The sequence below is a fragment of the Sander lucioperca genome, chromosome 4 (assembly GCF_008315115.2).
Source record: "Sander lucioperca isolate FBNREF2018 chromosome 4, SLUC_FBN_1.2, whole genome shotgun sequence".
Taxonomy (NCBI): Eukaryota; Metazoa; Chordata; class Actinopteri; order Perciformes; family Percidae; genus Sander; species Sander lucioperca.
Genome location: NC_050176.1, coordinates 17,393,283 through 17,612,505, shown reverse-complemented (window position 1 = coordinate 17,612,505; position 219,223 = coordinate 17,393,283). Strand labels below are relative to the sequence as shown.

Here is a 219,223-nt window from a genome sequence, read left to right as displayed (position 1 = left end):
TTCAGTGTTCCAGTGGAAAGGACAGCAAAATATTGTTTTATAGTTCTGGTTGATGGTAAGCTGTACACCTTGACACGGCTTTGTCAGGGGTACATTGAGTCTTTAATTAATGATGCCATAGAGCAGTTAAAGAATAACAGTGTGTTTACATGTACCCTGGAGAAATCCTTCTTTCTTTGAGAGAGGACAGCTGGAGGAGGAGCTTCCCAGAGAACCCACACACACACCCAGAGATAAGACACAAGCTAAAACAAAATATGAGTTGTGCATGAGGAATTTTGGTTTATAGAAATTAATTTGAAGACAAGTTTTTGTCATAAATTATAGAATGTGATATGTTTTCCATAATAGGTAACAAATTGGATAAATAGATGTCAAATTAGAAGTACTTACGTTTGCTCTATAGGCCTAAAAACTTTGATTCATAAAGATTTTTAGAACTACCAGATAGTAAATAGTTTTACTTTGGGTTGCAAACTAAAGATAAAAATGAAATAAACAATATCTTTTATCAAATTTGTCTTAGTTTAAAGGTTATATTAAATAGATACAGGTTGAAATGAGATTTCATCCTAAAAGCAGTTCATTTAATATCGTACTCTTAATGAGTTTTTGAGTTGCTATATCACAAAATTGTCTAAACTAAATTAGTTGATGTTGACGTTGAAAACACTTTTTTTTCTCTGAAAAAAAATTCTTTTTGAACTTTTGTGGCTGATAAACAGGGTTTTTGCTGTGTAACACAGGACAGTGTTAATGGCTAAACCATTAAACAGATTATTTTATGCTGCTTATTGAGTCATGAGTTTTTCGTGACTCAAATAGGAGGGATATAGTAGCAATAATAAATAAAGTGTTCACATAATTTTTGTTGATTTTAAAACTACTCTAAAGAAAATTTAGTTTTGTTTTGATTGACTTGCACTATTTGCAAAAAAACACAACCTTTAAGGTAATCTAAGGCGTAAAAGAGAACAGTTTCCAAAAACCAGTGTTTCCTTTTCAGCATATTTGTATGGATTTTATAGAGTTAAACCAGAATGAGGGAAAGAAATGCTGTTTTATAATTATTGATAATGACTAAAATGAGTAGAAGTTTTTCCAAGTGAAAATATTGATAAAAGAACAAATAATGCTTTTTGGAGTTCTGTTTTGTGCCACACAGTGCCTCGTGTGTGTCAGTCGGGTCCATCTCACCCTCCCACCAGCTGCAGGACAGACTGAGAGAAGTAGCGGGGGAGCGAGAGACCGTCCTGACCTGACACATCTGATGCATTGAGAAGTTAAGTAGCACACAGACTCACATTCTGAAAATACACACACTATTAGGAGAAGATAATTAGAAGTACTTATTTTTACTTTTAAGATAAGTATTCAGTTGGTGTATCAGGAAATGTTTAAAGTACATTTCACTGTTCGAATTTGAATTGGATTGATGAAAAGTTGATAAACTAACTGTGGTTTTAGGTAAAGCCTGACATAAACATCAGTAAACTATTTTTGGGTAAATACAGGCATAAAAAAATCCATTCAGAGACTTCCTAGAAACCAGGTTTGAAAAGGGGAATACCTTAATTTGTATTTTTCTAGTTTTTTTCAGTTGCTACATCTTTTCTGGTGAACTGTGAAAGTTGGGTGAGGTTTAGTGCTGAGCTGGTTTGAAACCATGATGATTAAAAACCATGTATCAACAACTTTAACACGGAGATTATGATTAAGACTAACATCTAAATGAAAATGTTTAATGTTGATGTGAATGCTTAAATGATGTACATTATGAGTAATGTACTGAGACAATGGTATGCACATATTCATTTAATATTTACTCTCATATATATTGAAGTTAAGAAAAACGTTTAATCATTTAAATGTTGTATTTTTGATGATGCAAAATAATACAGGAGGGAAGTTAGAGATAAAACTTACATGAAAAATAAGATATAATAGAAGTTAAAGATAAATCTTATGAACAGTAAAAAAAATAATAATATATAATATACTAATTTACTTTTGTATATAAAAGGGATAACAATTCAGTCAGGAAAAGCTTAGAGGAAACAAGAGCTTTAGAGAGATAGAGAAGTACACTGTGTGACAGTCTATGAGAGACTGGCTCAGGTTACAAGCAGGCGTTTCCAGCGAGGAGGAGTCTGCCACAAGACCTTCTGTCTCTGAGCTTTCAGCACACCAACATAAAAAAAAAAAAAAACTTGAATTGACTCAATGCATTTTAGGAAAAAGTTTAGAAAAAAAACAAAAAACCAAGAGGTTGCCCTCCAGGTCAGTTCCTGCTGGTACATTTAACAGTTACTTTCACTCAGAAGTTAATTATAGTTGTCCTACTTCTTGCCTTTATCTGAGGGATATTTAAATGATAGTTGTTTTTATTAATGGAGAAAATATGCTTTTTTCCAAAATGCCAAAAGCTGATGAAAATTGTGAACATACAAAAGTGAAAGTGCAAAAAATCTAAAATGCTGTTGATAAGAAGTTTTGAAACTAAAGCTGACAAAGACTATATATATATATATATATATATATATATATATATATATATATATATATTTGTGATTTAAATTTTGAGCTACTGTAACTAGGGAATTTCCCCAGTGGGGGCTAAATAAAATCTTTCTTATGTCATATAGGTGATAAACGAACAGTTGATTTTTTGATTTCAAAGAGAAATTATGTCATTTGCAGGAATGACTAATTTCTTCAAAATACAAAAGAGTCAGTAGCAGAGTTTAGTCAAATGCTTACAGATGCTATTGTGATCTGACATATTTGGGTTAAGGAGAATTAGAATTTTTGTACACAAAACATATGTGTATGAAATATAATGTTTTATTGTGATCAAACTGCCCGACAAATATATAGGCCTACAAGTCCAGCTGAAATGATTAGTTGCTTAAATTAATTAATTAGTTGATTGACAGAAAACTGCTTTGATCGTTTCAAAGTTTCAAAATGTGAGGACTTTTCTATATTGTTGCTTTTTAATACCTTAAGTAGATATCTTTATGATACCTTTCTTACTTAGGTAATATCCCTAATGAAATATTGCTGGTAACAGAAAATGTTTACAGTTTGGAATCAGTACTTACTTTGTCCACTATAACTATCTGTATGAACCTTGTTGAATTGACTAACCCTAATGTAACAACATTTTTTTTTGAATCAATGATAACATTGATCAGACTTTGGAAAGCAGTGTGTTTGAATGCAAAATGGAGAAAAGGACTACACACACACACACACACACACACACATGAAACAGTGGTAAAAACTTGTTGCCTACGGTTTGTCAAGTGCTAGAGGACGAACCTCTGACAACACGAAGAAACATGGAAGAAGCTATAAGAATTTATATTCCCATTCATAAGTTTGAATCCTTAAAAGTGAATTTTGTTTTGGTGATTAATTCTTAATAGATAAAGTTAGGTTATGTGATTATTTCTGTAACAGGTTTGAATCTTAAAAGTAAAATTTATTTTGTGTGATTATTTTGTAATCAAAAGGGGGGATTCTAGTGGGAACATTTTATTTTAACATTATAGTTTGATATCTTACAAGATTATCTTATATACTTTACAGGAGTTTCCTAATAATCTTTAATTTTGTTATAGACTTGGAGACTCCAAGTCTAGAAGCAACTGGCATCATAAAACCTTGAGCCTAGGTGAAGCTATTATTTGTGAAAGCTATTTTTTGTTTTTAGAACTCCTTTTTTAGATAAGGGTGAAGAAGGGCCATAACATTTTGAACTGTGTCTCCTTCTGTCTCCTGCTTTAACAGATGTTTAGGCTAAGTAGAGAGCAGGAACAGAGGGGAAAGGTAGTAAAGTCATTGTGACTGTTTATGGTGTTTTTTCATCTGCGTAGCTGCTAAACTTATCCTGGAGGGGGGTGGTTTAAGTGAGTTTTTACTATATAGATGTATGGTTTTCTAGCTGGGTCAGAAGACCTTTCAGATGTGCCATGAGTACTTGTGAAACTGTTTTCTCTGCATTTGCAAATGTAAATAAATACTCAAAGACCAAACTTTGGTTTCATTCTCAGTAACTTTTTATTAGTTTCATTACTTGTGTTTTTAATCTACTCTTCTGCTGTTAACGAGAAAAACTTCCACTACACAGTACTTAAGAATGGAATGTAGGAGGAGGCAGACTTCTTGGGTTGCAGGTTTTATGCACAGCAAGCATTTTTTTATTTTTAGTTACCTATTTACTTTTTTAAATGTAACCTTTGTAAAGTCACTTTATATGAAATGTATTGTCTGTTTTGCCCGTCTTGCCGTCTTGGCTATGTACTGATGTAATGTCCAGTCTCTCTTGTGAAACCGAAGAAAAATGTTCACACCTTGTGGACAATAAAGTTTTTCGTCTTTTTTTAGTCTTTGGAGCTAAGTGCTTATTTTTGACCCAAAATAGACATTTGCTTGTATTCGTTTCTGATTCCCTTTGATCACAGTCTCCAAGTGAGTACTGTGCTGCTGCCTGTATGGAAATCCATGTATAACTGTGTTTGACAGTGAACATCAGTGTAGTTGTGCTTGGCCTGGCTGATGCTCTGGCAGTAAACGCTGAGTGATATGAGCGGTTCAAACGGACTCTTAATAAGGTTTATCAGTGTTTTAAGCCCCCAACGTCTCCTTGGAGACTAGGATTAGGCAATGGTTATGGTTAGGGTTAGGGTTAAGGTTAAGGTTAGGGTTAGGTGCCTTGAAGTCAACGGTCGCAGCGCTGCCTGGGAGGAGACGTTGGGGGCTTAAAACACCATTGAGCCTTAATAAGTCCTCATCTGTCAGACATGTGTTGCTTGATTGGTAGATAGCTCAGTGACCTGTTTATGAAAAGTGGGATCATCTATTACACAAATCGTCTGCACTCAAGAGTCAGAAAGTCATAATTATTTCTCTCATAATTACGCTCTTTATTTTTCCTCATCCCTGTCACTCCAATTTTCTGCTTCCATTTCTTTCAGTTATTTTCTCTGTTCCTTATCATTCTCTCTCTCTCTCTCTCTCTCTCTCTCTCTCTCTCTCTCTCTCTCTCTCTCTATTTAATAATCAACAGCTAGTCCAACAAGTGTTCATTGGCATTCAGTCCAGTCACACAGGCAGTTCTACAAGGCAAAATGCTTCCAAATGTTGTGATTGTAAGTCTTTGTTGGTGCAAAAATGAAAACTAAAACTTTTAAAAACACAAATGTCGTGGTTTTGGACTTTTCTGTTATCTGTATTATGATTTATGTATGTTTCCTGTGTTTGTATATTTATTCTGTATATTTCTGTTCCGTTGTGTGAATTTATCCTGTTTTGTGCATTCTGTTCTGTGTATATTTCTGTTTCCTGTTTTATTTTGATAGTCTGGTTTTTTGTCCTATCCACTTTACTTCCTGTGTTTTCCCGCCTTTGTTGATTACCCTGTCTCTCCTAATGTGTGTCACCTGCTCCTCGCTACCTTGTTACCCAGTGTATTTAGCCCTTGTGTCTCCCTTGTCTCTTGTCAGATTGTTTTGTGTCCGTGTATGTCCTTGTCCTGTCAGTTTGTGCATTTTTTGGCGTTTTCCTGGTCAGCTCATAATCCTGTGAGGTTTTTCCCGTGGGTTTTGTGCATTCTTTTGGACTTTCAGTTTGCCTGCCTTTGGGGTCCCATTGTTGGTTTGTTCCCTGCCTTTTTGTTAATAAATCCTCAGTTTAAACCTTCTCCTGCCTGCCTGCCTGCCCTCTGTGTCTGGGTCCTATTATCCCCTGCCTTGTAACAACAAATAAACTATAATTTAAGTCTATTGGATTTTCATTCACATGCAAATGAAATAAACCGTTTTTTAAAGGATTTAAAGACTGGCAATGTTCTAGATTGTAGTTATTGATGACGGATCCAATTAAAAGACCAAATCCAACAATGAATTGATTCTTACAAGTATTGTCGGTAGCGTCAAAGTCTGAAATAGCCTAGCTTATTGTGCCATAGAGCTTCATTGTTCCAAAACTATTTAAAATGCATCAATGAGGTGTGTGTGTGTGTGTGTGCATGTCGTCCAGATGAGATGAATATGCATGGTTTGCGATGGCAGGACACACATTGGGGCTGTTGCCATGGTTAGGAGCATATTATGCTGATTGACCCATCAAATGAACTGATACATAATTTTTCGTTTCAAAAAATGGCAAATTTTAATGAAAGTTCGGCTAAGAATGTGAACTCTAAAGAACAAAATGACACCTTGAGTTTGTTTATTAATATCTTTTAGTGAATTTGAGTTAACTTAGTAAACAAATGGTCATTTTCTATTCCTTCTCTGGTGGTTACTGAAAGGAAGTCAGAGAAATGTAAAAAAAAAAAATAGCTGAGTAAAGCAGGTGTAGGCATGTCTGGATAAGGGAAAGGGAATACATTAAAAAGTTAATTTACCACACTTCTTCACAGTTTACGGCAAAAAATGTAAAATAGTAAAAATATAGATAAAATAATACCTTTTTATTAATTTCCTTTGAAATAGTCATACATACAGTATATAAGCTATACAGTATAAGGCATACAAAACCGAGGCATTAATTCTAGTTTAACTCTTACAGCAATACTGGCAGATTTATACTTCCTGTTATAAGTCATGGGTCCAACCTTTAGTGATATAACTCTTTAAAAAAAACTCTCCCTCTGATCAAACAACCGATAGAGGCGGTTTCTGAGCAGCTAGAGGATGGGCTGAGCAAATAAAAAGAGGAATGATGAGAGACTCCACAGCTATTAGCAAACGGAGAAGAGAACAGGTGCGTCAAAGGTAGGACACTCTGCTCAGCTCATGTAGCTGTGGCCAAAATACCTCCAATTGTCTAAAACGGACTCTTTTTTTTGCACAATAGGGCTCTCTGTTGTTTTCTTTCCAGTATCGTTTTCAAATTTTGCATACGTTTGAGATCATTTCAATTATTGTAAACAGTGCATATGATATTTAAAATGCGTGCGTAATTGGTTCATTGGCTTCATTGGTGTCGTGCCAATTTGAAATTCACAAAAATTAAACACGTTGATTTTATTCGCCTATTCAGACATTTGCATGGCTATAGTGCGGTTTCTTGCCGAGGGTTTAATGTGGGTGCTCATTTGTATTGGTGAAAAAAAGTTGTGAGTTTATTTGTCTGTTAAGATGAACTGGATTGTAGCTGCGGTCGCTGTGTGCGTCTTCATGCCGAGCGCCCACTGTAAGTCAAGTCCAATCGGTAGGTATTGGAACTTTTTTGTTTCATCTATAATCTACATTGACTCTTTGTAGATTGTTTTTCAGGAATGAGAAATGCGTTTTTTTCCCCTCCAGCCTGGTGTTATCATGAGCAAAACTGCAGTGAGTATAATCTCCATTTATCTCTAAATGGCCACATTATCATGTTAACATCTTCACCGCGGCTACTCTGCAGCTAGCCCACATAAAGTCTTGTTTCTATTCATAGATGACACGACTTGGCCAACCATTGCTGCTGCACATTGCAATGGTAGCCGGCAGTCTCCCGTTAACATCGTCTCAGCATCTGCCCAAATTGACTCCAGTCTGACTGCATTCACCTTTCATAACTACAGCAGCAAATCCACCATGACAATGATCAAAAACACTGGCCACACAGGTGAGGAGTGGGTTGCAGACAGACAGAAATCCTATTAAATTAATGGTGTCAGATGCTTTACTTGTATTTGGTTATGGATGAAGAAAGTATTGAGCTTTTGAATAATTTCCTTTTTGAAGTTATAATTTTCTTGAGACTTGAGAAAAATACCATTCTGGAATGTTAAGGGGGTTTTGACTTAATGGTCCATTCTGGTTTTTCCAACCCCTTCCAGTCAAAGTCAGCCTTGAACACGGTGTGATGATTTCAGGAGGAGGTCTGTCCGAGGACTACGAGAGCCTACAGTTCCACTTGCACTGGGGTAATGGCACCTCTGTCCCCGGCTCCGAGCACACCGTGGATGGCAAGCGCTATCCCATGGAGGTAGTCATTGTTTTATGATAAGCTATATACGTTAGTTTTGTCGTTATTAACTTCACATTAAACTATTTTATAATACTTTATAAGACAGCCTGCTACTTACAGGGTAATTACCTGACACCTACAGTGTAATATCGTCGTATGGATACAGATATAAACACTTAATGGATCCTACTGGTACTTAATAAAGGCCCTCAACACTCATGCATAGGGTTCGAATTATGATTTCATCTTTGTGGGGGCTATTTGTGATTTAAATAATGGTGCTGATGATTTTTAGAGACCCCCACAGGTGTATGATTTTACTGCTTTCATGGGAACTCATATTCTCTCTATGGGAGCTCAGCTCCCACTGGCTCCCACGTAATTCGAACCCTGCTCATGCAGGTGTTTTCAGTTAATTTGGCTGATTGGACCTCTTCCCAGGACTGTGTGGCTGTGTATGGACTGATTGACTAACATCTTCCTGAGTTTCTCGTTCGCTTTGTTGCACGTTTTAGGGCAGGACACATTACAGCTTCATTATTCTTATTGGTAAATGAAGATTTGTGACCTAATAAATTCCCATTAAAGCTCTGGCCACCTTTTAACATGAACAGAGGTCTAATCATCCAGAACAACTCAAAACAACTTCAGAGGCTGTACTGTACTTAAATGTTGGACTTACCCAGTAAGTGGTCGCTTATTACCCTGTAAGTATTATAAAGTCTTACCAAATATTTGTCCTTTACTTGACTCCCCCAGTTACACATTGTAAACATCAAGGCATCCTATAATCGGAACACAACTCATGCTATTGCAGACTCTACAGGACTTGCTGCTCTTGGTTTCTTGATTGAGGTGAGAAAAGATGCTTTTCAAGGTTTTGTAACCCCAAAATACTTTTAATTTATCAATCTCAAATCTCATTGCTCTATGTATCATCCACTTATTTACCTCAGTAAGTAAAATGTCAAATGCTACTTTAAAAAAGACCCTTTTGCATTCTATTTCTGTTCCTTGCAGCTGTTGGACTGCATAATTTAGGATGTTCTCTTTAGTTTGATGTGTGACTCCACTGTTTATTTATTTAAGCCTCACCCTCCCATAGAGCATTTGTTCCAAACGATTGAGCCTAATGACAATGTGTGCAATTTACAGGAAATGTCGGGTAATGCAACTGGCCAACCTGCAAGCTGGCACACCTTGAGCTCCTACCTGACAAACATCTCAAATAGCGGTAACGAGATACTTGACTCTTTTCTTGTGGAGAAGTTGATCCAGTGTGTTTGAATAAAATGTGTATTGGGTGCCCTGGTAGCTCACCTGGTTGAGCGTGTCTTTAACACAGTGGCCCAGGTTCGAGTCCCACCCGCAGCCCTTGCTGCACATCGTCACCCCTCTTTCTCCCCTTTCCTTTCTTCAAGCTATCCTATCAAATAAAGGTCAGGCAATCCCCAAAAGAAATCTTTTAAAAAAATGTGTAAAAGTTCCAGTCTCTTCAGAGTTTGTTTCTGTCCTCAGGCGACCATGTTACAGTGGCACCTGGAATTTCACTGGATGCTCTCCTGACCGGGGTGGATCGCACCAAGTATTACCGCTACCTTGGCTCCTTGACCACCCCCCATTGCAACGAGGCTGTGGTTTGGACTGTGTTTAAGGACACAATAAAAGTCAGCAAAGACGTGGTGAGTTGTTTTTTTTTCCTGGTGTGTCTTTAAGTACAATGGCCAGGACCGGTCAGCACAATTGCTCTAACAGTGCTTCACGTCTTGTTTCCAGATTGACCTCTTCAGCAAAACGGTACGCTTCTCAAACAGCACATCGCCTTTTATGATCAATGTCTACAGAGACATCCAGCCAGCGCAACGTGTCACGACACAGGCTGCCAGCTCTACTTCCAAAGCCTGCTACTCTCTGGCTCTGATGGCTCTGAGCCTGGTTCTTGGGAGGAGTTAGGGCCTTGAAAGGTGGTGGTGGTGTCTCAGCAACTTATGGTGTTGCTGGTGAATCTCTTTGCAATGAAAATACTCCTTTTTGCCATAATTTGTCCTCTCCCCATCATGTGGTTTGTCTGACTTTAGCAATGTCCACATTGTTAATACATAAAGTATGCAATGAACTACTCATTCTTAGTCCCCTAAATTCAGAATGTAGGATTCAGTATGCACATAAGATCACAACCAAGCAAAACTGAGCCTGCCACAAGTACTTGCAATATAGCTCTATGCATTAATAATGTTAACGTGATGATGGCTGCCTCGCTCTGATGTGGTAGTCCATCATAATGTTTCTGTAAACAATGATTTATTCATTATTAGAGTTTTAATTGGTTGTATGCATGATTGCACCTCTTGCTTAATAGATTTATGTTAGACATGATTCACACAAGAATTTAGAATGTTGTATTGAGAATAGAAGCACAGCTCATTGTCTGTTTCTGCACTGAAAAAAGATACGCACATGCACTAAGTTCACTGGGTATTAATGGTAGTATAGAATTCTGGCAATGTAATTTTGAGTGTGTAAGTATCGAGTTGCATTGCAATTTGCCGGCATGTATCTGTCTAATGAATTGCAACTCAAGTCTGTACAAATAAATGTTGCAGAGTAGGATTTCATTTTCAATTAGATTTTTATACTGATTCATATTTACTGCATGTATCAGAATGCTTTAAATGAATGTTGGAAAATTTCTAGTGAGTAAACTTCTTTTCTTTTTTAAATGGCATTATGTAACAGCATTATATTTGCAAAGTTGCACCTGGACTGAACTTGAACCAGACATTTGAGGCGGGGTTATTAAGAGGACTTGACCTTATTGTTCACAAAACAATAGATGGCATAAAAGCCTGTTGTACTTATCGAACAAGGTGTACTTTACTTCAAGATCACTTTAATTTTTTTTTTTTGTTACCTCATTTGAATTTTAGTGTCAGTAACGCTAATCATCAAACTAGAACATTCCTTGAGGGCTTTTCATTCTTTATCCTATACTCCATGAGCATCTGATCATGCGTTAGAGTTCCGAAGTTCAGATGTAGCATGATCACATTTTAATTCTAAGTCGCTTATCTTTTTTTATAAGTAACGTCTGTGAGGATGCAAGTGTTTCTCATTCCTCAGCAGCTTAGAGCTTATCTAGACATTTCCCACTTGAAGAACAAAATAAATACTCCTAATATCCTATTAATTTATTCCATGTTTAAAAAAAAAAAAAAAAGATGAAGGCCTTTGACGCATGCATTTGTCATGCCATTGTGAAGTTTGAAGCAAAGTAACTCATTGTCATATTTAAATGTTAAATCAAGTTTTCAGTACTCATTATGCATCACTTTACTTTGGTGTTCCAGGAGTTTACTGTAACAGCAGAGCTGCTAGTTCTTATAGCAACCCATCTTAACCAGAGAGTCAGAAGACAAATGTCAACCAACACTGAGGAAACAATAGATACTCTCGTTGTAGGGCTGTAACTGGAGATCAACATGTACTCTATTATCAAGATTTGTCATGGCAAGTGAGTCTTGAATAACCCTACTTCTGAAGGTGCTGAGATCAAGAGATCATTTTCAGACACACTGCAAGAGGAAAGTAATATTAAGAACTCTTTTTACTGATATTTTCTAATAGTCACTTAAAAATTGTTCATACATACCAATGCATTATCTACATTTGGCCTAACCTGAGAAAAAAACATATTTTAATCGAAATCCCTAAACTCTACTACCTTTAAGAATGATTTACTGCATTACATCTGCAGAGCTCCCCCTCAAAAGGATCACAGTGATGGATTCAAATAGAAATTAAAATAATAAAATACAAGAATAACATAATCAGTGTTAAATAACTAAAATATGAAGAAAATGAAGCATGAATGTGTAAAGATGTCACAACGGCTACTTCTGTGCAGTAATTCTGCACTTTTTTAGTCAACATATCCCATAACCCTAGCCCCGCCTGCTTAGATTGCCCCCGCTGACTCTGTACCTGTTGCTAAGTCCACATCTCTGTTTGCAGAACTGTTGCATTAATACTGTCAAGAAAATCAGCTTGACCGCCAATAAAAAGGTGATTTTTGTTCTTGATCATTCACGTGTTAGTGAGTGAGTTACATGTACAACATCAGACTCAAAAATATAAAAATGGGGCAACAAAAAACCACAACCCAGTCTGCAAGTATAATTTACCATATTTCTGTTTGTACTGTACAGTTGCACTTCAGTATGTTTGTGTGGCCAGTGGTTGTGTAGAGCCTCATTATGAGATAGCAGCCTGCGTGCTGGATTTCTGTGTTGAATTTCCACGTGTTACCCTGTACAGGCTCTGTAATCCAAATACTTTGGAAAATAGAGGGGGTGAAATTCTATAGCAGGATGGCAGAAGGACGCAAAAATAATAGACGGTGTCCGAAATCATTCACCCATTCACTACTCAATATATCGTGGGCTAATAGTGAGCAGTGAGTGATTTCGGACACGAGCGGACTATTTTCATGGGTCAGCAATATGTTCTGAAAGAGGTAAAGTATTTGCAGTGACACTGACCTATGCTAAAGTATCAGGTGGATATTTAACATTTTATGACATAATGTGTAATTTGAAACCAGCTTGTGTCTTGTAATGTACTGTGAGTATAATGATGTAAAGAGCCTCTATTACACTCCAGTGGAACAATAGAAGTATTACATAAACAGCCACTTGGTTTCAAACAAATTCCATCCATCTATTCTAACAAATTCATTAATTATCAATATAACAGAGATCAGGAAGAGCCAGCTGCTTCTTAGAAATGGTGATGACGCATTCAAGTCACAGAGGCACTCCTTTGGGGATTGAGGACGGGAGGTTGCAGGCAGAGGAGCTTGACATCTGAGCCAGTCTACAGCGATGGATTTAGGAGTGACGACAGCTTGGTTCAGTCTTCCGTTCTGCAGCACCCAGTAAAGGTTGTCCTTGAAGAAGTAGGCATCTCCTAAAGAGCAGCAGCAGTAGCAGCAGCAGGATAATAGTGATTTCTAATTTAAGATCAATTATTTTTCCATTGCTTGAACACTTTATACCTTCCATACCAAAATGCCATCACCCTTTAAAAAAAACCTCAGTGGTTTTGTTTATTTAACCAGATCAGCCGATTTTGCCGGAGCCTTAGCCCCGAATGTTCTGAGTGTAGCCCCGAATGTATTTTGAAAGGTTGACTGACAAATATGAAACCAGACAATAGCCTATGTAAACCCTTGAAATCATAAGGGACTGTTCGTTATTTATTTCAGGAGCCATCGGAGGAGTTTTGGGATCTTTAATAGACCTGACCCTCCCATCACCAGTAATACATTTTGGATGACCCTCCACAATGATATGGAAAAAAGAGATGACCCTCCCCAACAATTTATTGATGCATTCTGTACTGGTTTGCGCTTGGCAAAGATATACAGATACCCATTGTTTTTTTTTACAGCCATGACTTACACGATTAAACCTCTGCATTCTCATCTTACACATCACACGCCTCCGTTATGGTGTGGTGGCCATTTCAGTAGATTTACTCACACTAGCAGTCCGCTAAATTGTTGCTCTCTCTAAACCAATATAAGGGACTGTTCGTTATTTAATTAAGGGGCCAACGGAGGAGTTTTGGGACCTTTAGCCAAAATAGACCTGACCCTGCCTTCACCAGCATTACATTTTGAACGACCCTCCAAAATGATTGGGAGAAAATGGAAGACCCTCCCCAACAATTTATTGTACTGGTTTGCACTTGGCAAAGATGTACAGTTTCCCATTGTTTTTCTACAGCCATGACATACGTGACTAAACCTCTGCATTCTCATCTGACGCATCCCACTCCTCTGTTATGGTGTGGTGGCCATTTCAGTAGATTTACTCACTAACACAGCTGTGGAAACACAATAAGCATGGAAACTAAATGCACACTTCCTGCATTACTGCATTACTTCAGATACTAAGTTACTCCTCTAGTAAACTAGTATTCACATGAAATAAAACAATAAAACATTGAGACCATTCAACAAAGGACACTGTGAAATAACAAATTCAACACTGGTTGCTATGGACTCGTCACTAGGCTTCCTCAGTCATTGTATATTTGAGCATAGGTAAGCTTGCCGAAGCTGAACATTATCCAAACTCAACTAGACTTGAAAAGGCTGTCGTTTGCACAATTTCACAAATAATCACCGGGATCACAAAGGATATTTGAGTCGGGTATGGCTGCAGCCTGGAGACCTCCCGTCTCACGCATGCCCGCTCGGCTGGTGCAGTCCGCAAGCTTCAACTTTTCAAAATAAAAGCTTGCGTCTGGTATGTTTTCGTACAATGTTTTGGATGTTTTTGAACTAAACAGTACGGCAATCATGCTAATGAATACAATTATTTTCTCAGCAGATGTCTTAGTTACAACACGATGGAGCTAGCAAAGCAGTTTTGTGTTTATATGTGCGAGCGGGATTTATTCAGTTTGGGAAATCCCATGGTCTCTAAAGCTACAGCTCAAATTGTCTGGCTGACTAAACAATAGGGGCCAAGACTGAGAGAGCTACATAGATAAATATGCACCAAACAAGCCACTTTGAAATGTTGCTGTTCTCATGAATACAAAAATTGGGTGACCCTCCCCCCTAGACTAAAAAAAATTGGATGACCCTCCCATCAACAAAGAATAAAAAGACATGACCCTCCCCTATTTTCCTCCGGTGGTCCATTCCATAAATACCGAATGATCCCTAAGTTCCCTTATTTCATTGTGCTTTGGCTTCGCACATACTGCATACATCAGTCTAATACATTGATGCCATTAATGCAAAGTTTAGGAGCGCAATACACATGATTTAGTTTGAAGTTCCTGTGACGTGACGTTTACAGTCTATGGCTCAGACTCAAACACACAAAGCTCTGAAGCAGACCTGTGCGTCGCTTAGTGTCCACTCTCGCTGTAAAAAGCTGTGCTGCTTCAGGTTTATAAAGGACACGCTATGCTGTGGACATGCTGCAGCAGATGTGTCACGTTTGAGCTCCGTGTATTTCTGCCGTAGTTTAGGTTTTCCACCTCCGATGTAGAGCAGCGTACAGCCACTTCCCTAAACGTTGTCTCACTCAGAGACCAGAGTCTCAAACGGGGCTCTGTGTCTGTCAGAAGGTCTGAGATCTACCGTATCAGCAGAGCAATCACGTATTGCACAGCAGACTATGGTGCAGGTAGATTATTTTCTAAAATTTGAATAAATGACTTTATTCTAAAACTTCTTAACTTTATTTTTCTCAAAATATCACAACTCCTCCAAACCTCAGATAACACAGATGGGATGAGTTATATTTTGAATGTGCACAATATTTTGGACATGAGCAGAAATCTTTCTCAAACATCTGAAATATTACAGTCCAGGGGTTTATTAATAAATTAAAATGAATTAATGTATCACTGAGGTGAATAATTGTCATATGCACATTTAAGGAGGTTACTTCCCCAAGAAAAGATGCAAAAGAGAAGGAAGAGTAAATTATGCCTAGGCTACATGTGTGCCGATCTACAGGAGAATAAATAGTTGAAAGCAATACAGAATGCCTGAGAGCCTAACTGCAATATATTCCATTATGTTTTTATATTTGGATTGTAATCTATGTTTCCCTTCACATAAAGATATTTCCAGCATATTGATTCAGAAAAAGGTAGAAATAGCTGCATAAAAATTCACCTGAATGCAGGAAATGAAGTGTTTAATGCTCAAAATTTCTCTGGAAACAAAACCTTGGCCTTTGGGTTGCCAGGCCAGTTATGATTAGGCCAAATGTTGGTGCCAGCTAACCTAATTCTACAAACTGGAAGCTAAAATGAACATATACTGGCTATTAAGCAAGCCAATTGCAGTTTTGCATTGCATTCAATTTATTTAAATGTGTCTGGGCTAAGCCCCGAACCTCCTCAAGTCCTAGAAATGCCCCTGGATACCATCATCATAGATTGAATATATATATATATATATATATATATATATATATATTATAAGCAGGGATGTCTAAATCAAGTTTTTCTGGCCCTGATCCTGATCCGAGCCCTTAAATATTTGACTATCCCTTAAATATATTTACTAAAATATTGATTAAACATGCATCCGACCCATTGAAGTAACAACTGTAGACTACAAAATCTGACCTGCCTTATTTTTCATAGGCAACATGATCCACATACTGAAGGTCCTGGTTCAAAACTATTTTTTAAGCTCAAACTATTGATATGATATAAAAAATGTTTCCCTAAAACTAACGATGTGATCTGCTAGAGAGAGAGGAAGTCTTTGATATTTGATCAATCTGATGTCATTAGGACCCACTCGTCATCCAAATGATCATCCAGCTCATAAGAAATGGAAGAATTTGAGAGTTTTTAATACATTTGATTTTGACTGGTGACATTTTTAATTTCAAACCTGTACTGGGAGATTCGGTCATGCCTCTTTCTGGAGTGCAGGTGATTTCCTACTGGGGACAGTGCTGTCACATTTATGAATGTTAGGAAGGAATTTGTAGTGCCTAGACGTATTGTTGAACTGGCTTCAAATCCTGGTAGGATATTTTTTGTCTTTTAAGAATTTCAGGGAGCAGTTTAGTCAAGGAGTTTTTAAAAGTCAATATATTTCCTTTGGTCCTTCCTCTCACTCCCTGTGCCTCTTCAGACTTTGGTCAGAGGTTTGGGAGAAGCGAGAGGAACAGAGTTAAAGGTACAGTAAACAGAATGAAATGTGATGTTTGCTCACAGAATATTTATCACATATCTCTGTCTCTCTCTGTTGTCAAATACATCGCGCTCCCTTCCATTTTCCATTTGCACTCACTCACTCTCCAGAGTTTGAAGTCTCTCAACATCTAAAAGATGCAACTGTCGCAGAGCGTTAACGCATACAGATGGCACACAGTCACGCACACTAAACAGAGTTAGCGGGCAACATAAATGCTGAATGGCAGCTCTGCACTGAGCCATATACGACTCATTTCCACCTGTTCAAACTGAGTTTTATGAGCTCTGTCATGAAGCTAGATGGGATATTTAATGGACTCAGGCCATTAAACACAGTCAACAGTGTTTCACACACGCAGACACACACACACACACACACACACACACACACACACAGGACAATGATTCAATAGTTACACCTGTACCTGTTTTGTTTTTCCACGTGCTGCATAATAGGCTGGATAACAATAGATGCACGTACAGCTGTAGGTCACCTTGGCAACAGCTATCAAGAGGCAAATTATTCTTTTGGCATTGTAAAAGAAAGTAACACACACATATAAACATCTATGAGGGTACATGGAGACCATTTATAAATCCTCTCGCGGTGGAAGTGATTGGTTCCCTTTTTTGTCGTTTCCTTTTTTTTCAAATCACATTTGCTTTTCAGCCCTGTCTCAGGATCCAATCCCCCACCGAACACCACACTGAGCTGATCTGAGCATTCATGTTAGGCCGACGACTGACTGTAAATATCAGAGGGCCAGGCAGAGTGTTGGTGGTGCCAGTATTTGCTTGCATTGCCACTGGCTGCATCTCTGCATCCTCTCACCTCCTTTCTGTTTCTGTCTGTCACTCTTCCTGTCTAGTCTGTCCTTATAACGTCTTTTTCTTTTTCTCAAGGGGCTGACACGCCAGTGAGATGGTCGGCTGTTGGTCAAAGTTGGGCCGACAGTGAGCGTCGGCAGCTCTGGTTTCTGCAGTGTGTCCAGCTCACACGACCCCCGTCGGCCTTTTTGAATCCGTGTTGGTAAGAGGGATCATTCTGATTGGCTGTTCAGCTTGAGCGAAGTAGGGCAGGAGAAGAAAAACAAATGAAGGAAAGCAAATACAATGAACATACAGTAGATTATACACCTGAAAAATACACTGATATTCTAGGAGGCTTGACATACTGTAGATCTCACCTCAAACTGGTGTTGGAGGCTTTACTTGTCTTCTTGAAAAATGTATGCTGATGTGGGCCTATAATGTTTGTGATATTTAACTTATATTAATTAACTTGGTGTGACTAAGTGCTAGGGCTGGGCATCATTCAAAATCTTTCGATCCGGTGCCAATTTTGATACCTCAGTTTCGATGCCGGTTCCTTAACTTTTATTTTCCACCTTAATTGTGAATCAAAACAGTTATGTGTTTTAGTGTTTTAGTTTACGTTAGACAGCCAATCGCCGGCGACTTTAGGTCCTTACACGCAAGTATGCTACATGATTATTGGCTCACAGACGCTTTTGGAACCGAAATTTAGCACTGAAAGATAAATCATTTTTCGATACTCGATAGGATCGGAGTATTTCGGTCGGTGCCATAAAAGTATAGACGTTTCGGTGCCCAGACCCTATTAAGTGCCTGTCCTGCCAATCAAAAAATACATATCTTGCTCAAAGTAGTAATACCTGAGGTCCAGTGAAATCCAAATGACAAATGAAATGAAAAAAAAATAACCTTAATTCATGCCTGGTAAAGTCACACTGTATCTGTGAGCCTGGGCAAAGTTAAGAGGAACTTACTTGGTTGTTAAAAAAAAATAAATAAATAAATATATATATATATATATATATATATATATATATATATATATTTAGCTCCAATACTCTTTCTTACAGTCTGCTGCCATCATGTGGCAAACATGATGACTACAGCTAGATTGAACGGACATTCAAAGGCCCCACCACAGGTAAAAATGACTCCACCTCCACAATTTACTGTCGGCTCTGTGTTCCCCTTGTCTGTTGTCAGGTCATTGTACTGTGTTTTGGATTCTGTGAGAGTGTGCGTAATCTTCCCCGTTGGTCTCAGTGTTCCTAGTATTTTGTTATTCATGTTTTTGGATTCTGCCTGTTCCTGCTTTGTACTTTGCCTACTGTATTCAGGACACCTTTTGTTGCATGGACTTTGTCATTAAACCGTTGAACTCGACACTGCCTGCTGTCTCTGCATTTGGGTCCACCCAGTTCTCTGAAGCCTGAGTTATGACAATGGGTGCTTAATTCAATCACATTTAAATACATGTAAACAGACGCTGTTAATGTGCACACAAATCACTAGACAGCAGCTCCACCCAAGCAAAGACGTTCATCCATCCATCCATCTTCTTCCGCTTATCCGGTAACGGGTCGCAGGGGTAGCAGCTCCAGCAGGGGACCCCAAACTTCCCTTTCCCGAGCCACATTAACCAGCTCCGACTGGGGGATCCCGAGGCGTTCCCAGGCCAGATTGGAGATATAATCCCTCCACCTAGTCCTGGGTCTTCCCCGAGGCCTCCTCCCAGCTGGACGTGCCTGGAACACCTCCCTAGGGAGGCGCCCAGGGGGCATCCTTACCAGATGCCCAAACCACCTCAACTGGCTCCTTTCGACGCGAAGGAGCAGCGGCTCTACTCCGAGCTCCTCACGGATGACTGAGCTTCTCACCCTATCTCTAAGGGAGACGCCAGCCACCCTCCTGAGGAAACCCATTTCGGCCGCTTGTACCCTGGATCTCGTTCTTTCGGTCATGACCCAGCCTTCATGACCATAGGTGAGGGTAGGAACGAAAACTGACCGGTAGATTGAGAGCTTTGCCTTCTGGCTCAGCTCTCTTTTCGTCACAACGGTGCGATAAATTGAGTGTAATACCGCACCCGCTGCGCCGATTCTCCGACCAATCTCCCGCTCCATTGTCCCCTCACTCGCGAACAATACCCCAAGGTACTTGAACTCCTTCACTTGGGGTAAAGACTCATTCCCTACCTGGAGAAGGCACTCCATCGGTTTCCTGCTGAGAACCATGGCCTCAGATTTAGAGGTGCTGATCCTCATCCCAGCCGCTTCACACTCGGCTGCGAACCGATCCAGACGTTCAGCAAACCACAAATGAAATGTCACCTATACGGAAGGAATGTGAACCACATCATCATTACAAGGCAAACCCCATGACTAAACTTCCTGTTTTGGACACCAATGAGCTTGATTGAAGGAACAGATATAACCCCAGTGCTTGTGTTGCAGTCCTTGGCATGTTTGATTCAGAAAAATAAAGTTACATCTTTACTTGATTGTAGTATAAATGTATTATACTACAGTACACTCTGGTTAACTGTAGGCATGTGTGTTTTTTGGTAAGTAAGCCACATCATTTACAAATTAAAAAAAAAAGATACAAGCTTAGCATTATCAGATTTAGCTTAACTTTCATTTTGGTAAGTTAATAGTTAAGTAAAAGTTGTACTTTGCCCGCCCGAGATGTTCTTAAACTCACCTACTTTAAGCTTAAAGTGATAGTTTTGGAGTAATTTCACCCTAGGCTACTTTGCACCTTGACCTCGAGCCAAACAACTCCCCATAAGCTTTTTTCCCTTGTTATAACGTTGGTCGAGTTAGCGTTATCAGCTGGTTAGCTTAGTGCAGGTGCTAATGGATCCACGTTTGTATCTCGTAAATTACCCCACTAATAATGCCCGGAATGGTAGCAAACTTCTACAGTAGTACAAATGGTTTCTTCACTTATAAAACGAGGCATTAGAAAGTTTGTAACTACACCAGAATTATATTTAAATAACACTTGCCTGATGGAAACTCCTCTCGGCTGCTATCGTGCGAGATCCCGCGGGATCCCGCACAGAACACTAACTCGACCAACGTTATAACAAGGGAAAAAAGCTTATGGAGGGTTGTTTGGCTCGAGGTCAAGGTGCAAAGCAGCCTAGGGTGAAATTACTCCGAACCATCACTTTAATGCTAACGTCTGTTAGCATTCTATCTTAAGTATACGTCTCCATATAAACACAACTGTTGGTATTCTAAATATCAAGCTCTTTCTGGAGTCTTCATCTGTTTCCAGTTTGACATAATAAGTAAATATGAAGTTGATAACCTTTTTGAAAAAAAATGTAGGCCTACTTTAAAAGTAAGCTTTTAAAGCATCCTTTAGGCAGCAGTTAATCCTCAACTGCTACAGTTTGTGAACCTGTGCACTGTATATTTTACAGTTAATAACAACCATGCAGCTAGCTTAGACTTAAACATTGCTTTTACTTCATACAGTATTTGTTCCCATACATGTGTATGCGTGTCTATTTCAGTTTGAGCATGTGTGACTGTGTGCGAGTGGTCAGCAGCGACAGAAAGTGTGTTTCAGTGGCTGCTGCAGTGTGAGTGTGCTTCCTGTGAACCGGCAGCAGGGGTTTGTCACTTCTGTTCTTCATGAACAGTAGGATTTCAGCTCTGCGGGGAGAGCAACACATACACGGTGAGTAAACACAATGTTTCCTTCTCTTCAATGAGGCACAAAATGGCAACAGATTGTCGTTTTGAATCATGGTTTGTTGTCCTGCTGTTTTCTGAGCTGTCAAGACAGACCTTCTTCCTATGGCGCTGAAGGTACAACAGAGTGGATCCGATTGAGGTGAAGCTTGTGATAGCTTATTGATTTCATCTGTCAAAACCATTCATTTAATGTGTGTAAAAAAGAAAAACTAAGGAGAGAAGACAGGGTAAAGCTCTTCTTTGTGGTGCTTTTTGACTGCAAATATTAGGAATGACAGAAAATACTTGCATCAGTGTCAGCCCTGTGACACCTTTTAAATGTGGTCATTTGTATAGCCTCCTGAAATGCATCTCAGTCAAACTGCTTCTAGACATCAGTCAAGTTAAATTTGGTTGAGTTGGTTTAGATGTCCCAGTTACATATATTACCTTTCATGCCTGTATTTCAACATGCTGTCAGGACCTGCTTCACATTCAGACAGTGGTTATATATATATATATATATATATATAGACCTCTTAAAAACTTTCACTTTTAATGCAAATGTTACTGGGTTGTTTGTGTACTGCTATAAGAGTTGAAAGTAAGCAAAAAAAAGTGTTGCACACTGGCTCCACATGCATTTCTCTATTTATTGTGATGACAAAATTGTTCAAAATCAACAATTTGAAGAAGGCCTGGGGGCTGAACTTTGTCAGAATAAATAGAGAAATGTATATGGAGCCAGAGTGTGAGACAATTGTTTTTGCTTACTTTCAAGTCTGCTTCCAGTGATCAGCACCTCACGACAGCTTTAGTTATTTTTCTACATCATATAATGCTGTGAGAGTGTCAGCTCATTGGCTATATTACAAGGTAAACAAAACTAGACATGTACTACTTTTAATTGAACAGTTTTAGTGTTCGTAAACCTACACATTTAACGTCTTAATACCTCCGCCCCCTCTTTCTATTAGCTCCTTAACCATGGAGGCTACAGCAAAGTACGACTATGAAGCTGCAGCTGGCGATGAACTCAGCTTCAAAAAGGGAGAGCGATTGAAGGCAAGGAGCATACACACACATGCTGCACAACACACTGGCACCAAACACTGCTTCACTTTCCACTGTACCTAGTTCCTACTTTTTGTTTTCAACAACATAGCATACGTCCTTCAAATTATGAATAGCTCTCAATAGGAAAAGGCATTCAAATTACGCAAATTACCGTTGTTAGTGCTGGCAGTATTTTCATGTAAATCATTATCACCTGCAAGACTGGCTATTCAGTACATTCATGCAGCCAGCGTGAGAGCAACAGTATTTGCATCATTGTGTCCACTGTTCTCTGCTGCGCTTTTTTTGTTTTGTTTGTGCAGCAGGTTATACATGTGTTGTGAAACTGCATCCTGCTGTTGTAATACAAGTTCATTTCCTAATATCACAGGACAGTCATTGCAAGGTGATCTTTATTTCTTTTGGGGTTTTCTTGACACAACAGTCACAAAGTGTAAAAAAACAAAATAGCAAAGGCGAGGAGAAACTACAAGTACATATTTATGTTTTGACAGCATAGTACCAGTTAAAGTATAGTAACAATAATTAGTCTTCCTCTGAAGTTACAGTGATGTGTATGGACATGATTCCACCTGAATCTGTAGTGCAATCAGTCAACAGTTTAATGAGACTTATTAGGACATATGCATATGCAAAAGTCCGAGAGACTTTTCACAAATCACACAAACCAATAATGCACTCTCACTAGATCTGTTTTTTGTAGGTCAAGATAAAAAAAATGACACCTGATGACTTTTAAGGTCTAATCAATAAAAATAAAAACCATCTGTATAATGGTCCTATGAACAGATCAGCTGGTGTCTAAACTCTATATTTCTATATATATATATATATATATATATATATATATATATATATATATATATATATATATATATATATATTTCTCCAGGTACCGTAAAGTTGTCAAAAAAAGAATAGTTTTTTGCATCTCAACCAGAGCTATGAATCAGATAGAGAACCATTAGTTTGGAGACATTAGAGACATTGAATAAGTTCACTCTGCAATACAAAATGTAGAAAACAGGGTTGTATGTTCACCTCAATGTGACTTTTATTTTTGGAGTAAACGTGTCTTATGTGTATGGAAGAGGACTGAGTTCTGATTTTAAAAAAATCAGAATTCTCTGACTTTCTTCTCAGAACTCTAACTTTTTTCTTTTTTTTAAAAAAAAATTAGACTTAAAGAAAGTGTTTAAAAAGAAAGTTTTTTAAAAAAAAGGTCAGAATTCTGACTTTATTCGCAGAATTCAGACCTTTCTTTTTTAAACATTATTTTTTTTTTTTACTTAAAACAAGTCAGAATTCTGAATTTTTTCTCAGAATTTAAACTCAAAACTCAAATACATTTTTTCACATGTGGCCCGAATCCTCTTCCGTATATATGTAATTGTGTCCCACTGTGTCAGATTCTGCAGACTACTGGGAACTGGTACAAAGCAGAACTCCATGGATTAGAGGGGTATGTCCCCAAAAACTTCATCAACATTGACTTGCCCAGGTAAAACTCACATAAAGCCAAAAAGCATCAAGCACCAAGTCCCTGCCCATTTAATAAAAAAATAAAAAAAATAAACTTTATAAACCTTATATTTTGTCTTACTAAAATGGCTTTTACTGCTGCATGGTATTTTCTGCTGCACGTTGGCTGTAATAAATGAAATGCAGAAGGGAAAAAGGAACAACTAAGAGCATCTGTCTCCACAGTAAATAGATTAAGAGTGGGAAGACAGTCATCACATCACATTAAAAAAATAATAATTACAGCTTTACTTAAGTATTTTTCTGGGCTTTTAGCAATGTCATTCCTTTTATACCTTATATTTGAATTGTATTGAACCTATAACAAAAATAATAATCTTTGTTTTAAACGTGATCTACATACTTAAATGTTTCTCAACCTCCTCCTTTCCTTTTCCTCTCATTCTCTCACACTTTCTCCCATGAATATTTGATCATTTATCCTCCCTTCATCACCATCATGGCTTTGTTACTCCCTGAACTTACTATTCCTAAACCCCTGAAACCTCTGTCATTTTCTGCCTCTCTCCTCCATGACTCCAGCTGGTACCAGGAGGACTGCAGTCGCAGTGATGCCGAGGAGAAGCTGATGCAACAGCCTGTGGGGGCCTTCCTTATACGGGGTAGCCGAAATGTAGCTCAGGGTGACTTCTCCATCTCTGTCAGGTGCATTAAGTGTATGTCTATATGTGCATATAAAGCCAGCAAGAGCCAAATGTGGTTACTATTTTCCATTAAGTTAAGAGTTGTGCTTTATCTATGTGGTAATGACTGCTAACTGCTACAGAGGTGGATTTTACTGTTTTGTTTGATGCCCAAATATACGTACATTCTCAGTACACTGCAGGCAAATCTGATATTGTGCTGCTGCTCCAACAGACTAGTATTAGCATATGCTAGGCCTATGAAGTTTTAGTTTTGTTTTTTCTGCTTGCAATACATCTTTCTTGCAATAAAACTTTTTCTCAACAAAACATTTTTGAGCTTAGCGCGTAATATCATGGGATGCTTTTATTAGAATTGTTGTTACCACTTAAAGGTGCCGTAGGTAGGATTGTGAAGATCCAGGACTTAGCCAAAGAATTTGAACATCAACAACTTCTCAGTCCCTCCCTCCCTTTCTGCTAAAGCCTGGTTCACACGGGACGATTTTAAAATTGTCGGCCGATTTTCCAATCCTGAGAGACCCCACACACGGCGATAAAAAATCACGGGTCTAACAGTTTTGGTCGTACAGTGTGTGGTGCGCAGCACACGGCAAAATCAACACATCACACACGAACCGATTTGACTCCCGAGCATTCCCAGGTCAGACGGGAAATCTCGCAAAATCCCTCGAGATCAAACGTGACTTCAGAGTAAACAATCATGGCGGACGAAGAGGATGCAGTGGCGATAATTTGTAGTTTGTTTTTAACCGGAAGAAAACGTTATCAAAAGAAAAGGCGATGGTCAAAGAAGTGGAGACAACGCGAGCATGGACTATACTTGCTATACTTATCTCCGACGTCCACCGGACTTTCTGGTGCGCCATGCCGCCGGCTGTTTTGATTTTGTTTCCCGCCGCCTCGTCACCTCACTTTCTGATTGGCTACACACCACAGTCCACAGGCTGCGTGCTCGTTTGTCACCGGGGGACACCACACATGAGGAGAAATCGGGCCAAAACAATCCAACATGTTGGATATCCCCGATTTGAGATCGGAGCGGTCCCGACGTCCTTCCGAGCAGACGAGAGCAGTCTTAACACACCACACACGGCAGGAATATCTGATCAGATTATTTTACGATAATCGGAGCATCCCTAAGATTGTCGGAAGGGATGAATCGGGGCTAAAATCGGCCTAATTATCCTGCCGTGTGAACCAGGCTTTAAGCCCAAACGGTCTCCTAAGCCCCTCCCCCCATAAGGGAGAATGAATGCGTGTGCATGAGCAGTGATTGACATGCAGTTAGACACCCCCCTGGCCCTGATTGGTGTATCTGAACAGGGAGCTGTGGATTTTTGCAAATCGCACTACAGGCTGTCGGTGGTGCCAGAGGATTATTTTTTTATTATTTATTACCTGCTTCATGTAATTCTACTCGAACATAGGGTCAGTTTAAAAAAATATGACAGAAAGTTAGTTTTATAAGTCTTACCTACTGCATCTTTAAGTGGCCTTTTGAAGATCATCCACCATTTCCACTTTTCTAATATATCTTCACTTTGTTTTGTCAGTGATCTCCCTGCCTTAGTCCTCTCAGTGGACATTTCGCTCTTTCCATCTCTTGGACATTTCTCTCTGTGAAGTCAATATAAGCCCTGCCTTTTTCCTCAGTGGCAGTTTTTTTGTTTTCTTTATTCAACCTGAATTGAACAGTGTCTGGTTAGATTTTCTGCCCTATGTTAATGTCATTTAGACCCTTACCCTTTCAAAATTGTTCGTTTCTACTATATACCTTAATTACATTATATTAATGGGAATATATATGACATTGTAAGATAAATAATTAAGGGATTCAGGAAATATTGAATGGTTCTCACACAAAACCAGTTACATTAACTGTTTTTGCTCTGGTCCTCGGCCTCATCATAATACAACATCACACCCCTACACCTGTGGATTCATTTGAAGTCTTCAACCCATAACATGGCAACATGGTGTCTTGTTCCACAAAGTTAATCTGTCCACAAGCTCACCTGCTGTTTTATTGCCCACAAGTAGGAGGGGCTGTTGTTGTGGTAACAGTGAAATGCACCTTAGATATCTAAGTCATTCCCCCTCCTGCATGTAATAAATGAAAGTTAATGCTGATAAGACCTTTCTCTGCAATCCACACACTCAAATCCCCTCCCCCCATCTGTCCAGTAAATCATAATATATTTGTTGTTCTCTCTCTCTCTCTCTCCCTCTCACACACACACACACACACACACACACACACACACACACACACACACACACAATGTTATGCATTTTCTATATATAACTATTTGAGCACACCACTTCCTCCAGCAGATGCACTTTCTTTCTGAGAAACTTCTAAGCTTGCACCAATGTGACAATGATGCTGGGATGTCATAGCTGTTCCTCATAGTATCGACTGATCTTGACTGAAATGATTCATGTAGATAAATCTGAATTTTCCAGACTTCCTACAAAGCATGCTTATTCAATGACACAAACCCAGGTGCAGACGGTCACTATGAGCGGTAGGCCGACTCTGAATCTGTACAAATATGATGCTTTGTTACAAGCAGAGAAAACACTTTTGACTTTCTGCTCTAACTTTCTGCTTCTACTATAACCGTAGGTGTTTTCCATGTCAGTGTTTCTAAAATAGTTTGTAACAAGGGTTATAGTATGCATTATCTTCTCCCATACCATGGACACTGAGAACTCTCAATTCTGCTTCTGTTTGGCTCTGGTAGAGTTGTGAATATGTTTGTTTAGGAATAAGATATTACAAAGATTTAGAAGCCCAAATAATACCTTTTAAAAAAGAAACATCCTGTTATACTTTTGGTACTTAGAAGGGTTGAAAAGATTGTTAAGAAGAAGCCCGTCAGTGTTTTCCCTCATGTAATACAGACTGCATTTTGAAAACATCTCACATTTACTTACAGTGGAGATAAATTCTATATCTGAATTCACAAGTATTGAGCTGGGCCCGTGATGACACAAAAAAGGCATGCAAAGCAAAACAAAGCATTCTCTGTATTGTACTCCACTGTAGACATGCAGCAGATGTGCAGCACTTCAAGGTGCTGCAGGACAGCAGAGGGCAGTATTACCTGTGGCTAGAAAAGTTCCCTTCTCTCCAACAGCTGGTGGAATATTACAAAAACACCTCTATCTCCAAACAGGGTCCAGTATTACTACAAGAGATGGGACAACAGGTAAGAAAGCTACTCATGGGAACTTAACAAGAGTGATGTAGTATTTAACTCTTTCAAATTAAATATAATAAGTCAATGAACAGAATGTTTTATAAAAAAGTTGATATTAATTATTTTGTGTCTCAACAGCAACGAGGAGGCTCAGACAGTTTACTGCCTCTCCCCGCTCCTCTCCCTGCAACTCCACTCTCCGTCTGCCCACCTACACCTGCACCACGACAGGTATTCAACAGTAGGCCTACTGTGTGTCACTATGTTGTTCTTCTGTGCGTACACTGATGGGTATGTGCGTGTTGTCTGAATGATTGTGTAAACATACTATATGTCCCTGTCCAGCATTTTGTGTGCATCATACTCCGGTCATGTGTGTATGCAGATGTGTGTGTGTGTGTGTGTGTGTGTGTATGTCTGTGTGTGTGTGTGTGTGTGTGTGTGTGTGTGTAGTTAGGTGACTTCAACTTTAAATTTTATCTGCTGTACCATACGCTGTTGTTGGGTGTCTCCAAAATGTCGATGCCTAGAAAAAAGTTGCCAACCTTTTCTTAAGCATGTTAAAAAGGGGCTTTATGAGCATTAAAAGCTGAATAGTCTATTTTGCAGCGGCACCTAGCCTTCGTCTGGTGATTCTGATTGGCTTAAAGAAATGCCAATAAACCAGAGCACGTTTTTCTCCCATCCAAGAATGCTGTGACTGGGGACTAGCCAGACCCTCCTCCGCAGCGCTGTGGAGGAAGGTCTGGCAATGCGAGACTAAAAGCTGAATTTTTTTTATCATCTAATGGTGAAACTTATTTGAAAACTAAGACAAAGTGGCAGTTATGGCTCAGGAGGTAGACCGGCATCATCCACTAATCACAGGGTTGGCTGTTGATCCCCACCTCCTCCTGTCCCCATGTCAAAGTATCCTTGGGCAGGACACTGAACCCCCAAAGTGCTCCCAATGGTCAGAACAGCACTTTGCATGGTACTGTAGCTCAGTTTGAGAGGCAAATTGTGAAGTGCTTTGGATAAAAGTGCAGCCATTTGCCTTTATAACTACCCAGCTTGAATTTCCATGGTTTTCAGTGAACACAATTGGATTCAAGTGATGATTTGGAACAACTAAAGCCTCTCCAAAAAAGATTTTAAAAATAAAATGTGTGTCCAACTACAGTTTAAACGGGGCTGCAACAAAGAACAGTGTTTTATATATACAGTGCTGTTCATAAGTATTCATACCCATGCTAAAGTTGACTAAAAAGAGGAATAAAAAAATCTTCTTTTGGAAATTGATCTTAATGCCTTAATTAAAAAAAATGAGGAAAAATCCGACCTTTTAAGGACACCAATTTTTTTTGTGAATGAATAATGTATTGTAAATAAATAAATGTTCTTCCTTAAAATACAGGGGCCATAATTATACATACCCCTATGTTAAATTCCCATAGAGGAAGGCAGATTTTTATTTTGAAAGGCCAGTTATTTAATGGGTCCAGGATACTATGCATCCTGATAAAGTTCCCTTGGCCTTTGGAATTAAAGTAGCCCCACATCATTACATACCCTTCACCATACCTAGAGATTGGCATGGTTTTATTTCAGTTAGCCTAATAGCTAACTGGATCCATTAAATAACTGGCCTTTAAATATAAACATCCGCCTGCCTCTATGGGAATTTAACATAGGGGTATGTATAATTATGGCCCCTCTATTGTAAGGAAGAACATTTATTTATTTACAATACATTATTCATTAACAAAAAAATTGGTGTCCTTAAAAGGTCAGATTTTTCCTCATTTTTTTAATTAAGGCATTAAGATCAATTTCCAAAAGATGATTTTTTTATTCCTCTTTTTAGTCAACTTTAGCATGGGTATGAATACTTATGAGCAGCACTGTATATATATTAACATTAACAGGGTCACACATTCAATAGCCTTTACAATTTTCTTTCAAATATATTCATGTGACAGGGTTTCCATGAAATTGTCCTGAGAAAGTATATATTGATTCAAAACCAAAAATGACGAAGCTTCTGTAATAACAAAACAGGTTCAAAATATGTAGTGTTCTAACAATTTCTAACTTCAGACACACTTTTTTTTATCAAATTAAATCCTAGCATGACACTCTCTAGAAATCTCAGCACACAAGAAATGAAATTGAAACCTAATGCTCTAATATTGTACCCTCCCAAAACATTTTTGACACATGGTTCATGGAGTTTGTGCATCTGTCTGTGTCTCATCCTGTCTGTCCTCTCTTGGCCCAGCACAAAGCCTCCTCCAAGCTGCAGGTCAGAGCTCTGTACAGTTTCCACGCTGAAGAGAAGGACGAGCTGGAGTTCAACGCCGGCGATGTCATCAAGGTCCTGGAGAGCTCTGACCAGGCCTGGTGGAAAGGCATGCTGAGGGGCAAAACAGGCCTGTTCCCATCCAACTACACCCAACCCATCTGAGAGGAACACATGCAAACACATGCAATATTGCATTTTATCCAAACATATGCCTAATGCTAATAACTGTAACCTCAACCCTGACTTACAGTAAGTCACAACCCTGAAACTAGCAGCAGAAGCCTCAGTGTTGTGACAAAAAGTGTTAGCGTTCTAGAATAAAAATGAAGACTAACTTGTTCGTTAAGACACACGCATGCACGCATGCACGCACACACACACACACACACACACACACACGCATGCACACACACACACACACACACACACACACACACACACACACACACACGCATGCACACACATGCACACACACACACACACACACACACACACACACACACACACACACACACACACACACACACACACACACACACACACACACACACTTTCTGTTTCTGTTCTGTCCTGTACAATAGGATGTATATGAGATATAATAGGAGGACTGTCTGGCTGTTTATAGGCCTTCTCGAAGAATCATTAAGGTTTACATATTGCAGTAATGCTAAACATGATGAGTTTAGTTTAAGATGTGTGTCGATATCAACTATTACATATTTATTTTCAAATTGTTATATTTGAACAGTAAAAACAGTGATGAACATTATTATTGAGAGTGGACTATACATTTTAAAAATGATTAACACATTATCTTGACCTGTCCTTTCCAGTGGTGGAATGTTAACTAAGCAAATCTACTCAAGTCCTGTACTCAAGTACAGTATAGAGTTACTTGTACTTGTACTGTCCCTTTTAGGTTACTTCATACTTCTGCTATACTACACGTTTTCATTGCTAGTTATAACTTTTCAGGTTTAGGTTTTATATGTTAAACATTTGATCAGTTTATAGAAAATGATGCAATGTTCTAGATTAAACTACTATATAGTATATTAGGTTGCACATTCATATCCACCCTGCCAGCATTAAAATGCTGCTCATAGTTAATGCATGTTCTGATCAAATGTGATGATAAATTGTGCCTTTTTTTCACCTTTACTTTTGATACTTTAAAGCACCTATAATGTATATTTGTTTAATAATGTATCAAATGAAATTGTGAAAGCAAAAAGTGCCACTTAATCACAATATTACACATATGAAAATGTTTTGAATGCTCGCCATGAAGTACACATCTGGATCAAAGTGCCCCACTTGATGGCATTGTTCTCATAAACTGAAATGTAGGTTTGCAATATTAACCCTACAACATAATTTAACAATCCAGAAAAGTCCATATTATATTACTGTATTGTAATTTGGGAATCTTTGAAGTTGTGGCTGATTGCTCAGCCTACATAAAACAAAAGTGTACAAAAACATGATACCTAAATCATCGAGATGATTCGTTGATTTTGTGTATTGTGATCATGTCTGCAAACTTTGCAGTGCAAAGGTATACAAGCTTTTTTGAAATACTGAAAGACTGAAAACCAAAAGCGAAGTATCTGTAGGCTATACAATGTGACACATTTAGAACTCATTATTTACAGTATGTACAGTGTCATGAATGTTTACGCTGAACACACACCCATTAGTTTATGCAAACCCATAAAAGTGAATAATTTGAATTTACATTTCATGATTCACTGTAGTCCAGAGTGTACCCTTTAAAGTACAGTGAATAAAACGTAGACAGAGACAACCGAGGAAATACACTTACAGTAAGTCTTCGTCAAATGGAGTCAACTGTATTGTCACTGCACAGAGTACAAGTAGGCCTACTAAGACAACGAATTGCAGTTTGACATAATTTAACCAAGTGCAAAAAGCAGTGCAAAGTACTCGCAACGTCGGCTGCGTTCAAGTTCCATCTGTATGTCGTTCCTTCTGATTGGAAATCTTAAATGTTAACATTCCGTTTTTTAAAAGATGAATAGCCTACAAGTTATATTTGAATGGTCATAATAGTACAGCGATTAGTAATTTGAGTTGTAAGAATACAATTTCAGTAACATGGCAAAATAAACAGAATATGTCAACTAGGTTATATCTAGGCTGTAGGCTAGTTAATCAAAAATGTAAAATGAGACAGAAAACTAGTAGTTAGTAAGCTATTCAATGTCAAAAAACGCTATGGTATTCTCACTCCCTGGCAGTAATCGAATCAAGGCAACATTTTACACTTTGACAGTCTCTTTTGCGTGCCTTGATTGCAGTTCTCTTTATTCCACTTACACTTGAAGGCAACATTTACCCGTGACGAGCCCCGCCTCTCTCCCTCACGACCAGGTAAAGAAGAAAACTTCCCCAGTCTTTACCTGTCCGGGCGTCAAACACTGAACTTTAACTTAGGTATCAACAAACAGACCCCACAGAGTGAGAGAGTTCCTGAGCTTCAGGACAGCCATGGCCGAATCTCAGCTCATGTGCATGGAGGACGGCCACATCGGAGCCAAGGTCCCGGAGTCCAAACCGGAGTTTTATTACAGCGAGGAGCAGCGCGCGGCCATCGAGGAGCTGCTCAAGAACGGCGACGGCGCCTTCAAAACGCGACTTAAAGATGACAACATGAAAGACTTTTTATCGGCCAGAGAAGTCAAACTGTTGTTGAACACTTTCAAGCAGTACGACTTAAATAATGAAGACAGCAGCAGCAAATCCCAGACGGACAGGTCAGAGCAGGGAGCCGCCGGTAGCAACGCAGATTCAGGGGTCCATTCCACCTACTGGCCCCAGATGTCGGACACCGAGGTGCCGCCGCTGGATATCGGCTGGCCCAGCGGGGGCTTGTTCAAAGGGATAACCCGAGTGGCCGTACACACACACCCGCCCAAAGAAAACGGACCTCACATCAAGGAGGTGGTGCGGCGACTCATCCAGGGGGCCAATAAGGTGAGGGGGACAGGGGACAGATGGGGGCACATGAGCAGGGCTAAGTAGGCCTAATAAGTATCATTCATGCCATTTGTATTATTAGTTGAGCTATTAAAGTGCTACAGTCCAACTTTTTTAATCTTCTACCAAGTTGTGTTATGGGCAAAATACCAAACTAAATATAGCCACTTCAATACAAAACAAGTCTCAATACCCAGTTAACACAATTAAGACAAACGTGTGAGGTTAACTGTAACAGAGCAAGAATACAGTGTTATAAAGTGAGAGTTTTTTCTGTGTTAGCTAATAACTTGAACACCCGGCCTTTACAGGGTGTTATTATGCTTTTTCTGCCTGCCTAAATCCTGGAATTCCCTCTGGCTAATTCATAACACACATGCCTAACCACATGTATACAGTATACAAATGATATGTAGGCTAGCTATTGTCTTGTATTGTGGGTTTTTGTTAATGCTCAGGTAAGCGAACGCAAACTTGAACGGCAAACAAATAAAGACATTTGGCCAAAGTCTAGGCTACATCAACATATAGGCCTAGGTCTACGTGGCAAAAACGTTTGATAATGGTATTTATGATGAGGTCAGTTTGCCTGTAAACCAAAATAGTTGTGTAGTATGGTTCATTTGAGCATGGAAGGTCAGTGCTGCAACAGTGCTATACTCTATGGCCAAAAGTATGTAGACATACATAAGAGTATTACATGGTTGACACGTCACTCCAAAACCATGGGCATTACGAGGCTACACCTAAAACATATAATCATCAATTAATCTTCTGTCCGACCAACGGTACAAATCCCAATTATTATACGTTTACTTCTATAAGCAAGACACTCAGCAAATTTTCACTTTTGAGAAGCTGGAACCAGGGAATTTATTGTCATATTCTTTAAAAAAAAAAGAAGAGAATGTTCTCTCATGCAACTGGATAAAGGCGGGGTGAATGACTGTTTGAGTGATTAATAACTCCTTACACAGTAACTGAGATGCCTGAATTGGGTCTGTGTTTTAGAGTTGCCCATCATAATGTTTACTCATAGACTCCGCTGAGTCATCTTTTCCGCCTGCTCACAGTAACAGTGACTGGCTCTGGTCCACTTACCCTGCCTTACAATGCCTCTTTAAAACTGGGTCAAGGAGCATGTTAGACATATGTGTCAAATACTTACTTAGGGTTTTTCCTGCATAGAGGAATTTTTGGCGCCCCCCACAAAGAGGTTTTAGCCAGCCCCAAAGGAAAATCCCCAGCACCAAAACGATGAAGCAATTCAAATCCTCTCTAATTGTGAAGACGCTGGACCAACCTCCAGCCCAAACTAACCCAATAAACTAAAATAACAAAACTCCAGCACATAAGTGTGCACAAACCTGCTTGTGGAGAAAAAAGGGAGGAGGAAACTCCTCACAAGTGTGCTGCTCTGTGTGCTCTCCATGTAGCCTGGTCCTACCAGACTCTCATACATTTCATTTGTGCAGAGAGTCTGGCCACTGTTAACTTCCTTGAAGGTGGGTACTCTGTTGAAGTTTAAAACTGTTGGATCTGCCCAGAGCCACTCTGGATCTGTCATAACCAATCGCTAACGTTGGGTCGTGACGTCGGCTTAGCATCACTAGCGTTAGCCTTAGCCAACTCCTTCACCACTAACAGAGCGAGCTGGAAAATCTAACTTTTCCCGAACTCTGTGGGGAGGAGGGCCACAACATCATGGCCATCAACAAAACTCAGCAAATATTGTTCTTGCTCTGGCTTTAACTTCTGGATATTCGGCAGGTAGCATAACAGTCTGTTAAGCTGGGAGAGGCTCCGGTCACTACTGCACATTCAAGAACAGAGAAGAAAGTTAGAGGATGAAGAAAGACCAGAGATACACCAAAACAACGTATGCTCAAGAGAGGAGCCGTCTGTTGTTGCAAGGTTTTTTGTTTCTAAAAAATCAGACATAATTTAGCCACTGTTGTTGCCCGTCGCTCTAACGTTACTCGGCCGTGCTAACGTTACCGTGCTAATGTTACAGTGCTAACGTTAAAGACATGTCACTTCAAGCATGCAGCAGAGCAACATTATGAATGCAATCCACTAGGGTTGCACGATATGAGGAAAAGCTGCGATGTGCGATAACATTGTTTAATATTGCGATGACGATATGACTTGCGATAAATATTCAAATGTGAATGTTAGCTATACTGTTCCCATGTCTTAGTGCTTTAATAGGTTCTTTGCGAACCTAAACATTGAATAGCCTATTCCCACTGAATAAAGAAATCAAATAGATAATTTTTGACATGCTTTTATTGAACAAATTACACAGGCATTATAACTATAAGAAATTAACGTTCGACGAAAATATTTTAAACTGACCTTTGTTGATCTGAAATGAAGACAGATTCAGCAACTGCATGGCCTATTTCTCGCTTAAAATGTTTTCAGAAACACGTTTCGGTGAACTATTGTAGTACAATATGAGATCGTATTCTGAACGAGACGCCATGACAGTCTGGCTGTGAATTTCCCATAGACTGTATATAAGAGTGGACCAACAGATCCCGTTGCTCTGGACGGAGACCAGTGAAGGCCGTTAGAAGCACTTTTCCGGTGAGGGCTGAGCGTTACTGCGCAGCCTCCAACTGAGAGAGACGACGTAAATGTGCCGTGAGCAACGTGTCTGAAAGTTGTAAGTCTTCTGGTAGCTGTGCCAAGAGAAATCTCAATCATTCCCAATCTTGCAGAGACGGATCGCGTAGGTATATGTAAGGAGATAACATAGGCATAGGCTAATTATTGCTAACTAAAATGCTAGTTAACATTAGTAATTGCACTTAAACAGCTAATGTAAGACGAAACTGCCTGCGCGCTTCTCCTGTACTATACAGTAATTCCTCTACTATGCGAGAGTAAGTCGCGTGGTTATGACACAATCGTTAGCCTATTTTTATAAAAACGTCTGGTACGGAGCCATAACGTGAGGTACAAGGTAATGGAGCCTTTTATACATTGTCGTGTTTCTTTAGAAATAAACAATGGACAAATAAAGTCTTTAAACGCTTCAGATGTAAAGTTATTCGATGTCAAAGTGGCGCCAAAATGAATGGCAGTCAATGGAATGCTAACGGGGGTGATCGCTTTGTAGCATTAAAATGGCGCCATAGGAGGTTCGCGGTCCGAGGAGAGGCTGAGCCCCTTGGAATTTCCGGAGAAAAAAGAACCACGTGACGCGTTCGTCCAATCAGCTGCTGGTATTCATTTTCTGTGAAATAATCAGACTGTTAATGGAAACGATACAGAGCAGCGCCGCCTGCTGCTATGGAGATGTATTACGCTTCGCGTCGTCTCAGTGTGTAAACTGTTTTCCCTTATTCATTGTGTCAGGCTGTCTGTTGCGATGTGTTCATCGCGCTAGTTCATATCGCGATGACGATGAAAATTCGATGTATCGTTCAGCCCTACAATCCACCTACGGTCCCGCTACAGACCGCTGAGAAAGACGGGTTCAGAGCAATGATTAAAACACTGGATTTAAGATGCCTTGCCTCGCTGAAATACGTCCGCCAACCTACTAACATAATTCAAACAGCAAAGGAGGCTGACAGCGGAGCTACATTCAGTCGCCCACTACAACCACACTACAACCTAACTTAACTGTGGCCAAGGTAGTGTTTATACAACTAGCTTACAACTATTTGGTTTTGAAAGGGAAACAATGTTAAAGTTGTTTGTATGTATATTCATTCAATTTGAGTTTATTTTACTACTGTGCAGTTTGCAGAAAAAAAATAGTTTAGATTCTGTAACTGTTTCCTGGATTCTCCTTCATATAAAGTTATATAATGTTGATGAGCCAAGCAAACCCTTTAGTAGTCAAAGCTTTTAGTAAACATGATGACATTAAAATGTTTTTGTGATATTCTATGTACTCCTGACAGTAGAATAAGCCATTATAAACCTATATAAAGGCCCATTATTGTTATTTATTTAAATTAATTTTAAGAAGTTTGATTACATTATATTTTCGATTTGAATGCACAGTTGTTTTTTAAATAACAAATAAATAAGATTTCAATACATTACATCTATGTTATTTTGTCTTAGTTAGGAAAGTAATGTTTAGTTAGGAAAGTCTGGTGCCTTTAGTCTTTTCCACATGGTGGAAGGAAGGTATAAGGTGGAAAAGGTATACAGTTTATTATTAATTCAACAACAGTATCGGATCGGTATCGGGTATCGACAGATACACAAAGCCCTGGCATCGGTATCGGTATTGGGACTGAAAAAATCGGATCGGTGCAACCCTACTTTAAGGAATAGCTCGGTGCTTATGTGTACGTGAGAAACGGTAACGGTGTCAGCGCTCAGAGCAGACAGCTGTCGGCTATCAGAGCAGAGAATACTTCAGCAGTTTACTTGTTAAGTGGTAGTAAATGTACAGTGTAGGTTTCCGTTTGTCTCTGAATAAATGCTCCAGGAAGAAAGTTCCAGTGTCTTTGCTTCTCAACATCACAACAAAACCAAAAGAGCCGTGGCAGTAGGGGAGAGCAGCAGTCAGCTGAAAAAACTCCGACACAGAGAGAGGAGACGAGAGGACGGGGACGCCCGTCTACAAACCAATCAATTATAAGTATCTGGAGACGCAGCTCATGTATGTGATGACGGCAGGACGTAGTTTTGTCACGTATAGATCTTTAGTGCGCTTGCATAACTGCAGTGTGAAACCAAAACTTACCGGATCAAATGTATACAATGTAACAAAAACATGAACCTTGGTCCGGACCTTGGTTCGGACTTTCATGTGTGAAAACGCCCTTAAATATTAATATAGATTTTTTTTTAACCAGTTTTGTTAATTAGGGTTTTATTTACTCAAGCATAATATACATTTTTTTTGTTTATGAAATTGTCAGAAATAACAGGTAAATGCATAGACTTCTGTCAAATAAGGTAACGCAGACTTTTTTGCCTTTACTGTATGCGAACCGATTATGCTTACTGCCGTGCTAAGGGCAAAGGTCCAGTCTGTGCCAGAAAAAGCCCTGTGGTCTCGAGGTTTTTTAATTGGCTTCATGATGGAACCTATCTATGGATTTCCATTTAATTTTCTGTAGAAATCCCCTTTCTGTTTTTCTTTCTTCTTTTGTTCATACTTACTTTTTCTTTTTTTTTCTTTTTTTCTACTTCTTTTGCTTGTTCGCATTCTTACTCTTTCCTCCTCTTCCTCTCTTCTTCCTGGTTTCAAACTATACCAGAAGCATTAAAGATTGCGGGCGATTGAAAGACTGCTCTTTAAATCATTGACAGCGCATATATCAGTTTGTATACATTTACCAGAAGGTGTTACTAGTTTACTTCCTCTTGTAATAAACCAGGACTTAGAACTGGTAACTCAGCTTTCTACTTCACTTCATATTATTCTTCAAAGTTTTTCTATCTTTTGGGGTTCCCCTTGGTGCACTTGAATGTACTGGAATGTAACACACCTGACAGGTTTGTTGACACTTAATAGAAAAGGCAAGGAGCTATTCTTAGAATAATAACAAACAAACACACACACACGCTTAAGGTAACACATGTTGAGCAACCAGTTCTCCAGGCACCAATATAATCATCTTTGTACCTTTGCAGTTTTTGTTTTTCTCTTTCGCTTTCTCATTTGACTCGATGATGATCCAGTCACTAGTAGGATTGGGCATCGAGAACCGATTCCTACTTGATATCGGTTCAAAAATTACAATTCCAGTAGAATCGTTTCTTTATTGGAATTGTTTGGAATCGTTTAGAGGATTTGGTTCCAAATCTGATCATCGCTTCCCAATTTAATATGCGCAAGTTTTGGTTTCCGTAGCGGCCAGGCGCTTGTTGTGTTGCAGCCTTGGAGCACAGTAAGCAGCGCTCTGGTGTGGCTTTATTTTACATTGAAAAAGACCTGTAAAACTGCAAACCACCATTAAAGGTCCCATGGCATGAACATATCACTTAATGAGGTTTTAATATGAGTTCCCCTAGCCTGCCTATGGTCCCCCAGTGGCTAGAAATGGCGATAGGTGTAAACCGAGCCCTGGGTATCCTGCTCTGCCTTTTGAGAAAATGAAAGCTCAGATGGGCCGATCTGGAATCTCCTCCTTATGACGTATAAGGGGAAAGTTTACCTCCCCTTTCTCTGCTTTGCCCGCCCAGAGAATTTGGCCTGCCCATGAGAAAGAGAGCGACATCATGGCTTGCAAACAAGCGAAGCATGGCAGTTGGTGAAGGCCACACACCCACCCTCCACCTTGTCCCCCCCCTCTCCTCCTAAATAGCATTTAAAGCTACAGACACAGAAATGGCACATACTATGGGCAGTGACACACCAACCCGATAATCGGACGCCAGACAGTCTGGCGAGGTCAGTGACTCAAGTCTGTTCGGTGTGTTCCGTGCCGTCGTCCGTCCGAGGAGATGTCGCCCTTCATTTTGGCCGACCTGACTTGTTGTGTCGGAGGGCGGGCAGTCAGACTCCATGACCAATCTGATTGGTGGAGTGCTAACCCGGAAATGATGAGCGGGATGAGCATGACTAAGCCTCTCAAAATCTGACGAAAATCTTTTAAACTGACCTTTGTCGATCTGAAATGAAGACAGATTCAGCAACTGCACGGCCTATTTCTCGCTTAAAATGTTTTCAGAAACACGTTTCGGTGAACTATTTTGGTAAAATATGAGATTGTATTCTGAACAAGCAGCCAGTCTGGCTTTGAATTTCCGGAGAAACCAGACCCACGTGACGCGTTCGTCCAATCAGCTGCCAGTTTTCATTTTTTGGGCGACAATACAGATTAGCGCCGCCTGCTGTTATGGAGACGTATTACACGCTCAAATCGGCATCGCTTCGGTGTGTTCTGAGGCACTTTTTGGACCTCGGGGAGCCGACTGATCAGTCCGACTGCCTTTTCTGCCAATGGTTGGCCGTCGGGTTGGTGTGTCAGGGGCTTAAGGAAAGCTCATTGTGGGACTGGCTCTAGTGGCTGTAATTCTGCACCAAGGCTGAATTTCAGGAAAGAGACTTAAGATACAGTATTAGGGGACCACTAAGGCCTATATAAAAGCATCCAAAAAGCAGCATGTCATAGGACCTTTAAATCAAAATAAAACTTTCCTCTTATTTGTGAAAATAGGAATGTGACCCGTTTCAACTCCACCCCTCAAAGAATCGATAAGAACCGAATCGAAAGGAAAAATCGGAATTGGAATCAGAATTGTTAAAATCCAAACGATGCCCAACCCTAGTCAGTAGGCTTCTCAGCACTCAGCCTACTGTCCCGCACGTGTCTCAGCTTGTATCTCTGTTGTTACCATCACAAGTCCACTCAGCATTTTCCTCAGTGAGACACTGGGTGGGAACAACAGGCCTTTTCTGCCCGACAGAGATACATTTGTTTCAAATTTAGAAAGACATTTTTTCCATGAATTTGCTTTTCAGGGGAACAGTGGAACAGTTGAATAACCCAAATTTCCTTAACCTTCCTCCTCTGCTTGGACTGAACTTGTCCAAGCAGAGTCCTTACTTGTCTGAAAGGACTCCCTTTTGTTCTCAAACATGCAACTTCTGTCTGAGTGCTGTGGCTGTGACGCTTCATTTTACCTATGAAGGGTATAAGACTGAGAATGCCACTTTTGGTCATCTGTCTGTCTGTTAAATGGTCTTCAAAAATACACAGTAACCTTCTGTGAAGTGCCACAATGAGGCTTAAATATCAACTCTGTGTGCTGTTTATAGGAGAAAATGCAATGGGCAGCTTCCAACCAACACTTTAATATTGTTTGGTGTAATGACCGATGCAGCCTCTAGGGGCCGTTAATGGGGCTCTATAAACTTCTTGTGGTTGACCTTCATCCTGACATTCAGCAATCTAACCCGCAACAGTTTTATCGCTATTTTCTTAACAAAATAGCGATAAAACTGTTTTGTGTACTACAATGCAGTTGGACACAGTTGTTTTAACCCTTGCATTTCATTATATTGGTTTTCGATCACTTTCAGCATTTAGTTTGTCATTTTTACAATTATAGTTAAATGCAGGAAAAGTTATTTTACATTAGTTTGGTTTTGCCTAAATACACAACTCCTGGCTCTTCGATAATTTGGGATTTCTTTATTTGGTAAAAGCGAAATTCAAACCTCTTCTAATCCCAATGTTCTGTGAGAGGAGAAAGCAAAAGCTGCATGGAAGACAGCCTTTCTGAAGACCGATTTAAGTCCTAACCCCAACTGATCTCCTTTTTGTTGTTGTTGTAAAGCTCTATCTCTATGATCTGTCAGCCTGAATGGACCACAGCACAGGGATAATACAGGGGTTTTCTCCATTGTTGCAAGGCAAGTAGCTAAGACTCACTGGACCCTTAGGGTGACTTTATCCCTTGGTTGCAAAGTGCTTCAGTTAGACAGCTTAGCTTCCCCTGCTGGTTTCTTTGTTAGCTGTCTAATAAGACATTCTGCCTGTAAGCATTTTATTGATATTTGTTTTTTCTTGGCCTTAGAAAAGTAACATAAATGAGAAACAGTAGTGAGGCTGAGCTAAGATTTCTCCTTTTTAATGGTTACGATGTGTTTTTCTTCCACACATTATGATTAAAAAAAACTGACCAAAAGGCAAAGGAAATTTCATAAATTGACATATTTTTAAATGTAAATCCAACCTTTGCAGCAGATTTAGTTTTTCGTAGCCTTCCCCAGATTCTGTACTACATTTAACAATTATTTATTAAACACTAAATATTATATTTAAATAATAATTAGAGCTGTCAGAATTAACGCGTTAATCGCGATGCGATTAAGGGCCGAGCATAATGCGTTCATTTTTTTTTATCATATTAATCGCATGCCGCCATTTATTAATTTATTTTCACTTGACTCGGCTTTGCGTCGTGCCTAACAAGCTACTATTTTGCCGTATTTCCTCGTAACACATCCTGCTACTGCAGGAATAGCAACGTGGATTTCGGTGCCTCATTCTGGTGCCACTGATATGTCTGCACTTCTCTCTGATGCTCTGAAACAGACGTTACAGGAAACAGAAACATTGCTGCACGTGACGCTAGTTAACACTATACTCGACAGCAGCTAACGTTAGCCTACCGCTAGCTAGTAGCTGGATTAAACATGGTTACAATGCTGACAGCTAACGCTAAACGATGTAAAGTTTGTCTGTATTTCACTGTAGAGGATTCCGACACCGGGATGTAACAATCTGCAGCTGCTGCTGTCGGAAAAACACAGACGGTGCGTTCATTGAAACTGGTAATTTACAGCCTCGTGGTGCATTCAAAGTTGTTGTTAAATGCCCTTTTCCCATCTGGTGGTTGTTTTTGTCATTCAACAGCTATTTACTAGTGAAATAAGTTATTGTTATAGTGATTACATTATTATTAAACATTTAATTTTGACAATATGGCCTTAGCAATAAACAAGCCATTCTTTAATGTTGCCAACTGTTTAGTACCCTTCTTTTTTAAACTTTCTTAAAAAGTATCGGTTCAGGCACCGTTAAGGCACCGGTACCGTTTTAAAAGTACTGCTTTAGCACCGGTATCCAAACCAAACAATACCCAACCCTAATATTGACTCTAGATTCAAATGTGTGACTAGATTATATATATATATAATAAACAAATACAAATCTTAAAATCAAGTTCATAAAGTCATTTTCTTTGCATTCATTTGATTCCCAATCAAGATACACTGGTAAGAATTGCTTTCCATTGTTAATATTTACTTAAAAACAGTTCTGAAATGCAAAATAATAGAATTTTAATCATGTGATAAAACATGCAATTAATCGCGATTAACTATAGAAATTCAACGATTAATCGCGATTAAGAAAATGTAATCGTTTGACAGCCCTAATAATAATATATCATTAATAAATTATATCTATCTATATCTATGTGGCTATCTGCCACATGGCGAGTAAATGTTTGTATCAAAATAGTTCTGTTTTTCAGTCTTCATTTTGGCGAAGGTACAGCTACTTTCTTCTGTTCCTCTGCTGTCTGCATGTTGGAGCTTCGCGGGGGGGCGGGCCGACACACGCACATACACAAACACTGGCGCACACACCAGACGCCAGCCCCCACGTCACTTCTGTTTACTGATAGCTAGCGTTTAACTCAGGCTAATTTATTAGCTAGTAAGTGGCGATTTTGAAAAGAAAGCACAATGAAATTAAATAACCGATCATTAACCGTTGACCGACAAGCAAGTAAGGGAGTCTCAGTTCATCGTCCGGGAGGCTCTGACACACTTTCCGCACTCCGTGTCCGTGGACAGCTGTAGACTTGTACTGGTTAATGTTCTGTGCATTGTCGAACACATGCAGGCACTTTCCTGAAACCGCTTGTGAGACTGACACAAGTCCACAGCGGCGTGTATATCCGAGCCTGACTCCACCGCCTCCACCTTCAGGTTGTCAACTATGTGGTTTGGAATGAAAGGGAGAAAACAGGACAGAGTAACATGGCGGATATCGCTCAAATACATTTTTTTTTTTTTTTTTTTTTTTTGACAACGTTCTTAAGGCGGCAGGCGCGTGTTGTTTAGTCGGCCGCCTTAACTGTAAAGTGCTGCGGGAAACCCTGGCGTATTAAGTGCAGATTGATGGTTATGGTAAAAAAAATAATTTAAATGATTTTAGCCTAGGCCTGCAACATAACAAAATGTGAAAAAAAGTCTGAATACTTTCTGAATGGTTGGTTGCCTTTTAAAATCCTTTCAAACTGTTCCCTTTTCTCTTGCAGGTGATAGCGATAGTGATGGACATGCTCACAGACGTCCAGATCCTGCAGGACCTGATGAATGCGGCCTGTCTTCGCTCTGTGGCCGTTTACATCTTGTTGGATAACCAAGCTGTGCCACACTTCCTGGATATCTGCTCCAGGCTGCAGATTGGCTCACAGCACCTTCGGGTAAGACGGCACGTATGAGATAAACGTAGCACAGACATCAAGCAAGAAAATGGCACTTGACCCATTTTAGGCTAGTAGCAAAAAGATAACAGATATATATAAAAAGATAACAGATATATATATATATAATTTCGTCAATAAAACAATGTGTACAAGGAGTAAAATAAAATAGCTTGACATGAAAATGAAATCAGAATCAGATTCAGTTTTATTGGCCAAGTATACTTCCATACACAAGGAATTTGACTTTGGTAGGTGTTAATTCTCTATACATTCAACAAATAGACATGTAGTAGTAAACATTCAATAGATAAATAGTAATCTCTAGTACACATACTGTACAATAGAGACAACAATATACATATATGCACATATCAACTTAATATACAAAAATACAAATATACAAATAAGACATAATATCAAGACAAGTACACATGGAGTGGGATGTAAAGTGCAAAAAGTAATAGTGCAAAGTAGTGTGCAAGATGCATATTGGAATGATAAGTATGTAATGTGTAGAGAAGTGGGTGAGTGGCCAAATGAAGTTACACTGTACATTGTACACCGCACGTATACATTTCAGCCTTGTTTAAAACTACAATTAAAATATAGCCTACACTCAGTTGGTCAGCATTTGTATGGCTGCAGTGATACAAGCCAGACAGCATGACTTGTTTATAACGGGCAAGAAATTAAATTTTAAAGGTCCTCGTGGATGAAGTTTAGAATAGCAGTAGTCTGCGAGAATAACATGCACATTCCAGTGAAATTATAAATCCAGCAAACATAATTGTGTTAAACAATAACTGGCCATTTTGTGACAGAGTCAAATGCAGCCAATGGAAGGTTGTGGTGTTTGGAACTTTGGGGATTTTTAGTGGAGGCTATAAGACAATTATCATGTTTAAAAATACAAACTATCTAGTGTTTGCAACTATCTAGTGTCAGCATGTTGGCATTAATGCATTACTGTTTTGTTCCTGTCCATTGTCTGAATGTGACCCTCTGTGGCTGCAGAACATCCGAACCAGAACACTACAGGGAATTGGCTTCAGTTTGTCCTTCGGTAGACTTCCTGGTTCACTCTGTAATAAGTACATGCTGGTAGACGGAGACAAAGTCATGTTTGGCTCATACAGGTGAGGTGTCAATGTGTGCACTGTCAGTGCATGATTTTACTGTATACGTTTAATACAGAATGTGTTTCCTTAACTTGTGAAGAGAATGTGTTTGCATTGCATTATGTACACAGTGATTTAAAGGAACACACTGACTTATTGGGACTTTAGCTTATTCACCGTATCCCCCAGAGTTAGATAAGTCCATACATACCCTTCTCATCTCCGTGCTATATTCTCAGAAAGGCAAAGTACTGCTACTTCTGCTACTTGGGCGGAGTGATTTGCTAGCAGCACCTGAGAAGCCTTGTGGTGAGGAGCAGAGAGTAGCAGTGCTTCGCTTTTCTGAGAATATAGTTCCCAGTATGTATACGGTTAGAAGATGGCTGTGTCTCATGTGACGTTGTTATTTGTACATGCTGTGACTATACAACTCACAACATGTAAATAGGAACATGTTGGCGTTATTTTGTCACTTATTAGGAGCAGTAGGCTAGTTGGAGCTGGTTACCTCCAGGATCTGTGCTAACTAGGCTAGCAGTGTGGGCGTCAGACAGAGTTACGACACGCACGGAGATGAGAAGGGTATGTATGGACTTATCTAACTCTGGGGGATACAGTGAATAAGACAAAGTCCCAATAAGTCGGCGTGTTCCTTTAAGAATTAAATCTAATTGCAGCTCCTATGTGCAGGATTTGAAAATGTCTGACTCTGGCGACTCCTAATGTTACTATGAAAAGTTGCTGCTGATGTTTTGCTGGTATAATGTTTACTATGTTCTGTACACCATCTTAGTTTAGCGTGTTAGCATACTATCCTTTGCTAATTTGCCTAATGTACAGATGAGGTGAATGTAATGTAGTATTTGGTCATAAACTAAAGTTTTGGACAAATTAAAATGTTTGACGCTAGATTAGGTGTCCAGGGATTACCAACGTTATTAGGATTCATCCTCTGGGGACCATATATGTCTGTACAAATTTACATGATAATCCATCCAAAAGTTGTGTAGGTATTTCAGTGGCATGGCTAAAAAAAAAAGAATGATAGAGACTACTACAAACAATAAAATGAAAACAATGGTCAAAGCTACAACAAAAACCCACATTTTAATAAGCTTGAATTATCCTTTAATGCTTTATGCTTGAAAGTCTTGTCATCACTTTGTTTGATGCTTGCTTGTTGAACTATGTATTTTTTTAAATGATATAATGATTTCATGTTTGTTGTAAATCTAATGGACCAATGAGGACACACAGAATCTAATGAAGTTGATAACCGTTGTTAAACCTGCCTCTGTCCCAGTTTCTCCTGGTGTACGTCTCGTATGGACCGCAACATGATCACTGTGATGACGGGGCAGGTGGTTGACTTCTTTGACCAGGACTTCCGTGAGCTTTACGCCATCTCCGAGAAGCTGGACCTTTACAAGGAGTTCCATGTGAGCCCGCCCGCGACTGCGACAATACGCTCTAAAGTGGGCCCAAAACGGCCGTCGATAACGGCGACCACTTCCCGCTTCCAGGTTAGCTTAGGGGATTCCCGGAATGCACACATCCAGGTGCCTGCACACAAATACCACAACCCCAAATACTCCCTGGTGTTTGGGGACATCCCACGTCCAACAGGGTCTCTGCAGGAGCCTGGACCCAAGAGAGGGTCCACTCTGGCTGAGGTTCCCGAGGAAATGGACCCGGCAAGGCCACGAGTGGCTGGCAGTGAGAAGGTGGAGCGGCTGAGTTCGCTGCCCTCAGAAGCCCTGAGTGAAAGCTTCAAGAGGCCCAATGGAGTCCCGCAGGACAAGAAGCCCACATTGAAGCAGAGACTCACCAGGAAGAAACCATCCAGTAAGCTTTCGGATAACAACCTGGCGGGCAGCACATGCCCTTCACCTACAGAAACCAATAGGACGGATGAGGACAACTTTGAAGTGACCGTGAAGACCCCATCCAAATGGAGGCGTAAGAAGCCATCTAAACTGGTCCCGAGGACAGACTCTAAGCAATCTGTCAACACTGGACAGGACAATGAGAGTAAGTCAGGAATAAAGTGGATATTTATAGATTGATTCCCACTGGTTCCCAACCACACCCATAAAACAATTAGCAGGATAGGTAAAGTGAAAATGTTTCCCTTTCTAGGAAAACAATTAGTCTTTGGCTCAGTCATAATCTATAGCCATTTGCAACTGGGTTAAAGTTGTCTTTTCCTAATTGTAAGGGTTACACGCTAAAGGGTTTGCAAATCAACTAAAGTTACTTTTGAGTAATGCTCAATTATTAGTATTAGTGAAATATTTTATAATATAGTGGGAGACATTACCCTCTATGGATCCTGACTGATGAATTCTACATAATGTCTCTTTAATCTCACCAATCTGTTTTTCTAATTGTGTTACTGTTGTTTCTTTTCTCACAGGTCGTAACAGTGGACATCAAGGAAAATGTAAAGTGTCCTGAGGTGAACCTGCCAGTCTCTGTCCATTGATAGGATTACATTCTTAAAATGGATTACAAAATGACTTCCACTGACGTCACCTTTTGATTGTGCAATATCGCAAGAACTGTATCCAGTGCCTTACAGAAAGAATGAACAGTTCTTAAGGTACTGGCAAATACACGTGCCAAATTTGAAATGCTGAGTCAATAATCAATATGCTTGGGGATATCTGTTGCCCTGGTGGGGTGCAGAGAGGTTTAATGAGGTATTCGCTGGTGATCGTTTGCAACTTGATTCCTCAGGACTTTTGTGGCTATGTGGATATACGGCTCTCTGGAGGACACTGAATGTAAAGTTGTGCACGTTTTAGTACACTAAACGTGAAGTAAGTCGACTTTTTTTTTTTTTTTTCTGCAAACAGATGTGTTTTTCAGGTAGAAGATCATTTGAAGGGAGCATTTTTTGGAGGTTATGTATCAGAGATGGGGAGTTTGAGACTCAGACTCAAGTCGCACTTACAGTAAGTGGCACACACAGTAACTTCAGACTTGACTTGAGACTCGTCCCTTAAAAGACTTCAGACTCGACTCGGACTCGAGAGGTGGGACTCGTGAACAATCTTTATTCTTAGGAAACGTCTGATGAGCTGAATGTTTATACCTATCGCTGTGTAATCTATAACCCACCTGCTTAATGTAACACGTAACGTCGAGGGCGTAACTTTGGTTTGAGAAGTGCGGGGGACCTCTGCTGGAATTTCTTTTATTTAAAACCCATTTCAACATACATATATATGGACTATGGAGGCTCACCCCCCCCCACTAAACTTTTGTACATTTTAAAGTTAAAAGCATCAATCTGGTGCACTTTGAGAGCAAACATAAGAGGCTAGATTTATGAAGAATCTGTGCCTCTTGTAAACAATATTGTATTATTGTAAGCAATTTAACCGTAAACACATTGTTTGTATAAATATGAATGGTGAAGACATTGCAAAAAAAGTCAGTGACGTGACACTGTCGTTAAGTGTCATAAACATTATAAACAAGTCATAAACGTTTATGACATAACGCTTCTGTCATTAAGTGTCATTCGGTTTTTGTCATGACAAGTTAGGGTTAGAGTTAGAGTTAGGGTTAGGGTTCATGTGTCATAACAGTGTCATGTGTAGAGATGAGCCGATACCAGTATCAGTATTGTCTCCGATACTGCCTAAAACGCTGGTATCAGAATCGGGAAGTACTGGAGTTACTGCACCGATCCGATACCACGTGATAAAGCCCTAAATAAAATCTACGTCAAAGTAGTTTGTTTATGTTCTTTTTCCGTTATAACTTACTGTCAAACTGGATAATAAAAGAAAGTTCTGGGGCGTTCATTGTTTGTGTTTGTTCATGTTTTACAAAGAGTTTAACCTGAGCCAGACCGACAACAAAGATAGAAATAATATCACATCCATACAGGGATGGTAGTATACAGCTGTTAGAACATAATAAAATATATGACACACTGGTATCGGATCAGTACTCGGTATTGGCAGATACGCAAGTTCAGGTATCAGAATCGGTATCCAGAAGCAAAAAATGGTATCGGACCATCTCTAGTCGTGTTCATGACAGTGTCATGTCACTCTTATGTAGATACCTTCAAGTGAAGTGTTAGCCTTTCTTTTCATCTGCAAGATTTAAATCATCTGCTGCTGTTGCTGGCGTTTAATTTTAATTTTTACCAAGTGCCGGAACAGCGGTACCTGCTCATCAGAAGTTTCTATCGATCACTGAACTATTTTTAGAGTGTGCACGTGACGGTCCTGGATGCGGGCGGGCGTGTGCGTGCGTTCACACAGGCAGGCTCTCTCCTGCTCATCCGTTGCGTTGACAACTCGCGGTTAAAAAATAATAACAAACAAATTTGAAAATGGGGGGTGGGACACAAACGGGATTCTGAAAAGTGGGGGGGGGGGGACATGTCCCCCCCTGTCCCCAGTGGAAATTACGCCCTAGCGTAACGTATCTGCTGCGCGCGGCCACACTTGAGATAGGACAACAAACATGTCGACTTCAGCTGTTGTGCCAATTCATCAGAAGTGTCGGCTTTAAAAACATGCAACATGCAACAAGGCCCAAACAAAAGAAGTGCTGAATGCAAAATATGTGGTATCAAGATTCTGGTTCAACAAGCTCAGCGTTGGCCAGCTAACGTCACCTTGCTTCTTGCTTTCGGTACGACCTAAGGGAGGTTAATTCTGACTGTCGTTGGGTAGATATTATTATATATAGCTATATATTATGTTATTATATATAGCATTGTTCAAAGCCTAAGCATCCTGGGTAGAATGCAGCAGGTGATACACTGATGACGCTCATAACCACGAGAGACTTGAGACTTGACTTGGACTCTAGCTCAAAGACTTGAGACTTGACTTGGACTCTAGCTCAAAAACTTGAGACTTGACTTGGACTCTAGCTCAAAAACTTGTGAGCATTCTCTGTTACAAATTCATATACCCCTTCAAGCATCCAAATGGTAAATCACAGCTGCCCTTTCAAAATAAAAAGTCCAGACCAGCAGGGCAATTATAGTCAAAGATGGGTAAAACCCTCTCTGAGAAACCTAAAGCAGGACATTGTCAGGCTGTGATTGATTTCTCCGTCTGACTCTCCCACCAAATACAAACTAAACCAAATGGAAGTTTTACTTTTTTCTACCTGTGTCACCCCTGTGGTGGTGAGGTATTGCGGCCCTTTATATGTAAACACTACTGGACTACATTTCTTTGTTAATTTGCTATGTTGTAATTTATCTGTGAAATAATATTGCATCGTGTTTATTTCAATGTCCATTTTCCATACTTTTCAGTTGTGGGATCTCTTCTACAGTGTGCTCAATAAATGGTTTCAGATAATGATCAGCTTTAAATAAGACTTGATGATTTTCTTAATGTTAAGATTGTTCATAAATTCTAGTCTGAAAACTACTGAATGATTTTCAAATGTTACATTTCTGTGACAGAAATTTATTTTCATTTCAAACATGAGGCATTACTTTGATGATAGTGCCACTCAGTGGTGAGACACAATAGTACAACATTTAAGATGGAGAGCTGATGATTGCACTGCACAAACCTACCGCTAGCCTTCGAAATAAAAGCCCGTTTTCTATCGGCCCATGGTGGCCGCTCACACCACGCCCCTCGTTTTCTTCGCCTTCAAAATAAAAGCCGCAGCTGGACCCTTCTCGTTCGCTAACAGCACAGACCTCAGAGAGGAACTGCAGGCCTGATAGGAACTCAGGGGCTGAGTTGAGCATGTGTGGGGGGGGGGGTGGCGGGGGAGGAGGGGGTTGCGAGTTGGATATGGCGCAACACTGAAACAGGAAGTAAGAGCTGCAGCAGAGAGGCGTTAATTTAGACTGGTTTTACTGACACACAGCAGGCAGTGGAGATGTGTTATTTCCTGTGATACTTGCATCTTAATGCTAATTTTAACATTCTGTAGAATAGAATAAAGTGTCAGATCTTGACAGCCAGAGGTTTTCATTCATTTTAACATGACTTGTATTCCAACATGACAGTCCTAGGGGACACAAGTTTGATTAAAACAAACATACATTATAGTATATGACAGTTAACCCTCAGTGGCATTATGGATCGCATCTGCAATTCCTGGTGGTGTTATGTGTCTGTAAGTTACACGTTAGCATGGATTTGGTCATTTTCAGGTGAAAAGATATCAGACTCAACACCGGGTGTAGATAAAGTAGTTGTTGTTATATCTGTTGGTTACATTTGATTTTTTTTTAATGTGCAGCTTGGACCTGCTATAATATGATAATTTAATGCTGTTGACACAATATTGCTATTTAGCCTGGAACTAACCATCACATCTTTTCAATACAACGTCAAGAACAAGGTCTTACACGTGTTTACTGTATATGGTATGAGATCAAATGAACAAGGACTGAGGAAGCTGCAGATAACTTGTAAAATGGATAAAATTAGATGGTTTCTAAACCTTTATATGTGACCACAAATGTGGTTTAGGTGCTTCACCCTTCAAGAAGCACATACAAGCATGTGAACTCAGCATATCAACATCCTAACACACACACACACACACACACACACACACACAGATCATAAACATGAAAAAGTAAGGTGTGGTCTGATGGTTTCAGACGAAAACACCCGAAAACACAGCTGTCAGTTTGCTCCTTTAAACCAAAAACACAAACGGTACATGTCAACAGGCGATTGAATAGTTTTAATATTAAATAATTCATGAGAATATAACAAATGCAATACTTACACTAACACACAATATAAGGTACAGCTAAAACACTTCTTTCATATATTACAGTGTAGACATTACAATAAAATCAAAATAGACACAATGCATGTTGCACTTATTGCACTGTGCTATAAGTGTAGTAAGTGAAATCATTGGTCAGATTAGAACAAGTGTTCTGAATTTTAAGGCAAATTCTATGTCACTATAAACAAGAAACAAATAATGAATTCCCCTAAATGCTTGATAAAATATCTGTATTTACAAAACGAAGCATTAGCAACACTCCTCTAATGACACAGAACCGGAACAGTAGCATATTATGTAGAACTCTTTTCATGCAGGAAATAATGATCCACTGGACAGAAGTGGGTGAGTAGACCTCCTGGGACATCACTTGCTTAATTTATCTTCCTGATTCAAGAAACTAAATCTTGTGGAGCAGGCAACCAAAAATCCACTTCTTATGGCAGAAGATATATCCACACATTCTTTGTGGCTGGTTTTCACCTTTGACACTGTTTAGTTTAGTCTGTAAAAAGAGAAGTGGAAAGAGAAGTCCCTCTTATAGCCTAAACGACCACTGTCAGTGTCTAGCCTCAGGTGTCCTCGCTCAGTTGTGTTGGGGAGTTTAACACAACTTAAAGGGAGGCTGAATCCCACTGTGGGGCAGTACTATAAACGTCCATGGGGAGCACTGGAGTGCTCAGTCCTGAGGAGCTTGGTTTATCACCTTCTTCTTACGGACTGAGACCAAGTCGTAGAATGGATCCTTGGTAATACTCGCTCTGTTTGAAGTAAACAAGATCGTCATTAGAAAGAGGCAAATGCAGCAGTATTTTAAGTGTGTGTGTGTGTGTTTTGCTACAAAAAAACAATATGTAGGTTGATCTAGTCCAGAGTTACACTTAAAGGTTGGATGTAATGTGTGTTTCGGAAAGGAAACAAACAAACAGGACTATGGGAATTTGCATGTGGATGTTTGCGTGTTACACAATGTATTCTGAAGTGTCCGGTTGTGTACATGCTGCTGTTTGTGTGGACGTTTGCGAAACCAGCTGTGTGTGTGTGTGTGTGTGTGTGTTTGTGCGTGCGTGCGTGCATGTGTGTGTGTTTGTGTGTGTGAGCTTGTAATGTTATCTTCTACAACAATAGGTTGATTTAGAGAGAGACACTTTAAGGTTAGATGTGTGTGTGTGTGTGTGTGTGTGTGTGTGCGTGTGTGTGTGTGTGTGTGTGTGTGTGTGTGTGTGTGCGCGCGCGCGTGCGTGCGTGGGTCTGACCTTATGGCTTCGATCCAGGAGTCTCTCTCCTCTGCGCTGGGAGCACAGATGGTGTAGGACTGGTGCTTCCCCTCCACCACTCTGCCGTCTGTCTCTGTTTTACATGCTTTGATCTTCTGCCCTCGACTGTTGGGGTTGTACAGCTCCAGACAGTACTGGATGACACCAAAACCATGTGATAACCTACGCATCTACAAATCTAAACTCTATTAACCTAGCGTGAGTGTTACATCTACAGAACACTCTCTATTCAATACAATACAATTGGCTTTTAAACAATGTCCGTGTTGAAAGAAAAACACAGCTGACAATATCTTACCGGTTTGCGAGGATATGGCACTTCTCTCACACAAAGGTTCTCTAGAGGGATGATGCCTCTGGGCTCTTTATCCTGCAGACAGGGTTAAAAGAGATGGAGTGATGGATCAGGAGGGCAAGAAGGAAAAGCTGAGAGTAAAAATGTCATCGGCGTCACAAAAAGAAGGGAAGCAGAAGAGACAGAGAAAATCAATTTTGATAGTCACAGCTACAAAATAAGAAGTGAGCAGAGGGATGCTAGGCCTTGAAAGACTTTCAGCTATATTATATGTCAAGGCGATTTAAAATCAATATATTGAATGGGTACGAGAAGGACTCCAAGTGATTGTATTGTGTACTGACTGTATTGTTCTTGGTCTTATATATTATGTCTAGTTTGGATGCATTATTATTCGGTTTGGTTTAACTGACAGATGAAACATGGGTTAGGGGTTAGCTGGTAAGGATGTATGTGTGTATGCATGTGTATATGTGAGTTTAAGTATGTATATGCATGTATGTATGTATGTGTATAGACTGTATACATGTATAAATAGGTTAGGAACATAGACTGTTAATATTAATAGACAACGCATCCGGTTCGGCGAAGTGCTGCAAATGCGGAATTGCCTTAAACCTGCATTCTATCTGAATTCCAGCAGGGGGCGACACGTGCGATTGCAAAAGGAGGTCCGTTTCTGTAGCAGTCTATGAGAAAGTGACCCACTTCTAACTTGATTTATGACCTCAGTAAACAGTTTCATAATGAGTTTATGGTCTCAATCGCTAGTTTTACGTCTTCTGCAACACAGAATGATGTTCATTTTTTGAATTATGGTCTCGTTGATTTTAAAATCGGCGATAAAGCAGGGGGTGTTTTAGGGCGTGGCTATGATGTGATTGCCAGTGAAAGTGAGTAACACAACGTAGAGTGTAAACAGCTCCTCCCTCACTCCTCCCTCTCGTCTAAAATCGACACATCCGCAACCAGGATGGCTGCGCCCGTAAGGCAAACTCGACGACGGATAGCAGATCTCCACAAACCAATGGGTGACGTCACACATGCGCTGTCCTTTAATATACAGTCTATGGTTAGGAATTTAATTTTTTTTAACTAAAGTACAAACATAGAATAAGGGGGGAGGACCAGAAAAGTTTTTTAACTTCTTCCTACTCCTTTTTGAACATTTTGAAAGATATGTTTGCTGAGGATTTTGTTTGTGTTGGTCTTATGGCCTGTACTGAAATGTACATGTTCTTATTGATCTTTTTATTTTAATTTTTTTAATATCTTCAAAATGAAACTAACTAAATAAACTGGCTAACTAAAAGGAGCAGTGTGGGAGGCTTACAGTGGTGTACTCAAAATAGTAGAGGCAGTTGTCAGTCAGGATGAACCAGCGCCTCTTCCACGTCTTAACTCGACCTCCTGAAATGCAAAAGAGGCAAACAGTTGTCAGCGGAAACTGACAAGCATTCAAACAAGCTGACCAAAAAAAACCAAAAAAAAAAAACCAAAGGTATCTGTTTGAAGTTCAACTTCTGCATAACCTTACACTGACGTTATGTGGTTTGCATGCAAACACAAAATGTTATATTCCATTATTGGGTCATTTTCTGACTGCTTCCTCTGTACTTTCCTGTTTTTACCCTTATGTAGCAGCGTAGTTAGATATAATGTAGCACAGCAGCGCGGAGCACACTTAAACCCCTTCTTCTTAGTTTAGGGATTTTGCTGTTAAAATCTGTTTAACATGGAAAATTATTCATAAGAACAGACTATTGTGGAGAGTTGTTTTACCAAGTTTAAGGAGCCAGCCTTCTCTGTCAGGGTTGAAGAAGGTGTGAGTCAGATCATTCCCATCATCCTCTGGGATTTTAAAAGGCTCGTTGCGAATGCTCTCGTACAGTTTCTGGGTAGAGTTGAATAAGTAAAAAAAAAAGAAGAAAAAAAACATCAGAAATTTGCTAGCATTTAATAAATGTCTTATACCAACCACTGAACATAAATTGTGAGCGAAAGCCTAAACACCAATCAGATGAATTAAATGCATCAATTAGATGCTAAAGTCTAAATGGTCCAAACAATTGGGATACAAATTGCCAACTAAAACTAAAGCATGTTATTCCATTCACTCGAACAGAGACACCAAAGCACAAACATGTCTGTGTGGGATTTCAGTTATGCGTGACACTGAAGCAACGTTTTTTTTTTCCCGTGAGACTTGGATACCGTTGTGTTCACACATCTTTAATCTAACACCAGCCCACAGTCTGGGACACTGGTAAATGCCATAAGGTGTGTGTGTGTGTGTGACAACCCTGCAGGAGGTAATGTGTGAGTTTCTGTTTCAGGTGATATGGTGATTTGGAAATAGTGGTATTATGTTTCAAGCAGATACTTCCCTGCATGGTTTTACATATAAGTGTAGCAACATTCATTTAAAAAAAAAAGTCAATATTACTATTTTTAACTTAATTTTCATATCGGCCTTTGACATGTATGGTCCCTTCTCCTTTCTATCTAGTAAGAGATCCCTTAATGCCCAGTATGAACAGGATCTGAACTAGACTGGACTTGAACAATTGTGAACTTATCCTTTAAAATACAGTGGACCATGTATATTGTTATATTGAGTTATGGGCTGAATAATCAAATGCCAAAATAAAAATAAAAAATGGCCAATTTTCTTCCAGAAACTGAATTTCCAGCTGGTTTAGAATTTGGGTTATTACTTCCTAGTGTTTTAGACAGTGTGATTGGCTCTCACCGAAAGCAGGTCATCAGGTAGATCCTCCCCGTTGTTGATGCCTCTGTTCATGGAGAAGAAACGCTCCAGAGTGGTCTTGTCCTTCACATTGGGGTTGTGGAGGCTGGTGTTGAGCATGATGATGGCAAATGACAGGATGTAGCACGTGTCTGGTGTTACAGAGGAAGATGCACACACACACACACACACACGCACACGCACATGCACGCATACACACACACACACACACACACACACACACACACACACACAAAGAGTAAGACACAGCAACAAAATGTCCATCATGTAGATTAGACAAGTCATGTAGTCCACCCGTAAATACAGAGTCAGTGAAGAAGACTTCAACTTTCAACTTTATTTTGTCCCAGGAGGGCAATTGGTTTTACAGCAACAAGGCATAAACACAAAGGCACAAAAAAACAAAAAGAAAACAGACATACAGTACAGAACACACACACACACACACACACACACACACACACACACACACACACACACACACACACACACACACACACACACGGGTGATTTCCCAAAACGTCCACACAAATAGGAGCATGTACACAACCGGACACTTCAGAATACATTGTGTAACATGCATCAACATCCACATGCAAATTCCCATAGTCCTGTTTGTTTGTTTCCTTTCCAAAACACTATTATATCTAACCTTAAAGTGTAACTCTCCACTAGATCAACCTACATATTGTTTTTTGTAGCGAGGACCGGCCAACATGTCCTCACAATGCAGAAATGTCCTCACTACAATGGTTAATAACTGAAATTGGTCCTCAAGAAGATAGCATTACAAGCCCACACACACGCACGCACACACACACACACACACACACACACACACACACACACACACAAACACACACACACACACACACACACACACACACACACAGACACACAGTCCAGACAGGAAGTGGACAGATGTATATTTAAGCTCACCGGTCGACTGGAAGACATGAGTGTTGCAGTCACAGTAGCGCGTGGCAAAGGCCTCCATCATGCGGTCGATTTTCTGGGCTTCACCAGGCAGACGGAAACTCCACAGGAACTGTCTGTCACACACACACACACCACAACAACATAAACCCCAAGTATGTAATGCATACATTACAATACTTGTAATCCTTAGCCACAGCCATGGTAGCAGCTCTGGGAGGCCGTCCTTGGCCAGGGTGGTGTTTTGCGTCAAATGCTAACATCTGTATGCTAACATGCTCACAATGAAAATGCTAACTTGTTAGCGATAAACAGGTAGAATCAGAGATGGTTCGTTCTTTAGTTATGGAGAATCTTTTGTAGAATGTTTACCAAGTACAGAGTTCAAAACTTTGGATCCTACATTTCCCATAATGCAACCACTAGTATCTTTTAATTTCACTCTCCCTGCCTGGTAAATTTCCACATCCCCTTTTTGTGATGCAGGCCTTTTGTTGTAAATGTGTAGCCTCAAATCCATAGCCCCAATAATCTGAATAACATCACTATGACATCATCAGGGTCAATTTCTCCAACAAAGCCACAAACAAAGTCAACTGTTGGCTGTGGAGTAGTTCTCCCAATGACGAGTAAACAGATTTGGTGAAGTGGCCCTTTTTTTGTATAAAGGACCTTTTACTTGAAATGGGGTATTTTACACTGTGGTCAAGATCTGACTACTTTTTGAGGCAGGCAGCAGAATGTCACTTTCCACTGATGTGGCGGCAAACATTTCTATGCTAACAGAAGCCCCTCTCATACTCTATAGGGAAACTCACTGTAGCTATGTGGCTGCTGAACCGCATGATCAGTGTAACCGACTGTAATCTGCATTATGTAAGGGACCGTTTGGTATTCATGGAATGGACCACCGGAGGAAAATAGGGGAGGGTCATGTCTTTGTATTCTTTGTTGAGGGGAGGGTCATCCGATTTTTTTTAGTCTAGGGGGGAGGGTCACCCAACTTTTGTATTCATGAAAACAGCAAAATTTCAAAGTGGCTTGTTTGGTGCATGTTAGTGAGAAAATCTACTGAAATGGCCACCATAACAGAGGAGTGTGATGCGTAAGATGATAATGCAGAGGTTTAGTCACATTATGTCATGTCTGTAGAAAAACAATGGGCATCTGTACATCTATGTCAAGCGCAGACCAGTACAGAAGGGGGTCATCCCTTTTTTCCATATCATTTTGGATGGTCATCCAAAATGTATTGCTGGCGAAGGGAGGGTCAGGTCTATTTTGACTAAAGATCTCAAATCTCCTCCGGTGGCCCCTTAAATAAATAACGAACAGTCCCTAATCATGTAAAAAAAAACAGTGGTAAAATTGTTAGTCTGATAGTAGTTACGCTTAAAGCTATAGTGCGTAGTTTCTATCGCCCCCGTGAGGAATTGTAAGTAATGACAACAAAACTGTCGGCGCGTCCACATGATACAAGCCTTAGGTGATGGCGCCCCGCCCCCACCCCTCCTCCAAGCAGTTGCTAGTAGCCAAGGAGGACGTGGAGGATTAAAAAAACATGATGGACTCTTCAGAAGAGGTAAGTATCTTCACTTGAGTTTCTGCGCAGGAAAGTCACCGGACGCCACAATCTTCTGAACATAGCCATACTGAGAAATACAGAGAGTTGTGTGGAGCTGATAGGCTTAATTAGCTTTGTAGTGTGGTATCTGACTATTTTTGGAATTGTGCCAGATAACAGCCTCTGATTGGCTAATTCTGTGTCGAACTATGCACTCACACATTACGCCTTATGCATGGAATATATACCCTGTGTTAACAAAGGAAAGTTAGAGCGACAGAATTTGAAGATTGGGCTGGTCGTCTCTCCAGATATCCATGGGTCTGTTAAATTGATGCTGAATCTTTGCTTGTAATAAACCTTTTTATAATCAAGATCAGTGTCTACGAAGTTCCTTCTCCATACAGCGACAACACAGTGCTGCAACTGAAATATACCACAGTAGCAACTCATTTGGCAATGGTTTGAATGTGACGGACGTTTATTAATATCAAAAACTTACGCACTAAAGCTTTAAGTGATTATCTGAAGCCTACTAGATTATCTTTTTTCACTTTGTAATATTTTGTGTTTGCTAGAAAAAAGCAAGTCAAAGATAAGTTCAGGAACGCCAACAAAGTTAAGTTAAAGTTGGATTTAAAGATGGTATCAAATTGTGTCTCTAAAATGTGCCTCGAAAAATATGTACAATAAAAACATCACTGTCATAATTAAGTGAAAATTGTGAAATATGGAATTGCTGCAATTCTGTTTTTAAAGATTATATGTTGGATTTTTTTGGCCTTTATTTGAGAGGACAGATAAAGACAGGAAAGGGGGAGAGAGCGAGAATGCCGCGGGTCAGAACCGAACCTGGGCCGCTGTGGTAAGGGCTGAGGCCCAGCACATGGGGCGCACGCTCAACCAGCTGAGCCACCAGGGCACGCCAGAATTGCTTCTAAATGTATTCATTAATAATTGCTCAACAATTTTTTGTCCAAAATAAATCTAAGTGATTCCTAATTTCAGTAACTGTAAGTAGACCTGCAGTATTTATATATTGCCATCTACTTGTCTTGATTATTTCTCAAGCTATTATCAATCACTTCTTTTCTCTTTGTCTCTTTTATTTGTCATTTTTCATGGATATAAAAAAGGCATCTTAACATGTTACATTATTAAACTTATTCTGTTGATGCTATTGCTCTCATTGTAAGTGAATCTTGATAAGACCTATACATGCATGTGTGATGATGAGTGTAGGTAATAGATGAGACAGGAGTGAAGATAAAAGGGAGCAGACCTGAGGGCCTGGACCAGGTTGAGGTCGGAGAACTCGTGCAGCTCCACGAAGGCCTTCAGGGTCTGGAGGTGGAGCTCCTCCCTGTGGGACACATCATGGTAGGACAAAGACACATGAAACCAGAGGACTTTCTGTTGGAACCTGCTCTGAAATCTCTTTCTCTCCTCCTACTGCTGTATGCTTTTTCCCCTTTTATTTTTTATTATTTTTTCTCATTTTTCTTTTTAACCATTGTGTTGTCTTCACCGTCGTCCATGAACTTGTCATTCCAGGTCAAAATTGAAAAATGCGCTTTGTTTGGAACTTTTTTCGACTTTTTTTACGCTTTTTCTATGCTTTTGGCGCTTTTTTAAACGTTTTTATCCCTCTTTTCAACGCTTTTTTTAAATTCATGGTCAATAAACCTAATAAAATGACATTATGCCTAATTTTTGATTTTGAAAAAAAAACAGACATTATGAATTATTTTGACTAATGCAATAGTTAAGATCAGAGGATGTTGAGTGAATCACAGAATGGTTTATGTCAAATCCATTTAAAAATTTTTTTTTCAAAAGCCATGAAATTAAATAAAACAACCAAAATTCAATGGAAGTAATCAATAATGTTACCTGTGAAGAACATGGATGCATAGATGTATATGTTGTATAGGTTCCATACAACATACATGCATGCATTCATATTATTTTGGGGCAGTTTGGTTATAAGAAACCCATATTTCTGATATAAAAACTTTGAAAACGGGTCAAATTTGACACAACAATGGTCTTAAATCTATTCTGCTCCTCCCCTTCTGTGTCCCCAGGTGTGGGATAATTGACAATCCCTTGTCAATGGGAATGTCTCTCAGTGAACTCACATGTCATTTGTGCACACATTTCTTTACATTTTTCCTTCCAAGATTCCCCTCTTTCCCCATCTTCCTCCTCTCATGCCTGCAAACTACCTGATACTTATTTTCTCTCTTCCTTCTACCTTTTCTGTATCAAATCCTCAATTTCCTCCTCATCCCTCTCCCCACCTTCCAACTGGGGCTGGGCGATATGGAGGAAATGAGATATCACGATATTCTTGACCGAATACCTCAATGTTGATATTGCGGCTTGACAATTGATGCTTTAACAAAATAATTTCACAATTTAGATAGATAATCATCAGTAATGTGGATATAATGACGAAGTGGGTAAAGGCAAATAATACAACAGCTAGAACAGTCTGGTAAATGACATCACTTTACTGTAATGTAGCCTTTAAAACCAGGAAAAGACAACATACGACGATATTACGATATCCAAAATCTAAGACCATATCTAGTCTCATATTACAATATCGATATAATATTGATATATTGCCCAGCCCTTCTTCCTACTCTTTATTAACCTCATCATTTCCATACCTCTTTACCCCCTTGTCTTCCAACCTCGTCCTCTGTTTCCTACTATCTGTCCACTCTTTCCTCCTCCACCTCCTCCCTCCTCACCTTTCTCCAAGAAATTCTCCAATGGCTGTCTTGTTGAGTCCCTCCTCTTTGTAGAGGAACTCAGCGATGGATTGAGCACTTCTTTCCAGCAGCTTATTCTCCACCAGGTAATTGATGCCCTGCACACACATACACGCACACACGCACGCACACACACACACACACACACACACACACACACACACACACACACACACACACACACACAATACACACACACAAACACACAAACACACGCACACACACACACACACACACACACACACACACACACACACACAGACACACACACACACACACACACACACACACACACACACACAAAGTAGACTTTACTGGAGGTACAGTTCACGTTTGTACTTCCACATTATTTTCTGTTTACGATTTGTTTCATTGCACAGACGGCTAAACTTGCACAGCTAAGTTGCGCTTTTAGTTTATGACATAGTGCTTTAAACGCATCCACTAAAACACGCACACACACACTGCCCACTGTGCTGTGGTTAAATGTGTTAAGTTTCATAACGACCTCATCTCCGGTTGGTAAGATCCAGCGAGCTCACAGCTTCTGTAATCCTGATTCCTCAAAACTAATTTCTCTTCCTCTTTCTCCTCCATCACTCGGTTTGGAGAGGAAAAAGGATATTCAAAAATGTATTTGCAACGGAAATAATGATCTCTAAAAGTAGAAACCTCTAACGCAGCATTGATGCCTATACCAACATAGGCAAAAATAACACATCTTCAACAAAAATGGCACGAGAGTTCTAAATACTGGAATTGCTATTGGCTATGTAATAAGATTTTCTCTTCATGGTGTGTGACAATAAGATTCTTTCCCAAACTTAAAAGACCCAAATTATTGAACAGAAAACTTAAAACAAACCATACAGAGCACAGAAGCTGAAGTGAAAGTTTAGAATGTGTAGACTGTAGGATGTAGTTTTCTGTCAAACTCCTAAAAAAACTCTTACCACATCTCTTTCCCATATCACACTTTCATGTTGGTTAGAAAGCATGTTATATCCCTGTAATGGTCTAATCTGATGCTCCTGTTGTATGGTGATTTATTGTATTAGTCTGTGTTTTGTATTGTTTTGTCTGTATTTTCTTGTAAGTTGTGTGCATTTGAAGGTATGCATCTGTTGATGAGTTTGTTCTCTACTGTCTTGTATGTAAGGGTTGAGTTATTTCATTTAAAAAATAATGGTCCATCTAGGGACATGCATTTCAAATGAGCATAGGCTACAAATGCTGCAGTGTGTGGTATAGAAGTTCTATGCTACTTGTCCCTATACAAATAAATAATAATCTAGGAATCTAAACGTCATCTAAAGTCTTACAGTCAACAGAAGAAAGTATAAAGGAAACAGAAATAGGGCCTAAAGTCCATCTACAGTTCAGGTAACCTAAGATACTAACCACAGTTCAGAGTAGACCTATAGTTCAAAATAATGGCAATGCTGTTGTTCCAAACATTTGCGTTCACCACAGCAACAAGCTAGATGTGTCACTGAAACCACAGAAACTGTGCCGTGGACCTGCACCCTGTCAGACTCACTGTGGTTAGGTGAGAGGAAGTCCACACAGAGACAAGCAAGAGCTGCTCGCTAAAGGGCTTTATTTGAGAAACATTAACTCAGAGACACACGTTGACATGTGTAAGGTTCTTGTTTTAAACCATTTAAGAATAGCAAGAAGTTACTTCTCATGACGCATTTTGTTCCTTTCTCTTTAAGATTATATTTTGACGGTGGGATAGACAGAAAAGAGGACAGAGAGAGAGAGAGAGAGAGAGAGAGAGAGAGAGAGAGAGAGGGGATGACACGCAGCAAAGGGCCGCAGGTCGGATTTGAACCCTGGGCTGCTGCAGGACTCAGCCTACATAGGGTGCACGATCTAGAGTACTGGGTGAGCTAGAGGCCGCCCCATGAAGTATTACTGCTAATTGAGATATTTTAGCTAAAACATGCTCACTTTACTTTTGTCTCAAAAGACTATCCACAGACACACGTGCACACTCTTCTGAACTCACCTTTTTGGGGTCCATGTTGAATTTCTTCTTCCCATTTGCAGACAGTTTGTTCTTCTCTATGGTCTTACTGCTGCAAAAGCAACATTGAAGAAAAAAAAATCAGAAGTAGTAATGACTAACTGTAATTAAATAATGCTACATACACATCTAACATTTTTTTTTTTTAACTTAAATTCTATGAGAAGCAGACTTCTCTCTAAAGCCAATTATTTGTAAGCATAAGCCTCAAGATCACTCTTAACGCCATTTATAACCTATACTGTGCATTCAATTGAATCATCATTAGTAGCCATGCTAATTATTTATTTGGTTATTTAGTCATTTATCTTTACTAAAATGTTAAAGTGCTCAAATGTTACTATGCGGTAGTATATAGTCACAGACACATAGTTAGCTTTCAGGAATAGTTCACCATTTAGGGAGATATGCTTTTTGAGAGTAAGGAAGAACATCAATACCAGTCAATATGAAGCAACATGGCAGTAGCCGTTTAGCTTAGCTTAGCATACAGACTGTAAACAGGAGGAAACAGCCTGGCTAGCGAAATCCACCTCCAGTGTAAGTGGGTCATGTGTGGGACTGTATTTCCTTTTTGCAGCAGATGTTTAGACAGGCACAACATTAGATATTAAAGGGTAACTACCGTTTGTTTTTGTGTCTAAGTGACTGATGGGAACAACAATCTTCGACATTGGTCCAATATTAAGCGAGATCGCTGAAGTCGGCAGCGGCAAAACAAGCTACAATGTAAGTTAATATGGCAATTGTCCAGCTTTTCTATTTACCTTAAGTGTCTGAGAACATTATGGAAAGGATTCCTTCAGAGATAGACCTTTAAAACCTATTCATGACCTTTCTGTTTAACAAGAAACAGCTCTGAAGTCGCTAGCGCTAAACTCCACCAGACTTCATTTAAAAAAGCAATCCTTTTAGCGTGTGTAGAGCCAACATATTTTCACATGTAAATCGGTAAACTATGTGTTTATTTCAACCAAAACTAGAGTTGTGATGGTTGGAAAAGTGAAAAGATGACACAAAATGGCTTTTCATAGATTTATTTTGTTTCTGTCGACTCTGAAGTACATTTTACGATGATAAAATTACTGTTAGTTTACATGGAGTTTGGTGGGTTTAGTGAACGCAATTTCGCGGATGTCTTTATGTTTAAAAAAAAGGATCTTACTCTTTAACAGAAAAGTCGACCTCCTTAGAAATACTTTCCATAATGTTGTCGGACACTTCGAATATTAATCTGAGCCTGTCAGTGGCAAAACAAGCACTTTTTTTTTTTTTAAGATTATTTTTTGGGCTTTTCCGCCTTTATTTGACAGGACAGCTGAGTGAGAAAGGGGAGAGAGAGAGGGGGAAGTCATGCAGGAAATCGTCACAGGTAAGACATGAACCCTGGACCTCTGCGTCGAGGCATGAACCTCCAAGTACATGCGCGCCTGTTCTACCCACTGACCCAACCCAGCCACAAACAAGCACTTTTGTGAAGGTAAAAAAAACAGGTTGAAAAAAAAACTGTGGTTACCCTTTAACCTTAAATGTTCAGTAAACTAATGGACTACTAGGTTTCAAGAAAAAGGCGGTTTGATTTAATATGACAGGCAGAAAGGCGGAATAGTTGAAAAATTTGAGATTTACTTTATTGGATGGAGTTTTTAGTTAAATTCACTATGCAGCATGAGAACACTATTGTTTCCTGAAAACAAATGCCCATTCTAATTGGATCAATACAACAAATACTATTTTGAAAATTGGATTTACTTTAATTATTTCTTTAAAATCCTCTTTGAGGAAATAGGAGCATTAAGTGGGAGTTGTAAAAAGAGTTCTATACAAAGAACAACTGGTTTGTAAGGTGGGTGTGGGGATTTTCCCCCAGCAAAACTCACTTTTCCTCTGACGACTCAAAGCTGAGTATATCTGCCATGACGTTGTCTATCTCCATCTTTAACTTCTGGACAGAATGAAAGAATACAGTACATCTTTAATATTGGTTTCGTCAATATTAACAGCAAGAGTTTTAAAATTAAAATTTAAAATTAAAGCTATAGTACGTAGTTTCTGCAATCCCCATGAAGAATTCTAAGTAATGACAACAAAACTGTCGGCGCGTCCACATGATGCAAGCCTTTCGTGATCGTGCCCCCCAACCCCCCCCCCCCCCGCACACACACACCCCCCCACACACACACACAACCCCCCCTCCCTCCTCCACGCAGTTGCTAGTAGCCAAGGAGGACACGGAGGATTAAAAAAACATGATGAAAAGGTAATTATCTTCACTTGAGCTTCTGCACGGGAAAGTCACCAGACGCCACAATCTTCTGAACATAGCCATACTGAGAAATACAGAGAGAGTTGTGTGGAGCCGATAGTCTTAATTAGCTTTGTAGCAACTCATTTGGCAATGGCTTGAATGTAACGGACGCTCATTAATAGAAAAACGTTACGAACTAAAGCTTTTAACAGCATTTTTTGACCAACACATGTTTATATATTTGACTACCAGCAGAAAAAAAAGCCTAGCTGTATAAAGAGGCACAATACAGCGCTGCACCATCAGTGTCTGAAATACTAAAAACAATATGTTAACTGAAATCACTTAAATGCTACATTTCAAATGTTTACAATCAGTAGATTCATGCATTATTTTAGTGTTCAGTCATTTTAGGAAGTATGCATGACTGATATTATTTAAATAAACATAAAAAAAAATCTCATGTACCCACTGAAGTACTCCAAAGTCCCCGTAGGGGTTACAATATGTGCATGTACGTACCTGGATATCATCCAGAAGGGCTTCCTTATACGTCCTAATGCTTTCAATCTCCATCTTCTCATCTGCTGTAAAATCTGAGGAAACTGTACAGAAATTGGGACAAAAACGTCAAACAGATTCTCAGGAATACAGATTATGTTCTTCATAATCAGCCCTCACAACTTTCAACACATCACCATAGTCATGTAAAATAAAGACGTAATAAACACTGATGGCTTAATCATCTATTGTAGGCTTCCGGAATTGTGGAAACACGCGAGATCTGTCATTTGATTTTATTATAAATCTACACACAGTATCTGCATATTGTACAAACATTCAAAGATAGCCACAGCATGAGGAAGAGGGGTTTCTCTGGAAGATATGAGAGACAGGTGGTGTGGTTTTTCTCTGCCACCGCAAAATATAACCATGAATACATTTCTTGAAAAACAAGGCAAAGGCTTGCAAATACATGGAAACATATTCACACACAGCTAACAGGCTCTGTGGTTGCACACTTTGTCTTATTTCCTCTCTGCCAACCACCATCCCACCCCGCTTCCATGTAAGAGTTGCTCAATGACATAGAGAAGTGATGTATGAATCATGAAAAATCTGACACAGTCATGTTAAGATATGGTTTTCATTTAGGCGTTGTGATTGGTTACAAAACTATACTTGCAGTTTGCTATGTAACAAATAATATGTCCATCAATAGCCAAATTACACTTCCCAGGTTCTATATCATCAATTAAATTTGGTTATTGCATCGTCTGGTGTACCAGAGTTCTCTCTGCCTGATTATTGTTAGAGTGTTTGTCCCTTTCACACATTCAACCCATTACATTGCTGGGTTCAATTATCCAGGTAACCTATGATTAAAGTAAGAATAACAGAAAACAAGTGTGAGAGTCTACAGCCACGCCATCTGTGTATGTGTGAGTCTAAAGGCCATTTTATGGTTCTGCGCATTCGCCACGCAGAGCTTTCGCTGTAGCCTACGTAAGTGGCCTGGTGTTTATACTTGTGCACTGGTGTGTGCGTCGAGCCGGCGTGACATGTGTGGGGAGTGTGTGGTAGAGGGAGAAGTAAGAGAGTGACGGCGATTAGCTTCGGAGCGAGTACCGACTCTAGAGTCATAGTGAGAGAAACAAAGTGTCTCCCCTGTGTTTTCTGACCACGGTGAGACATATTTAGCAGGAAAAGTTAACCCTCTCTTTGATTTCATGTTGTTTATGGAGAAGGAGAACCAGGCAATGAGTCAGGGGAAATGCAGTGCTACCCAGCCACGGCTGAGCGACGTGCGTCGCTGCGACATGCATCGCTGCGACGTGTAGTTACATTTTTCGAGAGGTGCACTTCAGGCTACGGCGTAGGGTCCAGCGTAGACGCAGAGGGGTCTGCGGGGGCACGCCGTCGATTCATTCTCATTGTATATTTTTCTACTTTTCTTCCTTAGGTGAGATTCCTTCTATAAGCCCCTAGGGGTTTTCTTAATCTCACCTGCACATTTGTTATTTTATATTATTTTATTTTCTTGTGGTTCTGTTGTCTTGATTTTATTGTGCAAAAGAAACAAATTCAAATTCAAAAATTCAAATTCATCGACACTGGGAGGCTTTGAGCCATATGCAATGGTTAATGCTAATGTTCGCCATTTTTACCATGTTAGTTGGGTATGTTAGCATGCTAACATTAGCTAATAGCAGTAAATACAAAGTACAGCTGAAGGTGATAGGATTGTGAGCAGTTTTGCAGGTATTTGGTCATTATTGATAGAAGATTTTAAAATGTTGACCTGATGAAGGCACTAGATGAAAAGTTAAGGGATCACGTTTTTTACAATTCATTGTGAGGGTGACATAATACATTTCAATGACAATCCATCTAGTAGTTGTTGAGACATTTCACTCCAAACCATAAATGTCAGCCTCATGGTTGTACAGGAGGACAAGGAAAGGGTTTAACCAAAGTTAATAGGATTCATCTACATGTCAGCATGGGTATCTGTACCAAATGCTGTGCCAATCTATCAAGTATGATGTTGCGATATTTCAAAAGAGAAGTTGTGCAAGAGGAAAAAAGTCAAGGGATTGCAAAAAAATATTAGGATTCATCCTAATAATATCTGCGAAATATTCATAGCAATTCATCCTATGTTTCTGAGATCATCATCATCATCTTTTGTATGAGATTTTCTTACTTTGCTCTCTGAATTTGGACTGTGAATTGAAAGAACATTGATGTATACTGTACAGTATGTCTCTTGCTGTATGCTGAAAATGGTGTTCAAGATAGTACTTTTCTCTGGAAACTCGGCATCTGCAAAGCTCGTTTGTATTTTTGTAAAAGTATCTGTCCCTTCTAATGCACAGATTATTTTCAAATGTGATATATACATTAACCATGTTGAATCTTAATTGGCTTAAAAACCATGAATACAAGAATGTCATATGTGGTTGGTTTACGCAGTAGCTGCATTTGCTTAAGAGTTAAGAGAAACATTTTGCAAGGTAGCGAATTCCATTATTATAACACTCACACTCTCACTCTCACTCATTTCTTACAAGGATAATCAGTTGCAGCTTTTGCCTGTAGGAAAAAAACTTTAGGCAAAGTTAGAGGGCCGATTTGAATGTCAGCGTGCAGAGAGTGGTTCCCAGAAGACAAAAACAGAAGCAATATAAGTGTCTCTCATTAGCAAAGAAGATTTCACAGATAAACGCAGCAGAGTGCTTTTGGTAGGCCACCAGTGAAACTAGACCTGAGAGTATATGAGCTCTGTGGCGCCTCCCTCAGTAGGGCAGATGGGGGAGAGTAGCATTTGTTTCACACAGTTAGGAACATCAACATGGAAATAATAGATTGCATCCTCTGTGAGAAACAATCCTAGAATATAAAGTGAACAAAAAGGTAACAACACTTCCTGTAGAGATCTGTGAGCTGTTTAGTGTTGACGTTCTGACCACAGGACTTCCATATCCCCACCCTTCCTTTACATATCTTGTGCAACAACTCTGACAGGCATACATTTTGAGATTTGTGCTTTTATCTGAAAACTAACCGTGGACATAGCTTGACACGGCAACTTTAATGGTGGATTGTTTAGATGTCTAACTAAAGATACCAACTTCTGTTTATTATATTATTATCAGTGCTCTGCGGTCATGTGAGTTCGGAGTATGACAGCCTCTTCCCTATTTCAGCTGAGAGTGAGACCAACCCTGTCCAACCTGCGCATCGTTTCCCCACAGGGTGCAGATTGTGATAAACAGTGTACTAAGAACAGTGCACCAATAATCTAAGTATTAAAAAAAACTGTTGCACAGTTTCACACCAGAAAGAACTAAATTCATGTAAATGTGTTTCTACGTCACAGCAGTTATTATTATTTTTTTTAATCTAAAAAGCTGACAGTGTGAGGAGATGGAAGTTGTTATACCAAACAGCTGGCATTGTTTCAGATAAACGTGTTACTCTTTCTTGTCTACTTTGTGTCATTAACCCCAGTTTGTTAATAACCACAAATTAGAGCTTAAGTATTAAAAATACCAAGTTAATGTTATAATAGTTTTACTGATGCTGCTGCTCTTGTCCTGTCTTTTATCATCACAAATTCTTTTTTTACATATATATTTAGTATTTTAGTTTTTTGTTTTTTTTAGTTACCCTTTGAGAAGAAAGCCAGACAAAGTTTTTTTATGCACTTGTATAATGACAATAACGGTTCTATCTATCTATCTATCTATCTATCTATCTATCTATCTATCTATCTATCTATCTATCTATCTATCTATCTATCTATCTATCTAACATTGATAGGACAGTTAAATACCTAATCAGTCATCATATGTAGGAGTAGATTAAAAGACAATTTATTCAGGTAAATAGCATAACATAGTTGATACTGTCATCAAACACTGCCTTATGCCTCAACTTAAAATATTAAATAACACATTTTTTTAGACCACAAATTGAAAACGCAATTCCAATACATGTTTTAAAGTCTTTGTGGAGGTCAAAAATGAAATACAAAATATGAGAACCAACAATAAAACGAGAGAAAGAGAGCAAATCAGATCTTACCCATTTGGCAATCAGTCATTTATATCCAAGAGAAAAAAGCAAAGATTGGCAACGCCAAAACAGTTACATGCAGTCAAGTTGAGATATCAAGATATGCAGACTACCACAGCACATAGTGCAGTAACACTTCAGTGTTCAAAGTAGATGTTCTCTTTTAACCCCACCTCTTCCCCATCCATCACAATGTCAGACAGAAAAAATGGTAAGCAGAACGTCCTTCAAAATAAAAACCCTTTCTCAATGGATTAGTCCATGAAGAGAAGTAATCAAGTAGGGTCATTTAAAAAAACAAAAAAACATTTTGGGGGTGTAAGACCTCTAGAACACGGACAAAACCTGTGTTATCTGGGACTGACAATAAGATTTGAAATTAAACTGTAGGTCCAAAACAGAGACTTTTAGAAAAGAGAAGGCAATGTTTCACCATTAAAAAACCCCCAATAATAACACAGCTTTGAAATTTGCTTTTGTGGCTTGAATATAACATTTTGTAGACCCGAGATTTCGTGAGTGGATGTGACACAGAGTGTGTTGACATTTGGTTTGGACAATGAACCTCTGTTGCAAAACTCCAGTCCAGGCCAAGTGAGTTTTGAAAGCCAAGAATATCATCACATGGTGAGGTAAGCGTTGAAGCCCTGACACGAGAGCCGTGACTGAAAAAATCTTGGTCATTTGGTGCTACATGATAAAAGATTAGTTTTGTTTCAATTTATTCTATTTCAACTGTAAATTACACACTTTTATTTTGAAGATAAGATCGTCTTCCTTCTTCTCTTATTGTGGCGTACTAACTCAGGCTGCCTTGACACCTGACAACCTTTCTTTAAAGCAGAAGTCATGAGTGGTTGAGCGTGTGGTTTTGCACGCAGCATCCCATTCAAGTGTGACTGTAAACAACATCTTTATCACATGGTTATTGATTTTGAAGTAGAAAATCTGCTAAATGCCTACAATATACAGACAACCTTATTAAAACGAGCTTTAGAAATCTTACAATACATCGAGGACACAATATCCAAGTTATTAGGGTAACATTTACATAATACAGAAGGATTCAGGAAGCATATATAAAGTCATCTTAATCAAGACACAATTATGACTGAAAAAAGGATATTTTAAGAAAGATTGAAGTAAGGTGCAAATGTGAATTGGTCTAATAGTTCTTAAATAGCTCTTCTGCTGTAAATGCTCAGAGTTTTCGACATGATAAACATTCAGAAAAAATTATGCTGAAGTGCCATCTAGTGGTAACAAAGCGCTATCATAAGTATTGCTATTCCCAGTGTATGATCATGAGTGTGTGGAGAAGTGTTTGTACAACTGTGAGTTATTTTCCATTTTCTATCACTTTACAAATTAAAATTAACCTTAAAGTACTTTAATAATAATTCAATCTAAACCATTAATGTGTGTGTGTGTGTGTGTGTGTGTGTGTGTGTGTGCGTGCGTGTGTGTGCTTGAGTGCATGCTTGATTGCAACAGAAGAGGAAGTTTTAAAATAAAGCCCAGTGCTATTGTTACTGCAGCTTCCTCATTTCAAAAAACTTCACAATTCAGACTTCTCATTTATTGCAATCTTGTCTTTTTCTACGTCATTCAACACATTATTACTGCATTTTATATCATTTGCACACTGCTTGCACAGGTTCTGTTGTTTAGGAGAAAACACAACAAAACTGGAAGAAGAGATTGGTGCAAAAAAATGAAGGAAGCAGAGACGAAGAAAGAAAAAGAGGTAGCAAAGGGAGGGGGGTGAGGGAGGTGTGTTACAATTTCCTGTAGTTGCATGCTGATCTGCCTCTCTGAGCCTTCCTCTCCGAGTCTGTTTCTGTCACAGTGAAGAGCACAGACGAAGCTGAGCGGAACAGGATGCAGGCTATCAAATGTGTGGTCGTGGGAGATGGGTACGCCATTATTTTACTTTACTTTACCATACATTTACATTGTTTGAACTTAAGCTGCCTTCAAGTCTCGAAACAAGAGGTGTTAACCCAGCTGATGCATGATGGGGGACGTTTAGCCCTAGGCTCAGAATTTAGGGTTATTTGATGGTAATGTCAAAGATATTCATATGGCCTCATCAGCCTCGATTAACAGTTATGGCAACTTCCGGAGTGATGAGGCTGTGTGATGTAGTGTTTAATTAAAAAAAAAAACCTTAAGGGTACTGTTCTTTTAAACTTGTTGAAGAACACAGCCTGTCCTGTGTTACGTGTAGCTCTTTAGGCGTGTGTTTGACAGCGCTGATTCAGAGTGAGGGTGCTAGATGGTGCAGGCTACAACATGTAAGAACACGCTGTAATGCAGCACGCTCAGAGTACAGACGCCTCTCTGCAAATCCAAGAAAATGCCCCAAAAGAGTGGCTCAAAGTAAGAGAGTAAGACACAGAAAAGAAAAAAGTAAACAAGAAAAGAGCTGTTTTTTGGGGGTTTTATTTTATTTATTTTTTTTGGAGTCAACCATATATTGTATTCTTTATCATTAGAAAACCTGCTAAATTTGTTCTGTCTTCAGACTTAATTGTACTCTATCAGAAAAAAAACTTCTGTACTTATAAAGGTGGGGCAAAAAGGCCGGTTGTCATGATGGCGGAAATTGCACAACGGAAGTACCGCAGCTGTTGAGATCAGGAAAAGGTTACAGAGAATTAAACATTTACAGGTACCACACAGCTACTATAGCTCCATTTCCTTGTGTGTGTTGAGCTTCCTGGTGTGTGTTGATTGTGATTTAAAATTGAAGAGTGGAGAAGAAGAGAGACTGATGTGATGTCTGTAAATACTTGGGAAGTGAGACATTCTGTATTATTTTGGTTTACTTTGACATTGTTATAGAGTGGGAGGAGGGAGGTTGGGGTGGATGAATCAGTCCACAAAAAGTGTGACTTTAACATGGGAGACAGCTGTTTATTTCCAGTTAACTGCCAACACTCAACTGGTTTCTGTCAACTGGGTTCTTTTTAACCATAACCACAATAATTCACTAACCATGACCAAGTGCTTGTCAATGTAACCATGACAACGAAGCTGCCCTAATATTAACACAGTCATAATTTTAACCCCAACCATGATCGTAACTCTAACCCTAACCTAATACTTTTTACGCCTAAACCTAACCAAACCTTAACCAGAGCAGTGTCAGATCAGAGTACACCTTCATATGTTGATGTGGATAGCATGATCCAATGCCATACTGTATATTGTTGTTTCATTTGACAGACTTGTTGTCATAATCCATTAAAGCTTAAAGTCAGTGATTGTTCTGTAACATTTAAAATCTAAAGTACTGCAGTACAGAGCCAAAACCCAGAGACAGTGTGTCAGTGTCCTAATAGACTGCTCTGCATCTTGGCTTCTAATAAGATTGTGTTTACTGTGTTCATTAAGTTTATGAGCTATGACATACACTGATGTTTTTGACATTAGGAAAATAACATTAACGTCACATTTTTAAAAATGTATTTTCAAAAACAAATTCTTTATTCTTTAAAACCTTTTATTTTGAAAATACTACTTTTTTTTTTAATCACACCATCCATCATGGCTGTTATCCAGAACTTGACCCAGCTTGCAGTCATCATATTCTTCCCATTTTTATTTTCATTTTTTTTAAGCACACCACCAACACAAAGGCAATTGTTGCAGTTCTGCAGAGAACACCAACAGTGGGCGAATACATTTTCAGGAATGTGAAGAAAAGAATGTGCTTACAGCCTTGAGCTCTGCCCAGTTTCACACCTGTGAACACCTGGCCAATTGCTGCTGCCAGTATTGATTTGTCTGTCGTTTTTAAAATTGCAACAACTGTATGAACATACTTCAGAATACCCTTGTTGACATGTCTGTATGGAGCTTTAAAGCTAGTCCAAACAGCACTTCTGAGAAAGCAATAGCAGGATATGTTGGCCTTATGAGAGCTGAGAAGCTGTCAGTTGAAGCAGGCGGTGGTATGAGTAATTTCTGCCATGGCTGTTTTATTTTTTGGTCGACTCTGGTATAGCTAACGTAGCGACATGCTGCAGCCACTGCAAACATCCTTTGCTGTACTTGTACTTGCAGCAGTTTGAGTTTGGGGCTCCACTAGTTTCACAGAAGATGAACCCTATCCACGTGGACACTGTGGAGACAGTGCAGTCTTTAAGAAAATCAGATTGTCTGTGTGATGTGTGACCATACGTCTGTGACTATAAACCAGATTTCAAAATGGAATGTAAAGCTTCTGTTAACAGAGAGAAAGAAGAGGAAGTTGGTGTCAGGTTGTAGGGAAGTCTGTTGTCTCTCAGCGAGTAGTCTCGTTTTGCCAAACCCTCCTCCAAAGCACGCTGATGGAGGGTCTGGCTACTCCACATAACATGGGAGGAAAACGTGCTCTGGTTTAATGGCATTTCTTTAAACCAATCCGAATCGTCATGGGCGGCGCTAAGCTCCGCACAGAGCCGCTGCAAAATAGTTGTACAAGAAAAAACTCAGATTGGACAGATAGTCTAGCTATTACCCTGCAGAGATCTGAGGAACAGTCAACAATAGTCCTTATTAATCCACCGAATTTAAAATTCCAACACATAGAAAGCGGAAGGAAACAGAAAATACATGCATCCGGCGGAATTTCCTGCGGCACCGGAGCAATCCGGGAGTGTAACGTCAAGGATATAGACTATTCAGCAAGTCACTGTGTGACCTACATACAAGCTAATATGCTGCTGATATATGACCTTTCAGCCCAGTCTCATGGCAGTTTGTGAAATGGTCACGTTATTGAATCTATTGATTCATGAACAGGACACGATTATGTCGGTTTTTTCGTGTGGTGAGCACGAATTTGAATTTAATGTATTTAAATGGGAAGCATATTTCGTGTTCACAGCACAACTACGGTAGGGAGTAGTATGAAAAGCAGAAAATCTGCGCAGGGAGGTTGGTCGAGGTGGTGGATCGGTTAAACAATATAGGACTTTCACCCCGGAGAGCGGGAATTGCGTCCCGCGCGTTGCAGTTCCTTTCAGCATTATTCTCTTCCTAACCACAACCGTCCCGTTGTTGACGGCGTGTCCTGCGTGTGACGGTTCCTTTCCCAGTTCTTCTTTTCCTAACCACAACCGTCCCGTTGTTGTGGCCGGCGAGCGTGTGGCGTTTCATGTCGCCGTTGTTGCGTGCCACAGAGACCGCGGATCATGTCCCTGCACCCGGGGATCGCGTCCCATGTGTGGCAGTCCGTCCCGTTGTTGTTACCGGGATGTGGCGTTTCATTTCCCCGTTGTTGCGTCCCCCAGAGCAGCCCAGTGTCATGGCAGTTTGTGAAATGGTAACGTTCGAAAATCGTGACCTGTACACGAAATAAACGAGAAAATCGTGACCTGTACACGAATCAATAAATCAATATAACGTGACCATTTCACGAACTGGTGTGAGACCGGGTTGGGCCTTTATAGGGTTACATATTGATGTCCCGTTAGCGGCCGAGCTAACAAACTTACTAACTGACCGCTTGATAGGCCTATACAATCCTTAATGAAGTAAACAATGTAGTTCCAAGGAAATAGAAATCATTTTGGAGAGCACTTTGTAACTGCATATTTTTAAAAGCATTTCTTACTTACTTACTTACTTACTTACTTACTAATTTTGACTGACTAGCTTGTTCCTGACTGGTTAGCTTGGTAACGCTTAGCTCACCAGCTATAGTAGCTTACCACCTGGTTCGGTGAGTAGTCACTGTATGTCTCCACGCCTCCAGCACCACTTGTTTCATTATGACACATTGATGAATTCCACTGTTCCACTTTCTGGTGTTAACAGATTTTAATCTACTTAAGACAATGATATGTTTAAGGGCAAGAACGAAAGATCTAATACATGTCCAAAAATCAACAAATAAAAACTAAGCCAATGTTCCCCCTGCACACATTAAATGTACTAATGTAGACCTAGTTGAAGCCATTTGACTATTTACTGTGGCTTGTGCTTTTTGAACTGAAAAACATGATGGAAGAAATGATAGAAAGTGTGTTGTGGTGATTTTTACGAGATTCAAACCAACATGCTGACATTAACAAGGAGAAAAAGATAGAAAGATACAGTGGATGAAATAAAAGTTAGGTATGGGAAAAGCGAAATAGAGTGAAGTAAAGCCAGAAACAGGAGCAGACTGTAAGGATGAATCTCCTTTGACGAGTTTGCCAAGCTAAAACCAAATAATGTAGCGTGGTGTCAGCAGGGGACAGAAACGTTGATGGAAAACGAGATTACGAAGACAGAGCCCGTGAGAGATCAGAGGTTGAAGTATTTTCTTCTCTTCTTGATAGTTGAGTTTGGCTGGTTCCTGTTTTCAGTACTAACTGAAGCTTCTGAAACGGATCAGTTCCTATTTCACTCATGCACAACCACAAAACACACACAAGCTTGCACTTCTGAGAGCCTTCACTGACAGAACACACTACTTAACCTGTAATCCTAACCTTAAACATTGCAAATGCATGCCTAACCCTAACCTTCACATTTCACCTAAACCTTAACCTTAACCATAAAAGCAAGTCTAAATCCCCAAACAGCCTTTTGGAGAATTGACAACCTGTCCTCAATCTTAATGTCTAAAACTCTAGACACTAGTCCTCACAGAGATGGAAGTAGTCACACACAAACACAGACACAGACACAGACACACACACACACACACACACACACACACACACACACACACACACACACACACACACACACACACACACACACTAAGCTTTTCTTAGTTGACAGCTGGGTGTTCACACCACTACTGACTCATCTTGTTCCTAGACTGGCCTTCTTTAAAATGCCACTTTACATGATTTGGAGCCTGCTTATAGACCATGGATGAGTTTGTAGTGTATTTTTCTTTTTTTTTTTTTTTTTAAATCAGACAACATTTTGAATTTTTAGTTATTAGTTACCTTTGATGTGCCCTTTTTTGAAAAGTTTGTTTGTCGACTTCTCTTTAAAGGGTCAGTTCAAATCACAGAAAGATGTAGGACTATTTTCTCAGCTCATCTCTAGTGGTATTTAGCCATGCTGAAAATGTAGTTGTATTAGTCCTGATCAAAATATCCTCCACTGAGTCTAGTTACAGTAATGCTTCTGCTGCTACCCCAATGCAACAGGGAAAAGAAAAATTCCACTTTGTGCTCTGAAATCACTCCCTCATTCACTATGAATAGCTTCTCAGTAGTTCAAATTTGTTTGTTATTTAAAAAATATGAATGCTATGGACACTAAATTTGTTTTTTTACACCATTGTGGTATTATGAGGGCAATATAGAAAAATACATTTTACACACAACTAAAATGCAGTGAAATAAATATATAGTGCTCTAGGGAGTAACTTTAGACACAGCCAAAACATCCAAAAGGCAATCCTTTTTTGTGTGTTTTACTTTGAAAAAAAGAAAAAAAAACTTGAAAAACTTTCAAATACATTGTCCCAGATAATAAACAGACCTCGTGTTTTCATTGGAAGCTTGATTAAATACTGAAAACAGTCCACAGTTATTCTAAGTAAGAGGGACTTTTTAATGTTGCACCACACAAAAAAAAAATTCAAAACTGTGGCACATGATGTCTGTGGCACATATTTTATATGTCATAATTGTGCAGCTTGGCAAACAAAATTGAAAGGGTTTCTTTTTGTGTGTGTCCACATACTTAAATTAACAAAAAAGAAAGTCCCAACCCCCAACTTACTTTCTAAATGCCACACCATTGTATGTATGTACAGACATACTGTATACTCAGATGACACTTTTTTTTTCACTAACATTGTTTTTCAAATGTTTGTGATTTCCATATTCTTGCTGGACATTACCCATTATTGCTGAACAAATCCACCTGTCTGACCTCAGCTGTTTATGTTTAATGCAGCTGTCCTGGACCACTGATTCATTTTTTGTTTAGTGTATAGACGTGGAGCCCCAGATCATAATGTCCACTGGGGGCTGAAGTTACATTTAAGCTCTCAGAAAGTGCACTGTGCAGGCAAATAGCTGCCCTCATCCCTACTGTAGGTCCAAACAGTGCATGGTTGAGCTGTACTAATCCAATCAGGCTGGCTCTCTTGAACCCTCTTTCATATCTGACGCTTTTTCTGATCTGATATGCTATAACCGGATGTTTCTATAAAGAGAGCTTCAACAGTGGAAAAACTTTTTTGACTCTTTGCTCGAATCACACTGATGATGATGCCTGAATCATGCATCAAAAATGGCCGTGACTCTGAATGGACTGCAGCATTTTGATTCCATACTACACCACCTACAACTACCATTACCGCCTCCACTATAACTGTTAAAAGTAATAAAATGTCACTGTAAAACTATTCACCGTACATTTACAGTAATATACTGGCAGCAGCTTCACCAGCAAACTACTGTCTATTTACTGTAAGCATACTGTTTTTAAATGTTTAGGTATTTTACTGTAAATAGACTAACAGTTTCTTACTGCATTATTTGAATTTACAGTAATATACTGGCTGCAGTGTAATTCCCGCCTTTTCCTTTATTTTCCCAAGATGCATTGGTATTAACAGTAAATACCTGTAATCTTTAACATTTGCAGATAGTGCTGTAATGTTATTATTATTTTCTCCCAGAATGCATTGCCATTTACAGTTTGACCCTGTATAACATTAAAACAGTAAGATACTGTGAGATTTTAGCTGTATATTTAGATCAAAGGTTTACAGTGTAGATTTGCCTACAGCTAATATGTTAGCAAAAGAGTGAGATATAATTGTAAAACCAGAATAGACGCATAAAAGTAGTTAGTTAGTATTTCACACTTTTTTTCCGATTGCTAAACGACAGTTGGCACAACTGGAGACGTGTGCAAGACTCTAACCACAGTCTACACAGCAGCAGTTCATGTGCACCAAACTGTAGTTCATTTTTCATTGCTTAAATACAGTTTTGAAAACTCTACACACTTATCCCATGGCCTTAACCACAACCTGCACAACGCTGTGGATTTACAGCACTTAGTTCAAATGCCAACACACTGCTGTCAAACCTTTTGACTACGTGGCCGGGTTAGCTCAGTTGGTAGAGCAGGCACCCATATATAGAGGTTTACTCCTTGACGCAGCAGCCGTGGGTTCGACTATGACCTGTGGCCCTTTGCTGCATGTCATTCCCCCTCTCTCTCCACTTTTGTGTCTTCATCTTTCCCATGGAATTACAGTTTTTCTTGATTGCTTTGACTTGCTTAAAGAAACTGGGATCCACTCGGTTTTCATCATCACGGTCTCAGCAGAGCAGAAGACACCTCTTGCAAATGTGTTAACCCTTTTTCATTGGATTGACACATTTTCCCCACCCTTTTGCAGAACAGTTAACACGGATGTCATTCAAGCAGTCCAAACTCCATTGTTTTAGCTATGGTAACCAAACAGAAACCATTTGTTCCTAACTATTAGAAACTACCTCCATCAGTATGAAATCACTGAAGCACCTGTTTGACACTCCTTCACACAAATCTTCAACTAGCAGTCAGTCTGCAGGGTTAGGTCATGTGGCCCCATCATCAAGACAGAAGAGACTGAGTATCAATAGTGGCTATTTCTTATACTCTACAGTAATAGATGTTTATACTTTACTGTAATAGATTTTATTTTTATTTTCTTAATTTCTTATACTCTAATAAAAATCATTTTGGTTTACATGTATTATATGTAATATTTACAGTATTTCAGTTTTCAGCCACAGTTTGAAAATAAGAATCAATGGAATCAATAAAATTTGCATCAAAGCATTTCTGATTCTGGATCCAAATCTTTGCAAGAAGGCAAATTTGACAACAAATGTCACTGGCATGAAAGCTGCGTACAGTAATTGGCTACAGTGACAAGCAATGGTGCACTGATTCCCACTGAGTGCTGTATTTTATATTTTGTTGTCCACTGTGTAATGGTTGATTGGAAGAGCTCATACACTTGTTTACAAGTTGTGTTGTTTGAAGGCAAAATTTTCTTTTGTTGCATATTTTTAATGTTTTGGCACGGTTAGAGCCTTTTGCAAACAAAATGTGTCATTTTGACCATCAGTGCCACTGTTTCGGCCTGTGTGTTAACTGTTTTGAAAATGTGGAGTTTGAGTTGACTGCTGTGTCAAAGCAATCAAGAAAAACTGTAAAGGCCTAAAATGCCCGAAAAAAAAATTATCTAAAAAAAAACAAAACATTGTTAACCACACTTTCAAAAGGTGTCTTGTTTTAAAACTTGTTAGTAAACTCATACTGTATAAATATATATAGGGAAAGCTCAAAAAAATGTTTTTTTGGAAATAAAGAAACACCAAATAAGAATGAAACAGTTATACACTGTACTGTTAGAGAGAAACAGTGAACAGGTGAAAGAGCACATCCCAAAACGTCCAGGTAAGATGTCTGAGGTTACATACACAGCTATAAAAAAAATCTGAAAAACACTATCTTTACCACCGTAAAACTGTGCACTTTCAGAAAATAATGCAAGTGGAAGCAATATCAACACTACATTACGTATGCATTACATATGGGTGGTGATGGCGCAGTGGATATGACATGTGCCTTTGGTGTGGGAGATCTGGGTTCCAGAGGCATGCGGCCCCCGACGTATATGGCAATTGTAAGTCGCTTTGGATAAAAGCATCAGCTAAATGACATGTAATGTCAGGAATAATCTTATAGGCAAACTACAGTTGAACATTTGGTCCCTGAGCTTGCCTTGCTTTTTCATTAAAGCAAGGCTGAAGCAACTCGTCATAACTTTCCAATCACATTCATGCAGAACGTGATCTGCTCTGTGTGTCAGTGCCTTGGTGAAGACAGGCCACGAGTGCTGGTGTTATTGTTGAAAATGCTAACAGCAATGCTCTGGAACAAAATACAAACAGGACTAGTTGATACTTGTTTAATCATCTCGTGCATGCAGCCAGACATCACTGCGCTCCTGTAATGAACATGTTACTGGCTCAAATGTTTCCATCTCAATCATAAAATGTGATATCAAAACTAATAGAATAAACTTGTAAACATGCAAGGCTACTGATAGTGTACATGTGTGATTATTGCTCTGAGATCAGTATGCCAGCTCATCTCTCATCCCCTTTCTCTGCTTTTCTATAGCTTTGTCCTAAATCCATTCTACACACAAAATCTAACCAAGTTTGAATTAAGCATGCAATGCACAAAAGCTGCTCAACTGCTAGAAAAAAAATACACTGTGGGTGATAAAGAAACAGCCCAAGGAATATCCCAAAATACAACAAATACAATTCAAATATTCTGAAAAAAGTCTGCTCTCCGTTCCTGTCTTCCATAATTTCCTTTTAGTACAAAATTGAAAAGTGTGCTGAGTATTAAAATTATTTCTGATTGTACGTACTGTATACTGTACTGCAAGTATGTAGAATGGACTCGGGACAAAGCTTATGTTTATTGTTTCCCAATAAATACCTGCCCGTTGTCAGTCTTTCTCTCACTGGGATTCCCTCTTTTAGCCTGAATGAAACATTAATATTGTTTGTTCATAATCTCTCACTGCATGTGTTTTTACTTGTATGATTTAGAGCGGTGGGAAAAACATGTCTTCTCATCAGCTACACAACCAATGCCTTCCCCGGGGAGTACATTCCTACTGTGTGAGTATGAGGCACACCGACACACATTCTCTCTTTCTGACGGTAAATTACAAAGTACATTACATGTACGAGTAAACTAACATGTTGCACATTTCTGTATGTATGAACAATAATGAACTGTAATATGCAATGGTGTGCATGCAATAACATACATGGGACAAATATGGCACACAGATGCAGTAAAAGATATATATATACACACACACACACACACACACACACACACACACACATACACACACACACACACACACACACACACACACACACACACACACACACACACACACACTGCAGACATCTGCCGGACACTGACAGGTTTGGGCGGGCAGCAACCTACACATTAGGAAGCACACTTCTTTTCTAAAAGAAACAAAGCTGACAGTTAAGTAGAGAAGGAAAATGTTTATTATTAACCACTTTCTATTTCAACAATTAATGTTGCAGTGCTTGTGAGCAAGCTACTGATTTTATGTTTACTCCTCTAGCCGACATATTACGTAATAATATAAATAATCAACTTCATCAATAAAGCACATTTCAAAACAAAGTTACAAGGAGTTTTACACAGGATCTATTCAAACATTTCCAGACTAACTAAAGGACAAGTAAAATCCTGCAATAAATGTAAAAAAAATTATACAATGAGTTGAAAGGGAATTACATTAACAAACAATTAAGATATTTTAGAAATAGGAAAGAAACGATTTAAATATCCTTTTTAGTCTTTAGACAGGATTTAGGTCCATAAAGTGTTTTCAAAGTAAAACAACTCAACTCTAAAACCGACGTGTAACCTGGGAAGAGAGGCAAGAACATGGGCGATATGTCTCTTCCAATTTGTTAAAAGCCTCTAGCAGCTGTGTTTTACTAACTGATGGCGTGAGATGACTGTGAATATGAATACATGCATGAGGCAGAAACAGGATGTTGCTAAAAACAGAGTTAGTTGCGTGTGTTTATCGAAGTTGCACAACGAAACGATCAACTAGACGATCCAAGTCAAGTTATGTTCATTTTGCAAAATCAGATTACCTCCGTTATCAAACTGATGTTGGTTTATTCATTTTAAGAATGGCTTTTATCTGTTTTTGCAAATTAACTCTACAGTCATTGAAAAGTCTACTGACTTCCCCTCTCATTGATGTCAATGAGTGTATGTTGTCCTATGTGTAGCAGCACCATGTGTACATACCAGTGGTGGAATGTAACTACTGTAAGTACATGTACTCAAGTAGAGTACTTAAGTAGAAATTTGAGGTACTTGTACTTTACTTGAGTCATTTCTTTTCATGCCACTTTCTACTTCTACTCCGCTACATTTCAGAGAGAAATATACTTTTTACATATTAAGATTGTTACACACAAAACACATGTAGTTTCTAAAATACAATGTTATATTATAAATTAAACTACCCAACATACCCAGTACCCAATATAACAGCCTACAAGTTCAGCTGAAATGATTAGATGATTAAACACTTAGTTGATTAACAGAACTGTTTGGATTGTTTCCAGTTTCTAAAATGTGAGGATTTTTCTGCATTGAGTACTTTTACTTTTAATACTTTAGTACATTCTCCTGATGATACTTACATACTTTTACGTAAGTAACATTGTCAATACAGGACTTTTACTTGCAACAGAGTATTTTTACAGTGTGGTATTAAGTAAATTATCTGAATACTTCTTCCACCACTGGTACATACAAAAGGTCCAAAGGGAGTTTAGGAAAGTCATTTCCAAAGCTGATAGAAGAGACTGTAGTGTTTCAGTGTGACCACACAGGGGCAGCACAGCTTAGCATTATAATCTAGAACGTTGCAGCGGTTATTTCCTTAAACACCCATGTGTTTAAACAACAGAAGCCAAATATATTAGGCATTTTTATGGCAAACCAACACAGCAATTTAAATCCAAGTGTGTGTGGTCCTTTCAGTCTAAGGATTATAATTAATCTGTCCAAATAAACTTGTCCTTTTCCATGTTTTCTGTAATAAAAATCTCCTCCTCTCAGACCTAAGGTGTTTAATTATATGACCCTACCTTGGTGTGATGGCATTTCTATGGCATTTCTAGTTCAAACTAATCAATTGTTCAAATCATCACTTAAATGAAAGACCGGCTCACTGATTGATTGATTGATTTATTGATTGGTGTATTGACCGCTGTGCTCCCCACAGGTTTGACAACTACTCAGCTAATGTGATGGTGGACAGCAAGCCAGTCAACCTGGGCCTCTGGGATACAGCTGGACAGGAAGACTACGACAGGCTCCGCCCGCTGTCCTACCCACAGACGGTACCCCCCCCCCCACACACACACACACACACACACACACACACACACACACACACACACACACACACACACACACACACACACGCTGTGTAGTCTATATCCACAAAGTTCCACTTCCGGGATTGCTCCGGTGCCGCAGGAAATGCCGCCGGATGCTGGTCTTTTTGCCGATGGCCATTACCTGCTTTCTTTGTGTCGGAATTTTAAACTCCGGTCAATTTATGAGGACTATGGTTAACTGCTCCTCAGATCTCTGCAGGGTAAGTCCAGACAGCTAGCTAGACTATCTGTCATAAATCGACCAGAGTTTAAAATGCCAACACAAAGGAAGCCCAAGGCGATGGATATCTGGCCTAAATGAGTGAAATCTGGCGGAATTTAGACTAAGGCTGTAGACTAATGTGGACACAACAGTGGATTTTCATTGATTTGAGGCCTATTGCATTCACTAACCACATCTTCTAAAATTCTTTTCTCAGTCAAACTCAATCACCACCAAACATGTTGCACGCTTACATTGTAAAAACGTAAAATTTACATTTAAAAAGAGAACAGCCACATGATTCAGTGTCCCTCTTGGATGCAGGCTGCTCTGGCTGGGTTCATGTTTACTGAGAAAAACTCATTCCAAAGATTTGCCCTTTTACAGCTTACATGGTATGAAACTGAAAAGGATAATCAGCTGCGGTTGGTCTTCTCTATTTTAATTTTTTATTCTTTACAGAATAGATGCAGCAAAATGTCAGTAACTAATATGATAATGATAATGATATTTTCTGGTGTCATAAGATAACCACAGTAGATGTTGCTGAAAGCTCTGGAAAAACAGACTAAGTGGATGATGTTAAGATTTTGGTCATATGACAGTAACCTGAACTTTTAAGGTTTATAATACACTTAGCAATAAAATAAGTCTGTTGTCATTACATACAGATATAGAATAATATAAATATTGTATGGTAAATTTACACTAAAGCATGCAAAGGACATCAAATCTACAGAGTAGTAGCAAATCTATCATTGAATATCTCTCTCATCTCATTGTCTATTCTTCAGGATGTTTTCCTGATCTGTTTCTCCCTGGTGAGCCCAGCGTCCTACGAGAACGTCAGAGCTAAGGTGAGTCTTATATCTGTGGTACATTATTATTTGGATTATTTACATGTCAACATGTCAACTAAATATATATATATATATATTTTATGAACAACAAATATACAGTGTATATATATATATATATACTGTATATTTGTTGTTCATAAAATCAAGGAGTCCTAATTAAAAAACAACCCTGGTTAGACTGTATATTAGTAGAAACAAACAATGATTTAGTTGCTGCCTCTTCTGCCACACTTGCTGAATAAGGTGGATGGGACGTGGTTTGCAGTGTATGCATGAATAAAAAAAGATAGAAGAGCAATTAACCATAATGAGTAGCTAAAACAGCAGACTTTACAGAAATCTTAGCTCTCAACTAGGGCTGGACGATTTTGGCTAAAATCATAATCACGATTAATCAAACAAGTTACCTCGATTACGATTATTGAACGATTATTTTAATTTTCTTTTCTTTTCTTATACTGTAAATATGTTCACGGTTATTTTTTCTAATGAAAGAGTGCATAATCCTATCTTTGTGATTCTAAAAAAAGGAAACAGCACACAGATAAGCAATTAATGCTTATTTATTAAATATTTCAAACAACTGAACTGAAAAACAGTAGATTTTACAATGAAATAAAAACGTCTTATAAAAAAGTAATTTAAGTTTTAATGTAAAAAAAAAAAAAAGTTTCCTAAAAATGTAGTAAATAAATAATAAATGTCCATCATAAGATTAACGGGAACCTGTGGTTAACTGTCTTTTCGGAGGTAAACTCCACAAGCGTGTCCTGTGGCTTGCCGGCCGTCTCACACACACACACACACACACACACACACACACACACACACACACACACACAAACACACACACAAACACACACGTCCACAGCGCAGCAGGCAGAGGCGGGGTCTGTTCCGAGTATAATAAAGCCCCGTCTGTGTTGAGCAAAACATTACGTGAATCACTACGAGAATGGACGTGCATTTAATATAGGAAAAGTGCACAATTATTAGCATCATTTGTTGTTGTTGTATGTGGCGCTAAGGTCTAGTGACGATGCTATAAAGACCGTTGCAGTGCTTGCGTCGCTCCCTTACTCCTCCTACCAGTCCCTATGGCCACTTGGCCAGTGGGAATGCAAACGGGAAAAAAGATTTTGGGGGAGAGTAGTTCTTAGAACTGCTTAGAAGTGTACTTTTCCTCTAAAAAGTACAAGTACTATCCGATCGGAAAGCACCTATGGTCGCAGACTGGACGGGGCGGAGTCACGTGGCTACACACGCGGCGGCCATGATATGTTTTAAGGGGAAAGTACATTAACACACAGTGGGCGGCCACGGAAATATTAAAAGGATTAAAAGACCGAAATAATCGACTTAGTAAAATTACGTCGGTTATAGGCTCTGAATTTCGGATACGATTATTTTTCGATTAATCATCCAGCCCTACTCTCAACTGCACTGTCGTACAGAAAGAAAGAAAGAAAGAAAGAAAGAAAGAAAGAAAGAAAGAAAGAAAGAGCAGGGAAAGAAAAATACAGTGTTTAAAGCTGCCTGTGGTTCTGCAGACAGGGACACAGGGGGGATTTAAAAAGTGACTCTTTGACATTTTGTCAGACAGAGAATTAGATTCTGGGCTCTAACAGATAATAATGTACATGAACAGTGATGGTGAAGACTTCAGTATGCCAGAAGTATGGTGGCCCAGAGAGATCAATACACTGAAAATAGACACAACACAAACAAATCATCGACGAAACATCGTTACTAATTTGACAACACATTTGCAGCATTTAGAAAAAGCACTTCAAGATGCTCACAAGTAGGGGACACTAAAAAGTAATGCACACGGCTGGGACATGTCTGTTACCATGGTCTCTGGCTTATGAAGTCATTCAAGTCGGTGGTTTTGGAAAATGATTTAAAATGCAACTTTCTTTTGCCTTATTTTAACATTGAGATGACATGATCGTTGCAGAGATCTGATGTTAACCTAGCAGCATGAGCCTGTTGCTTATTATTATAGTAAACAAATGATTACATAATTGTATTATACAAATTATTTAAACAAAAGCATGATTGTTCTATTATAATAATTATATAAATAGATACAATTAGCACATCCTCACATTGGAGAAACTGGAATCAAAGAGTGTCTGGTGTTTTTGCTTGATTAATGGCATACATAGAATCAATCAATGGAACAACTAATCGTTTCTTCTCTAGATTTTAGATTTCCATCTATCCATTCATCCATATACTATTTCTGCTTATTTTTATTCAGGGTCTTGTGGGTGAATCGTTCAGCCTTTTAATCTCAACACAATGAACACCAGAATGTGGAGCATTGTGAGATGTAAAGCTTTAGTGCACCTCGCTCTCAACTCAAGAGCTCTCTCTGTTATAGTAGTTTCATGTACTCTCCATTTCCTGTTCGATGATGAACACTTGAGTACCGCAACAAAAACCGACACCCTGCTCATCGACCCTATGAATATCCTATAAGAACATCAACACAACATAACAAAGGAAATAATGATTAGATTTCCTCAGCCTGTGCTCTGCTCTTCATTTTCAATCCCATGAGAGTCACCATAGTAACAAGGGACATGAGGGGTACCATAAACATGGTTCCTGCCAGATTAGATGGTATGGAGGAAATTAAAAAAGGAGGACTGGGTTTTGGTAAAAACCTGAATTTTATGAAACTTTAGTTGCAGAAATAGGACTTAAGTTATGCTTTTACACCCAGAAAACAGGCTGTATTTGGCCGAAAGTACAAAATGCATTACCTGTACGTAAGATAATGGCACCTAAATGCATTTTGCTCTTGTATGAGCATAACTCTTCAGACTGCCAGTGTTTTGACTAAGCATACAAATATTATTTGGTCACTTTTAAGGGCGTTTTCACACATACCTCATTTGGTCCGGCCTTTCGGACTTTTCAGTTTGGTCCGAACCAAAATTGCAGGTGAGAAAGGTGCCTCGGACCACGGTCCAGATCAAAAGACCAAATTTTGGTCTGATCAAAAGAGGTGGTCTCGGTTCGGACCAAACTGAACCATGGTCAGGTTTGTTTATAGTGGGAAAGCTTTTTTTGGATTGTTCGGCGTTTCGGACCAAATACAAGAATCTCTGGCAGGCTCTCCTTGTGTTACAAGTTCGGGGAATAGCTCGGTGCTTAGCCTGTACGTGAGAGAGAGTGACAGTGAACACGCTCAGAGTGGTAGTAAATGTACAGTGTATGTTTCCGTTTCTCTCTGAATAAATGCTCCAGGAAGAAAGTTCCTGTGTCTTTGCTTCTCAACATCACAACAAAACCAAAAGAGCCGCGGCAGTAGGGGAGCGCAGCAGTCAGTTGAAAAAACTCCGACACAGAGAGAGGATGCGAGAGGACGGGGACGCCCGTCTACAAACCAATCAATTATAAGTATCTGGAGACGCAGCTCACGTATGTGATGACGGCAGGACGTAGTTTTGTCACATATAGATCTTTAGTGCGCTTGCATAACTGCAGTGTGAAACCAAAACTTACCAGATCAAATGTATACAATGTAACAAAAACATGGACCTTGGTCCGGACCTTGGTTCGGACTTTCAAGTGTGAAAACGCCCTAAGATCTACTGTGGCTTATTCGTCCCAGGGCAATCCTTTTATGATTCTGGACACTTTCAACACCTTGCTTCAGCCCATCACATTCCTTCCTTCATCAGTTGTTTCGGAGAGCTCTTTTATTCGGTGTGTAGAGGTTGACAACTATTGACAGCAAGGCACCATCCATCCATCTTCTTCCGCTTATCCGGTAACGGGTCGCGGGGGTAGCAGCTCCAGCAGGGGACCCCAAACTTCCCTTTCCCGAGCCACATTAACCAGCTCCGACTGGGGGATCCCGAGGCGTTCCCAGGCCAGGTTGGAGATATAATCCCTCCTGAAGTAAATCAAAATAATTCCAAGTCATGTCACAAGTCCTTTCATTCAATTCCAAGTCAAATCACAAGTCACTGCTAATGTAGCAGTCTGTAATTTTAAAATGTCAAAACTTGAATCTTAAATCGTTTTGCTTTCAAACCTCAAGTCTTAGTACAAACGTTTGGGAGTCAATCAAGTCTTACTGCAAGTCCATGTCAAGGCTCAAGTCTTGATTTTTTTTCTTAACTCACAAGTTTGAGGTCTAAAGCTCTGGTTTTATTTGTAGTGGACCTGCTGAACAGAACATGCCAAGTTAAGGAAATACTCACTTGATAGGTGAAGTTTAGAAACTTCCACCAGAGAAGTTCCCTATTGGCTGTGTCTTAAATGTAATTCAGTGAGACTTCATAAGAAAATAATGCTCAGCAATACACGCTGAGACATTTAAAGTCAAAAGAATTGACTCAAAGAAGCAGCAGTATGATTGATCGGGTAATACTCATAATCCTCACAAGTCAACAGGCTGGCTTGTGAGTGGACGTAGGCAGGTTAAATTTGCCACTCAAAAACTACAACTATTATTGTAGCCGCAAACATAATCTACATAATACTTCTTTCAGCAGATAGCATCACTTATTTCCTCACTGAGGAAATCGAATGGAGAGAGGACAAAGAGAGAGCAAGAGGAAAAGGTTTATAGAGAGAAAGGGAGATATAAGGTGAGAATGAGGAAGCAGATGAGATGTCAGAGGGGAAGGCATGAAGAAAAGAAGGGAAAATAGTGGGTGCCTGAGTGAGTGATAGAGCAAACACAATAATGTTCAGAGAAATTGTGAAAGAGGAGAGTGGTGGCGGCCAGGACAGGCCTGAAAATGAAAACGTCAATCACACTCTGAAATTATTATTATTATTATATCAAGTTGAGGCTGAAACGTGGATTTCATACCTACAGTACAGCATGTCAATTGCATCTTAACACTTATTTCATGACAATTTAAGAAAGCAGTTTGACTCCATCCATTAACCTCCTGGCTATCAACACCCTCCTCGTCTCCCCTTCACCCCCAGTCATTTTCTTCATCTCCGACACATACCTTAATTCTGTGTTTCCCCCTTTCTCTCTTCTCATTGTGTTTGCCTTTATTTCTGTCCAGTGGTACCCTGAGGTTCGCCACCACTGCCCCTCCACACCCATCATCCTGGTGGGCACCAAGCTGGATCTGAGGGACGAGAAGGATACCATTGAGAAGCTGAAGGAAAAGAAGCTGGCGCCAATCACCTACCCTCAGGGCCTGGCTCTGGCTAAAGAGATAGGTGGGTAATGCTCACGGGCTTTTCTAAGGTCTTACATGACAGAAATTTGTCTCCATCGCTCAGTAAGTGCTATTACCCAGACTTCTGTGTTATAGATAAATGAAAATGTGCTCAACATATAATCGTAAACCTATGATGTGCTTTCTGTGATTACTGCATTTACTGTGGTGGTATATTGAGTTCACTGAAAGTGAAAGCGTGAATGATTGGATAAATTATAGTCAACCAGCATCCTTTCTGACAGATGAAAGTAGCCTATGTGATGTTATTCAGTCATAAAACACTAGCAATACAGTTGCCATGACATCAGCTTCAAGAGAAAAAATACCATGACAACCATCACAAGTGTGTACCAAAGGAGTACCTGTTATAGTAAATGAGTCACTAGTGTGACAAACCCAATGTGAATGCAGTTTCTCAGCACTGCGTTTTAGCATCTTTCAGCAACTTATTTCGGCTTAACTGCCCACAATTGTATTGTTTTGGTTTAGTCTCATGGCTCTCATTAACCTTGCTTCCTGTTGTAGTAGGCAGCTGTTTCTCTTCAAAAAGCTCTGATAAGCAGCTACACATGCTACCTGCCCGGGACCAAACTAAACTAAATGGAGCATTTAAAACAGCTAAACATCCCTGTGTTTTTCTCAGGAGTTGGTGACCAAAACAGAGTTAAAAGCAGAATAAATATTGGACTGTAATCAGATGAAATACATGATGAAATAAACATATATAAGGAAATTATCTTCTTTGCAGCTTGGAAAGCTATGCAAAGAACATGTCTCAGATATGATCTCAGAAATCATATTAAATTACAATTTATTATTATTATTCCCTAAACTTTATATTTGCCTTTTCTGTTGGAACGCCCGATAACAGAACACATATAATGTTTTTGTTGATTTTCTGGTGAGAAAAATGTCTTTTGTCTCTTGTTTTTAATGAAAACTAACCAAGTATTTTTGTGCCTAAACCTAATTAAATAGCGACCGTTTTACAACGCGTTTGAAACCGCGATCGTTATGTTAAGGTATGGGGATGGAAAACGCTTCTGTGGGTCGGATTTCCTGCCACCCCAGAAGTACTACTTAAGGGGACCAGTTTTTTAACCCAAACCACGATCTTTTTTCGAATCCTAACTACTCATTTTGGTACCTAAACTTAACTGACGTCGTGACAGGACAGGTACCTTTTGTCGGCTAAACTCAACTGCAATGGCCGCTGAAATTACCGTAACATCACAGTGCCCTCTACCTGGCTCAAAGTAACCTTATATTGGCTCAATTTAACTGTGAAGGCCGCGACACTTGACTGTGAACGGCCGTCATGTGACCAGCGGTGTCAGTGGCTGTAACTTTGTAAGATATCATACGAATTGTTGTGCATATGTTTTTGTACAATATCATACTAACCCGTTCATGAGAATGCGTTGAAAAACAATTGAAGTGGTCCTATGGTTTGGTGGAATCGTTAAAAAAGTGCTGTTAACATACAGTGGATACATACATTACATGTTTAATGTGCAGGCTTACAATCGCAGCTTGTTTTCTTTAGCCTACTCCTCTCTTATTCTTTCGTTTATGTATTGTTTTATTGTTGTGATCTGTGTGTCCTTTGTCGTATGTGCAGATTCAGTGAAGTACCTGGAGTGCTCAGCTTTGACCCAGCGCGGTCTGAAGACGGTGTTTGATGAGGCCATCCGAGCCGTGCTCTGCCCCCAGCCCACTAAGGTCAAGAAGAAGGGCTGCTCCCTGCTGTAAATGGTAAGTCTGACGCAAACACGGAGGGAGAGGAGGAGAGTGCTCAAAGACAGAGAGAGAAGAAAGGAATGACGATTTAGTGTAGTGAATAAGTGAGGGACAGAAGAAGGGGTCACAATGATTCATTCAGTAGTTTGCTTTTCCTGGATCATAAATCTGAACCCATCCAACTCAACTTCTGAGGAATCTTGATCAAGTACTGTGCATCAAGAGTTGGCTAATGATCACTAATGGATGATTCAAAGGCTTCTACTTTACCAAACATACAGTTTCACAGAGACTGTCCTCCCCCAAAAACATTTTGTACAATCAGCAATTACAACTCATATTTGCATTTATTTAGTTTAGTCTAGTGGACATAAAAACTATGATGAAAGCAAAGCAAGAAGTATAAGAGCACTAGAGCCTGGATCGGGCCGAATTTTTCCGTCCGAACCCGGCCCGAGCCCGACAGGCATTATGATATTTATGTCCGAGCCCGATCCGAGCCCGACACAGTTAAAATCTCGTTTTTTTTTCTCATACTAATGGCACATGTACGTTTGTTTGTGTGGAAAGCCCGCTTTTATTAAGCAACTGGAAGGCATTCGGAAATGTCAACAGATGAGCGCATCAGCGCACACGGGGGAACAAGACGTTAATAAGATGTTTAATTTAAAATGTTCAAAGTGTTAACCTTTCCTGCTTGCTTCGATTCCGACCGTGATCAGAAAACCAGGGGAGACTCGTTACCTCCAGGGTCGACGTTATATAACGTCGGGGTTAAAATCCCGTTTCTGGTGAGCAGATGAATGAACTTGGCTTTCAGTCTGGGGTTTATCTCGGACACCGCATACACTGTGTACAAAACTTAAACTTTTCCACCAACTCTGCTCCGGTCGCATCTACACGTCTGCTTCCTCTTTTCTCTATCTCTCTTCTGCCCACTGTACACACACACTGAGCTCTCTTAAAGCTTGGGGTGATGGATGGGTCAAACACTTTCACCTAGGAAACAGTGGTTTTGTTCGGTTTGAAAATTAGAGTAAACGGCAAGTTTTTTTAAACTTTATGAACAAGTGGAACTATGCCATGTTCTGCGTGACATTCGTAAGCGGAAGTACAGTAACAACAAACGTCTTGATCTTAGCCCAATCTTAACTAGAAAGTGTTGTTGCCTTAAACCTAACCAAACCGCGCCGTTTCACAATGTTAACATAAGTGTTTAAATCTGTGACTGTTACGTTTAGTAATTTAGCTAATTTATAAAATGCTTAAAGAGTAGACATAAACAAACTATATCATCGTATGGTTTGAGGGACTTGTTGGTTTCACACACTTTACAGAGAGAACAAAAACGAGCCAAAGAGAATCACGACATAAAGAGACACACTAGACATAGACAGAAATCATTAGAAACAGATGATTATGCATAAAGCTTAAGGTCCAATCCTTCTAAAGTAATTTCACTACTAACCGTCAGGGCAGATTTCCAATTTGCCAGGAGGAGGACAGACACATAACGCAGTCAGCTAGAAAATACAGCAATCATTTGACAGACGATGATCCAAGCCTGTTCTCAGCGGGAGATACATTACTAACTGAAAAACGTTCATTAATTTTGAGCTCCTGCCTTTTGTAGTTTACCATAATCATTGAAGAACTGATAGTATCCCGCGGGGATTTCAATATGCCAAGGTACAGAAACATTTTGACAACATGTGACAGAGAAATTACTTTCACAAAATTGCATGTGGAGTAATGAGTCACTTAGTTGGGAGAAATAATCATTTTTGCTCTTTATAATGAAGCAGGGATACATTTTTCTCTGGTGTCCTACACACACTGCCATTTCAACCCATGTGCGTGTTTATGAAGTTGTTACTAATTCATGTGGTCTTCATTATTTTAGGTTCATGCAGGACCAGAAAGAACAGAGAAAGAGATTCAGACTGATGACCCCTCGTTAAAGAAGACGTTTTGAAAGTTCTGTTATGTTTCTAATAGAAAACTACAACTAGATTTCCACTGGTTAAAACAAATAATGATTTTGCAGTTATAATAAAATGGCACCAAACCTTTCTGTGCTGCATACTCTGACACTGATTTTTAAAATGCATTATAGACGCTGTACCAGGCACAATTTTGTACTGCCCCAGTTCGCACTATAGATTTGCTCTGTTGGCTTTAAAGTGCTCATATTATGCTTTTTGGCTTTTTTCCCTTTCCTTTATTGTGTTATATATCTTTTTTGTGCACGTTATAGGTTTACAAAGTGAAAAAGCCCAAAGTCCACACCAAAGGGACTTACCATCTCCAACAGAAAACACTGTTCACAAACTGCTCCAAACAGCTCTATTGTAGTCCAGCCTTTACTTCCGTGACAAACGTGCGTCACTTTGTAACACACGTTATAATGCTCGCCTAGCTGCTAGCATGGCACGCCCTCATACTCTGCTTCTGACTGGGTAGTAGTCCTTACCTAGGTACTGCGCATGTGCGACTCACAACAAAGATGGAACAGAAGTGCGATGCCTCACTCTGTAGCTAAAACAGAGAGCTCAACACACAGGGTGAAAAGAGGAGCTGCAGCAATGTGCAGTACAACAAATATATGGTGTTTCTTGAAAGTTAAACCATGCAAACCTATTCTGATATAACCTCTAAATACAATTATGAACCTGAAAATGAGCATAATATGAGAACTTTAATGTAAGACCATGAGCAGAATGCTACTATATTATGTTTCCATGTACCAACATTCCTTCAGACCAGACTGCGTCTCACTGCCCTTTTGGGGCCAACAATGCATACAGGAGCTTTTGTGCAGCTTCAAATGATATTTGTTAGTGCAAAGATAGTGTTGCTATAATATTGGTTCATAATGTCTTACGACTGTTGTTTTGAGAGTCACGAACAATAATAAAAACACAAGGATCAGGGATGTACTTTTTGTAAGAGCAGGGAGCTGAACAAGGTTGTATTTTAATAAAAGTTATGAACAAATGTTTTATTTGTTGTGATATCAAAATAAAAGACATTTTATCAAGTAAAACATAGAGAGAATGTTATTTATTCATAGTTGACGTGACTTTTGTCCCTTCGGTAAAGCAGATTGTGACACGTGATTTGAGGCTCAAACTGCTGGTTTTCCAGTCTCTACAGCTTGGTGCAAGCAGCGTCATCTACATGATCCCAGCAGAGAAACAAAAGAGCTCAGTGTGGAGGGTCTGGTGAAGGTAACGCTGATATATCTCACTGCAGTCCTACCATCTGCTACAAGCATCGTCATCAAGCATCATCAGTCTTACTTTTCTTTCCTAGAGGGTAAAACATCAGGGCAGTTATATATTTATCCGATGTATTTGTTTTCACTGATTTCCAGTGGTAACCAAATGATTGATGATGTGAATGGGGGGAAAGGTTCCACTATCTCCCCGCCAGGTGGGGAACATATCTCATTATTTGTGTGTGTGTGTGTGTGTGTGTGTGTGTGTGTGTAAGTAAGTAAGTAAGTAACACTTTATTTATATAGCACTTTTAAATACACAAGTGCTTCACACACACATGCACACGTATGAATTACAAAAATAAAAATAAATGTGGGTTACAAAATACAAATTAACTTTAGAATACAGCATAATCTGGGTGCAGCACTTTATACAAAGGCAAAAGTATAAAGGTGTTTTTTTAAAAGACGCTTCAAACAGTCCAGCCATTCAGCAGACCTAACAGACAGAGGGAGAAGATTCCAGAGGGTTGGAGCTCAAATGGCAAAGGCACGATCAACTTTATCTTGTAGCTGGAGCGAGGAACGGATGAAAGATCAAGGTTGGAGGATCTGAGTGGGCGTCCAGTAGAGTGAGGAACAAGGAGCTCAGAAATGTAATGGGGGGGGGAGGTCATGTAATGCTTTGAAGACTGTATTCTGAATTTTAAAGGGAAGCCAATGACGGGATGTAAGGATAGGTGTGACAAAGTATGGTAACAGATAACTGATTGATTATCTGGTCCTAGGATGGAGAGTTTCACTTTATATCCAAATATTAAGCCGATCTATGGCAGCATTTTCTGGGTTTAACCCTTGTGTTGTCTTCCCGGGTCAAAATTGAAAATTAACTTTTTTGTATGCTTTTTAAAAATGTTTTTGTCCCTTTTATTTTACACTTTTTCCCCACTACCAATATTATTTAAACTACTAATACCAACTTATTACCACTATATGTTATATTTGGGCAATTTGGTTGATGGAAACCCAAATTTCTGATATTGAAACTTTGAAAATGGGTCAAAAAACAGGAGGGTTGAACATTTACAAAACTCCAAAAAGTTTCTCATTCAGCTTTCATTTTGATAGAGTGTTTCCAGTTCAACACATCTGTAGACATCTTTTTTTCTCAGGTAATATATGTTTTTTGATCCATGCGGCGTATTCTGGATTGCAGAGGTCCATGAATGCAGTTGCTTTCCTACACACATGGTCAGGATCACCCAGAAAAGAAATGACGCCATAAATCGTGTCATTGTACACCACTCCTCCACCAGAATCTCCCTGTGAGAGAGAATATATATTTTGTTTGTATTATAATCGTTGCCCTTATTGAAATATATGCATCTTAAAACAACTCAAAATGTAAACAGACAGAAGAGGGGAGAACATATTAAAGGCCATGCCAACCCACATAACATATATCCATTTTAGGTGTTTGGCCACAGAACCAATGTTGATACACCTTGACTTGGTAAGCCTTTGGGAAATCTTTCTGCAAAGTATTTATGAGGTCTGTACAGTTGACAACGTTAACGTCTGCACAGTGGAGAGTAGGCGATACACTGGGTTCTATAGAGAAAGAGAGAGAAAGAAAGAGGGAAAACATTTGACTACAAAATACATCTGAACGTTCTTTAAATATACAAATACATATATTTTGAATGAACAAAATAAAGTTATAAAGAAACATACATCTGCCTATTGGCTGAGGAAGTTTTTTTTAATATTCTGCTTCAGTACTGCGAGAACTAAAATATATATTAAATACAATACAATTTCAGTACAAAAGACGAATGCAAATAGATCATGAACTTAATTGAATGATCAAAAATCATCTCACTCCTTTCATCATTAGGGCCTCCAGTAGTGGCTGCGTGACCTGCAATCTCAAACCTAGAAAATAACAACAGGAACCAAGTGGTAAGGTTATATTAAAAGCATTTGATGCATTCCTGCTGCAACTATTGTTATAAATGTTAAAGGCTCCAAAAGGGCAGACGGGTCCGACTTATATTTACTTATACTGGTATTGTTTTCAAATTGTGAGTTAGTCTGTGTGTGTGTGTGTGTGTGTGTGTGTGTATGTGTGTATATGTGTGTGTGTGTGTGTGTGTGTGCGTGTGTGTGTGTGTGTGTGTGTGTGCCTGACTTGGTGTGCCTGACTCCACCTGCAGGTGGATCACTGACTTCCTGTCTGACAGGAAGCAGCATGTGAAGCTGGGGAAACACGTCTCCGACTCACAGACCATCAGCACCGGATCCCCCCAGGGCTGCGTTCTTTCTCCTCTGCTCTTCTCCCTGTACACCAACAGCTGCACCTCCAGTCACCAGTCCGTCAAGCTTCTGAAGTTTGCGGACGACACCTCCCTCATCGGACTCATCTCTGATGGAGACGAGTCCGCCTACAGGTGGGAGGCTGACCACCTGGTGACCTGGTGCAACCAAAACAACCTAGAGCTCAACGCTCTAAAGACAGTGGAGATGGTTGTGGACTTCAGAAAGAACCCAGCCCCACCTGCCCCCATCACCCTCTGTGGCTCCACAATTGACACTGTGGAGTCTTTCGGCTTCCTGGGAACTACCATCTCCCAGGACCTCAAGTGGGAGCTGAACATCATCTCCCTCGTGAAGAAAGCACAACAGAGGATGTACTTCCTGCGGCAGCTGAAGAAATTCAACCTGCCAAAGACAATGATGGTGCACTTCTACACAGCCATCATTGAGTCCATCCTCACATCCTCCATCACCATCTGGTACGCTGCTGCCACTGCCAAGGACAAGGGCAGACTGCAGCGTGTCATTCGGTCAGCTGAGAAGGTGATTGGCTGCAATCTGCCGCCGCTCCAGGACCTATACGCCACCAGGACTCTGAAGCGTGCTGGAAAGATTGTGGCTGACCCCTCCCACCCCGGACACAAGCTCTTTGAGCCACTCCCCTCTGGCAGGAGGATGAGGTCCATCAGGACCAAAACCTCACGCCACATAAACAGTTTTTTCCCCTCCGCCACTAGCCTTCTAAACAAGGCCCGGAATCCACCCTGACTCTCTCCACACCCCACTGTAAATACTCTGTACCTACTGTACCTACTCTGTACCTACTCTGTACCTACTCTGTACCTACTCTGCTGTAGCGTTCCTTTTTACTACTGTTTAACTTATTTTACTATTATTATTTTATCGTTATTAATACATACTGTGTGTATATGTTTATACTTATATTGTTTATATTCTTTTTATCCTTCTTATATTTGTATGTGTGACATGCTCCAACAACACCATGACAAATTCCTCGTATGTGCAACGTACTTGGCAATAAAGCCCTTTCTGATTCTGATTCTGATTCTGATTCTGTGTGTGTGTGTGTGTGTGTGTGTGTGCGTCAACGAGATAGTGTCGCAATTGTGGAAGATGCAGTCATTAAACTTTTCAGATGTGAACTGTAGATGTGATCAAAATGAAGGCCAAGTTTTAAGATGGGTGTGGTCAGGGGCGTTTCTAGGACTTGAGGAGTTAAAATAAACTGAATGCAATGCAAAACAGCAATTGGCTTGCCCAGCTTGTTAACAGTCAGTGTATGTTCATTTTAGCTTCCAGTTTGTAGAAGTAGGTTAGCTGGCACCAACATTTGGTCTTAACATTACTGGTCTGGCAACCCAAAGGCCAAGGATTTGTTTCCAGATCTGTGTGGTGTGGGGGTCTGTGGGTCCACCCCCAGAAAATTTTGAGCGTTAAACACTTAATTTCCTGCATTCAGGTGAATTTTTATGGGACCTATTTCTACCTTTTTCTGAATCAATTTATGCTGGAAATATCTTTATGTAAAGGGAAACGTAGATTACAATCCAAATATAAAAACATAATGGAATATATTGCAGTAAGGCTGTCAGGCATTCTGTATTGCTTTCAACTATTTATTCTCCTGCAGCTTTTCTAATTATATCTGAGTCAGCACACATGTAGCCTAGGCATAATTTACTCTTCCCTTCTCTTTTGCATCTTTTGTTGGGGAAGTAACCTCCTTAAATGTGCATATGACAATTATTCACCTCAATGATACATTAATTCATTTTAATTTGTTAATAAACCCCTCGACTGTAATATTTCAGATGTGTTTGAGCAAGATTTTTGCCCAGGTTCAAAACTTTCAGCACATTCAAAATATAACTCATCCCATCTGTGTTCTCCGTGATTTGGAGGAGTCGTGTTTTGAGAAATATAAAGTGATAATAGGCTATTACAAGAATAAAGTCACTATATTTCAGAAAATAATCTACCTGCACTACGTCTGCTGTGCAATACGTGATTGCTCTGCTGATACGGTAGATCTCAGACCTCCTGACAGACTCAGAGCCCCATTTGGGTCTCTGTTCTCTGAATGAGACAAAGTTTAGGGAAGTGTCTGTACGCTGCTCTACATCGGAGGTGGAAAACCAAAACTACTGCAGAAATACACGGAACACAAATGCGTCACATCTGCCACAGCATGTCCACAGCAGAGCGTGTCCTTTATAAACCTGAAGCTACACAGACCACGGAAGACGCGCTGCTCATCTCTATCAACTTTTCAAAATACATTTGGGGCTACACTCAAAACATTCGGGGCTGAAGCCATAAGCCCCGGCAAGATCGGCTGACGTCGCCTCTGGGTGTGGTCCGAGAAAAGGCACCGGAAGAAGGTGGGTAGAAAGTAAGGAAGGGGCCCTTGCCTAGCTGCTGTGTTGTCTAGATCTGCAGCGAACCTAAACATTGTAAAACTTTTAAAACTGACAACTATAGGTGAAACCAATCACAACCCACATTTCAGGATGATAGTCACAGTCAGGAAATGCTGATTACCAGCCGACAGCGACACTGGTATTGTTTTCACCTTGTGAGTGAGTCTGTGTGTGTGTGTGTGTGTGTGTGTGTGTGTGTGTGTGTGTGTGTGTGTGTGTGTGTGTGTGTGTGTGTGTGTGTGTGTGTGTGTCTGTGTGCATGTGTGTGTGTGTGTGTGTGTGTGTGTGTCTGTGTGCGTGCATGCGTGCATCACCAAGATAGTGTCGCAATTGTGGAAGATGTTTCAGATATGAACTGTAGATGTGACATTAAGGCCAAGTTTTAAGATGGGTGTGGTCCGAAAAAAGGCCCCCGGAGGTTTGGGGGTAGGAAGTAGGGAAGGAGGCTTGACCCCCCTACTACGATAACCTCTGACCCGATGTACAAGATACAGTCACTAAACTTTACAAGATGGGTGTGGTCCTAAACATTGTAAAACTTTTAAAACTAACAACTATAGGTGAAACAAATCACAACTCACATTTCCGGACGACGGTTACAGTCAGGAAGAGCTATAGGTGGAATGTTAGAGGGGCTAGGTAGCTGCAGTAGCATGATATCATGAGACCTCGTCCTGTTCTCTGTATAGATCACAGGTTCTGCTGTGATTTGCACTTCTTGCGCTGGACCCCCTGGATGCACACTTAAATCTGCGAACATCCTGGAAGAGGTTAAAGATGAATATCACACAATGAAACACATACAATCATTCCACTCTGTTTCTCATCTCTTTAATAATATTTTTTTCTCAAGAACACCTAAACATTTATATCAGTCTGTATAGACCTTGCATTAGGCTGTATATGTATCGAGTGTTTAGTTGTGACAGTATTTTAAGATATAGGATAATTTCCTTACTTTCCTGGCGTCAAGCAGTGAGCTGCAGTTAAAATCCACCAGTCACTGATCAGAGAGCCACCACACAATTTGGAAGATTTACCAGCAACTCTCAGTTTGACATGGGACCGACGCTCACATGGTTGACCTCCAATGATTCTCTTCTGTAGATCCAGCACTGTGCTCACTGTGACGCCTGAAAGTAAAGGTCCTCCATGGTAAAGTTAGAACTTTTTTTTTTTTTTTTTTTTTTCAACGCACAGCAGTAATAACAGAAAAAGAAGTGCCCCCATTAGGACACCAGGCAATATAGTTATTATACATGACTGAGAATAGGATGTCGCTGACCAGACAAATGTTTTTGATAGTAAATCATTAATAAACACAACAACACTGCTTCAAAAACACTTGGAAAGGTGAGTTTATGCTTGAAGCAAGCTTCATGATTCAAACTCCTTTATTAATCCCACAACAGGGGCATGTATGTAACAGCAGCAAGGGATAGTGCAAAATAGTACAAAAAAACCCTCTTAAATAAAAAATAAAGATAAATATAGGTAAAGAGGATGTATATGCTTAAGAGCTTTAAAAGCAGTCCGGCTGTACACATCTGCAACAGAACAATACTTCTATATGTTCTTTCATTTACTATAACAGAGAGCAATGATTGGTGAGCAGAAGTTGTTACCATTAATACTGCTGCTCAGTATTAATGTTTTTTATCACTATTGGAAACTTGTAGGAGAAAACAAAAGCAGCCGGAGATGATCAATCACAGTTCTTGAGATTTCCATGTCGTATATCTGTATACTAGGCCCGGGCTGTGGTGGCCCCTTAAACTGTAAATCCACCTTAAAGGAGTCTAGTAGGGTTTACTTCTTAAATATGTAGTAGGTAAGCCTTATAAAACTAACTTTCTGTCATATTTGCTGGAACTGACCCTATGTTCCAGTAGAACTACATGAAGCAGTTGAATAAAAAAAAAAATCCAGCTCCTCTGGCACCACCTACAGCCTGTAGTGCGATTTGCAAAAATCCACAGCTCCCTGTTCAGATACACCAATCAGGGCCAGGGGGGGTGTCTAACTGCGTGTCAATCGCTGCTCATGCACACACATTAATTCTCCCTTGTAGGGGGAGGGGCTTAGGAGACCATTTTGGGCTTTAGCAGAAAGCGGGGAGGGACTGAGAAGTTGTCAATGTTCACATTTTTTGGCTAAGTCCTGGATCTTCACAATCCTACCTACGGCATCTTTAACAAACAAAAACCCTGTTCACTCTTATTCACCAAAAGACATTTTGAGGATCCTTTAGGTCTAACACACATGTTGAGATTATTTGGGAAGCAAATTTTCATGCACGAGAAAAAACAAAACAGTGACGCACACCTAAAGACATTGCTCCATTCCAGTCCAGGTACCTTTAAGGTCTAATGCAACATAGTCTCGCTTTGCCAGACCATCCACACACTGCAGAGTGGAGGAGGGTCTGTCTAGTCCACACAGCACTCCAGGATGGGAGAAAAAAGTGCTCTGGTTTATTGACATTTCTTTAAACCAATCACAATCGTCATGGATGGCGCTAAGCTCTGCACGGAGCCACTGTAAAATAGTCGTGCGAGATAAAACTCAGATTGGACAGATAGTCTAGCTAGCTGTCTAGATTTACCCTGCAGAGATCTGAGGAGCAGTCAACAACGGAAGTGGAATGTCAAGGATATAGACTAAATGCAACATAACAGAAGTAACTTTTATAATAACTTACTATACAGACTAATACAGACATTGACAGAACCAGGGAAATGGTGATTGAGAATCAGAATAACAGGATATGTAATGGATTAGCTAGACAAACAATTACCTAATTTCAAAATGCATTATATACTGTACAAATATTTGAATACTCACCGACCCACAGCAAAAGGAGAAGCCTAAGACAAGTCATTGCTGCCATTCACTGTCGAATTAGATCCTTTCTGTCACAACAGCTGTAGCTACCAACCTCCTCGTAAAGCCTTATCAACACAACCCTATTGGCTGCAGAGCTCTCCACATTTATGCAAAGTTTGGAACACTTATCAACAGTTCCTAACCTTGTTCTCCATAAAGTGACAGCAGGGAAATGACAATGAAAAATGCTCTATAGAGGCGCTGTGAGCTCACTGACTTGAGCCACCTGTTCTTTACACACTCTACTGCATGTCACTCATTCACTTATTCACAGAAATATGTGACGAAATGCACTTTTATTTTAGAGCTGGTTGTGAAGTGACTTTTTTTCTCTCACATCCCCAGCTGAAGAAACTGTTGCTCCCTAACTGCTGGATGTGTAAATAAGCAACTATTTGACCTTAGGGTTCACCATAACTTAACTAACATGAAGATTTCAGCAGAAACGGTCATCCTCACAGCAGAAGTGAGATGGGGGGTCATTACCAGTTCAAATTGCAAAAAAACTACCGTATAGGCTCAAATGTGCAAGCTGCTCATAACAACCCATAATTACTGGCTAAGCGGAGCCAGGCTAAGTTTGGGGTGGATGGGTCAAACAAACACAAGACTTCACTCAAGAGCCGGGAGTTGGTGTACAACGTAAAAAAACACAAGTCAAATGTCACTTTTTGACATCTTCCGAGTTTTACGGACCTTAACTTGTGACGCCACGACATCAGTAGGTGATGGTAAGCACATAGTTTTACGTGACTCATTTTAGGCCCACCTGAGGAAGGCCAAATTTTCTGCTGAAACGTTGTGTGCCTGATTCTGCACTATTCAATTATTTTTCGGAGCATTTAACTTTGTTTAAACATTTACTTTTTCTAAAATTGATGAAGACATAAGGGCATATTGGATTAAAATGGGACCTAAAAGTTGCCAGAACACAGACGCAGATGTTTCTGCCTCAGAAAGACAACATAAACACCAAAAGAGGTAGGCTACTTTTCCGAAACCCTGTTTAAAATGAAACTGGGAAATGGTGAAACGCAGGCAAGAGAATGGCTGTTGTTTTCCCCTCAAAAGGATTCATGCTATGTCGCTGAAATTATATGGGAACAGTGAAATTCAAGTGACTGGAAAAATGCAGCTGTACCTCTAGCTGAACATGAGGCATCCGAGTGCCACAGATGGGCAATGCTCGCGTATGTTACGCGCTGTGCTGACGGTTGGCGGATAGTTTTAAAACTAAAAAAACAAGTTTACAAGTTGACAATGAATGCGAATATTGGACCGAGGTTTTAAAGAGGGTGGTTGCGGTGGTGAAAATCAAGAAAGAAAAATTCTAAAGGTAGGATGATTATGCAACAATATGTAGCCTACATATGTATTATTGTGCTGCTGTTTCATTATTGCTGTTAATAACAATGTTATTATGTGCTGCTGCGGGGGTTTTTAAAATTTTATTCACAGTTTAGTGTATTGCAATGTGGTTTGTGTCTCAGTAATGATCTGTGGTGGAATGTAACTAAGTACTCAAGTACTGTCCAAATTTGAGGTACTTGTACTTTATTTAAGTCTTTTTTCATATGCCACTTTCTACTTCTACTCTACATTTTGGAGAAAAATTGTACTTTTCTTCTTTTTACTCCACTACATTTACACTACATTTACTCCACTACATTCGTCTGACAGCTTTAGTAACTTTACACATTAATATTTCTGCAGACAAAACACATATAGGTCTAGTTTAAACAATACAATGTTTTATAATAAATTAAACTACCCAAAAATATTTTGGCCTACAAGTCCACCTGAACTGTTTAGCTGATTAAACACTTAGGTAATTGACAGAACTGTTTGGTTTGTTTAAAAAATGTGAGGATTTTTCGACATTCAGTACTTTCACTTTTAATACTTATATTACTATATATAGTCAGTATATATTACAAATACTGATGATACTTGCATAGTTTTACTTAAGTAACCTTTTCAATGCAGGACAGTGTGGTATTAGTACTTTTACTGAAGTAAAATATCTATATACTTATTATATACTTATAATACTTCTTCCACCACTGGTAATGATGTTGTGATTTTACCTCAGTAAAACCGGGTGTTCTGCATTGCTGCAGATGCTGTAGTCTACCTGTTGGTTTAGAAAGCTAAAAGTGATTACCAGCTTGCTGTTGAACTGTGAATCCAGGGAATGCTGCTGCTTTGCTGTTTATAGTTACATTTCCATTGTACTTGTTTTGGTGCTGTGGTGGCAGAGGATAATATCTGGTATTCTTTCCACTTACACCTATGTTGATGTTAGTTTTGGTTGTACTGCCAGTGTTTCTTGATCATAATTAAAGGGCTGCTTCTAAGCACTGGGCCTTATGCTTGTTTGTATTTGTGTTTTGTTTGTAATGTTCAATTTCTCATTTTACCTATGTGGTGTGGTGGTAAGTGTTGGCTATCTGTGTGTGTGTGTGTGTGTGTGTGTGTGTGTGTGTGTGTGTGTGTGTGTGTGTTCACTTTATTTGGGTGTGGACCATGTATGGCACTAAATTCATTTTTCCAGTAAAGCACGAGTTAGAACGATTAAGGGGGGGCCTCACACAAAGAGCAGCCTAGGGGCCTCTGACCACCTTAATCCGCCCCTGACAACATTGTCTTTAAAAAAAAAAATCATTTTAGGCCAATCCCTGATGTTTTACAAACCCCAACTAAGAATGTATGTTGCCTAAACTAAACGAGTTCCGTTTCACAATGTTAACTGCCTGTTTATAACTGTTACCTTTACATTAAATAGAACAGTCATTAAAATGTCCATCACGTGTTACGGTCACATGTTTAAAACGGTCACCACGCAGCAGTAAATAGAGCAGTCGTACATTGTTTACAGTTAAAGTTGAGAGCTTGTCCTGTTTTGACTCTTCATCCTGACTTGCAGATTGAACATGGAGATTTCAGGTGAAACAGAGAAGGAAGACCAAAGAAGTCAGTCACCATCAGTCACCATAACAGCAAAAGTTAGAAGGGGAAGAAGAGTTGAGTAAGAGAGGGCCTAGTTTTTTTAGAGATAACTAAACATCCTTAAAGCTAAAAGTCAGTACTTGACCTCAGTCGTTGTTTTATTCATCCATTATAACAGCTTTTCCTCTCAGTCGGTTTTTGGAGGGGATCTCAGCTGACATTAGGTGAGAGGTGGGGTCCACCCTGGACAGATCACCAGTCAATCACAAGCCTGACACATAGAGACAGACAGTCAGACTCACATTCACATCTAGGGACAATTTAGAGACAACAATTAACCTAACCTTTAGTCCACACCACACTGCTTGAATCATGAAATCTTGTTGTATTTATTTACTGTTTTACTACTAAGTTCAAACAACCCTGCCATCACCTGGTGGAGGACTTTTTCTTTCAGGTGTGACAGTGAGCACCGTGGTGGAACTGCAGAAGAGAATCATCACAGGTCAACAATGTAGCCTGTACCATGTTGATGTGAGAGGAGTTTAACCTGATAGAATTTACAACAAAACATATCTGACATATACGTTTTATTATTACAAAATGGTGATAATAAAAGCTGCAATATGTAATACTGACAGCTAGTGTTTAAAATAGTTACTGCAGTACAAATTCAAATTACTGGAGAGAGTGGTCTCCCCTGCCCCATCATCCCCAGACTCGAAGTTCACGTTGGTTGCCAGGCTGTGACCGCAGCTTTCACAACAATGTTGCTAGACATTACTTAACAGCACAGCGGAGTAGCTAACGTTAGAACATACATATTGGACCTTTAATGAATGAAGCAGTGATGAGAATTTTTTCAATATTTAGTTAATCAGAACTACTGGCTGACCTTTCAGAATTCAATGTCAGGGACTCCATATCCAGTAATCTTTAGACCAAACTATGCAGCTTTGTTATTATTAAAGTCTGGAGAAAAATACAAAGAAATTACAAAAAGTTGGTAATTTAAAGAAACAATATCAATATTTCATTTAAGAAAGGACACAACTTTATATTATTATTTATCCCAAGGGGAATTGCTGAAGAGCATCAAAGTATGCAAAATATTTCACCAGCCAGTTGGTTACCTCATACATTGAATAAAAACCTCATGTGGTGTGAATTCAATTCAATTCAATTCAATTTTATTTATAGTATCAAATCATAACAAGAGTTATCTCGAGACACTTTACAGATAGAGTAGGTCTAGACCAAACTCTGTAGTTTACGAAGCCCCAACTATTACAGTGGTTGCCTCAAGAGCAAGCATTAGCAGTAGCTATTGCGACAGTGGCAAGGAAAAACTCCCTTTTTTGTTAGGAAGAAACCTCGGACAGACCCAGACTCTTGGTAGGCGGTGTCTGACGGCACCAGTTGGGGGAGTGGTGAATGGTGAAGAACCATTAAAACTGTTTTCCAAAATTGCACAAGCTTTAGGAAGGCTATTTAATGAATGCATGAAATGGAATAGCATTTCAATGAAAGGTAATCAGCCAAAAGTAATTTCAGCAGCTAAAGAACATACAGTGTGTCTACCATAGTATTAGAAAGTGTGAGTACTGGCCTGATGACACTGACACACCTGACCATGTTCTAACTGGACAGAGATCCATACTGAGTCAGGGTTTTAATTCCTCTCTCAACCTGATGATCTCAAGGACTGAAATAAATAAGGCAGCTTGCATTATGCAAGGAAAGTACAGCTATGATCTAGACAAAAACATGATGATGAGATGAACTTTTCTTCCTTTCTCTGCAAAAAGTATAACCTTCACCTCAGTGCTGGATTTTATCGTTCTGCTTCAGTAGAGAATTATTAATATTTTCCCAGTTGTGGAAATGGCTCTACTGGTCTATAACTGCCTGTATCAAATGCAAGTGGTGAATGTTTTCTATGTAAAGTTGACCTGATCAAAAAAACAACCATGTGTGAATAATTTTTCACCTTTTAAAAATATTAACTAGAGGAGCTTTAAATTATGCAGAAATATGTTCATGTATCTTTTTTTGTGACAGCAAAACCATAAAAACAACAAATAATAATCGTGAGTCATCTTCTTTTGATTTTAACTGACAACATTGTAAAAGACGAATCATGTTTAATAATTATCAGTATTTTTTAAAGAATAGCACACTATTAGATTTGTCCCTTTGTAGGTTTTTCATATATATAATAGCATGTCAAATCTATTGAAATTACATAAGGGAAAATTTACGATTGTGTTTTTACTAAACAAATTGTAAAAACCACAGTTTTTTTTTTTGTTTTTTTTTTGTTTTTTTTACCATAACAACAGTTGGATAGCAAGAGTACTACCCTGTGTCATAATCACAATTATTGTTGGTCTTAAAAGGCTTTATAAATAACAGTCAAACATTTAATCAATTGTAAATTCATCGATTGCAAATTCAGATTAGCTCAACAATTTTCTTGATACATGTGAAATGCAAGTTAAATGGCATAACATTTCACTTTGCACAATCGACACATTGCTTTATTGTGTTTACAAACTTAGTCAAGTTGCAATAGTTGTGATACAATTCCTGTCTCGTATATGACAGACATCCATGAATACAACTGGTGCATTACAGACACGGCAATCATCACAAGTGGAAACCATGACACTGTAAACCGTGCCATTGTGCACCACTCCTCCACCAGAGTCACCCTGTAGAAGAGAGATGTAGATATTGTTCGATGCAGACTTTTACATTACTTATTGAAATACTTGAAATTAAAAAAAGATATACAGTTAGAAGCCATGCCAACTCACGTGACATGCATCCACATTAGTTCTAAAGCCACAGAACACGTGTTCATAGGGTTCATATATGTCTGATGCCGGACAGGTGACAACCGTGGTGTCAGCACACTGGAGAGTATCTGATTCATCAGGTTCTAGATAAGAATATAACAAAATAGTTATTTGCTACAACACAAAGAACATCATTATATTCTTACTTGTGCTTACATGGTAGACAGGAAAAGGAACAGAACTCTGCTGTAACTCACCATTGGAATCTGATCTATTTATACTTATTTTTACTTCTATAAAAGGCATCAAATTCTGTTTAAGAATCATACAGCATCTTTAAATTAGGTTATTTATCTGATTTATTTAAGAAGGCAAAATAAAAAATACATTTTGTGTAAATATGTGTCAGGTTGTCAAATATACAAGTAAAAAAGAACACACACTGTCATAAACATACATAGCTATTATTATTATTATTATTATTATTATTATTATTATTTAATTAAAATTCCTCTCACGTCTTTCACCATAAGGGCCTCTAGTTGTGGCACCATGACCAGCCATCTGAACAGTAGCACCTCTGAAATATAATAACAAGAATAAAAATAAAACGTCTTTATTTCTTCTTTATTGTTTTAAGTCAGAAAAGTATTTAAAAAACAAGCTACTTTCCCCACTAATGACTTTACATGTAAAGCAAGATTGTACATGGATTTCTAATTGTAGTTTCTTCATGAGTTAAGCTTTCAGACTTATTAAGACAGGGTTAGAGTGAAAAGGTCATGACTCACAGAGGCAGACGAGTTCCACAGTCAGGAAGTGGTACAGGTGTAATGGTAGTTGGGTTAGGTAGCTGCAGCAGCATGATGTCATGGACTCCATTAGTGTCTCTAAAGATCTCATGTCTTGTGATGGTGATGATTGTGATGGACACCTAAAACAGAAAGTCCTCCACCAGGTTAGAGCAGTGTTGAGAACAACTTATTCATTCTCTAGAATGTTAATTGTTTCTATCAAAGCGTAGATAACAGGTTTATTTTACAACCAATAACACACATTTCTCTACACTGACTTCACTTTCACAAAACTGTTCAGACAGTTCTCGTTACTGAATAGAAGCTCGGCAAAAAAAAAAAAGGTTTATGGGGCTGTGGAATGAAGATTAAGGTAAATGGTGTCAACATGAAGTTGTGTGTGAGTGTAAGATAACAGGCAAGTCTATGGGGTTTACTACAAAGTGAGGTTAATCTTACATAAATTGCCTGTTACAGTAAGAACCATTCAGAGAAACTGGCTAGAGAGCTCCAAAAGTATTCATTTACACAGGTAGTGTGGGGCTTCCAGTCGTCTTTCCAATGTGAGAGCTAATCATTCTCAATAGTTTTTCTATTGAAATAGGTACATTAAACAGCAACAACATTTGTGGCAGCAGACCAAACTGCAGGCACCACAGATTAAGTTTTCCCGGAGGGCCTGACATCTGTGTGCTCTCACTGTAATACCACCGACTACCTGCAGTCTCAACCCCTGGATCTGCTCCTTATCAACCTAAACTTTTAACTGGCCTTTCAGAGAGGAAACATGCAAGAGTCATATTGACAGAACACAGCCAACATGGCTGAGGTACATAGCTGAGAAGTGTCTGTCATTGTCAGTCATTGCTTCTGCCTCAGTCAGAGCCGCTTTACACCTCCAACTGATCTCAAATTCATCCGCCAGGAATCAGGATTTTACTGTTATGGGCATTAAAAAAAAAAAACACATCACACTGGCTTCCTATAGATTTTGGAATTGATTTTAAACATAATATTGTTTACTTATAAAACTTGGACTGGCCTCACAATACTCACAATACCTAAAAGATATTTTAACACCCTGCAACACGTGTAGGAATAGCATGTCTGATGGATAAACTTAACTTAAAGGCAGGAAAAACAATCTGACATACAGAGAAGAAAAACCTGTGAAAAACCTCATCTCAACCATATTCCATTCAGCAGACATTAGACCAACATAGAACTGTCATCATTGTAAATTCAAGTAGATGAACACAAATTGTCTTTAGGTTTATAGAACATGAGTAAACTTTAACCTAAAGTTGATATTTTGATTAAAAGACATTCAAATCATTCATTTAAAGTGAAATTGTTACTATATACCTGTACTATTAGGCCTATTGAAATGATTTGAATGAAATGACTTCAGCTTTGTGCCACAAACATCACCAAAACTGCATAGGATCCTTTTTAAAAGCCAAACTGCTTTCTTTCACAACCTCCATGTGTACATGAGAGCTGCTAGACATGCTAAACCCCAACAGTTTGTCTGTGGTGCTGAAACAGTGAACATCATGGTCCCTTTCTATCTCTGGCCACTCTGAGTCATCATGGGTTAACTCTGCATTCAGTACACTTGCACGCTTTAGATGTCACTGTTTTTCTTTTCAAAGGAGGAATGACCCTTTTGTCAGGGACTTTTGGTTTGCAAATATAGCCTACATGTTTTATGACTAAAAGAAAAGCAAATACTGTCAATCATGGAATAACATGGGCTTTGCCAGTGGCAGACTCAGGTCTGAGGGGCAAAGAAAATAAAAAGGAGCACCAGCACGCAGAAGGTTTTCTAGCTTGTAGGGCAGCCTATATTTACACAAAGACTCATCTGGAGAGTTACAAAGAGTTCAGTTTTCAGTTCAGAATGTAACCTCAACTAGACTCAGATGCAAACACACCTCAGACTAGGTGGATTGTGGTAAGTTCTTTTTTATTGTTTTCAAATGTATGATCGCTGGCTCTGCTGTCTTTGATGCTCCGGTTATTTTCATATTGAACTGCCCATTGAAGATTAAATGAGGTTTTTGATTGTTTAGTAAAATACTTAGCTTTCTTATCAAACGGAGCAGCTCGCACAGCCTGAGTTTTTATTCCCAGAATTTGCCTCATGGAGTGATAGCGCGTCATTTTTTAATAAACCAAACTTGGGTACACATACGGCTGCTCTTGTCTGTGTGAGTATCCAAATGCCAATTTAAATGTCGCTATGTCAGTTACATGTTTTAGGGTACAACTGGGACGATTGAAACGGAGGACGAATGAAACATTGCAGTTATCCCGAAAACCATACGTATGTCAAATTTTGTCAGCACTTACAGTACGCAAGATCTACCAGACCCAGGAAAGTTGGCGTCATGATGTCATGCTGCTACAAAGTTAGACCCGCGAACCTAATTTGAGTGCGGCAAGTAAAATGTTTGATGCGGTAATTTATTTTTAATGACAGGTTGTATTTATTGTTTCATGTACCGTTGTCATGGTCATACAGATTAATTAGTGTTTTAAAATGTCCTACAGTGTGGAATGTCAGAGTTTTTTAGTTTAGGAGCAAAATAGGTTTAAACGTCAATTGTTGCTGTCGGGACGAATGAAACAGCTATTTCATTCGTCCCGACCAGGCAGTAAATCCCATGTATTCTAAGTAATTGCACAAATATCTGTGTTTATACTATATTTTATGCAGGTGAGACATGGAAAAGTGGTTTTAGAAAGATGTAAATATATTTGGGGCTATCAGATAGGGGGTCGAGTTTTGCAATGTTAACCTATGGAGACTGACGGACTGTGGGTCATGAAGGGCACTTATTTGGATGTGCGGTGGCCTTACCCACATAAGAACAGAGTAAAATAACATTTTGTACTATAGAAACATTATATAATTGGAAACATGTATTATTCTAGCTATATAAATGGCATGGTGCCATGGTATTTTCATAACTGCGAGATACGCGCTTCACGATGACGGCAATGAGTTGTTAACAGACAGCAATCTATCTGAAATAACACCTATCTGAAGTACCATTCATGATATGTTGCCAAATACTGAAGTTGTGGGATGTGTACATAGCTTAAACTGTATGTTTCTTTCGTCCCCCATGCCTGTTTCATTCGTCGAGGCCAGGAGGGACGAATGAAACAAAACGCACGTCTGACTTGTGCTATAACTCCCGAACAGTTTTGTTCAGAGCTGAAAATGCAACTGTATTTGACAGAGGACAGATGTAGGTTGCTAGTGACAAAATATTAGCTTTCAGTGTTTTATGATGTCTTTGTAAATTACGTTTAATTAAAAACTGTTTCATTCGTCCCGGTTCTCCCCTACACAGTCTTTGTGTTTACGGACATTTTAGAATCGGTTGTTCGATTTACAGAAGCAATTATTCACTGTGTTTTGATTAAGGATATATTGTCCACGTAATATGTAAAGTAGACTGTTATTCTGTATACACACACACGTGCACACACGCGCACACACACGCACGCACACACGCACACATGCACACAGTCAATGTGCAAATTTATGGCGTTATATATGTGTCACATTCCTGAGCGAGTAATTGTATGTTTTGAGAACAGAGAACTACGTTTTGAGCACAGAGAACTATATTTTGCAAGCACATTACATTGCATTTGAAGAGAAATTAACACATGCAACAAATAATTTAGTTTGAGTAAACAAAAACCTATTTCGTGCACAATAGATGTCTTTCTCTGCTTGGAGGAGAACAGCCAATCAGAAGTGACCTTTTCATTCTGAGATTGGTTGGTTTTGTGGCACACTTATAACGCTGTGAAAATCTGAGCGAGCGTGTCTAGAGTCGAGCGCGCAGAGTCAAGAGGTTGAGAGCCAGGGAGACATGACCAGAGCGCAGCAGCGTCTACCTGCGAGCAGAGAAAGACATGCAAATACATTTATTGTGCACGAAATAGGTTTTTGTTTACTCAAACTAAATTATTTTTGCGTGTGTTAATTTCTGTTCAAAATGCAATGTAATGTGCTTGCAAAATATAGTTCTCTGTGCTCAAAACATACAATTAGGCCGGTTACACACTGGAAGCGTCTCGCGAGCGTGTCAGCCGCGTGGCGTTTATATTTCGGCTCCCATGTTAACAGGTCAGAGCTTACACGCTGCCTGCGTGATACGCGCGTCTCAGGCGTGGCTTGAGCCGCGCCGCGTGCCTGCTAGAAATAGAACCGACGCCTATTTTTCACACGAGCATGTTGGAAGCGTTTCCAGGCAAAATAGAATAGGAAAATATGTTTATATATACACGAATGCATATTAATAAATGACATCTTGATGTTTGAAAGTCTCTAGGTTTTGACATCAATGTAGATATAAATGTAATAAAAAATTTCAGAGAAAAGATTTTCAAATATTGCATCTGTCATACAGAACGAAATATTCTGTAACATATTTTGCAGTCAATACTGCCGACGTTGTCTTGCTTTAATCAAATCAGTAGGCTATATATTTATGTTTAACAACTCTCTCCCCATACGTCGAACAAGCCTATATATAAAAGGTAGGATAGGCTACAATAACAACGTAGTGTGTGTTCTGAGTGACGGTCCAACATCAGATAGGCTATATAGGCTCTTCACAGCTACACTAAGTTGTTATAAACAGATAGCCCATTTACCCATTTTTCAGAGTTTGAATGTGTCGACGCTATGTCCCGAGATCAGCCCTCCCTGTACCTAGCAGCAGGAGCAGCGCCGCGTCAGACACGCTTCTGGTGTGTAGGACACAGAAAAATCCACGCAGCGGCCACACTTCTGAGACGCAACAGAAATGCCACGCTCGCGCGACGCATCCAGTGTGTAACCGGCCTTACTCGCTCAGGAATGTGACACATATAACGCCATACAAATTAAGGCACACAAGCAGTATCAAGCATAATGTAAGTACAGTAGTATAGAAGTACTAGTAAAGGTAAAACAGCAAACATTAGAAAAACATTATGTTGCACAAATGACTTTTTTCATGACATATTTTAGCTTTTTTATTGAGAAATACTGGATACTTTAAGCTCCGACTGCATCTAAAAATCCTTCAAATGAATCATCCTGAGAGGGAAAAACCTTTTTGGTTGAACTGCTCTCAACTCATGTCCACTCTCAGTCCACAACATGAGATGAGGGGTCGCAAGTTGACATTGACATCGCAGACCAAAAATGGTTAGGAATCAGTGGACTGGAAAATCCGAGAAAGGAACGGAGAGATGGATATGAAGAAAAAAAGAAAGGTATAACATTTTTTTATGAGAGCAGGTGAGTCTGGAGAGAGGTGGAAAGGAAAGGAAATGAAATGGGAAAGAGGGGGGAAGATTATGGTCAGGGATGGAGGAGAGGCGAGACGCGGCAGTGCTAACCACTGCACCACTGGGCCGCCCCAAAAAAATTAATTCAAATCCAATGTCCTGAAGTACAGAGTGGACACAATTGTATCCTTCCTCTGTATTAGAGGGTGGACGCAATAACAGGGACACCTATAATTTAACCAAATAGAAGAAATCTTCCATACAATGTTGGAGGGGACGGGTCTAGTTTGGAAAAAAAAAAAGTATTATTGTATGATGCTCTATGAGACATATAGAAACAACATTATTGTTCTTGTATGACATAAATGTTATAGACAACGAAGGAATGTATGATTGTGTATTGCCGTGGTTTGGTATTTTGAGAGGTCTCAGTGTCCTTAACACTTGGCATGCTTTATGAGAGGAGGCTCTGGCTCTGCGGAGGTACAGTAAAGGTAAGATGAGAACTTTGATGATGTTTCCGACTCCCATGATAAAGTCTTGACACATTGGTTTCCCTCATCCCTGATGGCATAATTATAGTACGTAATTCTGTTACGTGGTTCATACTGTATAAAGCTAAACAAATATAATTTTACTTTAAGTTTTTGGAATGACTTTGTGCATGCAGAATGATGAACTAAGATCTGCTCTGATGTAGATTTGTGTTGTAAGAAACTTATATATATTCAAGTACAGACAACTAGGGTTCATTAAGTTTGTTCTATTATTCATCAAAGTGATCTATATATTGTTACTTAATATTGTAAGATAAATGAATATTTAATTACAATTAATTATTGGAATAGTAAGGAATACATGTTTGTGTGTGGTTAACAGCTGGTATGGGCGGCCACGTTGGGAGAGAAAGAACTAAACACATTGGTTCTGTGAAAAGCCTTTTACAACAGCCATGCAATAAATACTACCTTTATCAAACTTATAAAGTTACATTTTTGTTAAGAATCCATCCAAGGTGTTTTGATTTAATTTTGAAAGAAGCCAAACTAACATATGTCTCATTAAGAACACTGAACAATGATTACAATCCACTTCTAGAGTCAAATCAGATACAAGTCTATTTACATCATGGTGGATAATTTATATATTTAATTTATTAAATTAAAGAAATAAACAACACATTTTAATTGAAAAGAAAACCATTTCTATAATGTGAACTATTTCCCTTCTTTCCAAACACGTCTATCCCTTTTACACTTCTCTGATGAAGGGGACTCTGATGAAGGTGACTGGCTGTTTTTCCTGCTATCGTTGTTGTGTTTTTACCAAAAAACTCCATTCTGCAAGTCAGGAGGAATAGTCAAAAACTCTGTGAAACAGCACAAGCTCTCTGGCTGCCTTTTAAATGTAAAGCTAACACGATCTAACTGATAGCATCTGTCACACCTGTCACACAGGTCAGTGTGTTGACAGTGTGTGAGATGTTGTCTTTTAGGTAGAGCACAGGTGAAATTGAACACTAATGCTGGCTCGGTTGTATTAAGTGTCCCAGTAAGCTATTCCAATGAGCCAGCACGAATAATACAAGGGCCTCTGCTAAGTGCAAAGCATCTATCGTCAATGGCTCAATGTTATCAAATACACCTGTGATTTATGACATGTCAAAATGTTTAATACAGACATTGACAGAGCTAAGAGTGATTATTGGATTTAACTTTATGAGGTGAAATGAGATATGTCATTGTTGTGTTTACAGCTTGTCTCTGCTGCCATAAGTGGCAAAAAATAACAATGAATTGCAGGTTTAAAGACATTAACTGTGGAGCTTTAAATTGTGCAGAGATCGGTTCATGTATGTTTTTCTGTGACGCTAAAACTGAAAGAATAAAAGAAGTATATGTGAAACAATGATAGTGAGTCATCTTCATTTTATTTGAACTGACAACAATGTCAAAGAAGTCCCACTGATTAAACTTGTGAAAAGTATGTTTTTCAACAACAGTATATTTGGCCCTTTAATAGTTTTTCCAACATGCTTATTCTGTTGAATTTACATAAGGGCAAATGTACAATTTGTTTTAATTGAAAAAAAAGGAAGAGGATATCTTGGTTGAAAAAAACTGTGTTCATTTTTTTACCGTAACAACAGTTTGATAGCTACAGTAACATTGTGTTGTACTGTAACTCAGACTACCCTGTGATACTACAGTCATAGAATCACAATTGTTTGTCTTAAATGGCTTGACAAATGACAGATGAACATTTAATGTAACCAATCAATTGTAAATGTATCAATTGCAAATTTAAATGAACTCAACAATTTCACTAATACATGTGAAATACATTTTAAATGACAGAACGTTTCACAGTTAACCACACCCTGAACATCCTAGTATTGTTTCAATAACAGTCTAGGCCAGTGATTTTCTTGATCCACTTCCTGTATGAACAGACATTCACAAATGCAGATTTTTCCATACAGATATTGGTGCGATCCAAGCCCCTAACAACACCATAAATCCTGCCGTTGTACACCACTCCTCCACCAGAGTCACCCTGTGAGAGAGTTGTATATATTGTTTGTTACAGACTTTTATATTATTTATTGAAATACTTATTTAAATGAAAGTGGTAAAACGTGATGACTGTAGAAAGATGTTGGGTTAGAAGCCAACTCACTGAACATGTAGACACACCACTGCTTTGGCCACAGAACCTAAATTGGTCATTTTGATCTGAACAGCTGACAACCTTGTTGTTAGCACATTGGAGAGTATCTGAAGCTAGATGAGAATAAAACAACAGCTTTTTATAGCTACAAAACAAAAAACAATATAATCTTGCATGGTACACAGAAAAATTAACAGAACTCTTCTGTAACTTACCATTGGTACATATGTCTATGAAATGCAAACAAACTTTTTTTTTAAGAATGAAACAGCATCTTTAAATTAGGTTATGTATCTGATTTATTAAAGAATGTAAATTAGTTTCTTGTATTAGGATATCTTGAGTTGTGCTAAGTTGAGAAGAAGTGTGTTGGCAGATTTATGTTTTCTACATTAATATAATTACAGTAATAAGAAACATGTTTGTAAGACAAAATGAAAATATATTCAATGTAAATATGTGTCAGAAATGTTACCAAATATACAAACAATGTAACAAAAACAATAATAAGAACACTGTGATAAACATGAATAATTGTTATTATAAAATAAAAATGATTCATCTTACGTCCTCCGTCTTGAGCTTTGGGTCCATAACCTGCAATCTGAACTGTAGCTCCGCTGAAATACAATATAAAGAAGTTTAGTCTAAAAAAGTTTAGTTTTTTTAATGATACTTTTCCCACTAATGATTTCACATTTTAAAAAAAAAGATTCTTCATGAAATTCTCAATTTAAGATTCCACACGAGTTGACCTTTCAGACTTATCAAAGTAGATCATACTCACAGAGGCACAGTGTGCTGATTTTGACAGTCAGGAAGTGGTACTGGTGTAATCCTAGTTGCGTTAGGTAGCTCCAGCAGCATGATGTCATGGTCTCTGATTTCATCTGGGAAAGTCTCATGTGTTGTGATTTCCACTCCCGGTTGTCTGTTGTTACCTGGATGCACACTTAAATGTGCTGTCATAGTCCTACAAGGTTAGAAAAGGTCAGTAATTACTGAACATGAACATAAGTCATCCTGTCTTCACTTAAGGAAAGCTATAGTTTTATCAAGATTACTGATCGCTGCTTCAGGACTTTCAGATTGAGTTGATGATCGAGACATATATTGTCAGGGTGCAATTTTCCTGGGTGGGTGATGTGTAGGATTTCCCCCTTCCTGGTCTACATGCGGTCTACCCCCCCCCCCACAAAGTGATCAATGCTACATCACCAATAGACCATTATATACCTAAAATAGAAGTATTTAGTCTATAGTGCCATAGAACGATAAAATCCGAGCGGCAGTTGCTGGTTGTATTTAGCCGCTACAGAGCTCCAGGATGCCGGCTACCAGCGGCAGTTGTTCAGCTGCCAACAGGTGACTGCGAGCCGGCTACAGGCACCGCCAGATGACGGTCCATTCAGGGGCCATGTAGTGGAGTTCAGCAAGAAAAAGTGAGCGTCATGTGACGATGGCATTTAGGTTTAGGCTCCACAACAACTAGTTAAGTTTAGGAAAAAGATTGGATATGGATATAGTGAACTCCGCTCCCCGACTTGAAAGCGCTGTGTTTTATGTTGACACCACCTTGTGCTATTTCATTTGAGATTGTTTTCCATTAGATATTGAAGTTCATGAATATGTGTTGTTTTGTTGTCAAAAAACATCCCCTCTGCTTTCTACACAAATCACACCCTGTATATTGTTACTACTTTAACTGTCACTTTCTCACCCCTTCCAGCAGTGAGCTGCAGTCAGAATCCACCGGTCACTGATCAGAGATCCACCGCACAAGAAGTTATGGTTACCGTCATTCGCTATCAACATCACATGGTATAGACGCGCAGTTGGTTCACATATTTGACCTCCAATGATTCTCTTCTGCAGATCCACCACTGTGCTCACTGTAACACCTGGAACAGAATGTCCTCCACCAGGTTACTGTACATTAGAGCAGTGGTTGTTGTAGAGAACTTATTCATTCTCTATAAAGTTATCAATATACATGGTGAACTATGCCAAAGGTTGCATAAGCAATTCTGTCAAACAGCTTTACAATCAATAACACCCATTTCTCTACAATGAGTTCACTTTCACAAAACTGTTCAGACTTTTCTCGTTACTGATGTGAAGCTCGGCACTAATTCAACCAAAACCCTTAATACACATCTGATTTATCAACTCTTATACCAGAACAATGACAACAGTTGTCTCCCAACAGTAACACTTGTTACTCAGAACACAGTTACCTAAAACATCTCTAACAAACGGTATTAAAATCACTATAAACCAAGAGTCCATTACAACAACAAAAACCTTTTAGTTGAATTAAATTCTTCTGGGGCTGTGGAATGGATATTAGGTAAATGGTCTCAACATAAAGTCGTGTGTGATTGTTAAGAGGACAGGCAAGTCTATGGGGTTTACCAGAAAGTGAGGTTAATCTTTCATAAATTGCCTGTTACAGTAAGAACCATTCAGAGAAGCTGGCTGTAAAGAGCTCCAAAAATATTTAGTCATACACTGCTGAGGTAGTGTGGGGCTTCCAGTCACTTTCAAATGTGAGAGCTAATCATTCTCAATAGTTTTTCTATTGAAATAGGTACATTAAACAGCAACAACATTTGTGGCAGCAGACCAAACTGCAGGCACCACAGATTAAGTTTTCCTGGAGAGCATGACATCTGTGTGCTCTTACTGCCACCGACTAGCTGCAGTCTCAACCCCTGGATCTGCTCCTTATCTGCATCATACCACCTACCTAAACTTTTAGCTGGCCTTTCAGAGAGGAAAAAAATACAATTTTCAATATGTCAATATTGAAAATATGACAACAGTCATATTGACAGAAAAGTGCCAACATGGCTGAGATACATAGCTGAGAAGTGGCTGTCATTGTCACCCATTGCTTCTGCCTCAGTCAGAGCCGCTTTACACCTCCAACTGATCTTAATATTCATCTGTCATGATATTACTGTAACGGGCACCAAAAGAAGAGACCACATCACACTGGCTTCTTATATATGGAATTGATTTTAAACATGCTATTGCTTACTTTTAAAACTTGGACTGGCCTCACAATACCTAATAGATATTTCAACACCCTCGACATGTGTAGGAATAGCATGTCTGATGGATAAACTCAACTTAAAATGCATGATAAATTCTATCTCAAAGTATAAAGAATGGTTAAAGTAAGCAGCAGATGTGTAAGCATTAGATGACTACTCACCGGCCCACAGCAAAAGGAGAAGACATGTTATGCCACCCATCTTTGTCAATGACTGACCTCCTGGTGTAACACTGGCGCCTTTTTAAATCTATTCACACTGTCCTGTTGGCCTTTTATCAACACAATCCTATTGGCTACAAACGTCTGAACTTTTGCATATTTTTGATCACTTATCAAGTGTTCCTGCCCAGCGGCAGGAAAAACAATCTGACATACAGAGAAGAAAAACCTGTGAAAAACCTCATCTCAACCATATTCCATTCAGCAGACATTAGACCAACATGGAACTGTCATCATTGTAAATTCAAGTAGATAAACACAAATTATTTTGATTGAAAGACATTAATTTAAAGTGAAATTGTTACTATATACCTGTAATATTAGGCCTATTGAAATGAGTTGAATGAAACTTCTTCAGCTTTGTGCCACAAACATCACCAAAACTGCGTTACGATCCTTTTTAAAAGCCAAACTGCTTTCTTTCACAACCTCCATGTGTACATGAGAGCTGCTAGACATGCTAAACCCCAACAGTTTGTCTGTGGTGCTGAAACAGTGAACATCATGGTCCCTTTCTATCTCTGGCCACTCTGAGTCATCATGGGTTAACTCTGCATTCAGTACACTTGCATGTTTTAGAGGTCACTGTTTTTCTTTTCAAAGGAGGAATGACCCTTTTGTCAGGGACTTTTGGTTTGCAAATGTAGCCTACATGTGTTATGACTAAAAGAAAAGTAAATACTGTCAATCATGGAATAACATGGGCTTTGCCAGTGGCAGACTCAGGTCTGAGGGGCAAAGAAAATAAAAAGGGGCACCAGCACGCAGAAGGTTTTCTAGCTTGTAGGGCAGCCTATATTTACGCAAAGACTCAGCTGGAGAGTTACAAAGAGTTCAGTGTGAGTCTTCTTAATAAAGGTAGATAGAGATGAGAGAAAATGGAGAGAGACTCTGGTTTACCATCTTTTCTTCTAGTGGGTTAGAAGAAAAGATGGTATTTTCTTCTAACCCACTACTAATTTCACTATTTAAATTTTTTTGTGGAGAATAAGCTACTATTTATTTATTATGAAGCTGGACAATCAAAAATAAGTTTTGGACCTTTAAGGTGATACACTGTTATGATACGATGTAATGTAAAAAAATAAAAATCTAAGTGGATTCCTTGCAAATGGGGAAACAAATTCAAACATCAGAAATTGGTGACCAGTTTTTTCCAATTGCTTACACACTAAAATGACATGCATAGCACAATTATTTAAACTGACTCACAGAGAGCAAAACCTCTTCTCAAGTCTCCAAAAGTCTAAAGACATTTTCTGCTTTATACACATTTTGCAGTTTAAAATGACACTTTTTAAATGCACTAAACACGGTTCTCTGCATAAGACACAACAATCTGACATAAAGTCACATGTTTGCCATTTCAAAACACTGCCATTCAAAATGACACTACATGAGCCAATTGGCCAATATATATGTCACCTGGCCAAACACCTCAATGGTTAACTGTTACCACTTCAATCAGGAAGTAAGCACTATGATACCTCTTTTTTCTATATATTTCTGCAATTTTCTTTTTCTGTTTACTGTTTTTTGTGAGCATATTTTTGTTCAGTCCAATGTAAATATATCTGCTGTGCATATGTTGCACTGACTTGTTTGGTGAAAAATAAAATTAAAATAATGTTTCAACAGCATGTGTGTGTATCTGCAAATATTCTGTGCATGTGAACAATCTGAAGAATTTTCTACAATTTGAACTATTTTAGTATTATGGCAAAGCACACTAAAGATGAGAGTGATTTTCATTATGCCCAACAGTGTTTAGTTGGTTAGTTGGTAGCCTAATATGAATTAAGTGTGTGCCATTTGGTGCAAACGTTTGATTTTGATAATGCTATATGTAGTTTTGGTTGCAGTGCTTCATTTTGCAGGATATATGAGATATTTTTCGGTTTGGGTGTGTGGTTTTGTGAATTGTGTTAAGTATTTTGATAAAACCAGTTTGCAAAATTGTGTTTTAGCAATTGGAAAAAAAAATAACTGGTATGGCAAAGTGATATAGGCTCCTATCAAACCAGTCGATAACATCATTACTGTAACACCGTGTGTGTGTGTGTGTGTGTGTGTGTGTGTGTGTGTGTGTGTGTGTGTGTGTGTGTGTGTAAGTGTGTAGAGATTTGGGGGTGGAGGCTGTTCTCCCAGCTTTCTGTGCACACAGACGGAGCTCTGTAATCGCGACAGTTCACAAGTCAAATTTAGGCAAATTTAACCTCAACTAGACTCCGATGCAAACACACCTCAGACTAGGTGGATTGTGGTAAGTTCTTTTTTTATTGTTTTCAAACGTGTGATCGCTGGCTCTGCTGTCTTCGGTGCTCCGGTTATTTTCATATTGAACTGCCCATTGAAGATTAAACGAGGTTTTTGATTGTTTAGTAAAAGCACAGCCTGAGTTTTTATTCCCAGAATTTGCCTCATGGACTGATAGCGCGTCGTTTTTTAATTAACCAAACTTGGGTACACATACGGCTGCTCTTGTCTGTGTGAGTATCCAAATGCCAATTTAAATTACATTTTAGAATCGGTTGTCGATTTACAGAAGCCCTTATTCAGTGTGTTTTGATGAAGGATATATTGTCCACGTAATATGTAATAAGTAGACTGTTATTCTGTATTGGTGGGATACGTTTTTGATGTTTTCATCACGGGTAAAGAAACTCTAACACACACACACACACACACACACACACACACACACACACACACAGTTAATGTGCAAATTAAGCCACACAAGCAGTATCAAGCATAATGCAAATCAGTTAAGTACAGTAGTACAGTAGTAGCCTACTAGTATGTAAGTAAGGTATTAGAAAACATTCTGTTGCACAAATTACTTTTTTCATGACATATTTTTGCTTTTTTTATTGAGAAATACTGGATACTTTAAGATCCGACTGCCTTTAAAAATCCTTCAAATGAATCATCCTGAGAGGGAAAAATCCCTTTTTGGTTGAACTGCTCACAACTCATGTCCACAACATGAGATGGGGGGTCACAAGTTGACATTGATTTGTTTTGAGGGGTCGCAGACCAAAAAATGGTTAGGAATCACTGGACTGGAAAATCAGACAAAAGGAATGGAGAGATGGATATGGAGAAAAAAAGAAAGGTATAACATTTTTTCATGAGAGCAGGTGAGTCTAGAGAGAAGTGGAAAGGAAAGGAAATGAAATGGGAAGGAGGGGGGAAGATTATGGTCAGAGATGGAGGAGAGGCGAGAAAAGAAGAAAAAAAGAGCAGAGGAAACAAGGAGAGACTAGAGTTGAGAGAGAGGAGAAAGAAGAAGAAAGGTAATGGTGTGAGATAAGGAGAGAAAAAGAAAGAAGGAAAGGTAGAGAGGAAGGATATAATTTTGAATAATGATTAATGTAAAACCCTCTACATCCCCACCTGATAAGAAACACACTGAACATATACTTTATATCCAGTATCTTCGTTGTTCTCTTCATTTGATCCTATGGTAAAGTATCACTGCTTAAATTAATGGATTAGTCAATTGAGTAAAAATAATCTAACCTCTTGTGACCCTTCTTTCTCTCTCATACTGTATCTGTCTGGGGAAACACAGGAGCTTTAAGTGGCAAATATCCACTCTAATGTAGCTTTTAATCTTATTCTGTTCATCTGTCCAATTTGGCCTGTAATTATAGGCCTACATTTATTTCTTTGGACACGTGTGGGCAGAGGAGTTAATTGTACCTGTATGTGTTTAAGGACTGAGACATTACATCTTAACGTAACATAAAGTCAAACGTAAAAAAAAAACACCTTTCATCTTCCTAAAAATGTACTTTGTGTTCTATTTGGTTGCTGCAAAGGCTTCATCATGTCTTACCTCTAATCTCTCACTCGGGGTAAAATGACTCATTCAAGTGTGTGCATGTGAGCACACGTTTGTACGTTTATCTTTGTGTGTATGCATATGTGCACGTTTGCCTGTGTGTGGCTTGTAAAATGCAAACCGCATTCGAAAACGTTCTACGCGTGCGTTTGTGTGTGCACGTCCGCATGTGCATGACAAGCTTTGAGGAGTATTGATCAAGCTCAGGTTAATCTGTGAGCTCTTGTCAGTCTTTGTAATGAAAAGTGTGGAGGCAGACTCCGAGCTGTGGCAGGGATGTAGACCTGATCCATTGCTGCAAATCCGTTAATTGGACAGCAGCAGAGGAAGTAGACTCCCGGGGGGAATAAAACTGATGGATTGTCAATTAGCGGATGGTGTATCTCTCTTCCACTGATACTTTCTTGTAGGATCGTTTGAGAGAAAAAACAAAAAAACATTGATGTGGATCACATTTCAGCTAAATGACCAGTACATACACATAATTAGTCCACTGTCTTCCTCTAAAGGGCATCTTCTTTGTGACAAGATCACATCTTTTGAGTTTTTAGCATAATTTGCAGCAAGTTAATTACTGAGTGCATGGTGTTCTGTTGCAAGAAACATCCTTGTATGTGTGTGTGAGGGGGGTACTGATGGCTTTTTCACTTTAAAATAAATTTCAAAAACCTCATTCAAGCCAATTCAGGGCAAGTTTATGAAAGCATCACATTTGCTTAGACTGGCATATTCCATTTGCTTACTAATTACTTACTAGGCATATTGTACATAGTGTATTTTTTGTCTTCTCTTGTACAGCAATTTTTCAGTTATTTATTCCAAATTACATTTAACATTTAAAGGTACCACGCTTTCTTAGAAGTCACCCTTGAACAAGACTAAGATTACAGCCAGCAGCTCTGTTAGACATAATCAGCCCACTAACATGCAACAAATAATGTTGTTTACCATGTACAGTACATACATTAGCGCAACTCTTAGTGCAAGCCTAAATGTTATCTCATGTTATTAGCAGACACCAGGAGTATTTAAGTGCTAGGTGATACATAATAAACAGATACGGTAGTGTGTCTCAGGTTTCAGTGTGTGAATGCTTATACCGAATGTGTGTGTTTGTGTGTGTGTGTATGTATGTTTTGGAGGATATGGGTGCAGCCATGTGTGGAGGTGGTGGTTTTCTGTCCTGTAGCATTAAATATGGTTGATCAGGTGTACTCTATGTGTGTAAAGCATGTGAAAAAAGGGTGACGGGATGACTATTAATGTAAAGTATTAGTGGCAGCTTAGTGAAATTACCCATAAGGGGAGCAAAAAGCACTTAACTGCTACACAATGTTTGCTAAAATGCCATGCAAATCCATTCAGTGTCAAAAAAAAGGTCTCCAAAAGGGGTCAACTTTTTGTTACAGAGCAGGTAGATTGTAAACAAAACAAAGGACATAGCCTAAAATCCACTTAGGTAATAGTAATGATTTGAGCAATCAGCATGAAATGACAATGACAAAATGTGTGGCAGACAGGCATTTATTTCATTTTATATGCTGTGGCTCGATCTATTATGAGGTAATTACACAGACATCAATAGAGTTTTCAGTGAGGAGGAAGCAGCCCTTCACCCCCAGTATCAACCATGTAATCATGTGGTTGCCTCTTATACACACAGTCTGGATATAACAGTACTGACTGTTTTCAGAAAATTCAAGCGTTGAAATGTATTCAAAGGCTGAGTGGTTGTGAAAGATGTATTCGTAATGTGTATGTTCTCTGAATGTTGGCTTATTTATATGTATGAGAGGTTTATCAGGTACCAGAAATGTGGCCTGTTCAAGCTCATACACTTGGTTGCTCAATACTCTTGACAGAATTGGCGACAGCAAATATGTAATTTCTGTAAACATCACAGCTGTAGCAGTGTGAAACTGCTTTTAAAGGAGCGCCCCACCTCTGTGGAAGAAGTACTGTCAGCACTTAATCTTTTGCATCGTTGGGCAAAATTTCCACAATAATCTTTCAGCGTATTGTAATTTAAGTGGTCGGAGAGAAAACTGCACCTTCTCTTGGCTCTGTTTCCAGGCTTAAGAAAATTGAGACATGACAGGAGACTTTGGCCAATCACAGTTCATTTTAGAGAGAGAGAGAGAGAGAGAGAGAGAGAGAGAGTGTTCCTTTTGGCTGTTCTGAGCATGCCTGTGTGGTATAGGGGAGGAGTGTTGCACTCTACTTTAAATCCAGCCGTTTTATGGCATCCTACCCACTGCAGCTTTTGATATGAAATGATAACCCCCTGTAGGCTTGAAAGTACACTCTGAAAAAAGTTTGTACAGCTTGCTCCTTCGCAGACTGTAGTCAGCCCAAATTCCAAATATAGGTACAATGAAATCCATAGCAACCCAGATTCTCCACTATGGATCTTGTTCTTTGTGTTCCAAACAATCGTCACCATGCAATTAGCCTCAAAACACACTACTTCCAGTGAAGGGTTTGGGGTCATGAGCATGCATGTCATGGAAGTCATGTATTCAGCAACGCCGTGGACAAAAAACAAGTGTTTGGAATATAATGAACATAGGAGAGAGGTGGATTATCCAGCAGTAGTGGCAACCATGGCGAACGGCGTCGTCAGTAAAGGCACTGGTACTTTTTGTGAGGGCATAAACATGTCGACTGTGAGCACACACATACACACAGCTAGAGTGTTTTTTTGTCAAGGGACAATTACTGTTGAGATGTTGATTGGCAACAAAGCCTATCTTAAAGCTTCTGAGCACACGCTCAGCTGATTTCAGTTGATCTGGCTGATTAGACCACTGCTTAAGTTGAAGTGGGCCAGAGCTTAGATGGGAACTTATTAGGTCACAAATCTTTTCTACCAATAAGGAGGGTAAAGCTGTCATTTGTCCCACCCTAACTGGTGCAACAAAGCTAACAAGAGACTCAGGAAGATGTCAATCAATCAGCCTCTACGCACCCACACAGTCCCACTGGGAAGAGGTCTAATCAGCCAGGTTAACTCAAAACACCTATGTGGGCGTTCAGGGCCTTTAATAAAAATGTCCTATTTGCTCCTGATTTCCTGACTGCAGTGGCTGGAGTCACACATATTTAGCTCCCCATTCATATTTATGAAAAAAAATACAGCTGGCATTGACCTCTTACAGCCACGCTAGCTCCCACAGGTTAAGCATACAACCCAGTGTGTGCTTTTTTGCCTCAGCACATTAATTTCAGATGTCCATGCAATGTGGGTGATCCAGACACAAATCAATCTTTTAAAGCCTTTATATAAAATTTAGTGGCCTACAGCAGTGTTACAACAGACTTTGTATCAGACAGGAATGCACACTTTTATAATTAAATGCCACTTTAAAATCATTAGTTCAAACTCTCACAGTGCAACAAGCTATAAACCTCATGGCTGGTGTGTGCGAGGCAACAGGGGAAGGACCCAAATGCAAATGGTCTAAAAAGGGATTTAATCATGAAATCAGCTTACAGAAACAGACAAGCAGGTTCAGATGGAGGTAGCAACCCAGAGGAACTGACAGAGTACAAGTGAAAATGAGCCGGTTTATGTACAAATGGTCTCATTAGCGAAAATGGTGAGCAGGTGGGCGAGGAAGGAAAGGACACTGCAAAGGCTGATAAGGAAAGTAGGAACAGGTGTGTAGATGGGCGGGGCAGTCAGGGGATGGGGGGGAGGAGGAAAAGTCCAAGGACACCTGGAGGATGGATGGACAATGGTAATGAACTGGCCTGTGGAATTGGAAATGTGACTAGAGAAGAGGACAGAGAGACAGACTGTGACACTGACACCCCCTTCTAACATTGGCTTTGATTGATTTATTGATTGATTGATTGAAATCATGTTTGTGTTTAGCTGAGCTAAGTCCATTATTCACTTTTGAGAGAACAACAACTCAAAATATCTGGCTCTTTCATGGCTAAATACTCCACTATGTTCATCAGCTAGTAGCTAACGTTATCTATGCAGGGTTTGGTACTGGACAGGTGGCTCACAGCCAGGTCATCCAGTTCATCTTATCATCTTTTTATTATTCAAAGCAGCTGCCTGTTGCAGTTGGGAATGAGGCTCAAATAGAGCTAAAGGAAACTGCAGTTGGGTGATAATCCTTTGTCGGTTTGTCACTACTTAGTTTGTCACTAGGAAACCTTGTCATAAGAGACTTGGACTAATAAGACCTTTGAAATGTTGGACATCCACTTGATTAGATATTAGTTTAAAATGTTCCCTCTTACACCTTCAGAAATGGCCCCCTTCTCTGCTCAGGTACAAACTGTAAAGTGTTCGGTGTCACTTTATTAAAGAATAACAACAACAGCTCCCCACTGTGTCTGTCTGCTCCCTTTTTAACTAACTTTTAAGCTTCGTATGTCTGTATTAGAGAAGGGCCTGGCTATGCAAGATTTACTAAGAGCCGTATCAAGATACTGTATGTTTATGTAATAGATCTCAGGGTTGGGGAGAGAGATCCCAGAAGAGAGTCTATAGATCTGAATGTTCACTTTGCACTACATTTCATGCCAAAATAATTATTGTACTCTGGTTGTTAATGTCCCAATGTCCCAGCTTCTAACTGCCAAATTTGCTGAAACTGAAAATGTTAAATTGTAATGAGCATATGGCAACAAGAACGGTAGCATCAGCTCTTAAATACACTGAACATCAAAGTTTCACTGATATCTCCAGACCTACAGTATCTGCAGTCAGCAGGCACGTATCACACAAATGTACACTCACACACACAATGGCCAATGGATGTCATTGTTGCCTTTGTATGTGACCGTAAAGAGCACTGGCTCTTCAATCAGCATTCATTTGAACTCTCTTGTTGTTGTATCTTTCATTTGCTCCGTACAGGGCCTTTTAGGTCTTGGTTTGACCTTACATTGCCATAGCAACATCTACCAGGAAGTTTTATTCTTCGAGCTGGCCATAGAATGGCAGACAAAAGAGTTGACGCACTCTAGGAAGACAGATTGTCTGTCTGCTCTATTGTGTGTTTCCCAGATTAAAATGGAACGTGTTGTGCTGCACATTTGGGAAATCAGGAGCACATAGGGAATTGTGTTTGTGATTAAGTGAGCTATCCGACGTGTCAGGGATTTTTTGGACATTTGGTGACTTTATATACATTTTTTTCTGCACGATATTTTTGTGAAAAGCCTTTCCATGTTCCTGTAATCACATATGATTTAGAAAAAGATGTATGTGTTGCACACTCTAGCTCCATCTTTATGTTCTTGTAACTATTCAAGGGTGGGGGGGGGGGTCATTTTCCCCTTCCTGATCATACCAGCTGGTCCAGGGATTCAGGTCATTTGGTGATAAACCTGTATCTCCATCCTCCAGGCTGGCATTGTTATGATTTATGATCTGCAGAAATCCACAGCTTGCTTTGCGATTTTGGATTCATCCTTCATATTTTGTACATGCTCCTTTTCTTATGCATAATCTGCTACAAATTAGGTTTTAATGAGTTTTTCTTTATTATAACTGCATGACTAAGGTCAAGCAAATGTCTTAACACCTAGTTTTTAATTCAATGTTGCTCTGCTTTATAAATGTGGATGCTATAACCAAACGTGTTTTTATATGTAGTTAGGCTTGAGAGCTGAAAATAGATTGCAATGACTTGAATTATTAAAATACTATACATCAGTCATATCCTAATAACTTTAACATCCCACATATGTATGACTCACAAGGCTGGATTAGAATAATATTTACACAGAAAATACCGTCCAATGAGTCATATACAATGCATGATTTTGAGAGATTCCTTCGATATCCACATAATGAAATATTTGTCTTGTAAGCCCATGTGGACTAAGCACCTTTATATTTTATTCATCTGCTATAAAATAATCTGTCAACCTTGTTATTTTCAGAGTCTAGATTGAACAATGTATACAAAGTGTTGTGCAGTGCATGTTGTGTATTTGCTGATTTTTAATTTGTTTGCAAAACCATCTTCACACTGTAATATTAATTTATTTTGAGGACTTACTATAAGTTACATTCCTATGAAAAGTTTTGCCAAGTTGCTTTTCTGCTCCATTCAAGTTCACCTTGACATTCAGTGATTGAGGACAGTTTATTCATTGTTACCTTCCTCTAATTTAGAGGAGTTTAGAGTATTTAGCTCACACCATTGACTACCTGAAAGTTGCGCAGCTACATATTGTCAAACATGATATTTTGTCCTTGATATAAATTAACATCAGGTTTGAAACGCTCACAGCCACCCACACATCACCGAATCAGAGTAGGACCATATCAGGTGCTCATATCAACAGACTCAATCTTAAAATAAATCTAAAGTTGCATCAAAACCCGATATTGTAGGCTATATTCACTGAATTATGCGAGTGCGTGTCCTCGCATATTTTGAAGCATTAAGTAGCTCATGTAATCTCACACCTGCCCAGCATATACATTGTCCTCTGGCAAATTGCATTAAGTAATTGATGCCCAGACCTCCGGCTACTGGCTCATGCAACCTAGAAATAAAATATACGTTTTAAAGGAACATCTCACATTAGAAATGAGAAAGATTCATGTGCACCAAGATTTGTTTTTGAACAGAGAAGATAACTCAGAGGTGGTGGTATTTCCTTCTTAGCTGACCTTTAGTTAGAAATAAAACCAAGATAATCCAATACCTACTTTACCATGCATTCGTCTTGCAATATTAAAGCCTTTACTCTACGAAGGGAAAACTAAAAAATCACACTGATTGTTTAACCAAACACACTGTACAATATTCCCTTTGTTGATATAGTTATAGTATAGTTATAGTAACAATGTAAATTATTCTTCCTGCTTTCCCCCCTTTTCTCTTCCGATATAACTCACAAGTGCATTAATGCATTTAAGTCAAGGTTGTGGAGGACATGCCTCTGTTATTTTTTTCTCCATAGGTCAGTACATTTTTGTTCCTATCAGACCACCAGTTATTAACCATCGCTGTGAGGGATGAGGGTGTGCCTGCGTACGGCATGTTAGTTATTAAGTTCCAGGATGGCTTCATAAACAAGTCTGGTACTAATAGGACAAAATACATTATGTTTTTGTTCCGGTGCAGGCTTGTTTTTGTTGTAATGGAAGGAGGATTGTTTAGCTGATTAGTAGTTTAGCATTCTGCAAGCTTCACTGATCTGAGTAAGTGGGGAAAAACAAACAACTAAATGTCAAACTACCACTTTAATTTTCTTTTACAAAATTAAACAATTAACTATTATGGTTAATCATGTTTTTTTAACTTTGGACAAAGCAAGTGTAAGAACTTTAAAGGAACACCCTGACTTATTGGGACTTTATCTTATTCACCGTATCCCCCAGAGTTAGATAAGTCCATACATACCCTTCTCATCTCTGTGCGTGTTGTAACTCTGTCTGACGCACCCACCGCTAGCCTAGTTTAGCACAGATCCTGGAGGTTCTAGCCTACTGCTCCCAATAAGTGACAAAATAACGCCAACATTTTTCTATTTACATGTTGTGATTTGTATAGTCACAGCGTGTACAAATAACAAGATCACATAAGACACAGCCATTTTCTAACCGTATACATACTGGGAACTATATTCTCAGAAGGCGAAGCACTGCTACTTGGGCAGAGTGATAAGCACAACACCTGAAAAGCACCGTTGTTACTCTCTGTGGAGGCTTCTCAGGTGCTGCGAGCAAATCACTCCGCCCAAGTAGCAGAAGTAGCAGTGCTTCGCCTTCTGAGGATATAGTTCCCAGTTTGTATACGGTTAGAAGATGGCTGTGTCTCATGTGTACTTGTTTTTTGTACACGCTGTGACTATAGAAATCACAACATGTAAATAGGAAAATGTTGGCGTTATTATGTCACTTATTGGGAGCAGTAGGCTAGTTGGAGCCGGTTACCTCCAGGATCTGGGCTAAGCTAGGCTAGCGGTGGGTGCGTCAGACAGAGTTATAACACGCACGGAGATGAGAAGGGTATGTATGGACTTATCTAACTCTGGGAGATACAGTGAATAAGCTAAAGTCCCAATAAGTTGTGTGTTCCTTTAATACAATATGTAACGTGTATGACATACACATGTGTATGAAATGTGCTAACTTTGCTTTGCCTTGTAGGGCCTTTGACGTGTCACTGATGGGATCTTATCAACTTTTGTTGCCGCGTATTCCTTAAAGCCTCCATGGAGCTTATCCAGTCTACCCAGCTGCCTCAGGAAGCCCCTGCAGCTACATGGAGCAACAACTCCATCCCCCCCTACTCCCAATTCCTGCTCCTCTCCACCACTTCTGAACCACTTCTCGGCTTTACCACCAGCGACGGCGCTTTCTTCTGCCAGAACTGCACCAAACCGAAACCTGGATCCCTCCCTGGCTTGGCTGGGATCTTCATCCCTCTTATCTATGCGATAGTGTGTGTTGTTGGCCTCGTAGGCAACACTCTGGTCATCCACGTTGTTGTCAACTACACCAAAAACGAGTCCGTCACCAACATCTACATCCTCAACTTAGCCATTGCAGACGAGCTCTTCATGCTGGGCCTGCCCTTCCTGGCGGTGCAGAACGCTCTCCTCTATTGGCCCTTTGGCTCTCTCATGTGCCGTGTGGTCATGACAGTGGATGCCATCAACCAGTTTACCAGCATCTTCTGCCTGACCGTGATGTCAGTGGACCGCTACCTGGCTGTGGTGCATCCCATCCGCTCCTTCTGGTGGCGGCGGCCCCGTGTAGCTAAGGCAATCAGTGCCACAGTTTGGGCGGGGTCTATTGTGGTGGTGCTGCCGGTGGTGGTGTTTGCAGACGTGCTGAAGGATGATGGGAACTGCAGCATTGTGTGGCCTGAGCCAGCAGAAGTGTGGAAGACGTCTTTCATCGTGTACACATGCACCGTCGGCTTCTTCTGCCCCCTGCTGGTCATCTGCTTGTGCTACCTGCTAATCGTCATCAAGGTACAGCATTTACAGTGATACAGATGTTTTGTCATGTGAATGATTTTCCCTATTCTGAATTCCCATTTCAAAATTGTCTTTAAAAAATATCCTGTTAATTAAAATAGAAACATGAGACTCTCCTTAAAATGTAATATAATTTATGTTGTCATAGTTATGTTATGTACGACCACCATGTAGAATCACTCCGATTGTGAGTCACAAAACATTTTCTAGGGGGAAAAATAAATGGGACTTTTACTTCCAACATCAGGGGTCCCTTAATTTGCTCATACCACGTTCCAACTCTGTTGCATTACATTATTTTTGTGTTGAATATATTTTACCAAAACATGCTGTTTTTGACTACTCACAAAGAAATCCTTCCAAATTAAGCTACAGTGCAGAGAAGCCCTTTAATGCAGCAACATCTTTTGTCACAAACACATTGGTACACAGTCACACAAATATCCTTTTTAATTGGACTGTTCTCTGTTGATATCACTAACGATGTTGGAGGGCTCTTGTACCAAAGCAATATTTGTACAGAAATAATGGAGAAGCACACTGTGCCACAGTATGATTCAGTGGAAAAACAGAGAGTAATTATCCACCACATTATATGACACAATAAAGGCAACATTCCTCTCACTACCTTCAGAAATATCATTTTAGTGTTGGTTATATTTTGAGTTATATACTATTTTACTGTTTCAATCATACTTTTTCTGTATCTTACATCATAAATGTTCATGCATATTGTATTTAATGTGATATAGCAACATTGCACTGTAATGCATTCCAAGAATAAAACAGGAAACACCACCTTTGCTAAAGAAAACCTAGTAGGAAAGGAGGCCATAATGTTCTAATTCCTCTAATGCACTAAAAAACAGTAAAGTGTATAAAATTGTAGGAAGAATGTCATATCTGCTTTAGATAAACAGACATGACGGTCAACAGTTTCCTTACAAACTATTTCTTAAGTACATAGTGGTTCAAAGTTACATTCACTTTTGTATTGTAAATCTAAGGTGGGGATAACTCAGCAGACGAAATGGCAAAATTGTGAAAATCTTTTCTTTCTTAGCCTTTCTGAGCCTTTACCAGTGAACATGAGTGTTTAAGTAGGATGGGTTCTTTGTCTTTTCTTTCAAAGGTGCGCAGCGTTGGAAAGCGGGCGCAGGCCACGTCCTCACGGCGCAGGAAGTCAGAACGTAAAGTCACCAGGATGGTGGTTGTCGTGGTGGCAGTGTTTGTCCTTTGCTGGCTACCATTCTACATTCTGAATATCGTCAACCTCCTGATGGTCCTGCCTGGGGACTTCCGGGGGCTCTACTTTTTTGTTGTTGTGCTGTCCTATGCGAACAGCTGTGCCAATCCCATACTGTACGGATTTCTGTCCGACAACTTCAAGAGAGGCTTCAGGAAGGCCCTGTGCGGCACTTCACGCAGGGTGACGAACAACGACAGGGTCGGCACTGAGGTACAGCGACCAACGGAGGAGTGGGGCGGCATCGTGCTCCAAGCACAAAACAAATGTGAAGGAGTCATAAATGTACATAGGAAGGATTGTGGTGAAAAAGAAGATGAGGAAGGCAATGGAACAGGAGGAGGGAACATACAGATGAGTGAAATATGCAAAAAATCACAAAATGGAAACCAAAGTGAAGTAACAGAGGTCTCAAAGACACAGGTTGTGCAGAAAGGTAAACCTGAGCCGGAGCCAAGTCAGAGTTCCAAACATGGAGAATTGGCTGAGAAAGGCCCAGGCTTTGATCCTGCTAAGGTAGCGTCCTCTATGGCCAGCAAAAGCATCGTCAGCAGGTCACAACCGGAAAAATGCTTGGAAGATAACAAAGTGCTTGAAATCAGCTATCTGTAACAGATTACATCAATTCTGTTTCCCCAAAGATGCCATTTGATTCATTTCTCAGATATTTGAAATGGCTGTGAATATTACAAACTACAGATTACATTACAGTGTTAGATCATGTGGAGTGACTACTTTACAAATTTGTGCAAATCTTTGAAGTTGGGGTCAGTTCTTTTTTTCCCCCAATGGAAATTTGCATTATGTAATAGTCTCCCAATAAGTGCAATTACTTTTGCCACGGTGCAAGAATGCTAAAATAATGTGACTTTGACAAAATATGAAAGTAGGCATGTTAACCATGTTGGATTGAAATCAAATGGAAAACTGAATAGTTGGAATAAGACATTTTAAATATTTGATCTGTATCACTGGCTGCAAGTATTGTGAAGTACAGTTTGGAGTTATTGTTGCAAGTAGTCTACAGACATTCAGAAACTTGTATGTTAAATATATTAACATGAGGGCTACTGACCATAGCCCAGGTGTTACACCAAAAAGGTCATTAATGATTGATGTCACCCTGTATGTATGGTTGGTGTGACTCATTCTAGAACCACATATATTTATTTATTTTTTTAAATATTGTTTTTTTATATTTATTTATTCAATAATAATGTTGAAAAGGACTGTCACAAGTACTGTTTTTTGAGTTAGGAACAACTTGTTCTGAAATGTCTAATGCACTGTATGAATCATATCCCAGTGGGAGGTAACTAATGACCCACTGTGAAATGAAAAATGCTGTGTTTACTTTTACAAAAACAACCCACAAAGATAATTGTAGTGTTGTTTTTTACGAAAACACATTTTAGTGTTTGTTGTTTAGTGCTTTTGTTGAGCTTTTGTGTAACAAATGTAATACTGTGCGTGCCTAAGCACACATACATGGAGCTGAGCACAGATGTAACTCAGTCGCTGCATTTCTTCAGTATTTTTAAGTATCTTCTCACTTTAAGGTCAACTGTAGCTGACAACTTGCTTCAGCTTACTACCCAAGATGGGCAGCACAAAAAAAATAGTGCTTGTGCCCTTCTTGGTTTCAGGAAGAAGCAGGTTTAAAGAGTATTTTCTGTGTAACTGGAACTTTAGGGGAGGTACTTTTGCATCAAATCTGAAATATGCTAGTGAGAAAACTGCACACCCGGTGTAGAAAACAGACCATCATGTTTGTATTTATTCATTAAATCCTTTTTATAATTATGAAGGAGACAAGAAGATTCTTTTTCTTTTAACTCATTAGATAGACAGTGTGTATCCCTGGTGCATTCATCTTAAGTGTCGTGCGTCAATGCTTTATGCTCATAGTTACTATGTTAATACGGTCAGTGTAAAGCTTATTGATTGGTTATGATGATTGGTTGAAATAGTCAGGGTGTGTGTGTGTGTGTTGTAGTGAATTGTGAACTCTATATTTGTATGTCTTATTTAAGTGAAATCTCAGAAAGGCAGGTTGTATTACTAGAGCATTTTGCCAAATTACTGCTTTTGTTTCCTATGATCAGTGTTGCCATTAAGATGTATTATCAGCAATGTTGTCAGAGCTTTGGTCAAGTACACAAGCCAGGTGTAATGTGAGGAGAGGGGGCTAACTAAATCGTTTACAGATGACTTTCCATACATCCATCCATTAGCTATAGCAGCTTATCCTTTTAGGGGGGAGGGTGCGAGGGAGCAGGAGCCAATCCCAGCTGACATTGTGCGAGAGGCACACATAAACAGACAACCATTGACACTCACATTACTGCTACGGGTAATTTAGAGTCCCTTAGAGGCAGAAACAGGAGCATCCTTACAAAGCCCATGCAGGCACAGGGAGAACATGCAAACACAAACAGAACCCAGAACCTTCTGGCTGTGAGGCGAACCACTGCACCGCCATGCCGCCCTACAGATGATATTTGTACGTAAATCTTTTTGTCCCTCAATAAAACTTGGTGTTGTATGCAATTGTGTCACTTGAACTAATGCATATAGTGTGTAGAGGTATACTATATGTACATGTTTGTAACTGTTTACTGTACGTTGTTCACCAAGAAAGACTTCAAAGCAATTAAAAAATAATCCTCCACTTTATTGCAAAAATGCTTCTTTCACAAATGAAATGAGAAATCCAACTGATGTCTGTTCAAACATTATAGTGGCATGTTCAAACTAGTCAAAGCTGTAGCGCAGTTTATTCTGCACCTGGTTAACTTTGAAATTCAAAAGACCAAGTCTGCCCTCTAGAGGTAAACATAATGAAAAGGGAAAATATTAACACTTAAAAGAATCAAATAATGGCTGGAACACAGCAAACATATTTTAGATAACATCATAGTTTTGATCTTTTTAAAACACCCACTGTGTTACTTATTGACATGATGGGCACTTTGTCTCATCTTGTAACTCTTGGTCTTGTGCAGTTAGTAATAGCATTACTGATTAGTGTCTTGATGTCTCTTTGAGGGAAATAGTAAGTGTGATTTTCAGATTCAGTTTTACATCCATCCAGGAATTAATTCATCCACTCATCCATCGGTCCACCCTTACTCAGGGACAACTTGTCCTATCCACTTGAGGTAGGGCGGGTTGCCTTGGTCAATGGGCAGACTGATGACCTCGGCCACCTCATAAGGATGGTTGGAGCTGGGAGGACAATGAGCAGATATGAGTCAACTGAGTGCACAGACTGGCATGCAGTACACATAAACAGCAGTAATTACAGCCACGCTCTTTGACTGCATGAGTCACGGCAGATAATGGAGCAACAAAGTGTTCCTGGGAGAGTTTAGGCTGATGCAAAGTGTTTTCTCTATCGAGTTTTAAAAATGAACTTACCGGACATATTCAGCGAGAGCCGGCACCTTGGAACTTCTTGTTTTAATCATCTAAACAGGGGAGAGACGCTGTGTGAGCTCGGCAGACTTCCTCACACACTTGATGATGATTTTATTATTATAAAAATCAACCTATTCTGAGTCTAGTATGCCCCAAAATTGTTTGCCCTCTCTCTCACTCAGTATGATAAAGTCTGTGAAATGCTCATGGTCTTTGACAATCCTGAACCGATTCTTGAAAAACTGAAAAATGACATCAAAGATGTAATATGTTTACTAGCGATCACGTGCAGTGAATGGTTAGCATGCTTTTACGTCCGTTTTGGTGAGCCCAGAGAGAAAATATTAGGGGTGGTACGGTTCACAAAATCCACGGTTTTCGGTTCTGTACGGTTCTTGTTATTTTTTCTTTTAATCTTTAACACTCCAGAAATATACTTCAGCATATGATATATAGCTACAATTAGCATATTGAATGCATGTTGCACAATACATGCACACAGTGGCAGTTCTATCTATTATTTTATTTCCGCTGTCATCATAGGTAACATGAAATCCAAAATATTCCCACACACCAGACTATATACGACGCTAGCACACCGGGCAGCCTTCCTCATCTCTCCCACTTACCATTTCTGCATGTAACGTGACCTGCAGCATTCCACACTCCACCTGGCTCGGCGCCTCTCATAATCTGACGAAAATCTTTTAAACTGACCTTTGTCGATCAAAAAAACAGACAGATTCAGCAACTGTATGGCCTATTTCTCGCTTAAAATGTTTTCAGAAACACATTTTTCGGTGAACTATTTTCGTAAAATACGAGATCATATTCAGAACGAGACGGCATTAGAGTCTGTTTTGAAATTCGGGAGCAGCAAGAACCACGTGAGGCGTTCATCCAATCAGCTGCCATGTGTTGCGTTCGTCACGCTCATCCCCCTCATCGTTTATATACTAGGGGTGGGAATCTTTTACCATCTCACGATTAAATTCGATTCCGATTCTTGAGGCCACGATTCGATTCAAAATCGATTTTCGATTCAAAACGATTCGATTTTATCCATAATGATTTCTAAATAGGGTTTCTGATCATGATCTACTCTCATCTGCTTTGCTATACAGAATGACAAACAGAGACATTAAAGTGTCTTTTTCACATTTATTAAGTTCAATTCTCAGGGAAGTGCCTTTTATCAAAAACATTGTCTGGTTCTCAATTGCTACTCATTAGTAGCTAGCTATAAAATAAGTTGGAACAAAAATAAAGTGCTTCTTCATAATACAAAATGGTTGAAAATAGATGCATTTCCCAGGAAAGTTGCAGTTTACCACAAATATCATGTAGAACATAACCGGTGAAGACAAAAAAACATCTATATTTCTCAGTCAGACTCAGTAACTTAAAGAATAACAAGTTATGAAAATAAAGTGCTTCTTTCAAAATGAAAAATAGTACCCCTAAGCTACCTGTCTCTGAAATGTTCACATGTTAGTGCCACTCTGGTCGTTTCGGTTAGGGCACTGGTGACCTTTCTTTTAGTCTCATTGTAAAGCTGTGGCACAGTTGTCTCAGTGAAAAACTTGCGGGACGGTATGGTGTACCTCGGCTCTGCTGTCTGTAACATGCAGACGAACCCCTCGTTCTCCACCACACTGTAAGGCCTTAGGTCTTTGGCGATGAAGCAGGCGATATACCGAGTTATTTTTTTTGCCCTCTCGGAGTTGGCAGGAAGTTTCGTGAAGCACTGCAGTGTGCGTTGGTCTGCAGCTGGCGGCTGCTCTGTGTCGCTGAGCTCCGGGTGATACCTATTAATATGAGCCCGCGCATTTGTTGTGCTGCCGAAGTACTTGGTCTTCGTTTTGCAAAGCTTGCACACTGTGTGTCATGTCCAGCGCAGTGCTTCCAGGCATTCGGTAAAAACCAAAATTACGCCAAACTTTAGCTTTAAGTGAAGACGGGGCTGGTTGGATCTCCCTCTCATCCATATTTGCTTCCTCTTTGTTCTAGTGATTTACCGCTCACGTTCAAAAACCGGCTGCGTGGTGACGTCCGGACGTCCCGGATAGGCTAGTTACAAAAATGGAGGCGAACAGCCAGCTGATTTTATTTATTTATTAAATCGATTCTTGGACATTTCAGACTGATTCTGAATCGTTGCAAATGAGAATCTAGATTCTTCTGTGAATCGATTTTTTGGCACACCCCTATTATATACTGTTGATGGTCGTTTCCAGTAAGTGTTTTAACATAGGCGTCGAAAGTGGGCACTACGGCAGTAAGTGGTTAGTGCACATTAACAGTGTACTGACGAACCGTGCGACGCACACACGCTCCGAACCGAGACATGCGAACCGAGCGGTTCGGATGTTTTTTCATGAACCGTACCACCCCTAGAAAATATGGCATTTTAAAAGTAGCCTACATTTACGGTAGCTAGCTAACGGTAGACGACAGAGAAAGGGTGATATTTCTCCATCCGTTTCGGAGCGACAGAGGGAAAATATTTCAGTCGACACGTTAAGTGGAACCGAAATGAGGAACAGAAATTTGCCTTCTAATCCGGTCCGATTCCTACCGGTTGCGTAGGAACCGGTTCCATAGCAGAACCGGGTTTCGGTACCCAACCATAATCCTGATCCCAAAAGTCTTTCTCTACCCTTTCCTGCTCAATCGCCCTTTGCAAGTGATGCGGGCAATGAAATGAGCACAAGCTAACGGTGACGGTTCAACATGAAGTCTGAGATGTCTTCTTACATCAAATCATTTGATGTTGCCAAATGCAAATAACCTGCCCTGACATCATTGATTGAAGCCTAGCCAGAAATGCACCACCACTGTGGAAAGTTAAATAACTATCTTAGTAACACAAGAGAGAGGATACCAGATTCTCCACTCACAGCTAATCTTGTTTTACACTGTTCATTTGTCTTGTCCATTCCCATTAAAATCCACCTTTTTTATTCCAACACTCTAAAAGAAGTTGCAATGAAGTTATTGCTAATTATCAATGTCAGTAATGTCAATAAGTAGTATTGTATTAACAATGGTATTGATAAAATCCCAGCCATACCTCTGTCTAAGTAATTCTATCTGCAGCAGTTAATACTACAATGTTATGGTAATACATATTACAGAATATAAAAATAACAGAAGCAGCAGTAATGGTTACAGGTACAGTTGCAGGAATAATAGTATTTAACCCTTGTGTTGTCTTCGGGTCAGAAATGACCCGCCACCGGCAGAGAAAACTCTACAAAAATTGAAATATTGCCTGTATTCATATTTCCATGTAAGCCTAATCTTAGCAGTTGTTTACAGGTCCCGAGGCAAGGCTGCATCTAGTATTTGGGATACAGAGATAATATAAATAAATACTATCTATTCATAAAAGATATTGTTTGCCACGTATGCAGTACCTTAAAAAAAAAATTGTAATACATTTCACCTTTAGTGAAGAAAAGCATTATGACAGCTGTGTTGTAATAAAACAAGAGGTGTCTCCATTGAATAAATGCAGTCTTTCTGCAATGTGAAAAGGGTAATGCCGATATTGACACACTTTGTGATCAATGACAGGTTGTTTGTTCATCCGAAATAGATTTGGCATTTAAAACTCAATTAAGCTGCTTTATTTTAGGGTGTTAGTGAAGGCGGGTGATTTTTGACCCCGAGGACCACGGGGAGTATACACCATGCGGTTAAGTAATGGTAGCAGGTATAGTAATTGACCTTGTGTTGTAGAAATACGATTTAGGTGCATTTAGAGTGACATTTTAAACAGCCTAACATATTACAACATTTAGTCATCAACACTCACCAGCAGCACTTCATTGTCCTCCTCAATCTTACCCTGCCATTCATATCTGAAAAAAAAACAAGACAGAATAAATAATTTGTCATCTAAAATATCTTTGTGAGTCATCCTTATTTTGTTTGCCTGAAAAAAAAAAACCTTCATTCATACCCGTCATTAAGCAAAAACACCCTGTACATATTGAAAACACAAACAACTCAGTCTAGCAGGACGCTGAAAAGCAGCCGTCTCAAAACTTACACAGATGTGATTGCTGGGACAATGTTGACGCACGCAGCTAGTTTCCTTTCCACAATACCTCTGTGAGATAGAAGAAAATAATGAATCAGCCACAAATGAATACACATGAAAGAACTGGCAAGAATGCTGAATGCTGTTGACTGAATGGCAGAAATGAAAATAAACATTTGTTCTGCAGGGTGATGATGTGGAGTATGAGCTAAACTTGTTTCCAATCCAACGGGACATCCTATTTTCATTATGTCCAGCGAGAAACATCAAGAATAGAGTTGCATACGGTTTACTTGATCTTTTATTCTGTAATCATGTTTAAAAAAAACACAATTCTAAAACCGAATTAAAGGGTAACTACTGTTTTTTTTCAACCTGGACCCTATTGTCCTATGTTTTTGTGTCTAAGTGACTGGTGAATGGGAACAACAATCTTTAACATTGGTCCAGTATTAAGGAGATCACTGCAGCAGCGGCAAAACAAGCTACAATGTAAGTTAATAGGGCACAAAAGTGCTTGTTTTTGCCACTGACAGGCTCAGATTAATATTCTAAGTGTCTGACAACATTATGGAAAGGATTTCTAAGGAGGTCGACCTTTCTGTTAAAGAGTAAGATCCTTCTTTTAAACATAAAGACATCCGCAAAATTGCGTTCGCTCAAGCCACCAGACTCCATGTAAATAAACAGTAATTCTGGCATCGTAAAATACACTTCATTCAGAGTCGACAGAAACAACATAAAACTATGAAAAGCCGTTTTGGGTCGTCTTTCCACTTTTCCAACCATCACTACTCTAGTTGTGGTTGAAAATAAACACATAATTTACCGATTTACATGTGAAAATAAGTTGGCTCTATACACGCTAAAAGCATTGTTTTTTTAAATGGAGTCTGGTGGGTTTAGCGCTAGCAACCTCAGAGCTGTTTCTGGTTAAACAGAAAAGTCATAAATAGTTTTTTAAAAGGCCTCTCTCTGTAGGGATCCTTTCCATTATGTTGTCAGACACTTAGAATATTAATCTACGCCTTTTCAGCGGCAAAATAAAGCACTTTTAGTGGACCAAATTGACAATGCACATTTGCCCCATAGGGTTACATTGCAGCCCGGTCTGTGGCTGCCGGTTACAGCATTCACGCTTAATACTGGACCAATTTCAAAGAATGTAGTTTCTATTAGTCACTTACACACACTAAAATAGGAAAATAGCGTCCAGGTTGAAAAAAATGGTAGTCACCCTGAAAGGATGTGGCTGATTGTATCACCTGGCCAAGTCTTTAGCCACTGTGTCGTTGGGACAAGTGACGAAGGCTGCAGAGTGTGTACCCGAAGTGTACGTCTCAGACGCCATGGAGAAGGCCCTCAGTCCAACAGTCCTCAGCAGAGGGAACATAAACACACTCAGGAGCACCGTCTGGGAGGAGAAAAGGAGGATGACGATGAGACCCAACCAACAAGGCAACAAGCAGACATGCATGTAACTAAGTACATTTACTCAAGTACTGTACTTAAGTACAAATTTGAGGTACTTGTGCTTTACTTGAGTCTTTTTCATTTCATGCCACTTTCTTCTTCTACTCCATTTCAGAGGGAAATGTTGTACTTTTCACTCCACTACATTCATCAAAAAGCTATAGTCACTAGTTACTTTAAAAATTAAGATTAGATTGTTGCTTACAAAACACATGTAGTTTATAAAATATGGTTTTTCATTATAAATGAAAATCTCCAACAATATAACAGTCTACAGGTCCAGCTGAAATGATTAGACCATTAAACACACAACTGTTTGGATGGTTTTCAGTTTCTAAATTGTTTTTTTGCATTGAAGTACATTTTCCTGATGATACTTACATACTTTTACTTAAGTAACATTTTCAATGAAGGACTTTTACTTGTAACAGAGTACTGCAGTGTGATATTAGTACTTTTAGTCAAGTAAAAGATCTGAATACTTCTTCCACCACTGGCAACAAGGTCTCCAAAATACATTAGAGCATTGGCATGAAGTTTAACAAACATGGACAAAACCATCCCAAGTGTGTTATTTAGAGACATCTGCATACAACGTGGAGCAGCAAGGAAAATAACACTCACCACAACCAAAGCTTTGAAGGATCCACCTTGCAGTGTCTCTGCACTGGGCAGTCCAACGTGCATTGCCTGAGCGGGTCAAAAACAAACCGGTCAGCCAGCCACAGTGGCGAAAGAAGTACTCAGATCCTTAACTTAAAGTGCTCATATTGTGCTCATTTTCAGGTTCATAATTGTATTTAGAGGTTATATCAGAATAGGTTTACATGGTTTTTCAAAAAACACCATATTTTTGTTGTACTGCACATTGCTGCAGCTCCTCTTTTCACCCTGTGTGTTGAGCTCTCAGTTTTAGCTACAGAGTGAGGCATCTCAATTCTATTCCATCTTTGTTGGGAGTCGCACATACGCAGTAACTAGGTAAGGAGTACTAGCCAATCAGAAGCAGAGTATGAGGGCGTGCCATGCTAGCAGCTAGGCGAGCATTATAACCAAGGGGGTAAGCCTCTCCCCGGAACGCGTAGCTCCTATGGCGCCATTTTGATGCTACCCAGCCATCACCTCCCGTTAGCATTCCATTGACTCCCATTCATTTTGCGTCACTTTGACAGCGAATAACTTTACATCTGAAGCGTTTAAAGACTTTATTTGTCCATTGTTTATTTCTAAAGAAACACGACAATGTATAAAAGGCTCCATTACCTTGTATCTCACGTTGTGGCTCCGTAGTAGCCGTTTTTGTAAAAATAAGCTAACAATTGTGTCATAAGCATGCGACTTACTGTCGCATAGTAGAGGAGTTACCGCATAGTACAGGAGAAGCTCACAGGCAGTTTGGACTTGCATTAGCTGTTTAAGTGTAATTACTAATGTTAACTAGCATTCTAGTTAGCAATAATTAGCCTGTGCCTATGTTATCTCCTTACATATACCTACGCTCTCCGTCTCTGTAAGATTTGGAATGATTGAGATTTCTCTTGGCACAGCTACCAGAAGACTTCCAGGTTGCTCACGTCACATTTACGTCGTCTCTCTCAGTTGGAGGCTGCGCAGTAACGCTCAGCCCTCACCGGAAAAGTGCTTCTAATATCCTTCACTGGTCTCCGTCCAGAGCAACGGGATCTGTTGGTCCAGTTTATATATGTCTATGATTATAACGTGTGTTCCAAAGTGACGCACGTTCGTCACGGAAGTAAAGGCTGGACTACAATAGAGCTGTTTGGAGCAGTTTGTGAACAGTGTTTTCTGTTGGAGATGGTAAGTCCCTTTGGGGTGGACTTTGGGCTTTTTCACTTTGTAAACCTATAACGTGCACAAAAAAGATATATAACACAATAAAGGAAAGGGAAAAAGCCAAAAAGCATAGTATGAGCACTTTAAAGAATAGACATACAATGGTCTCTAAAAACTATTATAAGTGCAAATCGTGATTAAAAATGTCACTAAAAATGTTAGTAAAAGTACAGACATATCAGCAAAATGTACTCAAAAAAGCAAAAGTAAAAGTGCTCATCATGCAGAATGGCTCCTTTCAAAGTGTTATATTATTATAGAATATTATAATATTCTGTTCTTCACTAACCTCAAAACTGTACTATGCCATTAAACCGGATGGCTCTTCTTCTGTGTGCCGATCTGACGGACACATTCTGTTTTATAATGAGTCATGCACAAGTGTAAGGAACTGCTTGGAATTGAAAATCACTGGAACTTTTCCCTAGTACAATTTTATGTGACAAATACAAATTGATTGATTCATATTTGAGTTTCTTTCCACCACTGGCCAGCCAGCATATTCACATAGTAGTCATTGCTGCCATGTTTCAAAAGTGAGAACTGCGAATATGCACAGTTTGAGTATTTTGTACTTCAATTTTGTCCAAACTTACAGGGTTGTAGTAACGTACAGTAAGGTTAGCGATAAGCAGTCAGTCTTCTTCACTCATTTACTTCACTTTATTTCTTAAGATAAACAGGCAGCTATTTGCACCCAAGGATAAGGCAAATGTGACAAAAACACTTTGTACTAACCTCTTAACTAACATAGTTTCTAGTTTATTGGCTCCTTGCAGAGGTGTGTTTAGCTAGCTAGTAACGTTAGCATGTGTGAGCGCTAGCAGTAGCGTTAGTTATTGTTAGTCGGGGAGTAAAGCTTTGGGGACTTTATGACAGGGCAACACTACGGCTACGAAGCAATACGAGAGGAAAAAAGCACCTAACGTTATTCTGTAACACCAAACCTGTCAAGAGTCATTTTTTGTAACTTACCTTCTGACAGCTGCCTGGCTGTGCTTAGAGAGTGTCACTCTCTTTACACCGTAAAGCGAGTGGGCTGTATGTTTGTGAAACTGTCGTAAATCAGCAGGCTCTCAAACGAAGGTTATAAGGTTTCTAAAATAGAAAATATGGCAATTATAATTGCCATATTTTCTATTTTCATTATGTCCAGTTTTGGATGCTAGTGAAAATAATAATTAGTAAATGAATAAATATAGTAATCGATTTGTTGTTGTCAATATGTTGGCAACGGATAGACGTCATGGCACGGTGCATTTAATGGCGACAATACACCACAAACGACAGCATCATTAATAAGATGTAGGGTATTGATCTTCAGTATTTATATAGCCTATGCAAACGCATGACTGTTATCCTAGTTTTAGACAAGCCTACAGTCTATGCTATATCATGTCATCACAGTCTTTACACCTTTCTCCATTGTTATAGCCTGTTTATTGTCTTGACAAGGATTTTAAAACAGTTAGGCGAATGATTCAGTAGGCTATAAGTTAACCAGACGTTTTCTTCTTTTCATTGCTTTTTATTATAAAACATTACGTATGCCTGTTTTAGTTGATATTTAGCTGAGATAATTGTCGGGGAAAACGTCAATGACTTCATCTTAATGCTTTTAGTAACTTTTAGCCCTCTCCTTCTGCTGGGAAAATGTACTTTTTGGTTTCATATGACACAAATCTCACCTCTCAATTTTATTTAATCAATCTGATTTTAATTTTGACCAAATTTTACATCCATAAGTCCAAATTCCAAAATAAAACACCTAACTTCATAGAGCTGTCCATTCACATTAAACACTACATTTCCACTATATCCTGTTGCAGTAATAAGAAGGCTGTTAGAACACATACACTATTTGTACTTTTCAAATGCTTTATGTAAATTGATTGTTTTCTTTCTTTTTATTATTATTTTATTTTTTTGTATCTCCCCCGTACTTCACCTGTTTGTATTGTATACACTTGTGGCTGTGTATTGTATGCACTTGTGGCTGTATACTTGTTATGTGATCAATAAAAAATAAAAATAAAAAATAAAAGTAACTTTTAGCCCACTTCTTCATGAATCCAGTAGAGGGCGGCAAAGTGCAGGGCAATCCACTCAAAAATACAATTGGTTGCAATACAGTAGTACACCTATAGAGGGACCTCTCAGAACATCCTTGCATTGGTGGATCAGTGTTACCGAGGGGGCACGAGTTTGATTCCCGGACAATGCAACCTTTTAACTGAACAAATAGGGCAAGCATAATTTTGTGTGCAGAAATATGCTTTTGATTTTTTTTTTTATATCTTAATACTGGATGTGACTTTCATGAAAGAGAACAGTTCTTGTTAATGGTTGATGATCCATCCAAACCACTGCTTTATTCTGGCATTCTCTGCAAGACTTTAAATGGTCATGCAGGACTCAAAGCAGTCTGAATCTGGATACCACTAACTATGTGCACAATCACATGCTATCTAATACCAGTATTTCACTATTGCCACCAACACTGTGGCAATGGATGACAAATGATGGCAGCTTTTTTAGATACAACAAGACAAGAATATGCTTAATGATTAGCTCTGGTAGTTATAACACCAACATAGACAATAAATCAGTTCCTGTCAACAGGGTTTGACAATGACAAGCAATGACTGTGATTGTCTGTGTGCACAGAAATGATGCTTGCTGTGTGTGTGTGTGTGTGTGTGTGTGTGTGTGTGTGTGTGTGTGTGTGTGTGTGTGTGTGTGTGTGTGTGTGTGTGCAAGACAGAAAGCCACTCTGTTTGATAACATCCACCACCTCCCTCACACTCTCCTCTCTTCACCCTCATCCTTGATTAAAGAAGGAGACAAGCATGTCACACATACAAACACACACACACACACACACACACACACACACACACACACACATTTAGAGGATGTGACTCGTGCACTCAGAAAAAGATAGATTGAGCTGTAGCTGATCTGAGAGCAGGAATGCATGGACACACATAAAGACGCAGCGAGACATATTAGTGGAGCTTGTCAAGCTTTTGCAAGTGCAATGAGGAGCGATGGAAGGAGGAGGGATCTGTTGGTGGTGGGAGGGGGGGCTTGTTCCCATGGAAACTGTGCAGTCAGCACATCTGTACATGTTATGTGCTGTCCTCTCTCATCGGCATCCCGCGGCCTCACCCCACCACAGCTGGACATGACAGCATGCGCTCACATGCACAAGGCGCAAACACTCATGCAAATGCACACAATCGCTGCCCTGACCCCATTGCCATGGCGACCATAGAGCCCTGAACCCATGGGATGTAATCTTAGCATATGAAAAAATGCATATATACATGTGTGTGTGTGTGTGTGTGTGTGTGTGTGTGTGTGTGTGTGTGTGTGTGTGTGTGTGACAGAGACCAGACATCAATGCAAGTTGCTGCTGGCACTGGGCAACTGTTGTGCCCTCTCTGTTTCATCACCAGAATTTTCCCTCCTTTTTCCTCAACCTCACCCCCTCTTTCTTTCTTTCTCTCTCTTTCCCCATCTTTTTCCTTCCCTCCCTCTGTCTCTCGCCCCCTCTCCCTCCAAGCATGAGGAGAATCAATATGTTTTCAATTTGCAGCAGAGCCTTCCTCCTCTGCATCCTAATGAGCCTTTAACTTCCAGAGAGAGAGAGAGAGAGAGAGAGAAAGGAAGAAACAGAGAGAGGAAAGAGAGAGAGAGAAAGGAAGAAACAGAGAGAGGAAAGAGAGAGAGAGAGAGAGAGAGAAAGGAAGAAACAGAGTGTAAGAGAGAGAGAGACAGAGAGAGAGAGAGAGAGAGAGAGAGAGGGAAGTAGGTAAAGGTGGACCTTAACCAAAGGACTTTTCTAATATACAGCTAAGATGTCCAAGTCAGTATCAGAAGAGTATGTGCTAAAGAATATGTCTCTTCTGTTTCACTACAGGCTGTATGATGCCTATAGAGAGAGCAGGAGACGGCACATCTGGGTTTGCAGCTGTTCCACTAACTTCTGTAACCTTCCTTGTAATCTCCAGTTGAAAATGTCTTTCATCGGTCTTTCTGTAAAAGTGAAACATGTCATAGGGGTTTTACAAGATCAAAGAGTATCTTCAGCACTTTGTTTTACCGGCACAGCATTGTGCATATTGTACATCATTATAGCTGTTTCTCCTTCATCCAGGATACTCTTTCTAATGTTTAATGTAAGTCGGTGAGTGTGTTACAGCTAAACATCCCCTGATGTGACGTTTTGTATATTCTGTCTTTATTGGCTCCTGTTGCTAGCCTGGTCCTACCAGACTCTCGTACATTTCATTTGTCCAGAGAGTCTGGCCACTCTCCATTGACAAGTGTTAACTTCCTTGAAGGCGGGTACTCTGTTGAAGTTTAAAACTATTGGATCTGCCCAGAGCCACTCTGGATTTGCCATAACCAATCGCTAACGTTGGGTCGTGACGTCGGCTTAGCATCGCTAGCGTTAGCCTTAGCCAACTCCTTCACCACTAATGGAGCGAGCTGGAAAATCGAACTTTTCCCGAACTCCGTGGGGAGGAGGGCCACAACATCATGGCCACCAACAAAACTCAGCAAAGATTGTTCTTGCTCGGGCTTTAACTTCTGGATATTCGGCAGCGTTGCTACAACGGACCAAATGGCTTCGCTCGCATCTTTCTCCACCGCCATTACGGAACTCACTGAAGGTTACCGAACCTCAACGTCATCGTTCTCAGCCACTCCCTCTGTTCACTGATTGGACCGGCAAAGATTTGGCCAAAACCCAAGAATATACCGCAAACCCAGACGGAGTACTGAAGGAAAATGAAAATTGAGCGGAAGTACGTAGGAGGGCGGAACCAGGCTATCCTGTTGCTACTGGCGGCTGTAATGACTAGATTTCTCCACCGGGATCTGTCAATATAATCGTATCCTCTTGTGCTTGTAAGGCAAATAAATGCAACCTGATTCATTAAGATATATTATGTCTGAATTACCTTTAATTAGACTGTAATCTGCCTCTTTCATTATACTGGTGAAAGTCTTCCTACACCGCCCCCAGGTCAGAGGTCAATGTCAGCTACAGATCAGCGATCCTGGAGCTCATCAGGACTCAATGTGTGGCTCAAGGACACTTAAGCAGAGCTGACACTTGCAGACATGGGAGCTTGAACCTGAGTCTTTTGGTTGGAACACAAACATTGACTTTAAAGAAGACTGATATCAGACATATGCCACTTCTCTTGCTTACACTGTAAGCAATTTAGCTGGTGTATTGCTCTACATAGAGTAGTATTCATGTAACTTTTGACTTGTGATACCACCCTTCTATCCCACGCTGAGTGGCAAAGCTGCTATAAATGGCGAGAGCTGTCATAGTGAATAAAAACACACATTTTGATAATGTAAAGCCCATTTCAATCACGAATTAACCCTTTTGTATCTTACAAGTGTGTATATTTGGAGCATCTCCTTTAAAGATAGGATATAATCTGTGCATGCAAAATTAATCAATCACAAGTCCTGTTGAGATATAATCTGTGCCTAATTGACATTTTGGTCAAAGGGCTGCACTAGCTCATGATAATGGTCCTAAATGAATTAATGAACCAAACATAAGGATTAATTCTTAGAAACCTTTTAAGTTCCAGAGCCTATAATGATGCTCCTACTTCGCAACTCTATAGGGCATGAACAGACTTCTTACTAATGGTGCTACTTGCACTATAGATACACAATTGCTGTACATAAACTAGTAGAGAATAATGACAAACAAGTGACAGAAGATAAGGTGGGCTCTGTGTAGGCTGGTGTTCTTGGGACAGTGTGTCAGCTCAGTATTATGCACAGTGTACCAGCCAACACACACCACGGAGAAACACACTGGCACAGGGAATCTTCAACACAAGGTCAGAATACAAAAGAGAAAAAGTAGGAAAGAGAGACAGAGAGAGAGAGAGAGAGAGAGAGAGAGAGAGAGAGAGAGAGAGAGCGAGAGAGAGAGAGAGAGAGAGGAAATGGAAAAAGCTGAGTGTGAAAAAAGAGAAAAAGAAATCTTGATTGAGCTCTTGTCTTTCTCTCCCTCCGCTCTGCTCTGCCCCCATTAACACTGACTTCTAAGGAGGGAGGGCCGCCTCGGGACCTCCCCTGTTTACCCAGGAGACGAGAGGAGAGAGAAGTTCACCTCTGTAACAGCAGGGTCTGGGAGACAATACCTTGGAGGACTGAAAATCCACAGCAATTAGCCCGTCTCTCATCGTACTCAATTCTGCACTTATCTGCTTATTTAAATTGTACCCCTGGCTTAAGGAAGGAGACATACATGTTAGATCTTAGACCTACAGTCTTGACATTGAATACAAGGCTGTTTATAGGCATCCATATAAATGTTTATGACACAGTCACAAAGTATTTTAGCTGTATCCGTGGTTTTCAGCCTTGGAGTCAAGAACAATACGCCAATATGTCAAGAGCAAGATTTTATATCTACTATTTTAAATCTCAATTTTATAAGTTGAAAAAGTTCTACAACTACATTATCACTCCACATTATCGACATTGTTTTTGCCATTATGATGGCCTGTTGTATGTTTTCTTTCCTACCCTCACCTATGGTCATGAAGGTTGGGTCATGACCGAAAGAACGAGATCCAGGGTACAAGCGGTGGAAATGGGTTTCCCCAGGAGGGTGGCTGGCGTCTCCCTTAGAGATAGGGTAAGCGCAGTCATCCGTGAGGAACTCGGAGTAGAGCCACTGCTCCTTTGTGTCGAAAGGAGCCAATTGAGGTGGTTCGGGCATCTGGTAAGGATGCCCCCTGGGCGTCTCCCTAGGGAGGTGTTCCAGGCACGTCCAGCTGGGAGGAGGCCTCGGGGAAGACCCAGGACTAGGTGGAAGGATTATATCTCCAACCTGGCCTGGGAATGCCTCAAGATCCCCCAGTCAGAGCTGGTTAATAGGGCTCGGGAAAGGGAAGTTTGGGGTCCCGGATGACGATGGATGGATGTTGTATGTTTTTTTTATTGTTGTTTTTTTTTTCCTCTCTAAATTCATTAATAAACAAGTATGCATTTTGCACACGTAAAAGGGGCGTCTACTCATGATTTTTCATTTTTGCTTTTGAGGATTGAGAACCCTCCTACAAATACTTGGGCTGAGTGTGTTTATGTATTATTTATCTAATGCAAATGAATCATGAAATGAGGTCAGGAAGCCATCCCTTTAGTTAGGATAAGAAAACGCTGAAGATACTTCTAGCAGTAGAAAATAAAAATGACACTTTCTAAATTGATACCTGTACCGCTACAGATAGTTAGGTAAATTTTTGTGTGTGTGTGTGTGTGGTGTGATTTGGGTGAAATTACGCTTAAAAGAGCTTTGCCTGTTCTCTAATAAACCGATACATTTTGAATAAATGATCAAAGCTGTACTGTAGCATTTTATGCTCTTTAAGAAAGACCATATTTCTCATACTCTCATATTTGTGAGTACAGTGAGCATGTTGCTGTTTACCCCTCTGGTAACAGCTTTTGATAACAGCAAAAAATTATTCTGACTGGGTCAGCTAATGTGAAAACCAAATTGGAATAAACTAGACTCAGAATAAAGCTGCAGCATGTAAATAGAGTTTCAGCTTTGTGCTACACAGGAATGTAGCAGATTCACCACAAACTCCGACCCATTTTAGATCAATGTACAGTCTTCCTGTTGTCTCAGTGATGGTCTAATTTGTTTAGGGTAATTATAGTAATGTCTGAAAATGAATGTGGACATGACTTGTTTAAATGATTCCACTTTAAATGTTTCCACTGTAAATGAGAAGAAAGCAAATCAGAAAACTGGAAAAGCTGAATTTCACTTTATGTCCAAAAAAAAGTAAAAACTCTCATGAAAAGCTAGCAGAGCTGGACAAACAGAAGTGTCTACATCCATTCTGAAAGGATTTTCCATGTCTGGTTTTTCTTCATCGCTACAACAGTAGATAAAATGCCACAATGTGAATGCAGCATGATGTGCTCTTGTAAATATATTCACATCTATATTTTTCACTCCTCTCTTATCTGCTCTCTCTTCCTCCCTCCACATTGCTAATTCACCGACCCAGCACCTCTTTCTGTCTGGCTGTGACTTTGCTGGTGGCGCTGGAGCAGAGCAGAAAAGGAACTTTCGAAGTAGGCCAGGTTGCAGCAGGTAACGCAGAGTCATTCATGCAGACTGGAAGCTTGGGATGAGAGCGAGAGGAACAGGACACCCTGGCTCACCCTCAGGCAATGAGGGGGAAGAGAGGAGAGAGAGGAAGAGAGGATAGAAAAAGCGCTTGAGAGTGTGACAGAGAGAAGGATCTGAATTGTGAGTTTAAGAAAGGAAAATAAAAAACAAAGCGAAAAAGAGAGCAAAGAAAGAAAATGCGTAAAAAATTGAAAGACAAGAGAAAAATGGAGCCACTTTAGCTTAAATTAGACAGAGTCGTGTGCATGTGTCTTCTGCACACTCGCACATTCATCAACTCATTCTTTCAGAAACGCTAAGAAAGCAGCAGAGATGAACAACATGGCTACAGTAAAACCATTCACGCCAGCAGAATTCGTTGCTTTCTGTGCTTTTGCTCGCAGCAGCAAGGTAATTGCCCAGAAAACATCAACTTCAACTTTGGTGAACTTTAACATGTCAACTTGCACTGTCTAACAATGGCAAAGTATCTCAACAATGTTAACTTGGAAGACGTGGCAGTCCAAGCAAATATTTAAAGCTGTAATCATTGATTAACTGATTAAGCAGTAACGATTTTAACCACCTGGGATCAGCTGATCAAGCTGTAAACACAACATTGACATATTATCACCTTATGAAGTTGTTATGTTAAACAGTATTTTCACACCCACAAACACAGAGCAAGCAGTTTGGTTTGCTATAAGTCATGACTGGGTAAATTAATAACCGTGTTCTTGATGCGCTTAGTAAATCACAGCTCTTAAAATAATAGCAGGTATAGCCTAAATATAACAAAAGAAACACCTAAAAAACATAAAAATGAATGAGACTGGACCCTACAAAAAATTACAGAAGTTTCGAACAAAGTTGACAGTTTTATACAACTTTTTTTTAATGCAAAAGTACATAAAATCATGTTGATGTAAAGCTCTCCACTTTTTAGAGATAATTGGTGCATCATTGAATATGTTTCTTGACAAACCATTGGCATTGATTCAGAGGAGAAAGACCTCCTATGATAAAAACGATGACAAAAAACACAACAAACTGCACGTGTGTCATCGGCATATTGTTTGTGCAGAATGAGCACCCAAAGACACGGCAACAACAATGCAGCAACAATGCCGTGCTGGTCATGATTAAGGGATTTTCTGCCTCTCCTCTGGTCTCTGGCCATCAGTAACCAGAGTGCAGCAGGGACTTGAGGCTGTGGCTGGATGAGAGGAGAGGAGGAGGAGTAGAGTAGAATGTTAAACATGTCCTCTAGACCCCAGAGGAGGAGGAGGGAGGGCGGCCAACATGGCAGACTGTTCTCTCGCTGCTTCTCTCTTCTTCTCTACAGCTCTGTTTCTTTCCCTCTCGATCTTTTTCTCTCACTTTCTTCCTCCCACTCTTATCTGCAGCTTCCTCTCTTCTTTGGAGATCTCTTGTATCTTTCATTTGGAAACGGTTCATATTCATCAGTCTGTGTGTCTTTCACGAATCTCTCAGTTTTGTCACTGTGATTGTAATTCACTCAATGTATGAAATGTTATTAGGCTAAAGGATTTGCGTCACTGAATGAGGTAATTTGAAAAAAAGTTAAACCTGTTCTTGGAATATGATTAATATTGCAATATCATAATAGTTTCCTGTACTTTTTTAAGAGCACTTAAACTGCCCCGGTAAACAAATCTCAACATTTTATTTTTCACATTTAATTATATTTTTAAACAGAAGCCTTACAGACACGATTTTCCCACAGTTGAGACATAAAAAAAATTACAAAGGAACCACTTTGTAAATTACACTTCAAACAAGTACCTACAGAACAAAATATGTTGGGACACACAGCTAGCCGGCTCTGTCAAAAAGTTAACAAAATCTGAAGCTCACTAGTTACCACGCCATATCTCTTTTGTTAAATACATACAAAAAAGTGTAGTTATGCAATGACTTCCTGGAGTCTTGTCATCAGTGTGAGACTGCCAGGCAACCAGAAAGAGGAAGGAAGTCACTGCGCCCAGGCAAGAAGTAGTCATATTAACCCACCCACAAATTACACAAATGTAAAATGTAAATTATTAAAGATGTTTGGCATATTTTGTTATCTTTGGACACAGCCAGGCTAACTGTTTCCCCTTGATTCCAATATTTATGCTAAGTTTTGCTAACTGTAGCTTTATATTTAGCAGAGAGATATGAGTGGTATCGATCTTCTTACCTAACTCTCTTGGCAAGAAACTGAACAGGCGCATTATCCAAAATGTTGAAATATTCATTCAAACCCATGTTCCAATGCCAAGGCAGGGTCTTTATTTTGGCATGTATAAGGGTAATACATATGCATTTCAACTTAACAATCTGATCCAGGGGTGAATATGTATTTCTAGGTAAGATAAGGTAAAGTAACATGGAGAAAAGCATGAGTTAGCGCAACCCTCAAACAAAAAGCAAAAAAGTCCATTCTGCATGTAATCACCCACAAATAGTGCAGGCAGCTTTATAGGCCAATCGGTGACAAGACAGAGCCTACCTCATTACATCCAGATCATACTTCTGCTGCAGCAGTTATGGCCTTTCAAAGTTTGAAGTGTTGACCTTTAATTACAGCATCCGGAACAGGCAACTTAGTGTAATTTCAAAATGCCAAAATCCATTGTTCCAAGTTTCTTCAACAGTAGACCATTAATGTCTTAGGCATCTCCTGAAACATGCTGGATGGATATATGGATGAATTATCAGACTGAACCAGTTGCTATCTTTTTGCTTCTTGGTTTATACATTCACTCTGAGTTCCCTGAATCACTCTGTCAGGCCAGCAGCACTGGCAGACTTGTAGCAGTAGTGAGAAATTTTGCATATCAGAGGCTGCAAATGGCAGCGAGAGATAACTGTGAAAAATCTGAACTTTGATACCTAGAAATCATGAAAGGTTGTGTAAGATTTGCACCTCCTCTGTGGGTTAGCCTTTGTACTGTGTAGCCCACAGCCGCGTTGCAGCTCTATGTGTGGGATGTGAGCTCCATGCATCTGAAACGTCATAACTCATCTTCTCTGACAGACTCTATTTCTTGGAGCCAGTACGCAATCAATCTCTTTAGGATTTAAATGTAGTTCATGTTGGTAGACAGCAATCCTGTATAGGATCAGTTTGTTTTGTTTTAAATATTTGGATGGAGTTCTACATGTATATTAATCATGTTAAAGAAAGGACACTCCACTCATTTTACAGCCAAAGTTTAGTTTTTTCGTCATGCCACTTCTCAACCCATTAAAAACTGTTGTTACAGGGTTATCTCAGCTTGGGCTTGAGACTTAATATTTTTAATAGAAAGTCTGTATTACAAACTGGAGGTGTGGCGTTTAAAATACATTGGCACTTAGTCAATTTTGAAGCTGCTGATGCAGAGATATCTTATTGGAGACATTTGTTGTAGCCTACTTCTGTAGCCTACTTTGAGTAGATTACTGACCAAGACAAATAGATCAGAAGAAACTGATCCTACATATCTCATAATGCAACTTCAAAGCATCTTTCTTTCCCACCTCGTATTCTTTATTAAAAGCATCTCTTGCGAGTCCCCTAACTTTTTGGAAGACAAATACTAAATCACTGGAGTACCCCTTTAAACTAATTTTGAGTTGACTTCTCTTTTGAGGTTCAGTCTTGCATGCAAATGTATTTTATTTCTACTGCTATGTTAGCTCACACATTTACCAAACTAACTGTGCAGTATTGTTATATAAAGGGTTACCAAATGGAAAGGAGAGGCAACAATTCTTAAATATCTAACATGGTAAATCTGGCTTTCTCATTACTGTCTCAAAGGAAGTTTAGTACTTCTGTCTTAAATTGTGATTTGTCACTTCTTGCTGTTGATACTGCATGTGCATATTATAAAGATTTGGCAAGGGAAAATTGAGCAAAAAATACCCTCATCTAATCATGCTGGGATGACATCTTTAAACTATAGTAACACTATCCATAAATTCACTGTGTGACTTCTTTGAAAGAGATTATTTTCCTACTTAAAGTTTTAAAGACATTTGCTAAAACTAGTACAGCACAGTAGTTATTATCTAACTGGTTAGTCCCATTTTTTAATTAAACATACCTTTTTCAATGGCAAAGACGATAAGCAACAAGAGTAGTGATAGATTAAATCTCTTGAATAAAGACATAAACCCCAAGCATCCATGAACAACCAATTATCATTTTCAACCATAGACAGAGATGTAGCTTCAACCTATCTTCACCTCCTTGTAGAGAACAAAACGTCAACAGTTTCTGTTGCCTCTAGGCCAGCCTGCTGCACTAAGTATGGGTGTTTTTGTGTGTGTGCATCTGTGTCTAGATCCCTGGCAATCCCCATGAAAATACCATGTGGCCACAGAGCAGCCTATCACAAGAGGGAGACAGTTGCCGTGCTTCTGGATCCAGGGAGGGAGCTGTCCGTTTCAGCACCACGTAGAGGCAGCAGTAACCATGGTGCACTGTGAGGATGAACAGGATGTGACTAATAAAACAGAAACAACAAACAAGACAAGAACATGTTTACACTAACTTGAATATATTTATAAAAATAATTAAAAGAAAAAATACAGAAAATATCCAGACACATTATGCAGATTAGGTCTACATTCATTCACATTACAGGTATTGTAATCCATTTCCACCTACATGCACCACTGACATCTACATTTGCATGCACATACCTAAGTAATATTTCAGCACACAAAGCACACTTAAATACATTGTTTTGTGTACTCTGTGATAATCTTTGGAAAAAGTGTCTCAACATAATGTGAAGTACATTTCAGTGGTGGTGACAGTAAGAGAATCATTGTCTTCTCTGCGAGGTGAGGGGATATGAAACATATGACAGAGTCAAACATACTGGCCATGGATCACTGAGCTTTACAACCTAGCCCATCTATTTCTGTTGAACTCATCCAAGCCCTTAACCGCTCGTTCAGGTGTTTTACACTCACTGCTCAACCCTTTCATCATTTGTGTCTCATATCTCCCCCTCACCAGGAAATTAAAATACACATTCGTCTGTTTGAAAATAATAAACCCGCTGATGATAACGTGACGCCTTATTGATCCCTGTCAAAAAATTGTCTTTTTTTTATTGCACCCTCTTCCATGTAGAGGTCAGAGGTCGGAGGTTAGCTACAGAGCAGCACTCCTGGGGATAGTATGGGTGGTGCCTTGCTCCAGGACACTTCAACAGGGCAGAAAGGATGCCAAAGGGATTTGTTTGTACATCTTTCAGTCAAACCTGCTTCCTAATGAAATGGTGCAGATTAGTTTTAATTATCAAGGTATGTCTCAACACAAATCAATAAATAAATGAAATCACCCATGCAATCTAATCCCAGATCCTATGTTAACATGGCCATTACTACCATCAAGGTAAAACCCTTTATATGTTGTGGGGGACTTTCAGTGGTTTAGTAACCAGGGGAGGAATATTACATTCCACAGTTAAAACATACACACTGACATTATTTATTAGGACTATGAAACATTAAATTTGACTACTTTTAGGCCAGCATATCTCCTCTAGAACTTATTTATTTCGGTCCGTAACTGTTTCCTTAAAATAACTATAATTAGGTACTATATAGGCAAAGTAGAGAATGTTTTGGAACAGTTTTTTTTAAGTTAATGTTTAGTTATTTGAGTGCTTGAGAAGTTGTGGACTTCCAACAGAGAAGTTGTGGACTTCCAACAGAGAAGTTGTGAACTTCCAACAGAAAAGTTCACAAATAGCTACTCAATGTAAGTAAATATTGTAAGAAAAGATCAGCTACAACACAATAAATGAAATATTAAGTCAGACTACAGCACTGTAGCTGCATATAACTATTGCTGGTTCAGTTTTTTGTCTGTTTGAATTTGATCTATTTCTTAATCTCATTTCATTCTGTTTTAATTGATTTCATCCTAATGCATTTCTTTAAAGCACTTTGGATTGACAGAGGATTGACTCTGCATGTTAGGTGTCATAGCTTACAAATACAGTTGTCTTGCTTTGCCTTCAATATTTTTGAAAGGGTATTAAGAAAATAATTCTCCAAAAAAGTTAATGGAACATGCATTTTCTTTTCACTAAGAAGCCGCATGGGCTTTTGTCGTCAGAAAAATGAAATACTGAGATTCAGCATTAGATGAACTGACTTGTTGAAAAGGACTTTTTTTGCAGTGCGCTTGTTTTTGCGTAAAGTGCTGCTGCTGCGCACGGAACATCTACCTCTCTCTCTCTCTCTCTCTCTCTCTCTCTCTCTCTCTCTCTCTCTCTCTCTCTCTCTCTCTCTCTCTCTCTCTCTTCCTCGTTCTCTGGTTGTGTCGATTTTTTTTTCATCCGCTGCTTCTAACCATCATCCACCCCCTCCTCCTCCTCTCCTCTCTCCACTTCTGTCTCAGCTCTGCGAAGAAGAAAACGAGGAAACCAAGGATTGATGTGTTGCTCGACTTGAAATTTGATATATATTTTTTTGCGCACATGTACAGTAATCCCCCCACGCCTGACAGCCTTTTGATGATTTCTGATGATTTTTTATGTGATGACTGTAAACGGCTGTGTGTGTATGTGCGCTCGTTGTACACCGCTTGGCCGTGATATAACCGTCTAGGATCGTTTGGATGCTGGAGGAAGAGGCTCTGTCGCTCCGGGAAGCTTCGTCCATCCCTCCGTGTCCTCCTCATTCCTGCGACCGGCTGCATGACCGGTGATGCTCGGCCTCTCCGCCTGGATGCGCCCCTCTCTCCGCGGTGTGCCGTCGGTACCGCTGCCTGTGTCCCCCTATAGCAGATTCCAACTGTCGCCGGAGAAAGGTCTAGGGACCACATATGGAAACTGGGGATCAGAATTTTAGGAAAAAGGAAAACTAAGCAGGCTGTCGTTTGATTTGATTAACTTAATATTTTTTTCTTCCTCTTTTTGGCTTGATTTTTTTATTATTTGGAGGGAGGGGTTAATCGTCCCTGGTTGGTTTATTTTCCTTTATCTCTTAAGGAATGGCTGGTTTTCATGGCAGTCATGGTACCGGCTGATTATTTGCCATTATTTATTATTCTGTCCTTGGTTTTGGGGGAGCGCTTGATTCTGCTGGTTTGAATTTGTTCTTTCATTTCTTTCAGCACATCCAGTCCTTATTTTGTGAACACATTCTGGGCCCTGCCTGTCTGTCTTGCCTGTCTCCCGTCACCTTCTTCCCACATAATACATGTGATAGCCTGATTCTTTAGAAATGCCTGAGATGAGCTTCCAAAATTCACTGATCCCCTGGGTAACATCAAGTCAGATCTCATCCTGAATTGTGTCATCATCTGTTGGAGGTCTCTGCTTTTGACTTTTTTTGGGGCCATTTTAAAGATATCAGACCGCCAAGTGTGTTAGTCTTAACCACCCTCCACCCCCACACCCCCATGTTTCTTCATCCCTTTTCAGAATGAATTAATTCACACTGCATGCATGCGCGTGTTCGTCCGTGTACAGGTGTGTGCGAGTAAAAGTTTAGCTCTGTGAGCGTGTGTGTGTGTGTGTGTGTGTGTGTGTGTGTGCATCTGTGTTTTTGTGTGAGCCGGAGAATAACAGTGTAGGCTGAAGGTGACAGCCTATGTGCGAAAAATCAAGCGCTACATGCACATCATTCCATACATCACCGTTTAAGCTGTGAGGATTGTAATACATGCAACCTCTTTAGTCAGCTCAGAAATCCTGAGACGACAACAGAGAAACAGAGCAAAATCCTCCATCTTCTCATTACCTTGGCCTTTTTTTGAGAGTTTGACGTTTAGAGGCCTTCTAACTCAACAAAGGAGGACCTAGATTGCAGACCAGGTCTCTTGTGGGATCTGCTAGAAGCCTGTGTTTTTTAGGTCAACATTTTGTTTTCCAGAGCAGGGCAACTTACTGCCACTTAAGGAGTAGAACTTAGACACCGTTGTAGCTGAAGGTTCTACCATCCTAACCAAAGTCTGTTTTTGCCCGTCTGTTGGCCAAACAGACAACCCCCAAAACCTTCACCCTCATCTTCATTTTTTTCACTTATTTGCTGTTCCACCCCAAAACCAACCATACGATTTCCCCCGAGCTCCCCTAATTCCCCCGCCCCCCCAGCCGCCCCCCGCTACCGTCGTCCTCCCGACACAACCCACCCCCCGTTTTCCGAGCTGGCGTGGCGACGCAAACTCACAAATATTTACTTCCTGTACATCAAGAGGAAAGGGGGCCCCCCTTTCGTGGAATGCGGCAACATGGGTGTGTTTGACCGCGGAGTTCAGATGCTGCTGACCACGGTGGGGGCCTTTGCCGCCTTCAGCCTTATGACCATCGCCGTGGGGACAGACTACTGGCTGTACTCGCGCGGTGTCTGCAAGATCAAGAGCACCAACGAGAATGAGACCAGCAAGAAGAACGAGGAGGTGATGACGCACTCGGGCCTCTGGAGGACCTGCTGCCTGGAAGGTGAGCCGGAGATCTACTGGAGAAGCAACATATATACACACATACACCAACAACACCCCGCTCAGGCACACGGGCAGATCGATTCCTACATGCCCACACACACAAACACACAGTCCTGCATTTACACTCGTAATGCCTACACATACACTCACATGCCTGCTCTATTCTCTATGTATTCAGTATTACTTTCTACACATTAAAACATGCTTATTCTCCCTAACCTACACACACCTCTGCTTATCTATCTATCTATCTATCTATCTATCTATCTATCTATCTATCTATCTATCTGCATACTTCCTTCTCCCTGCCTGTAATTTGTGACATCATATCCTTATTTGCCAAGTATTATAAGTCCCACTCTTTCATTTCATAGTGATTTACTCTTACGTAATTTTAAAATTGCAGAATTCTTCACTTCTTCACATTTAGTTAAGTGTAGGAAGGAAGGCTTAACCTAATGTTGAAACGTTGAGTGATGAATGCAGCTTCTTCTAACAGGTGTTTTGGATAAGGCTTCCAACAAATGGTGTTTGGTTGCTTTCCTTTCCAGGGTGTGGGTTGTCATTTTGGTCATGGCTGGTGTACGGATTGGCATTTTAATTGTCCCAGCAGAGAACTCCCAAACTGGACCCCAAAGGACATGCATGGTCCAACTGACTCATATGGCCACCAGTCCTGCTATAAGCTTGTAATTGTTGTCATTTTATATTCTGCTGAAAGGGGAAATCTGTAAACACTAGACTGTACACTAGAATCTATTTGAGATTTTCTTAAGTCTATTTTACAGTAATTGTATATTCCTTTCCCATGTCTATGAAGGGAGAGTTTAGTACTCACAGTAATCCTTCCTCCTTCCCATACTACCATTGAGTTAAAGCTGATTTCAGCAGTTTGATTCAGCCAATTCAACTTTTTAAAAGATCAGCCTGGACAGTTGCATCTGTGTTTGGAATGGTGCATGTAAAGAGAAAGGGAACTGCTATGCAGGTTTGTTTGGAAGCTGAGATGGAGAACAATCCAGTTTAAATGTGGTACAAACTGACTTTGCCCTACATAACATATCATTGAAACTTGTGGACAAAGACATGTTTTGGGTGTGTGCATGAGAGAGAAACACATGAGAGTGTATTTGAAAGAAAAAAGTAAAATCTTAACATCATGTAGTGTGTGATGTCTTCTAGTGTGAATATATTTGCGATCACACAGAATAAAGACTGTGAAATGTCTCTGTATGTGTGAAGTAAGGTAGGATTTTAAAATTCCTGTGATCTGAGTTTGTCCTCTTCCTAATCCCAACAACTGGCACTAAATACCCAACTGTTATCCTTAACTTCAGCCTGTTTCTAATTCTAAACATACATATAAGTCATAAGCCTCAAATACTTTCTAAAAAGAATAGAGTGCTAAACACTAAAGTTGAAAAGTTTGCTGTGCCTCACGAGGAAAGTAATACAAGCACACACACACGCACACGCACAAACTCAAGCGTGCACACACACACACACACACACACACACACACACACACACACACACACACACACACACACGCACACACACACGCACACATGCTGCAGAGGGTGAGGACACACTCCTACTTACACCATGCCTGTGTGATCCATCTTCCTCCTGAATCACATAAAACCCTGCCCCAGATTCACCTGATTCACAGGACAAAGCCATGTGCTGACATAGTTTTAGTGCATTTGCGGTACTTCTCCCCTGATTCAATTGGTCGTCTTTCAGTGAGTGCCACAACAATAGCTGATGTCTTGTCATTATAAATGTGGGTTTATGAGAGAAGGAAGGACAGAGAGACGCAAAATACAAACAGAGACGGATTATCTAAAAGTTTGACACAGCAATTTTTTGCTACTACAACTTTCTGTCCAGTTTCCAACTTTGAGCAAACAGTTTTAATGTATGCACTAATGCTTTGTTCATGTTATGTAAATACATCGAAATTAGGCGGTAATTATGACATGGAATGACACACGTTGCTGAGTCAACACTCTTTCTATAGTTTGATGTATTGTATGTCATAATAACCACCTACATATTACTCATGTACTGTGTGTGTGTGTGTGTGTGTGTGTGTGTGTGTGTGTGTGTGTGTGTGTGTGTATGCGTGTTCTTGTTTAACTATATTCATGGGGTCCAAAAACCTGGAATACAGTATACTTGTGGGGTCCGGACAGCTTTGTGGGGCCAAAATGCTGGACCCCACAACTTTAAAGGGCTGTTTGAGGGTTAAGACTTGGTTGTTTTAGGATTAAGGAGAGAATTAGGTTATGGTTAGGGTTAGGGTAAGGGTTAAGGTTAGGCATTTAGTTGTGATGGTTAACGTTAGGGTAAGGCGCTAGGGAATGCATTATGTCAATGACGGGTCCCCACAAAGATAGTGAAATGCACTATGTGTGTGTGTGTGTGTGTGTGTGTGTGTGTGTGTGTGTGTGTGTGCGCGCGTGTGCGTGAATGCTGAGACGTGACTCTCTCTTATTGTGACCTCACATTGTCACATCGGTTGAGCCATACAGCCTGATCCTGTCACACACCTGGTTATTCATTGTCTCAAGGCCTCAATGTAACATTAAAATATATTACAATTTAAACTGTAATGAGCCCCTCACCTCACCTTTATGTGTAATCATTTAAGGACACTAAGCTCTTTACAACATGCTATCTAAATTTACAGATCTGACATTACAAACAAAATAAGCAGATGTTGGAGATCAAGTAAAGCATGTGACATTTAAATTTGTGATTTGTTGTATCTTAATCATTAAGAAGTAGTGTCAGCATAATGTCATGTCGCTCATCTTAAAATGAAATATAACCCCTTAATTCTTATAAAAATGTAGATCATGAAGCATTGGAGTTTAGTGTTATTGGTCAGTCCCTGATTGGGCTTATTTCATGACTTTCCACAGTCATTATAGAACTGTTACATTGCATTATGCTCTCTTCAAGGAGTCTCATATTATTGCCAGTTGGCCTGCCACTTGACTTTATGCCATTCAACTTTAAAATCATGCCACAAATTCAAGTGATGGTTATACATACTCAACTGTTTTCCAACAGTGTTGCTACAGTGCACGCCTCACTTCCACAATATACCTTGCCAACTTTTAGCTACTGTATTGTTTCCTTGGGATTGGTTCATAGCATGTTAAACTACCCCTGGATGTGAGTCTTTTCAGGTTAATTTCTTCTGCTAATAGGGCAGATATTACAGCACACCATGTGCAGGTGAAGCTGAAACATTATAATAGACAGACAGTTGTTTAAAAAATCTCACATTACATCACTACATTCAGTATTTCTTCACTGCCCTGGAAAAAAAAACATCTTTATTCTGCTACAGTGGCTAACTTAGTTTTACCACCACTGTCTAACAGAGTGAAACAAAATCTGTATGACGCCCTCAAATACTATACTATATTATTCATCATTATTTAACAGACAGTTTTGCAATTTATGTTACATGTTTATTGATGCTTCTCAAGCTTTGTTGAGTTCTTGCCCCTGGCTACATCTCTGACCTTTTGACCATCTTTGGAGTAAAAAGGTGAGGCCTTAAGGCTTTTAAGGACTAAAATAATGATGCCTTGGCTATATATCCTTTGTTAAATAAAAAGTCAAAGTTAAAGAAAAGATAGTGTCCAGGCTTTGGCTGTTATGTCCCTCTGCCTGTGGCAAACTTTGCAGCTTGCCTAAATTAATGCTTAGCACCATACAAAGTTAGAGTACAATGTGGTTTATATAGCTTCACATGTGTGAGCGGCTCCAGAATATCAAACAATCTATGTTTGCTGGCAAGACACCAATGCCAGCTGTATACATAACCTGTGCAATAAGTGAAGGAAAATGAAGAATTGGGTGTTAGACTGTGTGTTACACTGGGTGTTAGGCTCCTTTATTAGGTCACTTACATCACCCAGAATGAAGTCGAACTAATGATCACTTTCTATGAGAAAGAATAAAAAGACCCATGAAAAATGTTGAATTTTTGTTTCCTCATTAAAAATTAGTGTTCTTGTTTCTTGTTCTGTACTTTGTGTTCATCGTCTTTTTATCCTGCAATATGAACTTTCACTCTTCTCAACGATTAACTGGTTTAATTTGAAAATTACCTCAAAAGGAGACAGTGGGCAACTTGTTTCACATCACTGCTTTTTCAAGCTCTGTTGTTAAGAATGTGATATGCACGTGTGATAAAAGCTACCTGTGATCAACCATATGACCAAATTATGTAATGATGACGAGGTCATGGGAATAAATTCATTGCTGCAAGTTTGGAACTACACAGACACTGATTTGTTGTGAGTTTAGGGACAAAATGTGTTATTTTTTTAAGACAGAGAACATGAATTCTTGGCAGAGTTGCAAAATTGTGTCAAATCACCAACACATTTTGTCGATGTGAATGCAGCCACGCCAACTCACTCCATGTGATATGCTTATTTTCCCCGCTAAGTGGCTTTACTTTTCACACTCTAAGCTTGCTCAGTGTCCTTGGCACTGGAGATTTGAAATGGTTAAGAGCAGAGAAGAATCTGAGAGAGATCCAGGCTCGCTCTGTGTGTTTCGCCTTCAGAGCTACAGTTGCTTTATAGCTGCGTGGTGCAGAGAAGAGAAAGAGAGAGAGAGAGAGAGAGAGAGAGAGAGAGAGAGAGAGATAGAGGAAGAGAAAAAATTGGGAGGTGTTGAGAAAGAGAAAAAAGAGGGAGAAAAAAGAACTAGAGAGAGAAAGAGCAGGCAGCCCTGGTTTTCTGTCACACCCCCTCAGGCATCCTGTGCTATCTTTAACACACAGGCCTACGTTTTATCTAACCTATCTTGCCCCGGCTTTTAACATAATACGTCACAGTGCATGCTTTTTATTTCAATGCTCGGGACATGATGTACGTGATTTGCAGATACCAGTGACTGACTGACTGACTGACTGACTGACTGACTGACTGACTGACTGACTGACTGACTGACTTTTATCACAGCAACATGTTTGCATCACGACACAGGAAAGATCACACATGGCAGTTTCATGTTGAGCGTTGAGTTCTGTATAGCAGATTCGATTATGCCTCGGCCTTCATGCTTAGGCCTGTATACAAATGTTAGGGTGTTTGAGTGTGTGTGTTTGTGTGTGAGGCAGGCTGTCTCAGAATTGGAGTGCATTACGGCGATGACATTAATTATGCTAATAGCCATCAGCTCCGTTAGCTTTGCAGTGCTGATCGTCAACAGAGCCTCTCCACGCTGCCTCTTTATCTAAAGCCCCAGCTAGTGATACGCCAGGATAGGAGTAACTCATTACATGGAATCAGATTACAAAGAATAATGCACACCGCCTCCTTATCTAAAGCTCCAGTTAGTGATACGCCAGGAGTAACTAATTACATGGAATCAAATTACAAAAAGAATGCACACCGCCTCTTTATCTAAAGCTCCAGTTAGTGGTTCAGTGGATGGGGGGGGGGCACAAATGACGTGTAATCTGATTACTGAAGTAATCTGGTTGGAAAAAAAATCTTATGATTTTACATGTCAAGCCCAAGTCGGCCATATTGTAGGTAGAGATGGGGACTAGCAAATTACATTTAATCTGATTCCAAAAAGAACACACACTGGTGCTTTATCCGAGGCTTCATTACGTGACATGATGGGATTGCAAATGTATTCAAAAGTCAACTGTTTATGTGGGATTTGGGATCTGTAGGCTGTCAGTCACGACAAAATGTTGATGATGAAAATACAGACAAATTAAATTATGATTTAAGGAGACAGTTCCACTGTTTAAATTACAGCCTGCAGTTGTCAAAAATGCAAATCATTACCTTTCATTTTGTCCTGTTCAGGTGGGTTCTTAGTCTCTTGGTCAGATAATGAGCATTACACCTGTAGGAGTTAGTGAAGCACAGATTTTATTTGGTTGTTGCATACTGTAAGTTGTCACATGTTCTATAAATTAATGACATTCAAGGTGTTCAGCAGTTTTCGTGAATTATTTGATTGGTGGAATATTAGTAGAATAATTGTGATTTACAATCAGTCGTTCCTTGTGTGTTGAAATAAGTCCATAACATTAATTGCATATTTATTGCAGGTGATGATACTTTAAGGATGTTTAGTGCACATGTGTAACATCAGTAATTCAGAATTGGAGAAATCTGCTTGGTGTGAAAAAAAACATGTGTTTTGACCATGTATTATATTATGGGATACAACATCAAATAACAAATGGCACATGGTCTGTACATTTTGATAAGATGCACCTTTTCTATAATATCTATATTATATGGCAACACCGAATGTCATTTTTTATTTACATTCAAAGCTTCTATTGATGGTTTTCGAATGAAGCTTTAAATGTCTGTCGTCATATTTTTTTTTACGTTATCACCCTTAAAAAAAGAACATTTCACAGACTGCAACCAACACATTTTTGTGGTGTTAGAAAGTCATTCAGTATTTGATTTGAATAATAATATTAATGGATGGATCATAACTGTCCATCCGAACTGACAAAACGGTTTAAGTTTGAATGATGAAAATGCATATTAAGGAACATCTGGAGTTGGACCAGATGTCACTAAAGTGTATTATTTCCCACATATAAGTAACCAATTTTAAGGAGAGCAGAGGTCAAAGCCATGGTCCCTCGGATAAAAATGCTAAAGATTGGGAAACACTATTTATAGTGTATTATGGAGTGCTGGGTAAGGAAATTGGAGGCATTGTTCTGCCTCGGCACTGAGGCTGGCAAACAGTCAGCATCCAGCAGCGCTCAGTGGGCGTGCTGTTGTTGATACTGTAATAGAAGTGACTGACAGGTCATGGCAGCTGTCAAACCTCAGCCGTCAATGTGCAGCAACCACCCAACTCCTGGAGACTTCTAACGAAGGACCAAAAACCTATTTGAAATTATTTTTAGCTTCATAACTTATTTAAATGACAATATCTCTAGTATGTGATGTCTAAGCCCACCCAGATTTTGCATTAACAGCCTGAGGCTATTATAGTTTTTTTATACTACACATTACCTCCTGAAAATCACATCACAATGCATCTCTTTACGCAAAAATAGTCCTTTTCAAAAATCATAATTAGTCATTATTGGAAAAACTACAATACATGTTCATAAAACAAAAGTATTAAAGTAAAGTATTTGGTTTGCTTTTTCATTGTCAAGAAAGAGCATATCTGCAGGAAATATTCAAGTGAGTAGATAAGAAGTCCTGAAGGCGTGGTGTCTATGCAGCTGATGGCAAGAAGAACTGTATTCATTAACCTCAGAGTTTAAAATGTCAAAACTTTATCTACAATAACCCTTTTAATGTGGCTACAGATTTCCCATTTATTTCCCTTCATTTGCTTTAAGGTTGGAAACATCATCTTAGTCCACACTGTCTGACAGTATCATGTACAGCATGCATCAGTTGTATCAGATGTTTGGAATCTTCAAGACCATTCTGATCTCAACTAGAATTCTAAATAAAGCATCCTTTTTGGCCAAGTTTGTGTACACCTACAAACAAAGAATTTGACTCTGGTTTTAGTTGCTCTTAATGTACTTACACACAGTACCTAGAACAATTGAAAGGAAGATAGAAATAGACATGCAGCTAAAAACAAGGACAACAAAGACCGACAAAGATATGTAACAAATAAACATTACTAATATGTACTGTATATACGCTACAAGCAACATACTGTAACAGCAATATATAGAAAAAAGCAACAATTGCCAACATTTATTGTCTATATATCAAGTGTCAACCAACTAATCCGGTTGAACTGGAGAGTTGAAAATCGCTGTGACTGTTAGAACATCACAGACATTACCAATACTTTACTGCTGCAGTTTAAATAGACACAAACAAAGACAGCAACTTTTGCACTGGATAAACATCACAACCTAAACTTTGAAAGACTAAATTCCACGTTTGTGCTCATAACGGCATGCACTTCTATAAAAGTGCTCACACACAGACACACACACACACACACACACACACACACACATGTCTCAGAGTCCTGCATGCAGCCATCACACGCCCCCTCACTCTGTCCCCACACTCCTCCATTCACCAGCTATCGAGTCTGTGCCAGTTGGATTCTCTCTGTGTGCCTGTCATCCTGGACGGATGGCCCCGCGTCGGTGGTCCAGCTGTGGAGGCTGGCTCCAGAGATCCAGCCTGTCACGGACTTCCATGATGGATCTTGCCCCAGGACAGTCGCTCGTTCCTAGGCACAGACCGGCGCTGCCCTGGGGGCCCCAGCCTTGACAGGTGGACCTCAGCAGGCTCTAAATGCTGCTATTAATCTCCATCACGGCGGGTTTGAGAGCAAGCAAGGTGTGTGTGACAGAAGATATGTTTCTGGGAATGAGGTGTGAGTGTCTGAGAGTGTGTGCTCTGTGTGTGTATGTGTTTGTACCAGCATTCAATTTTAGCTTTCATCACACTCAAAATCATTTTGTTACTGAAGACATAAAAACCTTTTGAACCTTTGAGAACCTCACCACGTTTAATATTTTCCACCTTATAGTGGCCTAGATTGACAAAATACAACGCCTCTTTGGGCTTATAAAACTTTTTTTACTTAAAACCCTTTTGCAAATTCACAATTGTCAGTTAAGGAAGAATGTCCTTTTTGTCCTAAGCTATGATAGGAACAAAGGTTTTGGAGACATGATGTATCATCATGACAGCTGTGATAGAAGCAGAGCATTTATGATCCATGTGTAAAGGTAAAGGTTTACTGTAAGTCAAGTCATGAGTCACATAGATTGTAGCTACAGAAACATGGTAGTGTTGCTGCTATTATTGATACTTGCAGAAATAGGCATTATTATATACGTTTATATGTTATGATGTGTAACATGTACTGTATGGTTTGCAAGTGCGTGCATTTGTGTGTGTGTGTGTGTGTGTGTGTGTGTGTGTGTGTGTGTGTGTGTGTGTGTGTGTGTGTGTGTGTGCGTGTGTGCGTGTGTGTTCTTGTACTTCTACCTTTGTGAGGACCAGGTTGTAGACCTTCAAAGGGCTCTTTGGAGGTTAAGACTTTAAAGGCCCTGAAAACGTATTTACCCAATCAGAAAATATGCTGTACATTTGCATAGTCATAGGCAGTGTTGGGCAGTAATGCATTACTTAGCAATATATAACTGTAATATTATAACTTTCCACAGTAACGAGTAGTGTAAGGGACTACGATTTCCAAAACAGTAATTATATTACAGTTACTGATTCAAGTAATACTGCGTTACTGCTTTACCCAAATGTGATTTGTTTTTTGTCCAAATTAGGCTTTCTTATACGATGACGTGACCTGTACGCTTGTCAATATCACACTTGTGTAGTTTGTGTGTGTGTGTGTGTGTGTGTGTATGTGTGTGTGTGATAACAAAAATCCTCTTCAGACTATAGAAGACAAATTGTGACAATTGCAAAAACGCAACGTAAACGTAACCAAGTGGTTTTTGTGTTTAAAACCGCGACTGTTAAGTTCTCTGGTTTAGATATGAGGACAGAAAATGCTATTGTGGGTCGTCCTTCCTGCCACCACTAGAGGTGTTAATTTATCCTATGGGTTGTATTAAAGGGTAGGAATAAACCTTTTTGGTTGTATGGTTTGGAGGACTTTGGTTATTTTGCTGCCTTTGTTCAATCCATAGTTTGATCCATAGTCAGAATGGCCACAATTATGAGAATAAGACCCAATTTCTTTCAGATTAAAGTTATGATGAAGTTAGGTAATAGCATATTAATTACAAGGTATACTTGTATATGCTTGTGAAAACCTGTGCACATACACAGTTGTTACATGTTTGTATTTGCATTGACTACATTGTAGAGGCCTAAACCTGCCCACACAGTGAATGTGTGAGAATTATCTGGTGGCTTGCTGCTACTATGCACACACTAGCACATGCTTATGATTGCTTTATTGTACGTGTGATATATGTTGGTGTGCATAAGTATATGCCATAAAAGATAAGGATTATAGTGCCAAGTGATGCTGTTAAAGTGTTCGTGTATGATTGAATCTACGGAATGCAGAATGCAGCTTCATGGAAAACTATGACTGGTAAATCAGCAATCTATCTGCACAGGTAGGCTTAAACAAAAACTCCTACCATGTAAAATATAAAGATTTTTTTAAGTAGGCTAATCCTGCCCATCTGTTCAAATCAAAGAAGAAGAAATACATCACATTATCGAGAAGCCTTTAACAACTATTACACTTGGCACTGTAGAAATAAAATGAAGCAACAAAAGGACTTAATTCTTACCGTAAATATATTCAGAAATTGATTTGAGTGAAGATTTAAGGAGAATTCTTTCCTATTGTGCTTCTTTTAGACTATCCATCATGTGTTTCCTGTTTTAAAACTGGAAACAAAGACCAACAACACAATGACAGCCCAGTAGTTAGCTAAATAAGCTGAAGTAAGCTTTTCAGTGAAGAAGAGAACTTTCTATCTGTCCAACATCTATTGTACAGCCTTCTTCAAATAAATTAAAATGGTGAGATGGCTTTGCGTGGCTGGGATTTTAGACACACGTTTAAATAGAGCATATTGAATTGCAGTCATGTGTAGTAGCTCTTTCTCATAAATTCCGTTCCGTCCATAGCAACAGTAAGGTACCTGTCTTTTCTGCTCTCCTTACTCTCTTCAGTTTTTTCAAAGCCTTCTGCTATATCAGTTATTCGGTTGTTGTTTTTTTGCCTTTTGTGTTCACTAAAAAAACACATTATTTTGAATTTTCTATTAAAAGACTGTCGAAGACGTACATTTTAAACCCTGACTGTAATGCAACGCGTGGGGAGTCGTGTCAGACACAATAGTATCATGTCATTTAGTGTAGTGAACATCAATTTAATTATTGAACACGTGATCTTACATTTGTCACTATGTTTTTACAATATATCTTACATCATATTTATTATCTGCTGTCGCCCAGCGGTGTTAAATCCCTAATGACCTTCTCCTCATTAGCTAATTAATGCAGTCATTCCACCTTTAATTTGCAGCAGCTCTCTTCGTCCACATGACGCTGCGTAACTATGGCGATTCAGCTCTCTGTTGGCGGCACAAGGCCGCCTGTCAAACAGGCATCACGGTCTCTCAATCAAAGACACTGTTTACGAGCACTCACACACCACCTGGGACTGACACACACTCTGCTCCGCACAATGGGAGGGACATCCATCACACACACACACACACACACACACACACACACACACACACACACACACACACAAACACACAAACACACACACAGGTGTAGTAGAGACACAAGGACGTACAGAGTTAACACACAACAGGCATTCACAACATGCTTATAATATATTAAAAAAGATTCACATTAAAAATGCATAAACATGTTCTATTATTAAAACAAAAACATCTATAGATAGTGCTTTCTAGTCAACTGCCTCACTGATAACTAGAAAGCACTAAACTTTATGCTAGAGGCAGCTGTTGGATCTAAAATACATTTCAGAAAATGTTACTGTGATGCTGGTATGTTTCAACAACTTCAGTTGCAATTGACTTTTCTACACTCCTACAGAAGTGGTATATAGCCTACTGTATATTATATGGACATATAACAACACATGTGGAATCTGATGGGTTGCAACATGATTCTAGGAAATAAAGATTTCCACTACACATTTTCTCTTCATCTGTACTTTTCATTTACAGTCATTGCAGGGTTATTTTAATAGAGAAAAATCTGCCTTTGGTTGAATTATATGCCAACTGATTGTTTGATTGTATAAAGGCGTTGGAAGCAAATATGTTAGGAGCTACTGGATGGAGTAGAACTGAAGTATTGGTTACACTTTACTTGAAGGTATCTACATAAGAATGACATGACACTGTCATGAATGTGTCATAAACATTATAAACAAGTCATAAATGTTTATGACAACACTTCTTTTAGTAAGTGTAATTCGGTTTTTGTCATGACAAGTTATGGTTATGGTTAGGGTTAGGGTTCATGTGTCATGACTGTGTCATGACAGTGTCATGTGTTCATGACAGTGTCATGTCACTTATGTAGATACCTTTATGGTATAGTGTCTGTAGTCCAGTCTTTTACAGTGCAGGGACAGTATCCAGTCATCCAGGTCACATGAGTCGTAGTCAAATAAAAGTGGATTTGCTCATCAATATTTATGTTTCATCAGTCCCCTCCCCCCACAGGATCTTAGTTTATGCAGATAATAGGGCATGTTGTTCATAAAAGTCTAGAAATACTTCATTCACTGCTTTTTTTGTGTACAATATTAAGTACACCTGTTCAAATCCGAACACTTTCTGTTTACACAATATGCATGTGCAATTAAAAAAGGAGTGTTCTGATTTGTGAAGAACATCTTGATAGCAAAAACCCACCAAAAAGCAATAAATATTGAGCGCTTACTATAAATCTGTTTTCCTCATAGATTAATATGATACATATTAGTAAATAATAGTAAATGACATCCTGTTTTCACAGCATAGGAAACATTTATTAAGTCAGTATTATACTGTGGAGTAAAAGTGTAAAAGGTCATAATTTGTTCACCAACTTTTGTGACATAACACCTAGGGCCCTATTTTAACGATCTAAGTGCACGGCGTGAAGCGCACGGCGCAGGTGCGTTTAGGGCGTGTCCAAATCCACTTAGTTCCAGCTAGTTTGACGGTGGAAAAAATGGTCCGTGTGCTGGGCACATGGTTCAAAAGGGTTGTACTTAGTTTCTTCATTAATTCATAGGTGTGTTTTGGGTGTAACATGCAATAAACCAATCAGAGTGTCATCTCCCATTCCCTTTAAAAGCCAGGCGCGTTTGTACCTTGGCGCATTGCTATTATGATGGCGGATTTGCACCGTAATATTTTTATTTGTAATCTTTTGCATGTTTGAGTGCTGCTGCGCTTCCCTGTGTGTGTGTAACAAGCTTAGTGTGCGTGCGCTAAGTGGATATAACAATGAAATGCTGCGTTATTGACTTCAGACCAGATTTTTGTTGGTCAATAGTGCGATCACTTCCCGCTGCCTCAAGATAGCAAAACGCCAAGAATTCACCTGAACACACCTCCCTGTAAGACCAGCACGCCCATGGGCACAGAGATCAGCACAGGTGCATTTGCTATTTAAACGAAGTGGGCGCTGGACGGGAAATTGACAACTGCATCAGTCTTAAATTAGCAAAGACACTTGCGTCGGGCTTTGCGCTGTGCCGGGTGCAAGATAGGGCCCCTAAGGACATAAGTTTAACCAAAGATTTTTTTCCCTCTCAGTGTTTCATTTCAGGGAGTTTTAAAGGCCTGAAGAGATACAGTATCCAGTATTAAGCAGGAAAAAAAGTACCAAAAAAAAAAAGTGAAGAAAAATAAGAACAACATATGTGTTTTACAGTGAAGTCCGGTGTTTTACCGTAGTAACAGTATGTCACGTTCTTTGTTTAACAGTATAGTAGGTTGAGTGTGGTGTAGCAGAGAGCTGTTGGCACCTCCACACAGTCTGTTTAACGCCTGGTGGGAGAGGTGCTGACAGGCCCAACTGCTCTCTAATCCTACAGACATTAGGAGCCAAAGGGAATGACCGGGGAGCCCAGTGTCAGTGAATGTGTGTGTGTACGTGTGGGTATGAGCAATATGTATGTACAGTATGTCTCCTTCTACATAGATAGACACACTGGTATTTCCAGGGCCTTTTGGATGATTAATGTGGGTGACAACAAAAACGGAAGGATATAGAAACTCTGTACTTTCCAGACAAAGAAGTACATCCGTCAGACATCTTTATGTAAAAGGTCTATTGATGTTGGGTCACCAGAGCCTTTGGTCCCCGGTCACTCCCCCCCACCACCACCATCAGTCACATTAGAGCGACAGACCGACCAAGCTGCTCTCAGTGTGAATGCAGGGTAAAGCTGCTGCTGCTCCATTATGGAGTTTTGTCTTAGTAGTAACATATGGTCAAACTGATGGAGTAACAATGCTGTCATCTGTAAGCTGCATGAGTCATAAACACAGTGTAAACTGTGTTGCGTGTTTGTGTTCCCAGTCTCACTTGCCTGTATGTGACACATTAGCCCATTGATTACTGTTGTGCATTAGAGAGTAAGATAAGCAGCCCCAAACACACAGACACATATGCACATGTTACAAGACACAAGCACATTTATATACATACAAACTATTTAAAATGTACAATAATACAGTTGTGTTTTCACTTACTGTTTGAGTATTGACAATTCTTGACACGAACTCTGTGTTTGAGCTATGTTACTGGTTACTGGTTGCACGGCGTTCGTCGTTCGACTGTTCATGACTCCATGATGGCGGCCGCATGTAAACATTAACGCTACTGTCTTTATAATCTATCTTTGTAATAAACTGTCTGTACACTTACAAAGTTCTCAATGCTTCGGTTTGCATGTAGGGACCCTCATTATGCTACCGTTTAAGTGTGGTGCTATTTCGAGCCTTGTTAGTGGTATCAAACAGTTTACCCTAACCCCCGGTTTGCGGTAGCTTGTTTCAAGCTAGAGACACATTCGATTAGCATGAAAACAGATCCCAGAGAACGTTCGTACACATATGTTATTAACCCCTAGGTTCATTTTGCCCCGGAATTGTCCTTTAAGGGGGCTATGATGAACTCTGGTGTCTGCCTTTTATGACACTCTTTCTATAGTTTGATGTATTGTATGTCATAATAACCACCTACCTATTACTCATGTTGAGTTTGTCCTTGTGGGTTAATGTCATATGTGCCTTGTGTGTGTGATTCTGTGCATATATTCATCAAATGTTTATGTGTGTCTGTGTGTGTGTGTGTGTGTGTGTGTGTGTGTGTGTGTGTGTATGTTCTTGTACTTTCTTCTACCTTTGTGAGGACCAGGTTGTAGACCTTGAGAGTGAGGACATTTTGGCATGTCCTCACACACTGGCTTTTGGAGGTTAAGACTTTTAAGGCCCTGAAAACTTATTTTCCCAACAAGAAAATATACATTTTCATAATCATAGGCAGTGTTGGGCAGTAGCGTTACTGCCCTTAGTAATATATTACTGTAATATTATTACTTTCCACAGTAACGAGTAGTGTAATGGATTACGATTTACAAAACAGTAATTATATTACAGTTACTGATTCATGTATCGCTGCATTACTGCGTTACCCAAATGTGATATGTTTGTTGTCCAAAGTAGGCTTTCTTATACAATGACGTGACGTGATGTACACGCTTGTCGTAATTTAGTGTGTGGCAGGTCAGGGCCAGGGCAGGTCACGATGGCTACTAGCCAAAAAGCTAAACGAAGAATGACAGAGAAAGGAATACTTTCAACAACAAGTATTGTCATTATAGGCTTTGATCCAAGTGGGAACATCGATGACATCCAACATGTCACTGTGAGCAGAGCCGAGCAGCGTCCCTCTCCCCCCTCGCCTTGTGCATGCAGACAGAGCAAGTTACTGTGGTTATGGGAATCTATGTGAGACTCAACAAAAAACGTATTAGGCCTATATAAATGTACGACAGTCTTCGTACCATACAGTAACAGCCTGAATGCAGAAGGTTTGCATCCATGCAGTTTGGCTGATTGTTGACTCCTCCTGTAAGGTTACTTATTGTTCCAATAAAGTAGAGTTCTAAAAGAGCTGGCAGGTTGTGCATTTTTTTTATATATATTAGGGCTGTAAGCATTAACGCGTTAATCGTGATGCGATTAAGGGCTGAGCATAACCCATTCATTTTTTTAATCGCATTAATCGCATGCCGCCATTTATTAATTTATTTTCACTTCACTCAGCTTCGCGTAGTGCCTAACTAAAAAACTATTTAGTACTTTATTTACTATTTATTTACTATTCATGCCTGCAAGCTGCAGGCATGATGGAGAAAGACAGCAGCAACGAAATTCTGAATGGCGCTTTTATTTTCCAAAACTCCCAGACGGGTCGAAAGCCATATGCACATTGTGTAAAGCCGAATTAAAATATCACCGAAGCACGTCAAGCTTGAGCTACCACCTACGAGCTAAGCATAGTAGTACAGTTAACGTGACTCAGGTTGATGCTAGCAGGCTCAGGCAAAGCATTATTTTGGAAAGTGCTACTTGCCGACCTGCGGATGAAACCAAATCCAAAAAAATTACTACAGCTCTTGCAAAATTATTTAGGAGTTACTGCACACTATATTGACTCTAGATTCAAATGTGTGACTAGATTCACACATTTTTCTTTTGTTTACAGTAAATAAATAAATAATAAACAAATGCAAATCTTAAAGTCAAGTTCATAAAGTAACTTTCCTTGCATTCATTTGATTTCCAGTCAAGATACACTGGTAAGAATTGCTTTCCGTTGTTAATATGTACTTAAAAACACTTCTGAAATGCAAAATAATATAATTTTAATCATGTGATAAAACATGCGATTAATCGCGATTTATATATATAACGAGTTCTGTAACTAATTATTTTTGATACTAAGTAATAAGTAAAGTAGTAGTATTACTTTTAAGTTTTCCTGAGTAACTTGCTCAACATTGGTCATAGGTTTAACTACATTTGTATCAATTTTGATTGACTCTACTATCAATGTTGTGAAAACAAGTTTGCCGGGTGGATTCTCTGAACTGGACAGTAAATGATAGTTGGAAAAGGTATCATCCCATTTTTGACCTTTTGTGTGTTAACCCCTAAAGAGTAGAGAAGGTAAATAGGTAGCGATTACTATAATTAGCAGAGGAGTGTTTTTTCTGATTTAATCCGTCATATCCTCCAGCCTTTTTGATTTCAGTGCTACAGTCACGGAGCAAAGGCTTGTGGACGAGGAGGAAATGGTATAGAGGAAGCTGAGCCTGAGGAGAGTGAAATAGACCATTATTCAGATTTTGTAATATGCAAGAATTGGCTTTAGGCTTTAGGCTCTCACACAACAGTTACCATTGTGAAGCCTTTTGGGCATGTACAGTGTCTCAGGTGTTAGCTTCTAATGGTTTCATCTACATTTATGAGTTGAGAACTTGGTTCCAGCAATGCCCCACATTTATTTTGAGCAAGAGACAACTCCATGTGGGTCTTTTTCGTGTGTGCTTCAGCAGTGTAAAATAAACTTGCAAAGTCGTGGATGCACTGAAAAAGTTTTTTAACTACTTTCTGTTGGTCCGTATGCACTTCATTCCTGCAGTACTCATCCCCCCTTCAGGACTGCATTGGAGAGTCACAGAGAGACATGCTGTAAGTAGCTGTAGAGTGAATCAGTTACTGACGCTTTTAACCACTCACAGATCAATTGCAGCTGCTAAATGACCCAGTGAAAGTGTGTGGTTGTATTGGACAGGTGGTATTGTGTGGTGGTGTGTAAACGTAACAATGAGATGGATGTGTTGCTGAAACACAGCTTGCATGCTCATCCATTATTCCCCCGCTTGTTAAAGCTATACCTAATATCATCACCCTGTTTTCAGTAGTCATGTAACATTGGAAAAAAACATTCCAATAAGTTGTTCACATTCACAGTCCTGTCTATCTGCCCTTAAACATTCACCTGTTGTACTGTGAAGTTAAGTAGAACTTTCTTTAAAAAACATCCCAAAAAGCTAAGATTGTCTGTTACATAGATGGGGTGAGAATTGATTTTTTATTTTGTGACCTAAGTCAACTTCCTATTTTTCCATCCAACTTTTGAAATTAAATGTTAGACCCTTTGCTGGGCAGTTTGATGCAAAGCATTTGATTCTTAAACATTAGAACACATTCACATGTCCATTAGCTCAGAAAATAAAATATATTTGAGTATATTTGGTTCACTTTTTTTTTTACAACTGGATATGTTATTTCAAGGGCATCATTTCCACTGAGGATTATGCTCAAAATCCTATTTCTGTCCCCCTCACTTTAATTGTATTAGGTTGATTTCTTCAGTGGCCTCTTACTGTCCAGCCATCATCATCCAGATGAGTGAAGATCTGACTTGATACACTCATTTGAGTCAGTTTCAATTATTACCGTCTACTCACACAGCAATAAGCTTATAGGGCAGCAGTGAGTGCTGGGCTGAGTCATTTTTTGCCTCTAAACAGTGTACACTATACCTTATTTGGTGAAGTTTGTTGTTTTATGTTTTTTGTGTTAAATCATTGAACAGTAAATCATTGAATCAATATTTTATTCACAGTTAGGCTTAATATTGTCCTTAAAAGATGATATATGCAGCTCTTTGTTGTAAATATGCAAATTCAACATGTCAGAGAGTATCAGGAATCAGCATTTCCATTTTTTGTAATTCTGCCATTATTTTGGAAAGCACAACAACCATGCTAAAACTAAACCAATGACCCCTTGCGTAATTTACTTGGGCCCAGTGACATGTAATATAATGTGATTTTGATGAACAAGCAAGATGTAGGCCTACTTCACTCATGTAAACAGCTGATGACTTGGTTGAGAATGTGACCGTGCTGTTTTGAGAGAACAGGGAGCTTCTTCCCCACAGCAGGTACTGTAGCACACAAGTTGAGTCAGAATAAAGTGAAGCGATTCAGCAGTTTCCTGAAGCCTCTCAGAGTTTGAGTTCAGGTCAGTGCAGTGACAGCAGCATGTGGACACAAAATGGCCTCCAGCTAGTGTGGTTGTTTGTTGTTTTGTAACTCTGCAAAGACGTGCTGACAAGCAGGTGACACGCAGAAACAACTTTATTAGCGAGCGAATATGTGTTTGTGTGTGAGAGTAAGGGATCCATTTATGTGTCTATATGAGCTTTTTTTTTCAAACCTCATTGTGAATTAAGTGACTGTTAAAACACATCGCGTCGGCCATCTGCTCACTGTACAGTGGAGTGTCATTTCTCTCACATCACATGTTTCAGTGTGTTTTGAAGCTCTAGATTGTTTGCTGTTCTCTTTTTTTATAAAGACCTATTGTTGAATATGTAATGTCAAACAATATATAGCAATCATCAAAGTAGACACCCCAAATGCAAATTTGTACAGATGGTATAATTTTATTGTGATTTTAAATGGGTCTCCAACAATGACCAAATAATTAAAAGGTTAACGACCCTGAGGCTGAATGACTAATGGACACTTAAAAATAGGCATAGACAAAATGTCATTTTACTCCCCTGTGCTGAACTTTAAAAAAAACACACTAAAAACCTAAGAACTGAATTAAAGAAATCTCATAGATTTTGGTGTGCAAACCTTTGTTGTACTTTTTGGATTCAGGCAGTGGTTGCACACACCCCAACTCTGTCCCTTTGTTGTTTGTGGTTAAGTAGTTAGATGGGGAGATTCAGAAGAAATATAAGAGCAAGTTAGTTAAGATGTGGTTAAAACTTAAGCTAGACTGATAGATCAATGGGGCCAATATATCAGCTGATATTAGCTTAATCCAGATTTATTAGTATCAGCTTTCATGTTGGCTGATAACAAGAAATTGCAGTAGGCCTACAAGAAAGCCAACGGTATGTTTGAGGTTAATTAGAAACAGTGTACTGAGAACGCTGACAAATGTATTTTTTGGCTATAAAATGTCTTCTGCATTCCAAATTTAGGTCACAGTTCTTTAAAAAAAAAGAAATGAATGTTTGTTTACATTATGTGTTCATGCAAATGTAACTATACTAATAAATAAAGTAAATCAAAACTGGTCTTAGCCTCAACAATTCATTCTTGGTTTGGCAACAGTTAAAACATGTAGAATATATATATACATAAAAGATGCTGAGGTGCAAATTTGACTCCAGTTTTAAAGGTGTAGGTGATCATATATTCAGAAATGTAATTTCATTAATAAGCTTTTTGCTGCTACTGTTTTTTTGATGAATAGGTATCCCATTAAAAAAAGGTTTATTCTCAATTCTGAAAGAAACCCACTGTGGTCCTTGCTGAGGAAGAAGCTGGTGTTTTAATATGCTCCTTGTGATATTAAATGAGAATGATTCTACTAATATCCCACTGCTGTTAAATTAGAAAGTGTTTTGAAGTTGTAGTGAAACACAGCTAAAGGCTGGCCTCTTGGTTTCAAGATATTTACGGAACTAAATAGTTTATGAACTTTAGGAGGGGCAAATATTTTTTGTTTTTGTCTTCTAAGCATTTCACCCTCCGTCTCTCTCTGCCCTCGGTTCCTTCCTGCTTGTTGGGAAACGCTCCGGCGTTTGTTGAATATTCCCAGATAATTTAGAAGGCAGAGGACAGGAGGACGAGGCAGGAGGGAAAGAGTTGGAAGAAGAAAGGAAGCAGGAAGGGGTGAAGAGAGGAGGTGGATGAAGAATGGAAAGAGAGAGGGATGAATGGAGGTGATTTGGTGGATCCAGACCCTGCACCCCACTGGCTTTTTTAAGGACCAGAGGCAAGAGCTGCAGCGACGCGCTACGCAGAATACTGGATGCTCCGTCCTCCCCTCCCTATCACTTTCAATCCCTCCCACATTCTTAAGGAATCAATAGTCACAAATTAATCATTCTGCCCAGAGCACTGAGAGAGAGAGAGAGATGGTTTGCATAAAGATAGCGAAGCAGCAGCAGTGTGCATAATCACACCTTCAGTACTTCCAGCCTGATTAGATGTTATTCATTGTTGTTTCACTTGTTTGGGGATGAGTAATCATTGTTGTCATGGCGATTGTTGTGGCGCCCCCGTTAGACGCTCTTTATATCATTTCAGGAAGGAAATACATCTCGCCTGGTCCAAAATATGAAACTGAAACTGGAAATAGCTCAAAGTTTGTCTTGGTTGGAAAACAAAGTTGTTAGAATTGATAAAGACAAACTTGTGTCAACCAAACCTGCGATAAATTATACCAACTAAAAAGACTTTTTAATATTGCACGAGAGCGTGTATAGAAAGTTTAGCCTTACAATTAAGACATATGTACGTCAAATATTTGTGTGTATTGAAAAATTGCACACTGCACTGCACCTACACACTGGGCCAATACACGTTAGTATTGTAGTCAATACACTTTAGTAGTCAATACTTGAATTGCTAATTCATAATTTCCTTGTCCCTGCATTTCATCCTTCTTCCTTCTTTTTTCAAATTCTTATTTTTTATGGCACACTCACTTTTTTAGTATGACACCCTGCATTTCACTGCATATATTGTATGATTGTATAAGCATGTGACAAATAAAACCTTTGAGTCTTTGACTGGATTGTATGTCCAATCGCAGTCTGCTGATCGGCTTCATAAGACAGCTATTTCCTCTGTCTGGCTGTTGGCATGTCTAGTATCTCTGCACTTTACAACATCATTTAAATGATAAACACATATCCAGACACTGCTGAAATTGGTTCAAACAATATTTTTGTTTTGATATCATCAAAAAAAGTAAAGATCTTTTTTTAGTAACACTTTTTCTTAGGAGGTCTCATCCAAACAGGATCGTCTTCAATCTTTGTTTCGTTTATGTTCCTCTGTATTTCTGCTGACTCTCAGCATCTATTTCAAGGCTGATTAATTTATTGATTATTCCATCAATATTTTAGTCTATAAAATGTCAAAAATAATGACAAATGTCTGTCACAATGCTCTACCAAAGAACAAAGTGATGTCTTGCTTACTTATTCTGACCAGTAGCACAAAAAAAGTAGTTAACCAAAACACTTTTACACAACAACAATTTTAAAAGGTATAGAATTAAGAAATGCAAACAGGCTTTTATCAAATTGCAACCTGGAAATATTGACATGCACTTAATAAAGTTTTAAAAATGAATTAAAATGTGCCTGATTCTCAGTGTTTCCAACATATTAAACACATCTTAAATAACTCAGATTTCTTTAGACTCAAACCTGCAATAACAGGGTTTTTTGGCCACTTTGGGGCAGGGAAAACAAGTTGTGAACATAACAATGACATATCCTCATGGTTACTGAAAACAACTGATGATGCTAAATGCAAAATGATTCTATAAGAGCAGTGAGAGTGAACTAAAACAGTAAAGTTTCAGGCCAGGCTCCATTCACATTATCACATTGTTTTAACATTTGACAAATGGTTTGTATACACATATTATAGCCTCAAATCAGCACCCCTAAAACCCCCAGTAAATAATCTTCGTTCACAAAAACTATGTTGCAGCTAGGTTATAAACATATATACCCACAATCGTGCCCACTATTTTGCCAACCCTGCACAAACCTGTGTTCCACACATACACACACACACACACACACACACTAGAGCTGTCAATCTTCCTCTATAATACCATTCGAATTCCATTTGATATTTTTTTTAATATTCAAATAATATTCGAATATTTAATGCTCAATTGCAGCCTGTAAAATAATATGTACTACACTACTCAGGCTTATGCATTGTCGATGGCATTACAAGCATGTGGTTGTTGTTACACGTTCCGTCCACTAGAGGGGCTTCCAACATTAGTCTGGCCTTGAGGGGACCTGCACGCAACTTTGTTTACATTCATTTTCCACCACGAGCACACAGCGACAAACACAAATCAACAGAGAACTCTGGAATGAAACATTATCAACAAGTGTAGTGAAGCGGCTCTGTTGTAAAGGCTAACGGTGCTCGGTAAGCACAATGACATCATGTTAGAAAGCACAGCCGAAACGTTTTGTCATTAACTAGCTAGGTAAGTAACAAACGATGCTAACGGCATTAATAACTAAGCCAAACGGGGCTGTCACTACTATTTTAGTGATTTATAAGCAACCTGTTTCTTGCAGATTGTCACGTTACTGAGAATACAGCTATTAGAAGGTAATATATAAGTAGAAGCTAACTCTGACAGCTGTAGGGCAGCTAACATTACCTTTAGCTGTCTTCATGAAGCTCCCAGCTACGCTAACGTTACTGTACCTCGTGACGCAGTTAAAAAACAAGAACGAGCTAACTAATGTTAACATAAACACTTTGGCTCGGTGGAAGTCGATTTTAAAGTCATGTTAAAACTATTTCCCGTCCTTCTTATGATTTCCAGCCGCAGCCTGTCACTCCCCCGTGTACTAACGTTACTCGGTACGTAACGTTAGCTCCGTAATGTTGTACTAACGTTACTTGGTACGTAACGTTAGCTCTGTAATGTTGTACTAACGTTATCTTAGACCTCACAATGCCTTGTGTTTCTCACTCCTGCTTAAGTTATTGTTCATAATACGTGACATGAGTGACACATGCGGGTAGGCCAAGGCGAGAAGAGGGAGATTAGCTAATGTTAGCCAACATATTTATAAAAAAAAAGTCACATTCGAATAGTAATTTCAGCATTCGAATAGTATTGATTTTTTTACTATTCGAATTATATTCAAATTTCGGCATTCGTTCCAACAGCCCTAACACACACACACACACACACACACACACACACACACACACACACTTACACAGCTTGCGTGACAGCATGTGTTGCTTTTCTTTATCCAGGCTATGAGCATATGACTGTGACACAACCCCGCAAGCCCCAAAACAACAAGTACTTCTTTTGCCTCAGGACACTTTTCAGTTTCATCATCACTGCAGGAGAGATCATCTCTGTCCAGAAAACATCTGGGCAAGATATCAGGGTGAGACGGAAGAACTGGTGTGAGAAGGCAAGATAGGCGTGGAAGAAAGGGGAAAAAAAACAAGAGGGAAAAATAGAGAGTTTGGATGTGTAGAGAGGGAAAGTGAGGAAATGAAGGATGGAATCAGAGGTGGAGAGAGGAAGGAAAATTGGCAGAAAGAGCAGATGGAGAGACAAACAGAATCTGGTGAAGAAGAGAAGGTGTAGCAAGAGAGAGAGTGAAAAGGTGGGGATAAAGAGAAGTAGAGGAAAGGAGAAAGAGAAGAAGAAGACAGGGACCGGTAGAGATGTGCTAAACAACATCTGTGAAGGAGGGAGGAAGAGGACAGGCAGCAGTGGATGTGTACGGGAGAAAGCTTTCCAAACAACATCTGTAATGAGAGCAACATCTGTAATGAGAGGAAGGGAGGAGAGGTTCAGCGAGAGGAAGAGAAGATCTTGAACTGAGATTGTGCTGAGGTGACGACTGACGCTGCTCTGAGTGATTCTTAGTCATAGTTAATGTTGTTGACGAGGCAAGCAAGTTGAAAAATCCCAACACTGGAAGCTGTTTCTGTGGTCATAAAACATGAACTTATGATCACAGAAGCATCAGCTGATAGTGACCAACACATTTATCATGTTTACTCTTTTGCTGATTTGGAGAAGAAAAACTGATCATACCTGAGCTTTTTGGTAAACATCATCAATTACAATGCATTCTCATGAACGGGTATGATTATAGTACAAAAACGTATGCACACCAAAACATAAGAAATCCTACTAAACTAGGAGACAGCCGGCTGGTCACGTGACGCCTACAGTGGCCGGCTACAAGCTCCATGACGTAGAGCATCAATTGCTAGCTGAGCGGCAGTTGCTAGTAGAGCTGAAGATCTTTGCCCGAACCCGACGGGTTTGGTCAGGTTCGGTCTTAATTTCTATCATTTCACACGGGCTCGGGCTGGGCTCGGGCTGGGCTCGGGCTTGCGCTCCGGGTTGCGCGGTAAATGAGCGGTCAGGTGATGCGTTTCGATTAACGTGAAAATGGATGCTGAGGAGGTGAAATGGAGGCTGGCCTCTGGAGGACTTATTTTATTTCTTTGTTCCAACTTCCAAGTGGCCTATAGCCTACATTAGTCATGAATAAATTATGTTAAAAAAATGTATAAATGACTCATTCTTGACAAAAGGCAAAAGAGCTGTGTGCGTGCTCACATTTGAATGTCGGGCTGTAAACGGGTTCGGGCTTTTAAAAAGCTGTCAATCAAAATGTACTTGTCGGGCTCGGGCTGAATTCTGTCGGGCTCGGGCCTTGTTGGGCCTAACTTTTAAGGCCCGATTACAGCTCTAGTTGCTAGATATCTTAAGCTACTACAGAGCTTGGTGACGCCAGCTACAGCCCTTCGTCACAGCTCAGTCGTATCAGCGGCAGTTAGTAGATGTGTTTAGCCGCTACAGAGCTCTGCGACGCCAGCTACGGTGCTCCACATGGTGCTCCGCATGGTGCTCCACATGGTGCTCTGCATGGTGCTCCGTCGTATCAGCGGTAGTTAATGGTTCAGTTGACATGTGAAAAGGTGACTTTGAGCTGGGTACAGAGCACCGCAAGCTGCCGGTTATTTCGGCCGACATTACAGTTAATTTTAGGCGACAAAAAGTGAGCGTTATGCAGTGAAGTATAGGCACTAAAACGACTAATTAAGTTTAGGAAAAAGATGATGGTTTGGAGTAAAACACTCCCAAGGAACATGCATTTCCTGGGTAAGAGTCTTTTGTTTTCCCTGGGGAGCGAACGCCACTCCCTTGCTTGAAAGTCCTGTGTTTTATGAGCATCCCATCCACCCCGACCGCTTTGTAATTTGATAAAATTATTTATTTAATTATAAATTTGTATGACCTAATGGTAAAAATGCATTCGGTTGGCTTCTCCACAGTCAACAATTTATTACTGTGATGTAAACAGCAATATTTTGTACAAAAACGCTGCACGATATCAGTCTTTAAGTGTCCACTTGACAAATCTACAAATTATTTTGTCCACATCGATTGGTGTGTATATGATTTCCCTGGGCCCTCTGACCTGTTAATGGAGTGTGTATAGGCCACTACACTATCAGCACTGGTTGCTAAGGACCTATATGAGCTTTTGCACAACCGTTGCTATGCAGAGAGAGAGAGAGAGCGGGAGCGAGCAAGAGAGAGAGCCAGAGGCCCATGCAGTGGATGAGTCATAGCCCCCCCAGCCCTCCCTCCCCTCACACTCATACCCCCTGCTTTCCTTCCACTGACTCAATGGGACCTCACGCACACAGTGTACATGTATGTGCATGGACACACACACACACACACACACACACACACACACACACAAATACAGAGCTCCTGGTGGTTTCTTACCAATCCTCTCAGTGGTAGCCGAACCTGTCAACATGCCTTCCCTGTGGATAACAGCTAATGGCTCATATTCATATGAATGCACACATTAATATAAATCAGTCACATAGATGCACCCAACATAAATATATTGCATGGTCTTGTTCAAATATACATACATACATACATACATATATACACACACACACACACACACACACACACACACACACACACACAGAGACAGACACATGTCTCCGTCACCACATTCTGCCCTCAGCAACCACTGCTAAGGTGTTTGAAGCACTTAACCTCGTAGCTGCTTATTGAAGGACTGGTTGAACTTTGACGCTCCCAGGTGTGAATGTGTAAAACTGCATGAACAGAAGGGTGACGGCTCATAAATGCTCAGTCATCTTTTATAAATTAAGATAAGTGTGTCGGCATAATTTAAATAAGAATAATTTCTGGATGGACGAAACAGGGATACAGGGATGGATACGTGGATGGATGGATGGATGGATGGATGGAAACTTGAAGGAAGAAAGACAGAATATGTCATACAGCTATGGCCGAAAAGAAGAGGTAAAGGAGCACAGAGACAGATGAGAGAAGACAACATTCAGGAATGTAATTAAGAGCATGACAGCAGATATCGCAGCAAATCGTAAAAGCTTCTCAAATTACACCAATAAGCATCGTACAATCAGGTGTGCCACCACACAGCCCTGTCTCCTAAAGATAACGTCACCATTCAACTAAACGGCATTCTGTATTATGTTTCAAGGGGAAAGTATCTTATTCCAGATTATGTTTGTTTTTACGTATCATAAATACATTTCTAATCAAAGTCTGCATCAAGTCCAAGTAGGAAGGGATGGGTCAAATTAACACGGGAATTTGCCCCCATGGACATCGCTGTTTATGTCCCTTGTGAAACCAAAAGTCAACGTTGACTCATTTTAATTTACGTAACTTTCTTAATTTATGTAACAAACGTACTTATTTTGACACAAACTATGATCTTTTCCTAAATCTAACCGAGGAGTTTTGTTTTAGTTCACAACGTTAACCACGTTTAAAATCGATGTGTAATCCGGGAGAAAATATGTTTTCCTCAAAATGTAATTGAGAATGCAGTTGGGTTGTATGGGAAAATCATTTTTACAATTGCTAAATAAACCACTTTGATCTAAACTGACTGAGTGACCATCAGGGTAGCCACCAAATGATTATCCCAACCATCAATGGGTGAATTTAGCGGTGTTTGGTGTTTTAAGCCCCCAACGTCGTCTTCCAAGCAGCGCTGCCTGGAAGCCTGGAATAAGGCAATGGTTAGGGTTAGGGTTAAGGTTACGGTTAGGTGCCCTGAAGTCGACGGTCGCAGTGCTGCCTTGAAGTCGTTGTTGGGGGCTTAAAGGGGAACTATGCAGTTTTTTTTAGCTTAATTTACCTTAACTGAACAGCTTCGGAGTCATTGGAATGGTTATATGACTTTTTTCGAGTTGAATGGTGGTCGTCTCGCTCCCCCCTAGCACCTGTGAGCGGAAAAACCACCCTTGTAACCCAAGCGTCAGGAAGTATCGCATGATATCAGGTCTCGCGATGCAACAAATTGCTTTACGGCACTGCACACGTACGCCCATTCAGGAACCGGCTAACAAGGTAGCGATGGAGTTTTTCACACTATCGTCATGGCTGAGCCGGCAAAAAAAGAAGCAGAAAGCTAGGAAAGCATTGTCGAAGAAACAGAGAAAGAGGAAACGGCAGACTGACCGAGCGAGCAGTCAGACACAAGTAAACATAGGAGCTGCCAAATATCTATTCTGAAGCTGTAGGGGGAGCTCTATAGAGAAACCTGCGAGCAAAAAGCGAGAAAACTGTGAAGAAATGGCCAAAACTGCATAGCGCCCCTTTAAAACACCATCGAGCGAATTTAGCACACAACGACAAGGATAAAAAACCCTTTTCAGTTAGTTTTGTGTTAAAAGTTAAGACTGGAGCGCATAGTACACAGACTTTTTAATTATTACTCCATCACTTACCTGTCAAAGTGACACTTATGTTAGGGGGGGCTGTGTTTTTTTTACATTATAGTATTATATTCTAGGCATTTTGGACGCCTGAAGCAGAAGACAAGGATACCCATTGTCTCCTGATAAAGAGACATCAAACCTCAACCTCAAAAAGGCTAATCCGAGTCAAAATTACTTTGAATTGGTAACAGAACACAAATAAAGCATATTAAGATACAATGAGGCTTAATGTGACACATTTTCAGCTACAATCAACAACACAAATCAAGATGATTAGCACATAAAACACATTTGATTGTGTGAAAATCGCCACAAAAATAAAACTCAGATCCAGATGAAGTTTCTCATTGTGAAGAATACAAAAAGAAAATCTTTAATAATTGGGTAAACATTTTTCTACTTATATTGGTAGTTGGGAGGAGGAATCTGCAAATAGATCAGCTGGCTTTCGAAATGCATGTTGACTTTATAAAACTGAAGAAAAAAAGGAAAGTAATGGAGGGTTATTTGAACATGGGGAGGAAAAGGGGGATGCTACAAAGATGTAGGAAAGGATGGAGTGAGCCAAAGTGAGAGAAGGAGTGTTGTAGCTAGTATCTTGGTTATTTATAGTTTAAATGTCCTGGCTCCTTTTGCCTGAAATCATTGTCTGCCCCTCTCTGTCTTTTTCCTCCTCTCCCCCTCTAGCCTTTCCTCCCTCTCATTTTAACTCCCTTTCTCCTCCTTCCATCTCTCTCTCCCTCTCTTTCTGTCTCCATTCTCTCCATCTCTCGCGTTGACTTCACCTCCGTCCTCTCTTGCTCCTTCTCCATCTCCATCGCTCTTTATTCCTCTTCCCCACACACACACACACACACACACACACACACACACACACACACACACTTCATCCCGCTTCTCGTTCATTAGATATTGGGTCAGTGCTCCCTGCATAACTTCTCCCTCCTCACCCCCACCGATGCAGCTAGCTGGTGTGGTTTCTTTAGTAATGTTACGTAATGGCCATCACAGACACTCTGTAGGGCACCGGAGGGAGGTGGGGTGAGAGAGTAGAAAGAGAGAGAGAGAGAGAAAGAGAGAGAGAGAGAGAGAGAGAGAGAGGGGGAGAGAGAGAGAGAGAGAGAGAGCTGGATGGGGAAGAAAGGCAGATGATGAGAGACGTTCATTGCTCATTGACCCACTGTCTTACCCGGTCTCGTGGTCCCATCAGTCCCATCTTAACCCTCATGAGCTAATGGCTGATTCTGACCCATTTACGCTCATGTTTTTCTACCAAAGCGTGAATGCATTTTAATGTGGCGTTATATGTGACATTATCACCATGACCAGCTTTTTTTATTGAACTTTTTTTAGCCTGTAAATCAATGCACAAATTTCAGGTCATAAATATAACAAATAATATCATTGAGTATATGCGTGTTTGTGGTGTGTGTATATAACCAATGCATAATATTCAAATTGTAATTGCAGTTATGAGTCACTGTGTGTGCTGTGGGTAAGACCACTGTTCATCATGTATTAGATCAATCGGCCACTGCATTTCATTTGCATGGGCTTTTAAAGCAAGTGGATATTTTAGGATCTATGAAGAGGTTCATTTCTAATATTTTCAACATTTGAAAAATAGACAGAACATTGATGATGATTCTGTACTCAAAACATGATTATGCAAATATGTTAGGATAACGCAGGACTTTGAATTTACCCTGTAAGTGGGAGTTACACGGACGTCCTGAGAAGGGGATCCCTCCTCAGTTGCTCTTCCTGAGGTATGTTCCATATTTTTCCCCTGTTAAAGGTAAGGCATATTTGTGATTTGTCATATTGGGCTATATGAATAAATTTACTTCACTTTGTTCATATATCATATTGTTCATATATCAGAACATGTGTCAAACTCAAGGCCCGCGGGCCAAATCCAGCCCGTTGCAGATTTAGAACCGGCCCGTATATCAATTTGGGTTCACAATCAATTTTGGCCCTCCTAGTTGTGCGCCAAACCAAAAACACAGGAAAGTGTTTTTTAAACTGCAATTACCTGACATTCAAAGCAGACATATGGCAGATTTGCTGACTCTGAGACTCAGAAAATTCCCCAGAAGCAGAGAGTTTTCCTATTCAGGCTGTGAAACACATGAAAAAAATATCATTGTTTTGCTCGATTTGCTAAATTCTATGGCTAAGGAACTCTTTTGATGACTTTTGTGGGGCTTCATGTCAACAAAAATGCGACAAAAAGTGTACAACAAATGTCGGAAAAAGCAACAAATTTACAAAAAGGTGGAAAATGTCTGAGAAAGCCACAAAAAAGTTGGAAAGAAAACAACTAAAATGAGGAATAAAGCTACCAAAATGTAAAAAAAAAAAAAAAAGAAAAGAAGTGACATGCAGTAACAAAAGCACCTCATAAACTCTCCATGTCTGGCCCTTGGTGTGATTCTCTTTTTCCAGTGTGGCCCTTAGTGAAAATGAGTTTGACACCCCTGATATATCACAAATATTGTAAGTGTGTAATCTTCTGCGTCTGAAATTGTCATTAGTACACAGGGGCGCAACTACCCAGTGTCAGAGGGGTATGCAGCAACAATTTTGGATTTTGAATCTTTTGGGATCAAGTGGCTTCCCCTACACTTCCACCTAATGTTAGACCTACCTGTTGCCTTCCCCTGTCTTTCCTGATCCACCATCCTCACACCTGAATAAAATGAACTGTTAAATATAGCAGCCTAAATTCAATTCTTAAATCAGCCTAGTGATGGCATCAGATAAGACAACTATTATGCAGTATGGTTGTGCTGCTGTTGAAATTACATTCACATTTTGTATTTTAAATATTTATATATTTTTTTCATATTTATTTATTTTTCTTCTTGTCATTTATTGTGCATGCTACCTTATATTTACCAGTTGTTATTTGACCTTAATAAAATTGAGATATGTCATGCATGGGATTGGTACCATAGGGTTTAACCAAAATCTAAATGTAGCTATCAGCAACACTGGTTTGCATTAAGTTAGCAAACACTAGCCAGTCTGTTAACATGAATATTTGCAAGCCTCCAAGTTTGGTAGCAAATCTATGCATGATTCCATGGTAAACTAGATGTATTGCATTAGTTATGTTTTCCAGATTCTTGTCATTTATTGTAGCCTACATGCTACCTTATATTTATCAGTTTTCAGCTCAGCAACCTCAGTTTTGCATATTCTAAGCTAGCCGTAAACCCCCATTTGGCTGCTACATTCCCAGTGTTAGCAAACGCTAGCTAGTCCGTTAACATGAATATTTGCAAGCCTCCAAGCACAGACGCCACACTTTAAATCCTACCTGTTGCCTTTCACCATCCACTTATTTAACTGCTGTCACATCCCTTGACATGCCATCTCCTTGTCCCTCTTTCTTTTTCTATTTTTAGCCCCAACAGCTGTTTTGCTTTGCTCTTTTTCCATTGACGGCAACTTACTACTCGTACGCTCGTACCTGCTCACTCAGCGCTCAGGGCGCCCACCCGCTCCCCGCTCCCCGCTCCCTCCCCTCCCCCTCCCTCTTCTATGTCAACATTCTATGATGGAATCTTATGAGACAGGGCGCCTATCTAGCCTAGTTAGTCCTCTAAAATGTTATATAATAACATGGAAATGCAGAAATTATTTAGAAACGCACAACAGCAGCTATTTTTCTTTTTCTTTTTTTTTAACCATCGCTTTGGCGCCCCCCATGGTGCTGCGACCCCTATGCGCCGCATATAGTGCATACCCACTTTTTGCGCCACTGTTAGTACAGCTGTAACAATAAGTTATGCTCTTGGCTGATCCAAAAGCATTGACGGACAAATAAAGTTAGATTTAGTCAAGCTTTTATCAAGCAGCAGTTAAAGCGTTTACACTTGTGCACAGGCTCCATCACATGCCTGCAGCTGCTTCACAGTAAAACCCTTTCCAGACCTGCCAATAATCCCTACGCCATTTGAACACAACTTGACTCAGATTAGCCTAATCAGTCTTTTTTTTAGCCAGTGGTTTAAGGTACAGTATTTAAATGATTGTCTGAACACTGTATGCTGATTCATACTTTAACGCTGAACCCACCACTGTGTCCACTAACATTGTCTCCTATAAATTACATTTATACATTACTGATTTGCAGCAAGTACATCAAGCAAGAATGGAAAATAATTTCACGTAAAAGCTCAAACAATTAGTGTCTTCAGTTCACAAACGCTAACTGAGCGTTGTTAAAAGAAAAGGTGATGTAACACAGTGGTAAACATGCCCCTATCCCAGCTTTTTTGGAACGTGTTGCAGGCATCGAATTCAAAATGAGTGAATATTTGCAAAAAAACAATGAAGTTTATCAGTTGAAAAATTAAATAGCTTGTCTTTGTAGTGTATTCAATTGAATATAGGTTCAAAAGGATTTGCAAATCATTGGATTCTGTTTTTGTTTACGTTTTACACAACGTCCCAACTTCATTGGAATTGGAGTTTGTACATTTTTAAGGAAACGTAATGCCAGCCGGATTGTGTTTTCTATCAGGAAACTTTGTAATTCATACATTTAGCAAGTCGCATAATGTTGATACAGAACATATCAGCAGAATGTTCACTGACATTTGTTTTCCTACAGTATCAGTTGTTGCAGTATAAAATCATTTCATAGGAACTAAAGTATGAGAAACATTGTTTATGTTCCTGTTGAGCAACTCACAGCTCCTGGTTAAGCAGGGAAAGATCATAGTCTTTAATATTGAAAAAGTCAAAAGTGACTTGTAGCACAAGACATGACGTGTGTATTTTATTAACCTTAAACCAAGTGCTTTTGTTGCCTAAATCTAACCACACACAAGACTCAGGATTTGAACCCTATAGTCTCCAACATCAAATTCCTGCACCTTGTACAACCACTAGACACCCTGACCACCTCCCTATGTATGACTTCTGTGTGTTACATGAATGTAGCACTCCCACCCACTTCCACTTGAACAAAATTGTTGCAATATTATTCAGTTACTTTACAAAATGTAATTAGGAAATCCAGGGGCGTAGCACAAAATTCTGGGCCCTGTAGAAAGGCATTTTCTATGGGCCCCTCCCCGCATCCACAGCTATTCATTCTAGCATCTTTTTGGGCCCTCCTCACATGAGGGCCCTGGGTACTCAGTCCGCTTTTTCCCCCCAGTCCGACGCCCCTGAGGAAATCTAATCAATAGTATATGGACATCATTTCTAGGATACAGAGTTGGTCCCACAGTATGAAGTTACTGTAAATAAGTTCACACATGCGAAAGTAGATAAGAGCCTATTTTTATTTTAGTCTATGTCTTCATCAACATTGTCAAAAAGACAGAAAACATAATTTGCCTGCCCTAACTGAAATACATTATGGACATCTAAGGCTGGAAGACATGTTTGCATTTTAACCTATGAAACCCGACTGGATCACTCGGGTTGTGTGGCAAAGCATTGCTCAAATTTACAGAGCTTTAATTTACATAGTGGAAGCGATTCTGTAGACTGCATGCATACCAAATAATATATGGTAAGCTGTAGAGATATCATGCAAAAGACGTCTATAATATTATTCAATATATTTGCTCGTCCTGCCAGAACATGGCAGCTTTGTTTTTTTATTTTTCAACATATTACTTTACTGATTTGCCGGAACAAGCAGATTCAGAACACATGAGTGACGCCATCATACCATTAAACGTTTCTCTTAATTCAAATATAGGCTACTAAAGAGGAAATCTTGTGTGGAAATTCAAAGAGATTAAATCTGAAGACGTGACACCAAAACCTGTCTATTCTGTCATGTTTGATAAGCTGCCAATGTAATGATACAGTAATATAAATCGAAATAATAGCCTACTGAATAATCTAAGCTCACATCATACTCTGGCTCTCTGGGATGTAATGTAGAGCTGCAGAATGAGGGCAGGTAGCTGTTCCACATATAGCTGCCTGGTGTAATTTTATACAGGACTAAACATCTGTTGCCTGATTTATCAATGAGCTTTGCTGGGACGCTATCAGCTTTGTGAGTCTCTCACATTTCTTTAATTTCTGTCACCACTCTGTCTCTCACATCTCTTCTGTCTGTCTATTACCTCCTTTTACTCCCTTTTTCCTTCTCCCTCTGTGCCAAAGGAATTAATCAGGTTGGGAGGGGGAGGAAATACATGGCAGAAAGTTTCACTAAACAAAACTAGGATAAAGCAGTTAAGGGAGATGAAAAAGAGCCGAGGGACCTCTCAGAAAGGGGGACAGTGTGGTTGTTTGCAGGTGGTTGCAGTTACTCCCATTTAAAAGGCCCTCAGACTTGTTCATTATCAGCAATTGTTTAATTGTTTGACCCTTTTCTGTTCCAAATCCCATTTGCATATGTACACATATAAATGGCACGTGTGCACACGTGGGGGAAATGGAAATGTCTTCTGCGATCAGTAATAGTGTCTCATTGGCATCATTGTACTTTTTCCTTCTTGTGTACAGTACCACTTGTCTCAAGTTGTGTTCATTTTGTCATCTTGTCTATATTTCCTAATTTGGATCCATGTGCTTATTTTTAGTTTTTGCATGTTGTTGTCATTTGTTGTTCATATCAATCAATCAATCAATCAATCAATCAACATTTATTTATATAGCACTTTACAGCAACCAGCAGGTATCTAAAGGGCTTTACATCAAGAACCAAGAATAAAACAACATAACATACAATAAAAAGAATGAAACATAGAAAACAGTAAAATCAGAAAAGGTTACATAGAAACAGGAGGAGGGAAATTGTCACACCACTACATACTAAAAGCTATTTGTTAGGATAGTTACATTATCAAAGGATAGACGGAGACCACTGAAGTTATATCAAAGTTTTGTTTACTTGCAAGTAGGGTCAGTTTACAGCACTCACAGCATAAGTACAGAAAGTGACTGATGAATAAGCTTTCTACAACAGCTTTTGTAATACAACATAGAATGTGATAAAACTCTATAGTCATAATAAAGAGTCGATGTAGTCAGTTATCTCAGTCAAGGAGCGCCTGTTCTTTTCTTCACCGCACACCGTGCTCCAGACAAGGATAGACAGTGGCTCCCAGATACCAGATGGCGACAGCAGCAACAGTGTTTTATTAAAATGCAAACAGTTTTAATACTAATCAGAGAAAAAGGATGTATCATAATTTTTCTGTCATCATTCTAAATAAATAAGTTTTGAGTTTGGATCTAAAAAGAGCTACATCTGTAATAGTGTGAATGTCAGCATGTAACGTGTTCCAGAGTCGTGGGGCAGCAACTGCGAAAGCTCGATCACCCCACTGTTTATACCTTGACCTTGGGACTACTAAAACCAGTTGATTTGAAGACCGCAATGACCTATTGTGCTCATCATGCAGGGTTAAAATCTCGGCTTAAGCAGGGTTAAGATATCAGCCGTGTCACAACATCTAATTTAACATAACCCAGGTTGGTGGAGTATAGACTGCAATGCAAAAGAGACGCAGTATGGTTTGTTGTGAGACAAGAGATGGTACAAATCCGATCGAGCGCATAAACTTATCAACTTCTTCGCTACCAAAAGTCCTCGTTTTGACGTCACCGAGTTCTGTTTTCCCAATGCACTTGATGATGGAGTCATTTTAAGAGTTTCAGAAAAATGCTTTATTTTCTACTACAGTTTCCAATTGCTGTACCAGTTTTGGGGGAAAGCGAGGCTGTTTAATGTGCTCTGAAAAACGGCAAATTGTTTGAGACTGGTATGCACTCACCAAGTTGTAACAGTCTTGTCTTGAGAGTGCTACGTGCCCGTGCCACAGTACAAGTCCTACTTTAAACCAGCAAACTACTGTAGCGCTGCTCTACAGCTCTGTCCCAAAAGAAGTGCTTTTTTCTTTCAGCTATCGCAAAATTATGTGGATATGTCTGGTAGCAACAAAAACTTTCCTTACAGTACATATTTGATTTTTTTTATATTATTCAAGAAAGATCTGTAGTTCTAATGTGGGGGGAAATGCATGAAGAGAAATGTCTGCAACTGTGCGACTGATCTAATGCTGTACACACAGATGAAGAATGCATGATGGGAACATAGCAGCATTGTGTGTGTAATACTAGCATTCTTCTACATTATACATGGGCCCAGCACAGATCTAAGTGCCATGGTGCAGCGTGGTGCTTCTAACATGTACTTTACTGTAGCTTTTGAGATTCAGCAGTTTCCTCTTAGCAGGTACATGAATAAAGCCAGAGCACTGAGACATTACATCCTGGAGGTTAGCTAGTTGTATTCACTGGTTGCTGTTGAGGGCAAATACAGCTTGAGCTCTTGAAACGCATATTTTTTGATTTGTACGTTACAACTTTGATACATCTTGTAGACAACTTTGATCACAAGATGGTGGTGATGGCGCAGTGGATATAACACATGCCTTTGGTTTGGGAGACCAGGGTTCAAATCCCACTGTGATACATCAGCCCTGAGCAAGACACTTAACCTAGTTGCTCCAGAGGCATACAACCTCTGACATATATAGCAATTGTAAGACGCTTTGGATAAAAGCAACAGCTAAATGACATGTAATAACAAGATTACCCCGTGTATAGTGATTGTGCATTTCCTGAGATGTGTGCACATTTCACCATTGTAGTTAGAAGCAAAGTTAGCCATGGGTACACAGGGGTCTTCATTAAAGCAATACTCCATCTGAAATTTGTCTTTTCACTGTTACAACAACCCCCTGTAGGCCTTTAAGAGTGCATTTAAAAAGTAATTCTAGGGATATGTTAATATAGGAGAATGCTTTAATGGCCAGTGTCCCCTTTATGTAATAAATTAGAAAGTAAGTATTGTAGAGGTCAGGGTAGAAAACGTCTATTTGAAGTCTTCTTTTACGTCTTACCCCATACTTTTACTAACCTCAACCAAGTATTTGAGTTACCTAACATTGACCATACTGTTGTTGACATGCTATGTTTTTTACATAAATAAATAATTGTACTATACTACTAAATACAAAAATGATGTTATTAAGAATACTTTCTGCATGGGGATGGGTTTGGTTAAAAAAAAGTGTGTTGCTTGCTCCTTCCTGGTATACATGGATCCCACTGATTCCAATGTGACCCAGTTTTACATGGAAAAAGAATTATTCCAACTTGTTCGCATATTAGTCATGACGGTTACCCTGACTGCTAGCCTTGCAGTCACTACTGTAAAAAGCCTAAATTAGCAACCTTCGCATTGTTCTTTATTTTGAGTGGTTTGTTAACAAGTGACACCACATAAAAACAGTGTATAGCAATCCTATAATTGCTAATATTGTATTTTATTGCAAGTGATTTGCCTTGCAGCCATTTTGCAAATGGCTTGTTGTAAGTACTCCTGACATTTCTGACTCAGAATTCCAACTCAGAGGCTGATGTGAACGTTTCTTCTGACTCTGCTGCTCGCACTTACCATATAAACAATGTGATGTGAACGCGGAAATAGTCCACTCATATTTTTGGCAAGATATGGCTAAATAGAGCACACTGCGTACATTTCAATGATCATGCACATCATGTTTGAAAGTGTGTGTATTGGTTTGCACATTAGAGTGCTTGACTCTCTCATTTTAACATTGAGGGACATTTTAGCAGTGATGAACTCATTTTAAATTAAAGTGTGAACATCTGGTTACGGGATAGTCTCTGACCACCTGGCCTCTTTGGTGCCCTCCATCAAACTGCTCATGTCTTGCCAAATCAAAATCAACCAGCCATTTAGCTGCTTCTTGTTTTGGGCCACATAACACACTGCTCCACTTCCCTGTCTCAAAAGAATCAAATCACCGGATATTCCAGCAGCAAAACCCAGCAGTTTTCTACCTCTGTCACAACTACACATCAGACTAATTTATGTGTTGTGTGTGCATACACGTGCGCGCCTGCTGATAGGAAAAGTAATTGCTTACTCTAAATTAGTTAGTGCAAGTAGGGTGAGAATCTAATTCCACATTTATTACAATTATCTTTAATAGGTCTCTCCATTGTCGAATGTGTTCTGAAATTGTGTGGAAATGAATTGGGCTGTCCGGGTTCAAAGATTAAAATGAAATATGGCTCACAATGAAGTCGTTTAATGAAGTGAACGTTTTGCAGTCGATTCTCTGCATGTCGAAGGGGAACACGTCCTCTATGTCCAGGTTTTTATCCCGAAATGTACGAAGAGTTGATTTTGGACTTTATATGCATTGTATTTCTTTGATTTAAAGCTTTAGTGAGTAACTTTTTGATATTATTGAACGTCCATTACATTCAAGCTATTGCCAAATGAGTTGCTACAAAGCTATTTAAGACTATCAGCTCCACACAACTCTCTCTGTATTTCTCAGTAGGGCTATGTTCAGAAGATTGTGTTGTCCGGTGACTTTCCCACGCAGAAGCTCGAGTGAAGATAATGACCTCTTTTGAAGAGTCCATCATGTTTTTTTAATCCTTTGTGTCATCTTTGGCTACTAACAACTGCATTGAGGAGGGGTGGGGGGGCGTGCGCGTGCGCGATCACGTAAGGCTGTATCATGTGGATGCGCCGTGTTGTTGTCATTACTTAGAATTCCTCTTGGGGGGCGACATAAACTACGCACTATAGCTATAATATTCCCAAGCATTTAAGTGTGTAGCCAAATCAATAACCTCACACATATCTACACAGTGACACACTCAATACTAAAGTCAACAAAGAGGTACCAAAACAGTCATAAAAGGAGGGGTATAAACTTTAGGATAATTTCCCTTTTAGTATCAAGAAGACAAAAGTAAATCCACACATTCACTTTGTTTTCAAAGTTTTGAAGAGGAGATATCCAAGATTTCTCCAATTTGGTCTGAGATTTTAAATGATTAAGGCAAGGTTTTTTTCCATATGGATAGCCAAATTAAATTCATGTGACGGCAGAATGATAGCCCTATGTAGACACATTCACATTCACATTCATAGATCACTTTTAATATAAAAAGTTATGTAAAATACAACCATGTATGTACATTACATGTATTCATTGTTTACTTCCGAATCTTTTCTGGTGTTGTGGGCATTTTCAAAAAGTCCTCAAACTAATTAAGTCCGATGCACTGCACCATAGTCAACTGAAGCCTAAGAAATAGAATATCTTCCTAGCTTCAAAGAAGTCAGACAGTTCAGCAATGTAATACATCCATGAAAACTTTATTGGGGTTGGGTATGACAGGGATGGAAATATATAACCTGCATAAGGGGCTCCTTTGATGGGTTTTTATAGTATTTCCTGTGGTATAAGTGTTAGTGTGGATCTGCTGTGGCAGGCATCTCTCTTCATCTCCAGTAGGAACAAAACAACATCAGAGTTATGGTTAATGTCACCACCACAATGTCACTGAGCAGAGCAATGGAAAATGTGCGAGTCAATCAGTTTGAAGAACTTCAGGGCCGCATGCTGATTGTGAACATAAACTACTGGCATTGGTTGTTGGACCGGTAAAGGCCAAAGGTATCACTGATAAAGATGCAAATAAAGTGACACCACCTGAGGTATTGGTGGTGGAGAGGTGTGGTAGGAGGGAAACCTTTTAAGGGGCCAGTATATTCCATCAGAAGTGCTTGTTGGATGGTCAAATAGCTTTGGAAACCCTCTCCCCCCACACCTTTCCAACATCAAATGAGGGGGGTGGAAGTGTCTGAACATTTCTGTAGTTTTCCCAAACTGACGATTCAACATTCGTGCCCAGTTCACACTTTGATTGGCCAGTAGTGCAGAGGTTTGAATTTCTGTCTCTAGCTCTCTTTTTCATTAGTTACACAATTATTTCTGTCACTTTTGTGAACCGTCAAGCTTGTCTTTCCCCAAAAAATTTAGTGGCTGTAGTAATTGAGAAGGTAGCAAAGCAGTAAGTGGGGTGACAAAGTATAAGAGTGTCAAACTCCGCATAAGGAGGAACACTGTTTTTTTTTTTACTTAAAGGCAGGGTTGGTAAGGTTTAGAAGCTAGCAAGATTTGAAAGTTGCATCTCCTCTGGGTTCCCCCCCTCCCCCCCAACTGGGATTCAACTCTTTTACATACAACTACACAATTTACATAGTTTCCCTTTTTATTCATTCCCAGGAAAAATGAACTGTACAACGTAACGTTACCCTTTGTTTTTATATTTTGTTCAAATAAAAAAATTTTGATATAAGAAAAGGAAAACGCTCCCAGGGGTCATATTTACTGCCACAGTACGGGGCGCTTTATGAAACTCTACTATGGGTTGAATTAGAGGGTAGGAGTAAACAACCTATGTTGTTGTATGGTTTGGAGGACTTGTTGGAACCGTATCCCCCGTCTCTATGACGGACAGCTTTTCACTCCATCTTCGAGTTGGGCCGCTCGGAACAACACAAACTTCCAACGGGATTTCCGACGTGGCACCCAGGCCCTTTGGTTTCTGTTCCCAGGGTTCATAGTGTTTTTCAGCTGTTTAGTATCAGATTTTACACTGTATCCAGTTTAGAATAGAGTAATGATGTTCTGGATGTCCACGTTTAGTACAGAATCAGGAACGGAGGAAAAAAAGTGCATCAATGGTGAGAAAAAAAAAAACTTTCCTGAATGAATTAACATTAATAGAAGAAAAGTAAAGAAACACATTTTCTGTGCGTCACACTTGTAATCAACTGAAATGAGCCGATAGCCATCTTTGCTGTGCAACACGTCTCCTTTGAGGTCTCTGATGTTCATCCACCTTTGCAGTTGAGGGATTACTTTAATGGCGTTTTAGCATACAGATAGAGGGAGCCATAATTAGCATGAAGAATAAAGATGCTGTGCTAAGTATTTGCATAACACACAGAGCTGGTTCAGAAGAGGGCATTTGTATTTTACATTACATCTCTGATTCACACACACACACACACACACACACACACACTTCCTGCAGTGGGTTAGGGTGTTAATACTTCATAAAAGGATGTCTGCTTGTGTTTCATCACACTACATTAACTTATCCTTAACAGCCATGAGGTGAGTCGACAAGCAGCACTCCGATTGGCTTATGACAGCAGGGAGGTCAACACGGTCTCTTCTTATTGGTATAAATCATCTGCGGAGAATCACAGTGGCCCCTCTTGCTGTGAGGATAAGTGGGTGACAGATCCGTCCTGACCCCTGAGGTGCAGGTTGGTCACAGAATAATAGTATCTGCTCCATGTTTAAGCAGGATGTATAATTTAACAGGGGCAATTTGGAAGAGCGACACCTCATTATGACGACTGAGGAGAGAGAGAGAGAGTGAGGGGTGGGGAGGGGGGGGGTGTGGAGTGCTCAATTGGGAATTTTATACAGCAACAGACACAAAGGTTTTGTTTGTTTCTGTGTGAGCAAAAGATTAGCTGATGTCACTGTAGAATACAAAACATGAAATTGTTTATTTTAATAGTAGAGATACCTGAGTGGCATGACTACAACTCAACAGAATCACAGTGAAGAGAAGCTGTTGAGTACAACTGTGTATAAATAAATGAAATGTCTTGCTGAGATCCGTCCTGTTCTGCATTTAACCCCCAAATTAACAATGAAACAACTTCCAATAATAAGATTACAAATAGTTGTGAATTAAAGAGTGTTAATTGTCTCAGTTTTTGTATAAAAGGAAACTTAATGTCACATGCCTGCTTTTTTAAACATAATTTAGATCTATTTTGGTGTATTTTTGTCCAGAGTCTGGATGTATGAGCTTCTATTATATTGGCTTTTTCAATGATCAGCTTTTGGTAAAAGTATAATTGTTTGAAATTGATAGCAGAAAACTTATTGTCATGACTTTGGAACTGAACCTGAGCCAGGAGGCTACAGAAAAGGAAAGCTTGACTTAAGCATAAAGCTTTGGGTTCCAAAAAGGACTTAATTTATCTGAAAGAATATTAGTTTGTTGTCAAATACGGTAGCATATTTAAAGGAATATTGATAATGCTAACAGATATATTTTATATTTGCATAATAGTGTGTACACATACAGCAAGTTGGCAATTAAAGGGGCTGTACCCAACATTCGGAACATAAATATAGCAACAAACAAATATTTGCGAAGTAAAGATACAGTGGAGTAATGGCGCCCTGAACAGAGACTAAAGCCACACTCCCTCTGTGTGTGTTGTAATCCAAGCTTCTCTGGTCTTTGTTCTGTATGTTAGTGCATGTGGCCATGAAAAACCAACCCGCTCTCATTCCGAACTCGTAAAATAAGTACGTTTGGACAGTGGCTGTCGGCGTCTGACGAAAAAGGCGTCTTTCAGCTTGTTTGTGTAACGCACTGGGGACAGCAGCAGTCCGATAGGATTTAGCGAGTAGTATGTAACGGCGAATATCCGCGTAAAAGTAATAGTCCCAACCAAGCGCATTTACTTAAAGCACTAAAGGAGACTTTTAGCGTCAATAAGAACGACAAAGGCACCTGACCAAGCGTCCATATTTTACGAGATGAGTGTGAGAATGTGTTGGAAAAATCATGGGTATTTCACGTATTGGGTGAGAGCCATGTTGTGGCAATCCCAGCCCACCGTTTCTTTCATTAATTCCAGTACAGCCGCTTTAACCCTCTCGATTCGGCCGTCTCCATGAACATTAGATTTAATATCTCCAGATCAATAAAGTGTAGAGACTTACTTTTTGTTTATAAGCAGAGAAAAGATCGAAGTCCTCTGACAATTGTAGCCCATCCAGAAGCTTTTTTAATCGATCATGGAATTACAGTGTCATTACAGTGTAACATAAATACATGATTTTGACTCCAAAAACTGACTTCCGCGTATGTTTTGTTTGCTTCGCGACCTTTGGACAGATCATCTCGCCGAATAGCTGAGAGCTTGCCCTTTCCAGATACCTCTTCTGTGTCTTCATAGCCCTTCCAGAACCTTAGAAATCCAGCCGTGAAGACGGGAACTTTTGCGGAGACTATGTACGCAGATCCAGAACGATAAATTCACGATTGAACAGCTATTTTCTGTGTTTTGTACCAAACAGCGATCTATTTTTCGCCATCTTTGATTAAGGGCAAATGACCATGACTTTGACTGACAGCTTTGTTGACCAATCACATGAAGTAATGTGCCCAAAGAGTTTGCTCAGCGAATAGAGAGCCTTTAGAGGAGGGCCTTATATACTAGGGCTCTGTGTGTGTATTGGCAGAATACAGAGGCCTGGGTGAGACAGCAGAAATAAGCCTGGAGGCTGAAATGAGTGTGATTTGGCTTACTGATGTCAAATAGCAGACAGATAATACATTGAAGATGACACAACTAACTTTTTGGATAAAAGCGTATGGACTTTTATGGGAAAACACCTAAATAGTTTTATAGTTTTGTTAGTTACAGAGTTTATTTCTGGTTCCCCTGATTGCCAACACCTAAAAGAAGACTTTTAAAAAGCCAAAAGGAATAGTCATTATTGTTCTCTGTGTGATTTCAATACATTTCTGTGAGACTTAATTTCTATTTAGTCTTTTTTTTTCTGTTTATAGTCTTTTAACAATTTCTACATTCATGTGACATCCCTGCAGCATGCATATGCTGATAGCCCAGTTTCTCCTGAAAGAAATTATGTATATAACTTGATTGTACATAACAGAGTTGAGATTATACAAGCATTATTACACAAGGAGACCAGGCGAACAAAAGATGGAAAAAAGGGCTCTGAGTGTTTAAGGTTAAATTAGCAAATTTATGTAAAGCTCTTACACATCCAAAGTCCATCTACACAGGTGTTTTCACTTATCTTGCCTGATCAGGCCTCTTTCAGCACTGTGTGCAGACTGTGATTGATTGACATCTCCTTCACCTCTCTGTCTGTTCATGATCCGTATGAAGTTAGTAACCTTTTGCGATCCCCATCCTAACTCCGCCCGACGTCATCCTGAGCAGAAGTCTAATAAGGCTATTTTTAAACAGCAGACATTTTGACTTGTCACAGCACAGGTGTTACTAATTACGTCAACGACATGACATGTGTGACAGTGAGCCACCATGTACAATACCAGGACCCTGAAACTGCAGCAGCTAAATGGAATTCAGCCATCATTAGTTTGATTATTTGCACCTCTGCTTTTCTACTACTGTAAATTGTAAAAATGTCATCGGAGACAATCTGTGTCTGTTTTAGCAATCCTCTGACATTACTTTCAAACCTAGAAAGCTTGAATTAAAAAAATGCTGGTGTCATATTGTGATATGAATGGGTGAGGGTTAAAAAAAAGGGTGAAATGCATCTTTTAAAAACGCTAGTCTCACATTGGCAGACCTATCTCCACAGAGCTGTGTCAGTGCCGGAGTCTACCCGTTGTCACTCCCAACTCGTAAAATACGGACTGGGCAGTAGCTTCCAGCATCCGATACCGACGTAAAAAGCACCCTACAGCGTATGTATGGAACGCACCAGGCAGAGCAGCAGTGCGACCGTGGCACTGTGAGATGACGTAATATTAAGAGTGCCAAGGGTAGCGAGTAGTATGAAAGACTGAAATGCAGCGTAAGGAGGTTGGTTGGGCTGGTGGATGGGTCAAACAAAACAGGATTTTGGTAGCGTTGGCCAATCGGAGGAGGTTGTGCCAGACTCCCGCCTTTGGCTGAGTCTCGCTCTATCTAATCTGTCAGAGGGAGAGCAGGAGTGCGGTTGTGAAGTTTAACGTTGGTAGTCCCCAGAGAAGAAGTTGGTCATTTCATAGTGCAGATTAGAACCCAAATTGAAACGTAAGCAACTAAAATTGCTGAATGTTAGAACATTGTGTCAAATTGGTCGTTATTACTGTGACTTATAAAGTGTCAGGTTTAGTTCCATCATAGTGTTAATAGTGTCAAAAAATGTTAGCTGACGTTGTTGTTGGTCAGTAGCTAGCTCAGAGATTATCAGCTAATGGAATTACTGATTTAGCAGGGGGGGTTAACACTTTTGCAAGGCACTGTATCCGTGTCTTATTCGCATCAGGGCCTGAGCCCCCCTAAAGGTCTGATCCTAGAATCACCCCTGAGTAAAGTACTCATGTTTGAGGCTTTTTGAGACTCATAAATTCTGCTGAAATCTTCCATTCTATGTGTGTTGGTTTCTGGCCATCTGTTAATGTCAATATCAGTGAATCTCAGATGATGACATAATGCTCTGTTCAGGCTGCACAGGTTTCATCCCTGTGCGAGACAATAAAGTGTGTTCTTAATTTGAATATAGAGAGAGAGAATAAAGAAAGAGAGAGAGGAGGAGGAGAGGAGGGCTGAACTGCCAGCTCAGTTCAAATGGGAATCTGGTCCTCGGGGTACATGCACACGTATGCATGTGAGAGACAGATAGGAGAGAGAGAGAGAGAGAGAGAAGGAAGGGAAAATGCAATTCCAAATTACATGTGCTTGTGCTGCAGCGTGGGAGGCATGTGTTGGAGGGAGTGAGGGAGAGTGTCAAAGGGAGAAAGAGAGAGAGAGAGATGATTGAGGTAAGAGAGTGGAGATGATGGAGATTCTGCCCGGCAGTGAATCTGTGAATTGATGTCTTTGACATAATCTGGGATCTTCATGTGGTGGCCAGTAAATTAAAACTGAAAACCCAGCTGATGGAGTATTATTATTACAGTTGAGGGAGTGATGATACAACAGCGTTTTTACTATATCTTCTACTTTGCACATCTCCTAGCAACACCAACGGACACAATTTTAAATGTTTTTATAATACTGTGGCTATATCTATGTTAGATCATGCTTGAGAAAATAATTGAAGTCATGCTAACAGCAGTTACCATTTAACCTGGTTTAAAGAACTGAACCTACAGAGATACATCACACAGTACTCTTCCAACATAGTGTACACAGGATCTTTAGTCATGAAAGTCAGAAAAGACTGAGCAAATGCACACTATACAGTAATAACACAAATGCATCAATGAATAAATACATTTTCCCTCCTCGTGTATGCTAAAATTGGTTACACGTGTTATGAACTGGGCAGAGAAATTTGTAAGTGTATTTCGTAAAACTATGGTAAACTTCTGAACTGTGACTGCACTGAAACCTAGATGAATTGGATTATAAATGTTGCACACCACTGTGCTTCTGTTTACGAGCTGTTTTTGGCCAGTATTTCTGTTATGATTTCACATGCTCATATTAGTGCTGTCATTGACCCAGTTTCAGCTGTAGAAATGTTCAGCAAGGCAAAAATGTTGAATCTTATCTTTGACTGTCAGCAGCAAAAACACACCTTGTCTAATAAGTTGTGATGTCTGAACCCATAGTCAGCTCAACAATTGCAATGTGTGTCCCTACTACTATTACCTCTACGAATGTATTTACCTTTATACTTATATGTATACTAACATATACTATATCTTACATAAAATAAAGCTTCAGTCACAGTTGATATTGCTCAGCCCTATAATCACATCATCATCATCAGGTGAAGCATTGAAATCCCTTCAGCAGACCTTCACTCAGACACCATCACCAAGTCTGAGACTAATGTCCCTACACACAATTTTGGACTATCTGAGACGAAAGTTGACACGTGGAAAAATCTTTGTTTCCCAGTCCAAAACAGTGGCCCTGCGGAACAATTCTGACCAAACTAAGGACCAAATTATTATGAGGTGACTGCTGCTACGACTCAGATCTGTAAGCCAACCAATCAGAGCACGCCATGAAATCACAGAACTTTTGCAAACACCATTTTTGAAAAGATATACACACAAAAACCAAAATGATGTAGGCTAAAAGGGGAAAAAAATTGTTTTCTCCCCATCTCCTTCAGTCAAAGCGTGCTGATTGTAAGAGTGGCGCAGATGGATGACGCCTCTGCTTTCATATACTATTTTCTATTTACACTGTAGCACTACGACAGATTTTATTGGACCCAGATTTTATTGGACCCATCTCACACAGTGTGACATGCAATAAACTTAAACAATCAATGTTGTAGTCTAAAGGCACCCCAACAAGACGGAAGGCACTAGGATTAGGCAATGGTTAGGGTTATGGTTAAGGTTAGGGTTAGGTGCCTTGAAGTTGACGGTCGCAGCGCTGCCTTGAAGTCGACGTTGGGGGCTCAAAACACCATCGAGCCTCCTGCACCTTCCACTGCCTCAACATTCTCTATTTGTCTGACAAATAACAGACACATGTCATTGCCATGATAGTAACTGCAGTTGTTTTAACAGTCATGCCATGCATGCAGTAAGGAACTGACTGTTATTAATAGATTGCATTATCTCAATTATCTTTAACTGAACAAGCAATGATGTAATGTTTTTAATACTGATGACTTAGTCTTTCAGGCACCCTGAGGCCTTGTTTATGTCCACTGGAGGGTGAACTACGACACCTGAGAGACCTCTACTCATCAACACGTCCTGTAGTACTTTATTTCTTTACTTGTCTAAAAGCCCCTTGAGTACACACGGCATGATTCAAGTCTATTTCACTTCATAGCATTCCTCACATTTGCACAACAAACAGTTATAGGGACAAGAGGCCATGTGAATGTGAGGCTATTTCCTCCTGAAACATGCTGTGCTTTTGCTCATCACTCAGGAACGGTACAGAATTGCGACACACAGCTCCACACAGTTCAAGCCGAAATTATAAAATGATGAAAGCTTTTTTGCAGCACACTGAAAGGTCTCTGAGCCACTTCTTGGTGAAATATCTTTAATGTATCTATCAAAGTCTACCTGATGAAAAACACTCGCCTGAGTGTTTGCTATGGTGTATTAAAGATATGTAAATATGAAACTGGCTTGTGGTAGAGTCCTGTCATCATTTTCTTTTCACTTTCATGTGTCAAGCATTGGTTACGAAATTGTTCATTTTCTCTGTGGTCATGAAAATATATAAATATAATATCTGAAAACTTAGCCGCTGGTACTCTCAGCGTGATGAGTGAGAAAGACAGCCAGCAAGGCTCTTGACAATAGGGCTGATGCTACAGTATGTGTGTGTGTGTGTGTGTGTGTGTGTGTGTGTGTGTGTGTGTGTGTGTGTGTGTGTGTGTGTGTGTGTGTGTGTGTGTGTGTGTGTGTGTGTGTGTAACCGATGCCCATTTGAAAGCTGGGTGCTAGTCTTTCGTCCTTCAATCGCCAATTAACAAGGGCCCATTTAATTGCAGTGGTTTGGGAGGGCATACAATTACCACTGGAGCTGAACCAAGCACACACACACACACACACACACACACACACACACACAGACACAATTCTTCTTAATGAGCGGCACTATCAGCTCTCCTTTCTTCCCCTCTTTCATTTGCATTTTGCTCACTCTCTCTCTGTCTCCTTCTCACCCTCCCACCTGCTCTGTTGAGGCGTTTAGATTAAACTCCTCCTGCCTTCTTCTTCTTCTTCTTCTTCTTCTTCTTCTTCTTCTTCTGTGTTTCCTTCAAAGCTGGTGACAGATCTCTCTTCCTCTCCTTGTTTCCTTTGTCTCAAATGCTACATCAAACCTTCTCTTTCCTTCTTTCCATTGCTTTCTCACCTTTCTTTATTTAGTTCCTTGCCACCTTTTCACCCTTTTTCTCTGATTACCTTCCCCCTGTCCTGCAGTTTTGTTTTCTTTCTTTCATATGTCATTATGTTACAGCATTTTTACTGCAATGAAAGACATGTGTGGATGGACATTTAAACGGGCAAAGATTTGTAGGAAGCACACACAAAAACATACATTTTGTTTTAAGCTGTTCAATTCCTCCTGTCATATCAATTGTTTAAGTGCTTTGACTTGTGACTATATTCATACCTGTCTCCCCTTTCTTCTCTTTCTTTCTCTCATTCTCACACAGGTTCTTTTAAAGGCATGTGTAAGCAGATAGATCACTTCCCGGAGGATGCTGATTATGAGGCAGATGCTTCCGAGTACTTCCTACGTGAGTTCTTCCTTAATTCCATCCATCCATATTTCCATGTTTTTATCCATTTTATATTAGGGTCAATTTTATTTCTACTACCCTATTTATTTATTTTCTTCATGTATTACATTATTTGTAAGGGACAAGTACCTTACAGAGAAACATTGACAGCTGCAGAAGCAGTGTTCAGTGTCCTGTACACGTGGCTGAAGCTAATTTCCAACACCAGTCCCTTGATGGGCATTGTTCTGGAAATTCCCATTTTCAAGGACCATGTAACATTTACAGTTTTGTTTTCAAACTCATTTTATAAAAGTAGTTTAAAGTCATAAAGCACCTGAATAGCACTGCCCTATCCTCATAAATACGTTTTACAATTACATGTAAAACATGATTTAATATGTGATCATAACAATAGTTTTATACAGATAATACACTGAATCTGAGGGATTACTGGAGTTAAAATGGTTGCTTGCTGAGATAGAAGGATATGTCAGTACCAACTCTGACACCAGAAAACTTAAAGGCATACTATGTAACGTTTCCCTCTTCGGTCCCCCTACAGGTTGTCTCATTGGAACTACAGCCGCGTGAGCTGTAGTTCCAATGAGACAACCTATAGGGGGACCGAAGAGGGAAAAGTTACATAGTATGCCTTTAAACAGATGTTCTAAGCTTGATGTTAGCGGGAAAGAGAGAGAAGAGGGGCGTAGGGGAAAGCAGCCTTGGACAATGAGGACAAAAGGAAGATGGAGAAAAAGAATCGAGAGAAGGGTTGAGAGGAGAAGTTAGAGGTGGAAGAGATAGGACGGAGAGAGAGTGTCAAAAAGCTGAAGATGAGAAACTGGAGGGAGCAGCGTAAAGGTGGAGAGACTCAGAAGAGGAGGAGAGGTAAAGGGTAGAAGTAAAAGGATGAGGTCAGTGATGAGGAAGAGGAGGGAAGGGCAGCAGAAAGAGTGATGCAGTCTCACCCAGGTTTTCCACAGGCGCGTCTGTGCTGCGTTCCGGCTGCGCCACGCGCCATACCACACCGGGAGAGTCTCAGAAGTGGAGCGTCTTGCTGCCCGACTCGCAGATTTTATTGTCTTTACAAGTACTTGAAATAACAATCACGTGTATATTAAGCTAGTATCTACCTTCCACTCCAAGCACTCCTGTGATTAAACTCCATGCCTTCTCTTTTCTGGCATTGTCCTTATAAAAAGTTGTGTTGTATTATGTTTTTCCACCTCCAAGATGAATCTTTCGTCATCCATGGTGTTGTAGAGGATACATATATTGGGGGGGTGGGGGAGTGGGGACTGGATGCGCTCGTTTTTTTCACTTCCTGCCCAGCTGTCCGAACGCCCCGCAGCTCGCGGAACGGAGAGCCGCTTCACGCACGCTTCTGGGATGCGCAGCACAGCTGGTGGAATATCAAGCATTGACTTGAATGGCCGCGATTGCTCACAGGGGCCATGGTGCCTCCATAACGCAGCGCAGACACACCTGGTGTAAAATAGGGCTTAGAGAATAACTTCCAGGAGGGGAAAGAGGACAGGAAGTGGCATGAGATGGCAAAAGCCAAGGAGAAGGGAAGGTTGAGGAGGTGAAGGACAAGGAGTAGGGTACCAGTGCAGTGCTGTTGCTCTCCCAGCGGCTTGCCAATTAGGACACTTTCTTCTATAAATACTCTAGGCTCCGCTATGTGGGTCACACCTCTCCCTCTCCTCCTTCCTTCCATCTATCCATCCTTTGCCTCCTCCCTCTTGCTTTCCATCCATCTGTCTGTCCATCTCCGCAGAGGCCCACACGCCTGTCTGACAGCTGGTGGATGGAGGCCATGGGGTGGAGCAAGGGGGATGATGGGGAACAGGACAGGGAGGGAACCGAAAGTTGGTGTCAGAACCCACATAAAAAAAAAAATGTATAGAAACTTTCTGAAAGTTTTGAGCAAGTTTGGTTTGAAAAATGCATCAGAGGTTCTAAATCATTTAGTGTGAGTTTTTTTTTTTCAACACTTCACAACAAATAATGTCCTAAAATATGCCGCTGGTTTTGGGTTTTATGAATTTATGAACGTGTTTAGGATTTCTATAGGTGAGGTGTGAGGATTCCTTATGGTCCTGAATGACTTTCTGAGTGAGCCCTCTGTAGAGAATAACATTATACAGCCACTTGATAGGTGTAGGTAAAAGCAGCACCCATGCCAAAAATGTCCCCATTCTTATAAATATTCCCCCGACAGGGATGAAACATCGATCAGTTGGTGCTCTGGTATCCTTTACACCCTTGAGGCCACTGAAACAGCAGTCAGTTTTGGAGTGGAAGAAAGAAGCTACTCATTTTATATTACTGTATTTTATCCAGATGAACCACTGATCCTGCATTCCTTCCTTTCCCACTATGCGTCGTCATGGCAACCATTTGAAATATCTGCGCACTTGTGTGTTTGTATATGTGTGAAGTACACTTAAGATTGGGACAAACCTAGACCAGCTGAAAAATACAAAGGCTGGACTAACCACACATAAAGATTGTTCCCACGTCTTTTACAGTCAGGGAGGAGCACAAACCTCACGACTTGCTGTTTATATGCAATGCAATTTGCACTGGAAAAAAAAGCAAGGGGCAGAGTTTGGGTGAGAACCTGGATGGAGAAGCATGGGGGGGTTGGTGGATGGCTATGTACACTATGTATTTGGTCTAATTCAACATTGTTGTGTCAGGCGAGTTATTGTATGTGACTGTGGCCATTGCCACAATGTGTCCTTCTATTGTCATTCTGTTTGTTTCCTGAGCTCCACTTCTATGGATAGCAGGATTACATACTGATTGTAAATGTGCTAATACATTGACTCTTGCACTCTTTGCTTTTGGTTCTCTGTAATCTTCAGTGATATGGTAAAGAAAGCTCATTCTACTGTTACACTCACTGTAAGACACTCTGAATAACAGTGTCAGCTTAATTACTGAAATGACAATTTAAAGTGTAGAGGATGACACAGTCTCTAAAAAATGGAAATTATGCAATATTTGTTTATCAGGGCAGGATTTTCTCTATCACTCACTCATACACATTCCCCACCTGGAAGGTTCCCAATACAACCACAGTCTCTTACAAGTGGCCACTGAGCAGCCCTACTGGACTAGTTGGGTGCCTTGTTGTACAGCTGAGAGTCAGGAGAACACTGCTCTTCACTAACCCCCCACAAGTCTTAAATGATGATTCATCAATTCCCAGGCTTCTGCCACCTTGAATTTCAATGATATTGTTTTTACAGTAGAAGCCTGAGATAATGATATGAAAAAGATCGCCAAGGAAGCTCAGGGAACAGTAGCACTCACTGTTTGTTGACTAGTGGGCTCCTGATATCCTCAGTGCAATGAAAGCTTTCCTCAAACAGCAGAGTTATTACAGGGAAATGCAAATATATAGGACGATTGTGCTAGCAGCTCATACAATTCTTCTTGTGGCTGCATGTAGTTACTATCGCGGGAGCAAATAGTAAGTGAGGTGACAAAAGTATAAGACCGCCACATTCCACATACAGAAGTAGGTTGTGGTGTTGGATGGCTCTAAAAAACACAGCATTTTCACTCAGGAGACCAGGGTTCATGTCCTGTGTGAAACCAAAAGTCAACAGTGATTTTTTTAAATGAACAGAGTTTTCTGGAACCTAGTCTGTGATGCAATAAATTCAAAGTTTAAATTAAAAGTTATGTCCTCATTTTAGTAGGTTTACGTGTCTCATTTTAAGTATTTTTGCTGCCTAAACCTAACTAGTTCCATTTCACAACGTTAACTACATGTTTACAAGTGCAACTGTTACCTTAAGTAGAACTGTCACGTGACAAAAATTGCTATCGTGGTCACGTGTTACGGTCACATGTTCAAAATGGCTACCGTGCGTCCTTATCACAGCATTAAATAAAACACTCAAATATGTCATCATTGGAAATCAACCTTTTCTGTCGTTTAGGTATTGTAGAAATATTTCTTCAGTATGAGGGAGTGTTGAATGTTACGGCAGGCCTTTGACAGCAGCTGTTTGACATAAACCCTCATACCTTATCTACAAAACAGGTTGCTTATCAGTGCCTTCCAAAACAAATCGTATGACTGAATTTAACTCATATCAGTATTATGTGATTTGCAACTTGGCAGCTAAATCTACTTAGTTAAGGAAACAGTTTACATGGTTAAAATAATCAACATCAATTGTTGGTAGAAGACAGATAAAGTTAGGGATGTCAGCAGTCAACCCGTTTAACACAAAATTAAATATCATCCCTCTTTCTCTTCGCCATGTTAACGTTGTGCACTGAAGAGAATTCGAGAGACTTTGAGACCTGTAAATGTATCCTAGATGCTGCTTCAGTTGTCTTCAACTAAAACACACTACACTGGATAAAACAGGCAACACTGGACAAGACCTGGTGCCACATCAATGACTGGGATGTATCCACAAAACATTGCGGTGCAGCAGTGTTTATCTTATTATTGTGCATTCACCCTTTTTACTGCTTTAGATTCAAACGTGATAATGTGTAAAAACATGCAGCAGCTTTTCAATTTTAGTGGAAAAATCCACCTCCTCAAATGACCCAATCACATTTCTGGAAGACATAGCCAGACATGGTACAATTCATTAACACTCTGCCACCATTTAGCACAGCTTATACTAACTTAAACAGTAGTAGACAAGTAGATGACATTCTTTTTGGATTATTTACACTCTCTCTCTCTCTCTCTTTCATTCTCTTTCTCTCTCTCTCTTTGCCCAAGGGTCCTTTCGATCTCGTCTCTCGCTCTCTGAGCCCTCTAACCCCGCTACCCCCACCCTCCTCTCTCTGGGTGAATTTGTTCATGTGGTTACGTAAGGCCTTCCTCCTGTAGCAGTACTATCAGCCGCAGCCACCACCCCAATCCTTCACTACAGCATAATATAGAGGACAAGGCTTACACTTACCATGTTGGTGTACCCATCTGAACCAGATAGTAGAATCGTCTGAAATCGGAATGTTTCATTTATAAATAATTACCATTCTATATGTGTCAACATATCTAATATGCAAGTTCATCCAAGCGTGTTATCAACTCTGATCACACGTCAAAATCACAGTGGGAGAAAACATTTTTGGAAATCAGTAGCATATGTAAATGTATGTTATTAAATTACTTTTATTTATTTTTTGATTCACAGATATTAAATTAGTTTTTGTTTTATTAATTCTATCAATCTATCACCTAGTTGGCTACAGAATGTGTTTTTGTCGGTGCAGTATAAGTAGGAATTCTATAAATTAGTCTTTGAACCATATAAAAAGTTAAAAAAAAATGTATTTAGTTTTTATGAATTTAGATTTGTTCTTAGTGCATTAGTATCATATTGTGATTGTTTTTGACTGTGGCTGCTTGTTAGTTGACAACGAATCATGCTTCTGCCGTTGTTCATGCTTTCTCTCTTTTGGGCTCTTTTTAAGTCAACCACATTTTGGATCGGGTCTAATTTTCCTCGGGTCCCCTTCTGATCACGTCTCTCTTTTTAGAAAATGGATGTATGCATGTGGGCTTCGGCTAGGTTTTCTACGACTCCATTTTGGATGGGCTCCAAAATTAAGTAGTAAAAAAAGACATTTATTTAAAGATTATCTAGCACAATTATCAGTCTTCTATTGCTGGCCAATGGGAGCATTTGGGAGTAGAAATTTTTATTTTGCAAGACTTTGTACAAAAATATGCATGAGAAAAAGATTACAAACTGAAGGTGCATGATTACATGGTACGTTAATAAAAACATATTTAACACCTAATTAAAATAGGCATCTTACAGCAACAGGTGATGGGTAGTCAGTCCGATGAAAGCTTGCTTCTCCTGTCTATTAATATTGTTTCTTGTCATGATCACAGACTGACCAGGTAAGCGGAGAATGTTAAGATAGTACAATTTTACAAAATCACAAATTGTGTTTCATGACACAGTAAGGGAAAGATCGACCTCTTGGTTAATATTTTAAAAGCCAACATTGACTGTTATCAAGTGTGTTAACTAACTAACTAACTAAATTTACAAGCTCTTGTGAAAACAAAGATGATAAGAGGACATAACATTCACCTCAGCCTGCTGAGACTCTGTGATGTCCTACATAAGCCAGTGTTTGATGTATAGTCTAATGTCCAACATATCTCTGTCTGCTATTATTGCACATGAACTCCTGTTGTTAGAATAAATTTAGAACATTACAGCATCTGTGTGTATGCTAGGGTTAGATAGAAAGGGTGTATAAAAAAAGTATAAAACACAGTGTGTGAATGTGGTGTGTGTGTGTGTGTGTGTGTGTGTGTGTGTGTGTGTGTGTGTGTGTGTGTGCGTGTGCGTGTGTGTGTGTCTGTGTGTGTTGTATAATGCATGGAGCCATTGAATGGGATTACATATGGCTAACAGCTCAGCTCTGGCCCTAACTGGCTTGAACAAGGCACATAGAAGCACACACTTTACACATACTTCTATATTCGTGAGGAGCCCAGTTCCAACCATCAGAACAACTACCTAATCTCAACCCTAACTAGTGGTGGAAGAAGAAACCAGACCCTTTATTTAACCATAGCTTGTGGAATGTTTGACAACTAAAGGTGCTATGAAGCGATGCTTTTTGGATGGGTGAAGTGGAACATGTACATTGAAGAGCATGTGGGTGCGAGGCCATAAATGTTCCTGCCAACAGCTATTCCAGTGATTGACAGTTGGTGGCAGTATCATAGGCCAGAAATACGCCAGGAAACAGAAATGCGTCAGCAAAAGGGGGAAAGAAAATGCAAATATGTAAATTAAAGATGTTTCACGAGGAAGGAACTAAATGCAACATGTTTGTCAGATGTCAAAGATGCAAACACTGTTTTCATTTGCCTCTAAAATTGAATGCAGTAGAAGTATAAAATACTTTTAAAGGGGTGATAGAATGCAAAACCGATTTTACCTTGTCATAGTTGAATAATGACAGTTCGGTGGGTAAATAGGACATACATAGAAGCTCAAAATCCCATTGATACCCCTTTACTATGCAAATCTCACATTTTGAAACTGCCGCTGAAAACGGGCGAATCTGAACAAAATTAAAAGTTGACGTAAGCATCTCAACTCCTACTCTTTGTCACGCCCCAACATTTGCATAGGCTACACCACTGACCTGAGGTCAGCTTAGTCTTCTGAATCTAGCTAGGTCATGCGGCTCTCCAGAGGTCCGCTATTTAATTACTAAATTCACTTCTGAGACTTTTTTATGCGAGAAATCAACTATGTAGAGGTCAAATATGGGCCGTTTTACGAAAATTGATGGCTAATTGCAAATTTTGTCCGACTGTGTGTCGCAGTTCAGCAGGAGCTCAGCAGGCTACGTGACAGCGGCCGATGCTGCCTCGCCACCCGGCGTGTCCTACTTCATAGACTCCGGCTCATTGTGAGCTAGCTGGATCTCCATCATGAAGGGAAGCCATACCATACCATACTGCGCAAAGTCACCGTTTCTGGGTTACTGGACTACAAAATGCCGAGGCCCTGATGGAGCTCCAGGGCCTGCAGCTAGCCGCGATCTTTACCCATAGGATTGAAGGGACAGTAGCAGCTAACGAAATCCCTAATGTTCACAAAAATGCATTAAATTGAAATCGGACACCATTGTTAGCTTTATAAGACCTTGGGGTAGATGTTATATAAGTGGCGTGATGAAATTCAAAATGTAAATATACTCTAATTATGCCGAAAGTGAAGCTAACTAGCTGCGATCTGTACACATACGTTTGAACGGACAGTAGCAGCTAACGAAATCCCTAGCTAATGTTCACAAAAATGCATTAAATTGAAATCGGACACCATTGTTAGCTTTATAAGACCTTGGGGTATATGTTATATAAGTGGCGTGATGAAATTCAAACTGTAAATATACTCTAGTTATGCCGGCAGCTGGCAGCCAGCCAGCTCCGCG

The 219,223-nt window shown here is 39.6% G+C and overlaps 9 protein-coding genes and 2 long non-coding RNA genes across 16 annotated transcripts in view; 7 read left to right on the top strand and 4 right to left on the bottom strand.

Moving 5' to 3' along the window:
• Positions 1–6,631: 6,631 nt before the first annotated feature.
• Positions 6,632–10,603, top strand: LOC116043008 (carbonic anhydrase 4-like). The gene is made up of 9 exons (XM_031289504.1): positions 6,632–6,785; positions 7,152–7,224; positions 7,320–7,346; positions 7,453–7,623; positions 7,838–7,986; positions 8,728–8,823; positions 9,124–9,202; positions 9,487–9,650; positions 9,745–10,603. Exons 2-9 carry the CDS (start codon positions 7,152–7,154, stop codon positions 9,919–9,921), a joined length of 936 nt encoding a protein of 311 aa, XP_031145364.1. The 5' UTR covers positions 6,632–6,785; the 3' UTR covers positions 9,922–10,603.
• A 951-nt stretch (positions 10,604–11,554) lies between these two features.
• On the bottom strand, positions 11,555–12,949 carry LOC118494972. The gene is made up of 2 exons (XR_004897197.1): positions 12,172–12,949; positions 11,555–12,011 (listed from the first exon to the last, which is right to left on the bottom strand). It is a non-coding gene; the product is annotated as an uncharacterized LOC118494972 (long non-coding RNA).
• A 9,057-nt stretch (positions 12,950–22,006) lies between these two features.
• LOC116042634 lies at positions 22,007–22,923 on the top strand. The gene is made up of 2 exons (XR_004103272.1): positions 22,007–22,091; positions 22,193–22,923. It is a non-coding gene; the product is annotated as an uncharacterized LOC116042634 (long non-coding RNA).
• Positions 22,924–23,073: 150 nt separating this feature from the next.
• On the top strand, positions 23,074–30,398 carry grap2b (GRB2 related adaptor protein 2b). The gene is made up of 6 exons (XM_031289424.2): positions 23,074–23,089; positions 23,616–23,793; positions 24,357–24,479; positions 27,534–27,696; positions 27,826–27,918; positions 29,948–30,398. Exons 1-6 carry the CDS (start codon positions 23,074–23,076, stop codon positions 30,131–30,133), a joined length of 759 nt encoding a protein of 252 aa, XP_031145284.1. The 3' UTR covers positions 30,134–30,398.
• Positions 30,399–32,128: 1,730 nt separating this feature from the next.
• Positions 32,129–48,241, top strand: fam83fb (family with sequence similarity 83 member Fb). The gene is made up of 5 exons (XM_031288907.2): positions 32,129–32,968; positions 43,733–43,900; positions 44,918–45,039; positions 46,325–47,052; positions 47,438–48,241. The coding sequence occupies exons 1-5, from the start codon at positions 32,483–32,485 to the stop codon at positions 47,476–47,478; spliced, it is 1,545 nt and encodes a 514-aa protein (XP_031144767.1). The 5' UTR covers positions 32,129–32,482; the 3' UTR covers positions 47,479–48,241.
• Positions 48,242–51,701: 3,460 nt separating this feature from the next.
• cyth4b (cytohesin 4b) lies at positions 51,702–70,417 on the bottom strand. Of its 2 annotated transcripts, none has more exons than XM_031288908.2 (13): positions 70,267–70,417; positions 66,199–66,281; positions 65,309–65,373; positions 63,411–63,480; positions 61,376–61,494; positions 59,896–59,976; positions 57,053–57,165; positions 56,096–56,244; positions 55,126–55,237; positions 54,677–54,753; positions 53,347–53,418; positions 53,028–53,182; positions 51,702–52,532 (listed from the first exon to the last, which is right to left on the bottom strand). In XM_031288908.2, the coding sequence occupies exons 1-13, from the start codon at positions 70,283–70,285 to the stop codon at positions 52,451–52,453; spliced, it is 1,197 nt and encodes a 398-aa protein (XP_031144768.1). In that variant the 5' UTR covers positions 70,286–70,417; the 3' UTR covers positions 51,702–52,450. The 2 variants fall into 2 exon arrangements, with proteins under 2 accessions (XP_031144768.1, XP_031144769.1); XM_031288909.2 differs by having other exon boundaries at positions 63,411–63,477.
• A 1,477-nt stretch (positions 70,418–71,894) lies between these two features.
• On the top strand, positions 71,895–94,313 carry rac2 (Rac family small GTPase 2). 2 transcript variants are annotated; one of them, XM_031288910.2, is made up of 7 exons: positions 71,896–72,173; positions 81,840–81,911; positions 84,095–84,212; positions 85,269–85,331; positions 90,383–90,542; positions 92,166–92,299; positions 94,188–94,313. In XM_031288910.2, exons 1-6 carry the CDS (start codon positions 72,139–72,141, stop codon positions 92,294–92,296), a joined length of 579 nt encoding a protein of 192 aa, XP_031144770.1. In that variant the 5' UTR covers positions 71,896–72,138; the 3' UTR covers positions 92,297–92,299; positions 94,188–94,313. The 2 variants fall into 2 exon arrangements, with proteins under 2 accessions (XP_031144771.1, XP_031144770.1); XM_031288911.2 differs by lacking the exon at positions 94,188–94,313 and having other exon boundaries at positions 71,895–72,173; positions 90,383–90,546.
• A 2,291-nt stretch (positions 94,314–96,604) lies between these two features.
• Positions 96,605–121,006, bottom strand: LOC116043001 (kallikrein-8-like). 3 transcript variants are annotated; one of them, XM_036000905.1, is made up of 6 exons: positions 120,886–121,006; positions 101,220–101,394; positions 100,843–101,022; positions 97,387–97,439; positions 96,958–97,115; positions 96,605–96,827 (listed from the first exon to the last, which is right to left on the bottom strand). In XM_036000905.1, the coding sequence occupies exons 1-6, from the start codon at positions 120,923–120,925 to the stop codon at positions 96,645–96,647; spliced, it is 789 nt and encodes a 262-aa protein (XP_035856798.1). In that variant the 5' UTR covers positions 120,926–121,006; the 3' UTR covers positions 96,605–96,644. The 3 variants fall into 3 exon arrangements, with proteins under 3 accessions (XP_035856798.1, XP_035856797.1, XP_035856799.1); XM_036000904.1 differs by lacking the exon at positions 120,886–121,006 and adding an exon at positions 103,106–103,345; XM_036000906.1 differs by lacking the exons at positions 96,605–96,827; positions 96,958–97,115; positions 97,387–97,439; positions 100,843–101,022; positions 101,220–101,394 and adding exons at positions 116,906–117,551; positions 117,675–117,778; positions 118,233–118,285; positions 118,453–118,638; positions 119,386–119,566 and having other exon boundaries at positions 120,886–120,990.
• Positions 121,007–123,076: 2,070 nt separating this feature from the next.
• Positions 123,077–136,064, top strand: LOC116042866 (somatostatin receptor type 5). The gene is made up of 3 exons (XM_031289285.2): positions 123,077–123,208; positions 132,927–133,756; positions 134,895–136,064. Exons 2-3 carry the CDS (start codon positions 132,992–132,994, stop codon positions 135,618–135,620), a joined length of 1,491 nt encoding a protein of 496 aa, XP_031145145.1. The 5' UTR covers positions 123,077–123,208; positions 132,927–132,991; the 3' UTR covers positions 135,621–136,064.
• A 1,597-nt stretch (positions 136,065–137,661) lies between these two features.
• LOC116042867 (protein CutA homolog) lies at positions 137,662–146,883 on the bottom strand. Of its 2 annotated transcripts, XM_031289286.2 has the most exons (7): positions 146,779–146,883; positions 144,574–144,639; positions 143,742–143,890; positions 142,486–142,545; positions 142,249–142,294; positions 138,429–138,478; positions 137,662–138,236 (listed from the first exon to the last, which is right to left on the bottom strand). In XM_031289286.2, exons 2-7 carry the CDS (start codon positions 144,634–144,636, stop codon positions 138,137–138,139), a joined length of 468 nt encoding a protein of 155 aa, XP_031145146.1. In that variant the 5' UTR covers positions 144,637–144,639; positions 146,779–146,883; the 3' UTR covers positions 137,662–138,136. The 2 variants fall into 2 exon arrangements, with proteins under 2 accessions (XP_031145146.1, XP_031145148.1); XM_031289288.2 differs by lacking the exon at positions 144,574–144,639 and having other exon boundaries at positions 146,779–146,882.
• A 13,459-nt stretch (positions 146,884–160,342) lies between these two features.
• The window catches only part of LOC116042958 (voltage-dependent calcium channel gamma-2 subunit-like), a 73,897-nt gene continuing 15,016 nt past the window's right edge, over positions 160,343–219,223 (top strand). The window contains exons 1-2 of the mRNA XM_031289443.2: positions 160,343–162,450; positions 211,193–211,276. Of these exons, the coding sequence (XP_031145303.1) occupies positions 162,240–162,450; positions 211,193–211,276 (295 nt within the window). The 5' untranslated portion in view covers positions 160,343–162,239. The remainder of the gene's footprint in view (positions 162,451–211,192; positions 211,277–219,223) is intronic.

What these genes read in the sequence shown, in the direction of transcription:
- LOC116043008 (XM_031289504.1), top strand. Translation starts at nt 7,152, where the DNA reads ATGAACTGGATTGTAGCTGCGGTCGCTGTGTGCGTCTTCATGCCGAGC. An exon ending in TTATCATGAGCAAAACTGCA is followed by an intron (nt 7,347 to 7,452) that starts GTGAGTATAATC and finishes TTCTATTCATAG; the next exon opens with ATGACACGACTTGGCCAACC. An exon ending in TAAAAGTCAGCAAAGACGTG is followed by an intron (nt 9,651 to 9,744) that starts GTGAGTTGTTTT and finishes TCTTGTTTCCAG; the next exon opens with ATTGACCTCTTCAGCAAAAC.
- grap2b (XM_031289424.2), top strand. An exon ending in ATCAACATTGACTTGCCCAG is followed by an intron (nt 23,794 to 24,356) that starts GTAAAACTCACA and finishes CCATGACTCCAG; the next exon opens with CTGGTACCAGGAGGACTGCA. An exon ending in CTACACCTGCACCACGACAG is followed by an intron (nt 27,919 to 29,947) that starts GTATTCAACAGT and finishes CTCTTGGCCCAG; the next exon opens with CACAAAGCCTCCTCCAAGCT.
- fam83fb (XM_031288907.2), top strand. Translation starts at nt 32,483, where the DNA reads ATGGCCGAATCTCAGCTCATGTGCATGGAGGACGGCCACATCGGAGCC. An exon ending in TTGGCTCACAGCACCTTCGG is followed by an intron (nt 43,901 to 44,917) that starts GTAAGACGGCAC and finishes CTGTGGCTGCAG; the next exon opens with AACATCCGAACCAGAACACT. An exon ending in GTCATGTTTGGCTCATACAG is followed by an intron (nt 45,040 to 46,324) that starts GTGAGGTGTCAA and finishes CCTCTGTCCCAG; the next exon opens with TTTCTCCTGGTGTACGTCTC.
- cyth4b (XM_031288908.2), bottom strand. An exon ending in TCATGTCTTCCAGTCGACCG is followed by an intron (nt 56,245 to 57,052) that starts GTGAGCTTAAAT and finishes CTGTAACACCAG; the next exon opens with ACACGTGCTACATCCTGTCA. An exon ending in AGGCTGGCTCCTTAAACTTG is followed by an intron (nt 54,754 to 55,125) that starts GTAAAACAACTC and finishes TTTGCATTTCAG; the next exon opens with GAGGTCGAGTTAAGACGTGG.
- rac2 (XM_031288910.2), top strand. Translation starts at nt 72,139, where the DNA reads ATGCAGGCTATCAAATGTGTGGTCGTGGGAGATGG. An exon ending in CGCTGTCCTACCCACAGACG is followed by an intron (nt 84,213 to 85,268) that starts GTACCCCCCCCC and finishes TCTATTCTTCAG; the next exon opens with GATGTTTTCCTGATCTGTTT. An exon ending in GGCTCTGGCTAAAGAGATAG is followed by an intron (nt 90,543 to 92,165) that starts GTGGGTAATGCT and finishes TCGTATGTGCAG; the next exon opens with ATTCAGTGAAGTACCTGGAG.
- LOC116043001 (XM_036000904.1), bottom strand. Translation starts at nt 103,151, where the DNA reads ATGGCAGCAATGACTTGTCTTAGGCTTCTCCTTTTGCTGTGGGTCG. An exon ending in TGTAACCGTCGTCCGGAAAT is followed by an intron (nt 97,440 to 100,842) that starts GTGAGTTGTGAT and finishes GTTATTTTCTAG; the next exon opens with GTTTGAGATTGCAGGTCACG. An exon ending in AGGCCCTAATGATGAAAGGA is followed by an intron (nt 97,116 to 97,386) that starts GTGAGATGATTT and finishes CTTTCTCTATAG; the next exon opens with AACCCAGTGTATCGCCTACT.
- LOC116042866 (XM_031289285.2), top strand. Translation starts at nt 132,992, where the DNA reads ATGGAGCTTATCCAGTCTACCCAGCTGCCTCAGGAAGCCCCTGCAGCT. An exon ending in ACCTGCTAATCGTCATCAAG is followed by an intron (nt 133,757 to 134,894) that starts GTACAGCATTTA and finishes TTTCTTTCAAAG; the next exon opens with GTGCGCAGCGTTGGAAAGCG.
- LOC116042867 (XM_031289286.2), bottom strand. Translation starts at nt 144,636, where the DNA reads ATGCACGTTGGACTGCCCAGTGCAGAGACACTGCAAGGTGGATCCTTC. An exon ending in GTCCCAGCAATCACATCTGT is followed by an intron (nt 142,295 to 142,485) that starts GTAAGTTTTGAG and finishes TTTTTTTTTCAG; the next exon opens with ATATGAATGGCAGGGTAAGA. An exon ending in AGGACAATGAAGTGCTGCTG is followed by an intron (nt 138,479 to 142,248) that starts GTGAGTGTTGAT and finishes TCCCCTGTTTAG; the next exon opens with ATGATTAAAACAAGAAGTTC.